The sequence below is a fragment of the Stegostoma tigrinum genome, chromosome 21 (assembly GCF_030684315.1).
Source record: "Stegostoma tigrinum isolate sSteTig4 chromosome 21, sSteTig4.hap1, whole genome shotgun sequence".
NCBI classification, from domain to species: domain Eukaryota; kingdom Metazoa; phylum Chordata; class Chondrichthyes; order Orectolobiformes; family Stegostomatidae; genus Stegostoma; species Stegostoma tigrinum.
Window position 1 is genome coordinate 18476649 of NC_081374.1, and position 288358 is coordinate 18765006.

General features: G+C 40.4%; 5 protein-coding genes across 12 annotated transcripts in view; 2 read left to right on the plus strand and 3 right to left on the minus strand.

The window, feature by feature from the left end:
- The first annotated feature begins 19190 nt into the window (after positions 1-19190).
- Positions 19191-92662, plus strand: LOC125462720 (laminin subunit beta-3-like). The gene is made up of 23 exons (XM_059653262.1): positions 19191-19280; positions 24426-24515; positions 46672-46732; positions 50900-51063; positions 61948-62074; positions 67479-67552; positions 68558-68743; positions 69007-69070; positions 69452-69651; positions 70682-70802; positions 71862-72050; positions 73551-73747; positions 74581-74689; positions 77460-77829; positions 80089-80258; positions 82111-82319; positions 83258-83446; positions 83726-83870; positions 86191-86398; positions 86767-86908; positions 87581-87757; positions 90898-91048; positions 92196-92662. Exons 1-23 carry the CDS (start codon positions 19191-19193, stop codon positions 92333-92335), a joined length of 3573 nt encoding a protein of 1190 aa, XP_059509245.1. The 3' UTR covers positions 92336-92662.
- A 7532-nt stretch (positions 92663-100194) lies between these two features.
- Positions 100195-150493, minus strand: LOC125462641 (calcium/calmodulin-dependent protein kinase type 1D-like). Of its 2 annotated transcripts, none has more exons than XM_048552870.2 (14): positions 150475-150493; positions 137799-137896; positions 137417-137530; positions 126319-126444; positions 126045-126119; positions 123686-123824; positions 120708-120831; positions 118520-118595; positions 116669-116781; positions 115318-115396; positions 114227-114314; positions 111127-111560; positions 105775-105907; positions 100195-101535 (listed from the first exon to the last, which is right to left on the minus strand). In XM_048552870.2, the coding sequence occupies exons 3-13, from the start codon at positions 137500-137502 to the stop codon at positions 105817-105819; spliced, it is 1431 nt and encodes a 476-aa protein (XP_048408827.1). In that variant the 5' UTR covers positions 137503-137530; positions 137799-137896; positions 150475-150493; the 3' UTR covers positions 100195-101535; positions 105775-105816. The 2 variants fall into 2 exon arrangements, with proteins under 2 accessions (XP_048408827.1, XP_048408826.1); XM_048552869.2 differs by lacking the exon at positions 150475-150493 and adding an exon at positions 148057-148172.
- Positions 150494-195655: 45162 nt separating this feature from the next.
- LOC125462984 (specifically androgen-regulated gene protein-like) lies at positions 195656-220239 on the minus strand. 2 transcript variants are annotated; one of them, XM_048553557.2, is made up of 4 exons: positions 219900-220239; positions 214215-214396; positions 206431-206632; positions 195656-202438 (listed from the first exon to the last, which is right to left on the minus strand). In XM_048553557.2, the coding sequence occupies exons 2-4, from the start codon at positions 214317-214319 to the stop codon at positions 201003-201005; spliced, it is 1743 nt and encodes a 580-aa protein (XP_048409514.1). In that variant the 5' UTR covers positions 214320-214396; positions 219900-220239; the 3' UTR covers positions 195656-201002. The 2 variants fall into 2 exon arrangements, with proteins under 2 accessions (XP_048409514.1, XP_048409513.1); XM_048553556.2 differs by lacking the exon at positions 219900-220239 and adding an exon at positions 219197-219889 and having other exon boundaries at positions 195657-202438.
- A 9244-nt stretch (positions 220240-229483) lies between these two features.
- Positions 229484-251535, minus strand: yod1 (YOD1 deubiquitinase). Its single transcript, XM_048553585.2, has 3 exons — positions 251419-251535; positions 237931-238144; positions 229484-234193 (listed from the first exon to the last, which is right to left on the minus strand). Exons 2-3 carry the CDS (start codon positions 238136-238138, stop codon positions 233490-233492), a joined length of 912 nt encoding a protein of 303 aa, XP_048409542.1. The 5' UTR covers positions 238139-238144; positions 251419-251535; the 3' UTR covers positions 229484-233489.
- Positions 251536-251624: 89 nt separating this feature from the next.
- Positions 251625-288358, plus strand: part of LOC125462674 (6-phosphofructo-2-kinase/fructose-2,6-bisphosphatase 2-like) — a 77957-nt gene continuing 41223 nt past the window's right edge. For 3 of the 6 annotated variants that reach the window (XM_059653382.1, XM_059653381.1, XM_059653383.1), the window contains exons 1-10: positions 251625-251800; positions 262902-263027; positions 276113-276209; positions 277613-277679; positions 278533-278607; positions 279571-279627; positions 281188-281312; positions 285104-285311; positions 285805-285951; positions 286300-286404. In XM_059653382.1, coding sequence (XP_059509365.1) covers positions 251677-251800; positions 262902-263027; positions 276113-276209; positions 277613-277679; positions 278533-278607; positions 279571-279627; positions 281188-281312; positions 285104-285311; positions 285805-285951; positions 286300-286404 — 1131 coding nt within the window. In that variant the 5' untranslated portion in view covers positions 251625-251676. Of the gene's footprint in view, positions 251801-256041; positions 256395-262117; positions 262235-262901; positions 263028-276112; positions 276210-277612; positions 277680-278532; positions 278608-279570; positions 279628-281187; positions 281313-285103; positions 285312-285804; positions 285952-286299; positions 286405-288358 lie in introns of all 6 variants that reach the window. The other 3 variants (XM_059653387.1, XM_059653385.1, XM_059653384.1) reach the window with 3 other exon arrangements.

Below are 288358 nucleotides of genomic sequence, written 5' to 3' on the forward strand. Positions count from 1 at the left end.
AGGAGCACAAAAGCTGACGTTTCGGGCCTAGACCTTTCATCTGAGAGGGTCTAGGCCCGAAACGTCAGCTTTTGTGCTCCTGAGATGCTGCTTGGCCTGCTGTGTTCATCCAGCCTCACATTTTATTATCTTGGAATTATACAGACTACATGGTTTATTATCATGCAGTGTTTACTCAATTAGCTAGAAATTCAATTTGGCTAAGTTGTCTTACTTTGTAAATACAGATAAATTTCTGCACTCTCTAGCTTTTAACAATTTGACTCAAACTTTAGGCAATTGCAAAATCAAGTGACGATTTTATTGATATTTGTAATTGTGTGCCCCGGAACAGCATGCACCTAGATCGGTAAATAGTACATTACTGATTTTTTTTCTTCCAAATAGCGAAACCATTACATTTTGCAAATAACATTATTTACATTCCACTGTACATTTGGAATCAACATCAATTGTTCTCATTCACCTACAGGCTGCCTATGTAAAAATGAACCAGTTCACCCAAGAAGGGGGAGGGGAAGGAAGGAGACAGAACGGGCTACAGCAACAACATACGTGTAGAGTATCAAATATCAAGAGTCAGCAGTGGCAGTAAGAGAGATAATTTCCTGGAGAAACTATCTGAACTAAGTCACCAATTGAAAATTAGCTTCAAATAGATTAAAGATAACAGACCCCTTCTCTCTGATGCGCATACTCAACGCATTCAAATTTTTAATTTTAATAACTGGGATGCAGTAGCAGATTTATTGCCCAATCAGTTCTAACTGCTTGGATTTGGTTAGGGAAAACAGCCTTAAGGGTAAAACAAAGAGAAAGAGAAAGATGGGAGAACAGACCATAAAACCAGAAGATGTAGGAGCAGAAATAGACCATTCAGCACACTGGTCTGTCCATCATTCAGTGAGATTATGGTTTATCTGATAATCCTCAACTCTATGTCCTTGCCCTATCCCCATAACCTTTGATTCTGTTACTAACTATAAATCAGCTTATCTCATCTTTCAAAACATTTGATGACCCAATCTTGACAAACTTTATTGGTAAAGAATTCTACAAATTCACTCACATTGAGAAAAGAACATCCTCCTCAGCTCTATCGTAAATGGTGACCCCTTACTTAGATTATGCTCTCTGGTCCATGACTCTCCCACAAAGCAAAACAACATCTCCATATCTTTTCCAACATCCCAAGAATGTTTCAAAAAAGTCTTCTCTCATTCTTCTAAACTTCAATAAGTATAGCCTCAACCTACTAACATTTTCTCATCATGCATAGAATCAACCCCACGAACCTGTTGCAGCCTGTCTGCAGGGGTCAGAAATAGGGAAAAACTCAGGACATGGAGAAAGAAGAAAAATTTATGTGTAAGGTGACTGAGGATTCAGGGTTGGAATGTGAAAACAGTGGGAACTGAGTAAGGAAGGAAAGTGGAAATGGAGATTTGATAGGGAGAGGGAGATTTGAAGGAGGTGGTGGAACAGAGATTGAGTAAAGTAGGGAATCAGATAGGGATTTGGGCTTGGGCGATGGTATGGAGAGAGGTAGAAGCTGTGTAGTTCAAATGTAGAGACCAGTTCTTCTGCAGAACCTGAAACAAAAATAGCAATATAAGCAGGAGAAATGTCACGTGAGGAGCAGCCATTAGAATGGTGGGTGAAATCTGAGGATTTTTATTTAGGTAAACATAGACAAATTAATTCCACTAATGAACAAATGGGGACCAAAGGAGATGGACCATACCAATGGGAAGAATAAAAAAGAAAGAGAAAAAGGAGACCTTTCAACAGATCCAAGGCATGAAATCATCACAAGTAGCTATTGAGGTAGTGTCTAGAACATCATTTAAAAACATTAGAATACATTTTTGAAAAGGCGGAATATATAAGGCCTGAGGAATTGGGTTACAGGAGAGAGAGCCAACACTAGAACCATGGAGGTAAATAGTCTCCAACTGTGCTAAAATTTTAACGATTCTGTGTGAACATTACTTTATTGAATCCAAGCCCAGGGTGTAGTTTATAAATGTTCATGTTAACTCCATGCTGATGTGTTCCAGACAACAAGCTCACTGCCCAGTTAGTGATCAATGATGGCCGGTGTTGGATGCTTTAGCATGCAACGTGCAAGTGCAGATTGTTTCAGACCGAGGTTTCAGCTCAGAATTGTCACTTCCACATGAGGTGATGATCCAAAACAGTCTGTGATAGATGGAGAGAGACATGGGGCTCTTTAAAAGTGGCATGAATTGTGAGCCTTACCACAACTTTTGCATTGAGGTTGATTTTGGCTGTATTTGGGGTGGCCAACTATGGGCTCATAGGAGTGCACCACATTACAGGTAAGATATTGTGGTATTAAAGGTAATACCACCTAGTTATGCATTAGCTATCAATGAATAAAGTATTAGTGTTGATTATGAGGAATTATGCTGTTACTAGTTTGCTGCTACTTCTTGATGTGTCGTCATTTGATGGAATATACTTCCATTTGTGATTTTTCTTTGGCAAATCTCTCCCAATCTTTGGTTTAGTTTCTCCTCATCCCTGACCTTAGTTTCCTTTCTTGCCAATCTTTTAGTTGAATCTCTGAATTTCTTGCACTAGAGCTTGCATGAAACCATTTGCTAAGATATTCACCGTAAGAGGACCCAACTTTTGAAAGGTCGGTGCAAGAGCATTTGCAGATGTGACATGATTAAAAGTCATGTGGTAGAATATTATATTGTAAGCATGTTAGATGATTGCCCATAATGTGACAGCGTGGTCAGATGTCACATGATCAAACCTCCAGGAATGCCTCCAGAGTGAGTTGGCAACTCTGCACACCGGCAAAGAGCACAAATGGCAACCTGATCCAAATGTGGGGATCTGGCTCTTGTAGCAGACTCAGGCCAAATTATATTTACAAAACTGGCCTTGCTTCTTGGTCAATGATAAATAAATGGTGCTTGTAGTTTATTTTCGCCACAGCTAGCCATAAATGTTTCAGAACTTCTGAGTAGGCACTCTAAGTTATATTTTCAGGGCCAGAGAGGTTATTTTTGTAGTAATTAAGATATATCACACCATTAAAACTTTGTTTTCACCTGAATGTAGCAGCCCTCATCTTCTCTGATATATTAAGTAGTTAAGTACAGCAGATTCACACCATAATGTGGATTTCAATATTTGACTCTATTGCAAAGATACTATCAGATGACAGCTTGTGATGGAAAACACAAGTTAGACAGGAGCTTCTAGATTTCTGTACTTAATTCTGTGGACTCAGGAATTTGTCGTTTGATTTACCCTTTAATAACTCAGTATCTCAGTCTCACTCTTAACAAACCTCCAGGAAAATAATACAGCAAACATATTGATTTAATGGCACCTGAAAAACTTTCATTTTATTGTTTAGAGATTATCAAAAGAATAACCTGAAATAATTAATAATACATGTTTTATTAATCACATTTGCTATAATTGTTTAAAGATCTGTTAAAAACTTACTTCTAACACAAAGTGGATGTGTTCAGGTAAATTAATTGTGATAAGTAGTACAAATGTTGTAAAACCAGATGAATTTTGCTGTTGCCAAACTTGTTTTGTTGTGTTGATTCTCTGAAATGCAACATTTGTGCTTGGAAATGACACCTAGCAACTAATCTCGATCTCATTATTTACAGCAGTGAAATGCCATTCATCATGGCTAAGTAGTGAATGTAAATAAACCCGTTCACCCCAGTTCTTGGACAGAATCCAGCTTGTGAATTTCACTTGCTGTCCTCTTCTACTTCTTGCTATCTTGAATCACAACAGATGACACAGGTGGCACAGTGGCTCAGTGGTTAACACATCTGCCTCATGTCACCAGAGACTGCATGGGATGCTGTTCAGAGAGTCAGTGTAGTCTCAATGGGCTAAGCGCCTCTTTCTGCACTATAGCGACTCTAGATTTTGTACTTCAGGAGGTTGTGCTAATTGGTGGCTGCTAAGGAACAAGCTACATTTCTACCCAGAAAATTCAGCTGTATAATATTGCTGCCATTGGAGCTATAGAGGTCAGAACAAATGAAAAGGCCAAGCACACTCGTATGTTCTGTGCTGCACACAATATTTATGAGGACATTTATGTCATTGTGATTTATGTGCAGCTGAAAAGCTAGGAGAGGGCAGATTGGGACATTAGCCATGGTTGACATAGCACACATTCTGAAAATCTGGGCCTCCTGGGTCCAATTAATCCCCTCCCCTAATGATTCTCTGTTCAGACTGTAACATGGTATTGAGTTAGAAGCCAGGCTGCTGAGAGGGGGAACTGAGTAAAGGAGGAGGCCCTGAACGTCAAGGTTATTCATCGAGCATTTTTCCTGCTTTCATGTCAGCCAGAGATATACCTGAGTCGCATGTGATGCAGCAGGAGGTGGTTACTGATCTGTGACGTATCTATATCCATTGAGCAGGGCAAGGACAATGCTGTCAGAGACCAACAAGTTGTCTATGCAGTTCAACTTCCACCTTTTTCCTAAGTTGGAGCAGGCAAAATTGCCAACATTTCCCACTTAACTGTCAGTTACTGCTTAGGGTTGTGGCAGAGGTCCCATACACCAAGACAAGGGATATCACAGTCTATACTTTAACTACAAAGTTGCAGCAGATGATCGTGGGATTCTCAGTATTTCAATGAACTATCGTCTGCAGGTATGTGATTCTGTGGATGTGATATATTAATGCGGAGAGGTACCAGAACCACAAGAATTACCATTCCATCAGCCGGCAGTCAGTATATCAGTGCACAGGATACCATGTTGGTGAATATCTGCTGCCCTGGCAGCAGTCATAATATCTTCACTGTGAGACAGTTTGTCCACTGTTTTAGTACCACCATGACAAACCAGACATACAAAGCTGAACAATTTGTCCAAGTGCATTCCCTTAGCCCCTGCCTTGGTCAAGTTAGAAAAAAAATGTTGGATTTATGGATTTTCTTTTATGACCTCACAACATCCCAAAACACTTTATAATTAATCAAGTGCTTTTTAAAGTTATTCGTTATTGAATTTTAGGACCAGCATTGCCTGTTCATACAATGCACAATCTCTCAAACAGCAATGAGATAAATGATCAAGCAATTCATACTCCTAGACAGTAATTGAGGAATAAATATTGGCTGGGACATCGAAAAGAATAGGATGAACACAGCAGGCCAAGCAGCATCTCAGGAGCACAAAAGCTGACGTTTCGGGCCTAGACCCTTCATTTGAGAGGGTCTAGGCCCGAAACGTCAGCTTTTGTGCTCCTGAGATGCTGCTTGGCCTGCTGTGTTCATCCAGCCTCACATTTTATTATCTTGGAATTATACAGACTACATGGTTTATTATCATGCAGTGTTTACTCAATTAGCTAGAAATTCAATTTGGCTAAGTTGTCTTACTTTGTAAATACAGATAAATTTCTGCACTCTCTAGCTTTTAACAATTTGACTCAAACTTTAGGCAATTGCAAAATCAAGTGACGATTTTATTGATATTTGTAATTGTGTGCCCCGGAACAGCATGCACCTAGATCGGTAAATAGTACATTACTGATTTTTTTTCTTCCAAATAGCGAAACCATTACATTTTGCAAATAACATTATTTACATTCCACTGTACATTTGGAATCAACATCAATTGTTCTCATTCACCTACAGGCTGCCTATGTAAAAATGAACCAGTTCACCCAAGAAGGGGGAGGGGAAGGAAGGAGACAGAACGGGCTACAGCAACAACATACGTGTAGAGTATCAAATATCAAGAGTCAGCAGTGGCAGTAAGAGAGATAATTTCCTGGAGAAACTATCTGAACTAAGTCACCAATTGAAAATTAGCTTCAAATAGATTAAAGATAACAGACCCCTTCTCTCTGATGCGCATACTCAACGCATTCAAATTTTTAATTTTAATAACTGGGATGCAGTAGCAGATTTATTGCCCAATCAGTTCTAACTGCTTGGATTTGGTTAGGGAAAACAGCCTTAAGGGTAAAACAAAGAGAAAGAGAAAGATGGGAGAACAGACCATAAAACCAGAAGATGTAGGAGCAGAAATAGACCATTCAGCACACTGGTCTGTCCATCATTCAGTGAGATTATGGTTTATCTGATAATCCTCAACTCTATGTCCTTGCCCTATCCCCATAACCTTTGATTCTGTTACTAACTATAAATCAGCTTATCTCATCTTTCAAAACATTTGATGACCCAATCTTGACAAACTTTATTGGTAAAGAATTCTACAAATTCACTCACATTGAGAAAAGAACATCCTCCTCAGCTCTATCGTAAATGGTGACCCCTTACTTAGATTATGCTCTCTGGTCCATGACTCTCCCACAAAGCAAAACAACATCTCCATATCTTTTCCAACATCCCAAGAATGTTTCAAAAAAGTCTTCTCTCATTCTTCTAAACTTCAATAAGTATAGCCTCAACCTACTAACATTTTCTCATCATGCATAGAATCAACCCCACGAACCTGTTGCAGCCTGTCTGCAGGGGTCAGAAATAGGGAAAAACTCAGGACATGGAGAAAGAAGAAAAATTTATGTGTAAGGTGACTGAGGATTCAGGGTTGGAATGTGAAAACAGTGGGAACTGAGTAAGGAAGGAAAGTGGAAATGGAGATTTGATAGGGAGAGGGAGATTTGAAGGAGGTGGTGGAACAGAGATTGAGTAAAGTAGGGAATCAGATAGGGATTTGGGCTTGGGCGATGGTATGGAGAGAGGTAGAAGCTGTGTAGTTCAAATGTAGAGACCAGTTCTTCTGCAGAACCTGAAACAAAAATAGCAATATAAGCAGGAGAAATGTCACGTGAGGAGCAGCCATTAGAATGGTGGGTGAAATCTGAGGATTTTTATTTAGGTAAACATAGACAAATTAATTCCACTAATGAACAAATGGGGACCAAAGGAGATGGACCATACCAATGGGAAGAATAAAAAAGAAAGAGAAAAAGGAGACCTTTCAACAGATCCAAGGCATGAAATCATCACAAGTAGCTATTGAGGTAGTGTCTAGAACATCATTTAAAAACATTAGAATACATTTTTGAAAAGGCGGAATATATAAGGCCTGAGGAATTGGGTTACAGGAGAGAGAGCCAACACTAGAACCATGGAGGTAAATAGTCTCCAACTGTGCTAAAATTTTAACGATTCTGTGTGAACATTACTTTATTGAATCCAAGCCCAGGGTGTAGTTTATAAATGTTCATGTTAACTCCATGCTGATGTGTTCCAGACAACAAGCTCACTGCCCAGTTAGTGATCAATGATGGCCGGTGTTGGATGCTTTAGCATGCAACGTGCAAGTGCAGATTGTTTCAGACCGAGGTTTCAGCTCAGAATTGTCACTTCCACATGAGGTGATGATCCAAAACAGTCTGTGATAGATGGAGAGAGACATGGGGCTCTTTAAAAGTGGCATGAATTGTGAGCCTTACCACAACTTTTGCATTGAGGTTGATTTTGGCTGTATTTGGGGTGGCCAACTATGGGCTCATAGGAGTGCACCACATTACAGGTAAGATATTGTGGTATTAAAGGTAATACCACCTAGTTATGCATTAGCTATCAATGAATAAAGTATTAGTGTTGATTATGAGGAATTATGCTGTTACTAGTTTGCTGCTACTTCTTGATGTGTCGTCATTTGATGGAATATACTTCCATTTGTGATTTTTCTTTGGCAAATCTCTCCCAATCTTTGGTTTAGTTTCTCCTCATCCCTGACCTTAGTTTCCTTTCTTGCCAATCTTTTAGTTGAATCTCTGAATTTCTTGCACTAGAGCTTGCATGAAACCATTTGCTAAGATATTCACCGTAAGAGGACCCAACTTTTGAAAGGTCGGTGCAAGAGCATTTGCAGATGTGACATGATTAAAAGTCATGTGGTAGAATATTATATTGTAAGCATGTTAGATGATTGCCCATAATGTGACAGCGTGGTCAGATGTCACATGATCAAACCTCCAGGAATGCCTCCAGAGTGAGTTGGCAACTCTGCACACCGGCAAAGAGCACAAATGGCAACCTGATCCAAATGTGGGGATCTGGCTCTTGTAGCAGACTCAGGCCAAATTATATTTACAAAACTGGCCTTGCTTCTTGGTCAATGATAAATAAATGGTGCTTGTAGTTTATTTTCGCCACAGCTAGCCATAAATGTTTCAGAACTTCTGAGTAGGCACTCTAAGTTATATTTTCAGGGCCAGAGAGGTTATTTTTGTAGTAATTAAGATATATCACACCATTAAAACTTTGTTTTCACCTGAATGTAGCAGCCCTCATCTTCTCTGATATATTAAGTAGTTAAGTACAGCAGATTCACACCATAATGTGGATTTCAATATTTGACTCTATTGCAAAGATACTATCAGATGACAGCTTGTGATGGAAAACACAAGTTAGACAGGAGCTTCTAGATTTCTGTACTTAATTCTGTGGACTCAGGAATTTGTCGTTTGATTTACCCTTTAATAACTCAGTATCTCAGTCTCACTCTTAACAAACCTCCAGGAAAATAATACAGCAAACATATTGATTTAATGGCACCTGAAAAACTTTCATTTTATTGTTTAGAGATTATCAAAAGAATAACCTGAAATAATTAATAATACATGTTTTATTAATCACATTTGCTATAATTGTTTAAAGATCTGTTAAAAACTTACTTCTAACACAAAGTGGATGTGTTCAGGTAAATTAATTGTGATAAGTAGTACAAATGTTGTAAAACCAGATGAATTTTGCTGTTGCCAAACTTGTTTTGTTGTGTTGATTCTCTGAAATGCAACATTTGTGCTTGGAAATGACACCTAGCAACTAATCTCGATCTCATTATTTACAGCAGTGAAATGCCATTCATCATGGCTAAGTAGTGAATGTAAATAAACCCGTTCACCCCAGTTCTTGGACAGAATCCAGCTTGTGAATTTCACTTGCTGTCCTCTTCTACTTCTTGCTATCTTGAATCACAACAGATGACACAGGTGGCACAGTGGCTCAGTGGTTAACACATCTGCCTCATGTCACCAGAGACTGCATGGGATGCTGTTCAGAGAGTCAGTGTAGTCTCAATGGGCTAAGCGCCTCTTTCTGCACTATAGCGACTCTAGATTTTGTACTTCAGGAGGTTGTGCTAATTGGTGGCTGCTAAGGAACAAGCTACATTTCTACCCAGAAAATTCAGCTGTATAATATTGCTGCCATTGGAGCTATAGAGGTCAGAACAAATGAAAAGGCCAAGCACACTCGTATGTTCTGTGCTGCACACAATATTTATGAGGACATTTATGTCATTGTGATTTATGTGCAGCTGAAAAGCTAGGAGAGGGCAGATTGGGACATTAGCCATGGTTGACATAGCACACATTCTGAAAATCTGGGCCTCCTGGGTCCAATTAATCCCCTCCCCTAATGATTCTCTGTTCAGACTGTAACATGGTATTGAGTTAGAAGCCAGGCTGCTGAGAGGGGGAACTGAGTAAAGGAGGAGGCCCTGAACGTCAAGGTTATTCATCGAGCATTTTTCCTGCTTTCATGTCAGCCAGAGATATACCTGAGTCGCATGTGATGCAGCAGGAGGTGGTTACTGATCTGTGACGTATCTATATCCATTGAGCAGGGCAAGGACAATGCTGTCAGAGACCAACAAGTTGTCTATGCAGTTCAACTTCCACCTTTTTCCTAAGTTGGAGCAGGCAAAATTGCCAACATTTCCCACTTAACTGTCAGTTACTGCTTAGGGTTGTGGCAGAGGTCCCATACACCAAGACAAGGGATATCACAGTCTATACTTTAACTACAAAGTTGCAGCAGATGATCGTGGGATTCTCAGTATTTCAATGAACTATCGTCTGCAGGTATGTGATTCTGTGGATGTGATATATTAATGCGGAGAGGTACCAGAACCACAAGAATTACCATTCCATCAGCCGGCAGTCAGTATATCAGTGCACAGGATACCATGTTGGTGAATATCTGCTGCCCTGGCAGCAGTCATAATATCTTCACTGTGAGACAGTTTGTCCACTGTTTTAGTACCACCATGACAAACCAGACATACAAAGCTGAACAATTTGTCCATGTGCATTCCCTTAGCCCCTGCCTTGGTCAAGTTAGAAAAAAAATGTTGGATTTATGGATTTTCTTTTATGACCTCACAACATCCCAAAACACTTTATAATTAATCAAGTGCTTTTTAAAGTTATTCGTTATTGAATTTTAGGACCAGCATTGCCTGTTCATACAATGCACAATCTCTCAAACAGCAATGAGATAAATGATCAAGCAATTCATACTCCTAGACAGTAATTGAGGAATAAATATTGGCTGGGACATCGAAAAGAATAGGATGAACACAGCAGGCCAAACAGCATCAGAGGAGCAGGAAAGCCGAAGTTTCAGGACTGGACCCTTCTTCAGAAATGGGAGAGGCGAAGGGGATTCTGAAATAAATAGAGAGTGAGGGGGAGGCAGATGGAAGATGGATAAAGAAGCAGATAGGTGGAGAGGAGACAGCCAGGTCAAAGAGGCGGTGATGGAGCCAGTAAAGGTGAGTGTAGGCAGGGAGTTAGGGTGGGGGTCGGTCAGTCCAGGGAAGATGGACAGGTCAAGGAGGCTGGGATGAGGCTGGTAGGTAGGAGGTGGGGTTGGGGCTTGAGGTGGAAGAAAGGACAAACAGGTTAGGGAGGTGGGGACAAGTTGGGCAGGTTTTGGGATGAGGTGGGGTGGATAGTTTTTGAAGCTTGTGAAGTCCACATTGATACCATTGGGCTGCATGGTCCCAAGCTATGCCTGCCGTTTTATAGAATATGTGGAACAATCCATCTTCCAAAGCCACATCGGCCCTATCCCCCACCTCTTCCTCCATTACATTGATGACTGTATTGGCACCGCCTCATGCTCCCACGAGGAGCTTGAACAGTTCATCCACTTCACCAACACCTTCCACCCCAACCTTAAGTTCAGCTGGACCATCTCTGATACCTCTCTCTCCTTCCTGGACCTCTCTGTTTCCATCTCTGGAAACAACCTGGAAATTGGTATCCATTTCAAGCCTATGGGCTCCCACCGCGACCTAGAATACACCTCCTCTCACCCACCTTCCTGCAAAAATGCCATCCCCTCTTCCCAATTTCTTCAACTCCGCCGCATTTGCTCCCGAGATGAGGCATTCCACTCCTGGACATCCCAGACGTCCTCGTTTTTCAAGGACCACAACATCCCCTACACAGTGGTCAAAAGCGCCCTTGGACTGCATCTGTCGCATTTCCTGCAACTCAACCCTCACACCCCCGCCCTGCAATAACAACCAAAACAGAATCCCCCTTGTCCTCACTTGCCACCCCACCAACCTCTGGATCCAATGCATCATCCTCCGGCACTTCTGCCACCTGCAATCTGACCCCACCACCATTTTTCCCTCCCCACCCTTATCTGCCTTCCAGAGGGATCATTCTTTCTGTGACTCCCTTGTCCGCTCCACACTCCCCAGCAGCCCCACCACCCCCCGGCTCTTTTCCCTGCAACCACTGGAAGTGCTACACCTGCCCCTACCGCTCCCCTGTCACCCCCAACCCAGGACCAATGAAAACTTTCCACATTAAACAGATGTTCATCTGCACATCTGCTGATATGGTATACTGTATCCGCTGTGGCCTCCTCTACATCGGGGAAACCAAGTGGAGTCTTGGCGACTGCTTTGGGGGATACCTACCTACCTAACTACACTAGGTTCGTGACAAATGACTGCACCTCCCAGTCGTGAATCATTTCAACTCCCCCTTCCCACTCCTTGGATGACATGTCCTTCCTAGGCCTTCTCCAGTGCCACAACGATGTCACCCGAAAGTTGCAGGAACAGCACCTCGTATTTCGCTTGGGAACCCTGCAGCCCAATGGTATTAATGTAGACTTCACAGGGTTCAAAATCTCCCCTCCCCCTACCGCATCCCAAAACCAGCCCAGCTTGTCCCTGCCTCCCAAGTATCCCCTCCTCCCACCTCAAGCCCCATCCGCACCTCCTACCTACCAGTCGCATCCCTGCCACTTGACCTGTCCGTCTCCCCTGGACTGACCGACCCCAACCCTCACTCCCCACCTCACCTTTACTGGCTCCATCCCCGCCTCTTTGACTTGTCTGTCTCCTCTCCACCTATATCCGTCTCCTGTATCCATCTTCCATCTGCCTCCCCCTCACTCTCTATTTATTTCAGAATTCCCTTCCCCTCCCCCATTTCTGAAGAAGGATGCATACCTGAAACATCAGCCTTCCTGCTCCTCTGATGCTGCTTGGTCAGCTGTGTTCATCCAGCCCTACACCTTGTTATCTCTGATTCTCCAGCATCGGCAGTTCCCACTATATCAGAAAAAATATTTTTCTTTTCTGTGAGAAACAGTACAATGGCATCTTTCACATTAAGTTGTGACAGAAAATTGGAGATTGATTTAATCTCTCATCCATCAGAGGACATTTCTGATAGTGCAGTGCTCCCTCGGTACATACTCGGCTCAGATTTAATTCTTTTGCCCTGGATATTCGGCTAACAAAATTTTAGAAATAATAAATTTTAATGAATTTCAGTAAGCAAAAGCCGAACTTTTCATAAAGTAACAAAACCTCTACTTGCCTTGTTTCATTGATAAAACATATTTTGCTTCTTGTTCACTTTGGGCTACATGTGGCTCAGTAGACACCATATTACAGAAAATTAACGAATTGAAAGCTGCTATCTGTGTTTAATTGACCTAATACATTGTGGGTAATAGTGGGATCATACGGTAGAACATGCATGTAAACAGAACAATAAAAGGAAATAGTTTGATAAAACAATCTCAGATTTTGTAGTAAATTAGAGTTTTGATTGACCAAGAGATAAACATCCTCAGATTAGTTTTAATTTTATATACTTTTACAACCACGATCTAATGCAATGAAATATTGTTCCTTAAATTTTCATGGCCCATTCAAACTAGGACTGAGTATTTCAAAAAAAATAATAAAGTAGGTTAAAGTTCACACTTTTTATAAAGTGGAATTTGATCCCTATCTCCACTACTTCATTGCCAGTGGTGAATTTCCATTCTTTGTGATGGTGTAAATAAACCCAGTCACCTTCTGTTTTCAGAATGGAGAAACTGGCAAACTTCCTCTGGCTTAAATTCTTTTGATTTAATAGATACCATAAGCCTTCTGTAGAGAAATCCAAGATTACTGAAACAGAATCAGTTTCTTACCAAATTTGACAGAAAACTGTAGGGGGTGGCAGTGGTGGGGGGTGGGGTGCAGTTTGTGGTGGTGGGTGGTTGGGAGGTGGAATTCTGGTCTAACAATGTGATTGAATTTGGAAGTAGACGAATGAAGCTGAAAAATTGAAGCCTGTTGGGAAGCCAGCTGCAACCCAACAACTTCCAGGTTGAACTGCAGCATATTCCGATGCCTGTAAGAAAGGCCCCTTGGGAGAGCAAGTTGCCAATTTAAATCCATAAAAATCCAAATAACTGCAGGTTTAACTGGGATTTTTGAATGTACCTGGAGTTTTAAGGATTACCCAGTATTTCCTGGAACTCATCAGTGAAAGCAAGACAAGGAAACAGCAGGAATTAAGGGGGTTGAGTAAATGGCACAAAATACTCACTGACTGCGACCTCAGCGAGTTGCTTCCTGCTCTGAGCAAAAGACTTTTGCTCACAAGACATGCATCAAGAGCATGTTATCTGTGCTATGGAAGTGATTTCCTTTACTCTAGAGGTCATTTCTGCTTGCCTAGAGTTATGTGTCCCTGATGGACATTTTCCATTTGTCAGCCCTGTGGCCAGGTTGGGTGGCCCTGATCCAGCTTTACCTTGGACCTCAGTGATAATGGGAACTGCAGATGCTGGAGAATCCAAGATAATAAAGTGTGAAGCTGGATGAACACAGCAGGCCAAGCAGCATCTCAGGAGCTCTCTGATGAAGGGTCTAGGCCCGAAACATCAGCTTTTGTGCTCCTGAGATGCTGCTTGGCCTGCTGTGTTCATCCAGCTTCACACTTTATTACCTTGGACCTCAGATGAGGGTAAGAATGAACAACAGCAGCAGGAGTAGCAGCAAGTTCCTCTTCACTGACCAACTGCTCCACAGCACAGCGAGGGATGAGCGCAGACCCACAGTTTGTAGGGGACATTGGCTCCAGCATAGGGTTTGTAGCTGGAGGATCTGCTTCCTGGAGCTGTCCGATCAGGAAGCTCCGGGCATCACATCAAGAGATTATTGCCAGTTGAAGTTTCCTGGAAAAGCCTCCCTCCATGGAGCACAGGAGAGATTTCTAGAATTTTGTAATACGCTACCCACATGTGCAATTGATAGATAACACATGCCTTAATTGTCAGTTCCAAGTATTATGTATATAGGGTAGCCTGAATGTGTGGCTGCTCTGCTTTGCAGCACTGGTTAGTGTCCCAGGGGTCATCATTTGAACATATGTGACAACCAAGGTGGTCCAACATCATGCTGTAGCCTTCTTCAACTACCAAGGCATCCACTCTTTCTATATATAGATCAGGTGCAACCACAGAAGGATTATTGTACATTTTTGTATGAGATTCCCAAGGAGTGGCCATGTTGCTTTCTTCCTCCATCAGCCAAGCCTACCTGAAGCCTTCAGACCTCAAAGGAGAGTTAGCGCCTAGCTCCTTGAAAACAAGCACTAAAGACCTGGCTTTAGCTTCAGTTAGTAACCCAGATAACAATGCCTAGGAGATGCAACCAGCATTATCTGTCTGCGAGAGCCATCATCGAGCAAGCAGTCAGAATACTGAAGATGTGGCTTAGGTGCCAGGTTTGGGGCAGCTTTTCCATATGCTCCAGTGCAGATGTATGAGTGGGTAGTGCAGTGTGGTACCACAGCACAGGGATTCAGGAGAAGGACACGTTGCCTCTTCAGGGAATATGTAACATCAGGAGCAGGAGAAGGAACCAGACATGATAAGGCCACTAACAATAATGGATTAATCAGCTCAGGATGTCTGAAAATGCCTAATCTGTCATAGTTCAGTTGACTGAAGCAGTACATCCATTTTTCAGTCAAATTCTGAACTCACTTGGCCCACTCATTCCCCCAACACAATACAGTCCTCCAATTAACAAAGCCCTGTCACAAAAAACAACAATTCATCACTAAATCTTGTTTTATCAATCAGCAAAGCAATAAAGGTATTTGGAAGGCAAATTGGTCAAAATGGTGGCAACGTTGAGGTGGTGCGGCATGTGGTGGGTGGAAGGGATGGGTGAGAGGAAGAAAAGGTTAGGGAGGCAGAGACAGGCTGGTCTGGTTTTGGGATGCAGTGGGGGGAGGGGACGAGCTGGGCTGGTTTTGTGATGCAGTGGGGGGACGGGAAGAACTGGGCTGGTTTTGGGATGCAGTGGGGGAAGGGGAGACGAAACAGTTCCTGTTGGTGGGAAGGTTGAGAACCAGATGACAGCAAATTAAAGTGAATGGTAAAAAATCCAGAAGTGACATGAGGTAAAACCTTTCTGAATAATGAATGGTTAGGGTCCTGAATGCCTGCTGAGAAGTTTTGTTTATTTATTGTGAGATATAAGCTGTTCTGGCAAAACTAATATTTAATGCCCAAGCATATTTGCTTTTGAGATGGCGATGGTGGGCTACCTTTTGGAACTATTGTAGTCCACCTGGTGTAGGTGCGCCTATGGAGTTCTCAGTAAGAGAATTCTATCGTTTTGACCCAACAACAATGATGGAACAGCATTAAACTTCCAAGTCAGGATGTTGTGTGACTTGGAAATGAACTTGCAGATTGTGGTATTCCCAGAAACTTCTGATCTTGTCCTACAAAATGGGAGATTTGTATTTGGGAGACGCTGTCAAAGGATGCTCGGTATTTCCTGCATTTCTTCTCATTGATGGTGTACACCACCACCAATGTGCTGCTCACTGCTGTACCAGTTATGAAGGGAGGGAAAGTTTGAGGTAGTAAATGTGTGACATTCAAGTGGGTTGCTTTGCCTCGGTTATTGTTTGACTTATTGCGTGTTGTGGAACCGTGCATATACAGGTAATTGTAAAGTATCCCATTCCATGCTTGACTTCTGCCTTTTAGATTGTAGACAGATTTTGGGGAAGTCTTGTTGAGGTTGCACAGGACACTGATGAGGCCTCTTCTGGAGTATGGTGTGCTGTTCTGGTCGCTCTGCTATAGAAGGATATTATTAAACTCAAGAGAATTCACAAAAGTTTTACCAGGATGTTGCTGGGAATGGAGGGTTTGAGATACAAAATTAGACTGAAAATACTGGGATTTTTTTTACTGGAGTGTAAGAGGTTGAGAGGTGACCTTATAGAGGTTTATAAATCATAAGAGACTTAGATCAGGTGAATGACAAGGGCCTTTTCCCTAAGGTGAGGGAGTTCAAAACTAGGGGCATATTTTTAAGGTGAGAGGAGAAATATTTAAAAAGGACATGGAGTATAACTTTTTTTTAATACAGAGTGGTGTGCATGTGGAATTAGCTAGCAGAGAAAGTGGTGGATGCATGTATAGTTACAACTTTTAAAAGATATTTGGATAAGTTAATGAATAGGAAATATTTGGAAGGATATGGGCCAAGTGTAGGCAGGTGAGACTAGTTTAGTTTCGAAACATGATCAGCGTGGATTGATTGGACTGAAGGTTTGGTTTCCATGCTGTATGACTTTATAATTCCCAGCCTCTGACCTGCTCTAGTAGCCACATTGTTTATATAGCTGATTCAGTTTAGTTTCAGGTCAATGTTAAGCCCCCAGGGTATTGATTGTTAGGAATTCAGCAATGCCCTTAAATGTCACAGGACGATGATTAGATTCCCTTCTGTCACTTGTGTGCCAGTTGTCAGGCCAAACCTAGAATATGTTCAGGTCTTGCTACGTTTGGAGATCGTCTACTTTAGTATCAGAGGAGTCAAGAATGTTACTGAACATTATGCAATCATTAGTGAGCAGCCCCATTTTTGACCTTATGCTGAAGGAAAAGTCAATAATGAAGTAGCTGAAGATGGTTGCACCCAGGATACTACACTCGGGAACTCAGCAGAGGGTCTGGAGCTTTGACTGACCTACAACAACCATCCTCCTTTCTGCTTGAAATAACTCCAACCAGTGGAGAGCTTTCTCCATGTCTCCTACACTACCTTGGTGTGTCACTCACACCTAAACTGGAAATTCAGCTCTTTTGTCATCTTTGGACCATGCTGTAAGAGGTCTGGAGCTGTGAAGCCTGACAGCTTCAATCATAGCTTTCAAAAGAGAATTGAATCATTATCCTCAGAGAAAACTGCTGAATTGCAGTGACAAAGCAAGGGAGTGGCACTGGCTGAGTAATTATTGCAGAGAAATGATTTAGACATAATGAGTAGAATAGTTTTAGCCACCAGTGGTACTAATGATTCTATGTTCACAGCAGCACAGAAACATTTGGAACACTTGCTAACACATGTCCACTCTTTATCCTAGAAACTCAGCCAGTTACAAAAAGACATTGAGGCATATTTTCATTTTCTTGCCTGGATGTGAAGCATGGCTTTGATGTGCAGAATGCAGAGTTACATTTCATTCGCTGAAACTTTTTAGACATTATTTCCACTCATTTCAATTGCCAGGAGATCAGATAAGGTAAACACCAGCTTTCCAAACCCAAGTAATGTTTAATTCTGGGTGATAAAAATTACAAACCAGTAGTTCCAAGCTATATAAAATAATTTTCTAATTGTCATAAAGCTGCTACTTTCCTGGGATTCTAATCCAAATTTTCACAACTTTGTGAGGAACAAATCTTCCATTTTGTAATTTCTGAATAAGGATTTGTTAACTTTGTATCAAGTCGATATTGACATTGAGAAATATACTTTGTATTATATAACCTTTCACCTACTTATTCTACCCCATGAGTAAATGTTTACTATTTACCTAGTTTGCAGTGCATGTAACTTGTTCCCACACATGCACAACACATAAGTAAATTATTATTCTTACAAATCTGTGATAAATGTGTCTTGAAGCTGGTTTAGAGTTCTAAGTGTGAATGTATACTACAGTTGTTCAAATGTTTACTGCTCCAGGTTTTGACTTTCTTACAGAATAAAGTTTCTCAAAGTGGCTGCCATGTGGCCTCGTGGTCAGCATTGCCACCTCACTGCGCCAGCAATCTAGATTTGATTCCAACCTCGGGCAACTGTCAGTGTGGAGTTTGCACGTTCTCTCTATGTCTGCTTGGGTTTCTTCCGGGTGCTCCAGTTTCCTCCCACAGTCCAAAGATGTGCAGTCTAGGTGGATTGACCATGCTAAACTGTTCAGGGGTGAGTAGATTAGGTGGGTCATTGGGGGATGGGTCAGTGTAGACTTGTTGGGCTGAAAGGTCTGTTTCCACACTATAGGGATTCTATGAATTTCTATGAAACACTCTCTTGCTTCCACAAGGTCTTCTATACCTTGGCGCCTGCTCTTGGGTCTTTCCGTCCCATCGTCCTGCTCTCACAGAAGAGCTGTGACAATTTTCAAGCCTCAATATGTAATCACAGTCAGAAAATATTTGGATAACACTACTATCAAATAATGGTTCTCTATAATGTCAAGTAATAAACAAGTGTCTGTCTTCACTACTTTCAGTTTTAATGCATTCTGATCCTTGTGGAGTAACTAAAACACTTAATTTTTGGAAATCTCAGCACCCTGAAACATTCGCAACAGTACTTTCAGTTTGGGAAAATAAAATAGAGGAGAACCTGATTTAAGAACGCCTAACTTACAAACTCTTGTATTTACAAATTTGATCCCATGTTACTTTCAGTTTTAAGGATCTGAATGTGAACATTCCTTGTATTTATGAATGGATATTGTGTATTGTGTTCTGATTAGTGTACGAATCCACTTGCTAACGTACTCACTGAAAGAACCCATTTGTACCCAGGGACCTGTTATACTACAGATGTTGGCATTAATTTTTTAATGTGCTTGCGGGATGTGGGTGCCACTGGCTAAGCCCAAATTTATTGCCCAACCCTAATTTCCCCTGAAAAAATGATGAAGAACGACCTTCCTGAACCACTACAGTCTATTAGGAGTGGGGAAAGGAGAGTTCAGGATTGTGACACAGTGACAGCGAAGGAGCAGTGACATGGCTCCAAGTTGAGATGACGTGTGGCTCCCTCATGCACCTGCTGCACTTAACCTTCTTGGTGACAATAGTTGCAGGTGTGGAACATGCTATTGAAGGAGCCATGGTGAGTTCCTGCGGTGCCTTCTGTAGATGCACACAATACTGTGAATATTTCTCGGTGATAGATGAAGTGAAAGTTGAAGCTGGTAGACAGGACAGAGGGCCAGTAGAACCTAATTTCTTTATTGATCTTGGCCAAGAACATTCACTCACTTGGTGGCCAGATAATGGTTGAATTTTACGGTTAACAACCTGCTTAGCTACTCTTAGTTATGATAAGAGCTAAGCTACTTTTATTTATCCCCACACTCATGGTGGGGGGGGGGGGGGGGGGGTTTGGGGGGGGTAGGGGGAAAGAATGAAAAACAGCCAGGCTCAGACTATCACTCGTGAACAGTCCAACCCTAGTTACAGTTTGTATGTGTGATAGATGTTGACTGGACCAGGCCCAGTTGTGATGCACAACACAATCAACTGCTGACATTTTCCAGATGGAAATCCTGATTATTACTATATAGCTACAGACAACAACAAGATGAGCCTATCCCCAATTCCCAGACCAGTTTGTTATGGATCTACTTCTTGAAACTCTGGAGTTTTTGTGATGATAGTGCTGTCAGATGCAGAACACCAGAATACAGAATCCCTAAAGTATGGAGTAGGCTATTCAGCCCATTGAGTCCACATTAGCCGTCTGAAGAGCGGTCCATCCGGACCCAATTCTCCCCTACATTCCTGCATTTCCCATGGCTAATCTACCTAGCCTGCACTTCTTTGGATTGTGGGAGGAAACCAGTGCACCTGGAGGAACACCTTGCAGACACAGGGAGAATATGCAAATTCCACACAGACAGTCACCCGAAGGTGGAATCAATCCTAGGTCCTTGGCGCTGTGAGGCAGCAGTGCTATCCACTGAGCCACCATTCCACCCTCAACATTGCTACGCTAGATATTGATTTTGAAACGATGATGTGATGTCGGTATACAGTAAGAATGCATTGTGTTTTGGAGTGGAACACAGAGATTATTTCGGTATTGTGTGCATATACCAGTCGCGAACTATTTTAACTCCCCCTCCCATTCCTTAGACGACATGTCCATCCTGGGCCTCCTGCAGTGCCACAATGATGCCACCCGAAGGTTGCAGGAACAGCTACTCATATTCCGCTTGGGAACCCTGCAGCCCAATGGTATCAATGTGGACTTCACAAGCTTCAAAATCTCCCCTTTCCCCACTGCATCCCAAAACCAGCCCAGCTCGTCCCTTCTCCCCACTGCATCCCAAAACCAGCCCAGCTCGTCCCTGCCTCCCTAACCTGTTCTTCCTCTCACCTATCCCCTCCTCCCACCTCAAGCCGCACCTCAATTTCCCACCTACTAACCTCATCCCGCCTCCTTGACCTGTCCGTCCTCCCTGGACTGACCTATCCCCTCCCTACCTCCCCACCGATACTCTCCTCTCCACCTACCTTTTCCTCTATCCATCTTCTGCCCGCCTCCCCCCTCTCCCTATTTATTTCAGAACCCTCTCCCCATCCCCCTTTTCTGATGAAGGGCCTAGGCCCGAAACATCAGCTTTTGTGCTCCTGAGATGCTGCTTGGCCTGCTGTGTTCATCCAGCTTCACACTTTGTTATCTCCGATTCAAAATTGGTCCATTTGCAAAAGAATATCTTCAGAAGGAATACTCCCCTAACATTTCTACCTACATTCTTTCATGAATGTAAGCATCAATAGCCAAATCAGTTTTTGTTGCTCATCCTGGTTACCTTTGAACTGAGTGGAGTACAAGGACAGTTAAGAGAAACCCTCATTGCTATGGGTACGTGTTCACAGGAAGGGCTAGACCAGGTAAGGATGTCACTTTTCCTTCGCTAAAGGACGCTATTAAACCAGACGGGTTTTTACAATAATCAGCAGTCGCCTTATGGCCCAATCAGTAAGATTAAACTTACATTCCAAATTTTTTACGTTATTTCAAATTCCTCCACCTACTATGGTAGGATTTGAAACCTGCTGGCATAGCATTAGGTTGGCTTTCCACATTACTAGCCCAGTAACATTACCACTACACTAGCATCACCTCAGTATCAGTCCTAAGGAAACATTGTTATCTCTGTGTTCCACTCCAACTTTGTTGCTCATCCTGGTTACCCTTGAACTGAGTGGCGTACAAGGACAGTTGTTTATTGCGAACTGAGCGGAGGTGTTCTGCAAAGCGGTCCACAAGCCTCTGCTTGGTTTCCCCAATGTAGAGGAAGCCACACCGGGTACAGTGGATGCAGTATACCACATTGGCAGATGAGCAGGTGAACCTCTGCTTAATGTGGAATGTCATCTTGGGGCCTGGGATGGGGGTGAGGGAGGAGGTGTGGGGGCAGGGAAAGGTGCCGGGTGTGGTAGGGTTGGAGGGGAGTGTCGAGTGGACAAGGGAGTCACGGAGAGAGTGGTCTCTCTGGAAAGCAGACAGGGGAGGGGATGGAAAAATGTCTTGGGTGGTGGGGTCGGATTGTAGATGGTGTAAGTATCAGAGGATGATGCGCTGTATCCGGAAGTTGGTGGGGTGGTACATGAGGACTAGGGGGATTCTCTTTGGGCGGTTATTGCGGGGGCGGGGTGTGTGGATGTGTTGCGGGAAATGCGGGAGACACGGTCGAGGGCGTTCTCGACCACTGCGAGTGCGGGGAGGTGTTGCGGTCCTTGAAGAGCTTGGACATCTGGGATGTGCGGTAGTGGAATGCCTCATCCTGGGAGCAGATGCGGCGGAGGTGAAGGAATTGGGAATAAGGGATGGAACTTTTGCAGGAGGGTGGGATACTCCACATACAACGGAATCTCCGGATACAACACAGCATCCTCCAACACTTCCGCCATCTACAATCTGACCCCACTACCCAAGACATTTTTCCATCCCCACCCTTGTCGGCTTTCCGGAAAGACCACTCTCTCCATGACTCCCTTGTCGACTCCACACTGCCCTCCAACCCCACCACACCCGGCACCTTCCCCTGCAACCGCAGGAAGTGCTACACTTGCCCCCACACCTCCTCCCTCACCCCTATCCCAGGCCCCAAGATGACTTTCCATATTAAGCAGATGTTCACCTGCACATCTGCCAATGTGGTGTATTGTATCCACTGTACCCGTTGTGGCTTCCTCTACATTGGGGAAACCAAGTGGAGGCTTGGGGACTGCTTTGCAGAACACCTACGCTCGGTTCGCAATAAACAACTTCACCCCCCAGTCGCAAACCATTTTAACTCCCGCTCCCATTCCTTAGACGACATGTCCATCCTGGGCCTCCTGCAGTGCCACAATGATACTACCTGAAGGTTGCAGGAACAGAAACTCATGTTCCACTTGGGAACCCTGCAGTCCAATGGTATCAATGTGGACTTCACAAGATTGAAGATCTTCCCTTCCCCACTGCATCCCAAAACCAGCCCAGCTCACCCCCGCCTCCCTAACCTGTTCTTCCTCTCATCTATCCCCTCCTCCCACCTCAAGCTGCACCTCCATTTCCCACCTACTAACCTCATCCCGCCTTCTTGACCTGTCTGTCCTCCCCGGACTGACCTATCCCCTCCTCACCTCCCCATCTTTACTCTCCCCTCCACCTATCTTCTCCTCTATCCATCTTCGGTCCGCCTCCCCCTCTCTCCCTATTTATTTCGGAACCCTCACCCCAACCCCCTCTCTGATGAAGGGTCTAGGCCCGAAATGTCAGCTGTTGTGCTCCTAAGGTGCTGCTTGGCCTGCTGTGTTCATCCAGCTCCACACTTTGTTATCTCGGATTCTCTGGCATCGGCAGGTCCCATTATCTCTGATCCCAATTTTGAATCGGTTGATTTCACATCCATATAAGACTGTACACAGTACATTCGGAGTTGATTCCTCGAATGTAGCTTGGCACCAACTGCAAAATGGTCACTTTACATTGACTGAAATGTACTGAAACTGTGTTATAAAATCATTCTCACAGCGGTCTCAATTAGATGGCTTTTGTGGCTGAGAACTGGTCTGCATCTGAGAAAAACAAGTGAAGGTACCCTCTTCCCTCAGTGCCACATCACAATAATCACAAAGTTTCAGGATAAGAGCCATTCAAAATAGGATACATAAACTGATCAAGTATAAGCCCCTGAACTACTGGCAATCAGTTTAGTAAGCTTTATCTGTTTTGAACGTTCAACCAAAAATAGATCTCAACTTTGTCCTCCAACAGATGAATGTCAAGATAAACAGTCAACAATTTTCTCCAAAATTATAGGAAATGCTGGTCATGGGTGAGGATGATGAAATCAGGGCTGAGAAATTAAAGTTTCAGTTATGCTTCTAATCAGCCTTGGTAATGTTTTAAACCGCTACCTCTACTAGTAGCATAGACTTAAATTTACAATATGTATTCCTGTAAGCTGAGGCTTCTGCTGGAACACAAACCAGCAAATTGCCCCAAATGTGTGTCTACTCCTGGCCTTTAAACAAGATACTTGCAATTCTGATCAAGTAAAACTTAAAATTCAGCCTATGTAGTATGCTGCTCTTCTTGGTTAATAGCTTTAAACGTGGAAATTACAACTTTTGTTTGAACATAAGCTAGTTTAGAAAATGTTATGATCTTGTTCCATATAAAGTTGCTATAGTCCCAGAGAACCTGCTTTCCCAATAGATAGAGATGACTAGTGATGGTTTAACATGTGGGGAGCTGTGGCTCATGCAAAGAGTAAAATTGAGAAACAGGGACCTTCATGGTAACCTCAGCTAGTACAGTGGAATTGAACATATACTGTTGACATCACTGCTTGTAAACCAGCTATTCAGCCAATTGAGCTAAGGCACACTATTTTATAGTTCGTACATCAGAGGACAATAGATAAATAAAAATATTGTATTAGGACTGACCTCAGCTCTATTACAACTACTATAGAACCAAAAACTTACTTATTTCTATGATTCTATTTAATTTCTATGGTTCTATCAAGCTGCAGGGCCATGTGCAGGAAAAAGGAATTCAAGAGGGCATCATGAAGGAGGGAGTCAGAAAGCAAGAAATTGTAGGTCCGTTTGCCCAACATCGATAACAAGTAAGGGACTGGAATCTATTATTAAGGAGGTTATAGGAAATACTGGGAAAATCATACATCAGAAAATCAGTCAGACCTGAGGCTTTGAGAAAGAAAAACTAAGTTTAACTAATCTATTTCTTTAGGAACTAACATCTGTGATGGATAGAGGGAAGCAAGTAGATGTAGCAAATTTGGATGTCCAAAAGATACCACATCAAAAGTTGCTGCGCGAGGTAAGAGCAGATAGTATGGAGGGCCATACATTATCATGGATAGATGAATGGTAAGCTAATGAGGCATAGGAATAAATGAATCATTTTCAGGTTGATAAGCAGCCAATGGTCGATCAGTGCTGTTTCCACAACTATGTGCAATCTTTATCAAAGATTTGCATGAGGTTACTGTGTGTATGAAGGCTTAATTTACTAATGTCATTAACAGGTACAAAAGTTAGTTGCCACGTGGGGTGGATATTCTACAAAAGGTCATAGACAGATATATGAGTGAGCAGGTTTGACTGATGGAGTATAAATGGATAAATGTGAACTTGCTCATTTTGACAGGAACGATAAGACAAGCAGTATGCTACTACATGGAGAGAAGTTAAAGAACTCAGTGGTACTGGGGGATTTGTGAGTCCTGGCAGTAAATGATTAGGAAGTTGAATGGAACGTTTCCATTTCTTGTGAGGGGAATGGAACATAAGAGTAGGGAAGTTTTGCTGCTGACGTATATCAGGTTGATGAGACCATATCTGAAGCACTCTTTATAGTTTTGGTCACCTTATTTGAAAATGAAAATATATAACTGCCTTAGAGGCTGTTGCAAAAATGTTCACTTCACTCATTCTGGAATGAAGGACTTACCTTGGGAAGAACATTTGAACAAGTTAGTCTTATATCCACTGGAGTTTAGAAGATCTTACTGAAACATATCAAATGCTGAGGGGTGTGGAAAGAGTCGATTCCAGGAGGAGAGACTAAAATTAGGGGACATAATTTAAGAATAAATTCTCTCTCTTGGAGGAGGAGGTTGTCTTTTTATGAGGATCATTTGAGCATGGGGTTTTCTTCTCCAGAGGCAGTGGAGGTCTTTTAATTTATTTGAGACTGAGTTAGGTAGAGTTTGGACTGAAAAGGGAGTCAATGGGTACAGACGGGAAAGTGGAGCTAAGATCACAACCAGTTCAACCATGATTTATCGAAAAATAAAGCAGCTTGAGGGACAAATATTTTACTGCTGCTTCATTGCTGAATTTCTATTTACTTTTAGGCCGAAAAACTGAAGGATCTCCATTGGTTGACAGTGAAAAATTTAAAAGTTACATCACACATTTCATTCTGTTTACAGCACCAGAACAGTTTAGTTTTGTCATTCAGTTGCCATTCCAACTTTAAGCTTGGTTTTCAATGACCTTCACCCTTTAAAGATCTTCACCCTTCACCTAGTTTGCTCAGTTCTAAACTATTGTGATTCATAATTGCTGAACATAAGTTTCTTTGAAGCAACTTGAAGCATTACTAATAGTTGCCAAAGTCACTTCCAGTAAGTGATCATGAAACACTTTTGTTCGCCTCCAACTTCCTTGCTTGCTCCCACTCCTCATTCTCCATAACTGTTTTTTTCTCATTATGAAGAACACTACTCCAAGAACAACAAATAAAATTTGTCTTCTGTACATTATAGTTTTCCAAAAAGTATTACATACTTCTCACACTTTTACAATATATTATTTTCCAATATATCTTTTCATGAGGTTTTAATTTCAAAGCTAGCATTTTATTGAACTTGTAGATAGATGGTGTTCACTAATAAGTTATCGTGTAACACTAGATCCCCAGAATAATGACGAGCTCAGTTTGTGAGCCAGTTATAAATTTATTTAATGTTGAACAGTTTCCAGGCTAGTTTTCCAACTTGGCATTTCTGTAGGGGACTGCAATGTTAAATTGAGTAAAGAATCTCAGCTGGATGTCAGCAAGAACAATAACAATTTACATGTTTCAGAGATAGAAGGAACTGCTGATGCTGGAGAATCTGAGATTTTCTGAAAGGGTCTAGGCCCGAAACGTTAGTCTTCCTGCTCCTCTGATGCTGCTTGGCCTGCTGTATTCATCCAGCTCTACACCTTGTTATATCAACAATTTACATGTAGCAACTTGAACATGAATGCTCTTCACAGAAGCATAAAAAAAATAGCGCCGCTTAAAGGAAGGTAAAATAGAGACAGAGAGACATAAGGAAGGAATATTCTGCTTATGTTTGAGAATCTGATCAGCACCCTTTGCTATTTAATAGTATTACCATCATTTAATACCACCCCCAACCCCACCACAGTAAATATCCTGGGAGTTACCTTTAACCAGAACCAGAACTGGAGCAGACATATAAGTTTGATAGTGGCGCGTGTAGGTTAGAGGCCAGGAATTCTGTGGATAATAGATCATCTTCAAATTCCAAAGCTTGTTCAAGACAAGTCAGGAGTGGGATGGAATACTCCCCACTTGCCTGGATGAATACAGCTCCAAAAAGACTCGGGACATTTGACACCATCCAGGACAAAGCAGCTAGCTTGATTGGCGCACTGTCCAGCTCTTTCAACATTTACTCCCTTTAGCATTCACAGTAGCAGCAGTGCGTTCCATCAGCAAAAGGCACTGCAATAGCTCCCCATGGTTCATCTGATAGCACTTACCAATCCTCTATCATGCAATCTCTATCATGTAGAAGGGCAAGCATGTTAGCACCACCGCCTGCAAATTCTCCTCCAAACCACACACAACCCTGACTTGAGTCTGTATCGCTGTTCTTTTACTGTTGGTGGGATAAAATCGTGGAGCTGCCTTCCTAACAGCACTGTAGGCACATCAAAACTCCAAGGACTACAGCGATTTGAGAAGGCAGGTTACCACCACCTTCTCAGTGGGGGTTAGTATTGGGCAATGAAAATACAGATCTGGTCAGTGAAGCCAACATCTAGCAGCTCACACTGGCAAAATTAAGCCTTTCCATCTTGTGTCCAGAGCTGGTCAGAACTGGAATGCTAACCAGAACATAGAAGTTGAGTTAGTGCACCTTCCTCAGTTCTGAGGAAGGGTCACTGAATCTGAACCATTAGCTCTGACTTCTTTCCACAGATGCTGCCAGACTGTTGAGCTTTTTCAACAATTTCTGCTTTTGTCAGCATGCTAATGTGGGTTAGCATGGCAGGCTTTAATATGTTCATTTTACACATGGAAGGAAGTGAAAGAAGAACATAAAAACTAGCAGCAGCTCTAGGTAAATCAGCCCCTCGAGCTTTCTGCCATTTTAGACAACCATAGCTGATTTTATCTCAGCTTCAACTCCACTTTACTGCACACTCCTTATAATCCTTCAACCAATCATTTATTTAAAATTTGTCGATTGCTCTCTTATTCAGTGACCTGGCATCCACCATGCTCTAGCATAGTCAATTACATAGATTCATGACCATTGAGAGATGTAATTCCCCTTCTTCTCTGTTTTAAATCTGCTACCCCTTAGCCTTAAACAATGACCTCTTTTCCTAAATTGCTCCACAATGGGAATCAGCTGCTCTGCATCTACTTTGCCAAAACCCTGCTGCAAATTATATACCAAAATTAGATCTCCTCTCATCCTTCAAAACACTTGCAAGTATTTGTCTAAACTGCTCAATCCCTTCTCAAAGGACACGCCTTTCATGCTGACACTGGAGCCACGTAATGTCCCTGTTTCACATCCTCAATTTTACAGATTGTTATAGATTTTGTAATTCTGAAATTGTGACTGAATTCAACCATTCACAATAGAAGGGTGACCTTTTGTTGTCAAAGAATCCCCACAGCATGGAAACAGGCCATTCAGCTCAACAAGTCCACACAGACCTCTGAAAAGCATCCTACCCAAACCCATCCCTCTAGTCTATTCCTACATTTCCCATGGCTAACACACCTAACCTGCACATCCCTGCACACTAGGGACAATTTAACATGGCAAACCCACATAACCTGAACATCATCGGACTGTGGGAAGAAACTGGAGCACCTAACAGAAACCCATCCAGACACGGGGAGAACATGCAAACGCCACAGAGGCTGTTGCCTGAGGCTGGAATCAAACCCAGGTCCCTGGCACTGTGAGGCAGCAGTTCTAACCACTGAGCCGGCATGTCTTGTTTCTCTTTTAGCTGGCTGGCAGCTAGCTGATGTCTAGCATTCTGAGTGAAACAAAGTCTTTACCAGCAGCACAACAGTGAGTGAGGGAATAGTTCTTTAACTGTGACCTTTACTGCTTACTAATGCTCGATACCAGGGTGGTACACATGAGGACACTCAATCCCACTTGCAGATTCCAGTAATGTTGAATCTGGTGTGTAAACCTTTATCCATATGTATTCTTCAAAGGGAAAATCACAAAACCTGTCTGCAATATGGCGATTGTAACAAGGCCAGCCTTGTGGACCTCAGAGAATATGAGTTCCTTGATTGTGGCTGTTAATCTGATCCAATTAAGGAGCCCTGACTGCCATATAAAAAGGGTGGGTGCCAGAGACAATGATGCTCTGGTGCCTGTCTCTGAATGAGGCAGTACTAAAGTCAAGGCCTGCTCGTGTGTAAACAAAGAGTGATTTGGTGGTGGGGTTCAGCCTCTGTGGAGCTATTTCATGCAGTTTGGAACACAATCTGCAAGGGGGTTTTCAGCTCTTTGTTATCTTTATGTTCACAGGAGATCATAGTTCAGTTTTATTGGAAATTTTTTGACACATTTAGTTGTTACACCCCATTGGTCCCATGCGGAAATTTTGGCAGACAACCAATAATTTACACCAATAGGCATTCAGGCTCTGCAGCAGTCTATTTCTAAGAGACCCTTTTCGTAATTTTGTACAGCTAATATGGCCGTATTTCAGGGCTCTTATCTGTCCACAAACAGCACCGCAAAATACAATGTTTCTCTCTCCACAGGTACAGATTAAGAAACAAAATGATGGAAATAAAGATTAACTTAAGGTTAAGAGGGAGGCAAAAGGAAAAATAAGGAGTCTTCACAAAATTTCAATTTTTTTAATCCAGTAAAATAATTAACCACACACAGGAATGAGAGTCAACAGTTGTAATTTCTGGGTTGGAGAGCTTGATCAGCATTTAATTAACATTTACCATAGTGTAGCTATGCTGTTAAGCTCTGCTCTAATTTTCTGCAGTGAATTTATTTTGAGTTGCATGTGCAAATCTAACAAGGTTTCTTCGAAATTATGGGGAAGATAAGGCTGAAAAAGTGTTTGTGTGAGATAAACAACAGAGCGATATATATTGGCCAACAAGTCACAGTCATTCAGAGCTCACAGGGTACCTCTGTGTTGGCTAAACTTGTTTAGTGATCGGTTCACTACAGATGGCATACATCAAAAATGAACCTTTATTTTTCTTGATAACAAAGTGTGGAGCTGGATGAACACAGCAGGCCAAGCAGCATCTCAGGAACACAAAAGCTGACGTTTCAGGCCGAGAACCTTCAACACCCTCTGATGAAGAGTCTAGACCTGAAACGTCAGCTTTCGTGCTCCTGAGATGCTGCTTGGCCTGCTGTGTTCATCCAGCTCCACACTTTGTTATCTTGGATTCTCCAGCATCTGCAGTTCCCATTATCACTTTATTTTTCTTGCTTTCAATTATTGAAAATTCAATATTGCTGTACCACAAGGGGGAGCTATACATCCTCCTTCAAACTTTGGGAGTATAAGCATACTGCAATATTCAAAAGGCTCAGGCTTATTTACCTTGCAATATGTTGCGATGCTATTCATTGTTTAGAGTGCAAAGATAAATCACTGGAGCACTGGCATGATATGTATCAGTGCTGTCTGAGTGGATTGTTTCTGGTGAGGGGAGGGGTATGGGATTGGAGGATTCAGAAGCAGAGGGGAGGGGAACGGCATTTAAGGATTTAGAAGGGGAGGTTGTTTAGTGAATTAGGAAATTGTTTAGTGCATTAAGCATCAGATCACTGTTTGAACTAGATCACAGAATCCCTACAGTGTGGAAATAGGCCCTTCAGCCTAACAAGTCCACACTGACCCTCAGACCATCTCATCCAGGTCAATTTACCTAATCCTAATCACTACGGGCAATTTAGCATGGCCAATCCACATAACCTGCACGTTTTTGGACTGTGGGAGGAAACTGGAACACCTGAAGGAAACCCACACAGACACGGGGAGAATGTGCAAACTGCACGCGGGCAGTTGCCCAATGGTAGAATCGAACCCAGGACCCTGGCGCAGTGAGGCAGCGGTGCTAACCACTGAGCCACTGTGTCACCTGCTGAGCCACTTGTCAATAACAGTCCACTGGTAATTTATGTAGAACATAAACTCCTCAATCAAACCTGATCAATAAAAGCTTTCTGGTGTTTATTAGAAATTGCTTTAAATAGCCCAAAATGTCTCTGCTTTAAAAAGGTAATTAAAATCAGCTCCAATTCCATTCTCATGTATCATCTGCCTATTCACTTTATAATGTGATCACTGGATGACCATCAGCACCAAGAGAGTTAGTGAATCCTTCCTCCCCAGCCCAAGGAGGCTGATCAAACCTGAAACTTCACCCTAGTTTGTAACGCTACCAAATGATTCACTGACACGTGAACCATTAGGCACATCTGAAAGATCTTCTTCTGTGAACATACAAAAAGTGATTGGCAGAGAAAGACCTATTGACCTGTTCCTGCCTGTCCCACATAGAAGTGGAGATTTCTCTTAACTCACTCAGAAGCCATGGAAACTCCAAAGAGCAAAAACACACAAAAGCCTGGGCCAATTACAACTAGAACATTCAAAAATCCATCACTCACCCCATTAGGTATTTGAGCTGATGTGAGGTGATGAATCACCCAGACCGATCAGCCAGAAAGAATTCAGTAAAACAGTGTTCACTGCACCAGTTGATTACGTGTTCCATTATTCTCTGGGGAGAAAGAAACACCAACTAGCAACTTGTCTAGCTCTGCCTTCTTTGGAACATCTGATGAAGACAATATTGGACTCAAAATGTTAACACTGTTTCTGTCTCCACAGATGCTGCCAGATCTGCTGAGTTTCTCTAATATTTCCTCTTTTTATTACAGGCTTCCAGCATCCTCAAAATTTTGCCTTTGTTTATAATTAATTCCTTCATCCTCGTATAATCTTAATTCAAACCTTGTCCACGTCTATGTGCTCCAAAGTGTAGAGGCCAGGTCTCTGAGGCTATGTAAGATGTGTTAAACTGAGAATTGTATTTAATCCCTTTAGTTTTCAAAGACACATTGCAATTTTCACTAGAGTTCCAGTTTACCTAAATGCTCAACATTGAGATTCATGATCAAATTGAATTAATATTCAAGGAGGGATCAAATACTTTGGCCTGTGCTTGTGTGGATTCATTTCACCAGGACATATATTGCAGTCAAGGAGTCATGCAGCACCGAAATAGACCCTTTGGTCTAACCAATCTATGCCAGTCATAATCCCAAACTAAACTAGTCCTCCCTGCCTGCTCCTGGCCCATATTGCTCCAAACATTTCTTATTCATGTACTTATCTAAATGTGTTCACCCTGGGCCAGCAGAAGGCCTATAACACGATATCATATGCATACATTGGGACATGCTCTCCAAAATGGGCTTTGGGGAGGGAATCTGCAATTGGATCCAAAGCTTTACACCAATATCGTTAGTTCAGTCTCAATCAATGGATGGGAATCAGAAAGCTTTCCAATCAGATCTGGAGTCAGGCAGGGTTGCCCACTCTCTCCTGCCTTGTTTCTGTGTTGTATAGGCCCTTTTGCTGAGTCCATCAGGAAAGTTGTGAACCTGGCAGGGGTGTTTATTCCAGGCAGCAGATTCCTGCAGGTCAAAGCCTCCCTGCACATGGACAATGTCGCTGCTTTCTGCACAGATCTGCTGTTACTACACAGACTCATGAGCATTGGTGACCAGTTCAAACTGGCTTCAGGAGCCAAGGTAAATCGAGGCAAGGCCAAGACAATGTTCTTTGGGAACTGGGTCAACCGATCCTTTGTTCCCTTCACTGTCAGGGCAGATTACTTGAGCGTACTGGGAATATGGCTTGGAGGGGCCAGGGCATACACAAAACCTTGGGTCAAACAGGAACTGGTCTTCTGGGAGCACCAGTTCCTCTCTATTTTGGGTAAAAAACTGGTCATCAGGTGTGAGACACTCTCTGTTGTTGTACGTGGCATAGGTCTGGGGTAGGATGGCACAGTGGCTAGTACTGCAGCCTCACAGCACCAGGGGCCCAGGTTCGATTCCAGCCTCGGGCAACTGTCCGTGCAGAGTTTGCACATTCTCTCCATGTCTGCGTGGGTTTCCTCTGGGTGCTCTGGTTTCCTCTCACAGTCCAAAAGATGTGCAGGCTAAGTGGATCAGCCATGCTAAATTGCCCGTAGTGTTCAGGGGTGTGTGGGTTATAGGGGGATGGGTCCAAGGGGCGGTGTGGATTTGTTGGGCTGAAGGGCCTGTTTCCACACTGTAGGGAATCTAATCTAATCCATGCCTGGAAACTGCACTGTTTCATTCACCTAAGCCACCTTCCACTTCATCTGGAGGTCTAATATGGACCATGTCTGTGAGCGACTCCATGTACAGAAGTCAGGATAAGGAGGGAAAAAAAGTATTCAACATTGGCCATCTTTGCATGCAGCTGCATCAAGCTGTGCATAGACTGTCAGTACTCAAACACCGAGGGTCACTACGTACTGACGCTCTAATTGTTCCCGGTCCTGCGAAGGATGGGAATGGCCTCGGCGCCGTGGGACGCTCCAAGTAGGTGGACTGTTCCATATCACCTGTCCTACTTGGAGAAATTTGCAAAGCAAAACAACTTTGACCATGGCTCCATCAGGAAGTGGCCAGCACGCACTGTCCTGGAGACCCTGAGGGAAAAGAAGAGGGTGGATCCTGCCGCATGGTTCCCTAAGCAGGCTGTCACAGCCATTAGGTGGAATGCCTCATCACCAGAACTTTTCAACAAGCGCCAAAGCATTGCTTGATTGGCGGTAAGGAGAGCACTACCTGTGAAATCCTTCATGTATGCATGGCCAGTCTGCACCAGCCAAAATGGCTACAGGACGATTTGAGAATGTCACACATCTCCTACTAGAACGTGCCTTCGCCTTGGAAGTCTAGGAGAGATGGAATGTTTTTTTAACAAGGTTCGTTCTGAGTGGCTCCATGATGTGGGACTCTGCATCTATGGGTTGTTCCCCAGGATGCAAACCAAGACAAACATAGACTGAACCTGGGTGACCAATAACTCGATGAAAGATGCTCTTTGGTCTGCCAGAAACTTGATGGTGCTGCAGAACAAGGAGTTTATCTGGGCCAAGTGTTGCAGGCTGGTGCTTTCCAAAGTCCAGGACTATATACTGAGGGTCACACTAAGTCTTTAGACAGCTGCCGCCAAGAATCAGTGGGGAAGACCACTGTCTGAAGTCTTCCTGCTGAAATTAATTGGGAGTCCATTCAGTTATCAGACCCTCTTAGTGTGTCAATGCATGTAAATACAGTCTTGTATTAATAAGAGTTGCCTTTGGTTTCTTGTGGTAAGAGTTACATTCCAATGTTCGTTTACTTGATATGCCATGGAATCAAACTGCATTTGTGACAATGTATATATACAAAGTTTTTTTGTGAATGAAGTATATCTTTTGAAATAAAAAGAGGTCTTTTAAACATTGTAACTGTACCTGCATCCACCACTTCCTCTGGAAGTTCATTCCACACACAAACTACTCTCTGTATAAAAAAATTTCCCCTCAAGACTTTTTTAAACCTTTCCCCTCTCACTTTAAAAGTATGCCCCCAGTCTTGAAATCCCACATCACAGGGAAAAGAAAGCTGCCGTTCGCCTTATCTAAGATAATAAAATGTGAGGCTGGATGAACACAGCAGGCCCAGCAGCATTTCAGGAGCACAAAAGCTGACGTTTTGGGCCTAGACGCTTCATCAGAGAGGGGGATGGGGTGAGGGCTCTGGAATAAATAGGGAGAGAGGGGGAGGCGGACCGAAGATGGAGAGAAAAGAAGATAGGTGGAGAGGAGAGTATAGGTGGGGAGGTAGGGAGGGGATAGGTCAGTCCAGGGAAGACGGACAGGTCAAGGAGGTGGGATGAGATTAGTAGGTAGGAGATGGAGGTGCGGCTTGGGGTGGGAGGAAGGGATGGGTGAGAGGAAGAACAGGTTAGGGAGGCAGAGACAGGTTGGACTGGTTTTGGGATGCAGTGGGTGGGGGGGAAGAGCTGGGCTGGTTGTGTGGTGCAGTGGGGGGAGGGGACAAACTGGGCTGGTTTTGGGATGCGGTGGGGGAGGGGGAGATTTTGAAGCGGGTGAAGTCCACATTGATACCATTGGGCTGCAGGGTTCCCAAGCGGAATATGAGTTGCTGTTCCTGCAACCTTTGGGTGGCATCATTGTGGCACTGCAGGAGGCCCATAATGGACATGTCATCTAAAGAATGGGAGGAGGAGTGGAAATGGTTTGCGACTGGGAGGTGCAGTTGTTTATTGTGAACCGAGTGGAGGTGTTCTGCAAAGTGGTCCCCAAGCCTCCGCTTGGTTTCCCCAATGTAGAGGATGCCACACCGGGTATAGTGGATGCAGTATAGCACATTGGCAGATGTGCAGGTGAACCTCTGCTTAATGTGGAAAGTCATCTTGGGGCCTGGGATGGGGGTGAGGGAGGAGGTGTGGGGGCAAGTGTAGCATTTCCTGCAGTTGCAGGGGAAGGTGCCGGGTGTGGTGGGGTTGGAGGGCAGTGTGGAGCGAACAAGGGAGTCACGGGGAGAGTGGTCTCTCCGGAAAGCAGACAGGGGTGGGGATGGAAATATGTCTTGGGTGGTGGGGTCGGATTGTAGATGGCGGAAGTGTCGGAGGATGATGTGTTGTATCCGGAGGTTGTTGGGGTGGTGTGTGAGAACGAGGGGGATCCTCTTTGGGCGGTTGTGGAGGGGGCGGGGTGTGAGGGATGTGTTGTGGGAAATGCAGGAGACGCGGTCAAGGGCGTTCTCGACCACTGTGGGGGGGAAGTTGCGGTCCTTGAACAACTTGGACATCTGGGATGTGCGGGAGTGGAATGCCTCATCGTGGGAGCAGATGCGGCGGAGGCGGATGAATTGGGAATAGGGGATGAAATTTTTGCAGGAGTGTGGGTGGGGGGAAGTGTATTCTAGGTAGCTGTGGGAGTCGGTGGGCTTGAAATGGACATCAGGTACAAGCTGGTTGCCTGAGATGGAGACTGAGAGATCCAGGAAGGTGAGGGATGTGCTGGAGATGGCCCAGGTGAACTGAAGGTTGGGGTGGAAGGTGTTGGTGAAGTGGATGAACTGTTCGAGCTCCTCTGGGGAGCAAGAGGCGGCGCCGATACAGTCATCAATGTAACGGAGGAAGAGGTGGGGTTTGGGGCCTGTGTGGGTGCGGAAGAGGGACTGTTCCACGTGACCTACAAAGAGGCAGGCATAGCTGGGGCCCATGCGGGTGCCCATGGCCACCCCCTTCGTCTGTAGGAAATGGGAGGAATCGAAAGAGAAGTTGTTGAGGGTGAGGAAGAGTTCGGCTAGGCGGATGAGGGTGTCGGTGGAGGGGGACTGGTCGGGCCTGCGGGACAGGAAGAAGCGGAGGGCCTTGAGGCCATCTGCGTGCGGAATGCAGGTGCATAGGGACTGGACGTCCATGGCGAAAATGAGGTGTTGGGGGCCAGGGAATTGGAAGTCCTGGAGGAGGTGGAGGGCATGGGTGGTGTCACGGACATAGGTGGGGAGTTCCTTGATCAAAGGGGAGAAAATGGAGTCCAGATAGGTGGAGATGAGTTCAGTGGGGCAGGAGCAGGCTGAGACGATGGGTCGACCAGGGCAGGCAGGTTTGTGGATTTTGGGAAGGAGATAGAAACGGGCCGTGCGGGGTTGGGGAACAATGAGGTGGGAGGCTGTGGGTGGGAGGTCCCCTGAGGTGATGAGGTCATGAATGGTGTTGGAGATGATGGTTTGGTGCTCGGGTGTGGGGTCATGATCGAGGGGGTGGTAGGAGGTGGCGTCGGAGAGTTGACGTCTGGCCTCGGCGATGTAGAGGTCAGTGCGCCATACTACCACTGCGCCCCCCTTGTCTGCGGGTTTGATGGTGAGGTTGGGGTTGGAGCGGAGGGAGCGGAGGGCTGCCCGTTCTGCGGGGGAGAGGTTGGAGTGGGTGAGAGGGGTGGAGAGGTTGAGGCGGCTAATGTCTCGACGGCAGTTAGAGATGAAGAGGTCGAGGGAGGGTAGGAGGCCTGGGGGTGGTGTCCAGGAGGAGGACTTGTGTTGGAAGCGGGTGAAGGGGTCAGTGGAGGGAGTGTTAGGTTCTTGATTTTATATAACTCTATTACGTCACTCCTCAATTTCCTGTGCTCTTATGAAAAACGTCCTAGCCTATCCAACCACTCCCCATAACTCAAACCTTCCATTTTTGGCAACATGCTGGTAAATCTCTTCTGAACTCTATTATAGACTGAATGTTGCAATAGTGCTTTTAGGAAGATTAGTTTCAGAAAGGAATGGCTGTTGAGAATGGCTCATCGTAGGTTTAATAATCCAATTGAGTGTGCAATAGTGAAGTCTTTTTTAAAGTGCTGTCATACATCAATATTTGTCTGCATTCGTGGTTAGACACAAATATGATAGGTGAGAAATTGAGAGGGTTTGACCTCATTATTGTGGGGCCAGCAACGCCCTTGGAGCTCCAGTAGTAGTTGTTCATTAACTTGCTGAGCCAGTTGTTCTGTGGTGTGTAGATGTTTTGTTAGCCTTCAAGGCAACATCATCAGTGCAACCTCTAATCAAAGTGTTGGTGTTCTGCTTCTTTCCAAATTTATATGATCCTCTGGTGTGATGGTCTTGTCGTTTCTGGTTCTGTTGTTGTAGCAGTGGTCTGTATATGGGGTCTATTTCTATGTGTTTGTTAATGGAGTCCCGTGTTGAGAACCAAGCTTCTAGAAATTCCCTCTCATGTCTGGTGTTCACTTGTCTCAGTATGGTCACTTTGTCCCAGTCTAACTGATGGCCCTCATTGTCTGTGTGTATTGAGACAAGTGAATATTGGTCAGAGATAGTAGGAACCGCCAATGCTGGAGAATCTGAGATGACAAGGTGTAGAGTTGGATGAACACAGCAGGCCAAACAGCATCAGAGGAGCAGGAAAGCTGATGTTTCTGGTCTAGACCCTTCTTCAGAAATGGGTCATGAATATTGGTCATGTCTTTTTACTGCCAGCTGGTGGTTGTGTATCCTGGTCATCCATTTCCTTTCTGTTTATCCAGTATAATGTCTACTGCACTTGCTGCATGCTATTCTGTATATTACGTTGGTATTGTTTACTGTCATTACAGTGTCTTTAGTCTTTGATAACATTTGGCGCAGTGTTGCTGCGGGTTTGGATGCAATCCTGGCCTTATTTTTGATGTTGGGTAGCATTGCCAGTGTTGTCTGTTGTATCGTGCCCTCTGACTGTCGTTTGTTTTGTAGGCATCTGCAGCCAAAACTTCTTGGGTATCCATTGTCGGTGAAAGCTTTGTGTAGGTGTTCCTTTTCCATTCTCCGGAGTTTCAGGGTGTTGCAGTGTGATAGGGCTCAATTAAGTAATGTCTTGATGCAGCTCTGTTTGTGTATTGCTATTGGACTTAAGGATTTGGTCCATGTGTGTGGTCTTCCTGTATACTCAGATCTGGAATTCACCGTTAGTCAGTCAGTCTCTCTACCATTACATCTAAGAATGGGAGCTATTTATTGTCTTCTTCCTCTGTAGTGAAGCTTATGTTTACAAAGATGTCATTTACAAGTCCATGGGTTTCTTCTACATTATTGCAAATGTGTCATCCATGTATCTTACCCACAGTTTTGGTTGGATTATGGGACTGTGTGTTCCAATTTCTGCATCACTGCTTCTGTGATGAGACCTGAGATGGGTGATCCCATTAGTGTACCATTGATCTTTTTGTATATCTGTCTGTTGAACATGAAGTACATTGTGAGGCATAAATCTAGCAGATTCTGTAAGCTGTCCTTGTTGATGTTGCTGGTGTTCAGGCTTGGTGCTCCTGGTCCATCTAGTAGTGTAGCTACTGCCTCTCTGGCTAATGGCATGTCAATGGACATAAATAGTGCTGTAACATCCAAGGAGAACATGACTTCGTCCTCTTCGATATTTGTGCCCTTGAGCTGTGTGACAATTTCTTGGGCCGATTGGATTGAGTGTAGGGATCTGCTAATCAGGTGTTTAAGTCTTAACTCTCGCTAATTCTATCGCTAGCTTGCGCACGGATGTGACTTGTAAGGAGACTATTGGCCTGAGTGTATTCCAGATTTGTACATGTATTCCAATAGTACATGTGCACACTTCCAAGGTGTTAGCATACACGTAACAAATGGGCACTGAAAGTATGCAGTGCACGCAGGTCACAACATCAATCAGTGAGCATCAATCCTGCTACCTGGAGCTCAGTGAGGAACAATGGAGGGAACATAATGTCCTTCTTGTGAGTGGGCTGGTCAAGCCCTGGTTGGTATGTTGTAGTCTAAGCTGGGTTGGCAGAGTGGGCGAGGAGGGGAAATGTGAATGATGTGCTGAAGAGCTTGTGCCCGCTGATTAGCCAGAAGTTTCTAGGACAGGATTCTTACCCAGCTGAAGCCTTCATTAGACTGGGAATTCTCAGCCTGTTCAGCAAAGTGCCTGATTAAAATATAATAACATCAGTCCTCCTGAGAAGACAAAAGGCCCTGTCTTTCATGCGCCTTTGCCTGTCCTAACAATTCCAAAGCAGTGCTTTCCTAATGGCTGCAGTACAACTGGTGGAAGACAATTCATCCCTCTATTCAGCACATGTTACATTTACTGGATAATCCTGAATGAATGAGGAACTATTCAAACAAGAAGAACGTGTACTTTTTCTGAAGAAGGGTCCAGACCCAAAGCATCAGCCTTCCTGCTCCTCTGATGCTGCCTGGCTTGCTGTGTTCATCCAATTCTACACATCGTTATCTCAGACTTCAGCATTGGCAGTTCCTACTATCTCTGTACATGTTCTCTGCCTTTTCCAACTCTACAAAATAGGTGACAGCCATTCACTGGTTTGTTTCTCAAGGCTATGTCCTGACTGATCAGAATCAAACTCCCTTGTTTTAAATTTAACAATGTTTGGCTATTAACTGTCAGTCAATATTAATGGTGTAATCCCCGTAACAGTGCCTTTACCGATCAGTGTGCACTCACTAACAACTAATGCTGTCTTCTTATTCAGTACAAATCATGAGTTTCACCTTGAATTTGTTCTCTCATTTGCAGGTCTATAAAATCTCCATTTCCTCATTTTTAAATCAGTCACATTCAGGAATTATTTCAGGGTGAGCAGCCTAAGCTCATGTCTTGTACAGTGGGTCAGCTTCTGTTTATCCATTCCATCCTTGGTGTCTTCTGGACTCCTGAAAATAGGGTTCAGAGAACCAGACTGGATGATCATGAGCTTGCATTGTCAACTCAGCCCCCCACTGACTAAACCTATCTGGCCATAGACAGCATGATCATGTAGTCAGGGTAAATGCCTGGCACTTTTTCCTGCAGCTGTTCAGTCTCCCTGGCCTCAATGGGCTCCTCAGAGACCACTGGGGATGCTCTTGTCTTTGTTCCCACATTGCCAAGGAGCAGGTTAACCCAATCCACAGGCAAACTGAGGACAGGTCTCACAACAAGGCCAAACTCCAGATATACCCAGTAATAAAGAACGGGCCTTTAGTTCCTTTTTACCAGCACTTTGGCACTTATTGTACTCTCTGCTAAAAAGGTTATACCATTTCCCAACAGCAGGGTTTTCCTGACCGTGGTATTCTTCAGTCTGAAGGCAGGTTTGCTTCCCTAACCCAATCTTTCTTTGGATACAAAATCCCAGTATCTCTCAGGGACTTGTTTAACCTCATCCACAATGCCTTTACAGGGATTCACAGCAACAAGTAAGAGCCATTGTCTGGCTAACTCCCATTCACTGTATCGGGTGACAGGTCCCACTGGGTTTTCCTGCAGCATCCAATAGTTGGCCTGGACATTGTCCTACATTTCAGCTGTGGAAACACCCAGACTTCTTGGCTTCACTTTTTATTTCAGAACCACCCTTTCTGTCCTGAGGAGGGCAGTCAGCATCTCCCTCTCTCCGAGGGTGCTCAGTTAAATTACACCCCTCAACCCTATCCTTTCCAGTTGGTTGGGGTTTACTAGGGGGAAGTTTCTTTTGGAGCAGGAGTCTGTGGACCAGCTCATACTCATCAACCTGTGTTGCAGCCTATCTCGTCTCAGTCACATCTTCAAGATGTATTCATATTGGGAAGGAGATTTCTTGAACTCCTCCACAAGACATAGGAGCAGAATTATGCTATCCAGTTCATCAAGTCTGTTCTGCCATTCAATGATATCATAGTGGGTCTGATAATCCTCAACTCCACTTTCTTGCCTCTTCCCCATAACCCTCAAATCCTCTGACTGTTTAAAAATATGTCTATCTCATCCTAGAATAAAACTAATGGTCCAGCCTTGATAGCCCTCTTTGGTAAAGAATTCTACAAATTTGCCACCCTCTGAGAGATAAAGTTCCTCCTTGCCTCATTTAAACGTGTGACACCTTCCACTGAGATTATACCCCTGGTCCTCGACTCTTCCACAAGAGCAAACTACATTTCTGCATTAGCCATGTCAGGTCCCCTAAAAATCTTTTATTTTCCAATTAGGTTGCCTCTTACTCTTCCATTTTCCAATGAGCACAGGTCCAATCTATTGAACCCTTCTTCATATCCTTATTTTCATTCATGAGATGTGGGCATGGCTGGCTGGCCAGCATTTTTTTGCTCATCCTTAATTTCCCTTGACAAGGTGGTGATGAGCTTCCTTCTTGAACTGCTTCAGCCCACATGCTGCAGAATGTCCCACAATGCCCTTATGGAGGGAATTCCAGGATTTTGACCTAGGGATAGTGAAGGAGTGGGGAAGACTTCGCAGGCCTGACAGAACAATTTCTGCAGATGTTTTTTCCAATGCCTAGGTCGATACCTACATCTGCCCAATTTGATTTCTTTGTTGAGACTTTGCAGCAATTAACACAACTGAATGGCTTGCTAGGACTTTTTAGAGGGCAGTTGAGACTCAATCACATTGCTGTGTGTTTGGAGTCAATGTAGGCCAGACCAGGTGACAGTGGCTGATTTCTTCCCCTGAAGTACATTAGTGAGCCAGTTGCATTTCATGGTCACAGTAGTTTCTTAATTCCAGACATTTCTTATTGAATTTAAATTCCACCAACTGCCATGGCGGGATTCAAACCTGGGTCCCCAGAACATTGACCGAGTTTCTGGATTAATAGTCCATTAATAACACCATGAGGCCAGTGCCTCCCCTCATAATGCAGTCCTCTACACCTGTTATTAACCAAATGAACCTTCTCTGGACTACCTCCAACAGCAGTATATAAAGGGGACCAAAACTGTTCACAGTATTCCAGCTCTGGTCTATGCAGTCCGTTGTGTAGTCTTAACAGAACTTCCCTACTTTTATACTCCATTCCCTTTGAAATAAAGTCAAATGTTCTATTTACCTTACCTATTGCCCACCCATTTGTTTTTAAGATTTATGGACAAAGACCCCAAATCATTCTGTTCCATGGCTTTCTGCAGATTAAATAGTAGACTTCTCTTTTCTTCCTGCCAAAATGCGTAATCTCACATAACGACAGAATATATTCCATCTGCCAAGTTTTTGCCTATTCACTTAAATGGTCTTTATCCCACTTCAGACTGCCTGTGTCCTCCACACCATTTTCCTTCAACTTATTTTCGTGTCATCCACAAACTTGGCTAGAGTACATTCACTTTGGTCATCCAAGTTATTAATATATGTTGTAACTCTATCTTCCATTAGTTAGGCAATCATCCATCCATGCTAATGTGCTTTCTCTGAACCATGTGTTCTTGGCTTAAATAATCTAATGTGTAGCAGTTTATCAAACATCTTCTGTAATCTAAATATGTTCATCTCATACTTCCCCTTTATTAATCCTGCTTGTTGCCACTTCAATGAATTCTTGTAAATTTGCCAGGTATGCTACCTTGAGTTAATGAGAGAATTAGTTCGTTAGTCATTAAATATGGGAAGAAATTAGCGATTAGAAATAGGAAATAGTCCAATAAAAAGTTAATTGATTTATGGATCTAAACAGTTATATTATTCATGAAGGGAAGATGCTCAACATTGTGTCTGTTATGTAGCGTGGTAACAATACTACTGATAGTGGTGGGTGAGTGGCTGATTTTGAGATCCTGGGCTTCGCATGTTAGCTGTAAGGTCTTTGATAATGGGAACTGCAGATGCTGGAGAATCCAAGATAATGAAATGTGAGGCTGGATGAACACAGCAGGCCCAGCAGCATCTCAGGAGCACAAAAGCTGACCTTTCGGGCCTAGACCCTTCATCAGAGAGGGGGATGGGGTGAGGGCTCTGGAATAAATAGGGAGAGAGGGGGAGGTGGACAGAAGATGGAGAGAAAAGAAGATAGGTGGAGAGGAGAGTATAGGTGAGGAGGTAGGGAGGGGATAGGTCAGTCCAGGGATGACGGACAGGTCAAGGAGGTGGGATGAGGTTGGTAGGTAGGAGACGGAGGGTGGGAGGAAGGGATGGGTGAGAGGAAGAACAGGTTAGGGAGGCAGAGACAGGTTGGACTGGCTTTTGGATGCAGTGGGTGGAGGGGAAGAGCTGGGCTGGTTGTGTGGTGCAGTGGGGGTAGGGGATGAACTGGGCTGGTTTTGGGATGCGGTGGGGGAGGGGGAGATTTTGAAGCTGGTGAAGTCCACATTGATACCATTGGGCTGCAGGGTTCCCAAGCGGAATATGAGTTGCTGTTCCTGCAACCTTCGGGTGGCATCATTGTGGCACTGCTGGAGGCCCATGATGGACATGACATCTCCCCTTCCCCTACCGCGTCCCAAAACCAGCCCTGTTTGTCCCCTCCCCCCACTGCACCACACAACCAGCCCAGCTCTTCCCCTCCACCCACTGCATCCCAAAACCAGTCCAACTTGTCTCTGCCTCCCTAACCTGTTCTTCCTCTCACCCATCCCTTCCTCCCACCCGAAACCGCACCCCCAGCTACCTACTAACCTCATCCCACCTCCTTGACCTGTCCGTCTTCCCTGGACTGACCTATCCCCTCCCTACCTCCCCACCTACACTCTCTCCACCTATCTTCTTTACTCTCCGTCTTTGGTCCGCCTCCCCCTCTCTCCCTATTTATTCCAGTTCCCTCTCCCCATCCCCCTCTCTGATGAAGGGTCTAGGCCCGAAAGGTCAGCTTTTGTGCTCCTGAGATGCTGCTTGGCCTGCTGTGCTCATCCAGCCTCACATTTCATTAGCTGAAAGGCCTTTGTCTTGTTTCTGTCAGCTCCCAGGTATGATTAGAATGAGTAAAGCCAGTGACAGTAAATGAACAGTCCGGTAGTCTCATCCAGTCCAAGAGCTGGGTGCATGTCTCGAAGTGCAAAGTGTCCGTTCAGCAGCATTACCGTGTTAGCTGCCAGTGCAACCCGAGGCACTGCTCTGAAGTGCAGAATCATCCTTAATTAGAAATTAACACACGTCAGATTGCAATGTCTATGGATGTAGGTTGTATGTGGCTGGTGCTCACAGTGCATTTATTGAGAATGGTGCCCGGTGTACAACATATGAGTTGCTGTTCCTGCAACCTTCGGGTGGCATCATTGTGGCACTGCTGGAGGCCCATGATGGACATGTCATCTAGAGAATGGGAGGGGGAGTGGAAATGGTTTGCGACTGGGAGGTGCAGTTGTTTATTGCGAACCGAGAATACACCTCCTCCCACCCACCCTCCTGCAAAAATTCCATCCCCTATTCCCAATTCCTCCGCCTCCGCCACATCTGCTCCCACGATGAGGCATTCCACTCCCGCACATCCCAGATGTCCAAGTTCTTCAAGGACCGCAACTTTCCCCCCACAGTCGTCGTTTCCCCCCACAGGAACATAGTGGCAAACTGAAATCCCCAGGTTTCTTCAATGCCAAGAAGTCTCAATTTCTAACTTGTTCAGTGTATTTAGTAAGTTAGGCAGGTGAATATTCCTGAGGTGAACTGTGGCATTAAACTGATATAATCTCACTTCATTAACTCAGCACTGCCAAATAAGAAACTCACCACTTGACAAATACATAAAAGATGCAATGAGTTGCTGCTGACATTGGGATAGGTTTCATGAGACCTCGCACAAAATCCGGGTGCAAATCTTACCATAGTCCACATGTTCAGGCCCCTATAAAATTGCACCCCCTTGTAACGGTTGTAGGAACAATATCATGACAACATGTGAGATTTATAACAAATTATAACATGCATATCTTCTGGTACTTAACCTGTGAAAAGTGCAGGACAATGTGAATGTACAATTAGTATCATCGTATCCTGCTTTTTCATGTAAGGATAACATGTAATGACAACTGCAGAATTTATTTTCATAAGAATGTATAACATTCATTTTTGTAAGTTAATTATGGGAAAGATGGTGGTAAAATGTTGTGATTTTACTACAGCTGCCCAGTGCACCTTCATCGACTTTGATTTCTATGTAGTTCTTTCCCCCTGAACTGTCAGCCTAAATGAAATGCTAACATCCATATGGTTTATAATATTTCAAAAAAACAGCTTGTATACCCTTTCCCCCACAATTGTTTCACTCTGTAATGCCTCATTCTTCTTTGCTGAATTCAGTAGTTACTAACCAATGTATCATGATACAGGAGTTGTCTTATAAAGTCAGTGGATCAGATTACTGAATATAGTCAATTGTCTCCCAAGGTCTTTACAGTAACTTTCCTCAGACAAGTTGTAACACCTGGAAGATTGCCTGTTTGGGCTGTAATGGCAGGGTGGAGGTTTGTGTTTTTTTTTCTGAGTGAGTAAAGGGTTGTTCAAAATGAATCCATTCAAGGAAATTGTCTAGACAAGCCACTCAGAAAGATTCAGGTGAATCATATTCAGAAATGTTACACAAAAACAACTTTGTGCATTAAGTCGCCATGATGTTCCTTAAAAACAATGAAGCACTTTTTAATATGTTAGCAACAAATAATTTTTCTTTGAACATGAACACACTTATGAAAATTTTGTAAACTTATTGAAGTCAATTGGCACCATGCCTGATTTTTTCCAGCACTATGTCATTGCCTTATCCCTTTCTAAAGCTTCGTTTATAAATAGGTGTTCATCAGGTCTAACTCCTTCAGCCAGACATATCAGGGTGATAACTTACTATACTGAAAATTGTCACTTAGCCGGAAGATGTTATAGTTAGTCCCAATTGTTCAACCATCAAAATAAGCATTGTGTTTCACTAGCCAACAATATTAATAGATCTGTATTGTATTAGCTTGAAAAAATACCTCGTGAAACATGCTCCTTATTTAACAAGGCTTTCTTCAAGACCATGTGATATGTGTCATGTGTGTTGCTGCACAGTACTCCCATACTTATGGACTTCATGTTTTGGAATAATTTAAAGTATTAGTGAAAAATTACTATTGGAAACTTTAAGTGAAACTTGAATAATAATTAAAATATAAATATTTGAAACATTTAATGTCTTTGAACACAGATTTGAAAGAACATGCAAGGTAGAACCTAATGAATTTTTCAGTAACGTCTGTAAGATCAGTACGAGTTTGTAATTGTTTGCAGTATTATACCAACGGATATTGATTCCAATGGGTGTGTGCATGAATAATCCTGAGACATTCCTTCGTCACCTGAAGACTTGCTCACCCTAAACCACTCCCAGGTGAGGGCGTCAATTAAAAGAGAAACTCACATATTCAGAGGTAGAGACGGATCTGAGACAGGTAGGAACAGCCAACAGAGAGGGGTTTAATGAAGAATTAAAGAGATTTTAATCTTGGTAATGTTTATTAAAATGTTCAGAATTAATGTGAAATAGTTTCTGTAAAAGTTGAATTGTAACAAGAAATATTAAATACTATCAGCTCACCTTATTAAATCAGTAGATCTAAATAAGGACTTTAAACATTTTTCAGATTATGATCTCCTCAGAATGGAAAGCCACAAAAATTTGTACCAGCTCATTACCATGTAACAGTTTAAAACTTTAAATCTTGAGCTTGAATATTGATGTGTTTGCATTTTGACTTTATTTGTTAAGTGTTGAATATGTTAAAATACATTTCATTTAATTGAAAGTGGTTCATCAAATATCAACAGAAAAAGAGGATTGCTTTTTATGAAATATTGTATTCTACTTATGTTCATCCGCATAGGTTTTCTATTTTAAGAGGTTCCCTTCCAAGGTGAAGATGTTGCCACTATTCCTAAGTCTAGGTGAGTTTGAAAATCAATAAATTGAATCAGTGAAGTTTAACCTGTCACTAATCTGATTTTCTACAACTGTTTTGTGCTTTGCTTTCCCAATCAATAAGTTTAGGGAACTAATTTACCATTGAAAAGAATTAAACATGGATTTTAAGATAAAAGACTTAAAGCATTCCAAAGAAGCATCATGCATGCATGACACTTCTGGGCTGGTTTGGACATGTTTTCCAATAGTAAATGATACAGGCAACCACACACCAACCCTTGTTAATACTTCTGCTGAAAGTCTATTTTTAGCATTTTTTAAGAGTTATTTTTTATAGCTCCAGTCCTTAACTGCAATTAGTAGCAAGTTTAATCACAATTATCAGCCAGGCAATATTGATGTTTTATTTTGCTAGCATTATTAGATTATTTGAATATTCTTGAGAAGCACTCGTTTTTTGAAAAAGTAGTTAATAAAGAATTGATGTAATAGGTAGTTCCATTCAACCTTTCACCAGGAATATCTTAAGGACAATACAGCCTGAAAGTATATCATTTTAAGGCCTACGGTTGCAAAATATGAACTGTATAATGCAGGGAGGTCAGAAGTAAGGATGTTCATTGATGATTGCTCAATGTTTGGTTCCATTTGTAGCCCCTCAGATAATGAAGCAGTCCATTCCCATGCACAGCAAGACCTGGGCAGTGTTTATCTTTGGCCAGATAAGTGGCAAGTCACATCTGTGTCATCTCTGCTGGGCAATGACTGTGTCCAACAAAAGTCTCCCCTTGACATTTAGTGGTATTACTATTGCGCTGTACCTGATCATCAACATCATAAGAACCACCATGGCCAAAATTGGACCAGCCACTCTCAATTTGTAGCTATGAGAACAGATCAGGAGCTTTGAATTCTTCATTTAATGACTTATTTCCTGGTTTCCCCAAAACCTATCATTTATCCACAAAGCACAAGTCAGGAATATGATCGAATGCTCTTAAGTTTCCTGGATGAGTGCACTTTCAACAACACTCATTTACTTCAGCCAACAAAGCAGCTCTATTTGATTGGCATCTGCTCCACCACCTTAAATATTCCCTCCCTCCACTACCAGTGTAGGGTGTAATATAGTATGTAGAATTTACAAAATGCCTTATAGCTACTTCCTAAAGTTTCTTTGTCATGACCTCCTAAATGTCCAACCTCAGGCATCTTGATTAATAAAGGCAATAGGCATCTAAGAATGTTACCACCCCAACCTCCCTGCATGCTATATTAATTTGGAAAAATATCATCCTTGCTCCATTGTTACTGGGCTGAAATCCTGGGCCTCCCGTAAGTACAGCAGCTGGATGTACTGTCACCAAATAGATGCAGTTTAAGACAACTCACTACCACCTTCTCAAGGGTAATTAGGTATGGGCAATGAGTCCTGACCTTGCTAGTCATGCCCTCATCTGATGAATGAACAAAAACACAAGTTTCCAGATATTATGAATGACAAACGCAATGTGAATTTACACATGAGAAATACTAATCTGCTGCAAAATGGAAAATTAGGCAGGAAGGCAAAGTTAGAAGCCTGTATTTTAAGAATGTTGAATTCTGAAGTATAATCTCCGAGTGACTAGAACCTTTGTGATGAATACCGCTTTTGTCGTGTGTAAGTTGTGCTTTATACCAGCACACTGTGAACACTGTAACATTCAAGACACCCATTTTCAAGGGTTATTACATTTTGTTTTTCCAAAACATTAATTCCATCCAATTCTATCTAGCAATAGGGATGAGGCCCATTCCAAGGATTGCAATGGCACATTTCGTACAGTTCAGAGATATTAAGAGGAATCCAATGGTGACAAGCAGTGAGACCAGTAGACTGTGTGTGTGTGTGTGTGTGTGTGTGTGTGTGTGTGTGTGTGTGTGTGTGTGTGCGCGCGAGAACTTGAGCATGGTAGGCAGGTTACTGTTAGCTATGCTGTAAAAGCAGCTAACTACATAAGTTCTATTTGGTTGGGGCTCAGAGAAGTCCTCAGGCCATTGAATAGGTCTGTGTAAAGAGACTCTGGGAGTCCTAGGGCTTGTGATGAGCTTAAAAGAGGCCAATATACAATTAATTGTTCAGTACAGCAGAGAAAGGGGCTGATATTTGTGCAGCAAAGCCAGATTGGCACTAAGAAGACAAATCACTAGCTTTGTGAAGCTCTCTGTTTGTGAAAACAGCTACAGTCCTGTGTATTAGTAAGGGCTGGACTGTCATTCCCGAGAGTCCAGGGACAGTGTAGTCCCAGAAGGGAAGGTGGACCCACAGAACATCAACAGTCTTTGAGGCATCCATGATACATCCACCGGTTACAGGAAGAGGTAATCAAAAGTGAAGAATTGTAATCATTTGTGAATCTTTAATGAATTTGAAATTACGGTATTTCTATCATTTAGGGGTTGGGGACATAATGGATTTGTTAAGAAATCCATACAATACGTTTGATCACATTTGCTATTTGTAATGCTTTGTGGGGTGTGTGCTCAAATATTTTATTCATATTGGCCTCATGTTAACTTTGCACGTTCAAATATTAGTAAAACCTATTTTTCCACCCTCAAACTTAAATTTTCTGCGAGTACTAAAGTGGTATGAACCAATTTGTTTGTTACTGAAAGTGTGAGCATCTAGCTGATTAGTCCAAGAGGCAATGTGGTGGCTTAAGCTAATTAGTCAACAAACTCTTCAAAAGCACATAAGTACTGGAAAACCCACCTAAGAAGTCAACCAAATGTGCCAACAGTGACCAAGTTTGTTACTCATTTTGTTATGGCATAAAAGAAAATGAATGCAAAGTTCAACCAGCAGCCAGTACTGAATTACTTGGTCAGAATCATGGTAACTCCGAATGTTTTATCATTAAATTCAATATGGGCAAATTCAGGAGGTGAAGGATCAGATTGTGTTCCCATTACAGTGACTCCTGATGAAAAATGTTTCTGTGTGGATGGAAGTTTAAGACAGGACTGTATCTGGCTATAATGCTCCCAGGATCCTTATTTTCCCTCAAAATAGTGCTGTGAGAGGCATGAGCATTGTCATAGAATCATAGATTCTACAGCATTTTTAAAGGCCCTTTGGCCCATCAAGTCTGAACCAGTCCAAAACAACCACCAACTACTCTAACAGAAATTGTGCACATCTGGTGGTATCTGTGGAGTCGAAGCAGAGTTAATCATAGAATCCCTGTAGTTTGGAAGCAGGTCATTCATCCCATTGAGTCCACTCCGAACCTCAGAACCGCATGCCACCCACCCTTACCCTATCCCTGTATTTCCTTTGGCCAATCCACCTAATCTACATATCTTTGGACAGAGGAAACCAGAATCTCCAGAAGAAACCGACACCAACACATGGACAGTGTGCAAACTCCACATAGTCGCCCAAGGGTAGAATCAAACTCAGGTCCCTGGCACTGTGAGGCAGCAGCGCTAACCACTTTGTCACTCTTAATGTTTTGAGTCCAATTGATTCGAAACATTAACTCTGTTTTCTCCCAACAGATGCTGTCAAAGTTACTGAGTTTCTCCAGCAATTTCAGTTTTTGTTCTGGATCTTCAGCATCTGCAGTTCTTTGTTTTATTATAACTCACAGTACTAATCCCATTTTCCAGCACTTAGCCTTTCATGTCTTGCCATTACAACTTTATATCTAAATACTTCTTAAGTGTTATGTTTCTGTCTCTACCATCCTTGTAGACAGTGAGTTTCAGAGTCCCACTGCTCACTGGGTGAAATTTGTTTTCCTGACATCTTTTCTAAATCTTCTGCTTCTTGCCTTGAATCTGTGCCCCAGTCATTTATCCAATCATCAAAGAGAAAAGTTTCTTTCTGTCTCCCCTATCTCTGAGCTCATAATTTTATATATCTAAATCACGTCACTCCTTCAGTATTCACTGCTCCAAGAGAAACGACATCAGTCTGTCCAATCACTCGTCATAACATTGTTCCACCTGAGCAAGTAGGATTCTTCCTTCAGTAATAAGGAAAAGCATTATAGCTGTTTTTATTCTTCTAAGACTTTTGCCTCTAATAACAGGTATGCAAAGTACTTGATTCATACTTATCCAATGACTGTTAACATTGCTTGAATTTGATTATAGTGGAGTTTCCTTTTTTCTTTCATTGTCATTGTTTATGTTTTCAGCATTTACCAGTTATGTAATGGCACAGACAGACTGCTCTCAACGGGCATGTTACCCCACACCAAGAGACCTAGTCACTGGTCGAGCAGATAGACTACAAGCATCATCCACATGTGGCCTTCATGCATCTGAGAGATACTGCAGCCCAAGAATGTACTATGGACGGGTCAGTAATATTACTAGTTATAACTTGGGCTGTTGGCAAGTGTTAATAAGTCGTGTTTTAAACCGTTTTGTTGACCTTTAATTAGCCTGGCTACCAAGTGGCCAATTTTACAATGAAAGAAAATCATTTCTTCAAATTCATATTTCTGATTATTTTCAATATAAAATTAAAGCAAATAATGCAGGTCATGGTATAGTTGACAAATTTACGGAAAATCTCAAAGCTTAGTCCAGCATATTGATCAAAGTGTTTATTTTATTTCTTTATGTATTGGAATATGGTTGGATTGGCACCAGGCATTTTTTAAAATTTATTCACAAGGTGTGGTCATCACTTGCTTGGTCATTATTTATTGTCCATCCCTCACTGTCCACAGGGCAGTTAAGAGTCAACCACATATTTATGGATCTGAAATCACACGGAAGCACACAAGACAGCAGCTTCCTTCCCTTAAGAGCATGATTACATCAGATGCTTTCTTCCCCCTACAATTTGCAATGGTTTTATGGTCACCAATAGAATCTTAATTCCAGATTTTTATTGAATTCAAATTCAACACTTGCTATGACAGGATTCAAACCCAAAATTACCTGGTTCCTCTAGAATAATAGTGGTAATATCTCAAGGCTACCACTTCCCCAATTCATTCTGACCTATTCTCTAGCTGTCTACTAACTATGTGTGGCCCTGGACATTGACTGTCATCAGACCACTTCCTTGGGCCAGGTTAATGGATTATAACTCCTGACCCTGTCCGATCTCACCCCATTCAATGTTCATTCCTGTCAGGGAGTACTGGCTAACAGAAAGTAATGGAACTAAAATAACTCACAGAGGCCGGTATTCTGTCACCAAGTCACCCATTAACTATGTGTGCATGGCACTTGACGCTGGTCTGGCTTCTTCAGTGCCACCTCTCAGAGTGAGCAGAACCTCCAACAGCCCTGTTTATATCTATCAACCATAATACTGTAAGATATAGGAGCAGAAATTAAGCTTTCAGCCCATGAAGTCTGCCCTGCCATTCAATCATGGCTGATAAATTCCTCAACCCCATTCTCCTGCTTTCTCCCCATAACCTTCGATCCCCTTGACAATCAAGAACTTGCCTTTCTCTATCTTAAATATGCTCAATGACCTGGCCTCTGCAACCTTCTATGGCAGTGAATGCTATAGATTCACTATGCCCTGGCTAAAGAAGTTTCTCCTTATCTCCATTCTAAAAGATCTTCCCTTACTCTAAGGCTGTGCCCTTGGGTCCTAGTCTCTCCTACCAATGGAAACATCTTCCCAACGTCCACTCTGCCCAGGAAATTCAGTATTATGTAAGTTTCGTTTAGATCCCCCCTCATCCTTCTAAACTCCATCGAGCACAGATCCAGAGTCCTCAAATGTTCCTCATATGTTAAGCTTTTCAATCCTAGGATCATTCTTATGACCTCCTCTGAACCTGCTCCAGGGCCATACATCCTTCCTGAGATATGGGACCCAAAACTGCACACAATACTCTAAATGTGGCCTGACCAGAGTCTTATAGAGCCTCAGGCGTACATCCCTTCTTTTATATCCAAGTCCTCTCAAAATAAATGCCAAAGTTGCATTTACCTTCCTAATTACTGACTCAACCTGCAAGTTTACTTTGAGAGAATCCTAAACTAGAACTCCCAAGTCTCTTTGCACTTCAGACTTCTAAATTGTCTCCCTGTTTAGAAAATAGTCCATGCTTGTATTCTTTTTACCGAAGTGCATCACATCACACTTTCCCACATTGTACTCCATCGCCACTTCTTTGCCCAGTCTCCCAAACTTCCAAATCCTACTGCAGCCTTCCCGCCTCCTCTACCTATCTTTGTGTCATCTGCAAACTTAAGCATAAGGTCCTCACTTCCTTCATTTAGACTATTAATGTATAAAGTGAAAAGTTGTAGTCCCTACACTGACCCTTGTGGAACACCACTTTCACTGACTGTCATTCCGAGAAAGACCCTTTTGACTCCACTCTCTGCTTTCTGCCAGATAGCCAATCTTCTAAACATGCTAGTACCTTGCCTCTAACACCATGGGCCTTTATCTTACTCAGCCGCCTCCTGTGCGGCACTTTGTCAAAGGCCTTCTTGATGCCCATGTAGATAATATCCATTGGGTCTCCTTGGCCTAACCTGCTCGTTACTTCCACAAAGAATTCTAACAGATTTGCCAGGCGTGATCTCCCCTTGGTGAAGCCATGCTGACTTTGTCATGCACTTTTACCATGCACTTTCAAGTATTCAGAATTCTCATCCTTCACAATGGAGTCTAAAATCTTACCCACAACAAAGTTAGGCTAATCAACCTGTAATTTTCAGTCTTTGCCTTGCTCCCTTCTTAAGCAGGGATGTCACAGTAGCGATTTTCCAGTCCTCTGGGTCCCTCCCTGACTCTAGCAATTCCTGAAAGTTCACCACTAACACCTCCACTATCTCTTCAGCTATCTCCTTAAGTACTCTGTGGTCTAGACCGTCTGGTTTAAAGTTCCCTGTCTGGGGCTGTTAACATGATCCAATCAGGGAACTCAAATGCTATGACCATTACCTAGCTGACTTTGTTGCATTTACTACAGAAACCTTGTCATGTCTTTATCGAAGGGTGTTACAGCCACGTACAGCTGCCATCATTGCAGCTGGAATCAGTCAAACCAAAGCAGAACCTGGTTCTTTGTGATCAGTATAACTCACTCATTGGGTCAACTTGTTGAGCAATTGTGTGAATCTCAAGAGCAAAATTGACTCAGTGTATAATACAACAAATTCTTATTGGCCAGTTTAAGCTAATACACAAATGTACCCTTTGACTTGCCCATGGACGCAGTTTCTCTTGTCCATGTGGGATAATGGACAGCAAGCAGCATTCACTCTAAACAGAGCAGACCATGCAAATGCCAGTCTGCATGCCAACACATTGACTTCCAGCTCCATGAATATTCATGGACCTCAGGTGTCTACACAATGGAAAGAAATATGAGGGGACATCTGAGGCAACAAGCTTCCACTTTGGCACCAGTCCATTGTAATCGCTTTCACTCCTGCTCAAGTAGGGTATGACACTTGAAGGCCTTCCATAGACGTACTATGATGGGTCTTTCTTGACCATCTTCTTTTTCCTGATCTGTTACTCTGGCAGGATGTACATCCAGGAGGTGAAAGGCAGGTCCTGACAATGTGAGCCATCCCTCTGTCACGGTATCTTTTAGATGACTCTGACCAATCCTGTGTAGCATTTCTTGACTGAAGACATCATCTCTATTGAGTAATGTTTTAAAAGATATCCCAGATATTGAAGGAACTCATCAAGCTTCACATTTTTCCTAATAATTTAAATAAAACATATGTATTTTCCAGCATTTTATTCCAAAATTTGACAAAATTCTAATGAAAGCTAAAAAGTAGAATTTGATTTAAATGGCACTGTCATTTTTTGAGCCACAACCTCAGTGTGGAAGAATTATTTTACATGACAAAATAGTCAAACTTATGTAACATAAACTAGAAGACTGATTTGTTTTTCAAAAAATGCACGTTTTACACTATTAATTTGTGAGATTATATACATACCTTCGTGATTCCTTCACTAGCACAGGCATAGTACTGAGCTGTAAGGGAGTTCAGGGGTATTTATCAATCCGATCTCAATCTGGGTTGTTTTCCTCCTTGAGCCAGCCTGGACTCCGCACATGTTGCACCCAATTGGCCTGGATTTTCTAAAATAGCCAGATAGTCATTTTTGTTGTGCTAATAGGAGCTGTGCGTTGGGATCCTGCAAAATCTCCAGCATAGCAGACTCCCTGGGAGCTGCCTTGGAAATGGAAAATTCCAAAGGCCAATCACCAGGTACCTTGAACCCTCCAAAAGTATCTATTTAAATCAGAAAATTCTGAGGCTTCCGATGCAGTTAGTAATTAACTAGGGAATTAAGACAATTAAAAATTTAGTCTGACTCCTAAATAAGTATTTAACTGATCCCTCTAAAGCCTGCACATGTACATTCCTAACTTCATGTCACCCTGTTGCTAGATCTTGTCTTTGATACCATCAAAGCCCCAACCAGGCCCTTCCCCACAACCTGTCAACCCATCACCTGATCAAATATCCGTCTGCTTCATGCACCTATCACCTGGCACCTGACAGCAAATCCTCCCCCCAGATCTGACACACATCCCACCACCAGAACTGAAACTACCCCACCCCCAACATCCTTCAATCCCCATCCCTCCACCAAACCCAACACTATCATCACCTCTTCCTTGCCAGGTGTGACATCCATGTTTAGGTCCATACCTCCCTGCCAAAGCTGACCCACTCTAAATATTACATTACCTAGCCATGTGTGCCTCTAGATATTTAAAACACAGAATATAGCAATGACTATTGTGAGAAGGAGGCATGGTGTGACTTCCCCTGACACACAAGCTAAGTGAGGGACCTGTTAGATTGAATGTTGTCTTTCCTTTTCTGAAAGAGCCGTGTTCACAATCTTCCACAAGCCATAAGGAGATATTTCATACAAGTATTATTATAGCTAAAAGCAGTCCCTACAGTTCCTAATCTGACTGTGATTGCCACTTCTCAGAAAATTCAGCCCAGTATTCTAGGTGGCTTGTTCCGACGTAGCCAGATTCACCTACTTGTTCTCATTCTGCATTATATTAAAAGAAATAGATCCAGACAGTTGGGCGTGGCTGACTATTTAATCAGCAAGGGTGGGTCTTGGTTCTGTTTAGTCAAAGACTTCTAATTTTATAATGTTCTCACTGGCAACAGTGCCCATCCCTAATTATCCTGGAATTATGCAACTTGTTGGGACAGTTAAGAATCAACCACATTCTGTCGTTCTGGAGTCACACATAGGCCAGACCAGGTGAAAATAGCAGATTTCCTTCACTAAGGAAAAAAAGATATTACTGAACAAATTATTGCTTTTACAACTGATGGTCATGGTCACCATTACTGACACTAGCTTCATATTCAAGATTTAATAATTGAATTTAATTTTAGTTTCAGCCTATATTGCCAGTTACCCCCACATCTCTGGATTACTTTCCCTAAATACTGATGGTACAGTAGTTAACAAGCAGAAAGCTACTTCCTCCTCTTTAGCAGCTGGGGCATTGATCACCCACTTGTAGAAACTTTTCTTAAGCCACTTGGGAGTCAAGAATCATTTCTGTAACTGAACATTTACAATGGCAAAATCACAATTCTTTTACAAATAGCCTGTTAGCCACTGTATTATCATTATTGTTATAATATCCTTTAGAGGATGAGAAGGCTAATTTAATAACTGGGAATGATGAAATAGCTGAGGCATTAAACAGTTATTTTGTGTCGGTCTTCACAGTGGAAGACACAAATACCATGTCAAAAACTAATGGCAAGAAGGTTATAGCAGGTGAGAACCTAGAAACTATCATTATCACTAAGGAGACAGTGTTGGTCAAGCTACTGGGGCTAAAGGTAGACAAGTCTCCTGGCCCTGATGAAATGCATCCCAGGGTATTAAAAGAGGTGATGGGGGAAAATAGCAAATGCAGTAGTAATTATTTACCAAAATTCACTGGACTCTGGGGAAGACCCCGCAGATTGGAAAATAGCCAATGTGACACCACTGTTTAAAAGAACAAAAAGGATGTAACTACAGGCCAATTAGCTTATCTTCGGTAGTGGGGAAATTGCTTGAATCTATCATTAAGGAAGAAATAACAAAACATCTGGTTGTAAATTGTCCCATTGGGAATACCCAGCATGGGTTAATGAAGGGGAGGTCATGTTTAACTAATTTGGTGGAATTCTTTGAGGACATTACTTGGATGGTGGACAATGGGGAACCTGTGGATGTGGTGTATCTGGATTTCCAAAAGGCATTTGACAAGGTGCCACACCAAAGGCTGCTACATAAGATAAAGTTGCATGGTATTACAGGTAATGCATTGGCATGGATAGAGGATTGGTTGACCAGTAGAAAACAAAGAGTAGGGGTAAATGGGTGTTTTTCTGGTTGGCGGTCAGTGGCTAGTGGTGTGTCTCAGGGATCAGTGTTGGGACTTCAATTGTTTACAATTTACATCAATGATTTAGAATTGGGGACTAAGTGTGGTGTGCCAAAATTTGCAGATGGCACTAAGGTGAGTGGTAGAGCAAAGTGTGCAGAAGACACTGAAATTCTGCAGAGGGATTTAGATAGTCAAAGTGAGTGGGCAAAGGTCTGGCAGATGGAATATAATGTTGATAAGTGTGAGGTCATCCATTTTGTTAGGAATAACAGCAAAATGGGATATGTTTTAAATGGTAAAAAAAAATTGCAGCACACTGGGACTTGGGTGTCCTTGTGCATGAATCGCTGAAGGTGGGATTGCAGGCGCAGCAGGTGATTAAAAAGGCAAATGGAATTTTGTCTGCCATTGCTTAAGGGACAGAGTTTAAAAACAGGGAGGCTATGCTGCAGCTGCATAGTGTCCTGGTGAGGCCACGGCTGGAGTACTGTGTACAGTTTTGGCCTCCTTACTTGAGAAGAGATATACTGGCACTGGAGGGGGTGCAGAGGAGATTCACTCGGTTGATTCCAGAGTTGAGAGAGTTGCATTATGAGGAGAGACTGAGTAGACTGGGATTATACTCATTGGAATTCAGAAGAATGAGGGGAGATCTTATAGAAATATATAAGGTTATGAAGGAAAGAGATAAGGTGGAGGCAGGGAGGTTATTTCCACTAGCAGGTGAAACTAAGAGTAGAGGGCATTGCCTCAAAATAAAGGGAAGCAGACGTAGGACTGAGGTCAGGAGGAACTTCTTCACCCAAAGGGTTGCGAATCTGTGGAATTCTCTGCCCAGTGAAACAGTTCAAGCTACCTCATTGAATGTTTTTAAGGCAAGGCTAGATAAACTTTTGAACAGTAACAGAATTAAGGGTTATGGTGAGTGGACAGGTAAGAGGAGCTGAGTCTCAAAGATCAGCCATGATTTTATTGAATGGCAGGGCAGGTTTCAGGGGCCAGATGGCCTACTCCTGCTCCTAGTTGTTATGTTCTTACGTTCTTATGTTCTGAGGAATAGTTGCTGATCTGCTAATAAGATTTGCTCGAAAACTTGAATCTATATAATAATTTCCGTGGAACTGACAATGGGTAATTTCATTTTAATTCCTAAAGTATACTTTGTATTGTTTAAATCAGACTTAATTCTATAATAGTACTTTGTACCACAGTTGCTTTAAAATTGTGAATAAGAATTGCAATTTACTTCTGTACCTCCATGTGCCTAATTTATTCAGTACTCTTGAATAGATTTACAAATTAACTAGCAATTAACTAGCAAGTGCCCCATTGATTAAATTTAAACAAAAGTTTTAAATAACTTATAGACGATTCCAAACGTAAATACATTATTCAATAGGGATAAATTTGGCAATAAAACTAACATATCAAAGCAGGCATTGATTGCAGAATTTATTGTAAATTACCGAATCATTTGTATGAAGCAACATTTTTAGTTGAGCAGAGAAGCTTGGTTGATGAAGTACATAAACTTTTATATATCATGGCTGTTCAAATGGAAAATATACAATTGAAATGTTTGGCACACAAGCAGGCATTGCTAAACGTCTAGGACATTTAAGGACACAAATATGTTCTGACGGCAAATCCCCATTATGTTCATTTGAGGAAAACATTGCAACAGTCACTAAAATACTGCCAGCGGATTCAGTCTCCATATTTGCCAATTTTCTGTAAAATTTACATACAGTTGGCAACAGGAGAGTCTTTAAACAATGACTACGTGCTGCTGAACATTCAGAACACTGGGATTTCATGGAAAACCTTCTAGCCGGATTGGTCAGTACACTAACTACACAAAATCATGCAATAAGTTATAATAGAACCTTAACGACTCAGACACTTGTAAAGCAAGATACAGAAAATAAAGCAACATATATTCCAATGTTCCAGATTTGGAGGGAATAAGAAATTCCATGGTCCTGCTTCTCTGTTGCAAGTGATTTATAATTCAGTTTGGGGAATGCTTATTAAAAGCTGAAGACAGCTGATATTAAAGTGCTGTTTTCACTGTGAAAGTTAATAGCCTGGCACCAAAAACCTCCTGCATTAAGCAAGACCATTGTACCCGCTCATCCCTCTTGTTGGCTTTCGTGTAGCAATTCAAGTATAGATGGTGAGAGATGTGATGTGGAAAACTTTCCTAAATTTGTTGAACTATGGTGAATAAAGACGTGTGTCACATCTTTGAAGTACCTCTTGTTTAGCTATTTTTCAGCTAGATGTCATTTGACTAAAAGGCAAATGATATTGGCTTTAAAATGTAAAGTCGTTGATTTAAGTGAGATTATTTTTAGACTGAGAAAATTCCATCATGGAACGGGGGCTTTGCAGGCTAGGCCAGTATTTTTGCCTAGCCTAATTATTCTTGAGTTATGCAACTGGTTGGGACAGTTAAGAGTCAACAACATTTCTGTAGGTCTGGAGTCACACATTGGCCAGACCAGGTAAAAATAGCTGATTTCCTTCTGTAAGCATAAAAAGATATTACTGAACAAATTATTGCATTTGCAACTGATGGTCATGGTCACCATTACTGAGACTAGCTTTATATTCAAGATTTAATAATTGAATTTAATTTTAGTTTCAGCCTATATCCCCAGAGAGTTACCCCCACATCACTGGATTACTTTCCCTAAATACTGACGGTACAGTAGTTAACAAGCAGAAAGCTACTTCCTCCTCTTTAGCAGCTGGGGCATTGATCTCCCTCTTGTAGAATTTTTTCTTGAAGAAAACACGATAATTATGATTCTACAATGATCTAGAGAAATGTGATAAAAGTTTAAATATATAAATGTTAGTGTTTCATTTCCAAAGTATCATAGTCCGCATTTTCTGAAATTTGGACCCTGATAACCTGTAAGACATCGGTCATCTGTATAACATTGATCCCAGCACAAATTCTTGGATTGACCTGCAACTGAATCCAGGTTCAGGCTTTGAATAATATTGCTAATGACCTCCAGCATTGTAGAAATCCCAGGATCCTGGATGGTGTTGGTCTTTCAAGATAATTAGAAAGACTGCATGGAGATAAATTGGTCACTTTTTTTTTCCTTGGTGATTTCAAAGATATAACATTGTGTAGTTCACCAGCCTGGAGAAATTGGAACAGTCAATTTTCAGGAAATCTTCTCCAGTCCTTTCCACATTTGGAACCAACAGGGAGTATTCTAAAATGGACTGTTCAGCCACAGATGCTGTTTCTCAAAGACACCACGGTCCCAACACCAGTGTCCAAGGACCTTCATGCATGTGTGACATGTGTGCAGTTTGAACTGACTTGGAACTTGCAGCTAACTAACCTGGTCACTTGTCAAATCTCCAACACTATAGGACTTGGCCAGTGGACCCAGTAGAAGTTTGTTCATGTCTTCGTTGAATGCTACCTTGGGGTGCTGGTATTTTACACACAATGTTTGCAGGTTGGTGGTCAGATTTCAGTAACTTGTTGATTCACAATGATGGGGACTGCCTTGCTGCTGCGGTCAGTGACAGACACAGTCTTCTCCCACTTGTTCATCCTGCAGAGGACATGTTGGACTGTACTTTGATAACAAAGTGTGGGGCTGGATGAACACAGCAGGCCAAGCAGCATCTTAGGAGCACAAAAGCTGACATTTCGGGCCTAGACCTTTCATCAGAAAAGCAGGATGGGGAGAGGATTCTGAAATAAATATGGAGAGGGGGGAGGTGGACTGAAGATAGATAGAGGAGAAGGTAGGTGCAGACGACAGTGTGGGTGGGGAGGTAGGGAGGGGATAGGTCGGTCCAGGTAGGACGGACAGGTCAAGGGGACAGGATGAGGTTAGTAGGTAGGAAATGGAGGTGCGGCTTGAGGTGGAAGGAGGGGATTGGTGAGAGGAAGAACAGGTTAGGCAGGCGGGGATGAACTGGGCTGGTTTTGGGATGCAGTGGGGGGAGGGGAGATTTTGAAGCTGGTGAAATCCACATTGATACCATTGGGCTGCAGGGTTCCCAAGTGGGATATGAGTTGCTGTTCCTGCAACCTTCGGGTGGCATCATTATGGCACTGCGGGAGGCCCAGGATGGACATGTCATCTAAGGAATGGGAGGGGGAGTTGAAATGGTTCGCGACTGGGAGGTGCAGTTGTTTTTGACTGGTCTCACCCCACCATCCCAAGCTTGGCACCATTAGTGGCCTTACCAGGAGCAAGAAATTTCCAACAGTATTATTCAAAAAATTGTAGGAGGGCACAAGCCTCTCCATCACATCAAGTTGGCGCACAGGGAGATCACAGTTACTTTACAAAATAGAGTGTGTTTCATAATTATGCTTCAAGAAAATTTTGTGAAGCCACGGTAATGAACTTAAAGGTTAATAGTATTTAGCAAGATTTGTGCAAGTAATTTGGAATAGTTGAAGATCCAACAAATCTTTAGACTCTTGTTGGTGATACCCTGCTCAAGAATCAGAGTCAGGGTAGTGAAAATGCTCCTTTCCAAACACAGCACGCTCATCCCATTAACATAGAATTGTAACAGTTAACTACTTCAAGTGGGCAGTGCACAAATCCATCTTTGACTATTGCAACATTTCTGTATTATCATCAGGTTAAAGGTGGAAGAGTTGAAATCAGCCAATTCTGTTTACTTTGGTGCACTAATGGTTCATGAATTACAACAATCCTTTGCCAACACCGTGTCAGCTGAAGAAGAAAATCAATAAATGTTGAATAAAAGATTCATCTTTTTATTGGCTCCGGAAGCAGCTAATAAAATATTTTATACCAGTTGAAATGACCCTTTGAGATGATGTTTTCTTTGTGCCTTAGGAGTTGCTGCAGTGTTGCATCTGTGACTCAAGAAATGAATACAATCCTGTCTATTCCACAAACAGTCATCGAATTCAGAATGTGGCTTCTTCAGGTGCATTGAGGAGCTGGTGGCAATCAGAAAATGGTAAGATTAGTGATTCCTTACATGGAAAGACCTTCGTAAAGGATGACACCATGTGTTCGAAGAATTATATTCTTGTATCAATAGCCTCCCACACAATATAATAGGGTTAGAAACAGGACCAGAATAAGTTAATTTTGAAGTGGGTGCAATTCCTGGTATAGCCAGCAATACTGTGTAGCCCTGGACTGAACAGACAATTTAACTCCAGAGGTAGGTATTGTTTGTCCAGCTTTGAGATATTTCCTTTATGCTTCACTACACTGCAACATAAAACCTTATTTGAATCTTGTTGTGCTCAGTGTAATATAATTACTCAAAGGGTAAACCCTGTTCAAAATAGTGAACACCCTTTAACAAATCTCTGTGAATTGACCTGGAAGCTGTAGCAATGTGGTTTATGGAGTTTCCAATTTATAGAGCATAATTTGGATTAATTAGGCTGATTTTTGAAGCTGCCCACTCTGTGGTTGTGCTTCTGCAATTGTCAGGCATACAGCAATTTGAAAAACCAGTTGATCTAGTACATAATAGGCCAAAACATTTTTCAGACTGGCTTACAGAATGGGAACTTGCAGCAGGGAACTAATCCAGCACTCTGGGAAGGAAGACTTTAGATTGCAACAAATTGGTCCTCTGGCCTCAGCAACATAACTGTGACAAGTTGCCAATAGATGTCATGCCGCCAGGGTCAGCTCACTCAACTAGAAAGATAAGGGAGTTTGACTGAAAAAGATAAAGTCCAGTGAGATAAGAAGGAATCTAGGCCAAATTAATTGACTAAACAAATCAAAGAATATGCCAATATGTCAAAGGTAAGAAGTCTTCAAATATGGGATTAATTGGGTAGAATCTTATTAGCTCTGAAATGTTAGTACCATTTGCAAATCCCAGCCCCACAGAGGTCACAGATGGACACAGCTTTGCAATTTGATAGGGGATAGCCAATCTCTATGTTCACCTCCAAACAAAGACAATAGGTGGGAGGCTCCATGGGAGGCCCACATTCTGACTGGCCTGCAGTGTCCCTGGGAAAGATGGGAACAATTCAGGCAAAGTTTGAGGATGCCTAAAATTGGGTATTCAAATAAGCAGCTGGCCAACAGTGCAGAGGGTGAAACCACTTTTAGCCCTGTGGCTTCATTACAGTAGCACAGACAGCAGTTTCTATGGTCCCCGAACACTCTACTGTGTGACTGCTGCACCTTACAGTGCACAGGACCCTCTTGCATCAAAGCACCACTGCTGCACACAATGAAGTGCTAATTGCTATTCTATATACCTTCACCTCCATATGTAAGCTGGCAGATCTTTAGGAGTTATGTCCATTTGAGGAACTGACCCAGCACACGATATTCTAAATTTCCATACTACCTCCGAAGGCACGTCTATGGGATAATGAAATGTGAGGCTGGATGAACACAGCAGGCCCAGCAGCATCTCAGGAGCACAAAAGCTGACCTTTTGGGCCTAGACCCTTCATCAGAGAGGGGGATGGGGTGAGGGTTCTGGAATAAATAGGGAGAGATGGGGAGGCGGACCGAAGATGGAGAGAAAAGAAGATAGGTGGAGAGGTAGGGAGGGGATAGGTCAGTCCAGGGAGATGGACAGGTCAAGGAGGTGGGATGAGGTTGGTAGGGAGGAGATGGAGGTGCGGCTTGGGGTGGGAGGAAGGGATGGGTGAGAGGAAGAACAGGTTAGGGAGGCAGAGACAGGTTGGACTGGTTTTGGGAAGCAGTGGGTGGAGGGGAAGAGCTGGGCTGGTTGTGTGGTGCACTGGGGGGAGGGGACAAACTGGGCTGGTTTTGGGATGCGGTGGGGGAAGGGGAGATTTTGAAGCTGGTGAAGTCAACATTGATACCATTGGGCAGCAGGGTTCCCAAGCGGAATATGAGTTGCTGTTCCTGCAACCTTCGGGTGGCATCATTGTGGCACTGCAGGAGGCCCATGATGGACATGTCATCTAAAGATGTGGTATACTGCATCCACTGTACCCGGTGTGGCTTCCTCTACACTGGGGAAACCAAGCGGAGGCTTGGGGACCGCTTTGCAGGACACCTCCGCTCGGTTCGCAATAAACAACTGCACCTCCCAGTCGCGAACCATTTCCACTCCCCCTCCCATTCTTTAGATGACATGTCCATCATGGACCTCCTGCAGTGCCACAATGATGCCACCCGAAGGTTGCAGGAACAGCAACTCATATTCCGCTTGGGAACCCTGCAGCCCAATGGTATCAATGTGGACTTCACCAGCTTCAAAATCTCCCCTTCCCCCACCGCATCCCAAAATCAGCCCAGCTCTTCCCCTCCACCCACTGCATCCCAAAACCAGTCCAACCTGTCTCTGCCTCCCTAACCTGTTCTTCCTCTCACCCATCCCTTCCTCCCACCCCAAGCTGCACCTCCATCTCCTACCAACCAACCTCATCCCACCTCCTTGACCTGTCCGTCTTCCCTGGACTGACCTATCCCCTCCCTACCTGCCCACCTATACTCTCCTCTCCACCTATCTTCTTTTCTCTCCATCTTCGGTCCGCCTCCCCATCTCTCCCTATTTATTCCAGAACCCTCACCCCATCCCCCTCTCTGATGAAGGGTCTAGGCCCGAAAGGTCAGCTTTTGTGCTCCTGAGATGCTGCTGGGCCTGCTGTGTTCATCCAGCCTCACATTTCATTATCTTGGATTCTCCAGCATCTGTAGTTCCCATTAGCACTTCTATGGGGTCAACTTGTAATGTGTAAAAATAATGGAGTCCTGAAATGAAAAGAAAAGAAAATGATGTATCAAAGAATAGCATTCTGCTAAAAAGTGTAGCAATTAAAATTACATTGAAATATAACAAGAAGGTGTATAATGGAAATAGCACAAACAATTCAAAAGAGTATTCTGAGAATGTGGAGAATGTGGATTTTCAAGGAAAGATTAGAAGGGATGACCAAAACCATGTAGAGAGATGGATTTTAATGAAGGAAGAGAGGGACATGGAAGGTTTTAGGATTGAAAGCTAATAAGGTCCAGACAATTGAAGCACAGTTACTAAGTGTGGAATGAAGGGACTGGGGTATTCCCAAGAGGCCAATCTTGGAAACCTACAGATTTCTCACAATGATTTCAGGATATTACAGAACTAGGAAGAAGCAGCACCATGAAGAAATTTAAGTATTAAAATCAGGATAAATCCATTCTAACCGTGAGTCCATGTACATATACCACTCAATGCAATTGATCAAGAAGGTGTCTTCCCATCACCTTCATATAGGAATCTGGAAATTGTAGCACAAAGAGATCATCCTTGATCCTGTAGAATGATGGAGAAGGCGAAAGGGTTGAATGGTCTTCCAGTTATGTATCATTACTTGTTCTAACGGGCAATTAAGGATTGTCAATAAATGCTGGCCTAACGTTCGACACACACTTTCTGTGAAAAACACAAAGAAACTTAAGTCATTAGTCTACGCTCAATCACCAGAAAAGTGATCATCTTAGACCCAGAACACTGCAGCAACAGCTCCACAACATAATAACCTATTTGCAATTATCTTCCTTCTATCACAAACTCAGACGTCAGAATGTTTGCTAATGATTGCATTGCTTTATTGCACATTCAACTTCTCAATTCATGAAGCATTTCATGGTCATATGCAACAGGACCTAGATAAGATTCACACTTGGGCTGAGAATCTGCAAGTATCATTCATGTCACATATTCCAGGTAAAGGCCATTTTCAACCATAAACAGTCTAACTAATTCATCTTGGCACTCAGTGGCATTGGTATTGCTGAATCCCCCACTGTCAAAATACTAGAAGGAACTATTTGAGGAAAGACATTATTTCATTGGAGGCAGTACAAGGAAGGTTCACTAGGATGATCCCCATATGGAGGGATTATCTTATCAATGAAGGCTAAAGAGGTTGGGATTCTATTCACTGGAATTTAGAAAATTGAGAGGGACTAGGGTTAGGATTAGGGTTAAGATTGAGGCGTATAGGATTCTTAAGAAATTGGATCGGATAAACCTGAGAGGGTGTTTCCTTTCATGGAGAGTCTAGGACCAGAGGGCATCATCTCAGAATTAAAGGGCACAAGTTAAAACTGAGATGAAGAGGAATTTATTCTCTGAGAGTTGTGAGTCATTGGGTTACGGAGAAAAGGCAGGAAAGTAGATGTGAGTAATGTCATGGATCAGTCATCATCCTGTTTAATAGTGCTGCAGGCTCAAGGGCTAAACTCCCTTTTCTAGCCCCTTTCTCTCATAGTCTTATGGAACCATTGACCTGAAAGTTAACTGGATCAGTCACATAAATATTGGGGTGACTATAAAATGTCAAAGATCAGGTATTCTGAAGCAGGTAACTCACTCAACTGCCAGTGTGCTTGTGTGTGTGTGTGTGTGTGTGTGTGTGTGTGTGTGTGTGTGTGTGTGTGTGTGTGTGTGTGTGTGTGTGTGTGTGTGTGTGTGTTTCACTTGTCTACATGAGCAGAGCTCTAACAAGAAGCTTGACACCATCTAGGGCAAAGCAAATATTCTAATTTTTAATTAGCACTCAATCACTACATTGAACAGTAGGGGGAGGTGACAGTCTAGTGGTATTATTGCTGGGTTGTTAATCTGGAGACTCAAATAACATCCTAGGGACCAGGGTTCAAATCCTGCCATGGCAGACGAGGGAATTTGAATTTGATTTTTTAAAAAATTCTGGAATTAAGAATCTAATGATGATGACAAATCCATTGCTGTTTGTCGCAAATGTCCTTTAGGGAAGGAAACTACCATCCTTACCTGGTCTGGCCTACATGTGACTCCAGGCCTATAGCAATTTGGTTGACTCTTAACTGCCTGCTGGGTAATAAATGCTGCCTAGCTAGCGATGCCTGCATCCCATTATTGAAATAAGAAAAGCCCCCCTACCACCAATGCACCATGGATGTCATGTGATTTAATACCAAGGCTTCTTAGGCAACATCTCTTAATATGATCTTTACCACCTAGAAGGATGAATAAGCAAGTAGATATGCGAACAATGCCACCTTCAAGTTACATGAGTCATTGACTTGGCAATATACTGCCATTCCTTTCTTGTCACTGGATACAGAAAATACGATTTTCTCCCAGGGATCTAAGATGAGACATGATCAATTTTAAAATAATTCTTGAGGCTGAAAAGAAAAGTAGCTTTTTTAAGCAATAGGCTGGTCTGGCAAAGAGTATTTGGTCTCAGGAAATGGTTGAGGTAAGGTCTGTTACATTTTTATGGACCAAGGAAACAACATGGGCATAGGGTCAATTTCTGAGTCACTGTTGTGAAGGATTAGAGGAAATAAAAACAGCAAGTGACTTCTGTTCTGCAATACATTGTACAGCTTGTTTGATTCATATCATCCGACTGTCTCTGCATTTACAGATCAGGAACAAGTGTCTATACAGTTAGACATGGATGGAAAATTCCAGCTTAAGGATATTCTTCTACGATTCAAGGTAAAATGCATTCTTAAATACATTTGCAAATGGATTATTTTTACTACAAATTGAGTTCTTTCTGTCTTTATGCTGTCCTCAAAGTTATCCTCTATTTCCCACTGTTACTATATATCCTACTTCCAGTTCTGCTGTTGCTTGTCACTGTTAAATTGTATTAAAGGAAGAACAGATTGGCAGTGACCTCTGATTGAGTTACATCAATATCCAATGAAAGACTGACTGAAGTTCCCATTTGTAATTCTTGTTACAACTCTTGACTTTATCCAAGTAGCCGACAACATCAAAATCCACAACACAATGTCCAGCATTAGATGTGATTCCAGAAGTGAATGACATTTGTTAAATGATCCTGAGTGTGCAATGAATTGTGCTAACAAGCAATTTAGTCAGACTTGTAACATGGTGCTCTTGTGTACAATGGAAGCAACATACATTAATACAAAGATCATGTTCTTACAGACAGAAAGCACATGTACGCACACTGATTGTTTCAAGCCAATAAAATAGATGACAGCCATTCTGTGGTTCATTTCTTAGGACAGTGCCTTGATCAATGAGACTGAACCTGCCTAGTTTAAAAGTTAAACAAAGCATGGCAGTTAATTATCAGTCATCATTAACACGTACGTTCTCCATGGCAATACTCCTACCAATCAGAATCCACTTGTCAATCAATCAGCATTTTCCTCTGATGCAGCATAAATATTGTGTTCCTTTTACTTTGGTATGTTGTGTGAATTGTTTTGATGAAAGCACAGCAAAAGATATCAACAAGATTTGTCCTGTTTTCAGCTCAATCTCAAACACTTGTTTTATTTAGCTTGATTACTTTTATGTCGCATGCTTCAGGAATGAATTAGAGTGCTCTACAATGGGTATGAATTATGAATTTGTTTATCTCTGCGCAAAAGTGAGCCTCCTAATTTGTCTGAGCACAATTAATTTTAATTATATTGATGAAGAAAGTACTTCTAATATTTTCTGCTGTACTTTTCTTTTCAGTCTCCACGGCCAGCAGCCATGATGATTGAGCGCTCCACAGATTTTGGTCAAACTTGGAAACCTTACCAGTACTTTGCAGATGACTGTGCTGCCTCCTTCCCTCAAATACAAACAGGGCAATCACAGAGCTTTGATGATGTGCGCTGTCAAGAACAGACAAGGAATCAAGATTCATCAGATGAGCAGGTACAGCCTGCCACAGCAACTGGTTTTCAGAATCATCATTCTATTTACAAACTCTCCACGCTGCCTTTGAGCTGACAGACTAAATAAACATGTCACTGAAGTATAAACTGTAAAATATCAGTCAGTGACCTGATAACGCGATAATTTCACAAATATCACCAACTGTGTTTGTTGAATATGTTGCTCAACTGCAATTTGTGAAAACTAGTATCAATTGAAACACGTATTTTGACAGTCTCTTTTTTTCCCATGTTTGATTTTAGGTTACTTTTAACCCCCTCAAATCGGCTGATTATATCAGTGGTTCAAAGAGTAACAAGATTAACAGTAAGATACTTTATTAACCAGATAAATTCCAATTTGCATTTATGATCTCTCAACTTTGATCTGTGTTTTATGATACTTTCATATACAGATACAGTAATTAAAATAACTGGAAGTTTTGCTCATACACTATGTGTTTCTAATTGTCCTTGCATTGGCACAGAAGCTATTCAATATACCACAAAACTTATCTATATATACCTTGTCTGTTTGAATGCCTTATCCCACAGCCTTGTTGCCTAAAACTTGCAATCAGATGATTGTTCTCGATAAGCCCCATCCATTTTTATAATATAAAATTGACTTTTACAGTTTCAGCACAAACAGAAGAATCACAAACACTTGCCTTTTTTAAAAATAAACAAACATTGTCTCTGTTTTTAGACATGACACCATTTACAAACCTGAGGATTAATCTAATCAAACCGCACAAGCCAGTTTTATCCCAAGAGCTTAGTAACGCCAACACCTTTTATGCTGTATATGATATGAAGATTCAAGGCAGCTGTTTCTGTAACGGACATGCATCTAGTTGCACCTCAGAAGATAACTCTGTGTATACTCCCCGTGGGCCAAGAAAAATGGTGAGAATCCTGTTACCATTTCATATTTGCATTTCAAGAAATTGTACAATAGCAGAATTATGAAATGCAATCACACCTAAAGTACCAAGTACTTCTTACAGCCTAACATAAACCTTGTCCTTCCTAATTTGTCAAAAACCATCAATTAGAGTAACTCACCCTAATTATGCTTCAGGATTTCTGTCATTATTTTGTTGAATGTGTGATAAAAGCCCAAACTCAGCAATATATCAATACAGGAGTGGAAATAATTTATTAAATGGTCAAGACCAGGCTAAGAGTTACGACAGAAACCAATTTAAGATTATCAGTCAGGCTCACACTGTGATAAATTTGTATGTACTAGAAACTACATGTATAAATATATCGAGTCATGCTGTATGTAGGTAAGTTTGTATACATATACATTTTCATAAAGTTATCATCGGGGCAGCTAATTCTTAACTACATCCTCACAGTAATGTTCTTACCAATCAAAACTTACTTGACTACATCCTCACAGTAATGTTCTCACCAATCAAAACTTACTTGCCTAGCATGAGAAATATGATTGCCAGTTGACTGTTCTTCCTGCACTCCTTGCCAATGATAGTCCAACAAATCAGCACCTACTTCTCATGCCGGATAAGACAGTACCTCGTTTTTCAAGTCTGTTTCTTGCATCCTGGTTCTGATGAATAGAAGGCAAATACTTCATCTTCAATTTTCTTTTTCACAATGCTTAACTTCTGAATTTCAGAATGCAAAGAGGAAAAATGACACTGAAGCAAATGCCGGGGCTAATCTGATGAAACATCTAAATTTTATTCCATGAATGAGGCTAACTCTAATCTCTACCACAAAACATGTTTCAAATCAAAATTAGTAGAAGTGTTTCAACACAAGAATTGTATATATGAGTATCCATGTAAATCCTTCAGTAGAATTGAGAAAGTCTAGATGATCCCTACAATTAAGTCAGAATCTGGCCTCTGACACTTGCTTGTATCTTTAGAGTAGTGTTGTTAGTAACTCTGTCCATTTCCCTTAGGTTCAAGAACAATGTGTCTGTAAGCACCATACTGCAGGTAAAAACTGTGAGGTATGTGCAAGTTTCTACAATGACCAACCATGGAAACCAGCTGATGACTACAACACTAATCCTTGTAAAAGTGAGTAAATACCTTTGATTCTTTGTATGACCCCAAGGAAGAGTTTCCTGGATCTAAAGTGGAGTATTTGTGTAGAGCAGGACGTATGCTGATTTCTGAGAGCTAATTAAAAATATTATTATTCATGAGTTTGCCATTCATTTGAAAATAATATCAATAGCAAGCCCTGGGCTAAACTTCAGATTTTGATTCTGTAGAAGGGGTTACATGGCATTTACATGTTGATTAGCATTGCACTGTCTATCCCACACTCTCATTTTACACCTAACTTTATGCCTACCAAACTGCACCAATCAGCTCCCTTCCATATACCAATACATTTATGTTTGTCTATACCCCTTATTATTTTACTTGTTTTATTTATTCGTTCACGGGATGACGGCATCACCGGCAGCATTCCTTGCCCATCGCTAATTGCGCAAAGGACAATTGTGAGTCAACCACATTGCTGTGGGTCTGGAGTCACATGTAGGCCAGACCAGGTAAGGATGGCAGTTTCCTTCCCTAAAGGACATTAGTCAGCCAGATGGGTTTTTCCATCAACCGACAATGGATTCACAGTCATCATTAAACTCTTAATTTCAGATATTTATTGAATTCAAATTCCACCATCTGCCGTGGCAGGATTTTAACCTGAGTCCCCAGAATGTTATCTGGGTCTCTGTATTAACAGTCCAGCAATAATACCACTAGGCCATTGCTTCCCCCCATTAGTGCTAATATATATCAATACTTGCTCCTACTTTGAAACTTCACACACCTTGAGTGCATCGAATTCAGGAACAAACATTTCTGCATCTGCATCTACCAAAATTAATGGATGAAAGTATGTTTCCATGACGTCCTTATAACTGATTAAAACAATCCTTATTCAGACAGCAAGGTAAGGTCTTTGACTGGACTTTGGGTTTCCAAGTAGTTGTCACAACAGTGTAGTTTCCTAATCATGGAGCTAGAAAGACAAAGTTGCTGTGCATCGTTTACTTCTTGAATGATCACTTAGATAATGTTTGGAAGAGGTGCTTCGGTATAATTTGTTTTCCGTACTTTCTCCTACAGAATGCAACTGTAACAATCACTCGCAAATGTGTCGCTTTGATCCCGAGGTATACAGAGCCAGCGGAAGAGTGAGTGGTGGTGTCTGTATGGACTGCCAGCACAATACAATGGGAAACAACTGTGAAAAATGCAAACCCTCTTTCTATCGCAACCCTCAACGAGATATTACAGCAATTGATGCCTGTGTTCGTAAGTGAATTACATATAGTAACAAAATTAGTGTTAGCAAAGAGTTAGGGAAGAAGATTCTAGACCAATAGATTGCTTAAAAAATGTCAAACTTCCAATTTACCACAATTTTCCTGATATCCCAAATTTAAATGTTATCACTGTATTTAAACTGGTCATGCTGAGAATGTCATCAAACTCAACAGTAACTGACATTAAATTAGGAGTCACTTATAGGAACAAGGAAATATATTTTTGATATCCAATTTACAATTTAGGAAAATCAAAAAGCACGTCAAAAGCCAGACTTTCCAGTTCAAAAGCAATAAACTTACCACAATAAAGTAATTTCAGGACTCACAGGGATCATTGGCATGCTAAATACAAATATAAAGCTTGTACAGTAAACAGAAAGAGCTTGCATTTATCTTTGAAGTTTCATACCCTTTAGTTATTGAGAAACACAATCTGTATAATGTAAATATTGTCACAGTTGCATTATGCAAAACAGTCAACTTACTGTCTCACAGTCAGAAATGAACAAACCTAGCCTGTTTCAGATCTGATAATTGACAGATAAGTTTTTATGAACTTTATGAAGAGCTTCATTTTTCTTCAAGATTCTACCATGGTTGTGTTATGACCATCTGCATGCAGATGGAGAATGGAAGAACACGCCAAAAATAACTGAGCAGGTCTGACAGTATACGTGGAGAAAGAAAAACAATGTTTCAGGTCTGTGACCATTCTTCAGAAACTGGGATCTTGCTTTAAAATCTTCTCTGACATTGCAGTTATCCACACTTAGTATAGCCTCGAGTTTATGCTAGGTTTCCAGAGTGAGATTCTTCTAACTTGAAACAGGAGAGCTACCACTGAGCCAGGAAATCCTGTAACACGATGGCAGCACTCCCACATCTGGAGCAGAAGCTTTAAGTTTAAATCCCACTTTTGGGTGTGATGGTTGTGGAAGGTGTCATGAGCATCAATGTATAAGTCGTTCTAATATGTCAATGGCAGATGATAATAGCAGAAGAGTTTCCTGATCACCCTGAACCCTGTAGGGGTTTCAGCGCAAGAGTCTATCCACTTTAAAAGATTCCGTACAGATGCTCTTGTTATGACCAAGTATAATGGCTGTTCCACGAATCTACCTCACATTTCCGTGAGCCCTGGCTGACTGTCTTAGAAAGGCGATACTCATGGGTTTGGGGGAGACTATAGGAAAAGTGGCATAAAATTTGATTTATGTCTGGATATTTGTGCTACTCATTGAGACAAACACTGAGTGACAATAGGCAAAGTGTGTTTCTTCCCCCACACAGATTTTTATCCTCTTTTAACAAATCTAAGATTGAAATAAGACAGATTATTTCTCCCATACAGCCCACTTACTGACTTTCCTGTTTCCTCCACTTATACAATGTGTGTTTCACATCTAAGAATGAAGATCTGCCCCATAAATTATAGGTAAAAGAATATTCTAACATGAATTTTGTAAGGATTTCCTTTATTTTTCAGAATGCACATGCAATGGACTGGGATCGCAACTTGATGGCAGCTGTAATCCCACCACAGGCCAGTGTAATTGTCTACCAAATGTGGTAGGTCCAAACTGTGACCAGTGCGCTGAGGGCTTCTGGAACTTGCGTAGAGGAATTGGTTGTGAGCCATGTAGGTGTGATTCCAGAAACTCTTACAGCCAACGCTGTGATGAGGTACAGTATAACTTCCAGCACACCACTAAAAATGCTGCTACTCATTCGAAATAAAGCAGTGTTTAAGTTGAGCAGCAATTAGCTCATTCTTCTTGTGAATTAGTTTAGAGTTTTTTTTATTCTTCTGAGTGATTCTCATCTTGCTGCAAGACCAGCATTTACCAAATGTGAAAAAAAGTCAGAAGTGAGCCACCAAAAATAATTTTGTAATGTTTTCTCATTGCAAGGGCTTGCAGATTTTGTTGATGCTATACCTTCAGATAGAGGAAAGTAAAGCATGGCCTTAAACTCAGTGTTCATGATGCATTGCATATTGAAGTGCTACTATAATGGTCACATTCTGTAAATGTAAAATTATGAAATGCAATTTTACACCAATATATTTCCATGAATGTGTTTAGATATGATTTGCTAGATGTATGGTTCATTCCAGTTTTTGAAGCATCTAAGATGTGATATAACTCGCATGTGAGACTCAGTTAGTGATCGGCAACAACTTGCATTTATGTATCACTTTTAACATAGTAAAACATCTGAGAGTCTTGACAGGAACCTCACTTAACATTATTTGACATCTTTGAATTAAGTCTATGGGTTTGTGTAAGTTAAAATCTACAGTTTGTACTTGGGATTGAAAACAATGTCTTTATCTTGGATGATTTTTAAAAGTGTCTCACTGATGTGTTCAGTTACCATGCCATTGTACACACATTGCTTACAACATGCCTTTAGAATGGCCCTCATTGAAATACTAAAAAGGTACATATGTTGGAGTTCTTCACCCAGGCATGATGCAACAGGCTACTGATGTGTTACCATATTGTTCTATCCAGGTTACAGGTCAGTGTCCATGTAAGACAGCAAATAGTGGAAGAACATGTGCAAGAGCAAATTTACAAGAATGCCCAGACAACTATTACAGTTGGGGTACGGAATGTGTACGTAAGTATCGAAAGCCTTTAATAAAAACAAGTCTCTTTACCCTGATTGATCCTTCTTAGGAGCTTTTTGTTAAACTGTCCTGGCTGACTAAATGCCTGTATGTTTCTGAAACAAATCCTGTTCATTTTATTTACCCCAAACCATGGCTTAGACATTGGCCCTTGTATAGTAATTACAGTGACTAAAGTCAGAAGGGAGAAGAAATTACTGTGAAGCTATAGTGAGGTTAACTATGCTTTCTTGTGCCACATCACATTGTAATGAGCAAGATGCTGGCTCAAAATTATTCTTCATTTGGAAGCATAATACAACACATTTTACATTTACCTATGGTGTAATGACAAAAGATCATCTGATCAGAGGTGTTTAAAAAAAGGGCAGAACACCGTTTTAACACAGTCAATTTTCAGCTAGGTATTGACTATCAGTGATGGGACTTTGTGTTCTGCTCTGGATCAGCAACAGTATTCATACTTTACTTTTCTAACTGGTCTATTCACACTAAAATAAGTCACATCGAAAGGATCTTCTATCTCACCGGTGATGAACTCGAAGGCTAGACAGAGAAGGTGTTAGAATGTTTAGAAGTTTATTCTAAAATCGCTTGCCTAAGAAGACTTTAGGAAGTACGGTGTCATTACTGAAACCTGCTGCCCTCCCACCTCCACCAGAACTCAGTTCCAGGTAGGAAGATTCACGATTGACCTTCCTATTTGGCTGCCAAATGAGACCTTTGAGTGACTAGTTAACGATCATTTGAGGACCCCATCTCACTGCCACTGGGAGATTAACTCAGCTGAAGGCAGGCCTGCTGCCATGTGCAGGCCACTTCCTACCTCTAAGTGCGAGGGGATCTCAGTTGAAGGCAATCAGCACCTGATGACAACCAACTTCCTGCCCATGTTTCCGAACCACCTACCCTGCTGACTCCTACTTCAAAATCTCTTCCAACCCCAACTCACCCAAAAGACTGATCTGTGGTCTGGCTCCTTTGCTTTCCTCAGACTCTGGGGCCTGTCCTTCAAGCAACAGCCACTGCCTCCTCAGTGGTATTGCTTAGTACTAGTGCTTCTGGCTTCTGATTGGTTGGCAGCTCTCACAAGATGGGATCTTTGCCCCTTGGACCCTGTTTCCAGGGGAAGGCTCAGAGCTGGCTATACCCTCACCTGATTGGTTGGTGCTTCAGCAGGCCTTCCTGAAAAGATGTACTGCGGTCTCCTACCACTTTGCCACCTGACAGGCAAGGCCCCTGATACCACAACAAGGTTCCACCCATAATCTCTAAAGCAAAGATGGAAAGTGCTGGAAACATGCCTCTTCTGTGGGACAATCTATCATCTTTAATGTTTCAAGAATAAATCCTCAATAGAACAGAAAAAGAAGTAATGGTGAATAGGATTTAGAAAGGAACATGGGGAAGGGGGCAAACATATACATATATAAAAAGATCAGGATGTATGTGAGAAGCAAACTTTTAGAAATTTAAAAGGGAAGTAGGTGATAGCTGAATGGCTGATGTGGTATTAATATGAGACAATGGAAAACAAGAGACACAGGGCTAATCAGTACGTAAGGTAAATATACAGAAGGTGATAAAGGGAATCAGAGTCCATCTGCCTGGGAAGAGACATGGAACAGGCAAACATAGGCAGATTATTCTGCTACGACAATGTTTGAGTGGAAAGTTTCTGCCACTGTGGTATATATAGATGACACCATACCCCCAACTTCCACACTCTAGAAACCTTAATGTACCCTTCCCAATATTTGTCGCTACTAAGAATAACTTCTAGATAATATCTAAAAATTCAGGTTTACATTTGCTAATCAATCAACCCATTCAAACTTCACCCTTGCCTTGTCTTATTCTCTCCTCTAGTTCATTATTCTAGATCTTCTCAATTGTAATTCATCACAAAATACATTATGAAAATTCATCCTAGTACCTCAGAAAAATCATTTAAAACATTTAATTTATTACTTTGTTTTAATTGCTTCTGATCCGTTTTCAATCTCTCTCTCATTTCTGCAGTTATCTGCTTGCAACTGGGAAACAGTTCTACTCAGATCCAAATGCCAACCAAAGGAAGTTGATTGTGATCCTATAACATTGGAAAGCTTTTTCTGATGCTTTCTGTTTAACTAGAGAGGAGCTCCATGTTGTGGGCTGATTAAGAGTAGCAGTTAAAACATAGACACTCAAATTAATAGGAATCATGAGTAAAATTCTGTCACTCTGCCTATTCTGTGCTGATATTTTGCTCATTAGCATAAATGGCAAGCACACAATCTGAAATGCCTGGCCCATGAAATGTGCACAAAGGTTTTGACCAGACACGTCATGTAATCTAATTCCAACCTCCCGCTTTCTCACCGCGCTGTCTAATATTTTTCTCTTTCACCCAGCCCTTTATGTTTAACTCCCCTGCTACTTCCTTAGCAGCCTTAGATGGAGGACCACAAGTAAAGTCAACATTAACCGATCACCTTCTAAGTATGAGTAGGCAATAACAACATGCTAGATTGCTAACAGCACGTATCTTCCGATGCGTCTCCTTATATTATTAAACGATTTCCCAGCTCGGACAACCTGAAAAAGGCAGAAATAAAGGTGGAAATATCTGCATCTGTAAGTCTTGCTCTGTTGGAAATTAAGTCAACCCGTATTCTGGTTTTAATTATGTTACAAATTCTATTATTAACATTGGTGCCACATGACAATGGTTGGATGCACTGAGTCAACTCTCTTTGAAACTTATTGTCCTGATAGGGTGCAACTGTGACCAAAGAGGTACCGAGGCTAGCGGATGTGACAAGAGTACAGGACAATGCCTGTGCCGTGCAGGTATCACAGGGATATCATGTAACCAGTGCCAGCAGCTTCGTGGTTATTGCTCTGACTTTCCAAACTGCAACCAGTGTCACCCATGTTTCCAGATTGTGGATAGTCAAATAAGCACACTGAATATTCGACACAAAGCCCTGGTTAACGCAAAGCTGCCAGCTCAAGAGGGAAATGATTATGATTCTGAGATACGTGACCTTGATAACAAACTGCAACAAGTTCAAGCAATAATTAGCAACCCAGCTGTGACAGACAACACGATTACCGAAGTGTACAATAACTACAATCAGCTCAGGTAGGGTAAATTGAATTTTAATTTATTGTCACTATATAGCTTTGCAATCACAACAATCACAGCAATGATTACACTTCACATTATAAGGTATGTCGAAACAATTCAAAGAGGTTGTAATGAGTCAGTTAAGGAGTAGAGTTAGGGGTGCAGTTTTCTGCACTGGACTCTCTGTTTTGGGAGGTGCTGACCTACCTCCCCACCTATACTCTCCTCTCCACCTATCTTCTTTTCTCTCCATCTTCGGTCCGCCTCCCCCCTCTCCCTATTTATTCCAGAACCCTCACCCCATCCCCCTCTCTGAAGGGTCTAGGCCCGAAACGTCAGCTTTTGTGCTCCTGAGATGCTGCTGGGCCTGCTGTGTTCATCCAGCCTCACATTTTATTACCTCTGTTTTGGGAATCAGGTTGGAATTTTGTTTTGCTGTGTGCTTTAGATTTTGTTGATTGTTTTCTATATTTAGTTAGTTAGGTTTGATCCTGTTATTTCTTCTTTTGTGTAAAAATCTTTGGTTGTTAAAGAAGATTTGCAGTCTCATGTGAATATTTCTCAGTGACTAACTACCTCATTAACTGACAAAGCAAAATAATACATCTATGATCCATAAAGCCAGATATCACTCTGGGATCTGACTTGTCCAATAGTACTTTCAGATGGGATCATAATAATCACAACAGTGACTGCAATTTCAAATTGTGACAGTGTATAAATATATTAACAGCTTCAAGCAAGGTAAGACATACAGAAGTAAAAAATCTATTCTGGACCTATGTATCGCCAGACTTCATGTTCCAAGCTATTCCTGTGGCAAAAACAGAGTCATAGAGATCTACAATACAGAAAAAGGGCCTTCCACCTATCATGTCTGTACTGGTCAAAAGCAACCAACTAACTTTTCCAATCCCATTTTTCAGCACTTAGCCCATTGCCTGTATGCCTTGGCATTGCAAGCATACATCTAAATACTTCTTAAATTATGGGGGTTCTGCCTATGCCACCCTTACAGGCTGTGAGTTCCAGATGCCCATTACCTCGAGTGAAAAAGCTTTTCCTTACATCTCCTCTAAATGTACGTAATGACTTCACTGGGGTTTGAAGTTGTTGTTAAGATTTTACAGACATTCAGCTCCCCTTTCTCTGACAGTAATCTGGCTTAATCACAACCGAAGGACATGGAGCAGAATCAAGCGCCTGAATCTAGACTGATTCATTGATCTTGAAATTTGTGTTTAAAAAACAAATCCTCTGTCTGGAGCATAAGGCTGCAATAACATCAGACTTCAATGTATAATAATCCCAGTGTGATCTACGTCAACATGGTCAATCTCTATCTATGGCTGTATTACAATTGAGATTGGAGCAAAAAAATACAATTGGGAGAACTTCATGATAATACTCGTAACACTCGTAAAGTTTCTGTAGCATCCGTGTTTCGCTACTCCCCTGCCAGATGATGCTGTGCTAAGTCAGAAACCCGGTTCATAAGTCTTTGGTTAGGCCATACTTAGAATATTGTGTTCAGTTCTGGGTGCTACAGAAAGGACATGGAGGTTTTGGAGAGGGTGCCGAAGAGGTTTACCAGGATGCTGCCTGGATTAGAGGGTATAAGTTGTAAGAAGTGGCTAGAAAAACTCAAGATAATAAAATGTGAGGCTGGATGAATTCTCCAGCATCTGCAGTTCCCATTATCTCTGATGCTAGAAAAACTCAAGTTGTTTTCTCTTGAGTGGTGGAGGCTGAGGAGAGATGTGATAGAAGTCTTGAAATTATGAGATGCATAGATAGGGTTGATTGTCAGAATCTTTTTCAATCTTTATCTTGCATCATTTTCGACACAACATCAGCATAGGCTCACAAGGCAACTGAGGCATTACATTCTGGAATCTATGTAGTTGTTCTATTTCAGTAACTAACCAGTTTTTCAACATTCATAACCTAAGGGTAGATATGTTTTAACCTAAAGTATAATTTAATGACAATGGTACCCTATGATAGTTAAGATCATATTTGAAATGTCTCATACTAGGCGGCATGAATTTAAGGCTAGAAGGAGATAGCTCAAAGGAGATATGAGGGTGGAAGAGGCAGATATGATAAGGGCATTTGAGGGACTGTTAAATAAGTCCTTGAATATGCAAGGAATGGAGGGATATAGACTTCATGTTCGACACAACATCATGCGCCAAAGGGCCCATTCCTGTGCTGTGCAGTTCTATGTTCAATGTTCTATTCCTCAGTCTGATTGCTTATGTTTGGAAACAGGACAGAAGCTGACCAGATAAATCTTGACACTAATATTGTGGATCAAAGTTATCATTTACGCACTGAAATGAATGTCTTGGACAATAATATAAAAAACATCAACAGTCAAATACAGACCACACAAGAAAAAATTGACATTTTCATCAGTGAAGGTTCACAAGGCAACCAAGGTATGACCTTCTGGAATCTATATAATTTTTCTATTTCAGTAAATAACAAATTTTTCAACATCATAACCTAAGGGCAGATATATTTTAACCTAAAGTATAATTTAATGACAATGGTAACCTTTGATAGTTAAGATCATGGTATGGAATAGACCAGAAAGGGGCACTTTCAAGGGTTACCGGCTATGAGGGAAGCAGTGAACATAAGAGATCCGATGATATGCAGGCAGTTCTCAATTAAAAGATTGAGGCAGGGTTCCAGGTGAAGAGAGAAAATGGGAGGAAGTAAAAAGTTAATCTTTGCTAGTGGAGGATGTCCACCCATAAAATGGACACAGAGACAATGATGATGGGAGAACAACTGAATGTGGTGTTGTGTTTGAAATTCATTGAAATAGGCACATAAGGGGATGTAGCTGAGGCCTTTGCTGAGGACAGATCATTCAGAATCAGAATGGGGATGATGGTGGAGGGGAAGGGTCGTTATTTGTGGATGTGCAGGAGGAGGAAAGATCAGAGGGTCTTTTGAGTACAAAGCAAGGGGTGAGATTAAAAGAATGGATGAGGACATGGTGACCCAGAAAGTTTTAGGCTAATTCCAGTTTGGGTTGTTAGATAAACTATATTGCTGGCTAAGAAATTATTGTAGTTCTTCAAGTGAGACTCAACCCAGCGACATTTAAGAGTCCAAACAAGGTAAAAACTTTATTTTAACATATTCATACAGGGATACAGCTTGAACAAGACTGTTCAATGAACAAAGGTTTCTTGACATACTTATACACTTTGCAGGATACCATATGATTATATGAGCATAAACGGTATGAGACAATTACAGTTTGATACCTCATTAAAAGGTTGAACCAGTTTCCAGTTGATAAATGCTTTCAATTGCAAATCTAATGAAGGTCCTGCTGTGCCCATTTCTAGTGCCCATTTCTAGTGACCTTGTCAATTAAAAATGCAAACTGTTTCCATTTACAGTACTTTACATGCATTGTCATGATTATGTCCATTTAGAAGGCTAACCAGCTCCGGTCTCCTCTATGTGCTGTTCTGGGTTATGCTTACGATCAATACATTTTGTTTTAACCCCTCAAACCTCAACCAAGTGTCACCCAACACCAGCCTATTATATAAAATCTGTATATCCATCAATATATCTATCTAGGTCTCACTAATTTCTGAACCTGTGGGCATCCACAAAAGTAACAACAAATTAATGAGGTTTTCTGCTGCAGGATGCTCAGGATGCTGTAAATTCTTGAAGATGTATGTCTATGGATGTCTGCATTGGGCTATCTTATTTTGGTGTACCCCCAGATTGGAATAAAGCATAAATGGCTATATCAAAACTCACCCTGACAGAGGCCACATGCCAGGTATCAAAGAATAAAAGGCCAGACTAATTCCTGAAGTTATAGCTTCGGAAGGACAGGAAAGATGTTTGGAAAGTAATATTGTTTGAAGTTATAGTAGTTTTGTGTGTCTGGATATTGATGTGTTGGCATAGTGTACCAAAGAGTTGGAAAAAGTTCTGAGCCTAACATTGGGAGCTTTCAGTGAGATGAGGGAGAATTGGAGCTATATTGCTGCATCATGATCTCTCCACAGCACAGTTCTAAGACTAGAATGGACCAGTATCAGAAGACTCCTGGGAATATGGTACTTGCCCTGACTCCCCAGAAGGTGGTATGAATAGCAGCTTAAGACTGTGAGGAAAAAGCAACTCACAAATGAGGGGAATGGTTTAATAATTATACAAAGAATGAATCAGTTCACTTGTCTTCTGAACACTGATGCCTCAACACGGGCTATTTATATTAGTGTTACTGATTATTTATATTTTCACCAGGTACATTCAACAACATTTTTTCATCATATCTACAGTCTGGAAAAGCAAAGGACAGGGTTGTTGGTGTGGAACCTACTATTCTTAAATCTAGAGAAGCACGGCTAACTGCAAACCAACTTACTAAACATGTAAACACAGACAACAAGAATAAGCTGGAGAAGCTGAAAGATGGTCTGAAGTCTCCCAATATAAATCCTCTCATCAACAAAGTAAGGGGCTATTTAAATCGCAGAATATATGAATTAGCAGAAAGAACATTTGGTAGTGGGTAAAATTTGCAGCTATAATAGTGGAATTGTGGTGGGATTGTCTGTTCCATTCAAATACAGATATATGATCTCTCCAAAAAGCAGTTGAATTGACACATTTATACTCGCCTTCGAAAAAGCTGACAATTTAAACAATGTCACAGCATTTACAGTACACAGGGATTAGATGAGTTAAGGAATCCTCTAACAAGTCAACTGTCATAACAGGCACAATGCAATGTCTTTAAGTATATTTCTCCTGTTATGTAGTTCACTTGCATTTCATTCTATGTCTGAACTTAATAGTAACACCACCAAAACACTTCTCTTTGTGATTTGCTATCTTCATCCCCAATAACATTTGTTTGATTTGCAACTGAATGTCTTGTTCCTCACAAGCACTCCAATTTTCAATAGCTCAGTGATGCACAGTGAAAGTGCTATCTAGTCCTAGAATTTCAAATAGTTCAGACTCCTGAATTTCACGCACAAGAGAAACCAGTCCTTAGCTTGGATGAGGTAATGTAAACATGACTTCATTGTTTAGCCCTGGAAACATGGATGCAACTGCGACCAGTTCAGTTAGTATGTAATTCAGTAATTATTGGTAGGAGTTTTATTCCTATAAAATATTAAAATCTGAGCACTAGCACTTTGCTGAATTTTGCTTCTAATCAATAAACTTCATGGAAGTGCAAACTTAGTTTCTTCACAATTTGTCTCAACTCAAGTATTGTAGCGAGACAGCAGACTCTTGCACCCAGAAAGTGTGAAAATCTGTTGGATTTTCTTTTTAGCACTTTGCAAAGACTGTTTTTAAGTATTCTTATCATGGCTTTTTTTTGTTGAAGATTTACTAATTGCCTTATGATTTATGAACTATTATGGTGTTTCTTCAGGTCTGTGGTGGTGGTATGGGGGAGGCTTGCACTCCAGAAAAGTGTCATGGTGACCTCTGTCCTGCAACCTGCGAAGGTATCAACTGCCAGGGAACACTCCATCTGGCTGAGAAAGCTATTGAAGATGCCGAGAGAGGAAGTAGTTCCCTACCTGATATCTCCAACAGAATCTCACAGCTTGCCAAAAGGGTATCAATATTTTTAAAAATATTCAGAATAATAAGATATTCTGTTATATAATATTCCCTTCATGTAGCTTTCAATACAATCGTTTTCCTTAAAAGTTGTTTCTGGTGGACTTGCAATATTTGCTACTTTCAGCAACTGAACCTTGACAACAACTATAAATACTTGAATGTCCCGTTTTTTTTGGCTATTTATAACTGGCAAGATCTTGACATTGATTCCAAATTGTAAAAGCATCACCAGTGGAGAATGTGATACGATTTAACCTGTGCTTATTTCCAGCTTGAAAATATCGACCAAAAAGCTCAACAAATGAAAAGCCACACTCTGCGTTTGACAAATCAAGTTGTCTCAGCCAAGGATCAAATGCATAAGAACATTGAAGACATCAAGACTCTCATTAACGCAATCAAAGATTTCCTGACATGTACGTATTCAGCAATCTAAACTCTTAATTGTCGGAGATTAAAAAAAGAGTAGCTTTCTGTTTAAAGGTAACATACTGTGCATATGCAAATTGGTCTATAAGCTCGTCCGGCGCCTGCATGCCGTTCCCTGCTTCCATGAACTGATTGTACTGTCACAAAGCAAGAAGTTACTAAAACTAGTGGAATGATCTGTCCAACAAAGTCTAAGTGAATTACATTGCTTTAATAAGCCTTCATGTTTTGTGAAAGCTGCAATGCAGTACGAGAAAATAAACAGCACCATCATTGCATGCTGTAATCTAATTACATTGTTGCTACATTGATGTAGGTGTATGATTTTGATGATTTAAGATCAGCAAAACTGTCGTTTCCTGTTTAAATATCATCGGGGTCAATTTTTTCTTCCCTCCGAGTTCTTTGTGAGATATTTGCAAGAGATTTCATAGATTTCATAGAATCCCTACAGTGTGGAAATAGTCCCTTTTGCCTTTTCACTTTCAGTGGCTCCTTTTTCATTCTCACTGACTCCAAACTGGATGGTGTAGTCATGTAGTAACAATATGGTCTGCATTTGTGTTTTGTTTAGACTTTTATTTATGATAATGAGATACAAACAAATATCATCAGTTGATTGTATGCAAATTATTGAACATTTAACTTGGAATCCATGGGTAGGTTTTCTAGTCAATATATGATAAATAAATCTTCCAAATTCTGTTACCAAAATGGGATCTTGCACACATTGTAATCAGCCCTTTTACTCACACCCTAGACAATATTTGCTCCTTGTTCCAGGATAGCTAGTTGAACTTCTGAAGAAACACTATCAATAATCACAAGATCCTTAGTTTCGAGTCGTCCACACTTGTGTAGAAATGCTTGTTACTACTGAGTACACGTTCAGCTAGTTCCTTTGATAATGAGTGCTTTTGAAGTGTTTGATTAACTTTAGCTTGAGTCCTTGAGCAGTTGTTTGCCAATATGTTATGTCTTTACGTAGTGACCATCAATGGCTTTGTCTACTGTTGTAAAGCCATTTTCCGGAACATATTTGAATTATTGCTCACTTAAATTAAATTTGGACACAATACTGTTTAAAGCACAAGAGGCATAGAAGACTTGGTTCCTTGATATGGATGAATAACAATGGCATGCCCTAGTTCTCACCTGTTAGTGAAAACATTATGGATCCTTTTATGAAGAGCAATTTTGCTGCCAATTGTAATCAGCCCTCTTCAGTAAAACACGCAGGGCTCTCCTTTCCCCTACTTACGACACCCCCAACCAGGATACTCGGGGTACACAGTACCTGTTTTATAATTAAAAATTCAACAAGATACCTTGTGAGTACACCAAACATTTCAGTACAGTCATGGTAAAGAAGGCATACAGTATACTTGCCTTCATCAGTCAGGGCATTGAGTATTAAAATTGGCAAGTCATGTTGGAACTGTATAAGAATTTGGTCTAGCCACATTTGGAATACTATGCACAGTTCCAGTTGCCACACTATAGAAAGATGTGGAGACTTTTTGGAGGGTGCAAAACAGGTTTACCAGGAAGTTGCCTGGATTGGAGTGTATTGGCTATTAGGAGAGATTGGACAAACTTGGATTATTTTCGCTAGAGCATTGGAGGCTGAGGGGCAACCTGGTAGAAGTATGTAAAATTATAAGCGGTATGGATAGTGTGTATAGCTGAAGTCTCTTTCCCAAGGTGGAAATGTCAAACACTTTGATGTTAAAGATGAGAAGAGGAAAGCTTAAATGAGATGTTGTTTACACAGATGGTAGTAGGTGCTTGGAACGCGCTACTAGGGGAAATGATAGAAGCAGATGTGATAGTAAAATTTAAGAGGCATTTAGGCAGAAGCATGAACAGACAGAGAATATAGGGATACTGACCATGCGCAGGCAGATGGGATAAGTTTAGAATAACATCATGGTTAGCATAGCTATGTTCGGCCGAAGGGCCTGTTCCTGTGAAGCACTTTTCTATGTTCTAAACCATTAATATATTGAATAAGGACTCCAATGTCGAAGCTGCAAGTCACCATTTAGAATATATAAGGTGACCAAGAATGTTGGGGAGTTGATGTACATGTGGTATGCTTCAGATTTACTTTGCTCAGTGCAGTTTAAGGTTGTGAAAGAATTTGTAATTAAAAGAAATGTAAGCAAGTTGCACGTTTTGACAATGCCTAAAGGTGGGTGATTTCAAACCATGAAACTTTAATGACAGTTAAAGATTGCTTGTTATAGACTTTACTTTGCAGGTGCATTAACAACTCTCTCTTTATATGTCATTTGACCCTAATAGCAGCCCAGGCAGATCCAGATGAAATTCAGAGAATTAGTGAACATGTCCTCTCCCTCAAACTTCCCACTGATGCTGTAACAATCAGAGATAAGATCACCAGTTTACGCAATATTGCCTCTAGGATTCCTGATGTCAGCGAAATATTAGCAAACACACAGGACGATGTTGCCAAGGCTAAGATGCTTCTTGAAGATGCAAACAAAGCCAGGTACTGGTTAAATACCATTATAGATATTGCCAGCTTTACAAGAGAGAAGCAATCCAATGATGCTGTACTATTGTAAACTAGAACCCAATTATACATTCCCATTTCAGTTTTTTTCGATCAACATTTACTAAAATGACAGAATATACTTTTGCACCAGCAAGCTTCCATGTTGTGCTATGTGTGAATTACAGTCATTCTAGCTAACAAATAATTTAAAATAAGGTAGGATGTGATTGATCTTCAACACTGAAAGTGATTAATACATTTTCTAAGCTTTACAGTCCTTTTATAATAATCCTTTTAAGTACAATTAAAGTACGTTCAAATTAAGACATCCTCATTCTTCTTTCTTTACCCTTGTAATCTAGAGAGCGAGCTAGCAGGGTGAAGGATAACATCAATGAAGTACAGGATGTTCTGACTGATGCCAATGAAGCCCTGAAGGATGTGAGTGACATTATTGAAGATGCCACAGAAGCTATTGACACAGCCCAGGAAAAAATTACAAAGGTAAATGAAGCACCTGCTAACTTTTGACCTCCTCCTTCTATAATGAATATTACAATAATATTCCTGCATTGCATCCTCTTATCAAACAGAAATTGTTTACTTTTTCTTTTTGCTCCCTTCATTCTTCCGTCACCATGAAACCGGTTCTTCCAACTATTGGAGTTTCAAATGTCTCCATAATTTCTTTTTTGTCATTGTCTCACATTTAGTCAATATAAACCAAAATTAAACTGAAGATAAGACATTTTCCATCCTTTTGCTCCACTGAAGAAAGACCCTGCCCTTTTACCATCCCCGTGTTGGCTAAGTAAACTGTCACAGGTGGATTTGGTTGGCATTTGACTTAAGGATGCAAATGTCATAACATTTTGATGACAAGCAAAATTTTCAGTTATTTATGTTACTAACCAATTGCATGGGAGTATACGTTTTCAAATTATTTTCTTCAAATAAATTTTTATCACTGCTAAACAAAGAATTCAATAATTTTATTCATCTAGCATGTGGTACCTATGGACTGACACATGGAACATTTCAAAATAGCCTATGAAAATAATACATCTAAAATATAATTTTGGTCACAGTAAAAGACACTTCTAACTTCTTAAAAAAATGGATGCTACGTTTGTGAAATTTTGATAATAATATGCTCTTATCATGTTTATTTTGCAGATTGAGTACAAGCTTACCAACACAGAAACTAATTTGCAGGATATAACAGAACGTTTAAGGGATCTCACTAATAACATTAACAACTTGCAGAACCAAAATAATATTAACCGGCAGAAGGCCACAGATTTAGAAATCAGAGGTCTTGATTCACGAAACATGGGAGACAAAGTTGAACAGGTAAGTAATCATAAAATTCAATGGAACAAATACATTTAATCAACATGTTTTTCACCTTTTATTGATATAAGTTACAAGAAACTTCTTAATGATCAGTTATATTACTAGTCTTGCTTTGGGAGTGTATTGTAATACTGATTGAAAACTGATAAAATGTCTTTACCAAACACCATTGTGTTGGCTTTATTTCTATATTTCAATATGAATCCCAGAGATTTTATATTTTTTGCCAGAATGATTTTTTTTAATGTAACCTGAACAAGTGAATCATGTGCTGCTTGCAGTTTTTTCCTGTGCCTGCCTTTGATGTGATGTAGCTGAAGTTTCTTATTATTAAAAAAGAATCATAACAAACAGCTATAAAGTGATTACAGAGACAGTAGGAACTGCCGATGCTGGAGAATCTGAGATAACACAGTGTGAAGCTGGATGAACACAGCAGGCCAAGCAGCATCAGAGGAGCAGGAAAGTTGATGTTTTGCATGGAGACCCTTCTTCTGAAGAAGGGTCTTGATGTGAAATATCAGCTTTCCTACTCCTCTGATGCTTCTGCTGTGTTCATCCAGCTTCATACCATGTTAACTATAAAGTGGTTGTACTTTCTTGCAGTATTCACATGCAGGTTTCAAATCAAATTTCATCAGGCTAAGAATATAAGATATAGGGGCAGGAGTGGGCTATTTGTTCTTTTCAGCAGGTTTTGCTATGTTAATGATTTACTGAAAATCTGCCTATTCTGGCCATTCCCCATTCTTGATTTCCTTAGTATCTTCAACTCTCTGTACTGAATACACTCAGTACTCAGCATCCACAGTGCTGTCAGGTACAGAATTCTAAAGATTCACAACTCTCTATGTAAATAAATTTCTCCACTTCTCAATCCTAAATGACTGACCACTTAATCTGATACTGTGACTAACATAAATCTTCCCATTAATGAGAAACTGGGGAAACCCTCTCAGCATTTACACAGATTTTATGAAATCAAATCTCATTTTTGTCAGTTCCAGGTAATACAGACCCAATTTAATCAATTTCTCCCCAATGTGTACCTCTTCTCAAGCAAACATGATCTTCCTCAGGTGAACAGACCAATTTCAGTTGTGGTCACACCAAAGCCCTCTACAGGCACAATACAACAACTTTTATTTTCCAATCTCAATGTAATAAATGATAACATAACCCTTACTTTCTTACTTGCTTCCTGTACTTACATATTAACTTTGTGATTGAAGTACAAAGATGCCCAGATCCCTCTGAATACCGACAGTTTCCAGTCTCTCATCTTCTGATCGTTGTCCACTTTCATGTTTTTCCCACCGAAGTTAATAGCTAGGCATTTCTCTGTGTTACATTCTATCATTCTTTTCATACACTTAGCCATCTTTTGTAGCCTCTGTGTGGTTTCTTTACAGCTTGCTTTCTCACCCAGCTTTGTATCATCAAGAAATGTGGCTGCATTGTGCTGAGTTCAGCCTGAAAGTGTTAAAATTCAGTCCCCATGGATGCCACAGAATATAAGTTCTAATAGTTTCAAAGGCACATTTAATTCAGACACTTCAGAAATCCAATTATTACAAAATTGAAGATAAACTCCATGAAAACCACAAGACTGAAGTTCAAATGAATCATAGAACATAGAACATAGAACAGTGCAGCACAGAACAGGCCCTTCAGCCCACAATGTTGTGCCAACCATTGATCCTCATGCATGCACCCTCAAATTTCTGTGACCATATGCATGTCCAGCAGTCTCTTAAATGTCCCCAATGTCCTTGCTTCCACAACTGCTGCTGGCAACGCATTCCATGCTCTCACAACTCTCTGTGTAAAGAACCCGCCTCTGACATCCCCTCTATACTTTCCTCCAACCAACTTAAAACTATGACCCCTCATGATAGCCTTTTCTGCCCTGGGAAATAGTCTCTGGCTATCAACTCTATCTATGCCTCTCATTATCTTGTATACCTCAATTAGGTCCCCTCTCCTCCTCCTTTTCTCCAGTGAAAAAAGTCCGAGCTCAGTCAACCTCTCTTCATAAGATAAGCCCTCCAGTCCAGGCAGCATCCTGGTAAACCTCCTGTGAACCCTCTCCAAAGCATCCGCATCTTTCCTATAATAGGGCGACCAGAACTGGATGCAGTATTCCAAGTGCGGTCTAACCAAAGTGTTATAGAGCTGCAACAAGATCTCACGACTCTTAAACTAAATCCCCCTGCTAATGAAAGCCAAAACACCATACACTTTCTTAACAACCCTGTCCATTTGGGTGGCCATTTTAAGGGATCTATGTATCTGCACACCAAGATCCCTCTGTTCCTCCGTACTGCCAAGAATCCTATCCTTAATCCTGTACTCAGCTTTCAAATTCGACCTTCCGAAATGCATCACCTCGCATTTATCCAGGTTGACCTCCATCTGCCACTTCTCAGCTCATCTCTGCATCCTGTCCGCTGCAGCCTACAACAGCCCTCTATACTGTCAACGACACCTCCAACCTTCATGTCGTCTGCAAACTTGCTGACCCATCCTTCAATCCTCTCATCCAAGTCATTAATAAAAATTACAAACAATAGAGGCCTAAGGACAGAGGCCCAAGGACAGAGCCCTGTGGAACACCACTCACCACTGACTTCCAGGCAGAATATTTTCCTTCTACTACCACTCGCTGTCTTCTGTTGGCCAGCCAATTCTGTATCCAGACAGCTAAGTTCCCCTTATCCCATTCTTCCTGACCTTCTGAATGAGCCTACCATGGGGAACCTTATCAAATGCCTTACTGAAGTCCATATACACCACATCCACAGCTCGACCCTCATCAACTTTTCTAGTCACATCCTCAAAAAACTCTAAGGTTTGTAAGGCATGACCTACCCCTCACAAAGCCGTGTTGACTGCATTTATTCAAGCCAGGCTCTTCCAGATGGTCATAAATCCTATCCCTCAGAATCCTTTCTAACGCCTTGCCGATGCTTATTATTTTTTCTTCAGAATTTGTTTCAACTTTTAAGAAACTACAGTAGAGAGGAAATCATAAAGCACCCATTTAGATATATTAACCCTATTATAACATATGTGTCTTATATATTACTAAAACTTATGGGAGAATGTGTTGAATTGAGCTTTTTCTTCTTGTTTAGGATTTCAAACAACTCGTTTCCCTGTATGAAAAATTACAAAATAACGTTCCGCAATCACTTCCAAAGGATGTGATCGATCGAGTGAATCGGGTTAGATCTGAGGCCGATTATTATTTTAAAGAGGTTCAACAGAGGTTGCAGGAAATTGCAGGTAAGTCAGCGATATTAGTTTACTGCCATGTCAGACATAATCTATTTTGTGAAGAGATCATCAAATAATATTGTAGCACAATGGACAAAAATTTTGCTGACTGTTCCAACACAATTTATAAAGAAATAACTCATTGACAACATTAAAAATAACGGAGCAGTCCACAAATATTCCTCACTCAGATGTCATTACTGAAAATGTCATCATGAAATTCCACTCATTGTGCTTGCTGAATGGCTGAAATTTAATGCCCCTCTATCTCTAACGTAATGTCTGGAGTTTGGGCAAGATCAGGCAAGAGGGTGAAGTTCGGTGATTCTACCACCTCCGCCTATTTTAAATCCAGTGCAGGAGACTAATGGGCAGCGGTCCCACCTGGTTGCTAAAAGTTGCCTTTAGGTGGGCAATGAATGTCCAATTTTCAACTAGGGGCAGGATGGGACTAGAGATAAGCAAATCCCATTGGGACTCTATCAACCCGTCACTTTCATCTCTTTCCCCTGACACATTCTTCATTCTCCCTGCTGTAATTTCCAAGCCTGTGGTCTCGCATCCATCCTCCTTCATCTGCGACCTGGATCCCTCAACAATCCTAGGCCTCTCCCTGTGTGCATTATCAAAAGAAGCCACCATTCCCAGTGACATTGCTGCCAGAGGCAAGCTGCCATGCTGTAACTGGCCAGAAGCTTTGAGGGCAGGACATTCACGCCCCAGCCCCAGGGTTTAAGATCTCAGAGCTGACCAGACACTTGTACTGACCAGCACTTAATTCCATTGGGTCTCAGCCAGAAATGATGAAAGACTTCAACCAGTTCTCTAACTAGCAGGTGAGACATCCATCACCAAGAATAAATTCTGTTCAATGAATTTAGTCTTTGGAATAATACTTGAAAAGAAGCAAAGGTGCAAAGCGCTTGAAAAAGAGGGCTTCATTTCAATCACTATCGCCATTTCTTAAAATGATGTATCAGAAATTCAGGAATAAACTTTATCAAGCAGCTATGAGGAATGTGGTTACATGACATTCAATTAAAGGAAATGTGTACTAAATAAGAGTTTAATTTGTGTAGATGTAGTCAATACTATATCACATAATTGACTGAATTCAAAATATAAGCCTGACATTCTAAATCTGTTCTTATTTTAGCAATTGAGCAAAATCTTGCAGAAGGAAATAAACAGCTGGCGGTGAAATTTGCACAACTGGAGGATTATCAGGATCAAGTGACTAAGATCAAGAAATTCATTGAAACTCGAGCTCAATACTATGACCAGTGCACACCATAACTGTTCAGTAGCATAGAATGAGATTTAGACAAGTTATTTCCTTTACCCTCATCTTCATGCTTCAGTATTAAAGCTATAATCAGGTTGAGCCTCAAATATAACATTCAAGAGGAATGAGTGCTTCAATCCAACCTGGAAATAATTTTGACCTCTGCAAACATGATTAAGAAATACCGTGATGAACATTTTCATTTGCACTTTTCTGTCTTTACATTAGAACGAGCCCAACAGTAATGAGTAAAAATTTAGATTACCAGGCTTTAGAAGAAGAGCCTTTATTTTCAAAGTTAAATAATTCATAAGCCATCTAAAATTTGATATTGTATTGAGTTGCTGTAATTCAATAAATGTTAATTTATCACAAGTCTTCTGTTTACAGTTTGGGTCTCGGAATTATTTGCAACAATCAATGAAAATAAATGATTAATGACAGAAGGCAGAACTTCCTAGTCCTCTGTATGATGTTGGCAATGACAAAAATGTTGGGAACATAATGCTTTACACTTGCCTTTAAAAAGTAAGAAAACATTTGGATCCAGGCTAACTTCTTAATGTATATTGAGGGTGTTTGGACTGCTCCATAACAAACTGGGAGCACTTGCCAGGATCAAAATCTCTTACTCCTGTTTGGGTTTAAGATATTGGACTCAAAAACAGTGAGTGTTGAGTATTTGTATTCTCTTTTCAGGTGTTGCATTTGGTTGGTTTGTATAGGTTTCACCTAGTTTAGTAATAGCTCTTTTGGTCACTAATAGTTTCTTAGGTTGGAAGTCATTTCAGGAGTTTAACAGAAAGTGCACAAGGCAAAGCTTTTGGAATTGGCAGACAAGCTGGATTTGAGGCTGCCTTTGTCTGTGCGGAAAGGGAAGGTTATTTGCAGTAATAGCTCAACATCCACAATTGCCAGAAATGCCATCAAAATCTTTTGGAAACAGCTAAAATTCAATTGCATATGAAGCAGCTTGAATGCTTAGAGGCTAAAGAAAAAGAAAAAAAAGTAAATGAAACAGTTTGAATTATGAATGAAAGCAGAAGAGCAGAAAGACAAAAGGAAAAAGAAAAGGAAAGAAGGGCCCTAGCAGAAGAAAGGGACAACGAGAGTTTTGAACTTTGGAGGTTGGAACTGAAAACTCAAAGTCAACATAAAATGGTGGAGGTGGAAGTGAAATATAGGAATAGTGATAAGGACAGTGATGGAGAGCAATCCCATTGTAGGCAAAGACCTGGTGGGGATCTATTTAAATATGTCCAAGCATTGCCTAGGTTTAACCAGAAGAATGTAGAAACCTTTTTCATTTCATTGAAAAAGTGGCAAAACAAATGAAATGGCTGGTGTCCATGTGAGTTTTGTTGGTCGCTACAGCTAGTGAGGTATTTGCATCACTATCAGAGAAAGTAACTGGGAAGTATGAGGAGTTGAAAAAGTCATCTTTAGTGCATATGAGCTCGTGCCACAAGCCTACAGAAAACGTTTTAGGAATCTTTGGATGGAATCTGGTCAAACATGTATTGAGTTTGAAAGGATCAAACAAAGAAACTTTGCCAGGTGGATAAAAGCATTGAAAGTAGATCAAACATATGACACTCTTAGAAGGATGATTATTTTGGAGAGTTCAAAAGTTCACTTCCTGAAATAGTGAGGACTAATGGAAAAGCAGAGAGGTAAGACTGCAAGATTGGCAGTATAAATGGCAAACCATTATGAACTGATTCATAAGTCAAAGTTAGGCTTCCAACATCAATTTCAATCATGAGGGATAGAAATTGGGGAAAAGAGAAATCCTCAGCTGGTAAGGGAATGGAGATCTCATTTAAGATAATAAAGATAGTTTTCAACAGGGTTAAAAAATGAGGGAAAGAGAAGTAGAAAAGCTCAGGTGTTTTCATTGTAATAAGGTTGGCGACATGCAGTTGCAGTGTTGGTAGTTTAGAAAAAGCACTACGAAAACGGATATAGGAATACAGGATAAGCCATTGAGTTTTGCTGAAGTGGTAAAGGAAAGCACAGTGAAAGCTAAAAAAGCTGCATCAGAATGTGCATCCTGGTCAGGAGTTGGTTGAGAAGAAAGTGCTAGATTTCTTGAGAATTTACCTTGGTAAGGTTTACTCATAAATGCCAGGAGGAGCCCGTAAAGAAATTAAGATTTTAAGAGATACAGAAGCAAGTTCATATTTTATGGTGAAAGATGAGGAGATATGTAATTCAGAAGGAATATTGCCAGAAAAGGTGACAATATGTAGAATGAATGGTGAGAAAAGCAGTGCTCCATTTCATAAAGTGAGGCTAGGACGTCCGGTGAAAAGTGATGAAGTGATCATGTGATTAATAGAGAAATTTTTGGTTCCTGAAATAGAGTTTATCTTTGTAATGATATAGCTGGATAACAGGTGGGAGTGATATCAACTGTGGTTGAAAAGTCAGTGGAAAATCAGACACTGAGATGTTGCAGAAAGCATGTCTGGGAGTTTTCCTGACCATTTGGTAACAAGATGACAAAGCCACAGGTTGAAACAAAGAGGAGAAATCAAGGAAAGAAGACAAGGGATTTGAAGTTCAAATATCAGAAACTATATTTGATCAAATCATTGGGAATAGAGCAAGAATAGGTGGGAGACAAAGTGGATATTTTTAGTTCAGAGAAACTAGGTGAATAACAACAGGAAGATGAAAAACTAAAACTGTTGTATCAAACAGCATACACAGAAGAACAATCGGAGTATATCCCAGAATGTTACTATCTTAAAAAATGCAATCTTGAAGAGGAAATGGAGACCATCACATATTTCCACATTTGAAGAGCCTTTTACAAGCGTCTTAATTGAATGCTTTGGACCCCATCTAAAACAGTAATTGGGAATCAGTATTTGTTGACCATAATGGATGTGTCTACTAAATTTCCAGGGGGCATTCTATTATGCTGTATCACAGCTAAAAGGATTGTAGATAGTCACTAAATTTTTTTTACTAGATACTGACTACCAACAGAAATACAGTTAGATCAAGGATCAAATTTTACACCTGAATTATTGAAGTAATGGGTAGATTAAGAACAAAACAAGTTAAACCACTGTGTACCATTCAGAATTGCAAGGAGCATTAGAATGGTGGCATCAAACTTCAAAAACCATATTGAAGTTTTATAGTCAAAAGTATCCAGAGGTTTTGGATAAAGGAATTCCATTTGTATGTTTGCAGTTGGGGATGCACCCAATGAATCAATTAAATTCAGTCCATTTGAATTAGTTTTCAGATGTAAGGTGAGAGAACTACTAAAATTAATTAAGGAAAAATTGGTGAATCAGGGTTCAGAGGCTACATATTTGAACTATATGTCAAATTTTAGGGAAATATTAAACGGAACAGTTGAGTTGGCGAGACAGCATTTATAAAATAGTACATCATGTGATGAAACAGGAAGCAGTCAAGACATCAAAAATTTGTAATTTTGTTGGTGGAAATAAACTGTTAGTGTTCCTCCCAATGGTAGGTGAACCTTTGAAGGCAAGTTTAATGGGACTTATCAAATTGAAAAGGAATTGAGTGTGTTTAATTATTTGATAAGAATTCCAAATAAAAAGAAATCTCACAGAGTGTGTCATGTGAATATGCTCAAAAAGTACGTGGATAGGGAAGGTAAATGAAAGGAGAATATGTTACAGGTTACAGTGTGAAAAACCAAGTTCAGATGATTCTGAATTACACATTCCTCAAACTATATTAGACAATGAAGAAGATCTCAAAAATTAGGATAAACTATTGAGTTACCATCCGCAGGAAAATCAAAATGATCTGAAAGAATTATTCCACTCACATGGGGAGATATGTCAGAATAAGCTTGGAAGTACTAATCTAATTATGCATGATGTAGATATAAGAAATGCTATTCCAGTTAAGCAAAATCCTTAAAGATTTAATCCTCTAAAGTTGGCACAGGTTCCAAAAGAGATTGAAAGCATGCTCAGAGACAGCATTATTGAAGTGAGTTGCAGTGACTGGAGCTCACTCATAGTAATAGTGCCAGGTCCAGATGGTACCCAACGATTATGTGTGGAATGTTGCAAAGTCAATGAATTACAACATTTGACTCATATCCTATTCCACATTTGGAAGACTGCATTATGAAGATGGAACAAGAAACTTATTATTTCTAAGTTGGACTTACTCAGAGGGTACTGGCAGATACCTTTTTCAAAAACAGGGGATGGAAATTTCAGCTTTCATGACACCACATGGACTGCACCAATTTAAAGTCATGCAATTTTGTATGAAAATTGCACCAGACACATTTCAGAGGTTAACCAATAAAGTCATTTTAGGATAACCCAATTGTGTGGTGTATAAAGACGATCTGATAATTTTGAGTCACTTGGAAGGAACATTTGGAGCATCTATCAGATTTATTTGATTGACTTTGGGAAGCAGGCTTGTTGATAAACCTGGCTAAGAGTGAGTTTGCAAAAGCCTAAGTCATGCTCCTGGGCCATGTTATTGGACATGGACAACTGGCCCCATGGTACGTGAAACCAAAGGTTACTGGGGAGTTACCCATACCATCAGTGAATGTGGAAGTGTTATAATTCCTGGGACTGGTTTTTAAGAAAAATTCGTAACAAATTTTAGCAGTGCGATTGGTCCACTGACTGACCTGTTGAAGAAGTGCAGAAAATTTAAGTCGATGGAAGATGGATGTCATCTGATAACCTAAAAACTGTGTTAACTACTGCCCCAATGGTAACCACACCCAAAGCCATTCAAGGTGGCTGTCATTGTGATCTGGGTGTTGGTGTCGTACTCTTGTAAGACAACAACAATAAAACAGAAACACCTATTGGGTACCTTTCCAAAATTTGAATAATCATTAATGGCATTGTGGGTCAACCCACTGAGGGTGATCTACAGCAGTTCAAGAAGGCAGCTCACCACCAGATTCTCAAAGGAAATTGGGAATGAGCAATAAATGCAGGCCAACTAGCAACATCCACATCCCACAAATGAATAAATAAATGAATAAAAGACATATTTCATAATAAAGAAGGACACCTTAAGACCGGTGAGAGAGATAATGGGAACCGCAGATGCTGGAGAATCCGAGATAACAAAGTGTGGAGCTGAATGAACGCAGCAGCCAAGCAGCATCTTAGGAGCACAAAAGTTGACGTTTCGGGCTTAGACCCTTAATCAGAAAAGTTTTTCTGATTAAGGGTCTAAGCCCGAAACGTCAACTTTTGTGCTCCTAAGATGCTGCTTGGCTGCTGCGTTCATCCAGCTCTACACTTTGTTATGTCACCTTAAGACTGATGTTGGTGTTGAAACATTTCAATGATCTGTTGCCAGTAATGTGCTCGTGACAATTGTATATACTGATTATAATCACTTAAAGTTCTGGAAAGTTTAAGAATAAAATTCTAGATTATTTAGATGGAGCTTATTATTGTAGCCATTCAATTTGAAAATTATACAGGATGAGAGAATGTTTTCGCAACTGTGGTGAAGGAAGTGGAAGGTGTTCATTGGCAGAAGAAACAGTAGTACTGAATGTTTGCATGCTTACAGTAAATGTAATGTATATGGATTGCAGTGTACAAATAACATCAGACTAAAGGTTTTTAAAAATGAAGTTATCTTTGTATATTAATGGTTCATTCTTCTTAAGGGCTGCTGTGACAATACTATAGCTTTAAGAGGTGTATTATGTCCTGTTTTTGTGAAGAAAGGTAAGATAGAGGTGATGAGTCATCTGTTCCAAACCAATAAAGTAAAAAGCTTGTGCAGCATTGGGTTTTATTTAAAGTTAGAACAATTGAAGCAGCATGAAGTCATGGGGTCATGCTCCTAACGAGCCAGGACTTTACTTAACTTTCAATAGCTGTTTGGGTTTGGAAGCTGCTATACATCAATCCCTGCTACAGCAGAACACTTTTGAGTTCTTGCAAAGTCAGAGTTTTCCCTTTATGTTCTTTTCTACTGGACTGGAGAATTGCATGTGAGGCTATCTATTTTACTGTATTTGCTTTTGCAAAGGGTGTGTTTATAGGCTGTTACTATATTGAAATGTTTGCTGTTTAGTAGTTAATAATATATTATTTTGTGAATTTTTTTTAAATAGAGTTGTTATTCCATTTCTTCTTTCTTTTGTTTGTACTTAATTATGGTGAGAGAGTAAAGGATGTTTTGCTTCAAACTTGGCAGTTTGACCAATCAAATTGCAACAGAACATAATGCTTTACACTTGCCTTTAAAAATAAGAAAATGTTGGAGTCTATTTTCTTGCAAGAGCGTAGAATCAATACTCACATCACATTGACAGTCACCTTGAATCACTCTGTGTAATTCGGTGTTGCCTTCACTGCGGCAGTGGTTAACACAGCGTTTAGTTTGTGAAATGCCTTCTTAATATATTTTGAATGATTTTGGTCTGGTCCATAACAGTTGAGAAAAATGCTTGGTTTTCTGCTCCAGGATTTTAATGGCTAAATGAGAATCTTGCTATTGAGCGGCAAGGGGCCTATTTGTATGAATTAACATATTATTAACAAATCTTACCTAGCTTAAATGCAGACATCTCTTTCACCAGGTATCAGAGAGAACTAGACAGTGCCAATTTCCAAAGTGAAATTCAGAGGAGTATTCTAATGCCTGCAGTTCACCGGTGTCTTCTCCATCTTGGCCAGGGCATGTTCCATGGGCAGTGGCCCTCTGCATTCTCTGTCCATGGAGTTTGACATCAGTAAACTAGCAGCCCACCACATCATTATGACACAACTGAGGGGACACTAATTATACAGCTCGGTAGTTAAATACTGAACCATAGAGCTCAGAAATTTTTTATATTGCAATGCTAGTGCCAGTGCATTTTGTGCACAATGACATATACCTATCTTATTCCTCGGAACAAGTTGTATTTCAAGGGTCTTAACTCGCTTTTGTACACTTGCTCACTTTGCACTTAGGTACTCAGCGCATTTTGGCCTTGTGGTGCCTTTAAGGACAGGCAGAAAGCCAGACAGCTTGTCATCTTTGACAGCAATGATTCGTCAAGGGATTAGACATTTAGCTGTATGGCAGCGTGCCACAGCGATGTCACATTTAGAGCATGTACCAGCAGCTTACATGGCAATGTGGACTCCAAGTTCGAATCCCCACCACTGGCCTCTCAGCCCTACTGTGGGCTGCTTTCTCCTGCAGTGAAACTAAAGGAATGATCTTGAGTGAGATGAAAGTGGCAGTAATGAGATTGGCAAAATATGAACCTTAGCAGGGATGAGTGCAGTGATTGAGTTTGAACAATTATGTGAGCAGAGAGCACCTTGCAAGGTGCAGAAAGTCATTGGCCTTCTTGCAGATTTGCATTGTGTTTCTCCATGCCACCTAAATTATATTGATATGGGAGGCCACTTTAGGCTAGGTCAACAGGTCTGGCGCCAGGTTCTCATCTGGTTGTACACAGGAAGGAGAATGGTACCCCTCTCCACCAGCCCAAACCACAAGGTCTCTGTTGGAAAAGTGTGGTGCCAAGTTGCCTCTTTCTGACATCTCCTTTGGAATTATTCAACTGTTCATGAACTTTTCTGGTGGAAGTCCTAGCATATAATGTTTGAAATAGTGCACAGCTCTGGTTTCAATTTGGTACCAGTAACAGAACCCAGTCCCAGCACTGATAAACAGTTCTGTTACTGCCCAGTGTGTGATAGTGCAAGATCAGAGTGGGTGTGGGTGCATACTTAATGAGTTGAGCAGACTAAAATTGTATAAAAGAAGTTGCTAGAGTTCAAGAAGAGAAAACTTCCATGATTACCCCGAAATTGGCACTTAGCCAAAATATGGGAAAACTGAGGCAATAGTTAATATTGAGCTCCGTAATGCAGTTTTAATTCTGTACATGACAAGGATATATTTACAGAACTGTGGCAGTTTTCAGACACTAACTGTTTATTGCCTGCAAAATCGGTTACAGCAGAGAATATTCGGTGGGGTCTTTGTGCACTCATATTCCGAAACCAGTTTCAAAACAGGCCCAGTGGTGTTCTCAAAGCAACTCAGAGGCGAAATATGTATTTTGGGTCTATGCTACTGCAGTGACTCTGACTGTAATTTTCATGGTGAAATAGGTAGAACATAAAACTAACATTTATGGCTGTGGAGAATTGGTGATCTCTAAGTAGCAATTGGAAGGTTCTTCAAAAAGGTAAGTCTTTAAGAAACAAATCGGTGGGGGCAGGGTGCTAAAAGGAGTGGGCAAACTCAACCAATGAAAACAGAAAAAAATCATCTGACCCACTGCTGACTCATTCTTGTTGAGTTCCCAGTATCTGCTTCTTGAACTAACAGGTTTTCTCTGGTGGCCTGTTACAGCCAACAGGTTACTGACTATCTGCAGTGGATCATCAATTTTATAGCCTAGTTCAAAGTTCTGGGCCTAATCTTGAAAATAATTTGTCCCTCTTCATCGCCACATTGGACAAATGCCATGGGCTACACCCAAGTAGAAAATATTCTATACTGTACTCCATTTTGGCATTGTGGTCTTTAAAAGTGAATATTGCATTGGGAAGGCATAGAAAATGAGGTTGACGTGTGTTTGTATGACTCCCAGTAATGAAGAGGATCCTGAATATGTTCTCACTGGAGGGAGAAGAAAAGTGAAGGGCAATATAATTTAACCCTGTAAAATCCAGAGAATCATAAATGACGTAGCTATAAGCAAAATATAGAACTTAGAATCTCTTTTTAATGTTATTTCACTAATAGAAAATACCACATATATATAATGTTTCATAATTTTTTAAAATGTGTGCTAAATGTGGTCTTTCTGTATAATTGTACTTGCATTGCTGTGAAAGATTAATGCTGTGTAGCTCTAAAGTCAGATTTCTATCATGTATGGCATTGCTCAATGAAGTACATGTAATACAACAAATTAAACTTTAATATTATAAATATTTTATACTAAACCTTATCTAGGCTATATCGACCCAGTTCAATTCAAACTTGTGAACTTATTTATTGGAATGCCCTGTTCCAATATTTTATTTGTTTGGAATCAACTGTAAATCAATCCCCAATTCAATGAGGAGCAACAGCCCCAAATAACATGTTGCACAGCTCCTTTCTCACTTCGGTGAAATATCTTCTCTTGCAGTGATTGCAATTGTTTTCTCTCCATGAAAACCAGATATGATTGAGTATCCATTTGTTCCACCTAGTATAAGGAATATTGTTTGTTTAAAATAATCCCAAAAAATTAGCACAACATACAAAGATTGAACATCAGTAGCAAACAATTATCAATGCCCACATCTACATATATGCATGAAAGCTGGCATCCTGCTCAAGGTCGAGGAAAAGGCAAAGGATGTTCCTTTAAATGCCAAGATTAGTAGGGTGGAAAGTAAGGTAAAGGGGAACCCTATTGTTGTTCTGTGACAAGGGGAAGGATTGAGAGCATAAGAGAAAAGAAATTAGAAGCATAACTGATTAATTTTTCCAATTCTAGATGTGGGTACAAGCGGCACCAATGACATCATCAAAATATGGAGAAAGAGTTGTGAGTGGGTGAGTAGATCAGCAGGATGCCACTACCAAACTCATCTTACCACCCCCAACTGTCAGCATCCAAAAGGGACCAATCTCTGTGATATATTGGTCCCCTCCTCCATCACTCCTAACATTTCCTCACTCCCCATGGCACTTTCCCATGCAATTACAGAATGTGTAAGACTTGTCCATTCAGCTCCTCACTGACCAAAACCCCAAACTGACCTTTCAGTTGAACCAGCATTTAGCTTGTGCTTCTTTTAGTTTAGTCGATTGCATACTGCTCACAAGGTGATCTACTTTACACTGGTAAAACTAAATGTAAACTGGGTAACTGCTTTGTGGAACACCTGCACTGTGTATTGCACCCCCAACCTTCCAGTTGCTTGCCATTTCAATTAACGACCTTCTCTCAAGTGAACATTTCTGTTCTGGGCCTGATGCAATGTTCCAATGGTGCGCAATGCAAACTGGCAGAATGCAACCTCATTTTCCAGGTAGGTACTTTGCAGTTTCTTGGATTTGACATTGAGTTCCATAACTTCAGAACCTGACTGCATGATGCCTGTTCTCCATTATTCCTACATTCTTACCCTGTCTACTTTTCTCTTATGGGCTCATCTTATATATGTCTTGTTTAGAGATAATGGGAACTGCAGATGCTGGAGATTCCAAGATAATAAAATGTGAGGCTGGATGAACACAGCAGGCCAAGCAGCATCTCAGGAGCACAAAAGCTGACGTTTCGGGCCTAGACCCTTCATCAGAGAGGGGAATGGGGGGAGGGAACTGGAATAAATAGGGAGAGAGGGGGAGGCGGACCGAAGATGGAGAGTAAAGAAGATAGGTGGAGAGAGTGTAGGTGGGGAGGTAGGGAGGGGATAGGTCAGTCCAGGGGAGACGGACAGGTCAAGGAGGTGGGATGAGGTTAGTAGGTAGCTGGGGGTGCGGCTTGGGGTGGGAGGAAGGGATGAGTGAGAGGAAGAACCGGTTAGGGAGGCAGAGACAGGTTGGACTGGTTTTGGGATGCAGTGGGTGGGAGGGGAGCAGTCCCTCTTCCGCACCTACACAGGCCCCAAACCCCACCTCTTCCTCCGGTACATTGATGACTGTATCGGCGCCGCCTCTTGCTCCCCAGAGGAGCTCGAACAGTTCATCCACTTCACCAACACCTTCCACCCCAACCTTCAGTTCACCTGGGCCATCTCCAGCACATCCCTCACCTTCCTGGACCTCTCAGTCTCCATCTCAGGCAACCAGCTTGTAACTGATGTCCATTTCAAGCCCACCGACTCCCACAGCTACCTAGAATACACCTCCTCCCACCCACCCTCCTGCAAAAATTCCATCCACTATTCCCAATTCCTCCGCCTCCGCCGCATCTGCTCCCACGATAAGACATTCCACTCCCGCACATCCCAGATGTCCAAGTTCTTTAAGGACCGCAACTTTCCCCCCACGGTGATCGAGAACGCCCTTGACCGCGTCTCCCGCATTTCCCGCGACACATCCCTCACACCCCGCCCCCGCCACAACCGCCCCAAGAGGATCCCCCTCGTTCTCACACACCACCCTACCAACCTCCGGATACAACGCATTATCCTCCGACACTTCCGCCATTTACAATCCGACCCCACCACCCAAGACATTTTTCCATCCCCTCCCCTGTCTGCTTTCCGGAGAGACCACTCTCTCCGTGACTCCCTTGTTCGCTCCACACTGCCCTCCAACCCCACCACACCCGGCACCTTCCCCTGCAACCGCAGGAAATGCTACACTTGTCCCCACACCTCCTCCCTCACCCCCATCCCAGGCCCCAAGATGACATTCCACATTAAGCAGAGGTTCACCTGCACATCTGCCAATGTGGTATACTGCATCCACTGTACCCGGTGCGGCTTCCTCTACATTGGGGAAACCAAGCGGAGGCTTGGGGACCGCTTTGCAGAACACCTCCGCTCAGTTCGCAACAAACAACTGCACCTCCCAGTCGCAAACCATTTCCACTCCCCCTCCCATTCTCTTGATGACATGTCCATCTTGGGCCTCCTGCACTGCCACAATGATGCCACCCGAAGGTTGCAGGAACAGCAACTCATATTCCGCCTGGGAACCCTGCAGCCATATGGTATCAATGTGGACTTCACCAGTTTCAAAATCTCCCCTTCCCCTACTGCATCCCTAAACCAGCCCAGTTCATCCCCTACCCCCACTGCACCACACAACCAGCCCAGCTCTTCCCCCCCACCCACTGCATCCCAAAACCAGTCCAACCTGTCTCTGCCTCCCTAACCGGTTCTTCCTCTCACCCATCCCTTCCTCCCACCCCAAGCCGCACCCCCAGCTACCTACTAACCTCATCCCACCTCCTTGACCTGTCCGTCTCCCCTGAACTGACCTATCCCCTCCCTACCTCCCCACCTACATTCTCTCCACCTATCTTCTTTTCTCTCCATCTTCGGTCCGCCTCCCCCTCTCTCCCTATTTATTCCAGTTCCCTCCCCCCATCCCCCTCTCTGATGAAGGGTCTAGGCCCGAAACGTCAGCTTTTGTGCTCCTGAGATGCTGCTTGGCCTGCTGTGTTCATCCAGCCTCACATTTTATTATCTACGTCTTGTTTACTTTGTTCTCAGCTAATAGGACCTATTGTCACTCTTCCACAGCTTAATTAACCTCCATTTTACACTTTTGTTCCTTTTTCACCAAAATTAGAATCCCTTCATCTTTAGCACTGGGACTCCATACTATCTGCTCTCCTTGTTCCTCCTCTGCCATATTAAATATATAAAAAACACTATTTTCCAACCTTTTCGTTCTGAAGAACAGTCATATCCAAGACAAAATAGTAACTGTTTCTCTCTCCACAGATGCTCTCAGATCTGCTGAGTTTCTCAAGCATTCTTTGTGCTTGTTTCAGATTTCCAACATCTGTACTGTTTTATTTTTATTCTCCATACATGGTGCAAAAAATCTTGTGTAGTATAAAACTTAGTAGAAAAATATATGGTAATAATAGAAAAGCCTGTTAAGGCACTTAATGAAACCCTTTTACATTAACAAAGCTGATCAGTTAGATACAGTTTCACCTGACTTCAACACAGCCAATATTATAGGTAAAGGTAAATTTACTGATGTGGTCAAAGTTCTTATACTACACGATGTTTGCTACATTAATTATCGATAAATTTATACCCATAAAATGTAAAGGAGAATTAATACTGCTAATATAAAGCAGATAGCTTTTATTTATACCTGCAGTCTTTACTCTATGAATGAACAAAATTGCAAAAAAAGGGATAATCAGAACACCATTCACAACTAAGGAGGTGGTCTCGATGGAATGCTCCTATTTGTCAGAAGATCTAGAGAAATAGCAAGGGATCCTCCTTGAAATTCAACTTCTCATTTTCCTGAGCTAAGAAATACACAGCAGGGAAAGCATATTGCCAAGTGGCTTGAGTATGTTGTTAAGGGGGGAAAAATCCTTCTTAAGTGAAAGGAGGTTGAATTGCTCATTCAAATGGTCAAATATTTTTACTCTTATTCTTTGCACCCTCTGCCTCTTTAATGAGCTGACAAGTTCCTTTATATACATCTGTCTGTTCCTGGTTTTAATATCTGCCACACAGTCCATTAGAAAATTGTAAGTACATGCTGTGCAAGATTCTCTGACATCAACCAGACAAAGCGAATGAATTGATCAGGTATCCATTGTAGGAAACATGAATATGAATATCAGATGAGAGTGAAATTTAAACTAGATAAGAGTCAAAAACACAATGGTAATGCCCTTGCTCCTTCACTTTCTGATTTAATACGCAGTTAATTTATTTTCTGTAATTTCACAGGGGAACAAGTTATGATTTCTCTTCTTTAATAATATATTACACTGTTAACTACTTACAGAAGCATGACGGCAGCCCAGTACGTTCCAATGAGATAATCATTACATAATCAAGCACACCCCAGTCTTTATGTTGTTGGCCCGTTCAAATTTAGGCCATTTCTTTGGGTTTGCATGTCGACATGAAGTTGATCTGTCAAAAAATCAAAGATGTAGGTTTTGTTACAAAAAGAAATGAAACTGTTATGCAATATTTAAACTAGATCCGCTTCACATTACATTGTTAGCTTTGCATTGATAACCCTGAGTGGGTAGGAAACATTGAGGTAATTCCCCAGCCACTGAACAACATGGGCCGCAGTCAGAAATTTGATAAAACTGCATGAGATCAAGAGTAAGGAGATTCCTGAGATCAAGAGCAAAATGTTCCATTTGAACCAACCAAGCACTAAATGGTGAGATGAGATTCTCAGTAGTGAGGGGGTGAGATGCCTATTTCCAGGCATCAGAATGCATTGCCATTTCATTATTACTTAATCTCACCTCATTGATATGCAGTTTCCCATTTTCTCCCCTGCTGGATAGAAACTATTACTAACATGAAAGATAGAGTGGTTACCTGGTTACTCTAACTTGCTACCCACTTCTTTGACCCTCCTTCTTGGAAATCAGTCCCTAACATTTCAGGGCATGCTCCATGAACGATGACCGCATACATCTCCCGCCCACCCAGACCTCCAGGTCTCTGTCAGCAAAGCAAGGTTCCAATTTCCCTCTTTTCAAGATGTCTAGGGCAATGGACAGGAACCGTGCAGGGCACCTCTAAACTGCCAACTTCTGACTGGCTGGTGTCAGGAATAATGTGAGGTCCCAGCAATGCCTAGTATTTCTGCCAATAGTGCTTAGGATTGTACACTGACTGGGACTTCAGAGGGACACAGTGAATGGGCACTGAGGCAAGTTTCTGAAGTTCATATCATAAAATTCAGTAAGGCGTACATAGAGAAACCCTCTGATGAACACACAAAAATTGACAATGAACTGGTTTCTGGTAAAATTTAGTTCATTGAGTTACTTCTGGCAATACATTATTCCAGAGAAGTTGAGACTCTATGCAGTCAGTCGAACGTATCATTAAAGTAATTTTAATGGTACTTTGATAGTTGCCTCAATGCTTTGGAATAAACTGATTACTTTTGATCACCTGAGAAATTTGCTGATTAGGAGAAATCGGTGAATTGTGATCAAATCAAATTGGTACAAAGCATAGTAAGCATTGTTTTTGGATCTTTGGAAGTCATAAATAGTAATACTGTCTCTTTTATAATAGAGCTTTCTCAGTTTTGGTTCAATCTGGAATCTTTCCATTCCTGCAAAATTAACAATGTGAGCTCATCAGGCACCTTTCCATTTGATTTTCATCTTTACTCAACAAACTAACAACATTGAAATTCTGAGATAAAGTGTGTAGCTGGACAGCAGGCCAAGCAGCATCTCAGGAGCACAAAAGCTGACGTTTCGGGCCTAGACCCTTCATCAGAGAGCTGAAATCAATCACCCATTTTTGGCAATAATTCCCATTAGTCAAATGAGTGTCAATATTCTAACCTGAATAAAGATGTCCCTTCCAACATAATAAATAAATTGATGAACTATTGTTATGCTGCCAAAGAATGCCATTAGCACATGTATTTTGAGATATTAAAGACTTAGTATCATTACCTACTTGATTCTATATCCTCGATCCAAACAATAATCACAAAATTATGACCATGTTCTTTAAGAAGTTAAATTGACAGGATTCATTTATTTACTCATACATGGCTGGTGGAGCGATGAGTGGTTGCTGATTTTGACATTCAATCTCCAGCGACAGTATGTTTTCCATGATTATAGACGAAGAATGTGGTGCGCAAAAGACTAATTAATGTTTATCATTCAGGTGGTAAAAGCCTTTTACTTTTCAAATATTTTATCGCTGTGTCATATACTTGTGCAACCAAGAGAGTAGGTGGATGGCTCTGTGCCAGGCATTTTATAGAGGTGCTGTATAAAGTGTTCAGAAATCTCCCTCACATTTACCCTTCTCTGTGTCTGTTTGGGGAAGTGGCACTAAGCAGTGACCAGGAAGCTCTTCATGAGAGATATCTACAATTACCAAATGACCAAAGTAAGGGATGCAGCCTAGACCTCATACTTTTACCCCAGTTGTAGGAATAAAGGGTTAATTTCTGCAAGCTATGTCACTAATGTTGCCATGACCACATGATGAACATATGTTTATAGATATCATGTTGAGAAGATTCTGAAAGCAGCATTCAAAACAGAAGGGCAGTGTGTGGCATTGCTCCCATTGCTTTCAAACTGTCTGGGAAAACTCACAGTGGTGACCAATCAGCAAAAAGTTGCTCCTTAAATTGATTCAACAGAATCACCAATCAGGTGGTCCTCCAATCTCAGGCTGCTGATATGTTCATAGTAAACCTGGTGTAGGAAATGAAATGGAACCTTTCGATAAACACCCATGTGAGTAAGTTTCTATCAGAGTGGGCATTGTGGGAATAAAACTGGAGCAACATGTAGACATGGATCCTACCTTGCCACTTCAAGTTACATTTAAAAACATCAAGATATCACAACAGGCCAAACAAATGACAGAGCTGGAGAAAACATTTCATCTGCTATCAAAATGCCTCAGATTTAATGGCCTAAACAAAGAAGGATCATTCAGTAAATTGTTTTACAATGTGGATGGCATTACGAATGATGTGCTTGCAAGGCGAGGGATTAACAGAGAGACAGCCACCCATAAGGATGTAATTGGAGCTTTTGATTCGAACTTTTACATTCAGCATTAATGTTTCTTATTCAGTTAAATGTTAACAGGGGAAACAAAAGCCTTGGAGAGGCATCAATGCCTTCATTAATGATATCTACCATTTGGGAGATAATTATAGTTCAGAACTCTAAAAGATAACTTAAGCAGAGGCAGAATATTGGGTCAGAGTTTAGAAGATATTCTCTCATGTGTACTACTGTCTAGGAAAGAGCTAACACTGATTGCATCACTCCAATGGGTAAGACAAGCTGACATGCAAAAACAGAATCAAGTCATTATTAAATGAGAGAGAAGAATCTTTTGCAAAAGCTGTTGGTTCTATTCAGAATACTGGATGCAAAAACAAAATTACATCATGGCAGTAGACAGGGAACTACAAAAAAAGAGGGCAGATGCTCTCATTTTATGTTCCCATCATGGCAGGAGAAAGGTTCATAAACATCGATGAAGTCCCATCCAAGCTGTGGATAGCCACATTTCTGTGGGCAAGTCAATCATTTCAAAGCAGTACATCACTCCAAGGAAATTTTTCTCCCAAAGTCACAGGAAAAGCTTTCAAATGAAGGCAAAGAATCAGGAAACAAAGAAATTGCCTTTCCCTGAAGAAATTAAGGAATGAAATGGTAAATACCAGCATACCAATATTGAGGTCAATGGACACTGTCCAATTTTAAACTGGACACAGAAGCAACATCTCTTTTCTGTCAGATAAGGCAGTCACATTATAACACAGCCATTATCAGTTAGATTACAAGGTCCAGGTAATATTAAACAGAAGATCAAGTACAAAGACTGCAAAAACTTTGAAACACAATATATAATCCAGAATCAAGAACACTCTTCAAGCAGAAGGGCGAGGATCTGAAATTTACAAAGTGAATTAAATCAGAGACCAAAACAGCGAACTCAGACTTACATTCTTAAAATTATTTAAGGGTTTTGGCAAGCTTAAAGCAGCATGCCACATCACGCTCAGAGTGGATGCAAAACTCATTGGGGATCTGTTTAGACCAAGGAAGACCACTTCCCCTTCTGAATAAAGGAGAGAGGTAGAGGCAGTACTTCAACAAAGTGTTCATTCACCAGTTACCAGACCTACCCAATGCTCTGGAATGGTTCCTGTCCCAAATCGAAACGGATCCGATACATCTAATCCATCTAATTTGTGTCAACCTTCCTCTGTTGAATAAAGCCATAGGATGTGAAGTACGTCCAATGGCATTAGGAGGTTGAAGCGGAGCAAAACTTTGAAAGGTTACTATCTGCACAGGTCTAGATGCAAACAGCAGATTTTAGCAGTTCCCACTGAGTGACTTCATCATGTCATTTAAACATTACTGTTTAATACATCTACTCTTCAAGATCATATCCATACCACAGATATTCCAGAGAACAGAATAGTGAAAGGAATAGATGGCGTATTTACCATATGAATAATATCTTCATCCATAGGGTGCCAAAAGCAGAGTATGAATTAGAGAAGTATGCTCTCTGTCTCTTCATTTATTTTAATGAAAGGAGAGTTCCGTATTTCTGACAGGAGATTTCAATCAAAGTTTCTGCAGGAATGTGAAGCTGTACTTCCCATTCTCACAATTCTGTCACGGTACAGAAACGCTAGGGGGAGACAAACCATGCCTCAGTATGGGGGAAAGGATCTGGATTAGGGAAACTTTTGTCTGCCTCCAAATGGTGAAGGGGTAATGGGGAAAGGGGTGCAATTCCAGTGTGCAGAAGATGGGGAGCAGTTTCTGAATGGGTGAAGCAGGGAAGGTTATCAAATCCAGAGGAGGGGAGAGGAATGAGTGTGTCTGGTTTGAGCAGAGAAAGGGTACAGCCCAGATTGGGATAAGAAGTTTTGGATGCAATGGTAGGGGAAAGGGGTCAGGTCTGGATCCAGGTAAGTGGGTGTGTCAGGTCCTGAACAGGTGAGAACACTTGGATCTAGAAGGGGTATTGTGTCAGCGGTCTGGTGGAGGGATGCGTGAGACCTTGTGAGGTAAGCATCTGGGGTCAGTTGAATCATAACTCAGCAATAAGGTTTTAATAGTCTAACATTTCCCGAGTAACTATTTACTTAAATTCATCAAAGCCCTCCAAATTTTCTGATTTATATGGAGACTGTTAATGGGTTCCAGACATAGGAAGATTGCCAAGAGGAACCTTCAAATTTGAGCTACTCCCTTGGAGTCTGCTAAAGTGGAAATTCCACAGGTCGTCATGTGCAACTCCCATCTCTGCTGGAATAACAATTGTCTGGCCAATGTAAAGTCCGGGTAGGTGATGTGAAGACTCTAGCAAAGGTATTGGCTTAAACTCTAGCATTAGCTGAGACCTTATGCACAAAGTGAAATATGTGCAAATAAATAATTAATCTAAAGAACAGCCAAGAGTCCAGTTATACCAATACCTCAGATTAAGAACTCCACAAACATCACCAGGAACTCATGCCAATAATGACTGACTGTTAATATATACATTCTGGGCATCATAATCAACAAATATTATCAAATAATCAAATGAGTGGCCTTAAAACAAATCTTGAACGATAAGCTTGAACATGCATTACTTACTGGTCTTGAGCTATACTTGATGAAAGAGTTTTGGTTGCAGCAGTGGGAATCTCTGTCTCCTTTCTTTCTTCAGTAGTGCCAGCATGCACATTTCTATTTACTGCATAACTTGCAGCCATATCCTGGTTAGTTAGTCCATTGTTTTTCTTCGTATCTAACATCACACAAGCTAATGCACTCTCACTAGTCCTTTGGTGAGGATGCTCATAGTTTGATGCAATGCTCTGATTGGCAACTTTGATGGTCACCAATGGTGCTGACTCCTTTGTTGAAAGGTCTGTAACACTTTGTTGTGATAGATTCTTAGAAATTTGTAAATATGACCATTTAGAGTCACTCTGGTAGCAATTGCAACTGCATTTCCATGATTGCTGGCCTGATGATAATTGTGTCTTCTTCATGTAATTCACTATTAATGCAGCATTGATTAATCGCTATGAAAAGAAAGAGGTCAGATAACTAAGTGACAGATATAGAAACTGTGCCTAGATGAGGTACACCTAAGGCAGAATCAACTAGCTTGGTAGAACAATGATCATCAATGGCACAGTGACAATAAAGTACAACATAACTGATGGAAATTCTTTAATCCTGTCATTTGAATTTAGTCAAAGTCAGCATGTTTGACAAACAAAGCACACCAGTGTCCTCTAGTGGCACAGTGATATCAGAACGAGACAATTCACTGCATTAATCCTATCAAAATGAAGGAATTTTCTTGAATGAAAGACAGGAAATGTGTGAGCAAATCAGCAGGTAATCGCCATCAGTTTTGTTTTTGACTGAGATTAACATTGTAATGAGGGAACCTTGAATAAAATAACTCCTAAAAACATTATAATATAATAAAATGTGAGGCTGGATGAACACAGCAGGCCAAGCAGCATCTCAGGAGCACAAAAGCTGACGTTTCGGGCCTAGACCCTTCATCAGAGAGGGGGATGGGGGGAGGGAACTGGAATAAATAGGGAGAGAGGGGGAGGCGGACCGAAGATGGAGAGTAAAGAAGATAGGTGGATCTGATGAAGGGTCTAGGCCCGAAACGTCAGCTTTTGTGCTCCTGAGATGCTGCTTGGCCTGCTGTGTTCATCCAGCCTCACATTTTATTATCTTGGAATTCTCCAGCATCTGCAGTTCCCATTATCTCCTAAAAACATTACTTTGTACCACACTTTATGACATACCATGAAAATTTCTTTTCATAAATACCAATTGACTTTTCAAGGCTCTTTATAAGTATATTAAAAGTAAGAGGATTACCAGGGAAAGAATGAGACCTATTAAAGACTAAAGTGGCAACCTGTGTGCAGAGCCTGAGAAGATGGGTGAGGTCTTAAATAAATACATTTCATTGCTATTCACGGAGGAGAAAGATATTGTAGTTGAGGGTTTCACTTGGCAGGGCGAGATTTCAGAACATGTTAAGATTAATAAGGAAATGGCATTAGATCTTTCAGCAGGCATAAAGGTGCACAAATCCCCAGTACCTGATGGGATGTATCCCACACTGCTTCAGAGGCAAGGGAGGAGATTGCTGGAGGCCCTGGTGGAGATACTTCATACTTTGCTGGCTATTGACGAAGTGCCATATAACTGGAGGATAGCTAATGTGATTCCTTTTGTGAAGGACGGCAGCAGGTTATCACTGACCAGTTAGTTAGAAATTATTGGAAAATGTTCTGAGGGGTGGGATTAAACTATAATTGAAAAGGCAGGATTGATCAGACATAGTCAACACAGATTTGTTAGAGAGAGGTCTTGTCTAACAAAATTAATTGAATTCTTTGAAAAAGTGACTAAATTTATTGATGAGGACAATGCAGTTGATGTGGTTTACATGAACATCATTAAGGCCCTTGACAAGTTCCCACATGGAAGCCTGGTCTAAAGGGTAGGAGGCCATCGGCCACAAGGCAAATTGGCAGACTAGATCCAAATTTGGCTTAACAAATAGGAGGCAAAAAGTAATGGTGGATGGATTTTGTTTTGTGATTGAAAGCCTGTCACCAGTTGTGTACTGTAGGAATTGGTGGTGGGATCTTTGCTATTCATTAAATACATTAACAACCTGGATGTAAATGTAGAAGGTATAATTAGTAAGTTTGCAGATGATATAAAAATTGATGCATTGACAGTGAGGAGAATAGTCTCAGGCTACAGTCTGATATTGATCAACTGGTAAATTGGGCATAGCTATGGCAGATGGATTTAATTTTGATAAGTGTGAAGTGATGCATTTTGGGAGGTCTAATAATGAAAGGGCCTACACAATAATCCTAGGTTCCTCAGGAGTACTGAGGAACAAAAGAATTTTGATTTACAAATCAATAGATCCCTGAAGTCATGAACAAAGGTAGACAGGATGGTAAAGAAGAAATATGGGATGCGTGCCTTCATTAACCAGGGCATAGAATATAGGAGCAAGGCAGTCTTGTTACAAATTGACAAACCATTGCTAAGGCCACAGATAGAATACTGTGTGCAGATCTGATCACCACACTCTTGGAAGGATGTGACTGCATTGCAGAGGAAATTCACCAGGATGTTGCCTGGGATGAAAAGTCTCCATTATGTGAGAGACACAATAGGCTGGATTTGTTTTTCTTGAAGCTGTGGAGATGGAGGGGGAATCTGATTGAGGTATACAATATAATGAGAGGCATAGACAAAGCAGATCATGAGAATCCTTACCCCATGGCAGATGTGTCTAAGACCAGAGGGCATATAAGGTTAAAGTGAAGAGAAAGTGATTTAGAGAAAATATGGGAAGAAATTTTTCACCCAGAGAGTGGGAGGAATGGGAAACATACTACCTGAGAGGGTGATGGGGACAAGTACTCTCGCAACATTTAAGCAGCATCTGGATAAATATTTAAAATGCCAGGGCATTGTAGGCTATGGAACAAGTTTAGGTAAATGCAATTAATGTAGTTTGATGTTTACGGATAAGCGTAGGCATGGTGGGCCGAAGGACCTGTTTTTATGTTGTATGACTCCATGACTCAATGACATGTCATAGTTTAGTTTAACCAAATTAAGTAAGGTCACTGCACTCTGCAGGTTTAACAAGAGTTTTAAAGTATGTTCCAGCAGGATTCACCTTCCAATTACTTCTTGCGAAGTTCTTTGTGATCTGAACACTGACACTGTGATAGATATCACGGAGTGGAGCAGTATTCTCTGTGATCCTGTCAGGAGAAGGAGAAGATCAGTGTGTATCAGTGTGAGATCACAGAACTGCAAAATAATACACTTATGCACAAGAATCAATTACTCCTCTTCATAATGGATATTTCTACATGTCTTATCATTACGGATATTGAATTAATGTAACTTTTAACAATATTTATTACTAATTTAGTGTGAGTAATTACGCCAGTTGCTTGCACCAATTGTGGGATCAGAGTTTCCACTAATTGTTGTCCACCAGTCCAGTGCATGCACCTTTCCTTCCTTTAACTTCTCAGTTATATTTATTTCTGTTTTGTGTGGCTATACAAAATGGTCTCAGTAATTATATCAATGTAGTTATTACCATACACACCTCAGGACTTCAGTAACATGTTTTGTCAAAAATAGGGCAACAAACCAACCTAACAGTATTGTCAGGAATTGGCATTAAATCAAGCTCATGAGGTGTCCTTCATTCACTCTTCCTTATTCTCTGAATAGCACATTTTATCCCCAGTCATTTCAAATTAACTCTAAATTCTCAAAGTCCTTATTCCTCTGTCTTTGCCACACCTGTCTTCCCCGAGTGTTGTCCCCTAGATAATCTTATAAAATTTGAGTGACCCATTGAATTTCATAGATGCATTCTATATTGATGGTCAAGCAATTCAAAGAAATACAAATCTTTGTGAAGATCTAGGAACTCCACAGGAAATGTAATTGGTGCAAGCTTTGTGGTTCTAATAAGAGTCGATAACTGAACGACTACACTGCTAACACAGATTGAATTCTTACTATTCTGTATAAATACATTGCAACATGGTTCTTACATGAATTGGAAAGTCCCTAATTCACCTCCAACATTCATGAGTGACAAGTGAAAACTTGCATGAATCCTCAATAATTACAACATGCCATATTAGTCTCACTGTTTTCTTTTTCTCTAACACAGTTCCTTGTCTCAATTTGGTGAAAGGTAATTAATTTGCAAAGACTCAAAGTTGTCATATGAAAGTTTACCAGGGGTGTCGTAAAGCCTGTTTACAAGTGAAGCGCTTCGTTGGGTCCTTTTCCAGCAAGTTTCTGACAAAAGATTTCGCTGATTTTTTGGAATGAAGAAAGAAATAAAATGAAAAGTCAATTGGTAATAAGATAGTATCATTTTACACACTGTAAAAGCATTCCAGTGCAATAATAAACTTTATAGACAGCATTTCTTTTAAGTTCAATGTTGAAACATTGGGAAAGTCACTTTAAAGATCAGTTCAATTCTTGAAGAAATTAATTCACTTCAGAAATTTGACCAAAGTTACTGTTAGTTTCAGTAAAGATAGTGAACACTAATAGTTTCATCATCATTGCCATTCCAAAAGTCCATGCTATTTAGCCTTGATTTACCTGTTTCTATCCATTCTACTCACAGCTCTTCTGTCCTATGCAGAATTGGTGACACTATTTATAGAAGACATATTGCCCTTGTGCTGAATGTTTCCTAAACAAGGTGGTCAAGTTTCAGAGTTATTTTGAAATCAGAAGCATTTTTGTTGAATTTATATGCTCTCCAGATACTTGATCTTATAGTATACATGTACACTGAAGAACTCAGAACAACACATACAGGTTCCACAGAGATTTCATAGGCATTTTGATATTGTTTCCCAGCAGTAGTTCACTGAATGAAAAGCTCGTGCTTCCAGGGGAAATGTTAAGATATACATATACTGATAATTTTGAAATCAATGGCCAGCGGACCAGTTTTAAGAAGCCTTTTCCCAATTGCCTCCTGCTACGCTTTAAACACATTGCTTTGGAGGTGGAATGCCCTATTGCTAGGGGTATCATGGTGCCATATCATATTGCCAGGGGACTCCGCACATGCCAACCAGCCAATCTGTCACGTGCTTGCTCGAAATAGCAGGCCTCTCAAGGCAGCTAGTTCATATGAAGGCCAGCTGACTATCATAAGAACATAAGGAATACAGGCAGGAATAGCATCCAGAGGCCCCTGGAATATTGACTGGCAAATGCAGGAGAATAGGATAGTGAAATTCTTCTAAGTCCCAAGTGGCACTATCACAGCACCTTGACAACACCAGAATGAAACTTCATGAGTGCAGGGCAAAATTGTCCATGTAACAGTTCAGACATTGTGAAGTCCAACAACATTAACATACATGTTTTATGAAGACATTCAAATCAAGATCTCAATCTTAAATCCTTGGTACTGACGGAATATACATGAATACACTCGATAATTTGCACAGTTGATTTTTACAGGCCCATTTAGAATATCCTTCATTAATGGGATAGTAGACGGAAGTCATTCAATGTATTAAGATATTTACAGCCTTCACTGCAATTGCTCACGCACCAAGTTCAGAAATATCATCCCAGAATGGAGAGTCAAATTCATAATCAGCATTTGAAATCCGTGTGAATAGTTTAGTCTCAGTCTCTTCATAGAAAGGAGGGTAACCACATAACCTGCGAAAATGAAACAAAATTGTTAGTCTGAATCCTTTGGGTTGTTGCTTGAAACTTGGTAGTTATCAATAATTTGGTAATTTCTCTGCAATGTTGGGAAAGAAGCAGTTTAATGGTTCAAACTTCAAGGAAGAAATTACAGCCTTACACCACGGCCAACAGCGGGGGACTCAATACCCATTTTGCACTGTGTCCTTTTCTTTCTACCAATTTCAATTGTAGCGATTCTTGCTGGATGCATTCATTTAAAATGTTCCTTCCTATCACCCCAAACACTTGACCCCAATTTAAATACTTGTTTTATTACTCACATTTTCTGAACTGGTGCCCAATGCCTCATTGTACCCATCTTACAAGCGATTCTTCATCACAACTGGACTTACATAACTTATATTTCTTGTTAGTGCACAACCTGTTTGTTTTTTTCTAATTTCCCAAAACTATGCATCTAACATCCAGAAGGCTTTCAGTACTGTCCCACAGCAGAGATTAGCATGAAAAGTTAAAGCCAATGTGATTGGAGGGGTAGTGGATTGAGATGGAACGAAAACTGGTTAACAGACAGAAAACAAAGAAATGGAATAAATAGGTCTTTTTTAATGACCAGTAAGTGGTGATTTAATGTTACCGCAGAGAATCAGAGCTGGGATCCCAGCTACTCATAATCTATATTAACGATTTAGGTGAAGGAACTAAATGTAATATCTCCAAATTTGCAGATGACAGAGTTGGTGGGAGGGTGAGCTGTGAGGAGGCTTCAAAGATGCTTCAGGTTATTTCAATAAGTTGAGTGAGTGGGCAAATACTTGGCAGATGCAGTTTAATGCAGATAAATATGTGATTATCCACCTTGGTAGCAAAAACGGGAAAGCAGATTATTATCTGATTGGCTATAAATTGATGAAAGAGAATGTGCAATGAGACCTGAGTGTCCATATACACCAGTTGCAGATGGTAAGCATATACCTACAGCAGGCAACCAAGAAGACAAATTGTATTTAGTTTTCACAATGAGAGGACTTGAGCACATGAACAGCATATCTTGCTACAGTCCACAGTGCATTGGTGAGATCACACCTGGAATGTTGTGTTCAGTTTTGGTCTCCTTATCTGAGGAAGATGTTCCTGCTATAGAGGGAGTGCAGCAAAGGTTTACCAGACTAATTCGCGGAATGGCAGGATTCACTTATGAAGTGGGATTGAACCAGTTAGCATTATATTCTCTGGAATTCAGAAGATCTTGAGGGGTGAGTCTCAGAAACGTATAAAATGCCAAGAGAACAGACAGGCTAGATGCAGTAAGGATGTTTACATTGACAATGGAGTCCAGAACCATGGGTCACAGACTAAGAATATGGGGAAAGCCAGTTACGGGATGGGGAGAAACATCTTCACCCAGATAGTGGTGCACCTGTGGAATTTGGTACTACAGAAAACAGTCAAGGCCAAACATTGTATAATTTAAAGGAGGAGTCGGAAATAGCACTTGGAGCAAAAGGGGTCAAAAGATGTGTGAAAAGTGAGAGCTGGATTGAGTTGCATGAATACCCATGATAATAAATGGTGTAGCAGGGTCAAGGCCTACTTGTTTTCTATGCTTCTACATTGCCAGACCTGCTGAGCTGTTCCAGCAATTTCTGATTTTATTTCAGCAATTTTTGGATGGCTCATATTTCAGCATAATACCTTTTTCTAATGGAATCAAGTCAAAATTCCTTACATATATTCAGAAACTTACAGAATGTATGCAATTACTCCAATAGACCAGCAGTCAATGGCTTTGTCATATGGTTTTTGGTCCAGAACTTCAGGAGCTTAAGAGAGATAAATTGTATTAGTTTCTTTGAAGAGGTATTTATACTGAAATAAACAGAATGAATAGATATGTTATCTAGGATTACAGTCTTTGTTACGGGAATGTTTGATTAATTGTTATGACATAATTAGTTATCAATTCAAAGCTTTGTTGATGTCTGATTGACTATTTAATCTTGCATCTGTTTGGACATGAAACAAATTCAAAATAAATTGCACAGATATTTGTTAATTTTGTTTCCATTGTACTGTTAATTTGAATTCGACATCCAAAACATCTACCAGGCAGACACTAGACACAAGCTGCACAGATATTAGACAGAAAACATGCAGTTCACCCATATCTGTGTGCATAATGAGTCTGAGATTACACTGTCTGATCACTATAGGGCAGATACCACCCAACTGCAATGGGGGAAATATTATACGAGGTGAGTATAACATTGCAAGAGTCTCCCACTTACAAAACTTAAATGCATAATTAAACAGATTTTCATTTAAGGTGAAGAATCACTGGGATAGTTATGCACATTAACTGAATTTGTGTCTGAGGCATTCATTAATAGAAGCATTTCTTTCATTTAAAAGTTCTGTCCCTGAAATAATTAATGCATTCCTGCCAGCAAATTCTGTGAATACTCGAGGTCTATTCTGGTCAAACATTTTATCAACATTATTGAAGTATAAATAGAAATAAAAAAGCAGTACTTCAGGACTATGGATTTTCTAAACAATGCTTATTGAATATCACAATGGGATATTTGGAAAGTGGAACTTTTCTTTAACCAGCAGTAGCTTCAAATATTCCATGGTTGTGCACACTGCAAGTCAAATGTAGATTAAAATGTTACTGTTCCACTTATCGAGAAGTATGTTCTAAGTGCCAAATGGCCGCACTTCCTTCTAAATGCATATATGCCTAACAAGCTGTGCTATTTAGGGACAATTTTTCTTTACTAGCCATTTTTATTAAGAAATAAACACATATATCTTAGATCTAAAACTAATTTTATATTGAAAACGTTAGACTCCAGGGTGCCAGCATGCATAAAACAGCCCTCAACACAAATCTGATTTTCTTAGAATTACCATTGAAATTATAAGCATGGGTTTGTGTGTTATGTCACCCATTCCCAGCAATGTTCAGTTAGATTTTCTCAATCCACTTTAAAATAGGTGAAATTCCAGCTTTGGGTCCCAGAAGCGATTTATCATAACTTTGGGCAAGTCATATTTTACAGTCTACCTTACTTTAATAGTGTGTGAACACAGGAAGATAGTGCAGTTTTCCACAGCTCAGACTCATCTGTGTGCTTGTTGTTGGATTATAACCCCATTTTCGCATTCCCCAATCTTTTTCTTGATCATGCTTAGTTAAAACCACTACCAATATTTGTCGATATTTCATACATAAATGCAACGTCTGCCAATTGATTTGGTTCACAGTACTAATTCAGCTCATCAGAGACCAGGAATCACAATGCAGACAATTTGAGTGCATGGAACAGAGCCATAGTGCACAACAAAAGATCCACATGTGGCTCCCATTCTTCAAGTTTTCTGCGCAAAAGGCAGGTCTTTGGTGATTATTTGCTGAACCATGGCAAATTGCTGTGGTAAATAAAACCACAGGTATGGGGAAGTAGCAGGTCCAAGTCTACTTCAGCCGTAACAGGGATCAAACAGGGCTGTTGGTGTTAATCTATTCCATGTGTTAAACTTTAGGCAACTGTGCTATCTAGACTCCAAGTGTGGTCCAGAATGCCGATTAAATATTGCATGGCCTTCTGCCATGCAAACATTTGCCTAAATAACAGTAGCTACGCATCAAAAGCAACCCATTGATTATAAAACTGTCTTGAAAAACCTTCAAGACAAGATGAAACACTAAAGTAACATAATGTTTTTCTCTCTAAAGTCAACTCAATTCTTGAGTAAAAAAATTCCGAAAACACAAGAAATTTTTACAGTTTTTGAATTTAGTAAACATTGTTGTGCAGAGAGTCAGCAATGAAACATTCTTATCTCATTAACTATCACAATATCATATAGTCAACTACCAAAGTTCTAATGTCTACTTATGAATTAATTCAGTTCATAAAACACCCTACCCACATAGCCAGGTGTACCACATGCTGTTGACATCACACCCATGTCCAGCATTTTTGAAAGACCAAAGTCACTGATCATAATCTTGGAGTTTTCATCAGGGCTGTAGAACAGCAGGTTTTCTGGCTATGACAGAAATTTTAACATTAGTAACAGTGCTATAATATCCCTTGCTTTAGATCACGGGTGAAGCTACATTTTGAACATCATAATTATTACTGGACAGTATTGGGTGCTTTGAAAAGAATATGAATCTGACAAGGTTCAGCTTAGAAAACTAAGGAATGTTGCTCTGCGAAACAGAACACTTTCCAATTCAGACCATGGATATTAGTATCAAACACACTCTGGCCAGATATAGGGAATTGGATATACAATAAAGATCCCACTATTTTGAAGTGCAAGATGTATCTTAACAGCTAACCTCAGAAAAGAAATAATCCTTCTCATCTGACATTTATCCCTTTCCCGCAATGATCATCTCAGCTGCAATTTGTTGTTTGGGAACTATGATTCACAATCACAAGATTCTGGACTGAGAATGGCCAGCAAAACTCAATGTTTGGGGAAAAACAAACGTTGATGATACGACAGCCTCTGAAATGCATGCCTGAATATTATGGTGATGACAGACATCCCATCTGAAAGTGCTGAAAGCAGGTGTTCCAGTCTGCAGTTGGACTTGGGCAGCAAATTTGGCAGTGGATTTCAATTAATTGGCTGCTTCTATCCAGAGAAATTGTTGGTTCAATCAAAGGGCTGGCCGTTTAGTTGCCTTAGCAGCACCATTGCTTTGAATGGCCTTTGTTGGAACTTCAAAATCAGGGAGAAAGCCTCAGTGGCTGGATATGCTTGGAAAAAGGTTAGTGGGGTTGGGGAAGTGTCCACAGATTGGGAGAGAGGGAGGGGAGAGGTGGCTTGCTGAAAATACATTGTCACAAGGTCAGCCATTATTACTAGGCTACACATCCATGGAAGGTAGGGTTTCGCAAATAGAATCCTTTAGGAGAATGCTCACTGGATGGTCTCCTTCTACAGTGCTGGGCCTCCTAAACTGAGATGGGTAAAATGTCTGTGAGACATTAATGGCCCTCAATTGGTTATTTAGCAGCCAGCTGATCCAGCACACCTTCCCAAATGTTGAATTATGCCATTTTTTTAGACTTCCTGTCTCCAAACTCATTGCCAAAGTGTGGGAAAACTCAGCTATTAACTTTATTCCTCTCTCCAAAGGTGTAAACTAACTAATTTTCAAATCTACAGGATTTCCGCTATTTTGTTTTGTCTTGAGAATATCCAGATCTACTTCAGATAGAGCTTCTACAGACCTTGTAATCAAACCAGTTTGCTCTGATGATTCATATCTTTAAAATTTTCTGCCACATGACAGGTTAGATGCAAGCTGGATATTGATTTTTTTTAAAAAATGTAACACTGGACAACATTGAAGAATTACTCGTTTTAAGCCAATGACAGGGATAAAGAAAGCTGATATTTCAAAATTGCAATCTGGTTGTATTTTGTTTCCCCATTTAAGCTTCTGCTTGAAATACTGGGACTCTCTTCCTGCTCTGAATTTTATTTATATAATGACAGTACTTATGCATAAAGAATGCAGTGCCCAAGGTAACAAGCTGGCTTAGTCCAACATGTACAGAGTGCTTTAACTGTCAAAAAGACCATTGTACACTGGTACTTGTGTGTGAAAATATTTTCATTACAGAGCCTATTGAGAATATTTTCACGGTTACAAATAATCGTAAAAACCTATTGAAAATTGGTCAATTGGACTAATGATGCCTTGACATCAGCTGTTATTAAGATTTGCAAAACAATTCAAAATCAGGCAGATTTCCATTACCATGATTATGCATTGATAGATTACAATTATTTAATTAACTTTACATATGTCTTGCATAATTGGACTTGGAAGTACTTTATCATAATAAGCAATAAATCCAGTAGCAATAGTTTGATTTGAATACAGCATACAGTGAGGAGATAGAATGCACATCCTACAAAAAACTGTGGGACTGAAATTTTCCCTATTGAGTAGAATGAAATCAGCTCAAAGCCAATTGATGCATTTAGTGCAGCGTGGCTGAGTTAATTTCATGTTCATGTTGAAGATCAACATCACCCAATTGAATCGGTTACTTCCATTATGAATTGAACTGATATCTCTTTCTGAAAAGCATTTATTTTATCCCAAGCTCTGCAATGCAGTTTGTAAAGAATCACATCTGATTGATGTTCCCTCCAAACATCCATGAGCCATCACCAAGATCTTTGAACAGCTTTAATCAAAGTATTTAATAATTTGCATATACCATTGCTTTCAGTTCTACATTATTAAACCCTTATGTGAGTTTAGACAGTTACAAAGCTGCTTTTTTTTGGTCAATAGTGTCACTGGACTAGAATTCCAGAGCCCCAGCTTGAGGTTCTGGACACACAGGCACAAACGGCACCATGTCAGATGGTAAATTCTGAGTTCAATCATAAAATTTTAGAATAAAAAAAAAGACTACATAGGCACCTTCGATTGTCATTTTAAAAAAAGTATTTCGGGAAAGCAATTTGCCGCCTGGGCTGGCCTATATGTGACTCCAAACCTGTAGCAATGTGATTGACTTTTAACTGAGCAATTAGGAATGGATAAAAACGCTGGCTTAGCCAGTGATGTCTACATCCTGTGAATGAATTTTTAAAAAAACTATCATCTGAAATGACAGGAAATGCATTTTCTCCCATCCAGGAGAAAAATGATTCAGTGTCCACCTGGGGATTACTCAGTGCAAAAAGCTACACTTGTTTCGTAGAGTGCAAAGGCATGGAAGTCGTTAAATGCAGACCCCCGAATGATATTGTCCCTTTATGTATTAAATATCATAATAATTAATACTTCCTGAAAAATTAGAACATTGTTTGTTCATTATTGTTTTTTCAAATATTTTCATCAGCAAAATGATTTTAATACCTTTAAGTCTCGGTGTACAATTCCATTCTCATGCAGGTATTTCACAGCAACAAGTACCTGCTGAATCAGAATGCTGGCATCTTTCTCTGTGTAAACCCCACGGTCTAGAATCCTGTCAAAAAGTTCTCCTCCTAACACACTGGAAATAAATGCAAACTTAAATGCTTCATCAATGAAAAGAATTGCACACTCAAAGTGCTTGCACCCCAATACATAAAACATTGTTTTATTCCCAAGAAACAACGCCACCGAGTCCTCTAAGCAACTTAATGATTTGAACTTTTATTATGTCTTTAGCATGGTAAAACATTCCAAGGCACTGCACAATAGAGTCATCAATTTGCAGCACATATATTCCTGCAGAAATCATGATATAACAATAAAGTGGTGATATATCTACCACTTATAATATTCCCCAGTGGTAAAGATCATTACGTTGGCAACATATTCTTTACTGAGACATTCCTTCATTAATTCTATACTATTTAATACCTTTGTAACAATGCATGGGGTAATATGTTCTTTGAGATCGAACTGTTTTGAGAATTATGACATTAAGACAACTTCATGATGACACAAGGAAAATTGTGGTTATTTCTCAATGAGATTCTGTTTTTCAACCATAGTCTCAATAGAAACTCTGGAGAAACTACATGAATAACACTTATAAAGTTTCTATGTAGTTTCTGCAATCTTCTATCAAGGGAACCTAAAGATCCCTTTAGAAAATCTACCTTGATGTGCAGCAGAGATTCCGTGATAGTCATTGCTATTCATTGTAATCTTGCAGATATAAAGAGAAAAAGCCTTCTATAGAGCCTTCCAAAGCTCAGAACCTCCCAAAATCACCTTCCAGCCATTGAATTATTCTTTAAGCATAGTCATTGTGATTTTTAAAAAATAATTCCCATCAAATTACCCACAGCCAGCTCCCACAAACAGCAATGTAATTAAAATCAAATAATTTACATTTAAGAAGGCCAGTTGTGATACCAAGAAGAACTGCCCTGCGCTTCATAAAAATAGTGCCATGGGATTTTCTACATAGGCCTGGGGGAAACTGAAAGAAGCTCAAACAAAGATCTCATTTGAAACTATAGTGACTGTGATTCCATATAATTGTTCTCCCTTAGAATAACAGTGGAATGCATTAGTGACCTGAGTCAACGTCAGATGTGTTACACTCTGAGCTATATCGAACACACCCAACTGTCAAAAGCTTGATTACATCACAGGCTTCTAGTTTGGTATTGATATTGTGCTGATCATTTTCTGCTGGCCTATCCATTGAGTATTCCATTGAAAAACATTTATTGGCTAATCTCTTGATTATAAAGCTCCAACTTCAAGGTGGCACCATAAAGAATGGCAAATATTAATCTGTCAGGTGAAGTAGAAACAATAGGAATAACCTTCCAACATTGTGCTTTTGGCACGGTACCTAACCTATCAGGAATGCATAATGTTATGCTTAACTTAAAGTGGAACATAATGCATGGCAAGTGCTCACATTTTTGATATGCCAAACCAGAGCGCAGGCTCCCTACTGGCAGCATGAAATTGAATGCCATCTCAAGTTTGTTCCCTCCCTGGGGAACCGTTCTGTACAGGTTTTACCTGTTCCTCCAATTGTGGCTGTTGCACTTCACACACCAGCTCCAAGGTATGGAATTCCCTTCAGAAACCTTTTTCACATCTCTCTGCCTCTCTGTCCCTTTTTTTTAAAACATACTGCATACATTATTCTTCCAAAACTAGGGTTTTGATTATCTTTCCTAAAATCTCCTTTTCTAGTTCTGTGTCAAATTTGTTCACTCATACCATTGCTCTGCATACATGTAGTCCTGCACTGTGATTTTATTAGATTAACCACATTGTGCAGTTAGCATGCTTTCTTAAATGCAATAAGCAGATTTCTGTCATGACAATGACACCGAGGTGTAAATGGCCCATAACATCACTATTTGTGGTGAGTGGAATGAGCTTCCAGAAGAAGTGGAGGGTGTGGGTACAGTTACAATGTTTAAAAGGCATTTGAATAAGTAAATGAATAGAAAACGTTTGGAAGGATATGGGCCAAGCACAGGCAGGTGGGACTAATTTAGTTTGGGATCATAGTTGGCATGGACAGTTTGGGCTGAAGAATCTGTTTCCATTATGTATGACTCTATAGTTCAATGCCTTGGAATGTTTTACCATGCTAAAGGTACTATAAAGTTTAAATCAATGTAGTCACTCCCCACAGCACAGCACAGATCTCTCAGTTGCATCTACATCATTGACACCACATACTTTATGAAATGAAATGAAGTATGAATCACAGCAAGAGTTTCATAAAGTGAATTTGAATGCTACTCACAGTTGCATAACTAGGTAAAAGTGAGTGGGACTTTCATAGATGTCCTCCAGAGCTACAATGTTTTCATGTTTTATCCTGAAATCCAGAAAGATAAGGAAAAGCACTGCAATCATTCTGCAATCTCCAGGGCAAATGGGGACAAGCAATAAAATGCTGGCTCAACCAGCGACACCCATGTCCAATGAGCGAAGACAAAAAAATTGCAAAAATACATTCATTTAAGTTACGCAAATAAATTGCAAACAATGTGTAAGCAAAATAAAAACAATCTTACCTTCTCAAAACGGCAATTTCATTTTCTAATGGGATGTCATTTACATCATTTTTCTGAACACATTTCAAAGCTACCATTTTGTCAGTTGCCCTTTCTTTTGCCAAATACACTTCAGAAAAGGCCCCTCTGTCCGGATAAAAGAAACATTTGTTATTACATGCATGAGTAACAGCGTAGTTAAGTACAATTTTACAATTCATTCGTTGATTTGGTAGAGATATAGGATTCTGAAGAAAAAATTTACCTCTTCTATGCAGATAGTGATATGAGAGAACATTATCATCTGTTATAGATCCTCCACTGTTTTCATTTCAATGACATCAATGGGATGAAAATCAGGCAGATTTCACAGCGGGAAATGATTCGCTACACTAGATTACCTCTACTTATCTGTGTTCAATGCAGTTTTTCAAAGTCTTCCCTCTTTTTTGAAGTAAAACAGCTAAAATAAAGTTGCCTATGTTGAAACTGGTTAGAAGGCTAGACCTCAGTCCAGTCAAATGGGGGACATAATTATATCAGGGGTCCTGGTACAGTCAGTCAGGGGCACAGTCCACACACAGCCAGGGTCTTGGCTAGAGTCAGTCATCAGCTTGGAGTGGTCATCATCGGGGGATGCATACAATTGCGGTCCTGGGAATGATAAATGTTCCATCCTATAGGGCCTGCAGCAGCAGTCAGGGGAAGTCATGTATCATCAGCCACACAGTTGCAACATAGTTTAATCAGTCACATCCAAGGACTTCTCGTTGAAGTCACTGACAGGTAAAGGGTGAATATAGTCCTTGGTATCTGTCTGTTGAATTTTAAGAAGAGTGCGGGAGGTGGGAGGACGGTTGAGGCAGTGAAATGGAACACTGCCAAAAAGTGGGGGAGGTTGAAGTCAAGGCTAGGACTATCAAGAAGGAAGAAGTGCTTGTGGTGATGGGAATAAGGACTGTACTCAGGTGATAGTCATGTTTATGGAGGATACGTGGAATGGTGTCTGTGGTAGGCCACAAGACGGGCTGCTAATGGCCATAATCAGCATACCACAGCAAATACTTGAAACATATGTTTGCAAACTCCAGCTATTTCACTTGCAAATATTTCTTGCCTGCAGAATAGATGTGCTTATGCAACCAATACTGCTCAAAGGCAGATCACACCAGACCAGTGGTGCTGGCTAAACTAGCATTGTCATCTTAGTGACACAGAATTTAAACGGCAATAACTCAAAAGTGGGTGAATGCTAAGCAAAAGTTGTCCATCATTTGTGGAACTTCAAAGGATGCTACAAGACATGAGGATTAGCATCATAAGTCTGATGATAGACACAATGAATGCCATGGGAAATGGGATGGTTGAAGTGGGTCTGGAATGGGAAGGGAGTCAGAGCACCGCAGGCACTCCCTTCTGATTGTAATATGTTGGACACTCAGCCAGTGTGGCACCTTCATCACGTGGTGCACATGTTGCCATCTGGATCATGGTAGAGCAGAAGATAGGGCAGTTGAAGGTGCAGCTCCTATGCTTGGAGCAGTCAGGGGGCTCCCTCCAGTATCGTCCAGGCACAGTGTACCACTTCATTCTGTCCCACTGGTGTTCTGCACAATTGGAGTAAGAACTGAGGTAACATGACAGCCAGTGAGGAGTCAGGTAAAGAGGAGGAGTTTTCCAGAAGTAGGATAAGGACACTAAGCTGGAGGAAGATCTCCTCTTGACAAGGCTGAGGGGAGCTTACTGACACCCAGTTCCAGTGGACAAGAGCTGAGTGGTGAAGACCATCATAGACTGCCAATGTCAAGAAGCTATGACTTCTTTTTCATTGTGCATATAAACCACAGACTGTGCTCATTGGCATTCTGTTCTCTTTCAGTGGCTACGAATAAAATCTCATGTTTGCATTTGTCTATGTGTTTGCCTGTCTGTGACGGTCCCTGAGGACAATGCCAAGATATGGGTGACCACTGGGCTTTGAGTGAAAAGCAGTGGAGATTGGAGAGGCTGCTCAGTTAAGATGAGCTTTTCTGCTGCAGTGTCTCTCCCCTTGAATCTTGAGTAGCAGGTTCAAGTTCCACCTGCTCCATTGGTGCGTAATAATATGTCTGAATAGGTTGATTAGAAACTACATAGGTGTAGCTCAGAATAGAAGGCCTTGTGATTGAACAGTAATGAGGGTGAGAGAATAGGTTGCAAGCACAAGGGAATGTCAGCCATGCCAATAATGTGCCATGGGTAGCTTGGCTTTGTGGTTGCTATTCCATTACGCTAACAATGAGTGGCAACATTGTATTGCCAATGCTTGTTGGTGTGTATGGCAGCCTTTCAAAGATGGTGTAGATTCAAGGAATGCCAGTATTTTGGTGAGTATCCGTTGAGTGATGAATTGTTGCGGGAACAGTATGCAGCAAGATGGGGATAAAATCATATGTGAATTCTCCTTAGGGGCAGCATAGATAGTTAATGGGAGCGTTTGGTGTGAAATAATGAGAAATCTAACCAAGCTTCATGGTGAGAATTCGCCCAAAAAGGACTTGACCTGACTCACACTTAACCAAAACGAACATAATATTCATTGCATTATCTTTCTCATGGCTAATGGTTTACAGAAACAAGATTATTGTCGCCAAAAGAAAGTAGCTGTCAATGAAAGTAAACTTTCATATGTGGGCGTGCCATTTGTTAGAATAGCCCACTGAGTAGCCAAGATTTTAAAAAAAATTTAAATCTGCAAATTTTAAAACAGCCAGCATCCTCCTTCTGTGTTGCTCCTGAACTTTTTTTCAGAAATTTGCATGAATCATAGATTAAATACAATGCTCAGAAATCTTTGAATCATTTAACAATTGTTCTCTTCAGTAAAATTGCTCAACAAGTAAATAAAATGCTTGGTGGCTCAGTGGTTAGCGCTGCTGCCAGTGCTAAGAACCCAAGTTCAATTCCAGCATTGAAATACCAGACAGAATTCCCTTCTCAATCCAAACTATAGATTTGACTTGAGATAGTGGGAACTGCTGATGCTGGAGAATCTGAGATAACACGGCGTGAAGCTGGATGAAGGGTCCTGACCCGAAACATCAAGCTTTCCTGCTCTTCTGATGCTGCTTGGTCTGTTGTATTAATCCAGCTTCACACTGTGTTATCTATACATTTGACTTAACTGTAAATTTCAATTCTTAGTCTCCAGAGTCTAATAGCCTCTTCCTTGAGTACTTATACAACTGAGCACAGACTCTTCAGCTTTGAATAACCACCTCATGGTTCTACCCAAACGCTTCGGGTATGAAAATTTCAAGCTAAGCCTTTATACTAAGATGCCCTATTTCTAATTTTTCCAAACTGACTCCTTGCTGCAGAAGAACTACGTCCTTATATCTAACTTCACTCAGCACTGTGAACTGAGACCAAAAGCTTTCCAATCTATGTTTCTCTAATCAAAAGAAAAAGAAAATCCCTGATCTTTCTGACTGAAAGCAGGCTAATATTCTTCAATTATTAGTCTTTCCTCCTGCAAATCTCCCGTTAGCACTCTAGGAACTCACCTTTTCGTATAGATTTCTAACATCATGGCTCCAGAAAAACCGATCAATTGACACAGTGTGAAACTAGAGGAACACAACAGGTCAGCAGCATCAGAGGAGCAGGAAAGCTGACGTTTCAGGTCAGAACCCTTCGTCCTTGCAGTGGGATTATAGACCCGAAACGTCAGCTTTCCTGTTCATCTGATGCTGCCTGGCCAGTTGTGTTCCTCTAGCTCCACAATGTGTTATCTCTGACTCCAGCATCGGTAGTTCTTATTATCTCTCAATGCTTCAGTAAACCTGCTCATGCACAAAGATCCACATGCCACTAGTTCAAATTCCAAACTCTAAAATAATTTACATTAATATCTGTATAAATCACATGCCTTCAACCACAATATATGACATATTAACCTAGAATATTTTTCTGTATCTCTCTTGTGTAAAACAAAGAGACACTAGTTTAAACCAGCAAGACAAAATGTTAGATTTGATATCAAGAACAAGTTCCTCACACAAAGTACGATTAAGATGTGGAATAAACTTCCAGAAAGAACTGTGGAGTCAGAAATCCAAAATCATTGAAGAAACAAATGGATGTTACAATGGGAGTTACAACTTTTGGCCCTCTCTTGATGGATGAATTAAGACAGGCCAAATGATCTTCTTCAGCTGTAATTATTTGTGACTAGAATCATAGGGCCATAGAGTTCTAGATTCATACAACATGGAAACAGGTCATTTGGCCAACTCATTTGCACTAACCAAGTTTCTCAAAACTATACTAATCCCACTTGCCTGCATTTGGCCATTATTCCTCTAAACCTTTCTATTCATGCACCTATCCAAATGTTTTTTACGGGTTGTAACTATACCAGCATCTATCATTTCCTCTGGCAATTCATTCCACATACAAGTTCTGTGTGAAAAAGTTGCCCCTCAGGTCCCTTATAAATATTTCTCCTCTCACATTAAAAATATGTCCCCTAGTATTGAACACCTCAATCCAAGAGAAAAGACCTTTGCTATTTACTTATCTCTACTCCCCATTATTTTATAAACCACTATAAGGTCATATGTCAGCCTCCTAAGCTCCAATGAAAAATGGCCCCACCTACCCAGCCTCTCCTTATAACTCAAATCCTCCAGTCCTGATAACATCCTGAGAAATCCTTTCTGCACCATCTTCAATTTAATAATATCCTAGCAAGTTTTGAGAAGATTTGTAGCTCAGGTTGAGGTTCTGGATGTAAGTTTGCTCGCTGAGCTGGAAGGTTCATTTTCAGACGTTTCATCACCATTCTAGGTAACATCAATGAGCCTCCGGTGAAGCGCTGGTGTTATGTCCTGCTTGGAATTTATGTGTTTAGGTTTCCTTGGGCTGGTGATGTCATTTCCTGTTCCTTTTCTCAGAGGGTGGTAGATGGGCTCCAAATCAATGTGTTTGTTGATGGAGTTCCGGTTGGAATGCCATGCTTCTAGGAATTCTCATGCGTGTCTCTGTTTGGCTTGTCCTAGAATGGATGTGTTGCCCAATCAAAGTGGTGTCCTTCCTCATCTGTATATAAGGATACTAGTGATAGTGGGTCATGTCGTTTTGTGGCTAGTTGATGTTCATATATCCTGGTGGCTAGCTTTCTGCCTGTTTGTCCAATGTAGTGTTTGTCACAGTTCTTGCAAGGTATTTTGTAAATGACGTTTGTTTTGCTTGTCGTCTGTATCGGGTCTTTTAAGTTCATTAGCTGCTGTTTTAGTGTGTTGGTGGGTTTGTGGGCTACCCTGATGCTGAGAGGTCCAAGTAGTCTTGCAGTCATTTCCGAAATGTCTTTGATGTAGGGGAGAGTGGTTATGGTTTCTGGGCACGTTTTGTCTGTTTGTTTGGGTTTGTTGCTGAGAACGCGGCAGACTGTGTTCAATGGGTACCCATTCTTTTAGAATACGCTGTATAGGTGATTTTCTTCTGCTCTGCGTAGTTCCTCTGTGCTGCAGTGTGTGGTGGCTCATTGGAATAATGTTCTAATGCAGCTTTGTTTGTGGGTGTTGGGATGGTTGCTCCTGTAGTTCAGTATTAGGTCCGTATGTGTTGTTTTCCTGTAGACGCTGGTTTGAAGTTCCCCATTGGCTGTTCGCTCTACTGTGACATCTAGGAATGGCAGTTTGTTGTTGTTTTCCTCCTCTTTTGTGCAATAATATCCTTCCTATAGCAGAGTGTCCGGAACTGTACACAGTATTACAAAAGTGGCCTCACCAACATTCTGTCAAATCTCAACATTTTATCCCAGCTCCTATACTCAAAAGGTGTGAGCAATTAAGGCAAACATGCTAAATGCCTTCTTAACCACCCTGTCTGTGGCACAACTTTCAAAGAACCATGTACCTCAACCTTCACATCTCTCTGTTCACAACACTACCCAGGGCACCACCATTAACTGAAAAAGTCTTCTCCCTGTTTATTTTACCAAAATGCAATACCTCACATTTGTCCAAATTAAACTCCATCTGCCACTCCTCAGCCCATTAGCTCAATCAGGATCCCTTTGAAATCTTCTTCACTGTGGACTCTACAGCATCATCCACAAACTTACTAATCATGCCTCCTTTATTCTCATTCAACTTATTTATAGACATGACAAATAAAAATGGATCCAGCACCAACAGCTGGGGAACACCACTGGTGACAGGCATCCAGTATAAAACAAAACCCTCCACTACCATCATTTGTGTCCTACAGTCAAATCATTTTTGTATCTAATTGACAAGCTCTCCCTAACTTTACTAATTAGTCTCCTACGTCTACCTGGTCAAAAACTTTACTAAAGTCACGTAGACAACATCTACCGCCTTGTCATCAATCTTTTTGATCACATCATCAAAAAAATTCAAACAAGTTTGTGAGACATGATTTCCCATGCACAAAGCCATGCTGGCTTACTCCTAATCAGCCCTTCACTACTGTTACATAAAGAGTTTCTAGATGACACCATGATTATTTCAGAACAGTAGCAACAGCTCCCTTTGGCCTATTGCGTTCATACCAGCCAACAAGCAGCTATCTATTCTAATCCCATTTCAACTGCTCATCTAAATATGTTTCAAATGTTCTGAGGGCTCACCTTACTCATATCAATCATTTTGTAATCTATTATTTGAGATGACACTCAAACCAGTCTTTTCAGAATAATAAACTGTTACTCCCACCACATAAGAATACATTGTCAGAACTTCCTAGCCTTCCTTCAATAGCAACATGAGTACACACATTGTAAAGAATGACTCAGGCAGATGTTTTGTAGACACAATTTTCCTTACCCTATATTGACACTACACCATCTTAGAAAAATATACCTTCAATATTCCTATAGCCATGACGTTTACAATATAACACAACAACATATAACCATATCCTGTAGCCCTTATTGAGTGACTGCCTGTTTCTGTATCCTAGCAGATCTATTTGAATCAATGTTTAATAGCTTCTAACGTACATATTTACATTTAAGTGAAGATGGTAGTGTAATGGTAACGTTACTAGACTGGTAATCCAGACTCTCCCGGGGATGTGAGTTCTAAATCCTATCTTAATATAAAATAAAAACCAAAAGAACTGTGGATGCTGTAAATCAGGAACAGAAACAAAGTTGCTGGAAAAGCTCAGCAGATCTGGCAGCATCTGGCAGGAAGGGTCGCCGGACCTGAAACGTTAACTCTGTTTTCTCCTCCAATCTGCTCAGATCTGCTGAGCTTTTCCAGAAACTTTGTTTTTGTTCCTAAATTCCACCAGCAGCAACCTAGGATTTAAGTTCAAATAATAAAATCTGAAATTGAAAGATCAGTCTTACTAGGGAGGCATGGTGGCTTAGTGGTTAGCACTACAGCCTCATCTCCAGGGACCTGGGTTCAATTCCAGCCTCAGGTGACTGTCTGTGTAGAGTTTGCACATTCTCCCTGTGTCTGCATGGGTTTCCTCTGGGTGCTCTGGTTCCCTCCCACAGTACAAAGATGTGCAGGCTAAGTGGACCAGCCATGCTAAATTGCCTGTAGTGTTCAGGGGTGTGTGGGTTATAGGGGAACGGGTCTGGTGGGATTCTTCAAGGGGTGGTGTGGACTTGTTGGGCTGAAGGGCCTGTTTCCACACTGTAGGAAACCTAATCTAATGACAGTGGTAAAGTTATTGTTGTAAAACCCATCTGATTCACTAATGTCCTTTCAAGAAAGAAATCTACCATCTTTATCTGGTCTGGCTTACATGAGATTCTGGAGCCATAGCAAGTTGAAAAGGCTTAATACAGCATTAGGATGAGCAACAGATGCTAGTAAAGCAATACCTACATCCCGTCAAAGGACATTATAATTTGATTTTTCCATACTGTACATCAATTTTTTTTATCTTATGAATTTTTTTGTGGCAAAACTGATAAGTAATTAAGACAAGTGACAAAGTCCTTCTGCCTCAGAACTAAATGGAAACATCCATAAGAAGTCGATTCAAATTCAAGGACCAGAGTAAAGAGGGCAGAATGAACCTGTAACCTTTTAATTTTAATATTAATTCAGAAACAATGGTAGATTACTTTTCAGCAGTCAGTAAAAGATTAGGTTTGGGTTGTAGATTATTAATGATTAATTATTAATTCCTGGCAGAATTTTAAAGGAAGTAAGGAAAAATACATTCAGAGGTACTAGGAACTGCAGATGCTGGAGAATCTGAGATAGCAAGGTGTAGAGCTGGATGAACACAGCAGGCCCAGGCAGCATCAGAGAAGCAGGAAAGTTGATGTTTTGGGTCTAGACCCTTTTTCAGAAATGGGGTAGGCAAAGGTAGATTCTAAAATAAATAGGGAGAGAGGGGGAAGCGGATAGAAGTTGGATAAAGGAGAAGATAAGTGGAGAGGAGACAGACAGGTCAAAGAGGTGGGGATGGAGCCAGTAAAGTTGAATGTAGGTGGGGAGTTAGGTAGAGATAGGTCAGTCCGGGGAGGACAGACAGGTCAAGCATCAGGGTGAGGCTGGTAGGTAGGAGATGGGCGTGGGGCTTGAGGTGGGAGGAGGGGTTAGATGGGAGGAAGAACAGGTTAGCGAGGCGGAGACAAGCTGGGCTGGTTTTTGGGATTCGGTCAGGGAAGGGGAGATTTTGAAGCTTGTGAAATCCACATTGATACCATTGGGCTGCAGGGTTCCCAAGCAAAATATGAGTTGTTGTTCCTGCAACCTTTGAATGGCATCGTTGTGGCACTGGAGAAGGCCCAGAATAGGCATGTCGTCTGAGGAGTGGGAGGGGTAGTTGAAATGGTTTGCGACTGGGGGGTGCAGTTGTTTATTGTGAACCGAGCGTAGGTGTTCTGCAAAGCGGTCCCCAAGCCTCCACGTGGTTTCCCCAATGTAGAGGAGGCCACACCAGGTGCAGTGGATACAGTTTACCACATTGGCAGGTGTGCAGGTGAACATCTGTTTGATGTGGAAGGTCGCCTTGGGGCCTGGGATGGGGTTAAGGGGCGGACATATAGGGGCAGGTTTAGCACTTTCTGCAGCTACAGGGGAAAGTGCCAGGAGTGACAGGGGGCTGGTGGGGACTGTGGAGCAGACAAAGGAGTCATGGAGAGAGTGATCCCTCCACAAAGCAGATAAAGGTAGGAAGGGAAAAATGTCTTTGGTGGTGGCGTCAAATTGCAGATGGCGGAAGTGCCGCAGGATGATACATTGGATCTGGAGGTTGGTGGGGTAGTACGTGAGGATGAGGGGGATCCTGTTTTGGTTGTTATTGCAGGGAGGGAGTGTGAGGGATGTGTTGCGGGAAATGCGGGAGACATGGTCTATGGCATTCTTGACCAATGAGTGGGGGAAAGCTGTGGTCCTTGAAAAACAGGGACATCTGAGATGTTCGGGATTGGAATGCCTCATCCTGGGAGCAGATGCAGCAGATGCGAAGGAATTCACTTGAAATGGATATAGTTTTCCAGGTGGTTTCCAGAGATGGAAACAGACAGGTCCAGGAAGAAGAGAGAGGTATCAGAGATGGTCCAGGTGAACCTAAGGTTGTGGTGGAAGGTGTTGGTGAAGTGGATGAAATGTTCGAGCTCCTCATGGGAGCATGAGGCAGCGCCAATACAGTCATCAATGTTAAGGAGGAAGATGTGGGGAATAGGGCCAGTGTAGCTTCAGAAGAGGGATTGTTCCATGTAGGGGCATATCTGTCTGTCATAATACATGCCCTGTTTTTTTTACGTGCCAATTAATATTTTTGGTCAATTCATAATTGTCTGGGATGATATAAGAAACCTATTAATTTGAGCTTAACAGCAACATTAAACAGGAATATAAACAGCTATTGCTATCCTTAATGCAGGTTTCTCAGGAAATAATCATTTGCCATAAATTCCCTGCGCCACACTGAGAATAGCGGTGTTTAAAAAGGTTCTGTTTTTGTAATAGCACCCAAAATATGAATAAGATCTTTGAATTTCATCAACTGGAGAGAGAAAAACGGACAGCAAGGATTTTGCATTAACATCATCACTGGATTGTCGCTACACAGATAGAATGTTGGGCTCAGGAGACTGATTGTATCTGACAAGTGGCAAGGCTGGACCCCAGAGAAGGGCATGACATCATAGTTCACACCAGATGGTGGCAGGTAGAAATGTACATCGCAGTTTTATACAGGACTTTGGAAATATACACGGATCAACTTGTGTACAAATCAAGCACACAGAATCTGAGCCCTTATAAACTGACTGACTCATCCTTAGTGAGGTGGAAAACAGTTGAAAAGTCCTATGAGAGATAATGGGAACTGCAGATGCTGGAGATTCCAAGATAATAAAATGTGAGGCTGGATGAACACAGCAGGAAAAGTCCTTTATAGTAACTTTCCTTTATAGTCCTTTATAGTAACTTTAGTAACTTAAAGTATAGTACTTAAAGTATAGTACTTAAAGTACTTAAAGTATAACTTAAACTATAGTAACTTAAAGTCCTTTATAGTAACTTTTATGAAAAGTCCTATATTCGTTTTAGAAGCAAAACAGAAAAATCAGCTTCTGAGGAAGGGTCACTGGACCCAAAATGTTAACTGTTTCCTCTTCCACAGATGCTGCCAGACCTGCTGAGCTTTTCCAGCAACTTTGTTTTTTTGTTCCCGATTTACAACATCCGCAGTTCTTTTGGTTTGTAGAAAAATCAACTATCTGATGAAGTAATATATTTTCATTGGAAGGGTTACATGGTATTGTCTATTAAACAAAATTCAAGGTAGATCTGCCCTTTTATATACAACCTATTAATAATGGGGCTAAAATTAGGGTACTGTAATGGCGAATGCATGCCTCCCCTGTTTTTAAACGCTGGTAGGTACATTTCCCAGGAGTTGAACGGAAGCGTTGTCCCTGTCATTATACCTGAACTATACCCAATGAATTCAGGCTGAAAACTTGGCGGTTGTGGCAGCTTCGGAAGAGTTTACATTTCACGTCATTCCGAGAAAGTTCACGGACCTACGTTTCTCTTTCCGCATCTTTGGTGAATGCTTCCATTGTAACTGCAGTTTAGTGTGCAGCACCCCCCCCCAAAAAAAAAAGACTTAAAGCGAAATTACTTACGACCCCAGCCGTTCCATTAACTGGAAACTGTCGGTGATGTTGAGTGTTTCTTTCTTCCAGCAAACACACTCCTCCTTGCGGCCCATCGTTTCTGACAACCGTCAAACTAGGCACCTCTCGCCAAATATAAAGAAGGCAGATATTAACTGACAGAACAATTCCCAGGAGAGAAAACAACATTTCACTTGATAAGAACCACGTAAATGCGACAAAATTCGACCACCTAACATTCGCGAATAAAATGAACGTTTCGAAGTTTGTTTGCAACTTCTGAATGGCAAAGAAATTCCCCTTTGCACACAGCAGGAGTCAGCTCGCCTGTTTGAATTCTAGGAAACAGTGACATTTAATAAATTGGAATTTCACGCGCTGGGATGCTTACCTAAGATTTTGTAGAAAAATGGACCCGGACCGTAAGGGTCCTGTCAGCAATGTGAATTATGGTCCCTCACCCCGAATCCAGCTCCTTCTGTGTCTCTGCTGAGTATTAATTCAAAAAGGGATTACAAAACAAATCCAAGCCACTAAATTACAGATCAGCGCCTTAGAGGGGAAGGTTAAGGTCAAGTTAAACTCGCAGCAGGAGAGGGAGATTTTGATGTGGGGAGACGTGGAAAGTCGCAGTAGCTTATAAACTGTGACAAATGCATAGGCTCTGCAGCTTGGCTTCCCCCAGATTCATGTTGTGGATCCGTCAGGATCTCGATAATAGATTGTCATAAGCATTAAAGTATCCTAGCCCTATGTTTTAAAGCAAATCTTTGTTTTGGTTTTTGATTAAGTCCATGTTTTTTTTCTGCCTTTTTGCCGACTATCGATAAGCTTTGGAAAGATACGAGAGCCCCAAGAAATAAGTTAAACACCCTCCGTTTTATCGTCAGGAGTGTTTTCGGAGGTTATCTGCTCCTGTCAATGACATCAGAGATAGTTCCTTTACACCCAATTATCAACATTCTGCGGAAGGCAGTCCCAATCCTAGTTCCTCTATAAATTTACCACGATTAGAGCTTCTGCCCATTTGGGTGGAAAGACCAAATAGCAGACTGGTTGCGTGTTGGATCTCACCAGATCCACGTAAAAAGAAAGCATTTCATCTATCTCACAGTCATAGAGTTGTACAGCACAGAAACAGACCCTTTGGTTCAACCACTTCATGCCAAACATAATCCCTAACTAAACTATTTCCAGCTGCCTGCTCCTGGCCAATGTCCCTCCAAACCTTGCCTAATACTTCTGTATTCTTCAAAGGATAAAACTCAAACACAACAGGAAAAATTAGCTTAATCTCTATTAATTACCTTAGATCAAGTGTGGCAAAGCTAATTTTGCAAATAAGGCCTCCCATTCCAATTCCACCCACTCACATGTGCTAGAAACACATATCCTGTGGAACTCTGACTGAAAATTAAAGACCACGTAGGTGTCAGTTGTAGACAAGTTTGAAGTGACTGTCATGCAAGTCACAGGCATGGCTCCATTCATATTATAGCTTGTCCAAAGTAACTCAAAATAGATCAAAAGCATGTGTTTTTTTATGTTTATGAAGAGGCTAAGATTAGCATGTCCAGAAATATTTGCAAAAGATTTATAGTTAGGATTACAGTTAAATGAATACAACTGTGGATCTGGATCAGGAATTTTGTAATACGAAAGTTAATGGGATTAATTATTTATCTTTGGGTCAGGTATGAACTTGTATGAAGTAAGGTATAACTTCATCGATTGTATGTTAGAATTACTAGGCTCAAGAAAAGAAAAATAACATTCAAAGTGACAAATTAATAGTCATCTGTTAACTTGTAATGTTTGCTGTGCATGATTACAGGGCAAGTGTATATATCACAATTATGTATATGGGTCAGATAATTGAAGAATTTTATCCGTTTTAAGGACAAAAATAAGCTATTTGCTTCAATGCAATTTTTAGTAACAGTTCCCTTGTGACATAGCAGTACTGATGTTTTTACAACACTAAAGAGGTCATTTTATTGTATACATAAACAGAAGGAAAGTACTTACAAAACTATTATTCAGCAACAGGTGGAAATCTTAAGTGGATATCAATTCATAAATATGCACAGACATAAGCCCGGAATTTCCACACTTTGGCTTACAACACTTCCGTCCTATTAAAACAAACATTTTGCCCAACAGAGGCATTTAAGCAAGCCTCCCAAGGCTGCAGGGCAGAAGCAGGAGAATTGGAATAGTCGGAGAGGTCTTTCAAACAGTAAACAACAGCACCATGGACTGAACACCTTCCATTTGTGCTGTACTGATCAATGTTTTTTTTTCAATTGCTATTTTTGTAGACCAAGTGTAAATTCATGGGAAACGGGTACACAGCGGAGCTGTGCAGCTATAATAGAAAAAGTGTGATACACTCATATCAGCAACTGATAAGGAGACAAATTGTTAAGAGGAATGATGCTTGACTCTTTCACTCTTAATTAACCCCACTGCATTATCCATCCTATTTTGTTAAAATTGAATAGCATTAATGTAGGCATGCACTATTTCTACAAAGGAAAACTGGTCAGGGTACCATCCAGGGGAATAATATCAAATGTTAGAACTCTCTATCCTCCTAGAGGAGAGTGAAGACAAGAAGTACAGAAACCTGAATACAATTCCTTTAAGTCACCAAATGTATCACTTGTGTCACAGAGGGAGCTCCTCAGTCAATTGCCTCAATCTCCATACGACAGAATGGTGTCAGAAAACGTTCAATGCTATCAGTAAGGGTGCGTGACATAGGGTGGGCACATTTTCCATTTCTTCCTTGACCATCCTGAGCATGCCCACCATCATCCAAAAAACACTTCTACAACTGACTGGCTCTCACAGGCAAGTGACAGGTGACAGTTCACAGAATAATCAAAAACTATGAGGAAACCCTGGCAGGACTTTTAAAAAGGTGCACAAGGTGTAGAATCAACTTTTACCCAAACAAAAGTATATGCGTCATTTTTGCAGCACTGATCAAACAAAGACAATAATGTTTAGTTAAATAAAAGAAGGCAAACTTCACAAATACTCATAATGGTCATTGTTACACAGGTTGTTAGTACCATAGCTATAAATGTGAAATGAAACAGAAAATAAAGCAAATACTCATTTGGGATATTTTGGTTCAGCTCAAATCGGAACCAGATTTGTCACTAAATCTGATGTGCCAAGCTTCCAGCAGTGAGCATAAGCTACTAAATTCCTTTTAATCTTAACTGACCTACAAACAGCTTACACAGAGCAGCAATAATCATAGGAGCTGCTTAGGCCATAGTTCAGATTCTACACAGCAGCAATGTTCAGAGTCAAATAGGGAAACTAGGAAAGTAAACAGCAGCAATGGTGATACACGGACAAAAATAATGTTGATTCAGCAGTAGACTTGAAAATAAAGCTGTGAGAAATTTGGTGCCTGTTTTAACCACCCTGCTGCTTGGGATGGGGTGGGCTGGGTATTGGGGCATATGATCGAGTAAGAGTTAGGAAGTCTCAGGAAGTTACTGCAAGGAATTTTGCTAAATTACATTCTGTAGGATGGATTTCTGCTTAAAGCTACAAAGATTGGCAAGGAGCATACTGTCCATTGCATGGGACACCCACAGTTTCCTTCCAGTGCCAGTAACAGCAAGGATAGCACCACTTGTTCAACGTAAGTTATCAGGTTTCTCATGGTCCTCTCTGGTGATCCTGCGAGGGATGCTATATGAATTTTTGGCAGGTATGGTTTAATACAGCAACTAGGTCTCAATTGCCTTGAAGCAAGACAATAAATAGAGAAAAATATTGGATTCTGATAATCTTGCAATCTCCACCCTCCAACACAGAAAGTGTATGGCTTGCTACCCATGAAACAGAATGAGGTTTTATGTAAACCTATGAGAGGAAACCTGAAAAAATATTTCACTGTGATGCTGAAGTAATTGAACAATCATAGAACATTTACACTGCAGAATTAAGGATTCAACACCTTGGCCAAGTTGTTTCTGAAAGCCCAGGAGTTAAACCTCTTTCACTAAAACAAATGCCTGCAGGGTGTGTGGGGAGAAGCAGGGAGGTCCGAAAGTTGTCCAGAAGGGAGTAAAAAAGTCTGGACATTTTTGTAAAAGGACAACAATGAAGTAAAAAGACTCATGATACTTGTTAACAGAGCACGAGAACTGAATGAATTATAATAGTGCAAGACTGAATGATTCAAAAAGTCATAAGTGCCTTTTTCCTACTGTTGCATTGACTTTATGAAAATCATAACAAACAGAATACAGCAGAAATACAAAGAGAAAGTGCTGAAGAAACTCAGCAGAACTGGCAGCATCTGTGTAGAGAGAAACAGAGTTAACAATTTTGATTTGTGACCTTTCAACACAACTGGTATGATGAGGGCTGACAGACTTGGAACGTTGGGATAAATTTTTTCCATGGGTACTGGGACCCTGACAGCAGGATCAAATGCACAAGCATGAACCTAGCATGGCTGCCTGAATACTTTACATGGCAGTGGGCTCCTCAGTAGCCATCAGGTTGGCCAGCTGATTGTAGCTGAAGTCAGGGAAGTGGGACACCCATCAGGAAGGGCCGCAGCAATGTTTGGATGTCAGATCCATCAGGAGAACTGAGTGATTCTTGAGAAGATGGAGAGCTGAGGAGAATCTCAAAATGGAGATGCTCACAAAATCCTCCCTCTTCAGCATTGAGTAAGAAAACAAGGTACAAGGAAGGGTTTTCCCTTGTTTTCCACAGGCCTGTTTACATTCCTGAACCTGTGAGAACTGAAGCTCCCTATTTTTATGCTTTTCTACAAACCTGTTTGGATATGCAATGAACAACATAATACTAAGTGGGATGTGAACCCAGACTATCTGGGCTTAGAAATAGGGACATTACCATTGCATCACAAGATCCCCTCTAAAAGCGATGCCCCTCTGCTATCAACTAATTCTAGCCATTCATGTTTGGCTGACCTTCTGCAAGAGGCCATGTCACAGTTTTTAGAGTCCTAATGCATCGTGGTCATGCAGTGTTGGGGAAATGGGGACACATGGCGCCAGAGAATTTGCCACACTGAGTCTTAATTAAGGCCTTAATTGACTTCTGTTCTACAGACTGTTAATTCCCATTCCCCGCAAAGTCACCCAGAGGCAGGTCAATGCTCAGGAATCATTCCGCTGGGGTTTCCCCACACTTTCACAAACCTGACTCCATGGGGCAGGAAAATTCAGCCTATTAACTGTATTTCATTTCCCACAGATGCTGCTAGACACCTGCTTAATATTTCCAACAATTTCTGCTTTACTACACAACTGGATTTTTGCAACCCTGTGAGATTGGCAAGTAAGTTGTGAACCTGTAATCATTGACTTTTGCAAGGATATCCTTAACTGTTCATTGCTGTAAACAACTGATTATTATGACTTAAAAGTCAGTGGTGAACAAAACCTCATGGGGCGTGTTACCAAATCTGGTATGTATTCTCAGCTAGCAAGACCTGATGATGAATGAGTGTATTCATAACATTGACTTTGATGAGTTCACGAAAGAAGGATTTCTTAACTTAGAGTCATAGAGTTACACAGCAAAAACCTGGGTTTGATTCCAGCTTTGGGTGGCTGTCAGTGTAGAGTTTGCACATTCTCCCCATGGCTGTGAGGGTCTCTGCTGGGTGCTGCGGTTGCCTCCCACAGTTCAAATATGTGCAAGTTAGGTGGATTGGCCATGCCAGGTTGCCTGTCCAGGGATGTGCAGGTTAGGTGGATTGGCTATGCTAAATTGCCTGTAGTGTCCAGGGATGTGCAGGTTAGGTGGATTGGCCATGGTAAATACAGAGTTATAAGGTGGGAGGGTGGTTGTGGGTGGGCTGCTGTGCAGAGAGGTGGTGTGGACTGGATGGGCTGAATGGCCTGCTTCCAAACTGTAGAGATTCTATGATTGTGCTTTTTAAGATTTCTAGCTCCTCCCCTTCCGGAATGGGAATAATTTTCAAGGCATCAATATTTATTTCTCAGTGTTCCCTAGCTCCTGCGTCTTTTACCAAAGTAAATACTGATGCAAATTATTCATTTCATACCTCTGCGCCGTCCTGTGATTCCACACACTGATGACCTCATTGATCGTTAAGAGGCTATATTCTCCCCCAGTTGCTTTTATGCCCCAATGTACTTAAAACTACATTAAAATGAATTCCTAACTTTTCTGGTTCAAGATTGATTTGCTTGCAGAATACACTTTTACCAACTTCATCCAGCTTTGACATCGTAATTTCCACAAACATTTGATGTAAATCTCATTTTACCCATATTATAGGGTTTTCTGTCAAAATTATGTTAGCAGATGGGCAGAATCATTCATGAAATTCCTGGCAATTCATTTTTTCATGCAGTAAAATAATTTAAAGCAGCATCTTTATATACAATATATTATCTTCATTGCAACGTACTGTGAGCAATGGGCTATATTTAATGTTTTACCGAATGTTAAACCTTCCACCGAGAGGGGGCAGCAAAAACCTACTGAGAACAAGGTGAAGAGCTGGAAGAACACAGCAGGCCCAGCAGCATCAGAGGAGCAGGAAAGCTGATGTTTCAGGTCTAGACCCTTCCTCCTGCTCCTCTGATGCTGCTTGGACTGCTGTGTTCATCCAGTTCTACACCTTGTTATCTCAGATTCTCCAGCATCTGCAGTTCCTACTACCTACTGAGAGCAGATTGATCACCAGCTGTGGATGATGGATTCTGGTCATCACCAGCCACCTCTTAAAATCTGCTTTTGGTTCTACTAAGATAACTGTACTTTCAGAGCATGGAATTGGAATGTTCCTCTTCTAATTTTAAGGTGGTTTTAAAAATGCAAAATGAAAATTTCAGTTCTCTGGTCCTCAGAATGAAATAGGACTGAATCTTATCAGAAAGTGCAAGGTGTCATTTTCATTGAGTTTCATGGAATGTTTTTCTCTTGAAGGGTTTCTTGTACTGTTGTCCCAAATGCACCTCAGTAACAATGCACCATGCCTTTGTTACACCACTCATCTAACACTCTTCTGATTCTCACACTCACCAAGGGTGAAATTACCATTGCAAGAATATTTCAGGATCCCTGGGGTAGGCACAGTGCCATCTTTAAAAGACCATTGTGCATCCGGTCAACAAACATCATTCGAAAACTGCTCTTCATGGCTCATGATGTTTTATCAAGACATGAAAACAAGGGAACATTAGTGCCCCTATTTGTGACTGGGTACCTGGAGTTCTCAATAAATGGCATGGTTCAGGGGAGGGTCCTACTCCCCCAGCATTGACAAAGAAGGCCACAAAAACCTGCCAGTCTGATTTGAGGTTGGCACACAGGTTAGATTGGTCTTCACAATCCAGAGAAACAACTCAGTGCCGGAAGAAGGCCAATGTTTTCCTATGCTCTTCCTGAGTGTATGGCCTCAAAATCTCTCTGCTCCCTCACACTAACTCTATCTCTGCCATTGTACCCAGCTCCCATCAAGGCTCATGTTCCACCATCCCCACAATTGCATGTCACTACTTTCCTCCCTCACTGTCGTCTTCCCAATCACCCACTCCATGAATCCTGCATGGCCTCTGTGCAGCCAACTGACTCAGTCAGGGCACCTCCCTCCATTTCCCCCATCGCATCAGCACATACAGCAGTGCCACCCACTTTCCCCTTTCTCAATACCTCCCTCATTCTGAGATAATCATCCATAACAGAGTTGAAAAAGTCAGGATGGATGGTGGCATGCCTAACGTTCAGTTCCTCACTCCTTTTGAAGAGAGGATTTGGGACCAGTTCTAGGGGACACAGAAATATCTAGGTCTTACAACTAAGTAAGAAGTGTTGTCCATTGCTGCACTACACTCCCACTAAGCCCCACTGTGAATGCATTCTTAACATGCCTAGCTGTCTACCCCTGTTTTGTAAAGTATTATCTCTTTTGCCACTTATGAGTGGCATTAGACTGCTCTCTACAGCCATGAAACCAGCCCTTCAACAGATTCCCTCCTCCAGCTCTGAGGACGAGAGTAACAAGGTCACAGAGAAACATGAACGAAACTGTGTCTTCCCCTGGCTCTTACCAGCTCAGATGTTGACACCTCAGTTGGTACCTTATCTAGATTGGAGTTGGGATGATCTGCTGATAAACACATAGAAACATAGAAAATAGAGTCAGGAATAGGCCATTCAGCCCTTTAAGCCTGCTCTGCCATTCACTATGATCATGGCTGATCATCCAACTCAGTCCCTTGCCACATCACTGCAGCTGGACAAGGAAGAAATGTTTCAAGTTGCTGGCACTTAGAGGGTGCCAGAGAACCAAGCATTTGCCCAGTGCCAAGTGGGAGAGGGGCCCATAGTGTCATCAATTCATGACATCACTGGGTGCAGCTGTTGTGTTTGTCAGGGGCACTGGGGAACTTGACAACAAAGGCTGCAGGATTGCAGCTACACGTTGGAGACCCTGTTGCTTCATGCATGCAACTGCCTGGCTGCTTTCATGGACAGGATAGCACCTGCTGTGGAGATCCCGGCCCAGCACCCTCAGAGTCTAAGATGTGAAGTGAGAACATGCTGCACCATATGTAGGTTCGGTAAAATTGGAAGGTGATTGCTACTTGGCAGCTAAGGGGACTTCTAGCAGGCTGCAATGTATTGCTCTGTTCACTACAGCCATTAGTGGGATTGATTCCTGATGCTGCGTGATGTGGTTAAGAGTGCTTGAAGCCAGGATGTGGCCTGCACACTGTATTTAATATCTTAAGCGTGCAGTGCTCACATGTGTCTTTCATGTAGTGAGCCTCAGACTCTGCCTCTTACAATTGCTGAACCCTCCAGCTGCATATATTTCTCCAGGCTTACCCTCACTGTTATTCCAATGGGCTTGGAATTTCTAAAGGTTCCCATGCAACCTGTCATCTGCCCATTGTACATGGGCAGATGGTCTCCTATTCTCAAACTGAGTGCTGAATTCTACCATGTTGGGAGGGGTTTCCGCATGGATCTTTTAATCTAAAATCATTTATTAATCCTGTCATATTACACATCCAAAATAGCCTGATCACTACTAGGATTCACAATGGGGTAGTTCCCAGAAACTGTCTGGAATGCACTTTATGAATTTTTCCTCATGGTTACCTTTGCCAGTTTGATCTTCCCAATCTACATGTAGATTAAATGTCCTCATGATTAGAGTACTGGCTTTCTTACATGCCTTTATTGTTTCATAATTTATTCTCTGTCCTGCAGAACACCTACTATTGGGGGTTCTATGTACTATTCCTAACAGTAACTTTTTCTCTTTATTATTTCATACCTCCACCGCATTTGGATTTTGCATAATGGGATCCAAGGTCATTTCTTGTTATTGCACTTACTCTTTGTACTAACTAAATTTTCTACCACCATTCCCTCCCTCCCTGTCCTTTTGAGAAGCCACACACCCCTGAACATTTAGTTCCCAACTTTAATGCCCCTGTAACCCTGCCTCCGTAAGGCCTACAAGATCATACCTATAACCTCTATTTGTGCCAATAATTATTCGAAATGCTATGTCCATTTAAGTAAAGAGCCATTAATTTTATTTTTAGTCATTTTTTTTTACCTTTGTATGATATTATTTCCTTATGCTAGTATACTCACTTTCTTCCTGTCCCACTGTGGATATCATTATCAAAATAGTTGCCTTACATGCTGCCATATCATTTTGCTTTATAATCAACATTTTCTCCCCTCCCGAATCCTCCCCCACATCTAATTACTTTAGCAGTCTTTCAGCCCAAGGAAGTCAAGAACTTTAAATGCCCATTACACTCTGGTGCTTGATCTAGACCCCTCCACTGCTCACCCTTGTGATAAACACACATTGGAAGCCACCCCACCCAATGGCAATATCCCCTCAGCCGAAGCTTTCTGATTTCTCCCACCTTTGACATTCCCTTTCAATTCGTTGGCTGTGAGAATGTTAGTCAGACCCTGACACACTTCAGGACCTAAGGGAAACCTGTTCTTCCAAGTTTCCCAATTGCAAAATATTCCCCTGACACCTACCAGCATCCAGTGTACTAACAGGGCCTATTTTTCAGGGCAATTACTTTTCAGCACAGCTGTGATGAAACAGGTGTTAAATGCATACAGAGGTAGGGAAAATTGGCAGGACAGGCAAGAAGAAAAGAAAAAAGTTTTGTGGGGATGCGGGCCAGCTGAGATTAACTGACAAAAGATAATGGTGCACAATGAAAGCTGATAGTGCGCCACTGGTAATGATGTTGCCTAGCGGGGTTGACAAAATGTTTGCCACCAAACCAACTAGCTCAGCGAGCAAGTTTACAACCCGAGCAACTGATCTTCTTGACAACTTTAAATGTCCAGATTTTACATGTTTTACCAACATTTACCCGAGAAATTCAAAACTCTGTCAAATCTCTTTTTGTTGACCTATTGGCATATCGTCGTTATAAGAACAGAAATTGCTGGAGAAAATCAGCATTCCAGGCCCCATCTGTGGAGGGAAAACAGAGTTAACATTTCAAGTTTAGTGACTCTTCTTCAGAATGTCTTTGTTGTAGCTGTGTCAGGTCCAACAAACAGCATGTACAGTGGAGTAGCATGATTTGAAGAGATCTTTTCAGTGTTACCTGTCATCAAGGTCAACTCATTTGTGCTGCTAATCCATTGCGAATGAAGGTCTCAATCCACAAACAGTTAGAATATGGAAAGAACATTTGAAGGAAAGCACATTTAAAGCACTATCCCAGCTTTCAAAAGAATCTACAATGGTTGTTTCATGTAAGAGGGTGGGAGTGGAATAAACAGGACTTTCTACTTTTGAATTGTTGAAACTCCCTGTTATCAAGGTTTCCTTCACACTTAACATCCCCCCCACCTAGTAGGCAGCAGAGATAAGAGAAATATGCAGAATAATATCCTTCTGATAGGTTTTGCACTGACAAATCACAAACTGTAAATTAGTAACCACTCCAATGAACAGTCAAAACCTTCACAAGAAAGCTGTTACTCAAGTGCTGCATTAAAAGTGTCAAGGACAAGCCTAAAACACTGACTTTCCTGTCTCATAGTATTCATTTTATCTAGGAACAAACAGCAAATGAGCAAAGATCAGCAAAAGTGCAAGGAATTCACAGATCAGGTTAATGTTACTGGGAATTCATTCACATAGAATTACAATAAAAATACTTTATTGAGATGCAATATGGTGCAGGCCATAAAAATACTGACGGGGGATAAAATGGATGTTGCTATTGTCCAATAAACCATTTGTAGTGAGAACAATACATGATACTCGAGGAGAGGCTGGGCCAGTGTTCCTCGCAAACTATCAATTCCTGGGACTTTTGTTGCAGCATTTTTGAATTCTCCACCCCAAGCTCCTGATTTTAAGTTTTCCACCTCTATTGTACACTGCATTGATAAGTTAAGGGTATTTTAATGACATAGGGCATAATCTTGACTTTGTGTGACAATGCACATGTGCATTGGCAATTTATTTTATGCCTCTCAATTGAAGTCAATGGAAATAAAAATCAAGAGATTTAGAGTACCATACAACTCTAAAAATTACCCATTGTTCCCTGTGCCTGTTATTCCTGTGATTTGCCTCTTTTATTTAAGCTACTTTTTCCAAACTTCAACACTTTGGAATTTGCATGTCTGGTAACTGATAAAATTATTTTTTATTAAAATATTAAACTATATTCACTACTTTTCAGTCAAATGTATCAAACTGTCCAGCTGACTTAACAAATGCTACTCATGACCTATACAATTTGGTGTTTTGCTAAACTCAGGCAGCTTCTTCTAAGCCAGTAATTGGCTGTAAAATGGACATTGGCCTCGAACTGATTCCAAAAGCATTTCAGTGGCAATCTCTTTCCATGCTACTACCTGTTCCCTAACAACTCTTCTTTTGTCTGCTGGGACTCAACCAGCTAATTATCCATTTCAGAAGCTTCTCCCTGCTCCAGGCCTTTCTCACTTCTAATCTCCCAACTACTATAATATAACATGAGCCTTGCTAACCACACTTTAAGGGAAGCTGCAATGTAATCAATACAACATGAGTCAAACTATACTGCTAATGCGGGAACACTCCAGTTTGGTATAATTTAACACATCACTGTGTGAAGTTCTGTTCTAAATTGGATAATTAAAGTGCCTGATCATCACACCTTTTGAAATTTCAGCTATAGAAGCACTGAGATTTCAAATCAAACCTCTGAAGATAATTACACTGACTGGTGAAATTATCAATGTTCACTGTTGGATCTCAGTGAGGATTTGAAAAGTTGTTTGAGCATAATCAGAGGTATTTTAATGTTATATTTCAGAATAAATTATTTAATAAATAAAAACCTCCTTTTCTAACAAAGATAGCAAAACTTTCAAAAAGCTATTTTTGAAATATGGGCTGCCTTGTAATTTTGTCAAAAGTATAATCCAGACTGGCATCAGGTGCAGGGGTGAGTAAATATTGTGGGCTGCAGTTTGTGGTCAGCCAAAAGCAACTACATTTAATCATCAACCTCAAAGAACACTGACTAGGAAGACGGAGTAATGTCTGTCTTATGGATTTGCTCTTTGCTAACAACACACTGAATCTGAAGCCAGCTCAAGGCGATCTCCAGGCAACAGCAGTTGGGTTAGGCATCTAATCACATAGAAGAATTTACAAAGAGCAAACCAGGAACCTAAAAGTTCTGATTATTTTTCATTTATCAATTTTTAGATAGGGAATTAAATTATTATAATTAGGCTAAATTTGAAGCTGAAATATCATAAACAAACTTCTTAAGAGTATTATTTTAATTGTTTTTTTTGTGAAAGCATAATGGCAAATTTTAACATTCCAAAAATATGAAATTGATTTTTTAGGATAAGTGAGGCTATGTAGTAGTAATAAGCTATAAAAACCTAACCGCACCACAGTGTTATGTGTCGCAGTCAGCAGGTCAATATGCTTTAAAAGAAATGCTCATGATATCATCACTATGATAGCTTATAATATGAAAATACAAAAATTTCATTTTCCATCTTACCTGGCAACACTTGATACATGATATTCCACTGAATGCATGCTGTTCTGTTGTAACATTTACGTTAATGTATGTCTAAAGGGAAGAACAGGCAGAGCAAAGTTAATGGACACAGTGGAACTGGTGGTCTGAAGTGCTTTCATTTCACTGCAAAGTGTAGAACAGGTGAGGCAGATGACTTCAGAGCTTGGATTAGTACATGGGGCTCTGGTGCTGCAGACATTTAAAAACTTGTTGAGATAAGGGCAAGAACAGCAGCTCGATGTTCTGAGGTTTAGATGTGCTAGAGAGGGGTGTAAAAGGGTGGAGGAGTTGCATTGATAAGGAGAATGTCAGAGCTGTACTAACACGGGACATCTTGGAGGGCTCATCTAGTGAGGCCACATGGATAGAACTCAGGAATAAGAAAGGTACAATCACTATGCTGAAGTTATACTGTAACTCTCCAAACAGCAATTGCGAGATAGAGGAACAGATATGTAAGCGCATCATGGAAAGATGTAAAACAATGGAGTGGTTGTAGTGGGTGGTTTTAATTGCCTTAACATTGACTGCGACTCCCTTAGTGCCAGGCTTAGATAGGGCAAAATTTGTTATGTGCATCCAGGAGGGAATTTTGAAGTAATATGTAGATTGTCTGACAAGGGAAGGGACAATACTAGATCTTGTATTGAAGAATGAGTCGAGCCAGGTGATCAGGGTTTCAGCTGGGGAGCATTTTGAGAACAGTGATCATAATTCCGTAAGCTTTAAGTTAGTTAAGGATAAGGATAAGATTGGTCTTCAGGTTAAATTTTGAAACTGGGGGAAGATTAATTACAACAGTATTAGTCAGGAATTGGACGAATTATACCGGGATTGGATGTTTGAGGGTAAATCCACATCTGACATGTTGGAGTCTTTTAAAAGCCAGTTGATCAGATTTCATCTGATGAAGGGTCTAGGCCCGAAACGTCAGCTTTTGTGCTCCTGAGATGCTGCTGGGCCTGCTGTGTTCATCCAGCCTCACATTTTATTATCTTGGATTCTCCAGCATCTGCAGTTCCCATTATCACTGATCAGATTTCAGGATGGGCATGTTCCTGTGAGGATGAAAAATATAGAAGGCAAGCTTCGGGAACTGTGGGTGACAAGAGATATTGAAAGATTAGTCAAAAAGAGAAGGGAAGCATACGTGAGGTTTAGTAAATTGAAATCAGACTAGGCCCTTGAAAGTAAAATAAGCAAAAAGTTACTTTTACAAGGAATTAGGAGAGCTAAAAGGGGCTATGAAATGTCATTGGGATTAAGGAGAAACACAAAGCATTCTATGTGTCTTAAGAGCAAGATGGCAACTGGGGAAAGGATAGGTTCACTCAAAGATGAAGGAGCGAATTTATGTGCGGAACCAAAGGAAGTGGTTGAGGTTCTTTTGCATCAGTATTCACGAAGGAGAAGGACATGGATGATGATAAGATTAGGGAGGGTTATTTTGTATATTAGGGCATATCGATGTTAAAGACTAGGTATTGGTGTCTTGAAAATCTTTAATGTAGATAAATCCCATTGGGACCTGCTGGAATCTTACCAAAAAAAATCCACAAAACTGTCACTGCTGGGAATCTGAAACAAAGACAGAAACTGCTGAAAAATCTCAGCAGGCCTGGCAGCCCCTGTGGAGAGATAGCAGAGGTAACATTTCGGATCCAGTGATACGGATAGATCTCTTCTTCAAAATAGGATCTATCCCAGGATGCCAAGGGACAGAAGGAAGGAGGTTTTTTGGTGCCTTGATAGAGAATTTTATATCCTCTTTGGACACAGGCAAGGTCCCAGGACACTGAAGAATAGACAAATGTTGTTCTTTTGTTTCAAGGGGAACAGTGATAATCTAGGAAAATGTAGGGTGTTGAGCCTTACCATCATTGGTAAGGAAATTATTAGAAAAGATTTTTACGGACAGGATTTACTTGTACTCCAAAAAGAATGGCCTTATTAGGAATAATCAGCTTGGTTTTGTGCATATATTTGTCTCACAAAATTGTTTGAGCTTTTCAAAGATGTGATGAAAAGGATTGAAGAGGATTGATTGTTGTCTACATGCACTTAAGCATTTGAAAAGATCCATTATGATAGGCTGGTCTAGAAGATTAAGTCACTTGGAATCCATGCTGAATTAATAAGTTGGATACAAAATTGGCTACACCATAGAAGACAGTGGATAACTGAGGGGTGGGTGGAGTGTTTCTCTGATTGGAGGTCTGTGGCCAGTGATAATCTGCGAGGATCAGTGCTGTGACCTCTGTGGAGATGAAGGTAGCATCAGATGAGCAGGAAAGCTGACGTCTCCGGTCAGGATCCCGTTAATTTCCCTGCTCTTCTGTTGCTGCCTGACCTGCTGTGTTCCTCCAGCTCCACGCTGTGTTATCTCTGACTCCAGCATCTGCAGTTCGTACTATCTCTGAGTGCTGTGACCTCCGTTGTCTTTAATTTATACAAACAATCTGAATGAAAATGTAGGAGGTCTGATTATTAAGTTTGCAGATGAAACAAAATTGTTGGAGTTGTGGATTGTGAGGAAGAATACAGCAGGATACGGATCGGTTGGAAAGTTGGGCAGAGAAAGAGCAGATGGTGTTTAATTTAGACAAATGTGAGATGAGGCATTAGATGAGCTAATAAGATCCTGACCGGAGACGTCAGCTTTCCTGCTCATCTGATGCTACCTTCATCTCCACAGAGGTCACAACACTGATCCTTGCAGATTATCACTGGCCACAGACCTCCAATCAGAGAAACACTCCACCCACCCCTCAGTTATCCACTATCTTCTATGGTGTAGCCAATTTTGTATCCAATGCAAGATCAAATGCAAGAGCAAAGTACACAGTAAATAGCAGGATCCTTAGGACCGCTGATTTACGGAGGCATCTTGGGGGCGCAAGTCCATAGCTCGCTGAAAGTGGCAATACAAGTGGATAAGGTAGTAAAGTAGGCCTAAGGCCCATGCTTGCCTTCATCAGTCAGGATACTGAGCATAAAAGTTGGCAAGTCATATTGAAGCTGTATGAAACTTAAATTTGGCCATATTTGGAGTACTGTGTATAGTAGCTATACTGAATATTCTGTAATATCTGCTCATGTCTATCCCCTTGTCTAGTGTTGTTGTTCATTTCAGCTAGCTCAATTTTCATTAAAGTATAGTTGTCCTTATTTAAATTTAAAATATTGGTCTCTAATCTCCTGCCTTTCAAACTGAATGTATAACTCAATCACCTTGTAATGACTGTTATTGAGAAGTGCCTTTACTCTGAGACCATTACACAGTAGATTGTACAGAAATAATGACAGACAAGACTATCTAAGTACTTAAATATAAGGATAGGAATATCACAATAAGGGAGTTGTCAGAATGGAACCGAGGTAGGTTAACAAGTGCAGAATTGATGAACGAATGGAACACTTTACAAGTTAGGATACATGCAGCAGAAAGTGGGATAAACACAGAAAAAAAGAGGGTGCAACATTATGAATAATAAAAAAAAGCTAATAATGTTAATGGAGAAGATATAGATTACAGTCTCATCTCAAGGTTAGATATGATGCTAGGGATATGATCAGTCTCAAGACTCAAGTGGTCAGCGAGAGGGATGGAATTTGCAGGGAGGAGGGCGATGTCACTTCCACTCTCTTAATACTTCACACGATAAAAAGCTTTCAGAAGTAAATAAAACCCAGAATGTACAGAGATCTTTTTCAACAGGGAGTAGGTATATGAATGTATAGTGTAGGACTTAACTACAAACAAGGCATTAATTTTCAGTAATTGGCTAAATTGATCTGCTCTCAGTTCCTTACCCAACAATGGTTCTTTTGTGCCCTGCTTTCAGAACCAATTGTATTGTGAACTTAACTCTCTCTTTTGCTTTGTGCTTTATAATTCATAAACCTTGCTCTCCATGTTTTTGTTAGTGTGTTGTGGAAACATTTAGGCATGTTATCAGATCGTGGCCTAACATTGTATGACAGAATGTATGCTTCATTTCAGATTTGATAGCACGTTTGAACAAACGTGGAGTTGTCTTTGTAAGACTGTAGAGGTTTTCAGATTTGGGTGAGGTTAGATATTGACAGCCCAAGTCAATGACTGTGGAATGTGAGGTGTGCCAGATTCTGCTCATTCCACTGCAGTGACAGCATTCTGTTTACTGCACTGTTACTTTCAAAAGCTAAAGCCCAGTTTCGAAGATATCTTACCAGCCTGTTTTTTATGTACCAACGCTTTGTAGGAGTTTGCCTTATCCTGGTATTGAAGATCAGTGAAGGCAATAATAAGACACTTTAAAAGATGATTTCATGAACTTTGAAGCACAGGACTAATCGCAGCCTGGGTAATTTTCTTTTTTGAAAGTTGTCTTGTACGGCCCTTCCAGCATTTTAATTCAAACATTTATAATATTTCCAGAAAATTAAATATGAGTATCACCATTCAATCTATCAACTTAAACCATAAAAATCCAAGTCTTTCAATTGTGCGACAATACTATGGTTTTAAAAGGTGTATTTTGTTCTTTTTTTTAATGAAGAAGGTTGAGAAAGAGCAGTCTGCTCTAAAGCTAACTAAAGTAACCATTTGTAAGGCCTTGTTTTTTTTAAAGTTGAAACAATAGAAGCAACCTGTATTGATGGGGTCAAGCTCTCATAGAACCAAGATTTTTTTTTAGCTTTAGCCTTCAGTAGCAGTTGTTGGGGACTTGAAGCTAAGATGTGGAAACGCTTGTTCCTCTCTCTGTTACAACTAAAAGCTAGGGTTCTCTTCCTGCACCTAGAATTGTATATGAGACAATCTATTTTACTGAATTTACCTTCACCAAGGGTGTGTTCTTGGGAAGCTAATACAGTTGTGAGGTTGAACAATTAATTAGTAGTTGTTAATATATATCATTTTGGTAAGGATTTTGACAGAGTTGCAGGTAAGCCAATTTGTTTTGTTTCTTTTTAAAATTTTGTCTATATTTTAATTATGGTATATGAATCAAGCGTGTTTTGTTTCAAGCCTTGTAAGCTTGAGAATTGAATTATAACTAGACCACAACACTTTACACTTAGCTTTAAAATAAGAAAAAGTTAAGGTGTAGACTATTTTCTTAATACATTTTGCGTGGTTTTGGTCTGGTCTAAAACAATTGCCAGGTCTGATTATAACACAAAAGTCCCTACTACTGGATTGATGGACTGATTTGATGTCACAGAAGGGAATGTTACCTGTGTTACCTCAGAGGGAATGTGAAACTATACTTTTATGCTCGTACTCCTTACCTGCTTAAAATCTCTGTAATCTCCTAGACCAGCATATTCCACACCACCACAACCGATAGGTGATCAAGCTTGGTTCAATGAAAAAAGAAGAACATGTCAAGAGCAGCACCAGCTTCACACAAAATTGTAGGACCACTCTGGAGAATCCACAGCTCAGGATGCTTGGGGATTCAATGGCATAGTGATAATATCACTGGACTAATGTTTTGGGTACATTTGCTCAAATGTCACTGTTGCAACTACTGCAATTTAAGTGCAATTAATAAATTTTGAAGTAAAAGTTATTCTAATAGTGACCATGAAACCATTGCTGACTGTTGTTAAACCCACCTGGTTTACAAACAAACAGTCATTAGAGAAGTCTACTGGGGAAATCTGCTGTCCTTAGCTGATGTAGCCTACATGTGACTTCAGACCTACAGCAGTGTGGTTAACTCTTAATGGCCGAATCAAGTCTCTGAAGTTTATCTTGTGAGAAGTCTAAAGAAATGATTGATGCCAGACAGACCGCCCAACACCCACCTAGACATTGGCAATGACAATGACAAAGTCAGACACACCAACCTTGCAAATTGTCTTTATTAATATTGGGGGCATATTCCAAAGTTGAAAGAACTGTCCCAAGTTAAGTAATAGCCTGTCATAGTCACACCCATGGAATCATAACTTACAGGTATTGCCCTAGACACTGCCATCACCATCTCTGGGAGACCCCTCAGAGCTGGCTGCATAATCAGGAAGGAGACCGTCTGAGAGTCTTCAACATTGACTCCAGATCTCATGTAGTTTCATAGCATCAGATCAATCACAGGCAAGAAAACATACTGTAGATAGATCCTACTCCTCAGCTGATAAATCGGTACCTCTCCATGTTGAACACCAATTAGAATAAGCACTGAGTGTGACTAGGCATAGAATGGACTGAGTGGAAGAGTACAATGTGAAGTACCATGAGCTGCTAGACTGGGTCAACAGCAGATGATAACAGAACCAACAAGAGGGTAATACCTACTTGGCCTGGTCTTCCCTAATCTGCCAGAGTCTCTTTTAGTGTTGTTTTCTTCAGAAGAGGCCTCTGAGGGCCATGCGCAACAGCAACTTCTGGAACTAGGAAGTCAGTGCTGCAATCTGTATTGGCACACCAACTATCACGCATGGAACATTAGAGCTACTGCACATTCATGCATCTGAGCAGCTTAAAGGGGATATTGCCTGTCACAGATGCATTTGCCCTTGGTGGTATTGCTATGGATGATCACTATACAATCCTTAAGGAGAAATGGCCATCTCCCTGTTGAGGATTGCCTCCACTGTGTTATGTGGCATTACCAACTTGCTAAACAGAATAGATTTCAAACAGATCTCAGTAACCATTCCTCCATAAGCTCAGAAGTAAGGGTATTCACTGTTGATTGTATAACAATTAACATAATTCACTGTTCCTCAAACACTAAAGCAGTTAGTGTATATATACAAAAGGACCTGAACAATATTTAGGCTTGTGCTGATATGTGGCAAGCAACATTCAAGCCACAAAGGACTGGTGTAAATATCTCCAACAATGATTACAACCGTCCTTCTTCAACATTCAATGGGAGTACCATTATTAAATATCTTACTATCAACACCCTGGAGGTATCATTGACAAGAAACTCATTGGGCCAGTCTACAAAATCTGTGACTACAAGAACAGATCAATGACTGGGGATTCTGTAGTGAGTAACTCAACTCCTGACTCCCCAATGCCTGTTCACTATCCACAAGGCATGTCCAATATGTGACAGAGTATTCTCCACTTGCCGAGTGAGTACAGCTCCTGAGCTTTTAGCATTCAGTACAAAATGTCAGTGAGTTAGCCTGTATCTTGGGGAATGATGAAGAGATGGAGAGAATCACATTTGATGAATATGTGGATGTTATTGGTGAAGGAAGAAATTTTAAAGCGAAGATTAGAGTGATACTTCAATAGGATTCACCTTCTGTAAAGAATATTGCTGGGAAAAAGGATTGCATCAATCTGTTTACTGTTTATGATCTTTACAAAATGATCAATTCTTCTTGTGTAATAAACATTTTTCTCTCTCATTAAAAGTACATTTACAGCCTCTTGAAAATACATTTAGTCACTGACCTCCACCGTGGTGAACATATGGACTGTCAAGCTAATTTTCCTTCAATTATACTGGACAAGCCAGAATCAAATCAGATGGGACAATAACATTGACTTAGGCACATATCACTGGACCTTCATCAGCGCAGGCTCCACCTTCTGAAACTCTCCACCAGAATACATTCATCATTGGCTCTGCAGTGATTCAGAAAGAAAGTCCAGCAATACTTTTGTCAAGGGCTTATGGGGAAAGGTAATTTGTGCTCTCATCAATGGTGTCACCTAAATCTCAAGAATCAGTAAAATATTCTGTCAAAAATGTTATAATGCAAATTAAACTTCTACCTGAATGTGTTGACTGCTCATGTTCATGAAAGTTCTAAAAACATTATGGGAGTAACTCCACTACATAGACTATACAGAAATAGTTCAAGATGATAGTCTACCACTATCTTCTAATGAATAATGGGGAAATGTTGGCTTAGATAGTGACAACCATATCTATGAATGAATAAAATAAATTATTGACTTAATATTTCTAAAGAAAACCATGTTCTTCATTTCAGAAAAGAGCCTTATTAATTGTACACACAACTGACAGACCTTGACAGGTATAATTGCAAAGTCATAAAAATCATATATTTCACCCAAATAAACAGAAAAAGTAACAGTGGTTACTTGTTGGTGCATTGAGGGGGCATCTAGCAGAAACAATTGCTAAACATAGAACATAGAACAGTACAGCACAGAACAGGCCCTTCAGCCCACGATGTTGTGCCAACCATTGATTCTCATGTAGGCACCCTCAAATTTCTGTGACCATATGCATGTCCAGCAGTCTCTTAAATGTCCCCAATGACTTTGGTTCCACAACTGCTGCTGGCAACACATTCCATGCTCTCACAACTCTCAGTGTAAAGAACCCGCCTCTAACATCCTCTCTATACTTTCCTCCAACCAGCTTAAAACTATGACTCCTCGTGTTAGCCATTTCTGCCCTGGGAAATAGTCTCTGGCTATCAACTCTATCTATGCCTCTCATTATCTTGTATACCTCAATTAGGTCCCCTATCCTCCTCCTTTTCTCCAATGAAAAGAGTCCGAGCTCAGTCAACCTCTCTTCAAAAGATAAGCCCTCCAGTCCAGGCAGCATCCTGGTATACCTCCTCTGAACCCTCTCCAAAGCATCCACATCTTTCCTATAATAGGGCAACCAGAACTGGACACAGTATTCCAAGTGCGGCCTAACCAAAGTTTTATAGAGCTGCAACAAGATCTCACGACTCTTAAACTCAATCCCCCTGCTAATGAAAGCCAAAACACCATATGCTTTCTTAACAACCCTGTCCACTTGGGTGGCCATTTTAAGGGATCTATGTATCTGCACACTAAGATCCCTCTGTTCCTCCACACTGCCAAGAATCCTATCCTTAATCCTGTACTCAGCTTTCAAATTCGACCTTCCAAAATGCATCACCTCACATTTATCCAGGTTGACCTCCATCCGCCACCTCTCAGCCCATCTCTGCATCCTGTCAATGTCCCGCTACAGCCAACAACAGCCCTCTATACTGTCAATGACACCTCCAACCTTCATGTCATCTGCAAACTTGCTGACCCATCCTTCAATCCCCTCATCCGAGTCATTAATAAAAATTGCAAACAGTAGAGGCCCAAGGACAGAGCCCTGTGGAACCCCACTCACCACTGACTTCCAGGCAGAATATTTTCCTTCTACTACCACTCGCTGTCTTCTGTTGGCCAGCCAATTCTGTATCCAGACAGCTAAGTTCCCCTGTATTCCATTCCTCCTGACCTTCTGAATGAGCCTACCATGGGGAACCTTATGAAATGCCTTGCTGAAGTCCATATACACCACATCCACAGCTCGACCCTCATCAACTTTACTAGTCACATCCTCAAAGAACTCGATAAGGTTTGTGAGGCATGACCTGCCCCTCACAAAGCCGTGTTGACGGCATTTAATCAAGCCATGCTCTTCCAGATGGTCATAAATCCTATCCCTCAGAATCCTTTCTAACACCTTGCAGACGACAGACGTGAGACTTACTGGTCTGTAATTGCCGGGGATTTCCCTATTTCCTTTCTTGAAGAGAGGAATTACATTTGCCTCTCTCCAGTCCTCAGGTACGACTCTAGTGGAGAGCGAGGATGCAAAGATCTTCGCAAGTGGCGAGGCAATTGCATTTCTTGTTTCCCAGAGCAGCCGAGGACAAATCTGGTCCCGGCCTGGCGACTTGTCAATCTTAATGTTTGACAAAATTTTCAGCACGTCAGCTTCCTCTATCTCTATCCATTCCAGCATGCACACCTGCTCTTCGAAGGTTTCCCTCACTACAAAGTTCGTTTCTTTCATAAAGACAGAAGCAAAAAACTCATTTAGGGCTTCCACTACCTCCTCAGACTCCACGCACAAGTTCCCTATGCTATCCCTGATCGGCCTTACTCTTTCTTTGACCATTCTCTTATTCCTCACATAAGTGTAAAATGCCTTTGTGTTCTCCCTAATCCGTTCTGCCAAGCCTTTCTCGTGCCCCCTCCTGGCTCTCCTCAGACCATTTTTGAGCTCCTTCCTCGCCTGCATGTAATCCTCTAGAGCTGAACTTGACCCTAGCTTCCTCCACCTTATTTCCTTTTGACGAGAAGCTCCACCGCTCTCGTCATCCAAGGTTCCTTTATCTGACCCCGTCTTGCCTGTTTCAGAGGGACATATTTATTCATCACTCGCAACAACTGTTCCTTAAACAGTCTCCACATGTCTATAGTGCCTTTACCATGGAACAATTGCTCCCAGTCCATGCTTCCTAACTCATGTCTAATCGCATCATAGCTTCCTCTTCCCCAATTAAATATCCTCCCATTTTGCCTAATCCTCTCCTTCTCCATAGCTATGTAGAATGTGAGGCAGTTATGGTCACTATCACCAAAATGCTCTCCCACCACAAGATCTGATACCTGCCCCGGCTCGTTTCCGAGCACCAAGTCTAGAATGGCCTCTCCCCTCATCGGCCTGTCAACGTACTGCGTTAGGAAACCCTCCTGAACACACCTTACAAAAACAGCTCCATTCAAATCTTCTGCTCGAAGGAGGTTCCAATCAATATTGGGAAAGTTAAACTCACCCATTGCAACAACCCTACTGCGTCCGCACTTTTCCAAAATCTGCCGACCTATGCTTTCTTCAATCTCCCTGCTGCTATTGGGGGGCCTGTAGTAAACCCCTAACGAGGTGACTACTCCCTTGCTGTTCCTAATTTCCACCCATACTGACTCGGTAGGCAGATCTTCCTCGACAATGGAAGCTTCTGTAGCTGTGATACCCTCTCTGATTAGTAGTGCTACACCCCCTCCTCTTTCTCCCCCCCTCCCTATTCTTTTTAAATGCTCTAAACCCTGGAACATCCAGCAACCATTCCTGCCCCTGAGAAACCCATGTCTCTGTTATGGCCATAACATCATAGCACCAGGTACTGATCCATGCTCTAAGCTCATCACTTTTATTCCTGATACTCCTGGCATTAAAGCAAACACACTTTAACTGATCCCTTGGTTCCTTCCCAGGAAAATCTTTCCCACTAGCTGGTCTACCTCTTGCTACTGCCTCACCTGCATCAACTCTCACCTCCAGTATACAGCTCAGGTTCCCACCCCCCTGCCATACTAGTTTAAACCCTCTCGAACTACTCGAGCAAACCTTCCATCCAGGACATTGGTCCCCTTCCAGTTCAGATGCAACCCGTCCTTCTTGTACAGGTCCCACCTTCCCCAGAAGGCATCCCAATTATCTACATATCTGAAGCCCGCCCTCCTACACCAGCTGCGCAGCCACGTGTTAAGCTGCGCCCGCTCCCTGTTCCTCACCTCGTTATCTCGTGGCACCGGTAGTAAACTAGAGAACACTACTCTGTTCGTCCTGCTTTGCAGCTTCCATCCTAACACCCTGAAATCACTTTTTATATCCTCAATCCTTTTTCTGGCTATATCATTAGTGCCAATATGTAACACAATTTCTGGCTGTTCACCCTCCCCTTTTAGAACCTTAAAGCACAGAAAAAGAAATTTTAACCTGGTCAACAAAAACGTGAATATCAATAAAATTGAAATTAAATTTGTCACATACAAAAGTAACAGGTGACAGTTTGTGAGTATGTTATTAGAGTTTCCTTTGACTCAGAACCATAGTGGAGAACTTCAGCCTAGTCTTGGTGCAGCTGAGCAACCAGTTTCTTCTAAAACCTAGAGCTTGATGCGAAAGACTGAGAAATTAATTCTCATCACATTGAAATGTGTTATTGAACAATACGTATTGCAGAATTATCTCAAGATAAATGAACAGGAAAAAATATTGGGCAGAACCTTATAAGAGTCTAAGTGATGTTGGCTATAACACAATGTGTGGCAGAATCATGTGAGAAATCCGGCTGAAGGGTTAGATGAAGATATTAGCTGCTGTCATACACAGTCTTAACTATGTTCCCTGCAAATGTTGGGATAGCTTGATGACAGAGACATCTTCATTCGGACATGTCCAATATTGCTAAGCTCACAGATATGAGGGCCAACTTATAAGAGCTGAGATTAGCTTTAGTATGATTTTGTAACTCAGTTTAGTCCATCCTATGATGTAGGTTTCCACACTTAGCTGACTGTAGGATCCTCCTCTCCATAAATGGCAATTCTTCATGCGAACCATATGGCCTACATGGCCTCGATCAGCTCTGCTAAATGCACACCCTCAGCATTAGTTATGTGGTGTCTTGTAAGAAATCTGGTGTTTGGTGCTTTGTTTTGACCCTTAATACTGCAGGTAGATCTTAAGCAATGAACTGGATTATATCTGAATGTTTTGTGTGATATGTAGCCTGTCTATCACAGTCATGGAAAAATGATGCCAGAGCCAATATCTAGTAGTTATTTTTATGCAAACTTTGTGCTCTCCCTCGGTAAGTTTGGAGAATGCTGAGCTATGGACTCTTGGAGTCTTTGACCAGAAGAAGATTGGTATATGATAAACTTCTCTATGTTGGCAGAAAATAGTAATACTGGATTCTCCAAAGTTAGACTACTTTGCATAATATTAACTGACCCAACGTACAATGCAAGGTGGTTGCCTTTATAATTCTAGTTCAATCTAGACACTCTCCGAAGCCTTTTATAATCAGTGGAAAATGTATGCCAGAATTTAAACATCAATCTTGGAATGAAAAGGAATATGTTTGATTACCTAACTGAAATCTGCTGAGTATTGGTCCTGTCCACTCTGATCTATGCATGCAAACCTTAAACAGTGTCATCTCATGAAGTTTAAATATTTTCATTTGAGTTATCTGCAGAAAACCCTGAAGATCAGATGGCAGGGCAAAACACCAAAAACTGAGGTGTTCACCGGGCAGAATGCCACATTGAGACAATCACAATCAGAATGCCTGGTACTTGTTTACCAATACAAATCTTCTATGAAGAGCTTGAGTCCTGATGTTCAAAGGAAATGCTACAAGCATACTCTGAAGGTTTCACTTAGGAGCTGTAATATTGAGTATCAGCCCTGGAAGAAGATCAACAAAATTGCTGTACCTGGTGCATCTAAGCAAAAACAGTGCAAGCTCCTTTGAAAGCAAACATGTAGAGGAGGCAGACTGGAACCACAATATGTGAAATCCTAAGGCTGTAGCTCATCTCAAACTCAATCATTTACAATATCCTGTCCTATTTACAGCCAAACCTCCAGGTTGCAGATTGGTGTTAGTAGTTACCTATGTATCCATCAGAACACTAAAAACAACACTACAAGCGATGAACATGATTATTTTTCATCACAGACAATGAACAAGGATTCAGTCTATTTAGCTGCAACTCATAGCCACAGTATTGCAAGAGTCTTTGGATTCACAATAACAGGTAGAGGTATGACTACTGAAGGCAAGTTGCTGTAGTTATCTATGTTCTTAAAGGGATATGGTAACTGCTGAGAATTTGATGCAAATGTAGAGAAGAAATAGACTCAGGTGTGAAACAAAATTCTCACAAGTTGGAAAATTCACAATATATTACTTCAAGAAACTAAATTTGTGATGTACGCTTACGCAGTATATGATATATGTTAAAAACATATATAAAAACAGTTATCACCAAAAAAAGTCACATCAAGTGCTAATAACTAGATCATAATAACACGTTCACAGAAATAGGATCATCTGTTGATATTTTTGAATTTCCAGCCACTCAACAAAGTTATGTTTTTATTAGAGAAGTTAGATATGCGTGTCAGATTAATCAAATCAATTTTCTTGTCCAGAATCTAAGGCATTGTGTTTCTTTAAAAATAAGAACAGAAACTGCTGCAAACACATAGCAGGTCAGGCAGCATCTGTTTATATCTCAGGTCTGTGACAATTCATTGACATTGTAAAAAATGTTTTGATCACCCCTTAATATTTCTTGATTTATTTCTGATCAATCCAGCTCCAAGAGAAGAAAGAGTCTAAACTTTAACCGTTCAGAACCAATTCCAGAGCCTTTTAATGTTTAGCTAACAACCAGTGATAGGTTAAAAGTGTGAAGCTGGATGAACACAGCAAGCCAAGCAGCATCCACCCTCCTCCCTCCGGACCAACCTCAGGGAATCTCTCTCCTACTGCAACTCTCTTGTACTCCTCTCCACCTATCTTCTTTTCTCTCCATCTTCGGTCCGCCTCCCCCTCTCTCGCTATTTATTCCAGAACCCTCTCCCCATCCCCCTCTCTGATGAAGGGTCTAGGCCCGAAACGTCAGCTTTTGTGCTCCTGAGATGCTGCTTGGTCTGCTGTGTTCATCCAGCTTCACACTTTGTTATCTTGGATTCTCCAGCATCTGCAGTTCCTGTTATCTCTGAACCAGTGATATGTAGTTTGTTCTCCCTCTTTATTCACAGAGTATGTTAACTAATCTGTAAACAATAAAGAAATGTTAATCCTTTTTAAAATTTTTTGAATTCTTAATGTTATTGTAACAATTATCATTCATCATTGGTTAGAGGTCTCCAATAAGGTTATGCATTGTGCTTTTTGATTAAATGAATCATGAGCAGAAGTGACCCCTTTGAGTCTGATTCACCATTCAATCAGATCAGAGCTGATCTGATGACTCCAAATTTCTGTTAGGCCAATAACCCTTTTCTACTTGCTGATCAGGAATCTGTCTTTCTTTTCATAAAAGTATTTACAGATTATCCTTCCATTGCCTTTTGAGGAAGTGTTCCAGAGACTCACGATGCTCCTTATATAAAACATTTTTACTCCCTGCTTTAAATGGGCAACCCTTATTTTTAACAGTGAACCCTGGTTCTAGATTTCTCCATGTGTTCAAGATCCTTGTTTTCCTTATTCTGATAAAACACGCCAGTTGGCAGCATACATTTTTGAAAACTTCCTCCCATCACAAGGACTTTTAAAGCTCACCAACATATTTAAAAACCTGTTTGATTCTTCAAATGTAGTTGCATCATAGCAATTATTTGGGCAGGGCACAAATTACTCATTATTTTTAGATGATGTTTATGGTTGCATAGTTTTGGGAGTGTCGTGTATGGAGTTATGACTGGTAAATAAACTTAAGCAATAACTTGCATTTCCAGTAGATCCATTGCTCCTTGATAAAAAATATGGAAATTTTATTGCATTCAACTTTCCAATCTAACTTGTGACAGTCATTAAAACTTTTATTAAACGTTTCAGGCAAAGCTTGATCAAATGAAAGTGATGTGTTGTAGTTAACTGTAAGTGGAACAGTGAGTCTTAACCACTCCTTCAAAATTATCTTTGAAGCACTTAACCCTTAGACTGCCTCCAAAAAGAGTGGTTCTGTTACTCATAGCAACTAAATTGATTTGTTTTGAAAGCAATTTCTCATCCTATGTAATAGTATTACTCAAGCATAACTATGGCATTATAACATTAACATTAACATTAATATTTTTAACATCTGCAGCACAATTCTGTATACTTTCACAATGTCAGAGCTGTTATTCCATTTTTTCCCCCCTAGGCTCTCCTGCAATTTTATTACTTTATCACTGTTTGTAATATATTATATTTGAAAAATATCTGCATTTAAATTTGGAATCTTACATTTGAAAGCTTTCAAAATTGATGCATTTTCTGCCACTTTGCTGTCATGGTTGACTTTGAAAATGGGAGAAAAAGTTTTTAAAGGATTTCAAAATCTGAAACCAAATTGTAAGCTGAATTCTAAAGCTTAATGTAATTTACAGACATTCATAGCAAATTTATAAAGCCTGCAGCCTATCACATAATAATGAGTAGACATAGCTTCCAATAATTTAGAGATAACAAGGTGTGGAGCTGGATGAACACAGCGGGCCAAGGCAGCATCTTAGGAGATCAAAAGCTGATGTTTTGGGCCTAGACCCTTCATCAGATGAAGGGTCTAGGCCCAAAACATCAGCTTTTGTGTTCCTAAGATGCTGTTTGGCCTGCTGTGTTCATCCAGCTCCATACTTTGTTATCGCGGATTCACCAGCATCTGCAGTTCCCATTATTTCTGATACAATTTTAACCTCACTGTGAAGCCTCTTCCAGGGATGCCTAACCTGAAGAAATTACCCTCCTCCCTCTAGACAAACCTCAGGGGATCTCTCTCCCACTGCAACTCTCTTTTAATTTCTGATTAACTGATCAACCATGTTCTGAAGCAAACCAGGTACTATAGCGACATCACCTTCCTCAGCACCTGTCGACGGAACCAGGTTTTTCTGATGAATGGCCTAGGCCCGAAACGTCAGCTTTTGTGCTCCTGAGATGCTGCTTGGCCTGCTGTGTCCATCCAGCTCCACACTTTGTTATCTTGGATTCTACAGCATCTGCTGTTCCCATTATCTCTGTTTCCAACAGTTTGTTGTGTTTATTGATCTGATGTATCATAAAATAGCATTGAGACCACATAAATATAACACTAGCGATGTAATATACTGTGAATGTTAAGGATAATGACATTATGTTCTGCTCAGATTAGTCTTCAATTCATAGATTAGTTAATATTTTTCAATATGCATTGATTTCTTTGGTAAACATGAACAGTATTGGAAGTGAAGTGATAGATGATACTTGGATTAGCAGCCCTTTGGGAATCTTTGTAATCAATTTTCATAATCAATATCATTTTCATAACCTTTGGCTTTGCCCAGACAATAGGCACAATTTTCTTTTCACATTATTCATTACAGTGATGGGTAGATTGTTACTCATTTTAACTGTTGTTGAATGTTCAATTAAATCCACACAATTTCATCCCACTTCTTTGAGGTGTATTGAAATGACAGGCATGATTTTTGGCAAACAGAATTCAGTTTAAACTTTCTGCTTTCCTCTACTACAAGTTTTATTTTTAGATTCTGCACAAGTTGTTCAAAATATTTTCACGCGTAAATTGAAATTATTGTTCTGTCCCATATTTAAAATCTAAGTTCTGAACTTACGACTGACTGCCCACTGGCATTACAATATTAAAGAATACGCAGTGATGTTTGCCTACGATTTTATATTCTGATTTACCTATTCAATTCTCTTTATAGAAAATTAAAATTGCTGAAGTTGGGTATAATTGTGATATAGAAGTATAGCATTTGGAATTGGTAAAATAGAGAAAGAGAACCTGTGTCTTTACATGAGCACTACTAAATGGTATCAGTAATTTTTTTTTGTTGTGTTGTATTTAACCAATAGTGGAGTTAGTTACTGGTTTAATCTTACATGGGTCTAGTGAATGTTCAAAAAGTGAGGAAAGGACTGAGTTCACAGCAGGGAAGCCCTGGAATCTAGACAGGAATACACTCTGTCCCAACTTGAAAAGTTTCTTTAAAGTTTAATAATTTACTGTGGGACTATGTTTGAAGAGAATATGCCAAGTTCAGAGTCACATTTACCACACCCTTCCACATAGGCACAACGCATTTCTTCAAACAGTAGATCAACTGCATCTCAGTTTTAGGAGAAAGGAATGGTCTGATTTAATCTTGGCTAGTTTTCAACAGCGAGCAATTTTTTTCTGCAAATGAAGGCTAGGGCATTTTAAGCCCTGGGCATTCTTTAAATCAATTTTCTGTCAGTTTTGGGCTGGAATTGTTTGGAGGCCGCAGAAAATTACAAGCCTTAGAGTCCAGCTGCTAGGGTTGTGAGTGGTAGGATTGGTTGACAGTTCTTACCACAAATGAGAGTGGTATGAGTCTGCTGTTGGACTGGCTTAAGCTTCCTTTAATGGGCTGAGGGGTCCATCGATCATAGAGGCACAGTTCAAAACTTTAATCATTACATGTTCTCGAGCTGCCTCTGGTCCTGGTTCATTTCACTGTCTGGTGGGGAAACTCATTGAGATTTCTGTCGAAAGTCTTGAGTTAAAATTGCTGTCAGTAATGGTGGTGTCATAGAAGCTGACGTATATCTGTATATGCCTAAAGGATGCCACTATTTGGGCACATGTCCTTACCACAGCTCAGTGAAGCAGGTTAAATCCAAATCGTCAGCTCATTGCAGCTTCAGTCTGGACAAGCAACTCAGAGTTTAAAAGTACACTACTCATTCTGGTGTCAATGTGTTGAAAGGTATAATTCAAAACCTTTCTATAAGATTTGAATTAGGGGACTTTGTAGCTATGTCCTCAATGGTGACCCGTTCATGTTATCGGATACTGACAGCACTGGTTAGAAAATCTACCTCAATCTACAGCGCAAAGTTTCTGCTATTTGTATGCTTGAAAGAGAAATTGTCAGTGACATTTTAGCAGGCCATAAACAGTGTTTAAGGTCAAGTTGTTAACAGCTGACCAGATTGAAGACACTATGACTTGCAACACTGTCCTTCAGCTAAAGTGCAACTACTGAAACCTGTTAGAACCTGTGCTCACCAAAACTTATCCTTGTGACTAAGCACAACCAGAAAAAACAAGGAACATTACTAACAAATGAGACACTCCCACCATGAATTCTTGTGCTACAGGCGAGGACTTACTGATTAATTTGTTCAGACCTTTTTTTCATTCAAGCAGTCTGAAACAAAACGAACTTGATTTTCAAACCAGAAAAATAATGATGTAGTTTTAAGCTATATAATCAAGATGACACACATCTATTTGCAAATTTCATCTGTGAGGGTGGAATTTGGAGCACACCTACCATCTATCCAGTTAAACAGTATAGAAATAGGTAATGTCAAATTTTGTGCTTCCAGCAGCCATGGGAAATGTAAGATAAAACTAAATACAATCTCCTTGTATTCAGCATGCCCAGATTTTGCCTACACAGGGGCCTGAAGCAATTAGAAAATAACGGTCACAGAGAACTACAATTTATTTTGTGCCATTCTTCAGTTGTATATCAATGGTGGTCAAATTGTCATTGTGGGAGAATCACAAATTCATAGATGATTGTCACTCACATAGTCAACCTTTGACAGCTTTTTCAGAAATGTGAATGTCTTACATAAGTAGAATTTAATGTGTGTTTGCAGGCAAGGAACACTTAATTGATGGGAAGGTATTGAATGGGCAGTCTTTTTGCACAAATTTAACCCTAAAGTAGGAAGGTTTTTAAAAGGCCTATTTCTGATGATTTCTTTTCATATCAGAGGTGCTCTCACATAACTGATCTGTGGTATTTTGTTTTCATCTATTAACCATTAACAGTAAATCCATAGACAGCTATCACCTGAATGCTAATTGAGGCCCTTAAGTGGGTAATTAATTGTCACTGAAGGATCTTATCAATGCTATTAAGCAATCTTACTGTATTTGCTTGTGGGTCCCTCAGAGGCAATCCATGCCTAATTTGACAGGTCCAGCATTGGGAAGCAGTATTGCCCACTGAAAGTCATGAGACTCCTTCCTTCTGAATGCTTCTCCCTCTATTTCTAAGCACTAAATCTAGAGCACCTTCTCAAGAACAACACCCCATCCTCACTTACATTCAACTGTTTTCCAAGATCAGGTCAGGTTTAAAATTTATTTTAGAATTAACAAACATGATCTTGCCATCATTACAGCACTTGACCTCCAGGTATGAAGAATTTGAAATTCATTTAACTTACAATCATTTGAAGAATTACACTCTATTAAAAATATACCACATTGTTGTAACTAAACATTTAATATTAGCCCATACACTCGTATATCTGCAGAATAAAATGCTGGTACATTAGCTATACCTAATACATTTTAGATTCTTTAGTACCATAATATCCACACTCAGTATCTGATGTTATGAGAGATAACATAAGCACATTGCTGCAACTGCTAAAAGACCCTATTGGAGATAAACTAACATCAGTGTTATGAAGCAGAGGTCAACCCCCACCCCCCAACTCTGATAACTAGAACCAAAGCACCCAGAGAGGCTCACCCCACCTTGTAATTTGTTAAAAAAGCATAATAAGTGGTATAAGCTGCCACTCACTCCCCAATCTGTTGTAAAGGAGTAGCTAACTGAAATGAAATCCTTTCACTAACTCTATAATCAACAAGTAACAATTTATTTATCTAACTCTAGCAGTGAACAAATTAACTGAACTACTAACAAACTGAGTAATTCCCCCTTAACTACTAACTATTCTGGAATAAAACAGAATTCTAATGGTATACAGTTCCAATAAATATAACTCCCACTTATATAAACCGAAATAATAAAAAAAACTTAAAAACTTAGCCTACCAAAATTATAGCCAGGATACATCTTCCAGAATGCTCTGCACCCTCTCTGTTGATCCTCAGTGAGGAACCTCTTTCTCTGTCAGATTCTTGTGTCAGGAACACCTCCCTCCATCAAATTCTTGTGTCACCAACATTAGCTGAGAGTGCAGCAATACTTTAGTTAGATGATGGTTACTCTGAAAACTTAAAGAATTCTGTGAGAGCCAGTGATTTTCTCTTTAGAGCTGCTGGTTGTTAACTCTAACAGATGACAGTTGCACTCTCACCAATTTTAAAATATCCTCTTCTTTTATGCCTTTGAGGGCCTATTAATTTCTTGCAATAGGATTGGTCCTAGGTTGTTGAAATCATCAGATTTACATTTAATTGGTTTTTCTAGTCTCTAAGTGCCTGGTTTAAATAAATTGGCTGACTATGAAAGTAACTATTTGCCTGGGTTGTAAACCACACAGCCTTTGGATACAATGTTTCAATTTCATGGGCTCTCTTTGTGCCTGCACATTTTTTTTGACTCCAAGCCTGGAAAAAATATTATCTTTTAAAGGGACCAGGCACTCTTCCCTCTATCATTTTACAAATGTCAAATTCTAACATCCTGCCTTCTAATCCACAAATACTTAACCCAACTTTGCAATATCAGATTTAATATATTTAATGGCTGAGCCTCAACTGTATTCTGTAGTAAAGAAGTTAGTACCCAGTGGCACTAAAAGCCCCTCTTCATCTCTGTCTTAAATGGGTAACCCCTCACTCTGAGATTATGTCATAGGGCCTAAGACAATAATACAAGGGGAAACAACTTCTCTATATCTACCCTGTCAATTACCCTAAGAACCTTGTGTGTTTCAATAAGATTGCCTCTCATTTTTATAGGCTCCAATGAGTTCAGGCCCAGTCTCTCCTCATACTGTATTCTGCAGTAAAAAATTTAGTACCCAGTGGCACTAAAAGCCCCTCTTCATCTCTGTCTTAAATGGGCAACCCCTCACTCTGCCAAACTACTGGATCTTTGGAATTACACTTTCTGTTGTTATGCAGTTACCAAGTTTCACACAGAAAGGACCCATAAATAGAAAAATTAAGTATTACCCATCTAAGCCACTTATATGTGTTCATTGTTACAAATATTTTAGCATGGACAATTCACATTAGGCCTTTCGCCTCATGGACTGAACACTATCTGCCAGTCAAACAGAGAGAGATCTACTGGCAGGTATCGCTCAGCCTAAATTTTAAGACTGCACAGAAACTTCAAAAATAAAAAGCCACTTCACTTTTGGGGTGTAAGCATTTTTTTTTTAATGCCTTCAGTCTGGAAAGGTGATGGCCTAGTGGTGTTATTGCTAGACTATGAATCTATAAATCTGGATAATGTTCTAGGGGCCTGAGTTTTAATCCTAAATGCAAGATGGTGGAATTTGAATTCAATAAAACTCTGGAATTAAGTGCCTTACAGTGGCCATGAATTTATTGTTGGGAAAATTGTTGTTGGTGGCACAAAGGTTGGAATGCTGCCTCACAGTGCCAGGAACCTGGGTTCAATTTCAGCCTTGGACGACTTTCTGTGTGCAGTTTGCAAGTTCTCCCGTGCCCATGTGGGTTTCCTCCCATAGTCCAAAGATGTGCAAGTTAGGTGGATTGGCCATGCTACATTGACTGTAGTGTTCAGGGATGTGCAGGTTAGGTGGATTAATTACAGTAAATATAAGGTCACAGGGATAGGTTGGGATGCTGTTCAGAAGGTTGATGCAGACTGAATAGTCTGTATCCACAATATACGGATTCTATGATTGTCATCTATGATTACCTGAACTACACTCCAATATGTATCTATTGATTCAGTGATATTTTCCACAGAGCAATTATTTAATCTTTCTAAATTAAAATTTTTCTTTTAAATGAAGTCAAATAGACCAACTTGCAAAATGGGAACTGAACTTGTTCTGTTTTCATTCAACATTTTTGTAAACTGAAACTTAAAATTTAACATTGCTTAACAGTACAGACAAAACTAAAGATGACTGAAAAAACACAAATGCTCCTTCAAGCGTGGGTAAAGCAAATTATGACCAGCTGGCAATTCCTTTCCTGGATGTAAAGCTTCCTCTTCAAAACATTAGCTTGAATAGTGGCCAGAGGACAAACACAATCAATAAGATATATAAGGTGTTCCATTGCAGTGAGAGATGCACTCACACAACTCTGACATAAAATTTACCATTGGTTGAATCAAGTTTCAAATCAGAATTCGATCAGGTAATCAGTCTGGTGAACATCAGTCTGGTAACTGTGGCATGGATAATCTATTAGTTTTACCAGCAATACTTCTATCTGTTTGGTCGTCGGGTCTTCATTAAAACCTTGTCTTGGGAAATGATATTTAGAAGCTTTAAATCTTCACGATTACGAAAACTGGATGTAAGTTTGCTCGCTGAGCTGTAAGGTTCATTTTCAGACGTTTCATCACCATTCTAGGTAACATCAACAGTGAGCCTCCGGTGAAGCGCTGGTGTTATGTCCCGCTTTCTATTTATGTGTTTAGGTTTCCTTGGGCTGGTGATATCATTTCCTGCATTGGTGATGTCATTTCCTGTTCTTTTCTCAGAGGGAGGTAGATGGGCTCCAAATCAATGTGTTTGTTGATGGAGTTCCGATTGGAATGCCATGCTTCTAGGAATTCTCATGCATGTGTGTTTGGCTTGTCCTAGGATGGATGTGTTGTCCCAATAAAGTGGTGTCCTTCCTCATCTGTGTGTAAGGATACGAGTGATAGCGGGTCATGTCGTTTTGTGGCTAGTTGATGTTCATGTATCCTGGTGGCTAGCTTTCTGCCTGTTTGTCCAATGTAGTGTTTGTCACAGTTCTTGCAAGGTATTTTGTAAATGATGTTCGTTTTGCTTGTTGTCTGTATCGGGTCTTTTAAGTTCATTAGCTGCTGTTTTAGTGTGTTGGTGGGTTTGTGGGCTACCCTGATGCCAAGAGGTCCGAGTAGTCTGGCAGTCATTTCCAAGATGTCTTTGATGTAGGGGAGAGTGGTTATGATTTCTGGGCACGTTTTGTCTGTTTCTTTGGGTTTGTTGCTGAGAACGCGGCAGACTGTGTTCATAGGGTATCCATTCTTTTTGAATACGCTGTATAGGTGATTTTCTTCTGCTCTTCGTAGTTCCTCTGTGCTGCAGTGTGTGGTGGCTCGTTGGAATAATGTTCTAATGCAGCTTCGCTTGTGGGTGTTGGGATGGTTGCTCCTGTAGTTCAGTATTTGGTCCGTATGTGTTGGTTTCCTGTAGACGCTGGTTTGAAGTTCCCCATTGGCTGTTCGCTCTACTGTGACATCTAGGAATGGCTGTTTGTTGTTGTTTTCCTCCTCTTTTGTGAATGTTATGCCAATAAGGGTATTATTGATGGTCTTGAAGGTTTCGTCTAATTTGTTTTGTTTAGTGATGACAAAGATGTCATCCACGTAGCGGCCCCAAAGTTTGGGTTGGATGATTGGCAGAGCTGTTTGTTCGTGTCTCTGCATTACTGCCTCTGCTAAGAACCCTGATATCGGAGATCCCATGGATGTACCATTGGTTTATCTGTAGGTTTTGTTATTGAAAGTGAAGTGGGTGGTGAGGCATAGGTCCACTAGCTTGATGATGTTGTCCTTGCTGATGAATTCCTGAACATCATCAAAGACACCAAGATAGAAGAGGATGAAATAATGGTCTCCTTTGATGTAACAGCCCTGTTCATATCCATCAACATCAACCTGGCCAAAGAAACACTGACTACACTATCAGAAGAATCGAAGACACATACACCAGACACCACCAACCTCATCAGCAAGGACAACCTCATCAAGCTAGTGGATCTATGCCTCACCACCCACTTCACTTTCAATAACAAAACCTACAGACAAACCAACGGTACACCCATGGGATCTCCGATATCAGGGTTCTTAGCAGAGGCAGTAATGCAGAGACTCGAACAAACAGCTCTGCCAATCATCCAACCCAAACTTTGGGTCCACTACGTGGATGACATCTTTGTCATCACTAAACAAAACAAATTAGAGGAAACCTTCAAGACCATCGATAATACCCTTACTGGCATAACATTCACAAAAGGGGAGGAAAACAACAGCAAACTGCCATTCCTAGATGTCACAGTAGAGGGAACAGCCATGGGGAACTTCAAACCAGCGTCTACAGGAAACCAACACATACGAACCAAATACTGAACTGCAGGAGCAACCATCCAAACACCCACAAACAAAGCTGCATCAGAACATTATTCCAACGAGCCACCACACACTGCAGCACAGAGGAACTACAAAGAGCAGAAGAAAATCACCTATACAGCGTATTAAAAAAGAATGGGTACCCTATGAACACAGTCTGCCGAGTTCTCAGCAATAAACCCAAACAAACAGACAAAACGTGCCCACTAATCATAACCAATCTCCCCTACATCAAAGACATCTTGGAAATGACTGCAAGACTACTCGGACCTCTCGGCATCAGGGTAGCCCACAAACCCACTAATACACTAAAGCAGCAGCTAATGAACTTAAAAGGCCCGATACAGACAACAAACAAAATGAACGTCATTTACAAAATACCTTGCAAGAACTGTGACAAACACTACATTGGACAAACAGGCAGAAAGCTAGCCACCAGGATACATGAACATCAACTAGCCACAAAACGACATGACCCACTGTCACTAGTATTCTGAAATACAGATGAGGAAGGACACCACTTTGATTGGGACAACACATCCATCCTAGGACAAGCCAAACAGAGACACGCATGAGAATCCCTAGAAGCATGGCATTCCAACCAGAACTCCATCAACAAACACATTGATTTGGAGCCCATCTACCTCCCTCTGAGAAAAGAACAGGAAATGACATCACCAACACAGGAAATGACATCACCGGCCCAAGAAATCCTAAACACAAATAGAAAGCGGGACATAACACCAGCGCTTCACCGGAGGCTCACTGTTGATGTTACCTAGAATGGAGACAAAACATCTGGGAACAGACCTTCAAGCTCAGTGAACCAGCTTACATTTGGAACAAAATAAGGACCCACTCTCTTGTGGACCGAGAGGAGGAGAGTGCTGTCTTGGAGGTGAAAGGAGGACGTCAGGTTGGCTGTGCACCCTTGCAACCAGTGGATCTTAATGCTGGCTTCGGTCTAACGCTGGTTCAGTGGAGCAGCCAACCTGCAACGATGGCTGCAGCAAGTGCTCGTGCCCCAGGTCAGGGGGTCCGGAACACCATCCGTGTTTCTGTAAAGAAGGTGGATGAAGGTGCACCTGTGGACCGCACCTTCTTCGTGAAGAGGGTCCTGTTGGACTGTTGTGGGTTTGCTGCTGCGGACATTTACTGCCTGCAGGATTTCCCCGGAGGAGGTTTTTACGATGTGACCTTCCGGAGTGCCAAGCTTTGCGAGCGCTTCCTGGAGGTTTTCAAGGAGAAAAGAGGTGAGGGCCCCCTCTCTGTATTGACCGCTGTCCCACTGTTTGTGATGCCAGCGCAGAGGAGCCTTATGGTGACTGTACACATGTACAACCCGCATGTGCCAGCAGTTGATGTCCTGACCTTCCTTGGAAGGTACGTGAAGGTTGGAAGGGGACCTAACTGACACCGTGGACCCCTTTGGCATCTGGACCAGTAAGAGGCAGGTCAAGGTGACGCTGAGGATGGGCGCGGACGGGAACGTCGTACACCCACCGTCCAGCTTCGCGATCAGCGGGAGCAAGGACTACCTGACCTATGCAGGGCAACCTAAAGTGTGCCATGCCTGTGGTAGGTCAGGTCACGTGGCGGCCGACTGCAAAGCCACCATCTGCAGGAACTGCAGGGAGGAGGGACATCTTGCAAAGGATTGCCCACAAGAGAAAAGCTGCAACCTTTGCGGGGAAGCGGGCCACCTCTATAGGGCATGCCCACAGCGGGGGACCACCTACGCCCAGGTCGCCGGCAGGGGCAATTCAGGGCCAGTGCCCCTGGAGGAGAGGAAGGCACCAGGGCCCAGCAAGGACCCCACTAATGTGCAGAAGGGCCAGGTCGTGCAGGAGGGCCCAGCCCCACAGGATCGGCCCGAAGCCAGCAAAGCGCCCCTGCAGGCTCCGATCCCCCCCGACAACCCGGAGTCGATGGAGGCGGCGACAGGCGACCCAGGGGAGTGGACGACGGTCCGGAAAGCGAGGAGGAAGGTGCGTCGACGGGCCCAGGAACCGCAACCATCAGGCGGGAAGAGGCAGCTACGGGGGGCTATAAGAGCTCCTCTGACGAGGGGGATTCGGAGAGGGCCCGCCCGAAGCAGAAGTTAAAGATCTCGAGGGGGAAGGAAAGCAGCACCACACTTCCAGGTGACAGGAGGCGTCCTGAGGCTCCCTCTGACACCCAGTCAAGTGCCGCTGGGGCACTGGAGGGCCCCCCGGAACTTCCAGACGGGAAGGAGGAAACAGCGCGTCCCCAGCCTGACCCAGAGCCGGACTCTCCTGCCTCCGTACCCCCGACGGGGGGATGCCACCCGGAAGGCAGCACGGACGGTTTCCTGAGCTCGGAGAGCATCCAGCAGTTAGCCCGCGCAATGGGCATGAAGGGACAGATGGAGGGGCTGGACCTTGGACTTGGGGAGGGTACTGCGGTCACTGCCCACAATGGGGGTACGAGTTGCGAGCATTAATGTGCGCAGTGTCAAGTCCACCGCAAGATGTGTGTCCACGTTGGCCTACCTGACCACCATCAAGGCGGGCCTCCTGTTTCTGCAGGAGTGCGGGATGCCGCACCTCGGCAGGTACGGGAAATGGTCCGGCGCCTGGACCTGTGGGCCTTCGATCTGGTCGGGGGGTAACGACTGTCGCTCCTCGGGCTATTCTGCTGCGGGGACGCGACTTCACCATCTCTCAACTTCAGGAGGAGCTGGGGGGGCGCCTCCTAGTGGCTGACGTCACCTACAGGAATGCTCCCCTGAGGCTGATCAACGTGTACGCCCCAGCGGTACGGAGTGAGCAGTTGGCTGTCCTGCAGCGGCTTCCACCCCTGCTGGCTACGTCCAGGCCGGTCATCCTAGGCGGAGAATTCAACTGCATCATCGATGCAGATGGAAGATCCGGCATGGGTACAGCGGGTGGGGGAGTCAACTGGACATCACGTCCAGATTCCTGATGGGCATGGTGAAGGACGCCAAGCTGCTCGACGTCTTCAGCGCCCCTGCAGACGGTTGCGCAGCGGAGGTACACCTGGTCGTGGCCAGACGGGTCTATTCACTCAAGGATAGGCTTCCTGTTTGTGTCACGGGCGTTCTCGGTCAGATCCACCGGCATCGAGCCGGTGTTCTTCTCTGACCACTGCGTCCTGCTGGCCGACTGTCACTTACAGGACGACCAGCCGGCCGGCAAGGGGACGTGGAAGCACAACACGACTCTGTTGACCCCAGAGAACGTCGAGGAGCTTAAGAGGGAGTACGCCGGTTGGAGAACCGTGAAACCCCTCTTTGAGTCTCCGGGCGACTGGTGGGAGACGGTGAAGGAGAACATCAAGAGGTTCTTTGTCCTCAAGGGTGCTCAGAAGGCGAGAGAGAGGCGGGGAAAGCTGTCGCGACTCCAGGAAAGGGTGCAGAACCTGCTCCTTCTGCAGTTGATGGGAGTCGATGTCACGGAGGACCTCCGCGAGGTGAGGGGCCAGCAAGCCTCGCCCTTCGCTGCGGAGGCCTCCAGGATAATCTCCCGGTCCAGGGTCCGCTCAGTGGAGCAGGACGAGACGTGCTCGCATTTCTTCTTTCAGAAGGTGCACAAAGGGAGCTCTGTGCTTAGCCGGCCGAAGGAGGACGACGGCTCGGTGACGTCGTCTCGGCCCGACATTTTGAGGATCAGCAGATCCATCTATGCCGGACTGTACGACACAAAGCCCACGGACAGCACGGCCTCCGAGTCGTTCCTGTCGTCTATCACGGAGATCTTAGACGACGGTACGAGGGAGTGGCTGGACCGGCCGATATCCCTGCACGAGCTGACCACAGCCCTCAAGTCCTTGGAGAGGAATAGGACTCCCGGGAGTGACGTCTTACCGGTCGAGCTGTATTCCGCTCTGTGGGACTAGGTCGGCCAGGACCTGCTGGAGGTGTACGATAGTGCGCTTCGGGCAGGGGAAATGTGCAAGTCCATGAGGAAGGGCATCATCACCCTCATTTACAAGAGGAAGGGGGAGAGGGAAGAAATTAAGAATTGGCGTCCCATTTCACTATTGAACGTGGACTACAAAATCCTGGCCAAGGTCATAGCCAAACGGGCCAGGTCTGTCCTGGAGTCGGTGATTCACCCTGACCAAACCTGTGCTGTGCCGGGCAGGAAGATCGCTGAGAGCCTCGCGCTCATCGGGGATACGATCGCCTACGTACAGGACAGGCGGCTGGACACCTGCCTCGTCAGCCTGGACCAGGAGAAGGCCTTCGACAGGGTCTCTCATGTTTACATGAGGGACGTCCTCTCCAAATTGGGGTTCGGGGACAGCATCCGCAATTGGATCCGGCTGCTCTACGCCAACATCGTTAGCGCAGTCTCGATCAACGGGTGGGAATCGGACAGTGTTCCTTATATATTTGGAGTCAGGCAGGGCTGCCCGCTCTCTCCTGCCTTGTTCATGTGCTGTGTGGAGCCCTTCACCGCATCCATCAGGAAGGACGTGAGCCTGAAGGGCGTGACTATCCCAGGCAGCGGAGGCCTTCAGGTCAAGACCTCCCTGTACATGGACGATGTCACCGTCTTCTGCACCGATCGTCGGTCGGTGAGTAGGCTGTTGGACATCTGCGGCCAGTTTGAACTGGCCTCGGGTGCCAAAGTCAATAGGGGTAAGAGCGAGGTCATGTTCTTCGGGAACTGGGACGACCGCTCCTTCATCCCCTTCACCGTCAGGACAGACTACCTGAAGGTGCTGGGTGTTTGGTTTGGTGGAGCTGGGGCGTGCACTAAGACTTGGGAGGAGCGTATCACCAAATTGAAGCAGAAGCTGGGCAGGTGGACGCTCCGGTCCCTCTCCATCGCGGGTAAGAACCTGGTTGTGAGGTGCGAGGGTCTTTCAGTACTGTTGTATGTGGCCCAGGCCTAGCCTATTCCCTGGACCTGCGCCGCTGTGGTCACCCGGGCCATCTTCCACTTCATTTGGGGGTCGAGGATGGACCGGGTCTGCAGGGTCACCATGTACAAAGACCTGGAAAATGGGGGAAAGTGCGTACCGAACGCCACCCTTGCCCTGACAGCTACCTTTGTGTGCGGCTGCATCAAGCTGTGCGTAGATCCTCAGTACGCAAACACCAAGTGTCACTACTTACTGAGGTTCTACCTGTCCCCGGTGTTGTGAAGGATGGGCCTGGCCTCGTTGGCGCGGAACGCTCCAAGTAGTTGGACCGTTCCGTACCACCTGTCCTTCGTGGAGAAATTTTTGAAGGGAAACACCTTTGACCACAAGGCCGTCAGGCAGTGGTCAGCACATAGTATCCTTGAGACCCTTCGGGAAAAGGAGAGGGTGGATCCTGTCGTGTGGTTCCCCACGCAGACTGCCAAAGTCGTTTGGCAGAATGCCTCATCGCCAGAACTTTCAAACAAGCACAAGGACATTGCTTGGCTGGCGGTGAGAGGGGCTCTGCCAGTGAGATCCTTTATGCATGCCCGGAATCTCTGCGCCACTGCACGCTGTCCCCGAGGTGGCTGCGGGGGGGAATGAGACTGTTGATCACCTCCTTCTGGAGTGTGCCTATGCGCAGGAGGTCTGGAGGGCGATGCAGTGGTAGTTGTCGAGGTTTGTCCCGATCAGCTCCGTGACGCGGGACTCCGTGCTCTACGGGCTGTTTCCCGGGACGCACACCGAGACCAACATCAACTGCGCCTGGAGGACCATCAATGCGGTGAAAGACGCTCTTTGGTCTACCCGCAACTTGCTGGTCTGCCAGCTGAAAGAACTGACCCCGACCGAATGTTGCAGACTGGCGCACTCCAAGGTCCAGGACTACGTGCTGAGGGACGCGCTAAAGCTTGGGGCAGCCACCGCCAAGGCGCGGTAGGGAAAGACCACAGTATGAAACCCCTCGTCCAGAATACACAAAAGTGGCCCTATCCTGTAACTGGGCCCAGCTGGTGCCTTCCCCAGCTGGTCAGGGGGCCAACTGGGACTGTGCGGGTTGACGACTGCCGGGGTATTTTCTTTGCTTTGTTTTTTTTTCTTCTTTGTTTGTTTTTATCCTTTAGTTGATGTATGTACCCCCTGGGTAACCTGGAGCGGCTTGCATGACTGGGTAGGTGTATAAATATGTTTTATTTTTTGTACATCTTATGAATAAAGTATATTTTTTCAAATAAACAAAAAGGTGACGAAACGTCTGAAAACGAACCTTACAGCTCAGCAAGCAAACTTACATCCAGAACCTCAACCTGAGCTACAAATCTTCTCAAAACTCGCTATTACAAAAACTGCACATCAAATAAGTATTCAGTGTTCAGGATATACTGTGGCAGAGTCAGCAATCTCTGTCCTAAACAAATCTACACACAGGTGCTCACCAATGTTGAAATCAACTGTAAGGATACAGTTTAGAAGAAGATTCCAACATTACAACACTACTGTATGAATGTACGTTGTTTGAATTGCATGGAATGAAATATGGGACAACAGTGGATTGACTGTTCTTACTCACAGTCATATGATAGATTAAGTCGGCAGGCAATGACTGATCAATTCTATTTTCATTAGTCACAATCATGAACTGTTCATTATGTGGACTTCTTCCTGTAATAAAGTGTGCTGCAGTGGAATGATTTGCTTAGTGGCAGGACGCTTCATCAGTGGCAGTCGTTTCTGACCTGAAGCTTCCAAGGTAGCGGTCCATAACACCAAAATAAATAGACACTGTATCTCACCTGCCACGTTTTCAAAGCGGCATAATATTTTTAATAAAGTCATGCTTGAACTGATGATTATAAAGCTGAATGACTTTTATCCTACATCAACATCACGAACATCAAATTGTCATCACATATGCACAAAGCTATTATATCAGCACTTTGGAACAAAACCAGATTGGTACTTTCAAACAGTATCTTAAATCCATACAATTCTTGTGAAAACAATGTGGTGGGGTGGGGTGGGTTGTGAGGGGAATTGGCGGAGGGAGTGCATTGTAGAAGCAATGATAACCACGGTCTGTGCAGCATTTCTTATAATGTGAGTTAAGCCCTCTCAAACTACTATTCATGAAGAAAAATAATTTTCAAGTTAAACATTCAAATCATATAACATTTAAGGTTTCATTTCAAGGCATTTTTAAAAGCAATTTTATCTTGAAAAAAGCCTGGAGCCTTCAATTACCTTTTTTCACTTAGTCTAATAATGTCCCAATAGTGTGTCCTTTATGTAATAATGTTTGAACATCAATCCTGGGCATTTACAAAGTTATGATATTGCAAGTTGCTCATCACATATAAAGTAAATGTAAAAATACTAACAGAACTTAAGTAATTACAATGAATATTTTAAATTACATTACTTTTATAAGTTTTGGAAACTCTTTTGGATTAATTAAACTAATTGTGAATGATTAATTCTTGCTATTATTGCTCAGGATATTAAATTGTATTCTTGTGTCCATTGTTATAGCAAGTGATAATAATGCAAATGAAATAGTGGGCAGAAGAATGTTTCATGAATAATTTAAATATTCATTTGCTGATGCACAAAATATACTAATATTGCCAAAATGAATTTATAGCTGTTGCACGTTTTAATTAGATTTCATTATTTGAACTCCTGTAAAACTCTAATCTTATCGAATATGTTGCTCCCACCTAATCTAATGTTACAAACGTGGGAGTATTTTTTGACACAAATAGCTAGAAACAGATGATAAGTATTTTTTTCTGTTTAAGTGCACTAATTGCTTATAATGTTGAGTTCAAATCATGGAGGTGCTTCAGTTGCTGATTTCGATGCAAATCGTGATTTACAACTTAACAGTGCCTAAATGAAATTTAAAGCTCTGATGAAGAATCATCTAGAGTCGAAACATTAGCTTGTTCTCGCTCCATGGATGCTGTCTGACCTGTTGTGATCTCTAGCTTTTGTGGTTTTCAGTCCTGAAATTTAAAGACAGTAGCTATAATACAGTAATTCTGAAATTCTCAGAGTTGATTGAAAATTTCAATAAGATTCGCTGGAAGTTACAGAAATTAAAACTTGTCAGAAAAACATGAGGAAATCCAAGGTGCAGGTACATGGCTTCACTTCTCCTGACATTCTACCTATGGACATCCCATGAGGTTCCAAGGTAAATATACTTTTTTTCATCCATTATGGAGATTAATTATTTTGTGTCAATTGTAGAGTGCTCGTAATAAGATTCTGACAAGCAATTGTGTACTTGAAGATTTTAAAAATATTTCTTTTTGATGTAATAAATATTAATAACTGTTAGGTTTCTAAATGGATATATCATGATACATTCTGGTAAAATGTAAACATTTTCAAACATTTATTAGAAGCCCTATAGTACAGACCTCAAATTCCTGACTTTTGAATGCTATGGTCGCAGACGACATTCAACATAGAATGAACTGCTCTTTGTGAGTGAGAAAAAAGGTTTTAAAAACAAACATAAAGTTTTTCATTCCAGCATAGTTGGCATTAATCCCTGTTTTCTTTACCATACCATAGAGGTTGATGAAAACCAGCCCATAGACACACAGATCAATTTAAAGCGCAAATTGATTAACTGAATAAAGCATGAAAGCCTACTTTGCTTTATCAAAATCAACCCAGTGATATCAGTACTCAGAAAAAATGTTCAGCTCATGTACGTCTGGCTCCAGAAATCCATCAGCCAATGAATGCAATACATTGAAGTATTTTATAATGATTGTGTAAGAGGGAGTTTGGCCAATTATTAACCTAAGGTATTTAGTGATGAGAACATTAAACTGCTGTTCTAGGGTGCAGAGTCTAAAATGTTGAAAGTCTACTGTGGACCCCCTCCAAAACACATACTACCTTATTGGTGATCAGCTACAGAAACTTAATCCTGAAAAGCTAGACATTCTTTGCCTCAAGCCAGCTCAATACAGCAAAATTACGTTAAATTAATTACTTTGAGCTGTGAACATTTCACTGAGATAAGAGTTAAAGGATAATATTAGTTTCACGCTTTATTAATCACCATTGAAAGAATGCAAAGCCAAAATTTTGTTTATTGACTTAGATCTTGGTTAAATTGCTGAATAGCAACTTGTATTACAAAGAATGGCACAAATTCTAGGGGAGACAGATACTAATGTAATGTTAGAAAATTAAAAGAAACCTGTTAGAGTACTTTTGGTCACCCTTCTCTCAGAAAGATGTTATCCAACTTGAGAGGGTGCAGAAAAGATTTACACGGATGTTGCCAGGACTGGAGAGTTTGCATTATAGGGAGAGGTTGAATAGCCTCTGTGATACTTTCCCTGTAACATTGGAAGCTGCGGGGTGATCTAATAGAGGTTTGTAAAGTCATGAGAAGCATAGATAGGGTGAATAGCCAAAGTCTTTTCCTAGGTGGAGGAGTCCAAAATTAGAATGGTGAGAGGGGAAAGTTTTAAAAAGGACCTGACGCAGAGGTTTGTGTGTTTATGAAGCGAGCTGCCGGAGGAAGTGGTGGAGGAGGGTACAGTTACATTTAAAAGGCATCTGGATGCATATGTCAATAGGGAGGGTTGAGAGAGATACAGGCCAAATGCGGGCAAATGGGCCTATGGCAGATCAGAATGGGTTAGACTGAAGAGTCTGTTTCCATGCAGTATGACTCTATGACTATATGCCTCTGTACTACTTTATACTAAAACAAAGAAACTTACACAGCAGAATTATTGTTAAAAAGTAAGTAGTTGCAAACTATTGTTTGTAAAATTATGATTATTCATTGCATTCTCTCTATAATGTATACTTCCCAATATTGTTTATTTAGTGCCAATATCAACGTCGATGGCATTGGCTTCAAATTACCAAATCTAATCTAATCTCCCCTAACTACTTCATTGTGTACAAGACTCAGCGATGCCCAGGCAGAACCATCACCCACAAATTTGTCTCCAAGGCATACACCTCCTTGTGTTAGATGTATATTGTCATCCCTTCATACGGTTCAGTCAATAACCTGGAATTCACCACCTATGGTCATTGTAGAAGCAACAAAAATAAACACAAGTAAGAAGGCTAATCATGAGCTTCACCAGGTTTCTATGCTATAAAGACTATGCAGGCAATTAAATTAGGGTAAGTGTGTAAATGTGGTTGTCTCAGTATTGCCTATATCCTAAGAACAAAAGCCTTTTTAAAGAGGAAGTTTTAAGGAGGAGTAGTAGGGACCCAATTCCAGACCTAAGCCAAGATGCCTGAAGGAACAGCCAACAATGATAGAATAAAGAGAACAAGGGATGCATCAGAGGAAGTTCCTGAATGATTGCAAGGTAGGTGGAAGTTATAGAAAAGAACATAACAGTATATAATGGGATGTGAAAACAATGATCAGGGTTATAAATTAAGCCCTTGTGTGGCTGGGAGTCACTTACTGCAAGCAGCACAGGAACGATGAGTAAATGGAACGTAATGCAAGTTGGATAAAGTTTTGAATCAGCTCAAGTTTATGAAGAGTGAAAGATGGGAGGCCAAAAGTAGAGGATTTTAAGAGGCAAGTCTAGTAGTAAGACAAAAAGGACATGGGTCTAAGCAGCAGATTAGCTGAAACTGGTGAAGATTGGCAATATAATGGAGGTGGAAACAAAAAATTTTGATGGTAGCAAGAATGTACAATATGCTGAAACATCAAATTAGGGTCAAATAGGACACTAAGATTTTGTAAAATCTGGTCCAGGCTGAAACATTGGCCAGGCAGGCAGAAAGAATTGGTAGTCGGAAACAGAATTTGTAGTAGCAGCAGAAGACGACAGCTTCGGTTTTTATGTTTGGTGGGAGAAATGTGGCTTTTTAAACATCACATTCTGGTTACTAACAATTTGGAATGAGGATTAGTTAACAGAATGGAGAGAATAGGAATACATGGGTCATTCTCAGATTGACAGGCTTTCACCAGTGGGGCACCAGAGGATCTAGGTAGTGTTGTAGAACAGACACTCAGGGGCTTAGGTGCAAACTTCCTTGAAATTTGCAAGACAGATAGTGTGGTTAAGATGATGTTTAGCATGCTTGCCTTCATTGCTCAGATCTTTGAGTGTAGGAGTTGGGACATTATATTGATGTTGCACATGAGGTTGGTGAGGCCTGTACTGGAGTATTATGTCAATTTCTGGTTGCCCGGTTATAGGAAGGATATTATTAAACTTAGAAGGTTCAGAAAAGAAGGTTCAGGATGTTGACAGGGATGGAGGGTTTGAGTTATAAAAATAGCCTGGATAGGCTGGGACCCTTTTCACTAGGGTGTTGGAGGTTGAAGAGTGACCTTACAGACGTTCATAAAAGCATGAAGGGCACAGATAAGGTGAATAGCAAGGGTCTTTTTCCTGAGATGGTAGAGTTCAAAACCAGGAGACATATTTTTAAGGTGAGAAGAGAAAATTTTATCAAGGACATGTGGGGCAACTATTGTATACACAGTATGGTTAGTGTGTCAAATGAACTGCCAGAGGAAGTGGTGGATGCAGGTATAGCTACAACATTTAAATGACACTTAGATAAGTACGTGAATGGGAAGGGTTTGGAGGGTCAAAAGCAGACAGGTGGGACTAGTTTCATTTGGGAGCATGGTTGGCATTGACTAGTTTGACTGAAGCGTCCGTTTCCATGCTATATGACTCTATGACTCCAGGATCACTTCTTAGGCCCCATTATTCACAATTTATATCAATATTTCAAATATGGAAGCCAATTGTAATTTTTCCAGGTTTTCAGATGATACAAAAATTGGTCAAAACGCGAGTTGTGAGGCAGACGCAAGGAGGCTCCAAAGGGATTTGGACAGGCCAAGTGAATGGACAACAGCATAGCAGATGGAATATAATGTGGCTAAGGATGAGGTTCACCGCTTTGACATATGGAATAAAGGCCAGTATATTTCTCACATGGTGAGAGGTTGTAAAGTGTTGATGTCCAAAGAGATCTAGGTACCCTGATCCATAAGTCATTGAAAGCTAGTATGCACATGTAACAAGCTAATTGCATCCAGTCACATTTGGGTTTCACCAGGGCCATTCATCTCCTGAGCTCATTACAGCCAATGCATGGGGTCAGGTAAGAGTGTCTGCTCTTGACATCAAGACTGTATTTGAGATCAAGGAGCCCCAGCAGAAGTGGAATCAATTGAACAGAGGGAAAAGTCTTTACTGATTAAAGAGTAAGAGGGTGGTGATAGTTGTAGATAAGTAATTAAAGGACAATTAAAAACTAACTGAAGGAGGAAGCTCCACAAATATCTCCATCCCCAATGTTGGAAGAGCCCAGCACATCAGTCAAAAAAGATAAGGGTGAAGGATTTGCAGCAATCTGCAATGATTCAAAAAGACAACTAACCGCCATCTTCTCAATGACAATTGGGAAGAGGCTGGCTCAGACAGTGACATCTGCATCCCATGAATGAAGGAAAAAACTATGGGGATAGCGCTGGAATATGGAATTGAGGAAGATAATCAACTTTATGTAGAGTAGTGGAGGAGGCTTCAGGCATGCTTCTACTCCTGTATTCCTACAACAATCATTTTCACATCTGAGATAGTGAAATATGAATTATTAAAGCTGCAAATGTAGTTGCCCTTCCAGAAAAAACATCCAGTAAAACTGGTGAATGAAACATACTGCTCAGGCCCTCTTGCATGCTAAAAAAGGGAGTTCCATCATGACTGATGCATTCATTTCTAATAATTACTTAATTTTTAACTTGGGTCTTCCATCTAAGATAGAAACAGACCTCTGTCTTAAATTAGATTATCATGAGCCTCTGATACTAGGATAATAACTTTATTTGCTGTTTATCTGATTATATCCCTATGAAGTACCATGAATTATTTTCTTTAACACTTGCTTAGCATTTTACAATGATGTGAACTGTTTCCATGGGTGGATAGAACAATAACGAGGGGACGGAAAATTACAGTTGACAAGGATCAAGAGGAGAGATGAGTTTTTTTTACGCAGGGAATGATGATGTAGAATTACTTGATTAAAAATGGAGCGAAAGTTAATAAAGTAGCAAGTATCAAAAGAAAATTGGATATGTAAATGAAACTGAACAATTTAAAAGGCGTTGAGTAAAGCAAATCTGGGCTAACTGTCAAAAAGCCTAGTCAGGCACAATGATTCAATTACATTTTCAGCAATACCGTTTCAAATTTATGTTTGGTCAATTTTTGCTATCCACAGTAGCTTTATTTTTTTTATATAGCTCAGACAACATGCACGAGTTAACATGGAATAGGCTGTGTGATACATTCAAGGCAGTTATGTACCTGCATAAATGTGCGACTTAACTGAAGCATTGCTTTCCCTGCAAAATTAAATGCTTCTATACCAATTTTAGACAATGAAATGTAAACGCTGGTGGGTTGTTAAATAGATTGTCAGTACTATTCTATCAATTTCACATCAGGAAAATTAAGACAAAATATACCTCCAAAATTTCTGCTGTATGCAAATGTTTTATTATGATTTAAAACTAATGGACAAATCACAACTTTTTTTTAACATTTTGATCATTTGTCCTGAAGGTATTCAGTTTTGCTACATAATGACTCCTAGACTATCGGTAGTCTTACTCAAATGCCAATAATTTTATGCCCCACTGTGGATCGAAGGTTATTTGATCATTAAAGCATCAAAGCCACAGTGAACATTGTCTTCACCCAAAGTTTGTATCAATTTCAGTTTCCACTGCGGATTCTGTCTTTACAAGCAGGAAGAGATAGGAAAACTCATTCACCTTGTCTTTTCATAGCCCAGAAATATTGGTCTTGATGTAACCACCATGAATGCCACCTTGGAGGGTGATTTAGCGGTTTGGATCAGAAATTGGCGAGGTGTAAGAAGGCAGAGGTTGGTGGTTGATGGGAAATATTCATCCTGGAGTTCAGTTACTAGTGCTCTACCGGAAGGATCTGTTTTGGGGCCACTGCTGTTTGTCATTTTTATAAATGACCTGGATGAGGGCATAGAAGGATGGATTAATAAATTTGCGGATGACACTAAAGTTGATGGAGTAGTGGATAGTGCGGAAGGATGTTGCAGATTACAGAGGGACACAGACAAGCTGCACAGCTGGGATGAGAGGTGGCAAGTGGAGTTTAATGCAGAAAAGTGTGAAGTGATTCACTTTGGAAGGAGTAACAGGAATACAGAGTACTGGGCTAATGGTAAGATTCTTGGCAGTGTGGATGCACAGAGAGACATCGGTGTCCATGAGCATAGATCTCTGAAAGTTGCCACCCAGGTTGATAGGGTTGTTAGGAAGGCATACAGTGTGTTAGGTTTTATTAGTAGAGGGATCGAGTTTCAGAGCCATGAGGTCATGCTGCAACTGTACGAAAATCTGGTGCGGCAGCACTTGGAGTATTGCGTACAATTCTGGTTGCCGGATTGTAGGAAGGATGTGGAAGCATTGAAAAGGATGCAGAGGAGATTTACCAGGATGTTGCCTTGTATGGAGGAAAGGTCTTATGAGGAAAGGCTGAGGGACTTGAGGCTGTTCTCATTGGAGAGAATAAGGTTAAGAGGTGGCTTAATAGAGACATACAAGATGATCAGAGGTTTAAATAGGGTGGACAGTGAGAGCCTTTTTCCTCAGATGGTGATGGCTAGCATGAGGGGACATAGCTTTAAATTGAGGGGTGATAGATATAGGACAGAAGTCAGAGGTAGGTTCTTTACTCAGAGAGTAGTAAGCGTGTGGAATGCCCTGCCTGCAACAGTAGTAGACTTGCCAACTTTAAGGGCATTTAAATGGTCATTGGATAAACATATGGATGATAATGGAATAGTATAGGTTAGATGGGCTTCACTTTGGTTTCACAGATTAGTGCAACATTGAGGGCTGAAGGGCCTATACTGCGCTGTAATTAATGTTCTTTGCTCTATGTTCTATGGCTCAGATCTATTAACTCTAATCAGTTCAGGGACTGGAGCTAAAGTTTGCCGATAATTATGGCTCTGCTCCAGAAAAGGTTGTGTGTTTACCCTTTTAAGCCATTTGAGCAAAGCAAACATTCTGTAAATGTTTTATTATGCATTTGCGGCACAAACAATGACTAAACTGCAGAATATTCTTGGAACAGTCCTGAATTTCGTTTGTTTTTAAATCAATCCACTCCTTCAGCATACTGAATCAAGTCTCTTGAGTCACTGTTTCTTAGGCTTTTTGCTCACATCAAGCTTCATTAGCACTGACTCTGTTTGGTCCGAGTTGGGATCTTCCCCTGTTGGGTCTCCTGCCAATGGCCATGCACTATGACTATCACATGCACTAATTCCATTGCAGTGTGAAAGCTCAAAACTCATTTTACAAGAGCAGGTATTTATTGAAGCACTTTGATAGCGGGGGTTGGTAGATGTGACTATAGATACCAAGGAATGAAATTTTGGAACAATGTAAATAAGTCCCTATCGTACTAACATGCACATAATAACTTATCAAATGTCACTTTTTAAATTACATATAAAATGTCTAAATAACTATGAATACAAGATGATAGTATACTTATGTCCATTTAACCAGTCTTCTCCCTTAATTGTCATAAAAATCTAGTTGACTATAATCACCTTACAGTTTTAATCAAGTTAAATCTGTTAAGGTCAGATCCAAACTGGCTTTCGATGTTATCAAATTGGTATATTCCCATTAGGTCCATAATTGTCCTGTAAATCTGGCTCCATACAAATATAACCACACTTTATGTCTTCAACTAGTAAGCAATTTTTTGGAAGGAACTATGACAGTAACTGTGCCAAGTATCTAGTTGAGCAGCCAGGAGAACGGGAGAAATTGCTCAAAACATGTCTCTGCAAGGGCCTTAAAATGTACGAACATATTCATGATGGGCTGAACAGCATCCTGTGTTTTCAGATTCCATGCAAAAACTCTTACATTTAATTTCACAATGTCTACATTTTAATTAATCTTTTAAATAACACCTACTAAATTTTGAGACTACTTGTGTTTGGATCAGACTGTAGCTGAGTCTTAGATGTTAACTGATACTCCTCCACTTCATTTCTGTTATTTAGTAACCTAGTGCAAGGCTAAAGGAAACAATCAAGGTTGGGAGAAAATATAAGAAATTAACTAAGCTGATCTTAGATTGGTGTGAAGATTAGAAGAGTGGGGAAATGCCAGCATGTCTGAGTTTACTTCAAACTGTACATTCACCACAAGCAGTCTACGTTAGGCAGCATGAGACTGAAATAGGCAAGCAACTTTACAAGAAATTAAATATCATTCAAATTCCCACATTCGATTTTTAAATTATTTTTAAAGGTGTCTCTAAATTCATTGTTACTTTTCAATTCAGACATGCTTCTGCTAAAAGCTAAAGGAAATGATCATTTTACCCAATTAGAGCACAGAATTATTATCTTTTTGAAATAATAATGATGTTATATGATGAAACCCACTAAAACTGAGATTAAGATGAAGTTCAGGTAACATTTTTTAAAACGCTGTTGTTTTGTTTTCCATGGAAATCCCAGGTAAAGTCTGTAATGTGAAGTGAATCGACACCATAGACACAACGGTACAAATTTTTCAACCATCTCGGCATAGTGGAGGAGAAACAAAAATCTTGCAGCTTAATCTATTCCCTCCATTTGTGCAATTTCCAAACAATTTTCACCAATGGTGTTAGGTTGTCTCCCTGTCTACTGACCGAAGAGGAAACCGTCTATAGAAGCCCATGTCAGCGGAAAAGGTGCAAGATAAAATATTGCTCACTGTTTCAACCTTCTGAAAATACAATTCTCCTCTCTTCCAGCACTTCCTTATGTTTGTGGTTTTTGGTGTAGTCTCTTCTCATTTTTCATGAGTTTCTTTCTCTGTTCTTAGTGAATATTTTTCATAGCCCTTATCTGGGCTTTACATCCTTACATTTTGAGAATCTGAGTATCTTTATCTCAGTAGTTGCATATTGGAGACATGCTGTTCACTCACACAATGGTATATCCCTCACACTGATAGCATTTGGTGGCAACCCTCTTGTCTCTGTGACTTCCAGATCTGAACTTTGTTCAATTCCTAGTTTCAAATACCTATGTTTGTTTAAATTTTACTAGTTTTGTAATTTTGCTGCCTCTGAAGCATTTTTTGTTGGAACTGATGAACTTTATAAATAAATAAGAAGAAAAGTATCACAAAAGAGAAATATATAACAATCATTGCAAATGTCTTTGTTACCAGCAACACTGCACTATGAACTCAGGAACCACTTTCACTGAAGACAATGGTATATGGAATGTTTGTCCTGTTTCTATAACAATACTTATCAATAAACATTCCATTTTGGGTTTTAACTGGCAAAAGCAACAGAAAAGAAGTATACCAAATTCACTTAATATATTTATTAAACTTCCTTTATGATTCAATTGTTCACCGTTTCACTTCTTAAAAATTAAATCCTTGTTTAAGGAAGATACCCTGAAGTTCTAAACAGCAAGAAAGATATTAAAAGACACACTTTGCATTGGAACAAATTAATCTATTGTTAACAGGTTTAAAAGTATACTTTCAATATTCCAAAGAATATCATAATTTTTAGAATTGATAAATCTTACATTGTACATTCTACCTCATATGAAGCTAACTTCATTTCCAACTCACTTAAAAGGGAAACAGGAATAAACAACTGGCACTCACATTCCACTTCTAATAACCTCAAGATATTCCAAAGAACTGCCCAGCCACTGAAACATGTTTGAAGTATTGTCACTGTTCTGACGTAAGGATATCTGACATGGTCATTGACTGGATCTGTTTCTGAATATTGAGCTTGATTTATGCTTAACATCCATTTGTCTATTCTAATAAGTCTGTAAACAGGAGACTGGCATAATCTTAACATATTATTGCAATTTAAATTTTTAAAATCTGAAATGTAGCTTACATTATTGAATTAACTTTCCCTTCAATTCCTAATGGCAAAAATCTAATCAAAACAAGTCTAAGGCCTTTAAAATTTTACTTGGCTCAATGTTTGTTCCACTATTTAGTCCACCACTCTCACCCCACCTTGTACCATTTTCTACAGTAAAGATGCTATGTAAATGGAAGTTTTGTTCTTGGCAGAAATTAAACTTTTTACCCTTAATTTAGCATCAACAACTTCTTGTTTTATCAAAGCTTGTGGCAGCTGATTTGAAAATGCTCCCTGCACAGAACTAAATATGACATATTTCATCAATATCAGAGTTGCAGATAGTACATGTAGAAGACCAAAACAACACTCTAACCATTTATAGGTATCACCCGTAATTAGATCACTTATGAAAATGATTTATGATGTTGCAAATTTCTCACTATTTAAATTGATAGGTAGTTCTCCCATTCTAAAAATATTGATCTTGAATTAATCCTTCAACCTATTTTAGCAGTGGTTTATGGTTGATAAATTTAATTTGTTTCAGGAAAAACTACATTCAAAATGAATTATTACGATAATCATTCTACTTGTTGAAGAATTCCTAGCCTCTGGCCTACTTTTGTAGATATATTATTCATACGGCTGGTCCAGTCAGTTTTTGGTCAATGATAACTCCCAGACTGTTGATAGTGAGGATGGAGTGATGTTAGCACCACTGAATGCCAAAAGGCAACAGTTAAATTGGCTCCATGTTGGGGATGGTCTTTGCTTGACATTTGTGTGGCACAAATGTTACTTGTCACTCTTAAGCCCAAGCCTGGATACTGTCCATGTCTTATTGCATTTGGACATGGACTGCTGCGGTATCTCACGAGTCATCAGTTGTGCTGAATTTTGTGCAGTCATCAACAAACACCAACACTTCTAACCTTGTTATGGAAGGAAGCAGCTGTAAATTAAGGAAATCCTGCAGAAATATCCTGGAGCTGGGATGACTGATTCCGGATGTGAGTTTGCTCGCTGAGCTGGAAGGTTCGTTTTCAGACGTTTCGTCAGCATTCTAGCTAAATCATCAGTGAGCCTCCAACGATGGCTAGCTTTCTGCCTGTTTGTCCAATGTAGTGTAGACTACATTGGACAAACAGGCAGAAAGCTAGCCATCAGGCCACATGAACATCAACTAGCCACAAAACGACATGACCCACTATCACTCGTATCCTTACATACAGATGAGGAAGGACACCACTTTGATTGGGACAACACATCTATCCTAGGACAAGCCAAACAGAGACACGCACGAGATTTCCTAGAAGCATGGCATTCCAACCGGAACTCCATCAACAAATACATTGGCTCCAAATCAATCTACAATCCTCTGAGAAAAAGAACAGGAAATGACATCACCAACCCAAGGAAACCTAAATAGATAAATAGAAAGCGGGTCATAACACCAGTGCTTCATCAGAGGCTCACTGATGATGTTACCTAGAATTGTGACGAAACGTCTGAAAATGAACCTTCCAGCTCAGCGAGGAAACTCACATCCAGAACGTCAACCTGAGCTACAAATCTTCTCAAAATGACTGATTCCCAACAACCACAACCATCCTCCTTGTGCCAGGTGTAACTCCAACCATCGGACAGTTTGCCCCAGTTGCCATTGACTCCAGTTTTGCAAGGAATCCTTGATGCCACGCTTGGTCAAACACAGCATTGATGTCAATGGCTGTCACTCTGACTTCACCTCTGGATTTCAGCTGTTCTGTACATGTTTGAATTAAGGCTGTAATGAGATCAGGAGCCAAGTGGCCCTGGCAGAGCCCAAACTGACCATCACTGAGCAGGTTATTGCCAAGCAGGTGCTGCTTGATAGCACTGTTAATGATACCTTCCATCACTTTACTGATGATCGAGAGTTGACTAATGGGCTGGCAATTGACCAGGTTGGATATGTCCTGCTTTTTGTGCACAGGACACAACTGGGCAATTTTCCACATTGCTTGGTAGATGCCAGGGTTGTGTCGCTACTTGAACAGCTTGTCTCGTTCTGAAGCAAGTTCTGAACCATATCTAGTCAGAATGTTATCAGGACCCATAGTCTTTCCACTATCCAGCACCTTCGACCATTTCTTGGTATCAATCATAGCAGTAACCAAATTCAGGACTATGTAAAATACCCTATTGCATTTTCCTCAGCTGTTGTAATGAAAAAGGAACTGAAGCACATTTCTGTCTGGTTTTCACTTCACCATGGCAATTGTTGGTCATGATTAAAGTTTGATTTCCTCTCTTTTGCAATAGCTGTTGGAAAGTGCAGTGCTGTGTGGTACATTTTTAATTCAAACATACACAAAACAAGTATTTAATGTCCAGCCCTAATTACCGTTGAGAAGGTCATGGCAAATCATCTTTTTGAGTGAAGCTCAGTGGCTTGCTAAGCCAGTTCCAACGGCAGTTGAGAAGTCCAACAGAATCCAGTGCAAAGGAGATTTGTTTGTTTTGGATACTTCGAGCAGTTTATGTGGTAAAAATACTTTATCCAAGTTTCGGTGAAGTGGACAAAAGTAACAGAATTTGTTTTGCTGTTCAACTCAATTTTATTAACAAAATATTCTTTACTAAAAACACCATGTGAGCACTTCCCAAATTCCCCTCATATTTAGTCTCTATCTAGTTCTATCTAAGCAAGGATGTTATTGACAGCAATCCACGTGTTTGAGTTGGGCCATTGGAATCGCCTTCCTCTCCACATGGATCTGGCACCCTTCCATGAAAGTGGGTCTTGCAGGTAGGTTGTACTTTCCCTGGATTTTGTCACAAGTTTTGTGGCGAGCCTTCACTCAGTGTGGCTTCAAGGAGTATGTTTTTATCCACCAACTCCTTCAGCCTGGACCTTGCTGATTGGTCAAATATTACAGAACAACGAGGTCATGAGCACGGTTCAAGCATCCAATGGGGTCATGTCAATATTATTGCCAAGCTGGTAAGGTGTAAAGTGCATGTTGCCAGGCACTGGTTGGAAGTTATCGGAAAGTCTCATTGAAACTTCTCCAACACATAACCCTCAAGCTGGCTGCAACTGGTTCCCCCAAACCTTTGTGACCTCTTTGACCTCGATTTCCACTGTTCTCTCTAGTGCATAAGTGTCTGCTATTGCTTAATTTCATTTGGCCAATTTTCTGTCAGGTCGCCCGCTTTCTCCAGCTGACTTAACTTGGGCATGTGGTCACTTGACCACAGGACAACTGACAATTCATGCATCAGCTTAGATGTTCATTCCCTCTACCGCAGACTCAATGTAGTTGTTACGTATACCATCTACAGGATACACTGCAGCAATTCACCCCGGCTTCTTTGACAGTAGGTTCCAAACACACAATCTCGTCTACTTAGAAGAGCAAGGAATTTAGGTGCATAGGGACACCATCTCCTCCACATGTTCCCCATCAAGCCAAACATCACCCTGGCTGAGAAGTACATCATTATTTCTCTTTCATTACCGGACCAAAATCCTGAAACTCCCTCTTTCAAGTCATGCACTGCAGCAATTCAGAACGATTGCCACCTTCATTTGGACAACTAGATACGAGTGAAAAATGTTAGCCATGTCAGTAATGCTCACATGACAACAATTGACTGAATAAATAAGTATGCATGTGGCTATCAAGTAAATATTTAGCAATAACATTCGCTGGATTTCAATAAGATAATCACAAAAGTAGGAGATTTTGCTATTTTACTGCTCATGGCAGCAGAAGCAGGAAATGGGTCAAGGCTGACATCATCAAAAATACTGAGCTCTGAAATATTTTTCATTAGCTTCAATAGATGTGGCATCTTTAAATGGCTGGGCTGCTCATGTTCAATTTGTAAATCGTAAGTGTATAAGATGTGAATGAGATGAGCAGAGACAAAATTGTGTTTTCTGGCAGAGATTAAGAGAACCTAAAAATAATTCTCAGACTTAAATTTATGAGCATTTAAAGGTCGTAAATGCTAGCAAGAGAAAAGACAAAAGACAAAGTAATTTGGTCGTGGGAAGCAAATATTAAAGTGCTTAGGTCAATATAAATGATTTTGGAAAAATGTCTTAAGCAAAAAAAATCAGAAGTCAGTAATCATGCATAGGCTTACAGTACAGCTAAAATGGGAATATTAACACTGCACGTGTAGTGCCATAATTAAAACAATGTTTTCAATAAAAGCTAAAAATTCTCTGAACAACGATACAACACAAGGCATTGTTCTAAAAGGAGGACAGTTTGAAACAGTTATTTCTACTGCACATCACATTCAGACCAAAGTATTTTGCTGTACTTGGACAAAAATAATAGGACTGCTGCTGGTAAGAGTGTAAATAGAATCTCTAATTAAGTCTCAGTTATTGGTTCCAATAGTCAGGCAAGAGCTGGTAGGTTATGATGTTGTATAGTATCATGGAAGATCTTCATTCCACACTAATTTGAATTTATTCCTGTAGATTTACTAGTTAGGAATCACTTAATAGTGTTCTAAAGCACAGACCTAGTTTGAGTTTATAACAAGCAAATATCAAGTGCAGAAACCAATTACATACTGTTTCTGAGATAGTAGGAACTGCAGATGCTGGAAAAGGGTCATTTTCTGAAGAATGGTCTAGGCCCACAACGTCAGCTTTCCTGCTGCTTGGCCTGCTGTGTTCACCCAGCTTTGCACCTTGTTATCTTACATACTATTTCTGTCTGGATTGGTTAATTTCCTCCACCGTTTGAATTACCCATTATGCAATCTGTTGGCCTCTGCATCTACTAGTTTGTGGGACTGAGAAATTCTGCTTCTTTAAATATATAGTGTTTTTGCATAGCCTGAACTGTTGATAGTTGGATGCCCCACCCTTGTTTTGCTATCAATAGGCTCACTAATTTCAACCATGCAAGCCGCTGAATAGGATCAATGGAAAATTTACAAGTTCAAACAAAGGTCTTGCCATTCATTGTAGAAATTAGATCCACCATGTTATCTTCTGTCAACAAGCTTTACTGTTCATGAGTTATAGTTCCACCCTTGTTTAATGGCAACATTTACTATTTACATTTACCCATATCCAAGTGCTCTTAAAATACTAGAAGGGAAATAGAAAAATACTGAAACCAAACCAAATAGATTTGAGATTTATTTGGTATTAGGCAAATTTCCACTTATAATCACATTAGATTTGATCTCTGCACACCACCATTTGACTATATTCATTGTGGTAAAATTACACTTGGAAATGATTTTCTTATATTGCTGCTGTAAAAATCATTTGAGAATATAAAATGTGCTCAACCCCAAAAGTTAACATTTTGCTTCATATTGAGGGGGTTGATATAGTCAATTTCCTAACTCTGATTTAGTGAAATTGTGAAACTTACTCTTCTTCATACAATAATTATATCGCCCTGTAAGTATTTTTCACTTTTCCCCCATTATTACTGGAATATTGTATGCCCCATTTGTTGAATAATGATTTCAATCAATATATTGTGTAAACAGAAACCACATGACTAATGGTTTACGCGAAAACAAATGTTGTCACACTTCCATTGGGATTTATTTTGAACAAACGTCTGATCCATGACGACATACACTTCATACCAAAATAACAAATTGAAAATCATACCTTTGTCACAGTATGTTTTCTTTTGCATAAAGCTACATTGAAAAACAATTGAAACTTGTCATTCATTCATCTATAAAGCCCCATTTTCCTTTCTTGTGAATTATTATGGTCAACCTTGAATAAAGGTCAACATTGCAATTGTAATCTTGAGATTTTTAGACCCTTTAAACAAAAGTTATGGCTTATGAAACATTGAAGATTCTTGTCAGAAAACCACCTTGTTTGCATGATCAAAAAAGCTGAATCACTAAACTTTCACCTAATTCCTCCTCCTTCCAGCCCTTAAAAGTATTGCTCATTAGATACTTTGAGTTTAGACAAATTAGATGTAGCTAATGAAGTACAAAATTGACTGCCCTGATTCTTCTCATCACGATTCCTGGTTACTATACTGATTGCATATGCGTGTGCGTGTGCGTATGGCAGTAGTGAAGCACAGATTTTAAACTAATTCAAATGCATTTTTTTGACAATTTTATTTCCTCACTCATGTTCAAGTTCCATTCTTAGAATCTCTAGGAATGGAAGATTAGTCTCTCAGGCACCTACGCAAGCAACCCAGTACTAAAAAAAAATCAGAAAGGAATTAAAAGGTGCATTTTTATCTTATCTATTCACTTGTGTAATGATTTATAGGGGAAAAAAATAAATTGGCAGTTTGAGACAAGCAGAGAATAAAGAGCCTGCTCCACAAAAAATGAAGGCTGAGCATCCTAAAGATGGTAGTGTTGAGCTATCAATGGTGACAGCCTGGAGAAGTGTCATCAGGTGAAATCAGAATTAGCAATCTTGCTGTCCTGCAAAATCCCAGCTAAATTATCTTTGTTCATTCTTCATCAGCACCTGCACTAGAGGCTATTTGACAGTCAGAGTACAATATTGACCGAGATGCTCAGCCATTGATTTGTAGCATGTATACATACTTTCAGGGATATGCTAGATAGTAACCACTAGTCTTGGCTTAGTTTCTCCTCACTAATTCGAGCATAGAGCTAATTGTAACAGTCTTATTCTTACCTTAAAATAAACACAACTGAAGGACTCTGAGCATTGTAGCTGGTTAGCTAAATGTGAACATTTACTGTTGGCATGCAGCACTGCGCTAACTTTCTATAGTACAAATTGAAAAGCTATCATAATTTTAGAAGAAATCTATTCCTCCCACAAATTCTTGAAATTTTAATTAAAAGCATTTCTCTGGCATCTCCATTTCAAATATGAGTTGTACATTCACAACTGGTTCATTTCTTTATTCTATATATCCAATACAAATGGCTAGAAGCTTCCCAATGACAAACTTAATTGCATTACTATAAATATATATGTGTTTGTAGTCAACGGTGCATTGCAGCAGATGAGCTGATATCCCTCAGAATTAGGCAATTTGCAGTTTGTTTTAGTTAAAAACTCTAAGAGACAAATGCAATCTTTGCTTGGTGGCTGACAAGAGATTACAGTTATGGCAAATATCATCCTGTCAAGTAGTTCACAGGAAATGACCTAAGGAGAACAGAAACTAGACACTGAAAGAAAAAAGGAAGGGCCTACTGTCCACTTAGCAGCTGGCCTGTAGAAAGGCTTGCATAAGTCAGTAGAGTTATGAAAAAAAACAGAAGCAGTGTGTTCCTTGTCTTAACATGTTGCAAATTTCGGCAGTGCATAACAATATTCTGTAGCATTTTATTACCAAATTTAAATACATGACATAAAATCAGCAGTGAATATTTAAAAACAATATACTTGGAACCTATGCCAAGAAGATCTATTGTACTGTTTTGGAAATTAATGTTTTAATTCTAAAGTTCTGGCAGGTAAATGAGTTACTAGTTTGTTTACAAATATTGAAATAATGTCTTAATACATGTTAGATTTAGCATTCACACATGACAATAACTAACTACAACTCGTCAATTTTTAAATAGATTTAATGCTATGTTATGGAATTAATTACAAAATTGTGAAGTGATGCAGGAAATAAATGGGCAGAGCTAGAATGTTTTTTTCTGATGAGATACCTAAAGTATCTGTATAGAACATTCCACTCATATAATAATGCAGAATGCACTTATGATTACACTTTTACAGTGCCATAATTAAAACAATGTTTTCAATAAAAACCAAAAATTCTCTGAACAGCCATACTATACAAATCATTATTTCAAAATGTCCTCCTTTTAACACAGTCATTTCTACTGCAAGTCAGATTCTTGAAGGAAGTCTTTCGTTGTACTTGGACAACAATAATAGGTCTGCTTCTAATAAGAGAGTTAACAGAATCTCTAATTAAGTCTCAGTTATTGGTTTCAACCATTGGACAAGAGTCCAGCCCTGGGCGCACACATTGAAAAACAAAGTCATCTCGCATTTGCCAAGCCTTTGGCAGTCATATTCCTCAAAATGAATCAAGGTGAACAGGCAGGAAATGCCTTGTATTTCAAAAGATGGAAAAACTGCAGTAGTTATATTAATTTAACTAAATACACAAAATAAAACAGCATGTTTTAAATTTATGTCTTTAACCACGTTAATTCTACAGCTTCATTCCCATGCTGGAGATTGCAACGACTCTATGGCTTCATGTGGCAGCAAGTTATTGCCCATTTTAGATAAGTTTTTTTTCCCCCCAGCATGTTGACCGAACTCTCTCTAGTCGATGGGATCCTGTGCAGCCTTTTAAACTCCTTTCTATTCTTTCAGAAGGCCAAGTTTTCTCAGTGCTTCTCTATGGTCTTTACTGGTTGGTCCCAGCGGAGCAACTTGCACGTTAAGTGCCTTTGGCGGAGACCTCTGAAATTTGGCCGAAATATGGTTTATTGTTATTGGAAAAGACTTCCTCCCTGGTTTAGTGGATGATACAACTTCTAATGTAGATCCATGCTTGACTGACAAATCCTTCTCAGAGCAAATTGACACAGGTCTGGGCCTACTGCTTGTGTTCTCAGCAAATGTGGACGCAGCACCCATCGAAGTCGTTTGAGCAACACCAGAATACAAGCTGGGCTGGTTGTTGTCACTAGCTGTTCCAAACCGCTTTAAGCTACTCGCCTTTGTGGCGCCAAACTGCCACTGCGCTGCATTTATATTTTTTACTTCTCCCTCACTTGCATTTGCTGGTCTTCTTGCAATAGGGAGCGTGTTGCTCATGCCAGGGTTAAGGGCTGTGGTAGTTGGCATGCTGTTTCGGGTAGGACCTAAGCTCATGGTTGGAGGAGCATTTCCGCTGGCTGTAAACCTTTTTAAATTACTCGAATTCATGGAACTCAACTGCCATTGCACTTTATTTGCATTCCCCACAGTCACACTTGACATTTTATTTGCATTGCCATTCATGCCAGGATCAACAGCAGCAACCGCTGAATGGATTAAAGGAGGCCCAATTCCAGTTGGACGCTTCAGGCTGTTTGTGTTTCTCGCTGGCATCTTTGGTTGGCTCCTTTTAGTTTCATTACTTGCTGTGACTGTCTGACTGATAGATGTCCCCTCTGTTTTCAGACTTGGAGGACTTGCTGAACTGTTTTTCTGGCCATCTGGCTCTGACAGCAATCCTAACTTGCTTAAGGCTTGCATTCTTGCTTGTTTTACTTCTTCATCAGTGCTGTTGTCCCGAGACAAATTATATCCATTGTTTCGTGAGGCACCTTTTGGAACCTTAAAGCTACTCTGAGAGTTTGTATTAGGTACCATTGGATTATCATTCTTCTGGAAGCTTTTCAATATGATATTGGATGGCAGTTTCCGGGGTTTTGGGGCTGTGGGAGGTCCTAACTTGGTCTTTTCCTCTTTAGTTTCCACCAATTCATGCTGAACTATTGCACTATTGGATCTTCGTCTTGTATCTTCAGAAAGAATGGGGTTTCTGCTGGATTCAGATATCTGATTGGATACCATGCTTTTGCTTTCAGCACTAGGTTTTTGGGTATATTTAGGCAGGGTATTTGCTCCAGTTTTAGCTCGCACCATCTGTGAGGATGTGGAATCAGTACAATTTTTATTGCTGTGTGGTGAAACTGCCCGGGGGAATTTATGTGCTCCAGAATTTTCCTGCACCACCTTTGGGGAGATGAATTCAGTGCTGTTGCTCTTGTTTGCTGAAACTTCTCTTGGGATTTTTCCATCGGGTTCTATTAAGGAATTCAAAACAAAAACAAACATAGGAGAACTTCAATAGATTCAGCAATTATTCATAACTCAAACTACAGTTAAATGTAACAGTTGTTTCAAATATTTGTTAGCATTTGGACAAAGCCATTAGAAGTTAAGCACAGCTAAACATCATAATGCACAGCCCGATGGAATTATTCGCTGGAGCACTATAGCATGCTGAGGACAGACAAGTGGGCAAGTGAGCAGGATGTTAAAATGAGCAGTTATGAGTTCGGGGTCAGGTTTGCTCACAGACTGGAAGTATTCTGCAAAGCCATCGCCTAGTCTGCATTGACCTTTAATGTCCTTCAAAAGTGGGAAATTTGTCATCCTGATAGTCTGGCCTAGGTATAATTCCAGATTCACTGCAGTGTGGCTTACTCTTGACTACATTGTGAAACAGCCCAGCAAGCCATTCAATTGTACCAAGCTACAACAGAAAAACTAAAAGAACTAAACTGGATTGACCAACCTACCATTTGCACGAAGCTCTGAAAGAAATAAGTGCATCCTCTCCATTTCTCTCTGCAAATCTTCCTCATTCATTGCGTGACATATTCCATCGTAGTGTGCGGCATTACCACACATTATTAAATGGGATACTTTAAGGACAGATTTAGCAGCTCACAACCAACCACAAAGTGCTGTAGGCCATCTTTCACAGCACAAGGTATTCAGCCACAATCTATAACCTGAAGCCTTGACTTGTCCCTTACTCTACCATTAGCACCAAGCCAGGTAACTACCTTATTGTTTAAGACAGCATGTCGGCAGCAGCACAAGGCATACTCAAATGCAAAAAAGGTGCCAACCCAGTAAAGCTACATAGGAGTGCATCCATTCTAAAACAGAAGAAATGCTGTTGTAAAAGACAGAATCAAGTGATCACACAACTATTGGATGACACTCCTGGTACCTCCAGACAGGAATAGGGTGTCTGCTAAACACTTACTTGCGAAATAAAATTTCACAATGATGGAAGAGACCAGGAAATCAATCCCAAAGAGAATGCCACCTACTTTCAACCAGAAGTGCTGAACCAATGACAAATCCCTAACTTCTCCCAAGGCTCACAACACCACAGATGCCAGGCTTCATTCACCAAATTTGAAATCACTCAAACTGACATCCAAAAAAATAGCTGGAGATAGTGGATACATCAAAAGGCTACAGGTCCTAACAACGTCCTGGGTGTGACAGTGACGATTAATGCTCCATAACTAGCCATGCCTATAGCAAAGCTTCAACACCTACATCTATTTGAAGATATGAAGTAATTGCTTAGGGATGTCCTGTTTACATTTGATCACACTTGGTATCAAGGAAATAGAAGTAAAAAAAAAATCAATGCAAACTCCTCTAATGTGTGCAGTCATACTGAGCATATAGGGGAGATAGTCATGGCTATTGAAGGATAGTCATTTTAGCTTTAGGGCCCTAGATTAGATTAGATTCCCTACAGCGTGCAAACAGGCCCTTCGGCCCAACAAGTCCACATCCCCCTTTGGAGCATCCCACCCAGACCCATCCCCCATAACCCACACAGCCCTGAACACTACGGGCAATTTAGGAGTTGCTTAGGGCTCGTTCCAACCATTTCCAGATGGTTCTGAATGACATTTCCATCAAAAAGGGTCAGATGAGATGTTTGTTGATGATTGCACAAAGTTCTGTACCATTCACAATGCCTCTGATGCTGAAGCAAGCCTGGGTATGCATGCAACAAAACCAACATTCAAGCTTTGTTGATGAATAAACTAACAACAACATTCACATCACACAAGTGGTGGGTGTGATTATTCCAAAAAAAAAATCTAACTACCCCTCTACATTCAATAACATTACCATTGCAGAATTCCCTCAGTACAGTAAATCAGCCCAGCCATTTGGTTAGGCCACACTTAGGGTATTGTGTTCAATTCTGGTCACCCCATTAGAGGAAGGATATGGTGGTTTTGAAGACAGTGTAGAAGAGGTTTACCGGGATGCAGCCTGGACTAGACAATATGAGCTATAAAGGAGAGGCTAGAAAAACTCAGGTTGTTTTTTTCTAGAACTGCAGAAGCCAAGGGGAGACATGATAGAGGTCTGTAAAATTGTGAGATGTATAGATAGGGTTAACAGTCAGAATCTTTTTACTGGAGCTGACAGGTCTAATACTGCAATTCTGGTGAGGGGCTTGAGCTGGGGTGGGGTGGGGTTGCTGGTGGTGGTGAGCAAAGGAGATGTGAGGGACATGTTTGTTTTTTTTTAAAACACGGAGCGGTAGGATTCTTGAACACACTGGTAAGGGTAGAGGCAAATACGATGGAGGCATTTTAACTGACTTTTAGATAAGTGCACAAATAAGCAAGGAATTGAGAGATATGGGCCAAGGACAGGCAGAAAGGATTAGTTTCATTTGGTGTCATGTTCTTCACAATATGGTAGGCCGAAGGGCCTGTTCCTGTGCTGTATAGTTTTATACTCTATATAAAGACCGTGGTAACAAGAACAAGTCAGAGGCTGGGAAATTTGTGGCAAATAGCTCACTTCCCATCTCTTCAAACATTTATCATCTACAAGACAGAAGTGGTGAAGTATTCCCTGTGTACTGGGCAAGTAAATCCTCAACAGCACCCAAGCAGCTTGATATCATTCAGGGCAGAGCAGTTCACTTCATTGGCATATTATCACTTTTAGCATTCATCACCAGTGAATAAATAGGGATGGGTAATACGTGATGGTTTGTCAGCAATCATCCCATGAACAAATAAAAAAATTTAAGTACAGTGCTTTTATAATTATGGGCAGTTTGGCAATATAGGACATGTGGCAGAAAATTTGTGCCTAGCAATATGATGATCATTTGATTTGCATTAGTGGTGGTCAAGATGCTCTGGGAACTACTTTTCTTCATGGAAAAGCCATCCAAATCATTTTGTACACACCCAAGACGGCATACATGGCCTCAGGTTAAAATTTCATTCAAAAGGCAGGACCTTTGATCATTATAGCACAACCTCTAGTAGAGTGTTAGCTTAGGTACTGAATGGGACTTGGGACATGCACCATCCTTTTAACTTCAGCGGTAACTAATTTACAGCTAACAGACGAGGTCCCAGTTAAAGTTGGAGATAGTGAGCTGGATGTTTAATGCAAGCACCATGGGAAGGGGTGAGGGCAAAATTGCTTATTTGCAGATATGAAGATAACAGAAAATTATCTTTAGGAGATTTAAATTATCTGATGATTTATAGGTCACAAATATCAGCAAGAACAAAAGACAAAACTATGGTGAATAGGTTGCAGATATACGTGGCATCAGCTAAATATTTGTAGACCTACAAAACAACTGGGATTTTTATGTCATATTGAAGGTAATTAGGATGTCAAAGTAGAGCAACAGGACCCTTCAAGAACTGAAAGCTGTCAAAAGCAAGTCTTGAGATAGAAAGGAAGTGGGAAACTGAAATCAGCAGAAGTCATAACCATGCTGGATGAGTCATTATATAAAAATAGAATACTAGTCAAGGAACAAAATCTTTAACTGATAGAGCAGGGATGCCAGGGAATTATCCATTGACAGTAATAATGGCATCATAGTATCAAGGATAATTATTTGTCTTACTCATCAACTTTAATATAGTGCTAAGAAAAATAGCCTTTAAGAATGGCAAAAATCAATACTCTGCCTGTGGTGTAGAGCCTAGCAAAATGACAACAATGTTTACAGTTACCAGGTGTATTTATTCCAGGGTGCAGGGTCTGGATCCAAATTATTTTATACCACAGAAAAGGATACGTGCAACACAAAAGGAAGCCATTCAGCCCTTTAGCGATGTGTCATATTTTGCTGGAATGATCTAAATCTAATCCCACTTCTCTCAGGACTCTGTTTCCACCTTTATTTCAAATATACTTCTAACCACAATGAAGATGTCACTAATTGCACAAAAACACGTATAACTGTTTAAAATTATAGTGTTACCTGTAATTTGACGATCTCCTAATTCAGGATGTGACAGCGTAGGTCTTTCTAATGTATTTGCAGTTCTACTGGAATGTTCAGTTTGCTCCAATTCTTCAGTAGATACCCCATTGTCTTCAATATCTAATGCGTCAATTGTTTCTTCAAGAAACATGAGACATTCCCTCTCTTCTGCTGAAAGATAGTCCAAGTACTCATCGCTCTATTGAAGGAAAAGTCAATGCAAATATTTAGTTCCATTTTACTCTGCAACAGAAAACAAAGCACACCAAGAATGTTGTTTAAGCAAGTTTGAAATTTGAGATCAGTGATAAAAAAACCACTGACCCACACTGACCAAAGCAGGATTTATGAATAACTACTATTCACCAAAACTACTTTTCTTGCTTGTTGTCAAAAGGAAGAACAGGCAAATTAATCCAAGCCACACACATACAGAGGAGAGTTAATGCATGAAGGGTTATCTTGAGATAATATTCAAATCTACCAGAATCAGACTGATGCAATATTGTGGATGAAGCCAGAAACGGTATTCTGTTTAATATTGTCTAATCATGTTCCTGCATTCAGTCATTTTGGAGTACGATCCAAGCAGTCATGGAGAACATAGTAAGGTTGAAATCTTACTATATTAGGTAATTGCAAAATGAATTGCCCATTTATGAACATTTCAAAGACACTAACCTGCAATAGGAGCATTTGCCTCTCACAAGCTAATCAGAATGGAATTCTCATACAATTTCACAACCTTCAAAATATCCTTGGAGTCCTTTTCCAGAATAATTGGAATTCAAATCAAAGTTAAATGATTAACGCACTGTTAAATTTGGATTTCCAGTCAGAGATTTCAATGGGATTCATTGTTTCACTCAGAACACCTTGTTAAAAGGCTTCATCAAACCACAAAGTATGATAATAGGATTGGGATTTTGCCTTATTCTGTCAAGTAGAGTAATGTTACTCACTCTTGTAAATTGCCTGAATGGCTTACAAACATTGTATTTGTTTGCATTGCCTAATGTCAGCTGTACAATAGTGTAATCCATTAGTATCACAACACTATCCAATTGGTGATCTGAACTAAATAGTCAAGTCATTCAAATGGACAGTTCTTCAATCTCTCAGCAGGTGGACTAAGTAAATAATTCTGAGTGATAAGGTTAGGTAAGAAGCATTAAACTACATTGTTTCACAGTATGTACACAGCCATAAATATAATGACCAGCTTTCAAATCAGTCCATTTCATGTTTGCATAATGATAAAGTACATTGTTCCCCATAATGCTAATGAACTATCTCACTTCACTCCAATATCATTTCAATACTGTAGTTTAAACTTCCATTGTAGAAAAAAATCCCTTAAAGCTTGCTCAATAAAAGCTCTACTGAGTCATCTGTGTTTTATCACCCCTTCAATCTTACCCATAATGGATCAAAGTCTTCTTAATAGAATGGAAAAGAGAGGTTCATCAATTGTCAAGGTACTGTTTACAGTCTTTAAAAGAGAGAAAGCACGACTACAGACCCAGCCACCTGTTAGCCTAAAATGCCATTTTAAAATTTATGCTTAAAACATTTAAAGATAATTGTTCCTATTGGTGAATTTTTTTACAAGTTTAAAAACAAGATATCATTGATTTCAATGGGGAATTCTCAATCTCATACTCAATTCACATCATAGCCTCAACACTTCCAGTCTCAATAAAATCCCTGAGAAATATCTCCACTCCTCCAATTCTGGCCTTTTCACAAATCTATGACAATAACTGCTCATGTACTGGCAGCTATACCTTCAGCTAGTGGTGAACCTAAACTCTGGAATTTCCTCTCTAAACCTCTCTCTCCAAGAAACTCCCTTAAGAACTTTCCTAAATTGGCCCAATGTCAGTACCAATCAATTGCTAATGCACCTGACAAACGTGTTGGCATATGTTACTGCACTACATAAATGTAAGTTGTTACGTAATGAATCTGAACAAAGTGCATGATATTTGGGTATAATTTCTGGGCCTCCAAATAGCGAGATAGATATAATCAAGCAGCAGATTTGCAGGGAAAAGATAGTTGTGCAAAAATCATGAAGAGTTTGGTGATTATAAACACCTTTAGTTATCCAAATATGAATTAGGAAATTGTTAGAATTTTCAAGGAATGGAGGCATTTCTGAAACATATACAGAAGAACTTCTGCTAACAGTACGTTCTCACTCCAACTATTAAGGAGGGATTTGGTGGATCTGGCAGTGAACAGTGAGGCGGACCAGGTGAATCAAGAGTCTGTGAGGGAAAATGTGAATAAGAAAACAGCAATCACTCCAAAGTGTAGATTAGCAATGGAGAAGAACAAAGAATAATCTAAAAGGTGACTTCCAAATAAGGCGGCCAGCTTCAGTGAGATGAAGGGGAATCTACCCAAGGTAAAGTGGATTCAAAAGACTATGTACAATGGGTGATCTCCAAGGAATGTGTTAGGTATAGGCTCGGTACACCTCAAAAATAAAGAGGGCAAGGCAAGGGAAAACATACTTGACTTCATCCTCACCAATTTGCCTGCCACAGATGCAACTGTCCATGACTCTATTAGCAATAATGACTGCACTGTACTCACAGAGACAGAGTCACATTGAGAATATGTTACACTGTTCCATATGGCACCTTAGCTGGCCACAGCGCTGAAAACATTACATCAATAGAACTGAAGATTTGGTGCCACAGAACTTTCCCCACCCCTAGCCAAGCTGTTCCAGTACAGCTGCAACATTCGCATCTACCCAATGTGGGAAATTGCCCAGTGCCTGAGGAAAAGTAGGGCAAATCCAACCCAGCCAATTACCCCACCATCAGTCTACTCTCAATCATCAGTAAAGTGATGCAAGGTGCTGTCAACTGTGTTATTAAGCATTACCTGCTTACTGACACTCAGTTCGGGTTCCACAAGGGCCACTCATCTCCTGAGCACACTACAATCTCGGTTCAAAGATGCACAAAATAAAAGCTGAATTCCAAAGGTTGGCTGAGAGTGACTGCCCATAACATCATGGCCACATTTGACCGAGTTGGCATTAAGGAACGTAGCAGAACTGGAGTCAGTGCGAATTGCCGGGGGCGGGGGGGCAGGGGAGCTCTCCACTGATTGGAGACATACATAACACAAAGAAAGATGGCTTGGCTGTAGGTGGTCTCTCAGGGTACTGTACTAGGCCAATCCATCTTCAGTTTTCCCTCCTTCATGAGGTCAGGAGTGCGAGAGAGAGTGCGAGAGAGAGTGCGAGAGAGAGTGCGAGAGAGAGTGCGAGAGAGAGTGCGAGAGAGAGTGCGAGAGAGAGTGCGAGAGAGAGTGCGAGAGAGAGTGCGAGAGAGAGTGCGAGAGAGAGTGCGAGAGAGAGTGCGAGAGAGAGTGCGAGAGAGAGTGCGAGAGAGAGTGCGAGAGAGAGTGCGAGAGAGAGTGCGAGAGAGAGTGCGAGAGAGAGTGCGAGAGAGGAGGATGTGTGACTCCTTAGGTATTCAAGCAACCCATGCCCAAATGCAGCTGACTTGGCTTGGGCTGACACACGGCAAGTAACATCCATGCCACACAAGCCAGACAATGATCATCTCCAATAATTGAGTCTAACCATCCCCCTTTGACATCCAATGTTACCATCGCCAAATTCCCTACTGTCAACATATTGAGGGTTATCTTTCCTGATGAGGAACTGAACTAGACTAGCCATTTAAATGCTGTGTCTACAAAAGCAGATCAGAGGCTATGAATCCTGTAGTGAGTAACTCACCCACTGACATCCAAATCCTGTCCACCATTTACAAGGCACAAGTCAGGGTTGTGATGGAATATTCCCCCGTTGCCTGGAGTAGCATACCTCCAGCAACTCAAAATTGATATCAGTGAGGACAAAGCAGCCTATTTGATTATGCACCATATCCACATACATCCACTCCCTTCGCTACCAATACTCAGTATACGCTGCAGCTACTGTCTCCATGATGCACTGCAGAAATTCATTCCTTCGACACAGCCACTTCCATCTAGAAAGACATTGTTAGCAGATAAATGGAAACACAACCACCTGAAATTTTTCCATCCATCCTATTCACCATTCTGACTTGGAAATACATCACTGCTCTTTTCATATCACTGGGTCAAAATCCTGCAATTATCTCCCTGACAGCACTGTGGGTCTAGTTACATGATAATGGACTGCAGCAGTTTAAGGCAATAGCTTTCCAGAACCTTCTCAAGGGCAACTAGTGATAGGCAGTAGGCATGATGCCATGTCCCACAATCAAATAAAAAAATGCTGAAGGCAGTTGTGGGGGTTGGTTGGGAAAGGAGGAAAATAAAATTGTCAGAGGCCAAGTGAGAGAATTGCAGTTAACATAATAAGGGAACCCAAAAATAATCTCATGGCATGTAAGTAATAATGGATTGTAAGAGACAGGAACAGAATTGATGCTTGTAGGCACAGGGGTAGGTCTGGAATACTTAAGAGAATGTTGCAAAATGCTGCTAGCAATTTGGAAATTGACACGAAACCTGTACCAGAAAGGTTGACAATGCTTAAAAGTTGCTAAATCATTTGGTCTGATTATTTTGACCCTGGATGCTAAAGGAAATGGAGATGGAGACTGTGAAAGAGCTGTCACAATCTTCCTGCTAGGGGCGATGTATAAATCTTCAAAAGTGGTAGACCATATTAAAGAGAGCAGTTAGTGATGCATATCATTTCTTGGCTTCATAAATATAGCAATTTATTACAAAAGGAGAGAAGTTATGCTAGACTTTTATAAAAATTTAGATTAGGACACAACTAGAATTTGTGATAACAAACAGGAGGAACACAGCAGCCCAGGCAGCATCAGAGGAGCAAGAAAGTGGACATTTTGGGTCAAGACCCTTCTTCAGAAATGGGGGAGGGGGAAGGGAGTTCCAAAATAAATAGCGAAAGGGGGTGGGGCAACTAGAAAGTTTGTGGCCACTTCTGATCGATACTTTTTGGGAAAATCCTTGACAGGAACTGAGGAGATTTACCTAAGTAGTTATAGGGATAAGGGATTTTAACTGTTGGCTTAGGGAAGTTATAATTAGTCTCCGTGGAGTAAAGGAGATAAGGGGAAGTGTGTCTATGTTGTAGAAAGTTGTGGCAGATTTCATTAAGGCAGGGGAGACTAAAGAAAATCAGTTCCAATCAGCTGAGGACTCAAAGGATGGCGGACACAGACAATCCCTTTAAGGCACTGAAGGAAGAGATTTGTTCGGTGTATGTGTGAGACACAGAGACCCTTTAAATAAATGATTGCCAATGACTTGAAATTCCCTACCTATGATGTGGTGGAAGCAGATAATCGATTACTCAAAGTGGCTATGGAAAAAAGGATTACAGGGCTGGAGCACAGACTGACTAAATTGTCTAGATATTTTCTAACCAACCTGTTCAAGACCAGTGAGTCTCAAATGAGCTGGCATAATTTCAATGGCTGAGTTGTCATCTTTTGTGCCATACTGACTGATTTGCAGCCCTCAAGATTATTTGATGATAGACTGGTAATCTTAAAATGAAAAAAATAATTTTGTGGATTAGTAAATCATGTCCAAACCTTCTGAAACAATTGTTTCAAGTTTTAAATAATTTATACATGAGATTCTATTTGTTACAGTAGAAACATAAAAAGGAGTAGGAGGCTTGAAAAGTAGTGACCAACTATCTAATAAAATGCAAAAGGCTAGTATATGCAGTTTGCAGCGAAATTTTAAGTGGCTTTATTACACTAGCTACGTTAAATGCAGGCTGCTATGTGTATTTTTTTTAAAACTGTAAGGTGAATGCTATGCTATTTAATAAGTAACAAAAAAATGCTGATCCACGAGTTAAACAGAGATGAATCACAGTTAATCTACAAATGTAAATCCTAACTGGAAGTACCTGTTTCAGGTGATCTGAAAAGTCAGTCAAAGCAGGTTCTTCTACATTCTTTGAATGAAAGGCAAGGGTTCACCAATTTGTCAAAAAAGTTAAACATACAGGATGTCCTAATATCTCTTTCTCAAATATCTAACAGGGGTCCATTTTTAAACTTATGTTATCACAAAAATAGCTACCATGAGCAAGGAAACCAATGACTCCTTAGGGATCCTGTTTCTCACACTGATTGCTGTACGTTGCATGCTAACCACAAAAGGAGATCATTCAGCACATTGTGCCTGAGTTGGCACTTCTACAGAGCTATCCAATTAGTCCCACTCCTGTTCTTGCATGAAAATAAAATAAAATCCACATACTTAGTAACTTAAACAAATTCCCTTTGTACTTGAAAACCACAACCATCTTTGGAAGTATACATAAAAATGTGGTTTATTTTATACAAGTACCACAAGCTCAGGTGTCACTTTTAAGCCCCAAATCCTCCCCACTCCCTTCCCAAACTCCCAAGTGCCACTTATGGTAGTTAAGAGACTTGGAAAAATCGAGAGAGAGAATTGGTACATTTTGTTAGTAGAAATGTCCATACAATTCATTGAGATGTCTTACAAAGTGTATGGATTTAATATTCTGATGTGTAAAGTTTTAGACCTGTCCAACTATGTTACAGACTTACAGCAATTGAAAATTATATCCCATCTCAATTCCACATTGATTAGTTTTACTAGTTTGAAGTGCCTCTTACATTAAGAAAGTATGCATTGGTTTTGTGATTCAACGTATTGATACATTAATTCTGGTATTGCCAAAACACTGTCGGCTTTTACTCCCCTCTACATTAGATACAGCATGCATTCAATGATGAGATATTGGCCAGTTCAGTAAGAATTTGGAAACTGTAAACAACAAAATTTAATTTGGAGAGGTTATGAATATCAAAACAAAAATGCTTCCCTCTGGTTTAGACAAATACAGGTATAAGTATTTTTCCCATAACACGGTAGTTGCATTTATATGTGACCTTGCGCTATAGAAAAGTGCATTTTAAGGAAATCAGTACAGAAAATTGTTATAATGTAAAGTAGAAAGTCCGCATTATCCTAACAGCATCCATTATTCATGAATCGCAGTACAGCCAATTCATGTTAATGAAGCATATGTTATAGCAGAAATACCTGTTAATTGTTTTGTAATGTTGCACATAATAATGTTGTTGGCTAGGTTCAACACTGGATTTCAAAAACATTAAAAGCCTTTTTTACCACTATGTAATTGTACCCAGGTCCCAAAATGCAAATATATCATTCATAAATGAAAAATAAGAAGCCTCACAGAAAAAGAAGAATCAGAGAACATTTTTGCTTGCCAAATGCACAGGATTAAAAATTTAACAAATACATGAATTGCAATTGGTTGCATACAAGGGATTTAAAGAAAACAATCAAAATTACTACCTATTGATGACACAACTTGTTTAATAATACAGGGAAGTCATCCATTCTAACAGCTAAAAATGTGTAGAGACATAATTGGGTGATACAGATATTCTTAAAATGATTAATAGCACAATTCACTGATAAAATAATATTTTGTATACTGTCGAGATAAAATCTTTGATCACTGTGTGCTTGAATTACGGCATTCTAAATTTTACAAAATTGGTCAAGAGATCAGAAATGTCATTCTTTTAAACTAGAAAACATACTGTTGCAAAAAACCTACCAACTTAAATGAATATTAGTAATAATTGCTCAGTGTGATGAGATTTTGTTTAAAATGTACACATCAGATTATCTTGTCTCCTTTATATAATTACCACACCCAACTTGGAAAATTGCTACCTCTTATTAAAATATGAAAGACTTACAAAAGCAGAGTTAGTGCTCATTACATTGTTGCAGCTTCCAACAAAACTGACACTGGGCATGGAATCCATGGGAAATTGTCCAATCCACGTATCACCTGTGGGCATCGCACTAGGGCCTTCTTAGTTGGATCAGTTCAGGCAAGAGTGTACAGTGAATAAGAACCAGAAAAAGCCAATAGTGACTGTAATCAGAAAACAAAACAAACTTATGAATATCATTGTAAAAATAATAAAACAGAGAAAAGAAATTTAAATAAGAAAATACCAAGCATTATCAAATCACATTGTTATGTCACAATATATTCTACCTTATTACTTCCTGTAACAGAAAAGCCAGGAAAACATCTGAGATGAATTACACATGAGGCATTGTGCACTGTAGCGTATATTGGATGTCACGGTGTTTTATGTTTAGATGTGTCATGCCTTGTGAATTTACTGTGGGAACACCCACGGTTAAAGTTGTGGACTTTATCTTGTCAATATTTTGTGTTCCAGATTGCAAGAAGTGCAATTGATAATGGCATAACAAGGAAAACTACGTCTAACATTGGGGCAAACAGGATAATTATTATGTACAGTTGACTGGAGAAGGATTGTGAAACAAGCCAGCAGAAGATGACAAGGAAATATTGACAGAAGTGGGTGAATTCAATTTCAAACTATGTACAAAAGGTAGGGATACTACCATCGCACCACAGGAGCCCTTAATAGATTATTTTAACCATTGTATGAAAACAAAATAGTGTGGATGCTGCAATAAGAACATAATATTTTTGGAACAAAATTAGGCCATTTGGCCCATTGAATGATAGAATGAACTCATTCAGAACTAGTATGTTTTTCAACTATATTGTCATAACTTCTTCCTGTAACCCTTGATCCCTTTATTAATCAAGAAACTAAATCTATTTCTGTTTTAAATACACTCCGAATTGACCTCCACAACCCTCTATGGCAATGAGTCCCACAGATTCAATACTGTCTGGCTGAAAGTGTTGTCCTTCACTGTGACCTCAGGCCCCAGTCTCTCCCAATAGTGGAAACATCGTCTCTATCGAGGCATCTCAGTATTCTGTAAGTTTCATTGAGATTCACCCTCATCCTTCTCAACTCCAACAAGTACAGAACCAGAGTCCTCAACTGCTCCTCATATGAATAGCCCTTCATCACTGGAATCATTCTTGTAAACTTTCTCTGGATCCCTCCACATCCACACATTCTTCCTTCATTGAGGGGCCCAAAATTGTGCACAATATTCCAAATGTAATCTGACCAAATCCTTGTACAGCCTCAGCAGTACATCCCTGCTCTTGTAGCCTTCCTGAAATGAACACTAACATTGCACTTGCCTTCCAAACTGCCAACGGAATCTATACATTAACTTGAGAATCCTGAATTAGGTCTCCCAAGTCCGTTTGCATTTCAAACTTCTGAAGCCTTTCTCCCATGTTAAAAAAAAAGTCTACACCTCTATTTTTCCTGCCAACGTGCATAAACTCACACTTCTTCACATTATATTCCAAGTGCGACTTCTTTGTCCATGTCTTCCTGCAGCCTCTCCATTTCTTCAACACTACCTGCCCTTCCACCTCTCCTTGTGTCATCTGCAAACTTAGCAACAATGACCTCAGTTCCTTCATCCAAATCATTAAAAGTATAACATAAATAGTTGTGGTCCCAATATGGATCCTTGAGGAACTCCACTAGTCACCAGCTGTGATCCTGAAAAAGACACCTTTATCCCCAAATCTTGCCTTCTGACAGACAGCCAATCCTTTTCTCGTACCAGTTCCTTGTCCCTAACACTATGGGTTCTTATTGCATTTAACTGCCTCCTGTACAGCACCTTGTCAAAGGCCTTCTAGAAATCCAAATAGATCGTTGCCACTGGCTCTCCTCTAACTTGTTTGTTACCTCCTGAAAGAATTCTAACAGATTTGTCAGTTATGACCTACCATTGATGAAGCTATGCTGACTCAGCCCTATTTTACCATACACTTCCAAGGACTCTGTGATCTTATCCTTAATAATGGATTCTAGAATCTTACCAGCAACTGAGGTCAAGCTAACTGGCCTACAGTTTCCTATCTTGTTCCCCGCTGCCCTCTTCAATACGGGTGTTACTTTATCCATCCTTCAGTCATCTGGCACCCTCCCTGACTCCAGTGATTCCTGAAAGATCACTAACAATGCCTCTGCAATCTCATTAGCTGACTCCTTCAGAACTCTGGGGTGTAGTTCATCTGGTCTGGGTGGTTTATCCACCAGTCCTTTGATCTTTCCCAGCACCTTCTCTTTAGCGATGGCCACTATGCTCACCTTTGTCCCCTAACTTTCGAAGTTCTGGTGTGCTGCTTCCACTGTGAAAACTGAAGCAAATTACCTGTGCAGTTCCTCTGCTATTTCTTTGTTCCAAAACAAGAAAATAAAATTCTAAAAATACTAAGGACGATCAGTACATGTGAAGAGAGAAACGGGGTTACCACAGATTCAAATACAACTCCTCTTTGAATCCCAAAAAGCCTGCTTCCTAAAACCATCTTCTTAAGTAATATTTGACTGAAAATTATATTTTTGATTCTCTTCAGAGATACCACCAAACCTGCTGCACATTTCTGGTATGTTTGTTTGTTTCTTTTTAAATTTATTATAGGCAATCTTTAAGTGACTCCCTGGCATCAGTGGTTCAAATCAGGTCTAAATTGTTAGCGGTGAGTCTAATTTGCTTATGCATTCTATGCAAATTCAGTGGCAGCACAAGTTCAATGCATTTCAACTATGAGCCCAACAGAATATACCATGTCCATCAAGCTAACCATAACAATTTATTGTATTAACTTAACATTATTGAAGTAGTACAAAATAAAATTTAACATATATCACAAAGGAATAGGTGGCCAAAAAGGTTTTGTCAAAGAGAAAGGTTTCTAAGAAACTTCTTGAAGGAGAAAGGGGTGTTAGAGGTGATGATATTTAGGGGAACAGGGGAATCCCAGAAGTTAGGGCCTTAGCAGCCAAAGGCATAGCCGGGAATGGCTGAGTGATTAAAATCTCAGACAATGGCATCTTTTAGATTTCTCAGTTTAATGAAACACTTGCACTTTCTTGAAGCTAGCAGCATTTGTGTATAAATGATTCCAAGATGGTGGCAGAGTAGGACTCCTCAGCCACAGCTCGCCTGCTCTGTTTCTTCGTGTTTTTTTTCCTTCTTTCTTGTTACCTCTTGCCCTTGAGTGGACTCTCGGCCTCAAGAGCCTCGAGGTAATGCCAGCAGGGACTTCTGGCAGCACAAGCTCCCAGCCTTGAGGTGCATCCAGGAGAGACTCCTAGCTTTCCCAGCCTCGAGGTGAAGCCAATGCATTCAGGAGTCAAGGCTTGGCATGGTCTAGTCTGGATGCTAGGTACCAGTGCAGACTGAGTTGGCAGGATTGTTATTCTCAACTTTTTCTTTGTTTGTTTTTCTAATTTATTCCTATAAATCTGTACTTTTGTACATAAGATGGCACAAAGGTCTATCATGCTGGACGCTTTGTTTTCTGTTTTTTCCCCTAAAAATTTATACTTGAGAATCTGTACCAGACATCATTGTAGCTAACATGGCACTGTAAGTGGCAACTTCTAAACTTTTCACTGTACTAGTGAGAGTATACATGTGACAACAAAGCTAATTTTAATGGTGAAGATAATTTCAACAGGAAGGTGATGCACCAATGTTTTATTCAGCTGAAAAGGACATGTCTCCTTAAAAATCAGAGCTAATTTAAGTTCACCCAGATCAGCAAATTTTACACATCAAAACGTATTCATATATTGAAGCTTCCTGAACACAAGCTGACTACTAGGTTATTACTACAATGATATTTAATAGATGATGATGCAAATGTTTTTAATCAACTTGTTCAGATGTATTTGATTTGGACACGGGCCTCCCGACCCAGTGTTAGGGACAAACACTACACGACAAGGACCCCTGCTATGATGGGTGTGCACTTGCCATAAAATGGGGAGTCAGACGGCGACACAGTAAGAGCGGCAACAGCACTTAAAATGCGACGATAAAAAGTTGGAAGCTTTGACTGTGAAAACCCCTTTACAAAACACGAAAATGTTTTTAAGGAAGAGAGTAAATAAAACTATACAGTGCATTTTTCCAAATGTGTTTGTGGAAATGTACACGAGTCCCGTTCAAAACCCACAAGGGACATTTAGAATTTTAATCAGACTAACAGTTCTTTTTTTAAAAAAAAATTCTGTTGTTTGAACACCGCTTTGTAAATTTCAAAAGTGAAAAGGGAGGAAGAATCCAGTTTTAAAACAACCTTTCTATTCCGTTTCTTCACCAGGAAATGTAAAAGGGAGGAACAGAGAAAGAATGCTTCTCCTTTTGGTCTGAATTTCAATTTCAATATTTGATAAACGAGCGTTTCTCCCAGAATGCGCGATTATTTAACTTGTCCAACCCACGGACAGATATCTACTTTTCGTTCAGTGAACACCAAAATAAACGAAGGGGCAAAATATGCTCAGGTATGCACCAAGGAGACAGAAGTTTTACCCAACAAGAATGACGCATTGCTCTTGCAATAAACAGCAGGTTAGTCGAGCAGAATGGTACTCAACCACTGTATGTCAGGTCATGTGATATTATTGACCAAAGGTGGGGATAAGATTCAGCCCAAACTGAATATTGCTTTTTAAAAAAAATCTTTACGAGGATATCTGCTTTAAAACGTTAGAAACGAAGTACTCGAAGTGTACTTTATACAATACACCAACGGTCCGCGCTAAACTTTGGTTGCTTTCGGATACCAGAAATGATGAGTCAAGAACATTCCGCACATTTTCCCACCACATCGTTTAAAAAGCCCCAGTCCTTGCCCAACAAAACATAGCGAAACTTGAGTTTTTCTTTAACTTTAAGAAGGAAAAAAAATAGCCTGACAACGATCTCGGAGCAGCTAAGAGCGATCCTGACTTACCTTGGGTACAACACTTTCCGGAATTTGCTCAAGTGAATAGAAAAGCAACGTTCCCCTGAAACAATCAGCTCGTTCACCTACAATCCAGCGAAGGGTTCTCCCAGATTTTCCAATCAGCCTGGATCAAGATAAGCGGAAAGTTTGTGTCCTCGAGCAGACACGAATTCGCTGCACAGTCCAGACTGGGAGACACTTAACCGACGCCTTAAAGGCGTTTGCCAGCGCGCTGATTTGCAGCGAAATCTCTGGCCTCTCCACCGGACAATGCTGTGCCCTCACTGCTACCAGATTTATCCTGACCACGAGCGTACTTTCATTTAGATCCGAGTCAAGAGAACTTCAACCAGCCGTTTTCTTTTGCGCTTTAAATGACGTTGAAAGAGCCTCCCGGTTTAATTATTCATTCACTTGAACACAACCAACTACGTTTGGACAGCGCTCACGGACAGTTCAAAACAAATTAAACACGCTCTCACTGGTGCTTCCGGTAAATTACTGTGTTTTAGTGCGTCTGCTCGTTAACTTCTTTGCTTAATCCTTCCCTTTACGGTTTTAGAGATGCACCCTTCCATGCCAGCCAATGAACTTTGGCTTTCTACCTGCAATAAACAAACCAGCCCTCTCGAATCTCTGCACATGGTGACAAATCAGATTCCTTCATTTTTCTTAAACTGAACCTGTCGATCGCATCCCGCTCACTCACCTTTGTCAACAACAAACCTTGCCTCGCCCCTCACCAATTGGCATTCACCCAGATCCAGTATCGTTCAGCTCCTCGACCAATCAGCGCTTTCTCCTCGGCCAGATCGCGAGGAATGCTCCGCCTCTTGCTACGAGAAAATGCCCCTTTCATCAAAGGGGCTTCGGGGAAACCTTACCCCCCCACCAACAGCACGAACCGATATAAATTCCAGACCGGCCCCACTGGTGAAAAAACTAACCACTGAAAGTCTCTAACGCTGCTCGCGGTGTAGTTTAATAAATGCCGTCAACCGGGGATGTTGGAAATCTGAAATGAAAACAATTACTGGAGAAACTCAGCAGGTGTGACAGCATTTCGTGGAAGAAAAGAAACGTTTCGTGTCAAGTATGACTCCGTATCTGATTTCCGAAGAGGGGGCACCTTGGAGTCTGTATCTCGTCACAGGTGCTGTCAAACCTGTTTTGTGTTTCCAGCGCTTTGCGACTATTTCAAACTTTTGTTGCCTGAACAGAGCAGGAACAAAAGAAAAGGCAGAAGTTGATTTATATGTTTCTCCATTGAAGAAAATTAGAACCTTCCAGTAGGAGTAAGCTGTATATGAAATATACACAACTATGTCAGAGCAGACCTGGAAGTGCCCAATGGCCTAATTCTGCTCCTATATCTTACGGCACAATCCCTTGAGATCCCATACTATTTAATACGATCAAAGCTGATTTGATTTTGGTTTTAACACTGCTTTCCCACGTATTTCCATTATTGATGACTGGGGCTAAACACAGAAGTTTTCCGGATAGCCATCTTCCAGAGGGCATTAGGAAAACATTGCAATACTTAAGCAAGTGTGGATCAATCCAATCAAAGTTTCTTTTAAATTAAAAAAACTCATTCATGGGATGAGGGTGTCGTTGGCTAGGCTAGCATTTCATTGTGCGACTGGAGTCACACACAGACCAGGCATTAGTGAACCAGATGGGTTTTTCCTGACAATCAGCAACAGGCTCATGATCATCGTTAAGTTCTTAATTCAAATTCACCACCAAATTCAAACCCAGGTCCCAGGAATATCACCCGGGTAACTGCAGTAACCACAAGGCCATCACCTCCCCTTTGGTCAATCACGGCCCAGTCCTTAGAAATGAGCACTGATGAACACCCAAATGAATGGAATCCAAGATAACAAAGTGTGAAGCCGGATGAACACAGCAGGCCAAGCAGCATCTCAGAGCACAAAAGCTGACGTTTCGGGCTTAGACCCTTCATCAGAAACAGGTTTTACTGCTCGTCACTATTACTGCAAATGAAATACACCTGTACACCTCAGTACAGGCAGTTCTGTAATCTCTCTAATGCTTCCGCGTTTGCAATGATTTTCAATTACTTAGTTGTTTTGCATGAAGTCATGCTGAACTATGGTCCGTGAGTGTTTGCTTAGTATAGATAATGAATAAGCAATAGCGCCACAGCTCTTATCGGGTGTTCTCACTGTCACTTCATGACCAGTTCAGGTTTATTAGATATTTAAACATTAAACAGGTTTTTGTGTAATAAGCCCAAGTTCTTTTCCTACGAAACGAAAATGCCAGTATGCTAAGGTGTGAGGTGTCTTATGACACTTCCAAATTAAAATCCAGTAACATTATAACTATTCTTTCCAGATTCAACTGAATGCAACAGTATACTATATGGCTTCTTGAAAATGTTTCCTCCACTTTCACTGTAAAAATGCCAAACAGAAATTAATTTCAGATGCACTGTTGGTTATATGCAAATCAATAAAATTCACTTTTTAAATGGAAACTAATTAAAATGTATTAAAACAATTCCAGTGCGATTAGAATAATCTGTGATTTTAAGTACAAATTTTCATCCCTAAGAGTTCCAGTGAGGAGGGACACAGACTACTCAATTTGTTCTGCAACTGAGAGAATATAGATTTTTCCCTGAATGCATCCAACAGGTATACTTACAAATCCTGCTTATTCGTAACATTCTTCTCTTTCAAAAATGATCAGCTCATCAAATATCGGTCCTGTGTGGTTTAATCTCTATCCTTAAATAATCTGCTTTCCTCAGACAGCTGTACTTCACACGTCGAGTTCTGGTTTAGTTGCAATTCTCTCTCTTCAATACATCATGCTCACTGTTGTTCATACAAAAGTCAGCCTAGAGAATTGTTTGAACATTTTCATATGTCCCCAATCAAGTTGAGCAGCAAAACTTAGATGAAAAGCAGAAAGGAGTGGAGTCTATTAGTGGTGGAAAAGTATACAGACGGTGAAGAAAAATAGTAATGTCCCTCAAAAAAGAGCTTTTAACCATGCCAAAGGACATGACAAATGAGAATGGCAGCAGTTCTTTAAGACTTATTTTCTCACAACTGTATCTAATATTCAAATCAGAAGGCTGTAAAAGGAAGAAATGTAAAATTGGATATCCTGTTGGCCCCATAATTTTTTAGTAGATAAACTGGCCATTTATATTAACATAAAACAATTAACTATTTGACTTGTGCAGCCTAAAATTACAATTAACTTTGGAATATGACAGGTGGCACTATAATGCATGGGTCATCTCATTAGTGTATTGACAATAAGTCTTTGTTGGATTGGAGATCACCAACACACCTAAAGACTTTACTTGGTGATATCTGCAAGGACAAAATATTGAATTGACAATTTCAGCCGAAGTCCTAGCATATAGTATTGCCACAACATAACATAAATGGAAAAGATCAGTGGCATGCCCAATACAAACAAGAGATTTCAGTGATGATGTGACTTGAGATGATGTTTATCCAGCATTACTTCAAAACAGCTTCCATTTTAAAGTAAGTATTGTTCTGAATATTTAAGGATTTCACTTGATCTTTAATATTGCTTGACGTGTTGCAGCAGCTAAACTAACCACATTGATAATTTACAAAAACTGTACCAGTCTTGAAACCATGCTTCTTGCTACCTGCTTAAAAATTCTAGTTATGACTAGTTGGTAAAGGAAGGTAACTCAGATCAGACTTTTTATTTCCTCCTTACTGCTGTTAATGTTGAAAGTGATTAAGAAGTTTTAATCCCAAAGTATAATAGTGTCCACAACATGAATTGGAGAGGCTAAAATTCACATTAAACTCAGGATGGATTAAACAGGATGATCAGAAAGCGAAGACTGTATGTTAGGTCATTGGTGGTCACGGCCTAAAAAATTTCCACCATCACAGCAAGCTGTATACAATACACGCACACAGAAAAACAAAAAATCAGCTCACTTATTGTATTCAATTTATTTTGAAAAAGTATAATTATAATGACCTTATATTCAGGAGTGAGAAGAGATGGACACACTAATATCCATGTTTATTTTCTCCAACCAATAGCACAAACATCATTCAAGTACTTATAGCAGCAGTGATTTGTAAACATCTTATACTGGTAATGCTCATAATCTTAACAATATATGAGGTCTACTTGAGGCAAAATGACACTGAAACCGTCTTTCTCATTTTCACCAAGTCACATGGCACAAATAACATGTACCACTAGATATGTAACATTGAAAGAATATACAAGTTGTACATTATGTATGTAGGGACTTAACAATTATCTCCATAACCAAGTTTGACGAGACATCCTGAGAAATACCAATCTGATACCTGCATCTTAATATATTTTGCCTGAATGTGAATATGACCTTTAGAGGTAATGCTTAAGTTACATAACTATATTAATGCACAAAAAAAGGTCAAGAATTATGGCTTCAGTGAAATACAGTGCCCCATTTCAAACATGGATATATGGTACACTACAACAAAATGCAAATAATCCAGGTATACATCTTTCATTGACCTTTAGAATTATATAAACTTAAGGTGGAAGTGTTATCGACATATCATACGCAAAAATCTGTCTCAATCCCGTTTAGTTTTACTTCCAACATCTGCATCATTTGACTAGAGAAAATTGTAAGCAAATTCATCCAGTCTTGTAGGTCATCCTAGATAATTAATTAAGAAGTTAGCTTACATTCATAAAAGTCAAACAGCAGCAAACACTATTCATTTTACCAAATGAGTAGTTCTGAAAGACTATGTCTGAATTAGTACCTCTCATTCAGAGATGACAGAATTGCCATTGAGCAAGAACAGCAGTTGACAGCACACAATTTTAAATGCCCCCAAAATGATGTTGTAGTGCTGAGTGTATGCTGAATATTTATATTGACTATGGATATAAACATAATCTGGATTTAGTATTTAGATGCTCTTGGGTCTGCAGCACAATCAGGCTTCATTACAGTCTGATCTAGAAAATTGCTCTAGACTTAGAGGTTGCAGGAAACTAGAAAAGCAGTAAATTTAATGGTTTGTATTGTAAAAAGAGTAGTTGATTATAACATCTGAATGGATCAGAACCATGTAAGACATTAGTTCATCAATTTCATATTACTTCCAAGGATATTTCTGGTTCTATTCTCAAATGTTTAACCAAAACAGCAATTGTGGGATATTTGAATTGTAGTCACAAGTATCGAGTCACATGGTGTACTGAAGTGCTAACTGCCAGAGACATGCTGTTGAAGCTTTGTGTCCTTGTTTCAATAGGGCTGATTCAAGAATACCAGATTTCAAAAATAATAAGTTTCTACTACACGAGAACAGAAACCTGATTTGGTTGCAAAGTGGATTCTAATTGGTCAAGGTATTGTCAAGGAGATTGCACCTGGAAGTTATGCCAAAGCTTTTGTTTAAATTCAAAAACGTTGAGTTGACTCTCAAGCCCCCGGCATGTTTTGCTCAACGAGTGGCACGGTGGCTCAGTGGTTAGCACTGCTACCTCACAGCGCCAGGGAACCTGAGTTCAAGTCCATCCTCAGGGAACTGTGCTGAGTTTGCATATTCTCCCCATGTCTGTATGGGTTTCCACCTACAGTCCAAAGATGCACAGGTTAAGTGTCCTGGCTATGCTAAATTGCCTAGAGTGTCCAGGGATGTGCAGGCTAGGTGGATTAACCATGGGAAATGCAGGGTTACAGGAATAGGCTAAGGGGGTGGGTCTGGGAGGGATGCTCTTCACAGGGTGAGCATCGGCTTAATGGGCCACATAGCCTGCTTCCACACTATAGGGATTCCATGCATTTTCCATGGCACAGCCTCAACCAGAGTCTGCTTACCAGCCAACCCAGTCTCTCATGCAGTACAAGTTGCTGTTCCTTTTGAAATTTGGTAGTCTTGTCCATCCTCGTGTGTGGAAAATGAAAAACTTTGGTAGCATATTTCATATTTACAACATTACTGTACTTGTGTATCACAAATGAATTGTAATTTATACTTAGTGATATTTATGATCAACTTATTAGATTAAAAAGACTTTGTAACAGCCAAACTGCACATGCTGTTGAAAATTGTTGGACTTCAACCTCTGACCCAAATGACAAAAGCTTTAGATCGCAATATTTTGATACTCCTGAATTCTACTGATGTATAGACCCATATGCAAATTGGATCTCATTGTTCTAACAAAAAATTTTCTAATGTTATTTGGCATTCGTTAAATATAGTAATTTGTCATAGTTAGTAGGTACACCACACTATACTTCTATAAACTGCTCACTGTCTCAAAATCAAAAGATGTTAGAAACTATAAATAAACTTAAATAGAACTAAATACAAGTTGATATAAATAGTTTAGTTAGCTCTAGCTACTGGTAATAAGCAGAATAAAGATACAAGTAATTTACTAGTATGAACTAACCACAATAAAGTACCTATAATTTTACAAATCTAGCATATCAAATTAACAGAACTGCACTTTTTTTTTGTTTTGAATTAACTTTGTTTTCATCTAAAAGAATATTTCCTTTTACATAATACCTTCCACCTAAAATATTCAGGCACTTCACAGATGATGTATGGGTAACAAAGATTTGGCCAGAAAAGGACAAGGATGTGACAAAAAGTTTGATCCGAAATATAATGGTGATAGGGTTAGGAATTTAAGAAAGAAATTCCAGAGTTCAAAATCCAGGTTTTGGACATCAAGTTTTTAGTTTTAGCTTAAAAAAAACTACAATGTTAACTGGTAATATTTCATGCCATTTTCTATAATTTACTGATAAAGTTGCACATGTGTTGCACGCATTGTTCAAACATTGGAACCTGTAGCACCTAAATTCATTAAAACCCACCTCCTTCCCCCATGGAAAGATTAAACAATGGGAAATATGTTTCCAAATAGTTGCCCAAATACACTGGAAGCAGCAATTAATCACCTGAAGCAATAATTCAGCTCTGAAGAATCATATAAAACTTGAAAGAGCTTTGTTTCTCTCCACAGATGCTGCCAGGCCTACTGAGTTTTTCCAGCACTTGCTTTTCTTTCAGATTTCCAGCATTCACAGAATTTTTGCTTTTAATTAAAATTTGATTCTTAACCACTCCAAAACCTGTATAAGCATCTTGTTAAAGCTGCAGTAAAATTTAATGTCCAAAACACCAGGCACCAAGAATTATGCTGGAGACATAGAATTACATTGCCAAAATAAATAAATGCTTCAATAATAAAAGATACGTAATGGGATCAATAGCTGACAGATGTTACAACTCACAACATGCTCCACATTTACCTATACAACTAGCGTGTACTTACTGTTCTTAAAGTACTCATAACACTTGTTATGAACATTTGTGGGAAAAGAAAAAGATATTGCATACCGTGAGATAGTAAGAACTGCCAATGCTGGAGTCAGAGATAACAGTGTGGAGCTGGAGGAACACAGCAGGCCAAGCAGCATCTTAGGAGCAGGAAAGCTGACATTTCGGGTCAGGATCCTTCCTCAGAAATGGCGTATCATAGGGTGCAAAAACAGGTAATGAAATGCATTTTCTAATACGTGTGTTGACAATGTGTCTAGTAGATTCAAGTTAATTTCTAGCTCCTTTTGTATTTTGTTTCAGTAAACTATACAAGTAAATTACAAAAATATTTGATGAATATGAAAATGTTTGTGGGTATGGCGCCAATCAAGTGGGCTACTTTGTGCAGGATGATGTCAAGCTTGGAGCATTGTAGGAGCAGCACTCATTCAGGCAAACAGTTTTCCATTACCCTCATCATTTGTGCCTTGCTGATGGTGGGCAAGTTTTGTGGAATGAGATGGTATTCGCTGCAGAATTCCAAGTCGCTGACATGCTGTTGTAGTCCAGTTCAATTTCTGGTCAATGTTTACCACTGGGATGTTAATAGTGGGAGAATTAGCAGTAGCAATGCCATTGTGAGTCAAGGACCAATGGAAACCAAAAGAACTGCAGCTACTGTAAATCAGGAACAAAAACAAAAGTTGCTGGAAGAGCTCAGTAGGTCTGGAGTATCTGTGGAGGAGAAAACAGAGTTAACATTTTGGGTCTGGTGACCCTTCCTCAGAACTGATGGTAGCTGGGAAAATGTCAGTTTATATGCAGAAAAATAGGGAAGTGGATAGGATAGGGAGGAAAAGATAAGATTGAGCCCAAAGAGAGAGACAGACAGTTGGACAGACAAAGCAGTTGCTAACGATCAGGCTGGGAGGGTGAAGTTGTTAATGGGGACTGTTAGCGACTAACAACTGGGGGTGTGTGTAATGGCAGGCTGTGCGGTAACAAGGCCTGGTGTGTGGAGTGGGGGGGCTGGGACATGGGAGAGTTTAAGCCCTAAAATTATTGAACTCAATATTGGGTCTGGAGGGCTGTAGGGTCCCCAAGTGGAAAAATGAGGGGTTGTTCATCCAGCTTGCATTGGGTTTCACTGGAACACTGCAGCAAGCCAGAGACAGAGATGTTGGCCAGAGAGCAGGGTGGTACATTGAAGTGGCAGGCAACAGGTAGTTCAAGGTCTTTTTTGCGAGCAGAACGTAGATGTTCTGCAAAGCAGTCGCCAAGTCTACACTTCGTTTCCCCAATATAGAGGAGACCACATTACGAGCGGCGAATGCAGTAGACTAGATTCTTGGAAGTGCAGGTGAAGTGCTGCTTCACCTGGAAGGTATGTTTGGGCCCTTGGGTTCTGGGCAGGGAGGAGGTAAATGTGCAGGTGTTGCACCTTCGCCGGTTACAGTGGAAGGTGCCGGGGGTGAAGGGATTATGGACCAGGGTGTCCTGGAGGAAACGGTCCCTGTGGAAGGCGAACAAGGGAGGGGAGGGTAATGTGTATCTGGTGGTGGCATCTTGCTGGAGGTAGCGGAAATGGCGTCTGGACCAACGGAGATGGTTTTGATGGAAATAGCATCGCTCGGACACTGCCTGGCACTTGACTGGCATGATATCACTTGGCATTTGTCATGACAACCCTGGATACCGTCAATGGGCGAGGGTCTTGCTGCATTTGGACATTGGACTGCTTCAGTATAAGGAATCGCAAACAGTGCTGGGCTCCACACAATTCTCAAACATACCAACTTCTAACATTATGATGGAAGAAAGTCATTGCTGAAACAGATGAAAACGGTTGGGCATAGGACAAAATACTGAGGAACTCCCATAGTGATGACTTGATCCTTGATAGCACTGTTGATGATGGCCCCCTACTAAACTACTTTAATAATCAAGATAGATTGATGCGGCAGTAATTGGCCAGGGTGGATTTGCCTTTTGTTTCTAAAGGGCGTATTTGGGTAATTTTCCAAATTGCCAGGTAAATGCGAATGTTGTAGTTGTACTGAAACAGGGTGGCTAGGGCCATAGCCATTTTGAAGTACTGCTGGCATTTACTTCAATATCGCACATTCAAGTTTACTTTAAAATAAGATTGCACAGCCAAGTAAACATACCACATTCTAGTTACTCCAACAGGAGTTCCCCACCAGAAACGAGTTCTTCAACTCTTTGTTCCCCTGCTGTTAACATTTACATTCTGATCACGCTCACACTGCACCCAACCATTCCTCGCTTAGGTTAGCTTTTCTGGTTGAGAGTCATGGATTTTATATTTGTTTTTTGTTACTAACCTTTCATAATTTATGTAATATTCACATGTGTACACTGCTAATTGCTAGAATAAACATAAAATTCGTACATGGACTCAGTATTGTGAATACTCTTATTTTACAGCAATTGTGGGGGCTGAACTGCATTGCTTAAAACAGTTTGAACATATTTAAATAGCAACTATGTATATCTACTGACAAAACAAGTATACTTTTCCACAAATGACAATGTCCTACATGCAATTAAAATGATTAAAATTAGAGTTGTCATTATTTGTTTTACCATGCGTATCTTATCCAAATTATGCTACTATATAAAAAAACTTCTACTATTCAGATGCAATATTATAGTGAATAAGCAATGGAGGTTTTCTTTTTAAAAAGAAGACCACTTACCAATCTGCAAAGTATGGAATTCACAATCAACAAATGTTAGCTCATATTTAGTGATGATGGGAACTGCAGATGCTGGAGAATCCAAGATAATGAAATGTGAGGCTGGATGAACACCGCAGGCCCAGCAGCATCTCAGGAGCACAAAAACTGACGTTTCGGGCCTAGACACTTCATCAGAGCCCGAAACGTCAGCTTTTGTGCTCCTGAGATGCTGCTGGGCCTGCTGTGTTCATCCAGCCTCACATTTCATTATCTTAGCTCATATTTAGGCTCTTTGGCTGAAGTCAATGCATGCATTTAGCTGACAATTGTGGAAGACAACTTTGCATTACAAAGCTACTTCACAACTATTTGAATAGTGCAAACTTAATATGATTTGTGCACACTTATGAACAGAAATGATCACAAATATAATTCCCTACTACAATGTAAATATAACCCAGATAAAATAATGATACCAAATTGGTCATCTTACAATTACATACCACTGAAAAGCACAGGCTTTTCTTACTTGCTCAAACTCTGTCTGGATAGTCCACTACAATTCTGAATCATTAATAATAAACACATTCTGTTCCAGTGTAGTTGCAGCTGAGGGTTTTGAACGTCATGTAGTTACTAACACCGGATAAGGTCAAACTAATTTTGTTTTAATTGATCAATACAAAGCTGTGCTACTAAATTAATTAAATAAATCTTGTTAAAATGTAAAAGATTGAATTTTAATCAGATTAAAACAATAAAAAGTGACTATTAAAATCTCAATAATTTGAAGTACCTTCATGGAAAAATGTTTTAATTTATTCCAAATTTTCTTTTTGAAAAATTCTAAAAACCACTATCACCCCCTTCCCCCACTAAAATATGACTTTGCATTAAGTTTATAAAGACATGGTGCCTCAAAATTATTGCTGATGTTCTACATCTTCAATATCAGACTGCCCCTCTGAGGTTGTGATCTGTACTACAGTCTTGTGCACATTTAAGCGAGGAGCGGAAACACTAATAATTCAGTTCTTCTCCGATGATCATCTTTTTCATCTACCTAAACTGTTTTGGTTCCACATATGAAAAATTCTCATAACGAGAAAGGGCTCCAGCTATTGTGACTATATCCACTGTAACAGTGAGGAGTATAATATTGTGAAACTTTATTAAGGTGAACATAAAGTAGTCAGTAGTACAGAAATTGACTATTGCTGGAAATAAAAGTGACATCGTGTTGAAGCTTATCATGTAATCATCAGGCAAAAAATGCCAAACCACTTTTCAAAATTTTGTCAAAGCACGTGGGACAAAAGCTCCCTGTGCAATCTCCACAGCAGCATCCAAAGCCATCAGCCTTTTCTCATGTGGTAAAAATTAATGCTTCTGTTGGATCTTTCACATTCTTGTACTTTTCCTGTTGAATGCAATATAAAAAAACAAGAACCCATCCCTTATTTTCAGCAATATCAAACATGAATTGTGGCTACTTTGGTTATTGAGTCAGTGATAATGCTTCATCAATTAAAGCCATCAATACGGAAGTGAGAAGAGATTTACAGTGAGTTCTTGGAGGATGGAGCATGGAAACTTTTAACCATGTAAAATGGAGGACAGGTAACCTTATTTTTATTTAGAAAAGAAAAATGAAAAAGCAAGGCAGTGTCCTTTACTGTTTAAATTTATATGGCCCTTTATGAAGTATTTCAAGGGACATGCTTTTAGGCAATAAACATTAACTGCAAAAAAGTGAATTGGCAAGGAATTGAAACCTGACTTTTCATGTTCAGTCCACATTAACGAGTGTCCCTTCAATCTCAAAGGCAACAACGGACAGGTAATGAACGCTGGCCAGCCAGCAAAGCCTACATCCCACAAGTGACTAAAAAAAAAATCTGCTGGACAAATGAAATAGCTTTTGACCAACTCAACCCAGTTCCTTTTTGATAACTACCTGTTGCGAGAAACTGATACTAACTTGATGATTTATGGGGGGGAAAAATACTCTGAGCTGCAGCCCAATGTATGCTACTAGTTTTGATAATAAGGCACATTTTGTGACAGTATTAAGGGAACATGATTCTGTATTTTCCTATTTTGGCCTTTTTGGAGTTACAAATCATAATAGCCATATTTGGATCTTGATGCATCCACACTGCAATTCTTGGAACATGGTTTTCACATTTTACTTAGAATTTTACAGAAGGCCACTCAACCCATTGTGTCCATACTAGTTCCTGAAACAACTACTTAGCTTTCTAATGCTAATTATCAGTAACAGATACTAAGTTATGTCCTTCTCTACAAGACAAAATCGACAAAATACCTTGCAGACCTTAAGAACAACAATGGCTCAGTAATAGCTAATGGCAGTCTTCCATATGATTGCAGTAGTAGATAGGACAGTTGGGTATAAATTAGTATTTTGTTATCCAACCAATGACAATTCAGGTTGTCATTTTCTCTTGACTCAATTCCAAATTAAAACAGCTTCAGAAATAAAAATTATGTAAATTTTAAAAGATTAAGGCAGAACTGTAGCATCAAAAAGTAGTTCAGATGAAACGTCAGTGACGTAAAACATCTCCCTCCACAGATACTGTTTGACCTTGGTATTTCCAGCATTTGGTGATTTTATTTCAATATTTAAGATCACCGTAAAGTTTCACCATGATAAGTCATTTTAAAAAGTACCTAAAAACAAATTCGCAAATATTATTTGACCCACAAACATTCAAATGGAATAACACTTATTTTTCTTTCTGGTGAATACACGTCAAGTAATGACAAAAGGATTTAGTCCTGTTTCAAATAGAAAAGTTAGCTTCACATAACTGTCACTTTTTAAAGCATTTCTTTGTCCAAATTTAGGGATAACCGATGCATATAATAATCCTAAATTATCCACAATATCAACAACACAAGCTATTTTCCTCACTAAGGTAGAGACGAAAGCCAGTTGTTCATGGGATGCAGGCAGGATCTTACATTTACTAATACATCAGCTTACACGAAAAAAATTCACTCAAGTGCAAATCAGATGACAATTTTTTGTAAATTGCAGCTATTCAAGTAATTGTATGCTGAGGCACCATTGGATATTTGTGTTTGATTCATTCATTAATAATTCTGGGGCTTCTGAACAGGAACATTCACAACCCTGCTTTTTGACATGCCTTCAGTTTAGCTTTTGATAATTAGCACTTGAAACTCAATTGGCCATATACAAACTTCACACTGAAATATTCAAAGCTTATACCCTTGGAGTTTCAGCTATTTTAGCTACTTGTGGATTAATCTAATTTTTGTTGCAGTCTAAGTATTATTAGTAATAGCCTTTTCTGCTTGTACATTCATAATTGGAAATAAGTTATTATTTGTGGCTGAACGTAGCAGGCTGATGGTGTAATATCTATTGACTTTCAACAATAATCACATGATGAACATTAGTTCGCAGTTGCATTATATCATAGTCGAGAGATTAATGATTAGTCCTGTGATAGAATATCCCTTTTCATGTATGAGGGGTGCAGATTTCCGTTCAGAAGAATCTCAACTTGCTCATAGAAACTCTTTTTTTGCTAGGCGTGCAAGTAATTAGGAAACTTTTGAGAAAAATGTTAACTCAAAAGAACTAAAAGTTTGAAAAGTACCCCCGAAACACGTCGATAAAAGTCAGGGTTAAGGTAGTTTTTAAAGTATGTACCTGTGATTTCCATGAGCTGATCACAAAACGGTTGTCAAACACAAAAATATATACATTGAAACAATAGGACTGTGTTACAAAATAACATACTAGTCTTCTAAAATAAATATTTCGAAAAAAGTACAGATTTACAGCTCAGTTTTCTGCTCGTGGTGCAATAAAACATTTTCCAAATATGACATCTGCAGATATGTTCAACTCCGTGGAAGAAAAAGCAACCCAAATTTAAGACTTGAAGAAACTCATCAGTGTCCATAATATCCAGTCACCTAATACTCTATTGGATTGACTAATTTCAACAGCTATCCAATCAGAATGTTTATCTTTTCACTAAATAATTAAAAGTGTCAAATGCTATTCCTAATATGTAAACATGAAAAATCAAGAATGAGGTCCAACCTTTGCAAACAACCAACAGTTTGATCAGCTCATGGTTTAATCATCCCAGGGCTTTCTAAAAAAAAACACCCCTTAAAATTCAATTTAATTCCTAGGGATTAATTATCCCAGTACATTTTAGGAATTTGAGGTAGGTAACATTATTTTGGTTGTTATACCTCCCCAAAGTTGGTGTGCCCAGTCTCTTTGGCATGGTCCCTAGCCTCTACCTGACCCACCAGCCCCTTTTGGCAGATGACACATCGCAAGGTGAATTTATTGAGATCAGTAAATTGCCGTTTCCTTCTCGCTTCATCTGCCAATTCCAGGGCTTGGGCAAGCACAACATCATCTGCAGTAGAGAAGATGGTTTGTGGGGGTGTTTCAGGATCTTCAAACCGACGTTCTAATGGGTCATAATGGATTCCATCGTAAATCAGGAGGACACGTTTTGTGTAACCTATGTCCTCTCCAAACCTGTCTACTCGTACAGTTTGTGTGTCCACAACACAAATCTCACACTGGTAAAACTTGGATAACAGAGAGATTTCAATGGCTCCTCCCCAAGTGTCATTTTGTTGAATCCAGTTACAATAATCCCAATTAGATTTTCCTAGTACAGCTTCAGTGTAGGAATCAGGATGACTTGCTACAATCTGTGCTATCAAGCTTCGCATTTCTGGAGCACAGGATGGTTCACAAACACCTCCTTCTACCACGTAGTTGATGCTTGTGAAGAGACACGAATTATCTGCAGGGACAACATGCCGGATCAGCTGTGGGAAAGTACCTTTATCCGAACCTTTAGCATAAAATTTTGACACCGAGGCTTTAATGTTCAAAGTATCGCTTTCTTCTTCCACAATCAAAGTATCACCTGCAAAAAAGTATAGTGATATGTTTAATGCAATCTTACTTTAATTCTGTCAGCAAGTTATTAAAAGGTAACATAATAAACAGCTTAGTACTTAACAATTTTACAGAAAATTTAAAAATGTCCAAAGTGAGATCTTAAATAAATTTTTGTCACTCATTTTTGGACAAGAATTTTAAAAATGTGCATTATAAACGTTTTTCAAAACCAAACCGTATCTCTAAGCATTTTACAACTAAGAAATAGTCTTTTCAAATACAATCACTGTTGTCATGTGAAAATTGGGATATTTAGCTTTGTTCACAGAGCTCAATTTATCTTACAGTTACACATAAACTCAATATTTACAGGCATTACTTGTTTATCATGCTTCTAAAGTCACACACTGCCCAATAAATATTTCTATTATGCTTAAATACAGCATGAAAGAATAAAACCATTTCTAGTGTGCAGAAAAGCTTTTTAGGTACACTCGCTTTGATTGAAACTGTAATAAAAGAGCTACATAGTCTGAACAAAGAACCTTTATGCAAACTCACCCATACATCCTTGCAGGCTTAGACAGACATATCACTAGTTGGACACTGTATAATCACTCTGCATCAAAAACTGGCAATCCAGCCAACTGAGCTAACCCCAATCATATCCCTCTAACGAGACAGCAGCCTTACAGTCTGGTAGGCTTATAGTGACTTTATCGTACATTGTTCCTAGCTGTCTAGAAAGACACTGCATTAAGTCTTAATGCAAGCCTTGTAATGTATCAAAGGTGTTCGTCCACGTCTGTTTTATCCCTCTCACTTTTATCCAGTACAGGCTATGGCTTCACATGTAAACTTCTACAATTTATCTCACTAATCACATGCTACAAAAATAAGACCAATAACATTTTCCCCATCAACTTCACCTACAGTCTCCACAGCAACCCAAATAAATAATTACTGAGAGAGATGAATGGTATCAAACAACTTGTCTATACTTATGTACACCATGACTCTGGCTGACTAATCCCAACCAGAAAAATATGCCTTGTCTCCTACCTATTTCTTCCATGCATGCACTCGGCCTATATCCTAAACACAGTTGCCAAACAGAATGTCAGGTTTTAACACAAGTAAATATTTATATATGAATTTAAATCAGTTGTCTAACAGCAATTACCAGAGTTATTATTTGCACAAGTTTGTGCTGCTACATTTTGGAAAATTAAGAATTATTCGATATTTGTGCACAATTTTCTTTCTTATCTGCTATGGATGGACTTGAGGTCGAGTTTCTTTGGTTGTTAAATTATTTTGATTTTACTATTGCAAAAAAGTGTTTGGCCTGGTTAAGGAGCAACACACACCTTGACTGAGCTCATTTAAAAAAAATTATGAAAACTATCAATAAAGTAATGCTTAGTTATGTAGATCTTGTGGAGTTAATGCTTTCAAATTACTGGTAATGATTTCCTCCAAAGAATCAGTAAATAAATGTATTCCTCAGAATAGTACTGTTGTATACAAACCAAAGTCTTGAGGTTGATCCCTGGCCTAAGCTTAGACTATATCAGTCCTTTTGGGACTGCTACAATTGTGACTGCATGAGGTAAGACACAATGGAAAAGAGACAAGTAGGGACTCCTGTGGCACAATGGTTGTGTCCCTACCTCTGGACCAGGAGGCCAAGGTTCAAATCCCACCTACTCCACAGGCATGCGAAAACATCTCTGATCAGGTTGATTAGAAAATAAAAAACAGACAAGTCATCCTTGATTTCCACTACAGAATTTGTCACTGAAAATGCATGTCTATCAATATGATGAAGCACATTTATTATGCCCTTCAGTTTTCACCTCCTGAATTCACAGACAATGATGATGTATCACTTGGGAAAGAATCAGCTGCTACCAGCAACCACAAAATCACATGACAGCTTGTTTCAGTGTCATTAGAAGAGGGATGTGGGGGTATGAGTTGAAAGTGGGGGAAGACGGGCTAGAATTTGCCACTCCACATACTTCTAGAATTTGTGATTATATATAATTAAGCATGGAATTTTTATTGAGGATAATCATCAACAGCAATAATACACAGGCAATAAAAAATTAAAATCACTACTTACTTAGTGGACAACTGACTGAAATTTATCCTTTCATTGTGAAATATCATGCAACAGTAAGAAACAGATACAAAAACATCCAAAATTCTGGAAAATACAATTTTATGTTACGTTTTGGATCAGTAACTAGTAAACAAAGCCTTTCTGGAGATTGCAGCTTGTGTTCTGTACCTGTAAAGAAAAAAAAATTGCACTATGATAGAAAATTTCTCAGAAGAACATAAAACTACTTGAGGTTGTTTGTTACTCACTAGCATTCAGTGCAATTGTAGATATTCATGTATTAAAAGCTTTGCTTTTTTTCCGGTGGCATCAAATGGAAAAATCTGGATTTCCCAAACTGTTGGATTATTAAGTAGAAAATAACTGCAAAGAATTGTAAGGATGACTTTCAACATCAAAATGCAAGGCCAATATGATGATATCATATGACCTTGGTACTTTTTATATTTAGGATAATTTTTCAGATCATTCTTTGTCTTGTATTTTCCAGGCAGTGGAAGCTGCAATTCTAACTTATGGACAGCAAACTTGACCAGTTGAACCATGATTTACAACTGTGATATTAATTTTTTTCCAGTGATTACTTTGAATGGAATATTGTGTAGTCTTATTTTTCTGTAGGATGGTATGACCAAAATAGACAAAAATACAATCTTTGATATGAAAGAGCAAGCCAGCTCCAGAGCAGAAAACAAGACTGACTAGCTCATGGGTTTTGAGTCAATTTGTACACAAAACAGGATAATATAAAATAGCAATCTGCATGTACAGGAAACATTTGTATGTTAAGTTTTTAAAATTACACCCCTGTATGGGATCATGGTCATAAGTTGGATGCTCATAAATCGGACATCCCTTGTAATGATCAATTTCTGCTTACATAAGCTTTGCGCAGACAATGCAGCTTCACAAAAATTGCCATATCAACACTAAGTTATTCAATTATACTTTCCTTACCAAATAAACATTTAGAATAATGACTGCATATATCTCATTTCCAGATTAGTGAACCTTCATGTTGGATTTGTAGCAGCTTACACATGGGTTAGGTTTTGTTAAGGAGTAGTCTGAAGCTGTTGGTCTGTTCAATCTACACACATTTAATACAGTTTACTGCAATGTAATCACAATACAGCAAAAGTGATAAGAAAAAGTTAAGAAAGAAAATTGTGCATACTGTTTTCAAACAGGACATGTCAATTTTATCTGAATTTGAGAGCTGAATTAGGATAATTCTTACTCACTAGTTAATACTTCATGAAATATCTCCCTGATCCTTAAAAATCTAGTGCAAATCCAGTTTATCAATATTTAAGCAGTCAAACTTGGTCTCTCAGTAGTTGAATGTCCTAAACAAGAGACCCAAACGTGAAAGCAGACAAAGGAATTTAGAATCTCATTTCATAAACATTACAAGCACTGTCACATTTTGAACTAAACGTAACCAGTTTCAGAATTACGTCTAAAAGTCTTACTTATAGGTTCAAGTAGTATAGTATCTTCTGAATTTTTCAAAAAACTGCCATCTTGATTGACATCACAACTATAGCAGGTATAAAAAATTCAGGTTAATTACTTTAAGCAATATTGGTTTTTCAATCTTCCTCCGTATACTTTGCCTTCAATAGACTTACCAGATTTGATAGGACAATCTTTGAGAGGCAGTTCTCCATTACGAAGATCTAGACTGGATGGAGGAAATCCCACCATAATTTTTTGCAGTGCACCTGGAATTCCAGTTAGTTCTTCCACTTTATCTTTTAACTCTTGGACATTAGATACTGAAGTCAGCCCTTGCATTAAATGAGTTCCATTCTTTGCTTTACATCGTAAACGTAGCATGATACTCTAGAATGGGCAAGGTGAATAGATGACAGTGTGCAATGAGATATTCATCTTGTATCATCCTTCACCTAGATGTTCCAGAAGATCTGATGTATCGTTTCATCACATGCACATTTATACCATAAAAATTAGGTACTAGAGAATTTTCTTGCAGTTATTAAAATATATCACTTAAATGACCACAGTAGTTCTCAAAAGGAAATAACCCACTCAACAGAATTTCTGATATTGTTGTAAACAATCAACCTTTCCTTCTCTTGTTTAAATAAACAAAAGCTCAAATGACGTACAACATTTATGTTCAACGTACAAGTGAAAAGTTCGTCTGCATTTAACAATTATTTTTGACAGCCTACTGTAAAGTTCAGAGATAACGAGTTTTGAGAAGATTTGTAGCTCAGGTTGAGGTTTGGGATGTAAGTTTGCTCACTGAGCTGGAAGGTTCATTTTGAGACATTTCGTCAAAATTCTAGGTGACATCATCAGTGAGCCTCTGGTGAAGCGCTGGTGTTATGTCCCGCTTTCTATTTATGTGTTTAGGTTTCCTTGGGTTGGTGATGCCATTTCCTGTGTTGGTGTCATTTCCTGTTCTTTTTCTCAGAGGGTGGTAGATGGGCTCCAAATCAACGTGCTTGTTGATGGAGTTCCGGTTGGAATGCTATGCTCCTAGGAATTCTCGTGCGTATCTCTGTTTGGCTTGTCCTAGGATAGATGTGTTGTCCTTCCTCATCTGTATGTAAGGATACTAGTGATAGTGGATCATGTCTTTTTGTGGCTAGTTGATGTTCGTGTATCCAGGTGGCTAGCTTTCTGCCTGTTTGTCCAATGTAGTGTTTGTCTCAGTTCCTGCAGGAACTGTGATAAACACTACATTGGACAAACAGGCAGAAAGCTAGCCATCAGGACACACGAACATCAACTAGCCACAAAGAGACATGATCCACTATCACTAGTATCCTTACATACAGGTGAGGAAGGACACCACTTTGATTGGGACAACACATCTATCCTAGGACAAGCCAAACAGAGATACGCACGAGAATTCCTAGGAGCATAGCATTCCAACCGGAACTCCATCAACAAGCACGTTGATTTGGAGCCCATCTACCACCCTCTGAGAAAAAGAACAGGAAATGACACCAACACAGGAAATGGCATCACCAACCCAAGGAAACCTAAACACATAAATAGAAAGCGGGACATAACACCAGCGCTTCACCGGAGGCTCACTGATGATGTTACCTAGAATTGTGACGAAATGTCTGCAAATGAACCTTCCAGCTCAGCGAGCAAACTTACATTCAGAGATAATGACAAGCAGTGTTCAAATATTACTAGTTCCAGAAGTTTACTTTATCTTGGTTTTAGCCTTGGCTTCTCCTATCTGCCACCTGCACAATACCCCTTGGTCAGGTTATCTAAAAGCAAGCTGTTAATTTTCACAGGTACACTGACAACTCCCAAATTCTATCTCACCTTCACTTCTACAACAAATTATTCATACCTCTTAAATAATACTGGTTATAAATAAGCAAAAATTTCCTTCAATTATATATTTGGAAGACTGATGTCACTGAAGCGAGGACTGAAAACAACCTCTGTTCTTTAGCTAGTGACTCCCAGTGCCTCCTAAACAATTGCAAAATTAATCAGACTATGACAATCTTGATATCATATTTAATGGATGAGCTTCTGGCTAGAGACCTATACCACCACTAAGACAGCCTAGGGGAACACAGAAAATAGGAAGAGTAGGCCATCAAGCCATTCTGCCATTCAATATGATCATAGTTGATCCTATATCTCAACACCATATTTCTGCTCTCTCCCCATACCTCCCGTTTCTAGAAATCTATTTCTTTCTTAAAAACATTCAGTGTCTTCACCTTCATACCTTCTGTGGAAGAAATTTCTCACTGCAGTTCAAAATGAACTACTGCGTATCATGACAACATGATGCCTTCTTCTGGCTATCATCCCTCTTCCCAAGCGAACAAAATCTGTTCATGAGAAACCTACCATTTCACGATTCAGGCTGGTGAACGCTTTGCTGAACTCCTTCTATCATGAGTATGTCTTTTCTTAGATAAGGAGGCCAAAGCTGCACACACGGGATGATCACACCAATGCACTGTACATCTCCAGTAAAGACTCTTTTACAATGAAGACCAACATACAATTTGCCTACCTTCTTGATGCACCTGCATGCTAGCTTTCAATGATCCAGGTCCCGTTGTACATTAATCTTTCCCAATCTTTCACAATTTAAAATAATACACTGCCACTGTTTTCCTATTGAAGTGGACAACTTTCCATTTATTCACATTATGTTGCATCTGCCATGTATTTGTCTACTCGCTCAACTTCTCTAAATCAACCTAACGCCTTCTATTTCCTCCTTACCACTCCCATCTAGTTTTGTGTCATCAACTTTGAAACATTACACAATTCCTTCATTTGGTGTCGATATATAACATGAACAACAGGGATCTAAATAGTGATCCACAGTCCAAAGGAGCATAGGATTGGTGGATTGACCATGCTAATTGCCTGCAGTAATCATCTTGTGTAGGTTAGGTGAATTAGCCATGCTTTGGTTGGGGAGGTGTTAGGTGGAGAAAGAGCATCCCACCTAGACTCAGACTTATGTGGACTTGTTGGGCCGAACAGCCTGTTTTGTTTCTGCAGGGATTCTACTCTAAAACTTCAGTAGCTTTGTCGAACAAAATTTTCCTTTTGTTAATCTATGTTGACTCTGAATAATACCATTTATACATTTTAAGTGTCCTGTTATTACATCCTTTATAATATGCCAACATTTTTCTTTAACTGATGTTATACTAACACCAATGCGTAACTCCCAGTTTTCTCCTTTCATCCTTTTTTTAAACAGTGGGGTCACAATGACAATGGAACAGAAGTGTTATTTCTGACATTTAAAACATCAGACTGCATAGCTTATAAACTATAGAAAAGGTCTGTCACAGAAAGAGAAAATTTGGCACATAGTGTCTGCACTGACTGATTAAATTAGCTGCCCATTCTAATCCCACTTTCCAGCTCCTGGTCCATAGCCTTGGCAATTAATTCTTTGCAGGTACACATCCAAGTTGCTTTTAAAAGAGTTGAATGCTTCCATCTCAAGTACTAAACCAGTTTTCGATGCTTGTACCAATCACTTTAAAACTGTATCCTTGGCAACTGATCTCTGTGGGGAAATTGGTCTTCCCTGTCCACTGTTAGCTACGGCCCTTCATTATTTGTACACCTTAACTAAGTTATCCCTCACACTCCTTGGTTCTAAGGGAAAACAACTCCAAACTATCCTATCTTTCCACACAGCTGCAGTTTTCAATCCCTGGCAACATTCATTCCAAAGTCACCCTGCGATTTCTCAAGAACAATTATATTCATTCTTTAACATTGTGACAAGAAGTGATCAAAGAACTCAAACCTATGGCCTAACTGGTGTCTTAAGTATTTCCAACATTATATTCTGTTTTTGTATTCAATAACTCATTCAAAAAAGAAGACATCTCATACCTTACCAGGTCTCTCAATTCCTCTACTTCTCTCAGCACCCTCCTGCTTACTGTGTATTCCCTTCCTTTATTTGCCCTCCCCCAACACATAACCTCACACTTCTCCACAATGAATTCCAGTTGCCAGTTTTCTGCCAACTCAAATTTGGTCGATATGGACCAGTTTGGGCCAAAGAGTAAGTGTCCATGCTGTATGACTTTACGATGATGACTTTAAACGAACCATCACAAGGCTCAACGGAGTAGCCCTCTGGAAATAAAACCTTGCTATTCCCAGGCTAGCCACAAACATTGGAAAATTTTAAAAGTATGCAAAATTCACCAACGTACCTACCTTTCTGAAATAGGGAGAGAGATAAAACAGACCAAGTTTCAGTACTTAACAAGAACTACTATTCATTACACAAAAATGGATTCTAGCTAAGGGTAAACAGCTAGGAACTGATGGCCTGTAATCTACTTGTTACAACTTGAACCCAGTTATAAATTCCCCCTTACAATTACACAAACAAACAGAAAAAAAAAGATAGATGCTTGCGGGGGTAAAATTGGGAAAGCAGCTCAGTAGTGCTTATTCATAGATCTGCGGAGATAGTCTTTATGCTGATTCGTATACTGTTATTTGATCTTCCTTCTCTGGACACTTTCAATAGTTTGCATGAGATATAAGGTGGCTGGTTCACATTTAGAGAAGGTCTCTGACATTTTAATTCAAAAATCACAGCATTCAACTGAAGGAAATACAAATACAGGTAGTTCTGTTATAATGCTTGTTTCATTAAAGCAAATTGGCTGTAACGGGATTGATAAATAAGAGGCACTGTTTGGATAATACTAACTTTCTGCTGTACAGCTACAGCAATTTTCTACAGTGTGAGGTTACACAAGAATGCAACTATCACATTATAGGAGTTCTTTTCAGGTGTTTTTTTAAACAAGCTTAAAGTGGGATTTACTGTAGTGAACAGAGAGCGAGGGCACCTAAACTAATCGAGGTCTGTTGCCTTCTCTATCCTGTTCACAGCCCCGAGCTGTTCAGATATCTCAGTGCTATTCACGTAGCTGCTGGCAGGCAAAATACCTTTCTCATCAATTACTGGTCACTTGGCCACAGACCTGTCAGCGACTTGTGTTCAAGTGAGTCTCAACTTGTATATACCCCTTGACTCCAACTCATTGGCAAACTACACTTCAACAACAGCTTGAATACGAAGCTGTGTAAACAGCACGTATGAATGCCAGGTCACTAGCTTTCAAAGCTACAGTACTCCTTCAGTAATGTTTCCGTTCTTTAAAACAATTATTCTTCTGCTTCAGCCTACGATTTAAAAAAAACCCAGAAAAATAAGGTTGTTGGCTTGTTCACTGAGCAGGGTTGTTTGTCGCCACGCTAGGTAATGTCATCAGTGAGGCCTCCGATGAAGCAATGTTGCTCGACTCCATTTGGAATTTACAATGCCTGGTCTGTTATGGTGAGTAGTGTCATTTCCGATTTGTATATGGTGTCCAATTCTATGTACTTGTTGACTGCATCACTGGTTAAGATCCACACCTCTAGGAATTCCCATGCGTATCTATCTTTGGCTTGGGCAATAGTTACTTTGTGCCAGTGAAACTGATGGGCTTCATTGTCCAAGTGTACTGATATTAAGGAAAGTTTGTCATGTCGTTTTGCTGCTAGCATGAACGTCGACTAGCAAATAAATTTATTTTAAAATTCTTTTAATACCATTTTTGATATTATGCAGCTGTCAGTAACCAGAAGAGTTATAGGCTGATGGTTCATAATTAGGCTACCTTTAGCTAGAATCCATTTCACTATCAACCATAATGGCCACTGATGTTTCTTGCAAATTTCCTAATCCATTTCCCAATCAAGGGGGCAAATCTAAGGTAGTCATAACTAGCTTCTACAAGCCCTCATCTAATTATTGCATTATTTTTCTAACTTTCCTTATATTGACCATGTTATCCTCATCCTCTGAAGATGAATAAAATATAAATAACATCAATGCCCGTTTTGCAGGGCCTGCATGAAACCTATCCACCCTTTCTCTGTGACTTGAAACCAGACCTTCTAGACCAGAGAGGAGGTCAGGATCATTTTGCCACAGCAGCTCTCTAGACGTTTTTAAATTAACCCGATTTAGACATGTAATGACATACCTCTGCATACCTCTACATACAGGCTAAGGAACTGTAAAGATTTAAAGAAAAAACCTGATCTATCAAGCAAGTTTCATTCTGTCCAGTATTTTCAGCTGGGATAATAAAAGTGTTGAACAAAAATGCAATTTAGTGGCATTTCCTATTTAATCAACAAAAGGTGTAATAACAATCTTCATAATCGCCACAGGAAATTAGAATAGGGTGGGAAAGAGGAAAAACACACGTTAAAAATTAAGAGAAACCTATCCTGAAGGAGACATGCAGGAGAAATTTAAAAACAAAATTTCTCCTTAGTTTTCCCTCATTATTGTTGCAACCTCACAGGATTCAGTCACGATCCTAAAGGGGGCAAAGTCTGCTCAATTAATGAGGGTTAATTAATGAATTTTCACATATTTCATGATACAAGAATAAATACTGCAACAGCTATAAAATTACAATTCTACAAGAAATTCTCCACAGTACAATACCAAGTTACATGCTAAAACCAAACAACTTGTATAGTAAATCAAAACTCCATACAGGCCTGGGTTAGAATTGTCTTAATGCAAGGCTTTAAGTACCCTCTGCACTTTTCCCTGAAAAAAAACTGAATAAATTCACTTTCAAACTAGAAAACATAAACAGCTGTAGCACTCTTCCAAGTCAAAAGTTTGGGTATTTAAGTCTTATCGACAAACCGAAACAAAATCTCAGATTCTCTAGCATCTGCAGTTCCTACTATCTCCAAATCAAAATCTAATCGTTTTAAGTATGGAGGAACCAATTTTTTTGTTGCGTGTGCGACCTTCATGCTCCACATTAAGCTGTGGCCCTGTTACCTGCTCAGGAGGACATACGAAGAATTTATGTCACTGTTTTCAAATGCAGGGAAGTTATCTCTAGTATTATAGCCAGCACTTAATCCTCAACATCACTAATACATATTCTGATCGTACTGCTGCCTGTGGGACTTTATTGTGCACAAACTAGTTGCCACATTTCCTATCCCATCTAGGGTGACTCTATACATGAACATAGTAGAATTTCGAACAGAAAGAAAAAAAATATGTTCAACACACTTAAAATAGTATTTTCAATAAGTAAATAATTTACAATCAAGCACAAATTTCAGATAAACTTCACAGAACTACATAATTTTAAATCTCACTTCTGATACATATTCAGGTTGCACCTGAACCTTGCAAGGAGTCAATTATTCAATCACCTCAGTTTAGTTTATTTCAATCATGATTGGTAGGTGTTATGCATCAGCCACGTTTATGATGCAGTTTGGAAACTGCCCTCATTCTCAAGACCCACTTCTCTAGGATTGTCACAAAGGTTAATGATTTAACCAAAGCACAAAAGTCCCCGATTTACATGTCTGGTGGAATCAGGCTAACAGAAAACACTGACCTGCACTTCAAAAGCATGACTCTTTATTTGAAATAAGCAAATTCATCCTAAGTGAACAGCAAAGAACTATCAAAGATATTGCTATACTAGTTAAGAATGTAAAACCTCAAGACAAACACAAAAATGATTTTTATGGTGGAGGGAAAAAACCTGGAAAACACGTTCATCAACAACAAGTCCAGAGGTTTCCTTGAGATGTTCCTTTTGCTTGCCAAGACGGCACGGTGGGCGGCACAGTGGCTCAGTGGTTAGCACTGCAGCCTCACAGTGCCAGCGACCCGGGTTCGATTCCAGCCTCAAGCAACTGTTTGTGTGGAGTTTGCACATTCTCCCAGTGTCTGCGTGGGTTTCCTCCCACAGTTCAAAGATGCGCAGGCTAGGTGGATCGGCCATGCTAAATTGCCCGTAGCGTTCAGGGATGTGTGGGTTATAGGGGGGTGGGTCTGGGTCTAGGTCTGGGCGGTATGCTTGAAGGGGCGGTGTGGTCTTGTTGGACCAAAGGGCCTGTCTCCACACTGTAGGGAATCTAATCTTAAAAAAAAGGACTCTGCTTTTTGGCCTCCTTTTTCCCTGTCAGGAAGTGCAGGGCAATGGTGGACTAAGTACAAAGCAAGTTTTAAGTAACAACTGGCTTTCTTCAGTCAACTTAGATTGCTGAGAGCGTGAGACCACCTGCCTGTCCAGCACTCACATAGCAACCCAACTAAAGGTTCACTTCCACAAGTTGTTCAGTTGCCCAGGAACAAATCCGTCAGTTATCATCAGATTGATGACCTTTAGTATCTGTAACTGATCACAATTCCACAAAACAGGTAGCTTTTGGTAGCCACACTGCACTTTGCACACAGATCCAAGTGCCATGCCATCTACACCTTCCCTCATTGCTTGAGCAAAGTAGCAGTGTACAAAAGACAATGAGCTTCAGGAACATGTTTTTAAAAACTGCACCAATTTCTTTTACAATCTTTCAGTTTTAAAGAAGTGCCTTTTTTCTATTTTACTTCACTACCAAATATACAGAAAATAAAACGGCTCTTTACATGGTTTGATTTGTAACTGCTACGATGGTTGGCTGTTTACTCCCAGCATTTCTGCTACACTTATTATTCATAAGTTTTTAAAACTACTGCATTAAAAGCTAGAATAAAAAAGATAGCCTAGTGGTGACATGTAACCACTGTCAATTGTCATAAAAATCCATCTATTTTAAAGAAGGAAATTTGCCATCTTTACCTGGTTAGCCGAGATGTGACTCCAGACGTACAGTAATATGGCTGACTCTAACTGTCCTCTGGGCAATTAAGGGTGCACAATAAATGTTGCCCTATTCAGCAATGCCCACAGCCCATGAACAAATACCTAAAAGAAGTTATTGTTTGAGGTGTATTGTAAAGCATATGCTAATCTTTCCATGTAAACCATATTCTCCTTTAATTATATTTTTCCTCAACATATCTTTCAGAATTCCAGTTAAGATGTAGATTATTTATTACATACAGTCATGGATAAAGTCAGAGTTTTACTGCATCAAAACAGGCTCTTTGTCCCAAGTCAGTCATCAAGCACCTATCGACTCCCATTTCAGTTTTGAAACCGGTATCCTTAAATATTATGACATTTCAAGTCTTCGACTTAATATTTAAATATGTGAGTTGGTGCCTCTACTAACCTTTCATGCAGCTAGTTTTCAGATATCTTTATCCTCTGGATGAAAAACAAAATTCTCAAATCTCCTCTCAATCTCTAGCCCATAACCTAAAATCTATGCACCGTAGCTACTGACTAATATCCCAAAGAGAAATGTTTCTCCCTGGCGCCTAAAGCTTGCCAAATGATTATCTTGCCATGACCCTACTGCTTCTTCACAAATAAATCCCTAAATACTCCACAGCTAATATATTCCTCAATTCTTCATTCACTCAAGTTATCATTGGCAATATACCACCCTCATCACATCATCATGTCTGACTTAGGACCAAATTACATACCGCATCAGCCCTTCAACACTTTACTTTGGAGCTCAGGAACATCTACAATGCATAATTCTGCCAAGTCGCTTTGTGTGCAGGAACACAGATGAATCTTATCTACACAAATGCATTCTATGGTTCTTTGCTTGATTTCTTGGTGCTCCCTCACTTTTTGCTTACTTGGAGGCTGACATCCTATGCATGCTTCACATTGTTTTTGTAACACTAACTTGTGGAGTCCTAGGGAGGGAGAATGGGAGGCCAGAAATAAACAGGGAGGGGAGGTGGCTGGGGCTTGGGCAGGAGTGATTGGTCTGTGGTAAGGGTGCAGCACATAGGTGAGTAGGATGATGGACTGATCAGGTCAGGTCAGGGAGGTGAAGAGGAGGGGGAGGCCTGGACATGGAATGACACTGAGGGTGGAGGGATTTTGAAGCTGAAGTCAATGGATTTTGAAGCTGAAGTTATTGGGCTGTAACTTCCCTCTTCCCCAAGACCCCACATCCTGCCCTCTATCATTTCCGAGTTCCCCTCCAGTCCTGAAGAAGGGTTTCAGCCCAAAACATTGACTTTCCGACTCCACTGAAGCTGTCGGACCTGCTGTTTTTTTTCTAGCCGCACATCAATAGACTCTGACTTCCAGCATCTGCAGTCCTTGTTGTCTCCAACTTGTGGAGTACCAGTGATCAGAGCTATGATCACTAACGTATATTAATGATTTGGATGAGGAAAGTTATTGCATTTTCGCCAAGTTTGCAAATTACATAAAAATAGGTAGAAAGTCAATGGTGGGGTGATACAGAATCTACAGAGGTCAGTCAGACTAAGTGAGTGGATAAAAACTTGGGAGACCGAATAAATTGTGTAAAAAAATGTGAGTATATGCATTTTGATAGGAAGAATAGAGGAGCTGAATATTATTTAAATAGAGAAGGACCACAGAAAGCTAGACCATGTGAGGGGAGGTGACAGCCTAGTGGTGTTATTGCTGGACTGTTAATCCAGAGACCCAGATAATGTTCTGGGGACCCAGGTTCAAAACCTGCCACAGATTTTCAAATTTGATTTCATTAAATAAAATCTGGAATTAAAAGTCTAATGATGGCCATGAATTCATCATCAATTGTTGGAAAAACCCAGCTGGTTTACTAATGTCCTTTAGGGAACAAAACTGCTGTTCTTACCTGGTCTGGTTTACGTGTGACTCCAGACCCACAACATGTGATTAACTCTCAACTGCTCTCTGGGCAATAAATGCTGCCTAGTCAGCGATACCTTCATCCCGTGAATGAATAAAGAAAAAAAAAATTTGGGAGTCCTCATGCATAAATCACAAAATGGCTAGCCTACAATTTCAGCAAACAACAGGGAAGATAAATGGTTTGCAAAATAAAAGTTAGCCTTTATTTCAAAGGGAACTGAGTATAAAAGTAAGAAAGTCTTGTAACTGCACTCGGCAGTAGTCAGATCACACCTGGAGTACTTTGGATAGTTTTGGACCCCTTATCCTAGCATTGTAGGCAGTCTACAGAAGATACAGTAGGCTGATGCTATGTATGGAGGGACCACCTTATGAGAAAAAGTTACATAGGTCGAGCCTGTACGAATTTGAGATTAGAAGGTGAGAGGTGACCTTATTGAAACATACAAAGTTTTTAGGGGACTTGACAAGTTAGATGCAGAGAGTTGGTTTCCCTTGTGGGAGAGCCTATTTAAGACAAAGATAAGGAGGGATTTCATCATGCATATGCAAAAGAATCTGTGGAATGCTTTACCTCCCAATGAGAGAGAGGCTGGGATGTGAAATATATTCAAGGCTGAGATAAACAAATTTCTAAAAAAAAATCAGTGAGGGAAACATGTTATGGAGAAAAGGGCAGGGAAAGTAGAGTTGAGGGCAATCAGATCAGTCATAATTTCACTGAGTGGCAGAACAGACCCAACAGATTATATGGTCTACTTCTGCTCGTGTGTTTTATGGTGTTTTTCCCAAATCTAAGCTCCTTATAATTTTGAGCGCCTCAACTGCATGCCCTCTCAGCCTTCTGTTTGAAGAAAAGCAACCCCAACCTATCTAGTCTTTCTTCATAGATGAAACACTTCAGCCAGGAACATGCTGGTGAAGAGGTAGTAGGAACTGCAGATGCTGAAGAATCTGAGATAACAAGGTGTGGAGCTGGATAAACACACCAGGCCAAGCAACATCAGAGGAGCAGGAAAACTGATGTTTCGGGCCTAGGCTCTTCTTCAGAAAATCAGAATATTTTTCTGAAGGAGATCTTGGCCCGAAATGTCAGCTTTCCTGCTCCTCTGATGCTGTTTGGCCTGCCGTGTTCATCCAGCTCTACACCTTGTTATCTAACATGCTGGTGAATGTCCTCTACGTCTTCCTCTGCAATCATTTTTCCAATAGTGTAGCAACCAGAAATGTACACAGTACTCCAGCTAAGGCCTAACTTATACTTTATATTGTTCCATCAGAATCTCCTTGCTTTTGCATTCAACACATTGACAAAGAAAAGCAAGTAGCCTGTAAGCATTCATAATCTTGTCTCCCATACTGCCACTTTTAAAGACTAATGAACTTGAACGCCATGGTCCCTCTGATGCCCTGCACTCACAAGGATTCTACCATTTACTGTGCACTCCTTTGCCTTGTTAATCGTCCCAAAATGTATCAACTCATTTTTCAGGATTATATCCCAAGTGCCATTGTCTTGCCCATCCAACCAGTACGCCTGTATCATTCTGTAGTCTAACATGTTCTTCCTTCCTAGTGACCCCATTACTAATTTTTATGTCATCTGCAAATTTACTGATGAACCTTCTGCAATCATGTATAGATCCATGAAACATATCACAAACAGCAAGGGAACCAGCACCGAATCTTGCAGTTCCCCATTGGACACAGATTTCCAGTGACCAAAACATTCTTTAACCATGCCTCTTTGCCTTCTCCCACCAAGCTAATTATGCATCCAATTTGCAAAATTGCCTGCATCCCACAGGTTTTTTAGCTTCTACTCCAGTCTCTGATATAATACTCTGACAAAAGGCTTATGAAATCCACATAAACTATAACTACAACACTACACTCATCTTATGTACCCAGCCAACTCTTTGAAAAATTCAACAAAATTTGTTACACATGATCTCCACCTGACAAATCCATGCCGACTCTCCTGGGTTATTCCTGCCTCTCTAAGGTGAGCTTAATTGACTCAGAATTTTTCCTATAACTTTCCTAAACTACAGAAGTTTGTGTGCCAGCCCAAACCAACACAGAAGCCAATCTCTCATCCATGGACTTCATTCACACTTTCTGTTGCCACAGAAACGCTGCCAACATCAAAGACCCCTCCATCACAGTAATGCTCTCCAACAACCTATTTTGTCAGGCAGAAGATACAGAAATGTGAACACATACCAACAGATTCAAGAAGAGCTTCATCCCTATCATTATTAGACTGATAAATGGACACTTGTAACTTCAAATAATGTTGCTGCTGTTAATGTTGACCTTGCTTCATGCACCTCCCATGCAATGTCACCTCACTCTAAACACCCTATGACCTGGATGTCCTTGCTTGCTATGATCTGCCTGTACTGCTCACAAACTTTTTCACTGCACTTAGGTACATGTGCTGCAATAAATCAAATCAACTGGCGTTTGACTCAATGACCTGTAGTGTCTCAGTTTATTCCAACTACTTTATGAAATGACACCTCATTCATCATCCTCCAGACCTCTGCCATCTTTCCTGAGATCAGAAAGAATTTGAAAATAAATAACAAACTCCTGATCTCTTACTTTCTTGGTTCCCAGAGCAGTGTGCAATACATCCTACCAGGGTATGCGGATCTATCCACTTTTATGTCCACTAATACCTCCTTCTCTCGATAGAAGTCTGTTAAAGTGTAGCTCACCTCGCTGATTTAACACAGCTACACCATTTAAATCCTTTGCTGCTCTCTTTCAACAGAACTGTTTCTGGGCCAGCAGAAGTGCTCCATTACCGACGCATCTCAGGAAACTCTGTAGTCTCCTGAGTATAAACTGCGCTGTGACAGGAATAAACGAGTGGGGGCCTACTGAATCACCCTCACCACCCATCGACACAATGTTCTTTATTAATCGCAGTTTCTCTTAATAGAAACGGCGATCAAGCCCAGCTGCCCAACACGGTCCCGTACCCACCTTCTATTTTCAAGAGCTGAAAGCGTAACACAGGTTTTAGACAGACGTCTAACTACCCACATAAAAGGGCAGGAAACCGAGATTGCGCCCAAAAACAGCACGGGTTCACTCCTCAGACAAGGCGGCGCGTCATACTACGCATGCGCGTGACATCACAAACCCCCCGCCCACCGGTACGTCACGTGAGCACCTGTGTTTTTCACTGCCGAACCGTAGAGAGACACACACAATGAATGGTTTCGACCTGACCCCTGGCGAATGGTTTCGTTCCGCCTCGAAAACCGTCATATGTGTGTTTTGCGGCTGACGTCACGCCGGCGCCGGTTGGCATTCGCTGCATGTGAACTGGTTGCGGACGATATGTCCCTGTCTGTGAGAAAGGGTGAGTGAGAAAGATCGGGAAGGGGAAATCAAGACCAGAACTGTCGCCCAAAATTCACTGTATTTCCCCTCTCTCCAAAAATAAACATCGGATGCGTGTTGAGAGGGTGTGGTACCGGGCTGTCAGATTTCGTGCAGTTGCCGTTGAATCTCCCTGACGGAAGGTGGCCGGTGCAAGGTTACATTGAGCGTAGCCTGGTTTGCAGATTCAGTAGTGTGTAGCATTGCACTGTTAGAACGCAGTCTTATTAATGTTGATTTAAAGAAGCGATTAGTAAGGGAGTCAAGGGTTACGGGGAGAAAGGGGCTGAAAGTCAGATCAGTTGGCGGAACAAACTCAATGGGCCGAATGGTCTAATTCTGCTCCTATGTCTTATGGGTAGCCAGATGCGGCAGGAGTTCAGGTTTTCAATGGAACAATCTACGCACGAGAGAGAGAGGGGGAAAAAAAAGACCATGACCCTCTAAACTCCAGAGCAAAATACTGTGGGTGCTAGAAATATGAAGTCAAAATAGAAACAAGTCTGTTAGCATCTGTGGACGAAGCATGATAGAGGCGTCGTTTTAGGTCGATGACCTTCTATCACCCTTTATCAGATTTTGAATGGAAAGACATGTGGAGAGGGCTGTGGAGGATAAGTGGGAGAATAGGTCCAACCAAATTATTCTTGTTGAGAGTTGGCACAGAGTCTGACTCTGTCGTTCAAATGTTATTCTCCTGTGTTGTAATTATGATTCTATGAAGACTTTTCTGCTCGTGGCTGACGACTTACCGTTGAGACGGAATACACGATAGCGTATCAGCGTCAAGGCTTCTCGGAGCTTTTAGTTCGAACAAGTTCACTTAGTCTTCTAAACTCTGCAGCATATAAGTCCTTCTGTAATTATTCTCATAGCAACCTCTCCTTCCAAGATTCAATACAGTGAATTTTAGTTGTTCTAAGGTGTGATTTGATTAAAATAGTTATGTCAGGCTGTTGATTGACTCGTCAGTCTGTTGGTATCACTCACTCAGTTTTGTTGTAAGCCCTTAAGTGTTAGCAGGACTTCGTAGGATTGACTGGGCAAAGTGTGCCTTTCACGTTTCTGGTCCCTGGTTATCTGTCTTTTATTTTTCTTGAGTAGCAGTCTGATAAAATCAAATTAAAACGAAATGAAAACTGGAAATGTTCAGCAGGCCAGGAAGCATCCGTGGAAAGAAACAGAATGAGTTTTCACATTGATGACATTTCACCAGGACAGGAAGCTCATTGACCTGAACTGCTGACTCTGTTGTCACGTATGATGCCAAATGTACTGAGAATTTCAAATTTGATTTCCAATTTCCTGTATTTGGATTATTTTGCTTTTGTGATATAACCAAATGACTTGCTAAGAGATCATTTATTAGTGAACCATATTGCTGTATGAATAGAGTCATCTTTAGGCCAGACTGGGTAAGAATGGCGAACTAGATGGGTTTTACTGTCATATAGTAGTTTTGCAGTCACTGTTAAATCTTGTTTAAATTTGGCTTCTAGTTTTTGACCTCCAAAGTTTCCAGTATGTTTCACTCCAACTCAGCTCCCTTCCCCATTTGTGTTCAGTTGCACCTCAGCAACCAGGATTTGAAGCAGGAATTTTCTGTTGTATCTCCTTTATGGTTAGATGGCAGAATGCAATTTTTCCACCAAGGTATTGGGAAAGTTTAATTCTCAGTGAAATGGGAGAGCTAAGATCAGAAAAAAACCTCAAAATAACATACACAATTTGTGTGATCACCAAGCACATTTAACTTTCCCAGAAAAGGAACTAAGCTTACTGAACTGTTCTTACAGTCCTATGGCACACAGTAAAGGGATTACTAAAAGTGTAGATTTTTGGGCTTCGTTTTTACTATAGAACATACTCCTATAAGCTGCAAGCATTTGAAACTGAAAGACTGAATACGTATCACAGTTCTTTGACTGTCAAAAACATTACTTCTGTAAAAGTTGATCCTGAACATTTTGTCTAAATATGCCTTAAAAATAGTTACTGTTTTAAATTCAATTTAAATTTGAATGTGTATCTACGGAGCATAAATTATGCTACCAGACTACTAGTCCATTGGCATTAGCATTATGCCTTATAATAAAAACTGAAGTAAAATCATGGGCATTTTTTATATATGGCATGCAAGTTTTATGTAACCAATAAATGTTTTTTTAAAAATGCATTTAAAATCCAACTGACTTTTGACAATAATAAATGACATAAATATTTTACATTTTACTTCAACAAATGATTGCATAGTCCAAAATATGCCCTGTGTCTGCTCAGAGCAAGCCTGCCTTCTCGACTGTAGATGTTACATCTGCAGGATTTCAGTCCATTAGGACCTTTCCAGAATCTAGGGCATTCTGGATTATTACAGCCAACTCATCCACCATCTCCTATCACGATAAAACCACCTCTTTAAAATGCTAGATAACAAAGTGTGAAGCTGGATGAACACAGCAGGCCAAGCAACATCTCAGGAGCACAAAAGCCGACGTTTCGGGCCTAGACCCTTCATCAGAGACCCTCTCTGATGAAGGGTCTAGGCCCGAAACGTCGGCTTTTGTGCTCCTGAGATGTTGCTTGGCCTGCTGTGTTCATCCAGCTTCACACTTTGTTGTCTTGGATTCTCCAGCATCTGCAGTTCTCGTTATCTCTGTAAAATGCTGTTGGCATTTAGTTTGTTAGCTTTCTTAATACTTAAATTCATCACTCCCTTTTGCCTCTTGATTTTCTAGTGTTGGATACTTTTTATGTCATCTGTTGTGAAGACAAATGCAAAATGCTCACTTAACATCTTTGCCATTTCCTTATTTTCCAGTGTTTATTCTGCTTCTCACCCACCATTAGTTACACTTCCTTAAAATACTTGTCAAAACCCTCTCTGATGAAGGGTCTAGGCCCGAAACGTCAGCTTTTGTGCTCCTGAGATGCTGCTTGGCCTGCTGTGTTCATCCAGCCTCACATTTTATTATCTTGGAATTCTCCAGCATCTGCAGTTCCCATTATCTCTGTCAAAACTTTTACTGTTTTTTTTAATATTTCTTGTTAATTTTGTCTCGCTCTAATTTCTCCCATTTTTTAAACATCATTCGCTAGTTTCTGGAATGTTCCCAATTTTTAGGCCACCATTAACCTTTGCAGCATTGTGCATATTTTCTTTCAATTTGACATCACCATTAACTGCCTTGTTTAGAAGGATGATTCTTCTTTGTCCTTCTACTTTCTATGTTGTCATTTATATTTTCTGGCAGCCATGAAAGATTTCTTTAAATGCCCATGACTGCTTTTCTCCATCTTACCTTTTAACCTATTCTCCCAGTTCCACTTCAGCCAACTTTGTCTTCATGCCCAGCTATATTTCAAAGTTTCAAACCTATCTCTGAACTGAATGTGAAATACTATGATATTTGGATCACTCTTACCTGGAAGGGACTTTATCATGACTCTATTAATTAATCAAGTATCTTTATATATCTTATAATTACAGAATATTTTGCTGTCAGAAAATGTACTGGATGCATTTGAGGTAGCCATTTTCCAGGCTCCCTTGCCATTGATTATTTGATGTATACGAAGATTTCAGTCTTCAACAGTTATCGCAATATCTTTCTTCCAAGCTCCCAGTATTTCTTGACTTTTACTCTTCTACTGTGTAGCTACTGTCAGGGGTCCTACAAATGACTATCAGTGATGTTTTTCTTTTTACTATTATCTTTATCCAAATTGATTCTTCAAAGCAAGATCATTTATCACTGTAATTGAAAGGGCATTGTATAATTAAAGCATGTCTTTGCTTTTGTTTTTACATGTTCTTCTTTTCTCTGAAATTTGTCAGATATTAATTGCAGTTACTTCCCACTCAATATTGGTGCTGTGCTTGTCTACCTTGTCCACAATTTTAAAATTCTCATTCTGATTTTCACATGTTTTCATGACCTTGCTTTCCATTGTCTGCAAACTCCTCCATCCCTGCAACCTTCTGAAATTTTAAGAATTTTGAAGATAGTGTTGGAAGTGGAGTTAATTTGATGAAGTTTAGTCTTAGTTGATATTTCAGTTAGTCAATAATAGTTGTGGCAGTGTTTCAAAGAAACAGATGAGATAATTCTTAATTAGATGAGACAAGGGGCAAGAAAGCTCTGAGGTATCATGGTAATCTGCTGAAATAGAAAATGATTCTTAAGGGACTGTTAAATTAGAGCAAATTTTTTTTCATCACAGTGGCAAAAGCAGTGAAACTGCTGAACAGCGTGTGTTTGCACTGAACAGCACAGAAAATGCATGAGTTTTCGGAGACTATCCCAGATTTGCAAGCGTTTGCTTCAGGCTCTGGAACCGTATATGTTATAGAATCCCTACTGTGTGGAAGCAGACTAGTCAGCCCATCGATTCTACGCTGACCCTCTGAAGAACATCACATCCTCCAACCCAACCCCTGTAACCCTGCATTTCCCATGGCTAATCCACATAACGTATACATCCCTGGAAACTAAGCAATTTAGTATGAGCGGTCCACTTAATCTGCACATGGTTGGACTGATGGTGTGTTACGGAGAGAAGTTCAAACCCTCCTGGTAAGTAAACTGAAACATAAACACCCAATCTGTAATGGAGGGAGCAGTAGTTCACTCCTAATAATTAAACCTGCAACACTGAGAGAAGCTCACGTTGCAAATTATAATCTGTTAAAAAGGGTAGTTAAATGAAAGAAAATCCCTAATATTCACTAATATAAGTAACAACTAACAATTTGTTTATTTAACCTTAACAGTGAACAAACTAACAGAATTATTAACAAACCAAACAATTCCCAGCCACTACCTATTATACTGAAGCCTACCAAAGTTTCTTTAATTTATACTAGTGAGCCTGAAGCCTTTTCATCCTATGAAGATTTGCATTATGTGTTATCAAAATGTGTTTTCGGAAACCAAGTTTTTTTTGTGTAAATCTTGGATTGAGTATTGAAAGCAGGTCAGGCAGTAACTGTGGAGATAGAAACTGAGTTAATCAGGTAATGATCTTTTATTGGAACCTGAGCAAATGTTTGGAAGTTGTCTTCCAGCTGTTATAGTCCATAGCTTTCACTTTTTTGTTGTGTAAGCTGTAAGTGATATCAATTTTCATTGAGATGGAAAGTCACAGTCTCAAGTTAGAAATTTTAATGTTCCCAGAAATACTTGCTGCGTTAATTTTGTTTAAGTAAGAGGTTTTGGCAAAGAGATGAGATGGTTGATTTGCTTCTAAGATAACAAGGTGTAGAGCTGGATGAACACAGCAGGCTAAGCAGCATCAGAGGAGCAGGAAAGCTGACGTTTTGGGCCTAAACCCTTCTTCAGAAATGGGTTCCCATGAAGGAAAGCTCTAACTAGCATTAACCTGTGTCATATGAAGCTTGAGCGGTGTCTCATGGAAAAGAAAAGAGGAATTTGGCCTCAAAATTCCTGGTTGTTGAGAAATAAGACCAGGTCGGTAATTAGCAGCATCAGCTCTGTACCAGCAACATGTCTTAATACGCAGCCTGAAAAGATGTTAACATAGAACATTACAGCACAGTACAGGCCCTTCGGCCCTCGATGTTGTGCCGACCTGTCATACCGATCTGAAGCCTATCTAATCTACACTATTCCATGTACATCCAAATGCTTATCCAATGATGACTTAAATGTACCTCAAGTTGGCGAATCTACTACCGTTGCAGGCAAAGCGTTCCATTCCCTTACTACTCTCTGAGTAAAGAAACTACCTCTGACATCTGTCCTATATCCTTCACCCCTCAATTTAAAGCTATGCCCCCTTGTGCTCGCCGTCACCATCCTAGGAAAAAAGGCTCTCCCTATCCACCCTATCTAAACCTCTGGTTATTTTATATGTTTCAATTAAGTCACGTCTCAACCTTCTTCTCTCTAATGAAAACAGCCTCAAGTCCCTCAGCCTTTCCTCATAAGACCTTCCCTCCATACCAGGCAACATCCTAGTAAATCTCCTCTGCACCCTTTCCAAAGCTTCCACATCCTTCTTATAATGTGGTGACCAGAACTGTACACAAAGAACATAAGAACAAGTGTAAGCTGTTCAGCCCCTCAGGCCTGCTCTGGAATTCCATAAGAACATAATTTATCCGCCCCAAACTTGAATTCCTGTTTCATGCAAGTGCTGCATATCTTGCAACTCCCTGATATTTCTATAATCGTGTTCACTTTATATATGTTTAGTAATCTAGCCTGGACAACTCTCTGGGGTAGAGAATTCCAGACTCTCAGTAACTTCTTGGAGAAGAAATTCCTTTGCATTTCAGTGATAAATGTTTTTCCCTTATTCTTTAACTATATCCCTTATTTCAAGATTCCCCCACTAGTAGGGACATCTTCTTACAATCTACTTCTTCAAGCCTCTTCAGAATTTTGTATCTTTCAATAAGATCGTTCCTCATTTTTCTGTAAATGTTTTGCTGTTCTTGATAGATCAATCCTTTCATCTCAGGTGTCAGCCCAGTGAACCTCTTGAACTGTCTCCAAAGCAGTATGTTCTATCTTGAATGCAGACAGAAAAACTATACCCAGCACTGCAGGTGCAACCACCACCATCACTACCCCCCCCCCCCCCCCCACCCCCACCCCCACCCTCTGCTGTTGTAACAAGATTTTCTTATTTTTAAACTCCAATTGGAAAGCAATAAAGGTCAAAATTCCGTTAAAACCAAAGTACTGCAGATGCTGGAAAGCTGAAACAATTTTAAAAAATGCTGCAGAAAATCAGGTCTGGCAGCATGTGTGGAGTCAGAAATTTCAAATGTGGAGTCAAAATAATGTTTTGAGTTCAGAATGCTCAGTTCTGAGTTTCTGTTTTTTTCCAAGATTCCATTTCTGTCCCTGCGTACTAAATTTTTGTGTTTCATGCATTTGAGACCCAAGTCCCTCTCAACTGTACTTATTTGGTCTCCAAAAATGGTTAAATATCTGTTTAAATAATAGTCCACCTTTTTGATTCTTCCCACAAAAGTACATGGTCTCACACTTTGCTACATTAAACTTCATCTGCTAAGTTTTGCCCTCTTGCTCAATCCATCAATTTTCCCCTGTATATTTCTTGCAACCTCATCACAGCATACCATATCACTTATTTTCATACCACTAGCAAATTTGGATTTGTTACAATCTTCTCTCCAAGTCTTAAACATAGATAGTAAATAATTGAGGTCCTTGGACTGATCCTTTTGGAATTCCACTAGTTGCATCTTATTTGAAAAAAACCCATTAATTCCAACTCTTTCAGTGTGTTAGCCAATCCTTGATCCATATTAATGCATGACCCCCAATACCATTGACTCCATTTCTTATTCACACGTGTGTTGTGAACGTGGATGGCTGAACCAGTATTTATTGCCCATCCGTAGTTGCCCTTGAAAAGTTGATGGTGAGCTGCCACTTTGAACTGCTATAGCCCATGTTCTGTAAGTAGATCCATAATGGTGTTAGGGAGGGAATTCCAGAATTTTGATCCAGTGATACCTGAGGAATAGAGATATATCTCCAAGTCAAGGTGATGATTGTCTTTGAAAGATCTTGCAGGAGGTGATGTTACCATGTATCTGCTGATACTTAATAGGACCTTGTGCAATCACCTTTTCTGTGAAACCTTATTGAACACATGATGGAAGTTTGACTTACACCTACTGATTCTCACTTATACACTTGTATCTGGAAACATTTCTCACAAACTTGTCAAACATGATTTCCCTTCAACCAAGCTGTGTTGACTTTGATTTTGTTAAGCTTTTCTAAATATCCTGTTATTTATTCCTTAATAATGGACTCTAGCATTTTCCCAATGACAGCCAAGTGGCCTATACTTTCCTGCCTTCTGTCTGACTCCTTTCATGACTAGGTGTTTCACATTACTGGTTTTCTGCAGAACCCTCCTGTAAGTGAGTGAGTTCTAGAATATTATGACTAATGCCTGCAGGATTTCAGCAACCACCTCCTTCAGAATACTTAGATATAGTCCATGGGGTCCTTGTAACTGGTTAGCCTTTAGTTCCATTAGTTTGGCAAAATTTTGTCCACTGTGACAGAGACTGTTACAGGATCTTTCCTCCAATTTGCATTATTTTTTGGATCTTTACATTATTCTCCACTATGAAGACTGATGCAAAGTATTGCTTTAAATTATCAGACATTTCCCTGTTCCCTATTATTAATTCTACAGTTGCATTCTCCAAGGGCATCACACCGACTTTAGCTACCCCCTTGCTTTTTTTTTAATTTATAAAACACATTGGTTTATTTACAGTGACTAATGCATGTAAACAGATTTTTGCAGGTGCAAAAGAATTTTCTGCTTCCCAGCCATCATCTCTGTCCACATCCAGAGTTCTTTGATGACCTTTGGGTCCTCCACCCTGAAGCCATTTTTTATGTAGTTTATAAACTTCCAGATTGGACAGACCAAAACCTTTTTCCAAGGAGGTCTTCAACTTGATCTTGAATACTCAGTTGCTTTTGGACTTTATATTTCTTGCCAATTTATTTTTATAATCAATTTTTTCCCTTCTTATTAGCTTTTAAGTCATCCACTGGTGGTTCCTATATAAAAACAAACACACAATCCCAATCTTCTGGGCTACACTAGTTTTCGCTGCTACATATGCCTTACAAAGAACAAAGAACAATATAGCACAGTTCCCTCTACTTCCTTCCTACCATGTATTTGTCCAGATGTTTCTGAATGCTGCTATTGTGTCAGCTTCCACCATCTCCTCTGGCAGCGTGGTCCAGGCACTCACCACTCTGAAAAACGTGTCTCGCCAATCTCTTTTAAACTTCCCCCACTGCACCTTGAACATGTGAGCCCTAGTAATTGACCCCTCTACCCTGGGGAAAGCCTTCTACTTTCCACACTATCCATGCCATTCACAATCTTACAGTTTGGATTGGATAGTCATCTTGGCCACCTTTGTTAACCATGGTTTGTGGTGATTCATCCTTCTTGAATTGCCTTTGTTTTGATCAAAATGTATTTTTGTTGAGCAATAGGAAATATCTGCTCAAGTGCCTGCCCTGATCTGGAGACCTATCCTTTAGTCTATTTCCCCAGCCTACTTTAGACAAGTCTTCCTTCGTGTCACTGTGCTTGCCCTTAATTAAGTTGAGAGCACTAGTTTGAAACCAAATTGCTTACTTCAAATTGTGTTTAAAATTCAACCACATTGTACTTGTGAGTGCCAGCAGATCTTTAACCGTGAGATCTCTCATTAATCCTACTTTATTGCATATAACTAAATCTTACAAAGTTGGTTCCCAGGCAGTTTCTTAGAAACAAACTCTGATACAGTCTACAAATCTTGACTCTATAGGATACTACCACTGAACCAGAAGAGCCCATGTTTTTGATTTTTACCGTTGCCAATTTGATTTGTCAATTCAAAATGCAGACCAAAATCATCAATTACAATTGTAGTGCCTTTCTTGTACCATATTGTGATCTATACTTTGACCAACAAAGAGGCAATTATTCAGGGGGTCTACTGATGACTCCCACCTATTACTTCTTTCCTCTGGTAATTTCTACCCAACTGGTTCCACATCATGACCCAAGGGTTGTCACTGTTTTCATTTCCAACATGAATAATCTTTGATGAACTATTCAGATGCTCTTTGGTGCTTTTGTCTCTTGCCCATTCCAAATAGGCGCAGATGAAGTCAGCCTAAGAATTTAAGAGTATTATCTCATTTAACTGAACTTCAACTAGATAGCTCTTTAGTGTATGTGTGTACGATTTGGTCTGACTGTCAAAGATTATTTCCAAAATTTGGCCAAGTTCACAAATAGTGGTTTAAAGTAATTTTTTTTTGGTTGTTTCATATTCCAGAACTCAATCCAGCGTTGGATTGTGGGTTTCAGTGAAAAACCAGTAATGTGAAACCCACTTACACACAGAGAGAACCTGTGCATGGAGATTTTTTTTAATCTGGGAAGGTAATCCACTACAGTTACCATGAAGGTCTGGATGCCCACTTTATCACTAGCTATAGGCATACCAGAAGAATTCAAATTAGTAGTCAGCCCCTTTGGCTGTTGTGATACACTTACTGTGGCCATCAAGATGGGACTTGAATCCAAAGCTTCAGGGTCAGAGGTGAGGACTCTGACTATTTAAGAGACCTCCTAGAAACTGTATTGCATAAACTAAATAGACAGGAAAGGCACGTTGTTGCAATAGATAAGACCGTGTTTTGGTTCAAAATTTGACAATAGGGCTGAATGGAACCGTAGTATTGATCTCTTCTGTTCTCAGTCATCTTCAGCTAACCAAAATGCCAGGCAGAAACCACATGGATCCTCTTCAACAAGCTGTCCTCTATTGAAAGTGCATTCTACTCTTGATTAAATTTATATACTTCCAAGTGGGCTGGTGAGTGTATCTAATGTATTAACATTTGAATGTCCAATTATTGATAAAAAGGTACACAACATAGATAGCTTTCTCTTACCCCTGACATCATCTTATTGCTTACATATTGTATGAACGTCGTATACATTTAGTGAACAAAATATTCCATCTTATCACGCCCAGCAATGCCGACATGAAGGCTGTGCTTGAAAGATATATATCACCTAGATAACATTCTTGTGAACAATAGACAATTGATTGTGTTGTCTCTTGTTATCTCCTGAACTAGGAACAGAGAAACTTTATTCCTAAGAAGCTGCAGATTCAGCATTTCTTCCTGAGTTGAATTGAATCGTTTATTGTCACATGCATTCAATGTAAAAATACAGTTGAGAAGTGTTTGCCTTCACCGTATATTGATGGCGCGCAATTTCTATGATGTTTTCAAAACTGTTCTGTTGTAACTATGGTATTAAAACTTTTAATGTAGGTGTCCGCCCACTATGATTTGCTGATTTTTGAAATCTGCTTCTCACACGTTGTACCGAATTCTGGAGTTTTTTCCCCAGGCTTCAGTTATTAATAATGTAGTTTTACCAGTGTTTTCAAGGTAACCACTGATGCTTAACTCTACTTACAAGAGTCTTCATTTTTTTTGAGTCTGTTTCATATTTTCTTTTAATTGTAGCCTGGGCATCTCACATGACCAATTCTCCCACATTGATTGTAATGGTGGGATTGCCTGCTCGTGGAAAGACTTATGTTTCTAAGAAGCTCACTCGTTATCTCAATTGGATCGGTGTCCCAACCAAAGGTAAGTCATGAGGTAATTTGTTATTATATAGATTTAATCTCACGTATTATGAAATATTTGATCAACCAAGTAACAGGAGCAGCAAATTTAAATGTATTATTACAGAGATGCAGAGAAGGCATTAATCCATCACTGTAATAACCAAGGGTACTATTCATACAAGGATGGATGTTTCTTGATGTGTGCACTCATTTTTGTTAAAATGCTTGACCCACTGCAGTGACTTTGTCCATTGTGCTGATGCAGTATTATGATCCTGAAATGTTTAATTTATTATCCTATAACTTAGCTATAATTATAGAACTGAGATCATCATAGACTAAATACTTCCAGAGAATTTCTGGTGATTTGACCCAACCATATTAATTATCTAAATCTACAGCCCTTGGAGCATGAACCTATTTACCGTTTGTTTGTCTTTCCTGATGCACTGGTTTCTTTAAATTTAAAAAAAAGCATGCATTGTGGGCTTTGCTGGCTGGCCAGCAGTTATTACTCGTCTGTAGTTGCCTCTGAGAGGGTGGTGACGTGTTGCCTTCTTGAACTGCTGCAAGCCATTTGCTGTAGTTGGACTCACAATGCTGTTAAGAAGGGAATTCCAGGATTTGAAGGAATGCCAATATATTTCCAAGTCTGGATAGTGAATGGCTTGGAGGGGAACTTGCAGGTGTTACTGTTCCCATGTGACTGTCTTTCTAATGGTAGAAGTTCATGGATTTGACACAGCATGGTAGCTCAGTGGTTAGCACTGCTGCCGCATAGTGCTGGGAACCTGTGTTTGATTCCACCTTTGGGCGACTGTACATGTGGAGTTTGCTCATGCTCCTGTGAGCTTCCTCCTGATGCTCTGGTTTACAGTCCAAAGATGTGCAGGTTAGGTAGATTGGCCATGCTGTATTGTCCAGGAATGCGTAGGCTAGACTAGTCATGGGAAATATAGGGTTACGGGGATTGGGCAATGGAGTGGGTCTGGGTGAGATGCTATTTGGAAGGTGTGGACTTGATGGGTTGAATGGTCTGCTTCCACACTAGGGATTCTATGGATGGTGCTGTCTAAAGCGCATTGGTAAATTTCTGCAGTGCTTCACATAGATGGTACACATTGCTGCTACTGTGCAATGTTTAACACTGAAGCTTATTGTTTGCTTATTGTTTCTGGTTCAGAATAATTTTGGGTTTGAGTGGCCTGTGTGTTTTTCATTGTGCTTTCTGTGTATACTATTTGCATCAATAAAATAGATAAACTTCGGAAGAAGAATGGAAGCAGAAGTTGCAGTTAGCTAGAAACAGGTAAAAAGTGAAAGGTTAGGATAGAAATCTAGATTAGAATTAATAATTTTTTAAGTTATTATATATATCACTGCATTATTCCATTTTCAGCTTTATCTATGTGGCTGTATTGTATTCACAGTTTATTTTATATAAATATTATATATTGCGTTTTGTTTAGGAATCTGTTTCTGAATATTGAAAAAACTCAGATCTTTCTTTAAGTGCATAATGTTGTCTTTTATTCTAGTACCAGTCCACAAGCACCAGGTTTATTAAATTTAATTGAGTGATATGTCGTGATGAAATTTGAATTCAACACCACAATGTTTACCATGTGTATCATTCTTCTTAAGCCATCTGCTATCTTGTGTGAGCACTTCAACAGAATTCCAAGTTCTACGCACTACATTTCTTCCTCTCCCCATCCCCTAGCTGTTGATGGGTAGATCACTGTTCATAAAGCCTTTGCTGTTGTGGATTAATGATGACTTTTTGTTTTGTGTAAAAACTTGAATTTGAAATATGCTTTTTGGGGTTTGTAGATTATCTTGTATCTCTGGTCCTGTTATTGCTGTTCAGGAATAAGATTCCAAACCCATCTCCATCCACCCTGGTTCATGCATGTCCTCACTTACCACTTTATCATTGTCGTTATTTGTTCATGGGATGTTGTTGCTGGATCAGCATTGGCCATTTCTGTTTTCCCTCAAGAAGTTGATGAGCCACCCTCTTGAAACACTACAGCCCGTGAGCATAGACATAATGAGAGCGCTGTAGTGAAGAAATAGCAAGCTAGTTATAAATCAGGGTAATGTGTGGCTTAGAGAGGAGTTTGCAGGTGGCAGTGATCCCACTCATTCACCACCTACAAACTCCTCTTTAAGCCACACATTACTTTGCTAGATTTGGAAGGTATTGACCATATGACTTGGGAGCTGAAGCAGCCATTCAGCCATCAAGTCTGCTCCATTGTTCAGTGCGTTTTTGTCTGATTAGATAAACCTTAACTTCTGTTTCTGTCCTTTCTCCATAACCCTTGAGCCCAATACTGATCAAAAAAATCTATCTGTCTTTGCTTTGAATATGCTTAACATACCAGCATCAACAACCCTCTATAGTAAAGAATTCCACAAATTGACTACCCACTTAGAGAAGAAATCCTTCCTCATCTTGACCTAACTGAACAGCCTCTTACTCTTAAATGGTCTTAGACTCTCCCACAGGGGAAACAACTCCCTCTCTGCCCTGTCAAATCCCCAATAATGTTGCATATTTCAAATGGTTACCACTCATTCTTCTAACCTTCATACCTGGAATCGACTGATGAACTTTCTCTAGGTGTGTCCACTGCTAATGTCTTTTCTTTGGGGGGACGAAAACTTTTCAAGTGTCTAACTAGTGCCTTGTATAGATTTGATAAGATTTCACTATTTTTGTACACCATTCACTTGGAATTAAAGTCCACCATTCCATTTGCCTTCCCTATAATCTGTTGAACTTGTTGGAGGACTCCCAAATCTTTCTGTACTACAGTTTCTGTAGTTTTTCTATATAAATAATATTTGGCCACTCTGTTCATCCTGCTAAAATGCACAACTTTGCATTTTTTTCCACATTTATTTCTTCTGCCAAGTTTTTACCCGATTGCTTAACCTCTCTGTGTTCCTCTGTAGACTCTTTGTGCCATCCTAGCCACTTACCTTCCCATTTATTTTTGTGTTATCCACAAACTTGACAATGGTACATTCACTTCTCTCATCCAAATCATAAATATATATTAAAGTAATAATGGCTCCTGCAATGATTAACAGTCACAGTTTGCCATCCTGAAATTTCTCTTCTTATTCCAACTCTGTCTTCTGCTACTTAGCCAATCCTCTCTCGCTAACGTCTTAATAACAACAGCCGTGTTGTTTTGAGTGAATAGTTGAAAGAATGGGAGCTTATCGAAGACCTTATGGCAATCCACATATATGACATCCTACATACTAACTCTTCAGAGAATTTTAATAAATTTGTTAGGAATGACTTTCTCTTTGTGAATCCATGCTGATTCTGATTATACTATGCATTTCTTAAAGTCTGTTATTATATCCTTTATAACTGTCTCTAACATTTTCCCAATAATATGTAATTTAAGCTAACTGGCCTTTAGTAACCTGTTTGTTTTTGTCACTTCTTTTTGAATAAAGGTGTTATGTTGGTAGTTTTCCCATCTTCTTGCACTTTTCCAGAATCTAATGATTCTTGGAAGATTACCACCTGTGCATCTACCATTCTCACAGCTATTTCCTTTAATAAACTGTTCCGTCAAGTCCAAGGGATCTATTGGCCTTAAGCCCATTAATTTTCCTACTACTTTTTCTCTGGTGATAGTTATCATATTTATTTCCTCTCTCTTCTATTTTAGTTTTCGTTTTGATTACTCATGTGCCATTTGAGTTTTTTTGTTACTTCGTTTCATTACCCGTGTGAACATGCCATTTAATTTCACATGAATGTCTCACCTTTCGGTTATAAAAGGGGTTGAACTAATTGGTCACTCTCAACTAGCATCTTACTATTTAGTATTAGCCATGTTTGACAAGAAGTAGAAAATCACAACTGAATGTTTAGACTTAGTTGGACTTTTGAATTGTATTTACAAACACTTTAAAAAATACCACTTCCTCTAAATTGGGTGGCTTCAAGGTCTTGAAATGCAATATAGGTAATAGAAGTCCTATTTATTGCTGTTTCTCAATATCCATCAAAATTTGAAGTAAATAACCGGATTTCGCTATCTTTAGTACTAGTTGCAAAATAGAAAATGTAATCTAGACATTCATGGTGGACGATATATGTTTACACATGTACACGGATTGGCATAAAATTTTCATACAAAGAACCTTGGGTGAGGGCAATTTAGTATTAATTATCCATAAACCGTAGCCACAAATATGATTGGAAAATTGTCCTTCAAAAGTGTCATATGACATGTCTGAGGTCTGCACACTGACAGTAAAACTATCAATACTCATTGCTGTTATGCCAGTGAACCTGCTTGCAAATTTGAGAGTCACACATGCAGGATAATGGAGAAATCCAGATGTTTTGGCAACAGTTCAACATTTCTCCAAAGAGTTTATTACTCAGGTTCTCAGTATGTAGTCCCTAAGCGATCAGTTAATGGACAGTGACTATTTGGATTGTGTACCAGTGTATTTGCACTCAATTGATTGCACCTACTCATGTCCCATCTCCAGAGAACCAAATGGAGAAGGAAAAAGACTTGGGACCTGCCTGCTGAAGCCTGTTAGTTCTACAGTTGTTTACATTACATATGGAACCTGAAGGAAATATGGATCTGAGGCCTTAAGTAGCAAAAAGCAGGAACAACTTATAAGTGACTTGATAGGTTCAAAGGCTACCTACCCATAGGCTTGGTGAGGCTCACGAAGAATGTGTTTTGGCACACTCCACTTCAGGCAAGGCAGTTGCAATTTCTAGGAACAGGAATCCACAAATGAGGTCTATCTGTTTAACCACAATATTGCCATCCTCAACTGTTGTCTGAACTGGGGACTGCTGAAGCCTTTTGTTTGCAAGTCTGGTACGGTGGGGACAATTACAACAATTAATGAGTATTTAGATAAACACTGGACCTGAAACATTCTGTTTTTCCAAAAAAAAACACTTTTTTTGAAAAAATAAATTCTTAATGTGTGTACAGTTCCTAAAAAGCAGTTCAGTTCTGTACATTCTCTGCATATTGAGAACAGACACTGGGGTTTGACTTTCTGCATATTTACACAAAACCAAAGGCATTTTTTAATTATACAAAATACTATTTACACGTATTTGAAACATTCGGAGGATCCGATTACTGAATGGACCCAAATTGTACTTTGGTAGAAAAACCTTAGATGTTAAGTCTGATTTCTCTCCATAGCTGCTGCCAGATCTGAGATTTTCTAGTAGTTTCTGTTTTTGTTCCATCTCAAATAAACCCACCTTGCCCTTTGATTTTTTTTCTAAATCATTTATGAGACTTGTTAACTTAAATAGCACATGCAGACATTTCTCATCTCTTGTAACTTTCTGTTGTTTTCTGGCTCTGCCATTCAGGTGGATTTTCACTTGCTGTTGCATTTGTGCAAGCTTTTACTTTAAGCTTGATGCGTTATGCATGTAGTTGAGGGTGTTGCTCCTTTAAGACAGCTGGTCAGGTGACGAGAGGGGCAGAACTTGGTTGCAATCTAGAACCAGCTACCATTTGCCTACCTGGTATATTTACCATATACCATATGTCTACCTGGTATATAATTCCTCGTTCCAAAGGAAGTACCGTCATAACAACTGGCGAGAAAAGTGGGATCCAGCCCACAAACTGTGTGTAAATCGTGTTTTTTTTGGTCCAGAGGAGATGTCATCCATACTTTGGAAATGGCACAAGATTAAGGGGGTGACATCGCAGACTACTGTCCTGAGGGAACTCATGCTGCAGGCAAATCCAGGAAGAAAGCTATGCTAGCACAGCCGGTGAGGAAGAAACCAAAGTGAAGAGCATTCAGCGAGAGGACTCCAGCTGCAAACAGCTACTGGACTCAAGTGGCAGGAAAAGTTCCTGCCGGTGGGAAATCAAAATAGAAAGCCAATTTAGGGTGATGAAGCTCTTTGAATTCAGAAAATGGGACTTTATGTGGAGTGCCTCAATTCGTTCTTAAAGGCAAACAAAGAGGCGGAGTACATCATGGTACTTGTTTTTGTAAGTACTTCAGGATCAAGACTTTTGTGATTTTAAGGAGTCTGGTGCAGCCACAGAAACACATGGAGAAGGCATTCCAACAGCTATGTGAAGTGTTAGGGAATTATTTCACATCCAAGCTTCCAATGATCGTAGAACATTTCTGTTTTTACAAATGGTACAGCACAAAGGAAAGTCCATTGCCTAATTTGTCACTGCCTTGAAGAAGTTAGTAGAACATAGCACGTTCAGAGGGTTCCTCCAAAATGCCTTGTGGGACCGTTTGGTTCACTGCCTCAGACATGTAGCCATCCAGTGGAAGCTTCCAACAAGCGGAGGCCTGGTTTTCAAGGCAGCTTTTGAAATTGCTACCTTGATGGAGTTAGCCACCAGCAAAGCAACCCATGGCTGACATCGGCTACATGCATCAAGCTCTGCAAACTCAGCAGAGTGGCATACCTTTGTAGAATGCCATCGATTTGGCAAGCTTGGCCACAAGGAGACAATGTGTAGGAATCAAAAAGCCCAGTACTTCATGTGTAACTCAGTGAGTCATATTGTTCAAAATTGCCAGAAACAAACTGGAGGATGAGGCATACGTTACATGCCACCAGATTGAGTCAGCAGAGTCTGCAGAAGAGGCGGAAGGCCCAGAGTTAGCAATCTCTGTTAAACATCCTGTCACTACGGGATGAAACTAATCATTTTTGAATTCATCCCAAAGTAGAGGGGAAAGACAATAAAACTAGAATTGGGTTTGGATGCAGTGGTGTCCCTAATTTCTGAATCCGCCAATAAGGACAAGTTAAAGTCACTACTATTGAAACCTGCCAAAATTATACCATGGATATACGTGGAACAAATGGTGTCACTGAAGGCCTATGTACTGCTGAAAGTACTGTTAAGGGATCTGTGTGCAAAATTGCCACTTTATCCTGTAAAAAACGTATATCCTGTGTTATTCAGACACTCCTGACTACAAAAATGAATGTTGAACTAGAGTGTGGGTAGTAGGCTTATGGACTCAAAAGTGAGTTTGCAAGAGATCCTGAACAATTACAAGGATGTCTTCAATGAAAACCAAAAGAACTGCGGATGCTGTAAATCAGGAACAAAAACAAAGTTGCTGGAGAAGTTGAGCAGGTCTGGCAGCATCTGGAATAAAAAAAAATCAGAAGTTCTGAAGAAGGGTTACTAGACCCGAAACGTTAACTCTGCCTTTTTCTCCACAGAATCAGTGAGCAACTTCTGTTTTCGTGTCTTCAGTGAAACCCTGGGGGCAATGAAAAGAGTCTGAATTAAATTTCAGTTAAAGCTAGAGGCACGACCTAGGAGTTGGAAGGTGCATCTGGTACACCACACTATCTGGTCTAAAGTGAAAGCGGAATTGAATGACTGGTGAATCTGGAAGCATTGAAACCAGTAATCACCAGTGAATAGGCCACTCCAATCATTCTGGTCTTAATAGGGTGGTGAGGATTTGTGTTGACTTTAAGGTCACAGTAAACTCACCGTTGAATGTGGATCAATACTCCTTTGGACTCAGAAGACCAATTCAGTGGACTGACTGGGGGAAAGAAATTTTCAAAAATGGATTTTTTGTGGGCCACCCTAAATATAGGGGTCATGCATGTGTCTCAGCTGCTGCTAACAGTAGTGATGGGCACACTTTTCTTGGGAGACTATCATGAAGGCCCCCAGACCAGAGAATGTAGCTGCACTGAGATCATTCTTGAATCTTGGACATTTACAGGTTTGTTTCTGATGTGGCAACTGCTAAAACCCCAGCATCAATTGTGGGAATAAGGCACCTGTGGAAATGGACCCAACAATCTGAAGTAGCTTACGGGGAGGTGAAGCAAACCTTAAACAAAAACCCAGCAGTGTTAACGCAACACCTGAAGTTGCATTATGGTTCGCTTGTGACGTTTCATCTTATGGGGTTGTCATATATTTTACTGAATGGAGAGGAAAGGCACATTATGCTTGCATTGAGGTCACTAACGAAGATGGAGCAGAACTAATATCAAGTTGAAAGAAAAGGATTGAGCATAGTGTTTGGCATAAGGAAGTTCACCCATTTTCCTTTACAGTAAGCTCTCCATGCTATTGACAGACCACAAGACCCTGACCTCTATTTTTGGCCCATTTCTATCAGAGATGGGCTCTATCTCCGTCAGTGTGCTCATATGAGTTCAAATACTGACAGGCAGAGCAGCACAGCAATGCAGATTGCCTGTTAAGGCTGCCAATTCCAGGGAATAAAGATGTTCCCAACTGGAACCTGAAAATTATGTTTTTTCCCCAGGATGAGAGGCTGTGTCAGCGAATCAGGTGCAGAACACTACTCGGAATAAGCCAGTTTTGAGCTGAGTGCTAGACTTAGTCCCGAGAGGGAAGATCAGTCATGGGAACTGCCCAGAACTACACCCTTGCCTGTCCAGGTGGTGGGAGTTATCCATATCGGATGGGTGTTTAATGTGGGGAGTGAGAGTTGTTATTTCCTCCCCAGTTAAGAGGTAAACTGTTGAAACAAGTGCACCAAGGGCACTGCAAAGGTCACTGGGATCTATTTCTAGTGGCTGAATGTGGACTTAGATTGAGGAGAAAGTTGGATCATGCAAAGCCTGCACATTAGTCAGAAAGGCGCTGCCATTATCGCCCCTTCACGCATTGGAATGGCCTCAAACACTGTGGCAGAAAAATCACATCGATTTTGTGAGACCAGTACAGGGACAGATGTTACTAGTGCTTGTGGATGCCCACTGCAAGTGGCTCCAGGTACAGTCATAAAGTCGGTATCAGTAGAAACGTGATAGACTCACTGAATGAAATGTTTGCCAGTTTGATGAAACCTGAACAAGTCGTCATGAGTGACAATGGTCCATATTTTGTGGTACAAGACTTTGAGGAGTACTTGGAAGATCATGGAGGCGGACATATGAGATTGGCTCAATATCGCCCAGCAACATACAGCCAGGGAGAGAAATTTTCAAACCTTGAAGCAGACCTTAAAGACTTTACAAGGAAAAGGTCGCTATGACTGCGAGTCAACAACTTCCTCACCATGTATAGGAACATACTACATGCGATAACCTAATATACGCTGGCGACCTTGTTGTTCAACCACCAGCTGACAGTCATGTTTGATTTTGCTGCAGCTGGAAGAGACCAGAGAAGTAGTAGAGTCAAATAAAGAGGAACAGATAGTCAGAAGGGCAGAAATTCAAGATTAATGATAGTATACATCTGGGGAAAAATGGGTCCCAGCAGTGGGAGATGACAGGACAGTTGGCATATAGGGTACAGACTAGAGATGAACTGGTCTGGAGGTGCCACACAGACTAGCGTGTTGCCCCCACCTCACTGGAGAGGGGAGGTGCCTGAGAATATTGAGCCGATCCAGGTGGGCCCAGTGATGTTAACCAAGTCTCGTGTCTCTGAGCCATGGTGGCCCTACTCGGGGAGCAGGAGTCAGTGGCGTCACAGGGCAGTAACGGTCAATTAGACAGACGTATCTGTGGAATAACAGGAGGTTTCTGAAGTCTGGGATACTTCACTGGAAAGAGTTCCTGAGATGAGGAGCCACCATACCCCACAGAGATTAATCAGGTCAATGCAGTTTACGAATGGAATGTCTTGTATAATGGAGGAGTGATCATTCTTCTGCGTTGCCATGCTTTTGAACATATTCCTAACTACATACAGACATTGTAGCCAATGATAATTATTGTGTATATGTGTTTATTAATAGGAGTTTAAAAATATAGGGGGAGAAGTGTTATATAAGTAGTTGGGGGTGCTGTCCCAAAGAAGAGCTGGTCAGGTGGAGCTGGAGGTGCAGAGCTTGGATCCAGTCTAGAACTGGCTGTGGAAATGTCAGCATTGTCAATAAAGTGTTCCTGCTCAGATTTACCATTTGTCTACCTGGTATATAATTCCTGGTTCCACAGGAAGCAACATCATAACATTGTTTCAGAGATAGTAGGAACTGCAGATGCCGGAGAATCTGAGATAACAAGGTGTAGAGCTGGATGAACAGAGCAGGCCAAGCAACAACAGAGAAGCAAGAAAGCTGACGTTTCGGGCCTGGACCCTTCTTCAGAAATTGGGTCTAGGCCCGAAACGCCAGCTTTCCTGCTCCTCTGCTGCTGCTTGGCCTGCTGTGTTCATCCAGCTCTACACCTTACTTCAGCATCATAACATGATGCATTTAGTCATCTCATCTCATTTGTTGACAACAGTTAGTTAACAACATGGGACCCTTTAGCTTTTAGGGTTGTATGCTTATTTTGTAATGTATCAAAAACTTACTAGCATAATTTTCAGTGTTCTAAATTTATCCATTGACCGTTCAGCCCATATTATAGTGACCAAAGCATTTCTTAACTCTTTGAAACCGCCCCCCCGCAACGTCTGTATCAAGCCTAATATCAAATTGAATCACACAGCATAGTCTTGATTTTCATTAGGATCACATACCTAAAGCACATCCCAAACAGTGAATTTAGAAGCACCAAACATATTTTTTTTAATGGGAGTAAATGATTGCTAACCATCCCAAATTTTGGTACAAATGGTGTCGACAATACACAGTACACAACAGTCAACGAATACAATGTTTCAAAAAAATATAAAGATGTTTTATTGGGAAAATGATATAACAAATAAGAAGCATAACATTTGCCACATTGACCACAATTGTAGGCGAAATGTATATACATGGGCTCCCTTGCAGGATGGCAGCAGATACACATGCAGTACACACTTGCCAGACCTAGAAATACAGTTTTGTGCCGTAATAGGAGATTTTTCATTTGTTTGACATCTTATGAAAATTTCTTCAATTTTTTGTTGTTAAAAGCTGGGAGTATCTGAACATTGGACAATGGGTAAAATTGTGTGCTGAACACTTTGTGCTGATCACTTTGTGCTGATAAGCAAATTCATGAATGGTGAAGATATGAAAGATGGAATTTTACTGTATTATGTTGATTCTTTGTAGGACTTATAAATTTGCTGCCAGATTGTCGGCTGATTCTGATATATTACCCATCACAAAGTATGGCCTTAAGGCCCTCCACTTCTTGTCCCGCAGGCCCGACCAGTCCCCCTCCACCGACGCCCTCATCCGCCTAGCCGAACTCGTCCTCACCCTCAACAACTTCTCTTTCGATTCCTGCCACTTCCTACAGACAAAGGGGTTGGCCATGGGTACCCGCATGGGCCCAAAGCTATGCCTGCCTCTTTGTAGGTTACGTGGAACAGTCCCTCTTCCGCACCTACACTGACCCCAAACCCCACCTCTTCCTCTGTTTCATTGATGACTGCATCGGCGCCGCCTCTTGCTCCCAAGAGGAGCTCGAACAGTTCATCCACTTCACCAACACCTTCCACTCCAACCTGAAGTTCACCTGGGCCATCTCTAACACATCCCTCACCTTCCTGGACCTCTGTCTCCATCTCAGGCAACCAGCTGGAAACTGATGTCCATTTCAAGCCCACTGACTCCCACAGCTACCTAGAATACACCTCCTTCCACCCACCCCTCTGCAAAAATTCCATCCCCTATTCCTAATTCCTTCACCTCCACCACATCTGCTCCCAGGATGAGGCATCCCACTCCCGCACATCCCCGGTGGCCGTGTTCTTCAAGGACCGCAACCTCCCCCCAGCAGTGGTCGAGTACGCCCTTGACTGTGTCTCCCCCATTTCCCGCAACACATCTTTCACAAACTGCCCCCGCAATAACCACCCTAAGAGAATCCCCCTCGTCCTCTCATACCACCCCACCAACCTCCGGATACAACACATCATCCTCCGACACTTCCGCCATCTACAATCCGACCTCACCGCCCAAGACATTTTTTCCATCCCCACCCTTGTCTGCCTTCTGGAGAGACCACTCCCTCCGTGACTCCCTTGTCTGCTCCACACTCCCCTCCAACCCCACCACACCCGGCACCTTCCCCGGCAACCGCAGGAAGTGCTACGTTTGCCCCCACACCTCCTCCCTCACCCCCATCCCAGGCCCCAAGATGACTTTCCATATTAAGCAGATCTGCCAACGTTGTATACTGTATCCACTGTACCCGGTGTGGCTTCCTCCACATTGGGGAAACCAAGCGGAGGCTTGGGGACCGCTTTGCAGAACACCTCTGCTCGGTTCGCAATAAACAACTGCACTTCCCAGTCGCGAACCATTTTAACTCCCCCTGCCATTCCTTAGATGGCATGTCCATCATGGGCCTCCTGCATTGCCACAATGATGCCACCCAAAGGTTGCAGGAACAGGAACTCATATTCCACTTGGGAACCCTGCAGCCCAATGGTATCAATGTGGACTTCACCAGCTTCAAAATCTCCCCCTCCCCCACTGAATCCCAAAACCAGCCCAGCTCGTCCCTGCCTCCCTAACCTGTTCTTCCTCTCACCTATCCCCTCCTCCCACCTCAAGCTGCACCTCCATTTCTTACCTACTAACCTCATCCCACCTCCTTGACCTGTCCATCCTCCCCGGACTGACCTATCTCCTTCCCACCTCCCCACTCATACTCTCCTCTCCACCTATCTTTTCCTCTGTCCATCTTCGGTCCGCCTCCCCCTCTCTCTCTCTTTATTCCAGAACCCTCACCCCATCCCCCTCTCTGATGAAGGGTCTAGGCCCGAAATGTCAGCTTTTGTGCTCCTGAGATGCTGCTTGGCCTGCTGTGTTCATTCAGCTTCACACTTTGTTAACAAAGTATGGTGTAGCTCATTTTATAAAGTCAGGTCCAAAACAAATTGCTGTAGAAACAAAATGAAGTAATCAAACTTGTTATTTAGTTGCTGCATTTGAGGTGATGAAGATACATAGGTCAGTTTGTAGCTGCTTACTTTATAATGTGAAATACGTTTGGTTGTCAGCTGGAGAAAGGAGGAAGATAGTGATGGACAGTTAAGGAACATGTGACATAACATATTCTTTAAAAAGGAGGATCAAGCTCCCCAGAAATTCCAGAAGACTCATAATTGGAATCAACCATAAATAAATTCATTCTGTATATCCAGTTTCTTTATTACTTATGCATTTTTCTTTGACTTGCAGTTTTTAATCTGGGCGAGTACCGTCGTGAAGCTGTGAAATCATACAAGTCATTTGAATTTTTCCGTCATGATAACGAAGAAGCTATGAAAATCAGGAAGTAAGCAAATTTTCCTGTCTCATGCTGAGTACAAAATATTTACTATCTTGTCCAAAGAAAGATGTAGGTAATTAGTATTGGAGTAGGCTTGCAATATGCTACTGAAGTAATGTTATTTTTTTCACTTGGCAATTTCCTCTCAAGATCCCAACTGTTCTGAAGACATGTAGTTTCCTGGACATGGGCGATGTTGATATTTAAGTGCTGTGCCCCGTTCACATACTTCAAGCTCTTCAGCTATCGGATATATCACCCGCTGAATTGATTCATATTCATGCATGTTTTTCTAGCCTTCAGCAGCTGGAATCTTAGTTGACATGGTGTTCTGGAGCACTGAATTTGTCACAAACTTGCATTTATGTTTATTTCTTTACAACCCCTTCTCAGAAATGTTGAGAAAATCCATATCAAGCATAAGAGCATGAGCGTACTAGGTCTTATCAAAAGATTAGTCAAAGAAGTGAGTTTCAGTTCAGATCTCAAAGAATATTAAAAGTGGTGAGAATGTCCAAGTAAATTAACAGTGTTGAATTAAGTGCCAAGGGCTAGACAATTCAGAGTTTGAGTATGTAATTGTACACAATGTATGGAAACAACTTCAGCCAAAACTTAACAGATCACCAATATCCAAGGGTGATTTAAGTAGAGCACTTGTTGAGCCACTGCAGAAGTGAATTAATACTTCCACTGAAATTGTGAAAGAAGTGTGCTCTGTACCATGTTCTTTGCATTGTGCGGTTTATATCAGAATGAGAAGAAAAGGACATAAACTCAGTTTTCCTAACCCTTGCTGTACATTTCACAACAGAACTATCAAAACTTGTGACAAGCCACTATGTTTCCTTGTAGTTTGAGGTGACTACATCATGAAGCTCACTAAAGAAAGGGGAAATACAAAAAGGATTACAATTGTTCAATTCACAGGAGATAAAACAGTGACTAAGATATTCAGTATATTCCCACAATATTGGGAAAACATTAAAGGGCAAAAGGCTTACTGTGTTAATAGAATACATACTGTGCAGGATTGTCCAATTTCAACATGCATGTTGTGGTGTTGAATAGTCAATTTACATGCTATTTGCTATCTTATGATTTACAGGGCTAGTCCTATGAGAATATTATTAAATGTCCACAAATGAAGTTCAGTAATGTCATGAAACAGTGTCTAGCCTTCTAGACAGCATGCGTGAAATCTGAAAAGGCACCAATATGAGCACTGTGGAGAGCACTGTGTATCATTCTTACAGTATGTCAGTGCTACAGAGTTGTTGTGGTTTTATTGTACCTGTTCCACTTTTGCGGAGAGACGCTTGGCAAATCCTGGCATTCCTATTCAAAATCCACTCAATTATACAAGAGCTATTTGTTCAAATATTAATGTTGTCCTTTGCTTTCAATAGACAGTGTGCCTTAGATGCCTTGAAAGATGTGAAAACCTACCTCACTATCGAAAAGGGACAGATTGCAGTAAGATGTTTTAAAATTGTTATACCTATATTGGGAACCTATTATTTTATGTCATTTATTTTGTTTTGATATTCAGCAAACAAAGAATAAAAGTGTGCATTTAGACTATTTCATTGAACCATGAAATGATTTTCCTGCTATAATTTCTATTGCATACATTTATAACTGGTTCGAAGCAAATACATGAATTAATTTTATATTTACTGAATTGTTTGTAATAACATAGGAGCTTTACCAGTTTTTTTATACGTTGTGTGGACAACAGAATTGAAATGGAATGGGAAATTAAAGTTTCAAGTTGTGATTTAGTAATCTCAAACAAAAGAGGAGTTGTGAAAGGCATCTCATTTCTGGTCATTGCATTTATCCACTAACTTGATTTTTCACTGTTGGCACTTCCATACTTATTCTGTTCCATTATGAGTATTGTGTTATTCATACCCCTTCCTTATATGGTTCTCCAAGTTGCTACCCTGTGGTGTAATACAATTTAGTTGATCTCATGGAAGAATCTGTTGAACTGATACAGTGTAATGACAGAGTCAGATCTCATATCAGCTAGTCATTCCTCTTGTCTTAAACACACTCCTATTCATCAGTGCGGTGCTGGGCAGCACAACCACCAGGCAGATAATGTGGCTAACGGCCTAAGCTGATAGTTTAACAAAAAAATTGAAGTTCTGACTAGAGATATGACTATTTACTATATTTTTTAAAAAATGAAGGATCATGTTCTCTAGTAGCTTTGAGAGTACTTTATTAAAATAAGATTAATAAGATAATATTAAATTAAGATTAAAATATAATTTGTGGATAGATCTAAATTTAATGTGAATTTTTTTCACTTTCTCAGGTCTTCGATGCAACTAACACAACTAGAGAAAGAAGAGATTTGATCCTGAGTTTTGTACGTGATAATGCATTTAAGGTTAGAAATCAGAAGAAGGAGCAAGCTTTCTTTTGTTGGTATAAACAGAATAATTTTGACTACTCTCAAAGTAAATGTTTTGTCCAAATGTAATCGATTCAACTTAGCATGCTTATTAACATTATCTTTATTCACTAAATAATTTTGGGAGTTAAAGTAACAAATGATGAAAATGTGGTATAGTGATGATGTTATGGCATTAAAGATTTGAAGCCTTGAACTGGTCATTCAGAGACATGAATTCTAAACCTGCCATGCCAGCCAGGGAATTTCAATTTAGTTGGTTATATAACCTATGTTAAAAATTAACATTCATATTTCTGAGTACAAAACCTCTGGATAGTTGTAAAACCCGTCAGGTTCAGTAATGATGTTTGGGGAGGAAATCTGCCTCTCTTACCCAGCTATTCTGGGCTGAATCTGACTTCTAATCAAAAGCAATGTGCTGCATCCTAACTGTCTTTTGAAATGACGAAGAAACTATTCCATTGTTAAGAAGGTGGCTCATGTCAATGGCAGGCAGGGATGGGCAATAAATACTGGCTTTTCCAGCAACAGCCAAATCCTGTGAGTGAATAAAAAATTGAAATGTCTTTCAATGGAGTCTAGTGATGCTTGCATTTGTGGAAAAGAAGGTTTTTAGTGATCTCTTCATGAATTTCTGACAAAAGAAACCCTCCTTACCAAAGGTTTTGAATATTTTATAGAAATTGACTACAACTGCAATCTGCTATGGCATTTTGAGACCCTTGTTTTTATTATAGACCTTAATACTAATCATAATCTAAAGGCTGTATGGTCTTTTAAAGAACTTTTTAAATTAATATAACTACTGTGATGAAATAATTCCCTCATTTCTAGTTTCTAACATTGTCAATTTATTATTTGGAGCATTGATTATGAACGATTATTAAGTGATTTTAGCTAACTGTTTGATTAAGAGAGAATAACATTTTTCCCCAGGTGTTTTTTGTTGAATCTGTCTGTGATGATCCAGAAGTCATTGCTGCAAATATTAAGGTATGAGGTAGCATCAAGAGATTTCTCCCAGTAAAGACCTAACAAACTATTTTCTTGTAAAAGAAATTCTATCATCCCAGCCACGGTAAATAATTGCAGGTAACTGTCAGTTTTTTTTTTTGTTTTTTCCTCCTCTCTCTTCATGACAAAGAGTTTGGCTTCTGCTTGATTTTTCTGCACATTGTCACAGCTGATACTGCATGTAATGTGGAAAACGCTATTACTGTGGGCCTCTAATGTTTAGATTTTGCTACCCTGTCATGCTGAGAATCATCAGGTTACATGTGTAATGAAATCTATGTTTTTATAACAAATATTAAAAGGTTTATAATCAAGTATAATGAATACTATGAACGGGGAACTTGTTTTCAAACTGCCAATATGATGCCTCCTGAAAGATCTGCGTGCAGCTTTCCCATTAATGACATTGGTTACGTTCACTGCACAGCTTTTTCTGCTGTCCTGCTTATTAAAGTTGAAGGAAAGTCTGGAAGTGAGTATTTTGTTTTACATCCTTTCCCCACATCAGAAAAAATTAAGTAAATTTTTAAGCAGAACCATGAAGCACTTTCTCCTGTCATCATAGAATCCCTACACTGTGGAAACAGGCCCTTTGGCCCAACAAATCTGCACCAACCCTCAATGCGTCCAACCCAGACCCATCCCCCTATAACCCACCTAAGCTACACATCCTGAACACTACGGGCAATTTAGCATGGCCAATCCACCTAACCTGCATATCTTTGGATTATGGGAGGAACCCAGATCACCTGGAGGAAACCCACGCAGACATGGGGAGAATGTGCAAACTCCGCACAGACAGTTACCTAAGGCCAGAATCGAACCTGGGTCCCTGGTGATGAGAGGCAGCAGTGCTAACCACTGTGCCACCATGTTGCCTGACAATCAGAATAATTTTTAAAAATTCTTTCGCCTTACTCCAGTGGTATTAAGTACAGCAGTTTTGAAAGCTGCTTTAGTGGAGGTGGGGCAGAAAGTTCAAAATAAGGAACCTTGCTGTCCTTTTGGAAACAATTCTATAGGTAGAATTGCTAATGTATCATCCCTTTAAACCACATCATCCCCAACCCTCGCCCTTCACTGCTATCCTTGTAGCTTGATGTTGTGCTCCAGAGGATTTCCTCACATGTTTACTTAAGTATAACCTTAACCATCATTCGTGGAACTTCTCTAGAATTTGCAGAGCTGGAGGGAGCATGATATCAATAAGCTCGATTATTTTTAAAACAATATTCAAGTTATTTCCCCCGTCTCTCGTTTCTTTTTTCTCCTTTCTTTTTGTTTTCTATCTGAATGGAGACTTGAAATAAACTAGAATTACAACTAAGGACTTCTTGCTTAAATTATATACCTAGTCTCACTGTATCAATAAATGTTTAGGAAGTCATTGCTCCTGGTGGGCCCAAATGCCTATACAATCTCTTTGCCTATCTAAAAGTATGTTAGAATTTAGAAGTTTCAGATGCATTATTTATTGCTGATTCTATTTATAAGCATTATCTGAAATAGCAAGTATAAGTTCCTTTCAAATTTGTACAGGAGGTGAAGGTGTCAAGCCCAGATTACGCAGAATGTGAACAAGACCGTATTATGGATGATTTCCTCAAACGAATTGAATGTTATGAAGTCACCTATGAGCCACTGGATCCTGATAATTATGACAAGTAAGGGTTTTAAAATAAACATCAGGTTATTATCAGTGACTTAATTTATGATCAACTTATTGTTTATCGTATGTGTTCTTGAGTCATTTATGGACAGATGGCCAATCAGGTCTAAATTGGCGTACCACAGAGTAATCCAGTCAGTTCCATTCTCTGCATCTATTCTTGGAGCCTCATAAGTTTATTTCTGTTGAGTGCCCAATCAATTTCCCTTTGACAGTATTCATTGCCTTTGCTTCCTCCATGCTCATGGGCAGAGAGTTCTGTTACCACTCACCATTAAAAAAATGTTCTTTCTCACTTTCAATCTACACAACTTGCTGAGAACCTGAAATCTATATAGAGTCACTGTGGTGTACAGCATAGAAAAAGGCCCTTTGGCCCAACATGCTCATACCGGTCAGTTTTCATAATTTAAACTAGTCCCATTTGCCTATGTTTGATCCATGTCCCCCCATACTTAACCCATCCTTTGCCTGTCTAAATGTTTCTCAAATGACAAAGTTGTTCTCATTTCCACCACTACCTCTGGCATTCCTTTCCAGACACTCACCATCCTCTGAAAATATTCCCCTTTGGACTCTTTTGTATCTCTCTGCTCTCACCTTAAACCTATGCCCTCTACTTTTAGACTCCTCCATCATGGAGAAAAGCTGTTGGCTACCTATTATCTCCTACTTCTTGTAGGATCAGCTATTTGAAGCATTCTTTCCTTGTCTACATTATCCAAACCTGTCGTAAACGTGAACATATCTGTCACACCACCCCACCAATTTCCATTATTCTCAAGGAGAACAATTCACACTACTGTAACTTAACCTTTAACTTAATTCTTGCTTTCTGGTAAATGTGCTTTGCACCCTGTAAGACAAATTTCACTGTTAGAAATCCTATAGAGACCATTAACTTCTAAAAAAGATACTGAATTTGCAAAACCAACCTAAGAATGACATTACCAGACCAGGTTTTTAAGACTGCTACCAAACATTACTTCGTAAGCCACTAAGACATCAAACTACAGGAAAGAAAACCTGTGTAATGTGATTAATAGCCCTACACTGCAAATATAGATTATGGAAGATTCTCCAAAAAAATTTGTCTTTTTAGGTAAAAGTACACAATCATTCCAATTATGTATGAAGCTGGGTGTGTGTTGGCCTTGGAAGAGTGGTTTTCTTTATCCATTTTTTAAAAAATTATCCTGACAATGAATATGTGTTGGCTACACTTCTTATATAATAGTTATAATTGTTGGATGTACATTGATAAGGGGAGTATAGAAACCCTAGAAACAAAGGGAGAGGGATGTTATATATTTAGTTGGGTGTGTTACCCCTTTGGGAGTGGGTCAGGTGACTGAAAGGCAGGAGCTGAAGGGACCAACTATGGAACTGAGAGAACGCACAATAAAGTATTCCTTCATCAAGTTTATCCTTTATCTACCTCAGGTTCTGTTTGTGGTTGTAATTAACCATAAACTCAACAATTTCCAGTTTGTAATGGTGTCATGTTTCCTTGTTTGCCCAAATCATAACATCCAGCAACCATTTAAGGTCCTCTTCTTCATTGCTGTTAGAATTCAGGAACTGATATCAAAAGTAGGTCCATTCTGATAATTTCTTCTTTCAGTCTTGCCCCACTGCCTAGGTATCAGACTGCTTGAAAAGTGTAAGTCTACTCAAGGCAGGACAGCTGCCCCAGTTTGGATTCAGTTCCAATATATGGCACATAAGTTCAATAAGTTCTAACCTGGATTCCCTGTTCCTGTGGCATCCATCCTAGCCTGTTGAGATATAGTCCAATACAATATTATCCACCATTTGCAGAGCATTCTGTTTTCCTTAAAACTAAAGAAAACAATGCAAACAACTGAAACCTTTCATTTGGAATATCATAACGCTCCTAAAGTGTGATGACCAACACTTAGTGCAACATTCTAGTTGTGATTTAACCCAAACTTAAGAAAGTTCAGCATAACCTTCCTGCTTTTGCTCTCAGTTTTTCCTTTTGAAGCCCAAGATTTGATGTGCTTTACTAATCTTTTTCACGACATTTCCTGACATCTTCAAAGATTGATGCATATGCACCCCCAGGGCCCTCTGTCCCCGAACAGACAGTTTAAGAGATGTGTCACAAGGTACTTATTACCTCTCCCAATCTGTTTGTCTAAAATGCATCACCTCACCCTTGTGTGTTAAATTCCAATTGCTACTTGTCTGCCCATTCTGCTAGGCTGTGTCCTGTTACAGAAGATTAATACCACCCTCAAAAGGTTACCGCTTTTCCAAATCTGGTATAGTTAGCAAGTGTTGTAATTATACTCAGTATTATGATATAGGAGTCACTTAGAGCATGAAGAAAAAACACTATATCCCTATTATTAATCTTGGAACATTCATCTTCAGGTTAAAAAATTACTGTCAATCTCACCGCTTTCAAGACAGGGTTCCTCTCCTAATCAACACTGACTGTCCTATTCTGAGATAGACTTTAGCTAACCAGCCATTTAAAATTATACTATGGCAAATATTTTGTTTCTTCATTTTCACATTATTCATTTTGTGACCCTTCTCAGCTATTTCATCAAAAATTCGACAAAATTATTCAAGTAAAACCTACCTTTTAAAAAATCTATGTTGCCTCTCCTGAATTAACTTAAACTTCTCCAAGTGCCTGATGATTTTTCCCCAATAATTTGAGAATTTTACATATGACAAATGTCACACTCAGTGTGCTGTATTTGCCTGGTATGTCCTTTTCACCATGAATGAGAGTTTCAAACTTGCCAATTCATGTTCTTCTGGATCTCTCCTATGATCAGGAAAGATTGGAAGGTACATGGCAAGCCTTTCCATCTTGCAGGAATGCAAGATACCAGACCAGATGACATATCCAGTTTTTCCACTATAATCTGCTTCTCAATTTTCCATTCCATCCATTGCCTGTCTCATCTCTGCTCTACCAGTATGTTTTCAGATTTCTCTGGTCAACAACTTGTTTAGCCATGTTTACATAATTATGTACCCAGTGCTGAATTTATACCATGGTACATTCTGGAAAAGTGAACAACTGTGAATTGTTTAAAATTATAGACCCTGTAAATCCATAAAACGGTAAATGTGATCATGATAATTTTTGACTTAATTGGAAAAGCAGTAGCGACCTTCAGTAAGGTAAGATTTCCAGGAAAAAAATTGAGAACACATCCTGAGGGTTGTCACATTGCAGTAGTAGTGTCTCTACCACTAAGCCAGGAACCCTAGTTCCAGAGATGTATCATAACATATCTCAATAGCTTGATTAGAAAATAGGTACAAATAAGATTCCAAACCACTGAGTTTCAGCAGTCTCTGTTACATTACTCCACTTTGCGCTGTTTTTAGTTACGGGGCATCAGCTACCTTAGTTTGTGGTTTGTGATGCAGAGTTACGCCAGCAGAGACAGTTCAATTCCCGCACTGGCTCAAGTTACTATTGAAAATCTCACCCCTCACCTGAGGTGTGATTACCCTCAAGTCAAACTCATCATCAGTTGTCCCTGTAATGAGAGAGCTGCTTTATGCCTCCTAGGACAATGGTGACTTTACCTTTACTTTATTTAGTTACTGAAGCAGTTTGCTATGATAACTTAGTGCCGTTTACATCAGCTTTGTTTTATGCTTTTCTATGTTGTTTATTCAACTCTTTTTAGCTTTCACTTAATTTACCTGGAGAAACTGAAAGTGAAAATTTATTTGGACTGCTGATGTTAATTAATGTGTAATGTCTATGATTATGCTTTCTTAACTCAGGGATTTATCCTTCATTAAAGTAATTAATGTTGGTCGACGATTTCTAGTGAACAGAGTCCAGGATTATATTCAAAGTAAGATAGTTTATTACTTGATGAACATTCATGTCTATCCACGTACTATCTACCTGAGCCGGCATGGAGAGAGTGAATACAACAGAGTTGGGAGGCTTGGCGGTGATGCAGGGTTGTCGTGCCAGGGAAAACAGGTACAAAAAACAAGTGTTTTATTTAAATGGTCTAATTTGTTTACTAAATGCTTGGAAGTGATGCCCTGTTCTCAACAGAATTATAGTTAGGTCACACACTGGAAACAACATTTTTTAAAAAAATATACAATAAAACAGAAAAAATGAGGATGGTAGAAATCTGAAACGAAGACAGAAATTACTGGAGAAACTCAGCAGTTCTGGCAGCATCTGTGGAGAGATAGCAGTTAATATTTTGGGTCCAGCAACCCCCCTCCTGAACAAGGATCGTTGAACCTGAAACATTAACTAATCTTTCTATTGTATTCCTTATGCAAACTTGAAGTTTTCCTTTTGCAAGCTGAAGTAACTAACTGGGGTTGATAAATAACAGTTGAGACAGATTAATCATGTGTGAATAAATTTTAAGAACAGATTGTTTTCAAATATGCCAGTTTTTAAAACAAATTGTATTTATTAGTAAGTTATTAATTTTTTGATTTTCTTTCACCAGTATGCTGAAGCCTTGCATAAGTTTGTTGATGAGCAGAAAATTCCTGACCTGAAAGTTTGGACCAGTCAGCTAAAGCGAACAATTCAAACAGCAGAAGCCCTGGGAGTTCCTTATGAACAGTGGAAAATTCTCAATGAGCTTGATGCAGTAAGTACAAAATAAATGTAATTTTAAGTCATTTTATTAAATGATTCTTTTTCATTTAATATATAAATGAAGTTGAAAATAAATTGAAAGGAAAATTGGTTTTTTTTAAAACTGCAGTCGTAAGTTTATAATTTTTTTAAGAAGTACCTTTTACAATCATGTTTCTACTGCACTTACCCATTCTGCATTGGAGTAAAAAAAAAAGCTGTTACATGCATTGAACTTTAAATTACAAAATCAGTTTATAGTTTATCTTTACATTTTGGAAGCTGTGGAAATGCTTTTGTATTATATATTAGTTTCATGGTTTGGTGTCTACAAATAAATGTGTTTAACTTCACTTTGAAGGGTGTTTGTGAAGAATTGACTTACAGTGAAATTCAGGACCGTTTTCCAGAAGAATTTGCTCTGAGAGACCAGGACAAATACCACTACCGCTACCCAGGTGGAGAGGTATGTAAGAATGGATTAATTTCTATATTTTGTAAGTTGGAGTTATAGGAATTTATAGCATCAATACTGTTCAGTGCTAAGTTGACTCCTATCCCTCAAGAGTGAGTTACTAAATATAAGGAGCAAGGAAGTCGTGTGACAAATATATAAAACATTAGATAGGTCACAGATAGAATACAGCATGTATTTCTGGTCAGCACACTACTGGAAGGTCGTGATTGCATTAGAGCGAGGGCAGAGGAGATTCACCAGGCTGTTCCCTGGAATGAAAGATCTCAGGTTTGAGGATAAACTGAATGGGCTGACTTTGTTTCTGTTGGAGCCGAGGAGGCTGAGGCGGGGGGGAATCTGTGTGAGATATTTAGACAGAGTAGATAATGGGAATCTCTAACCCCAATGCAGATGTGTCTAAGACCAGAGAACATAAGTCTAAGGTGGAAGGGCAAGTTGTTTAAACAAGACCTGAGAAAACACTTTTTTTTCACCAAGCATGTGGAAGAAATATGGAATGGAATTCTGAGATAGCAACCTAGATCTAACATTGCTTATAAAGCATGTGGCTGCAGACACCTGTGACATGAATGGAAAATGCTCATATTGTTGAACTTACAACAAGTAAATACATTAAAAGACCATTAGCTTTAGTTTCAATTCAGTTCAGAAAAAAAAACCAAGAATCGAGTTCAGAAACAGGTTCTTATGGTTCAGTTTGGACAACACCAGAACTTAATTCAGAAGCAAATTCTAGTTCCACTCTGAGTAGGAGTTTCTCAGTTTGGTTCCAAGGAGCCAGTCACCCCGCAGAAGTGTCTGGCTTGGGGAGTTTGGGTAGAAATCTTCACGTTATTAGAACTGAGAAAGTTTATGCTGTCAGATTGGTGAAGAGTTCAAGCCAGCAGACTGGAAAAGAAATCATGAAATTATCTCCAAAGCCCATGAGAAAGAGCCTGGAAGGAGTCAGTTTAGTAGAAACCCAAAGATCGAGATGTAGTGTTATACATTCACCTTGTGAGTATTTTGAGCTTTTTCTGCTTTTGTATTTGACCAGCTATAAAACTCATCACTAGATAGCAATATAAGCACAAGTTGAATTAAAATCAGAGAGCTTTTTGTAATAAGTACTTGAGAATGGAGAAGGTAAACCCAACATCTTGCTTTTCGATGGGTGCTGCCTGATCCGCTTATCTTCAGCATTTGTTGTTTACGGTATCTTCATTTTATTACACTGTATAGTGTTTTTTTCCATAAACATATTTCAGCAGGCCCTCAGTTATTGCAGTTTATTCAGCATTAAGATTTGATTTTTCTCATTCAGCAACTTGTTATATACAGTCTCCAAACGCTATCACATTTGACCTACAGCAAATACACTTTCCACATTACAAGAGGAGAATTCAGTTGTCTGCACTAAGACCACAACTGCAGTAGTTTTAAAACTAAGCTAGTTGGTCTCAAATTGTTACATGGACAGAGTTGAGGCCACGCAAAGTTTAAGGATGTCAGGTTTGATGCTGAGAACAATTAGGCCAGATTACACCGGTGTAATTCAATCTGCAATTTGAAATACTGGGAGGGTAATTGGAACCATGATCACAGGAGGTATGGTTAGTAAGTTTGCAGATGACACCAAAATTGGAGGTGCAGTGGACAACAAAGTGAGTTACCTCAGAGTGCAATAAGACCTTGATTTAATGGGCCAATGGGCCGAGGAGTGGCCATGAGAAGTACACCATGGAAACAGACCTTTTGTTCAAGCTCGCCCATGCTGATCAGATATCCTAAATTCATCTAGTCCCATTTACTGGCATTTGGCCCGTATCCCTCAACCCTTCCAATTCATATACCCATCCAGATACCTTTTAAATATTGTAATTGTACCAGCCTCCACCACTTCCTCTGGCAGCTCATTCCAAGCATGCACTACCCTCTGCATGAAAAAGTTGCCCCCTTATGT

Coding starts and splice junctions, on each gene's coding strand:
- LOC125462720 (XM_059653262.1), top strand. CDS start 19,191: ATGACGTGTGGCTCCCTCATGCACCTGCTGCACTTAACCTTCTTGGTG. Junction 73,748..74,580: donor ACAGCCAACGCTGTGATGAG/GTACAGTATAAC, acceptor TGTTCTATCCAG/GTTACAGGTCAGTGTCCATG. Junction 82,320..83,257: donor TAAATCCTCTCATCAACAAA/GTAAGGGGCTAT, acceptor GTGTTTCTTCAG/GTCTGTGGTGGTGGTATGGG.
- yod1 (XM_048553585.2), bottom strand. CDS start 238,138: ATGCTACGTTTACGATGTAAAGCAAAGAATGGAACTCATTTAATGCAA. Junction 234,194..237,930: donor AGATTGTCCTATCAAATCTG/GTAAGTCTATTG, acceptor ACTTTTTTGCAG/GTGATACTTTGATTGTGGAA.
- LOC125462641 (XM_048552870.2), bottom strand. CDS start 137,502: ATGGGCCGCAAGGAGGAGTGTGTTTGCTGGAAGAAAGAAACACTCAAC. Junction 123,825..126,044: donor TTTTACCTAGTTATGCAACT/GTGAGTAGCATT, acceptor ATTTATTTCCAG/TGTGTTAGGAGGAGAACTTT. Junction 115,397..116,668: donor GGATGATATTTCTGAACTTG/GTGCGTGAGCAA, acceptor CCAAAAAATCAG/CGAAATCTTTTGTCAGAAAC.
- LOC125462984 (XM_048553557.2), bottom strand. CDS start 214,319: ATGCCCACAGGTGATACGTGGATTGGACAATTTCCCATGGATTCCATG. Junction 206,633..214,214: donor TGAGCACTAACTCTGCTTTT/GTAAGTCTTTCA, acceptor TTCCTTCAATAG/AGCGATGAGTACTTGGACTA. Junction 202,439..206,430: donor AGGAGATCGTCAAATTACAG/GTAACACTATAA, acceptor ATTCCTTAATAG/AACCCGATGGAAAAATCCCA.